Source organism: Solea solea, chromosome 7, assembly GCF_958295425.1.
Source record: "Solea solea chromosome 7, fSolSol10.1, whole genome shotgun sequence".
In the NCBI taxonomy this organism is placed as follows: domain Eukaryota; kingdom Metazoa; phylum Chordata; class Actinopteri; order Pleuronectiformes; family Soleidae; genus Solea; species Solea solea.
Genome location: NC_081140.1, coordinates 24,029,361 through 24,317,718, shown reverse-complemented (window position 1 = coordinate 24,317,718; position 288,358 = coordinate 24,029,361). Strand labels below are relative to the sequence as shown.

At 39.0% G+C, this 288,358-nt stretch overlaps 12 protein-coding genes across 20 annotated transcripts in view; 3 read left to right on the top strand and 9 right to left on the bottom strand.

The window, feature by feature from the left end:
* Window positions 1–76,500, top strand: part of LOC131462675 (cell adhesion molecule 2-like) — a 175,028-nt gene extending 98,528 nt beyond the window's left edge. The window contains exons 2-11 of one of the 3 annotated variants that reach the window (XM_058634095.1): window positions 21,259–21,285; window positions 40,481–40,630; window positions 51,744–51,896; window positions 52,930–53,067; window positions 65,137–65,295; window positions 65,625–65,715; window positions 66,543–66,721; window positions 72,510–72,536; window positions 75,086–75,208; window positions 76,068–76,500. In XM_058634095.1, coding sequence (XP_058490078.1) covers window positions 21,259–21,285; window positions 40,481–40,630; window positions 51,744–51,896; window positions 52,930–53,067; window positions 65,137–65,295; window positions 65,625–65,715; window positions 66,543–66,721; window positions 72,510–72,536; window positions 75,086–75,208; window positions 76,068–76,186 — 1,166 coding nt within the window. In that variant the 3' untranslated portion in view covers window positions 76,187–76,500. The remainder of the gene's footprint in view (window positions 1–21,258; window positions 21,286–40,480; window positions 40,631–51,743; window positions 51,897–52,929; window positions 53,068–65,136; window positions 65,296–65,624; window positions 65,716–66,542; window positions 66,722–72,509; window positions 72,537–75,085; window positions 75,209–76,067) is intronic. The other 2 variants (XM_058634097.1, XM_058634096.1) reach the window with 2 other exon arrangements.
* Window positions 76,501–101,720: 25,220 nt separating this feature from the next.
* rwdd2b (RWD domain containing 2B) lies at window positions 101,721–104,239 on the bottom strand. Its single transcript, XM_058634202.1, has 4 exons — window positions 103,852–104,239; window positions 103,704–103,771; window positions 102,970–103,335; window positions 101,721–102,527 (listed from the first exon to the last, which is right to left on the bottom strand). Exons 1-4 carry the CDS (start codon window positions 104,062–104,064, stop codon window positions 102,275–102,277), a joined length of 900 nt encoding a protein of 299 aa, XP_058490185.1. The 5' UTR covers window positions 104,065–104,239; the 3' UTR covers window positions 101,721–102,274.
* Window positions 104,240–104,292: 53 nt separating this feature from the next.
* Window positions 104,293–113,037, top strand: usp16 (ubiquitin specific peptidase 16). Of its 2 annotated transcripts, none has more exons than XM_058634969.1 (17): window positions 104,293–104,474; window positions 104,703–104,769; window positions 104,859–105,055; window positions 105,374–105,477; window positions 107,500–107,612; window positions 107,696–107,937; window positions 108,035–108,130; window positions 108,232–108,362; window positions 108,456–108,543; window positions 109,127–109,208; window positions 109,288–109,379; window positions 109,464–109,517; window positions 109,605–109,769; window positions 109,875–110,523; window positions 110,740–110,939; window positions 111,045–111,192; window positions 112,055–113,037. In XM_058634969.1, exons 2-17 carry the CDS (start codon window positions 104,709–104,711, stop codon window positions 112,171–112,173), a joined length of 2,541 nt encoding a protein of 846 aa, XP_058490952.1. In that variant the 5' UTR covers window positions 104,293–104,474; window positions 104,703–104,708; the 3' UTR covers window positions 112,174–113,037. The 2 variants fall into 2 exon arrangements, with proteins under 2 accessions (XP_058490952.1, XP_058490951.1); XM_058634968.1 differs by having other exon boundaries at window positions 104,293–104,505.
* A 56-nt stretch (window positions 113,038–113,093) lies between these two features.
* On the top strand, window positions 113,094–136,826 carry LOC131462414 (transcription regulator protein BACH1-like). 2 transcript variants are annotated; one of them, XM_058633616.1, is made up of 6 exons: window positions 113,094–113,208; window positions 114,887–115,144; window positions 115,571–116,713; window positions 116,800–117,006; window positions 117,605–117,811; window positions 136,174–136,826. In XM_058633616.1, the coding sequence occupies exons 2-6, from the start codon at window positions 114,905–114,907 to the stop codon at window positions 136,198–136,200; spliced, it is 1,824 nt and encodes a 607-aa protein (XP_058489599.1). In that variant the 5' UTR covers window positions 113,094–113,208; window positions 114,887–114,904; the 3' UTR covers window positions 136,201–136,826. The 2 variants fall into 2 exon arrangements, with proteins under 2 accessions (XP_058489599.1, XP_058489598.1); XM_058633615.1 differs by lacking the exon at window positions 136,174–136,826 and having other exon boundaries at window positions 117,605–120,248.
* On the bottom strand, window positions 125,094–154,794 carry LOC131462412 (glutamate receptor ionotropic, kainate 1). 2 transcript variants are annotated; one of them, XM_058633613.1, is made up of 16 exons: window positions 154,357–154,794; window positions 143,681–143,848; window positions 143,337–143,594; window positions 138,906–139,087; window positions 138,392–138,445; window positions 137,857–138,030; window positions 136,262–136,405; window positions 132,019–132,126; window positions 129,938–129,979; window positions 129,484–129,597; window positions 129,195–129,398; window positions 128,885–129,108; window positions 127,990–128,108; window positions 127,612–127,829; window positions 126,115–126,340; window positions 125,094–126,021 (listed from the first exon to the last, which is right to left on the bottom strand). In XM_058633613.1, exons 1-16 carry the CDS (start codon window positions 154,439–154,441, stop codon window positions 125,732–125,734), a joined length of 2,610 nt encoding a protein of 869 aa, XP_058489596.1. In that variant the 5' UTR covers window positions 154,442–154,794; the 3' UTR covers window positions 125,094–125,731. The 2 variants fall into 2 exon arrangements, with proteins under 2 accessions (XP_058489596.1, XP_058489597.1); XM_058633614.1 differs by lacking the exon at window positions 129,938–129,979 and having other exon boundaries at window positions 154,357–154,793.
* Window positions 154,795–157,740: 2,946 nt separating this feature from the next.
* Window positions 157,741–159,185, bottom strand: LOC131463018 (claudin-8-like). The gene has a single exon (XM_058634645.1). It carries the CDS (start codon window positions 158,922–158,924, stop codon window positions 157,827–157,829), a length of 1,098 nt encoding a protein of 365 aa, XP_058490628.1. The 5' UTR covers window positions 158,925–159,185; the 3' UTR covers window positions 157,741–157,826.
* An 86-nt stretch (window positions 159,186–159,271) lies between these two features.
* On the bottom strand, window positions 159,272–162,348 carry cldn8.1 (claudin 8.1). The gene has a single exon (XM_058634646.1). It carries the CDS (start codon window positions 162,198–162,200, stop codon window positions 161,418–161,420), a length of 783 nt encoding a protein of 260 aa, XP_058490629.1. The 5' UTR covers window positions 162,201–162,348; the 3' UTR covers window positions 159,272–161,417.
* Window positions 162,349–163,199: 851 nt separating this feature from the next.
* On the bottom strand, window positions 163,200–164,576 carry cldn8.2 (claudin 8.2). The gene has a single exon (XM_058634081.1). The coding sequence runs from the start codon at window positions 164,518–164,520 to the stop codon at window positions 163,639–163,641; it is 882 nt and encodes a 293-aa protein (XP_058490064.1). The 5' UTR covers window positions 164,521–164,576; the 3' UTR covers window positions 163,200–163,638.
* Window positions 164,577–165,509: 933 nt separating this feature from the next.
* Window positions 165,510–166,692, bottom strand: LOC131462856 (claudin-17-like). Its single transcript, XM_058634389.1, has one exon. It carries the CDS (start codon window positions 166,601–166,603, stop codon window positions 165,914–165,916), a length of 690 nt encoding a protein of 229 aa, XP_058490372.1. The 5' UTR covers window positions 166,604–166,692; the 3' UTR covers window positions 165,510–165,913.
* Window positions 166,693–188,534: 21,842 nt separating this feature from the next.
* Window positions 188,535–236,073, bottom strand: tiam1b (TIAM Rac1 associated GEF 1b). Of its 4 annotated transcripts, XM_058633749.1 has the most exons (29): window positions 235,922–236,072; window positions 222,624–222,769; window positions 211,243–211,327; window positions 210,230–211,148; window positions 208,830–209,286; window positions 208,288–208,460; window positions 207,914–208,138; window positions 206,899–207,084; window positions 205,053–205,199; window positions 204,561–204,635; window positions 204,157–204,327; window positions 203,169–203,273; window positions 202,695–202,776; window positions 202,366–202,452; window positions 201,382–201,594; window positions 200,177–200,274; window positions 197,535–197,579; window positions 195,192–195,377; window positions 193,966–194,034; window positions 193,573–193,698; window positions 193,385–193,493; window positions 192,641–192,820; window positions 192,431–192,549; window positions 191,692–191,800; window positions 191,530–191,588; window positions 191,237–191,342; window positions 191,047–191,134; window positions 190,752–190,924; window positions 188,535–190,243 (listed from the first exon to the last, which is right to left on the bottom strand). In XM_058633749.1, exons 4-29 carry the CDS (start codon window positions 211,136–211,138, stop codon window positions 189,708–189,710), a joined length of 4,833 nt encoding a protein of 1,610 aa, XP_058489732.1. In that variant the 5' UTR covers window positions 211,139–211,148; window positions 211,243–211,327; window positions 222,624–222,769; window positions 235,922–236,072; the 3' UTR covers window positions 188,535–189,707. The 4 variants fall into 4 exon arrangements, with proteins under 4 accessions (XP_058489732.1, XP_058489729.1, XP_058489730.1 ...); XM_058633746.1 differs by lacking the exon at window positions 197,535–197,579 and having other exon boundaries at window positions 235,922–236,071; XM_058633747.1 differs by lacking the exons at window positions 197,535–197,579; window positions 222,624–222,769 and having other exon boundaries at window positions 235,922–236,073.
* A 731-nt stretch (window positions 236,074–236,804) lies between these two features.
* On the bottom strand, window positions 236,805–258,599 carry scaf4b (SR-related CTD-associated factor 4b). Its single transcript, XM_058633995.1, has 18 exons — window positions 258,407–258,599; window positions 256,551–256,634; window positions 255,913–255,957; window positions 255,638–255,799; window positions 255,416–255,533; window positions 255,194–255,318; window positions 254,931–255,074; window positions 254,756–254,829; window positions 254,479–254,575; window positions 254,243–254,326; window positions 253,937–254,019; window positions 253,241–253,428; window positions 251,827–251,927; window positions 251,621–251,734; window positions 251,380–251,536; window positions 251,163–251,257; window positions 238,273–238,414; window positions 236,805–238,091 (listed from the first exon to the last, which is right to left on the bottom strand). Exons 1-18 carry the CDS (start codon window positions 258,434–258,436, stop codon window positions 237,649–237,651), a joined length of 2,286 nt encoding a protein of 761 aa, XP_058489978.1. The 5' UTR covers window positions 258,437–258,599; the 3' UTR covers window positions 236,805–237,648.
* A 950-nt stretch (window positions 258,600–259,549) lies between these two features.
* urb1 (URB1 ribosome biogenesis homolog) lies at window positions 259,550–274,410 on the bottom strand. The gene is made up of 39 exons (XM_058634272.1): window positions 274,188–274,410; window positions 273,212–273,351; window positions 272,975–273,126; window positions 272,403–272,532; window positions 272,228–272,324; window positions 272,051–272,136; window positions 271,840–271,965; window positions 271,585–271,715; window positions 271,296–271,491; window positions 271,069–271,206; window positions 270,786–270,959; window positions 270,565–270,697; window positions 270,340–270,462; window positions 270,136–270,248; window positions 269,904–270,023; window positions 269,353–269,469; window positions 269,127–269,265; window positions 268,876–269,034; window positions 268,464–268,663; window positions 268,159–268,377; window positions 267,886–268,077; window positions 266,926–267,763; window positions 266,599–266,803; window positions 266,338–266,524; window positions 266,201–266,259; window positions 265,892–266,073; window positions 265,697–265,807; window positions 265,554–265,617; window positions 265,309–265,477; window positions 264,575–264,677; window positions 264,325–264,485; window positions 264,131–264,242; window positions 263,895–264,001; window positions 263,433–263,576; window positions 262,474–262,583; window positions 262,169–262,369; window positions 261,793–262,034; window positions 260,388–260,966; window positions 259,550–259,858 (listed from the first exon to the last, which is right to left on the bottom strand). The coding sequence occupies exons 1-39, from the start codon at window positions 274,312–274,314 to the stop codon at window positions 259,671–259,673; spliced, it is 6,774 nt and encodes a 2,257-aa protein (XP_058490255.1). The 5' UTR covers window positions 274,315–274,410; the 3' UTR covers window positions 259,550–259,670.
* Window positions 274,411–288,358: the final 13,948 nt, after the last annotated feature.

Sequence of the window (288,358 nt, the reverse complement as noted above, 5' to 3'; positions counted from 1 at the left end):
AAGGAAACCCTGTCCTCACCTTAAATGCTAACTTAGGAAGGTGCGGAGAGAGGCGCGGTGGGAGATTTAGCACATCTGAGTGAAGACATCTGCTAACGCATGTACATGCCCCACTTTGTGCTTTTGTCACTTTGAAAATCTGCTCTGACAATTACACAGTGGAAGTGTCATGAATAACCACATCCATAGGGATAAATGTGGATAAGCATTACCTTGTTTGAACCCAAACAATCTCTCTCTCTTTTTCCCTCTCAACCACTGTCTCCTTTATCGCAGTAAATCCAGTAACAAGCATGAAAGACGTGCTAATGCTAAACGCAAGGAATAGGCCTTTTTTTTCTCTCTTGTGACTCTGCTTAGATATTATGGCTTTTTTTTTTAGGGAGTCTTACATGAATTATAATGCCATTCCCACTGGTAAAACAAACAAATAAACAAACATTTAATCTCAGGTTTAAACAGGTTTCCAATGAGTGGGGATGTGTTTAATTGGCATTCACTCTTGTATCTGGGAGACTCTGAGCGTGCGGATTTCTTCCTCGTCTGCTTCGTTTTTGGCACTGGTGCAAATTCCAGTGTCACGATATTACACGCATTCATCTTCCGGCCGTCAGCATTGAAAAAGGTAAGATAAAAGTAAGCTCCCAAAATGTGGGTTCTGTGAGGATAAAAAGCAGAGGTTCTTCTAAAGTGATTCACGTCTGTACAGGCCCTCCAAAAACTCTGGGATAGTGCTCAATATTTTTGATTTCATCATATTTAAATTCCTCTATCTCTCCAAGACTGTCTTCTTTATATTATATGTCCAAGTCCACACTGGACACATGTCTCAAACGTCTCACTTTTCATTGAAGAACACATGTTGTCTGAGTAGAGCAGCCATACTCTCCATGAGAGATACACATCTTTCTTAAGACAGTGGAAAGGATCTTGTATCATCATTTTAACTAATATATCACAAAGAGAAAAAGCACTTCCCTGAGTCTATTCACGTCTTTCTACATGGCTTTGATTGTTAAATATCTACAGGACTGAAGGATTTAAAGCTTCATACTGTGGACACTATAGTATAAAAGTATTTTTCGATGATTTTCTTAAAGGCAAACCCTGTGCAAAATATAGCATAAAAAGCAGATACACATATAGAGTGAGAACAAATACAGAGCTGCACCAGATGCAGCCAATCAGAGCTGCTGGCGTCGCACACTACGCAGGCGTCCAGTGTGAACCTGCTGTAAGTAAATTATGACACTGGAGCTGAGCTCCTGGGAATGACCCTGCTGAAGGGGATGTTTGCACGGTGAGCAGTTTTCTTCGGTTTTCCAGTGTCGGCCAAGTGGCTGCTGTTTTTGCCGCAGCCGGCAGTTTGCATGCTGTCAGAGGAAAGTGAATTCCCACGTTCCCTGCCTCTGAACCAGTGTGGTGACTACACTCTGCTGGCTCGCCGCCAGCAGACACTTCATCTCATCAGCAGCGGGGTGTGTCACTGGTCGTGATGGTCACTGCTTCCTCTCCTCCGCACTCCCCTCATTCCACAGTCTGGACTGACTTGACTGTATCAGTGAGACGGGGACATGATGACTCGGAAAATGAGGACAGATCACATTTGCTCAGTACGTTATCAAAAGAGTGGCGCGTTATCGTCCCACTCAATTATGAATCGCACTGCTGGGTGATGTGCCAGATAGTTTTGAACAGTCACATTGGGCCAGATGGTAGGGCAGTGGCTAACATTGTTGCCTCGCAGCAAGAAGGTCAGCGTTGTGGATCCCAATTCAGCTCAGGGCCTTTCCCTGTGGAGTTTGCATGTGCTCCCCATGTGCATTTGGGTTCTCCAGCTTCTACCCACGGTCCAAAAAAGGGTAATTGGACTTTGTAAATGAACAGAAAGTGTGGGTATGAGAGTAAATGGTTGTTTGCCCTGTGATGGACTGGCGACCCGTCCAGGGCATACCGTGCCCTTTGCCCCATGTCATCTGGGACTGCTCCTGCTCCCCCTGCAACCCTTGTGTGAAGGATAAAGTGGTCGAAAATGAACAAATGAAACAATCACATTTACAGTGACACTGGGGGGAAAATAAATGCACTAAAAGCTTCAATTTCTTGTGCAAATTGTTTTTTTTTTTTTTTTTTAAATTTGCCTCTACATCTGCTTCAGACAAATTATGTAAATTATATTCCCTTTTACTTTATAATTGTTGTGTTGTTTAAATACCAGCCATTAGTTTGTGTTTCATGATTGTTTTTCACACATTTCCAAATAATACTTAATATTTTACAACCTGCTCATTTGTAGTCATTAAACAGGAAGAATGGCAATGATGGCAAAGGAAAGAAAATCAAAAGGAAAAAAGGGACATTAAAAAATCAACCACAATAATAACAAAAGGGCTTCATACTAACTGGCTAAAATTGATTTTACACTCCCACTAAAGACTCGAAAAGGCTGCTGAATGCCCAAATCACATTAATGCTCTTTTCAGCGCAGCGCGAAGGGAATGTGACCAAGCTGGCACTGAGCACAGACTGAATCCTGCCATGAGAGGGGAGGGAAAATAAAAGCACAGTTTGGTCGTGCTGATTTCCTTTTTTCAGTTATTGATTACACATCCATAAAAGCCCCCAGCAGGGAATATTCAGATATGAATCCAAAATTTCAGGTCAGGGTGTGAACAAAGCTTCGGATTAATTATTTTCGTGAAAAACACGACGGCATAAAATACTTTAACCGTGCTCCTCGCCACTGTGGTAAAAGACACTGAGCGGTAAATGATTGAAAAATTACCAGCGTCCTTATTTATCTTAACTTTCTGAATGTGCAGCAGAGGGTGGTTTTGCTCGCAATGCTTTTATTGCCGTGGCATAGATATTGACAGTTTATGGAAAATAAATATTAAATCGTAGAAGAAAGTGTAGAAAGACAATGGAAAACTCTCTTGGCTCTCAACGTCTTGGTTGGGCCACATGTTTGATTCTGAATTGTGGCTCTTTACTGCATGTTCAACCAATTTTACTTCCTGTTTCATGCTTAAAAGTCAAACAAAGGCAAAAAAAATAAATAAAAATGCTCCAATGCCACACCACCCTTAATTCAGATCCATATCCATCCAATTGTGTATTTGTACTCCTTTTGATAGTAGCCCTGCATTGTAGGCTGTGGAGAATCTTGGGATGACCTCCACAAACACATTAGCAGTATGAAGTGAAAGGGAAATAGTATGCTGTGGAAAAGTATTTGGCTTTGAAATGAAATGAAATCAGACAATAGGGCACTGACATCAAAATCAAATCATTAGGTTATTGGACTCTGAAGAAAAATTTTATTCAAAGCTATAAGACATCACATTGACTGTACACTTTTTTTCTTTCTGCATTGTTGGTGTATTTTTTCACGTTTTTAAATTCAATATTTTGCTTTTCATTTAGTCTGGAATCGAGAAAAGGAGATTTCTGACCCATAACTTTGGCAGACCTGCTCCAGTCTAAGTACTTAAACTTTCAAAAATGCTACATAAATAAGATTGTAGTGAGAATCTTGCTCTTCTGCACAACGTATAGCAAGGTCTTAAATCAGTTAAATGAATGTCTTTTCTTTTCCAAGTTGCATTATACAGTATATAAAGCTGTGATGCAGTATGTGCTGCATCGTAGGTCTGGTGTGTCAGGGCACTCAGAGAGTGTGAACCTTCACCAAGGTCAACAATTGTCTTCAGAAAATCCTGAATCAGGATCCACATCTGGATCACCGCCAACATCTAATGTATCTCTTTGTTCCTTGGGCCATAACCTTGTTAACTTTTCAAGTTGTGCTTTTGAAAGAAAACAGATATTAGGATATAGGACAACAACATCCTCAGTGAAGGCGATCATTTTTCATCAGTACACAATCACATGTAATCTTGAAGTTTCTACATACAAACCAAACACTGGCTCTTCTTTCACTTCTGCAAACTGCTGCTTTACTGATAGATGCCACTGACTTCCACGTACTACAGTTGTAAAAGAAATGTCCTCGTACCCAGATCTATAACACATATTTGATGGGGGAGATTTGTTGGTTGCTTCTTTCTTGATCTGACTTCCGCCGCCGTTGCTCAGAGGGAGCGACAGATAACCACCAGCTTGGACCGTCTCTCTGTTTCGACTGCCACATTCCTCGAGGCAGCTTCTGGTCCAGCTGTATGTGAATGTTTTTTGCAGCCAGGTGAGACAAGGTAACAGGTGCTGTGGCTCCAACTAGCCTCTTCATTTCCTCAAGCAGCAGCTTTTGAGAGCCGTGCAGAGGGACTCCAAGCAGGCATGAGATGGACCATTTGCCAAGAGCTGTGGTGCCAAATCTCCAACTGTCTCAAGCATCAAAGAAAGTGAGGCAAAGTGAAGTTGCACTTTTTCATAGAACACACTTGACAATAACTGAGATTTTCCTAAAAAAAATGAAGCTTCAATTGAGTAATAAAATTCCCTTGTGCTTATGATGAGCTTGAGCAGAGGCTTGGATGTTTGGTTTGTTTAGCCTCTGGCCTGCCTGTCACCATCCCACTGACTCTGCCGGCTCCCACACAACGGGAGGATAGTTTATTTATACCATACTTAGAATTTCTTGGATTTTTTTAAACCAATAAAAACAGTGAGCAAAATATTTTTCCATGACATAAAGCAGAGGGACCTGTCCACGATAAAGCGGTAGAAAAGGTCTTAAAAATCCCAAAGACATTGGCTGTCAGCATGTGGTTTTGTATGCATTTGCGCAAAGTGCCACTTCAGTCAATGTAATAGTCTACAGTTATGTTCTTTCCATTCTTATAGGGTCTGCTGAGGTTGGACTTTAATATAACAGATTTTTTATGAAGATGTTTTATTGAACCTGACACGTTTTATCCACCGTCTTTGACCACACATACAACATTTAGAATTTGCTCAAACTCTGGACATGGGGAGCGATGATCTTTGAGGAAAGAGCATGGATAATAAATGACTCTACAACCTGACATTTACTTCAGCTTGAATTTTATTTTTTTTTTTAAACTTTATTTTTCATTCAATAAAACAAGAACAAAACACAAATACAGGGGGTAGACACTACTATCTTGCATAGAGATGCCATTTTGTCCATCTTGCAGTACATAACTCTGATTTCATCCGTAGTCTATAGGTCATTTGCTCCATTGATCGAATTTCTTCAACAATATCTAGCCAGTGGCTCAATCCAGGTGGTTCAGTTTTCAGCCAACTTCTTGTAATGGCTTTCTTAGCCGCAAGGGATAGGATCTTGAACAGATATACATCATTTTTAGCTATTACCCCATCTGGTATCAGTCCCAGGTACATATGCCTGATGTCATCAGGGATATTATAACCAAAAATTTCCCCCACGATCCTCAGAACCCCGTCCCAAAATGATCGTATTTTCATACAGGACCAGAATATATGAGAGTGACTGGCATTCAATTGCCCACATTGTCTCCAACAGAATTGTTGTTGACCCAATTGTTTATGTTTAATTTGCGGTGTAATAAAAAAACGTGTTATGTTCTTCCAACCAAACTCCCTCCATCTCTTTGAACTTGTGGATGTGTGTTGGGTCTTGTAAATGGAATGCCAGTCACTCTCAGACAACTCAATGTTAAACTCTTTTTCCCATTTCTCTTTTATATACAATGTATTCCTTCCTTGTTGTTTCATTAATCCTCTATACAGTTTAGAGACTATTTTTGAAGGAGTTTGTTTATATGCACCTGTCAACACCTCAATCACATCATTCCCTTCCAATGAGAGGTCTTTCTTGATTTCTGTCTCATATAAGTGTCTTAATTGAAGAAATCTGTAAAAATCTCTGTTGTCCAATCCGAACTCAACCTTAAGTTGACCAAATGATTTAAAATGTTGCTTATCTATGAGTGTACATATAGCTGTTATTCCCTTGTCTCTCCACTTTTTAAAGGTTTTGTCTATTACACCTGGTCTGAACCTGGTGTGAGAAGGCCAGATCAACAGCTTACAGTCACCTGTTAACTTGAATTTTTTAACGACGTCATACCATATTTCGAACGATCCTCTCAAAATTGAGTTTTCAACCTTAAGATCCATATGATCTTTTCCACCTAACATTGACTGTGGGGGGGCCCGACCCAGGTTCATCTCAATGTCCTTCCATCTGGCTTGATAACACGAAGAGCACCAATAGACAACATATCTTAACTGTGCAGCATAGTAATAATCTCTGAGACTTGGCAATGCCAATCCTCCATTTTCTTTGTCTAGTTGAAGGGTCTTGAATCGTATCCTCGGTCTGGCACCTGCCCAGATGAACCTGGAAATTAGCTTGTCCCATGCTGAGAATTGAGAATCTGGTACTTTAACTGGGAGAGATAAAAAAAGGTACAACAACCTGGGTAAAAGATTCATCTTGATCACCTCAATTCTTGAGCTGAAATCCATCACTAACAATGACCACCTTGCTACATCTTTTTGAATTTTATCGTTAATTAGCCTGTAATTCGTCTCATAAATTGTGCTATATTCCTGAGTTATTATCACTCCTAAGTATTTTATTGACTTAGAATTCCAATTTAAATTATATCTTTTCCTGATTTCTTCTTTTGGCTTGAAATTAAAGGATAAAACCTGAGTTTTTGACATATTCAATTTGTAACCCGACATCAATCCATATTCTTCCATTATCTTTAATAATATGATAAACGTTGTGTTTGGATCTTGAAGAAAGGTAATTATATCGTCAGCAAATAGTCCTATTTTGTGTTCATCTCCTGCCATCGTGATTCCTGTCAACTTATCTTCTTGTCTGATTAGTTGAGCAAGTGGCTCTATGAAAATTGCGAAGAGGGCAGGACTAGCACAACAACCTTGTCGTGTCCCTCTGTAGAGTTTAAAAGTGCCCGTCAGATGCCCGTTAATTTTAACTCTGGCTAATGGGTCAGTATACAATGCCTTTATGCAATTTATGAATTTATTATTGAATCCCATCCTTTCCAGTACTTTATACAAAAAAGCCCAGCTGACCCTATCAAACGCTTTTTCAGCGTCTAAGCTGATCAGTGCAGCGCTTGTATGGTGTTTATTAACATGTTCTATAATATGAAGTGTGCGCCTGATGTTGTCCTGTGTTTGCCGTCCCTTTACAAAACCTGTCTGGTCCTCGTGTATCAGGTCAGGCAAAAAACGTTCCAGTCTTTTAGTGATAATGGATGTAAACAGTTTATAATCTACGTTTAGAATAGATATTGGGCGGTATGACTCGCAGTATTCTTTATTTTTCCCCTCTTTCGGAATGACAGATATCACAGCATCTCTCCAGGAAGGAGGGGCTATCGCCTTCTCAAGCGTCCAATTAAATGATTCTAATAGTACCGGGGCAAGGGCTTCTTTGAATTTTTTGTACCATTCATTTGGATAGCCGTCACTTCCAGGGCTCTTATTAGTCGCCAGTCTACCTATGGCTTTATCCAATTCATCTTTTGTAATAGGGGCAGTCAAATATCCATTTTGCTCTAAGCCTATTGAGGGGAGGTCCAATGAGATGAGGAATTGCTTGATTTTCTCATCGTCAACTTTCTCAGGCTGTGAATACAAGGTCTCATAGTAGTTTTTAAAGATTGTATGGATTTCTTCTGGGTCATATTTCAATGTATTTGTTGAGGGGTCCCTAATCTTATTAATTGAATTTGTTATTTGTTGCGTCCTAAGGCGCCTCGCCAATATTCGAGCGGCCCTTGGGCCTGATTCATAGAAAGTTTGCTTCACGGATCTCAGTTTATTTTCTATTTCATTGTTAATTAAGTTCTCAATTTGTTTCCTCTTTTCTTTAATCTGGTTACCTATTATATCTTTATTGACATTTTTGGGTTGTTGTTTCTCTAGGTTTTCCAATTCCTCCTCTAATTGATCATATTTTGATCTCCAGATTTTCCTTAGGTGAGCTGTCCGTGATATTAGCTTCCCTCTCATAACTGCTTTGATTGTGTCCCAAAGAATAGTTGGGTCGACCTGGTCGTCCTTATTATCATTTATACATTCATCAATTTCTTTTGTAATTTCTTCCACTGTGGATTTATTATTCAAAATTCCTATATTCAGCCTCCATAGTGTATTCCTTGGCCTGCTGTTTAAATGTAAACTAAGGTAAACCATGCTGTGATCTGATATATCTGCCGTTCCAATTGTGCACTCTTGTACCCTGTGTCTATCAATGCTATTCATCAGGAAAAAGTCTAGCCTAGAGTGTACTTTATGTGTGGCTGAATAGTGGGTAAATTCCCTATCACTTGTATGAATACTTCTCCAGACATCAAACAAGCCTACCTCTCTTATCAGGATTTTTAGGTCTTTTGATTTTGAGGATCCAAGTCTGCTTGTGCTTGTCGTGTCTAGTCGATGGTTCAAAATTGTATTCCAATCTCCCGAACAGACCAGGATTCCCTCACTCTCAGAAATAATTAAATCAAATAGTTTCCTAAAAAAGGATCTGTCCCTCTCTGGAGGAGCATAAACGTTCACAAATGTGACCAAAACACTGTCAATCCTGCCCTTGATTATTATATATCTACCTTCATCATCTCTTTTTTCTCCAAGCAGCTCAAAGTTTAAAGAATTAGATATCATTATTACAACCCCTCTCCTCCTACTATTTTTACATGAACTATAATATGTGTTGGTGTACCCGAACTTTCTTAGCTTCTCATGTTCCGGTTTTGACATGTGTGTCTCTTGTAAAAATACCACTTGGGACTTATCTTTCCTAATTTTTGCTAGGACCCTACTCCTCTTGACCGGGTTACTCAAGCCATTAACATTCAGAGAAGCAATTTTCAAATTCTGTGACATCACTTAAACATAGAAAAATGTGAATTACTTTGTAGCAGTGTAAACCCCTGATAACACAAACAATAACAAAGACAGAACAATGTCAACTGAACACAGTGAAAAACAGACCTCCAAACTAGGAGGAGAAAACTCCTCACCAAGACCCCGTTGGTGGGTCGAGGGTAGATCCTATCACTAAGACAGGGCCCTAAGTGTAGGGTGGCTAGGCCAAACCTTTCCATCCTAAAGTCCAACGTAAACTATTTCGACACTCCCAGACAGTTATTGTCATTATACCCTAAATGAAGCCAGAAATGAGTCCAATTCAAATCTTGTGTTCCAGACTCGTAGTGACAGTGATGAATTCTATTTCTTCATTTTACCTCCCTTGCGCTGGAGATCATCTCTCTGAGCATCGGTGTGATCACTCTGGAAACCCTGAAGCTTAGATCGTGCTCTCTGGGCAACGTCGTCCTCAGCCTCATAACGACCCGGTACCTTCTGCCATGATCCCAGCAGCTTTCCCAGGTGCGTTCCCCAGTCAGTCTCACCTTCGGTCGACGTCGCCTCCTCCACTGTGATTCCTCGTCTCCTCAGCTCCACTCTCGCCTCTTCTGCGCTGTTATAAAATCGGGCTCCTGTCTCCCAGTGGATGCGCATGTTCACATTTGGTGTTTGGAAGCGAACTCCTTTCACTTTCAGAGCCTTTTTGATCCCGTTATACTCTTTACGTTTCTTGACCACATCAGCAGTGTAATCGTGATCGAAATAAATGGTCTTATTATTCAGCTGGATCTTTTCCTTCTTTGTTTTATTCCATGCCTCCTTCAAAACCAATTCTTTGGTTGCGAATTCCTGGAAATGTAATATGAATGCTCTCGGGGGTTTGTCGGGAGCGGACCTCCGAGGTCCAGATCTGTGTGCGCGCTGAATATTTAACTCCATGTCAGCCGGGATCGGCAACTTGCTTCGGAGGAGCGCTTCGACAAACTCCGGCACCGAGTCTTCTCCCTCTTCTCCTTCTGCCACTCCGAAGATGCGGATGTTATTGCGTCTGGAGCGTGACTCTAGATCGTTTAATTTAAGTCGCAGCGCTTTTTGCTGTTTCAGGCAAGAGCTCAGAGCCTCGGTCGCTTCAGCAGCCCATCTCTCAACCGTCTCCACCCTGGTCTCCGCCTCGTCCACCCGGTCCGCTAAGCCGTGAACTTCTGCTCCGAGTGTATCCAGTTTATCATTTATTTCTTGTCCGAGATGACTGAATTCTTGTCGCAAAGTGTTGTTATCGCCTCGTAGGTCAGTTTTGAGGTCGTTAATCGCCTGAATTATGTCTGCTGGCGCCATGACGGTCGGATCGACTTTACCGCTGCTGTCTCTGGCAGTCGTCGTGTTTTTCTGCTTTGCGGGCTCCTTATCGTCGACTTTTTGGCTTCTAAGTGATCTTCCCCAATCCATCTATCTTTATTTTCAGCCAAAACTGAATTAAATGTAAACTTGGGGTTAAATTGCGATTTGTCTGGGAGAGCGATCTCACGTGCGTCCGACTACTCCATGCGTCAAACCGGAAGAGCTTGAATTTTATTTTACTTGTAAAATAAAACAAATATAGGTGAATTGTTCTGTTATGGTGATGCCTGGTCCTTAAAGGGACAATGGGGTGCGAAGAAGTGCTTAATGCAGCAACTCTTTAAAGAGAAACTGCTCTTGGTAACTTCTTTGTACTCCCTCGTGCTTCAAGCATCTCCCTGGTGCTTCCTGCACTGGCCAGGAAACCAAATGTTTTGCTTAACTCCCTTACAGAGAAAATGCAGATTTGAAAGGTTAACACCAAGCACCTTTTGAAGAAGCGTATAGATACCACAATTCCCAATGAGAAGTAAATTCTGCTCTTGATAGCCTGTATTTGAAAAAAATAGCATACCTCAGTAAAAACCAGAAGAAAAAGTTAGGCCTGGTTCCTGATGAGTGGACCCCACCTCTCACACTCTCACTGGGAAAGTTCTAGGACATTCCTTGATGGAGTTTGTCCAAGAGCATGTATCAGAATCACTCCTCTGGCCTCAGGCAGCATAACATGAATGACATGGTGCCAGTATTTTTGCATCTTCTTCACCCAGAAGCATGGGATAGCTCCATGACTCTCCCTTAAAAGAGGCATCAAGAATAAAATCAGTGCTCAGTAGTAGTCATCCACTTAAACCCACTGGACAAAAACCCATTTAATCCCATGTTTAGACGGGTTTTTCCACCAATAGGAATGTACGTATGGGTTTTTATGAGCTTCAGCTGTGATTGGCATCAGTGGGAACATAAGACCTGAGTGAATATGTTAATTTTGTCTGTGTCGGTTCTATTTTTGCCAGCAATGTGCCATTTCCAGCACAATGCTACAATCTGCCCATTAGTGTGGCCATTAGCATGACTGTTTGGAGCAATCCTTACCTTTAGAGACATTTGGACAGCACTCAGTTACATTTATTTCATCAATCGGATCATTGAAACACTTGATTTAAAGATTTAAGGGCTCCCCAGGTTTTAAAAAATCTCTTGTACCTGCTAATTTCAGTGTGAAAGAGACTTCACAAGTGGATTACTGTGTTCACACAGCCCTAAAATACAGTCAGTCTGGTAACAATGACATGAGAACATAATAAAGAAAATTGGCAGAAGCAAGACGGTTATTTGAATAAAATTAATCAAAATGAAATAAACATTGGAAGTGTGCGCTGAGAAAGCAAACAAATTACAGATGCAATTGTCATGAGTGTGATTTGTCTTTGTGATGATGTCTTTCAGCCTCAGATTTAAGTGCCACTGTTCCAGTGTTTTGTGCCACAATCTTATTGTCAAGGTCAAACAACACTGTCACAATTAGACCGTAGTACTGTTATTGTGGTCTTGACACAGTGACAGTATAAAGCTCCCGTCACTTTAACATCTCCAACACTGTCATTCTCAACAACTTTTCAATTCAGATTGATGTGTTGCAGAGCAAAACTGTGTTTGCAAGCTGCGGGTGATTTATGAAGTATCTATTTCATATCAAGGTGGAAGTCGACACATTGGGAATGTGAACAGATTCATCAAAGTGGATTATCTTTGCTGCGTAAAATACTCTCCAGAGGCTGACCTTCTTTAGAATTCCATCACTGAGACATAGGAACACACCACTGAATGTGTTTTTGAAAGATAAGACACTGATACAGGGCGCATCTGACATGTAGCTGTGTATGACGGCACTATCCACAGTTTTGCCATGGAACATTTGTATGAATTACATGTGGTTTCAAGATTTGTCACCCATGACATTCTGCTCTTTTTTTTTTCCATTTTCCCACATGTAATGACCTTGAGAACATCACCTGTTTCTTATCCTCCATTTCTATCTGTATTCCCGCCTTGGGGGCATGGTGAATGCATCCCTGACATGACATGCCGGTGTCAAATCAGAGTGAAGAAGCTTAGCCCAGCAGTCCATTCATTTTACTTCACCCACCCACATGCAGGAATCTCATAAATGGTGTCAAAACTTCATTCCACTTTGCAAGAACCCCCTTAATTCTGCAAATGTGACATGTGTTTGCTCCAAGTGAACAGCCTTATCAGTGCTTCACAGCTTGAAATCCGCCTTGCACAAGACAAGGACAGAGGCTCTGTTTTACCTTTTTAAAGACGTTCCATAACAACACATTACAGGGCAAGCAATCTCAAAAACCTGGAAATGGGCCCTGGGATAAATATGAAGCGTCATAAAAAGTTTTAACTTCATGTACAAACGTAGAAAAATCAAAACCTGACATCCCGTCACATCAAGACAACTGTAAACTCTGTTATGTTTGTATTCTCCTTTTGAAACGTGAAAGTGACATTGTAAAATGCAGTTTATTTTTTGTTACTCCCTCCTGCTGTTCATCACATCTCTCTTAAGATTGTTTTCCTAAACACCAAGTTGGTTTTTGAATATAAATAGTCTCCTGCGGAACCAATCCCTGACACCCCACAGTTTTTGCCTGAATGTGCTCATGGGAGTCATCAGTCATCCAGCAAATATGACCCAACTGCTATTGCATTAAACCTCTGCATCTCAATTTTCACAGCTTTATGTCAAGGTATGAAATGGGTTATTAGTGTTGAGAAGGTTTAAAAAAAAAAAAAAACAACTTCTCATTGCAGAAATGGTTTTACTATTATCATTTATTATCCTTTTTATTGCATCAAATGGAGAAAATGTCAGCATACCTTCTGGGTTTTTTCCTGCGATAAACCCTTTTCTGGACATTACTGTTCAACATTGATTGGAAAATTGGAATTTGGAATTAGATATTTCCCTTGCGTGCTGTATGAAGATATGGAGTCTGATGATGTCACCATCACGCAAAATTGAAACCAGCAAGTGTGGGATGTGGACGTATTATTATTATCTGGGTGGTTGACAGAGAAAGACTCAGGAGGTCTTAAAGGGAATTTGTAAAATATGTGGACCTTAACGTTTAAAACAGGTGCTGTGTTTCCAATACACATGGAGAGCATTACTACTAAAACAGGGAGGTGCATGTATACCTGTGTTACACTGTCATGCCCATGGAATCTACTTGGGTAATCTTTGTGTGTCGGCAACTGGCAGAAATTGAGAGTAAAAGTGTATTTGCTCTGAGCAGCAGGGAGATTTATCAATATAATGAGAGGAGGTGCCAAGCAACAAGGAGCCAATAATGGACTGCAAAAACATTATATACATTCTGATAATGTAACAGAGAGAGAGAGAGAGGGACAGTGGCTGAAGCCTAATCTGCCCATGAGAAAATTAGTCACAATTTGTTGAGACATTTTTGAGAGGGGTTGCAAGGCCTTTGAAGATTGTTACTGTTAAGCAATTCTGATCTGTATTTGCAGCTTTCTGTTTGACTAACCCTTCTGGAAACCCAGGTGTCAAAGTCCTAGTAGCTGCGTGTTTGGGTGGGTTGCAGTGGCTCAAAACACACACCAAACATAAGAAGATTAAATTCAAATTGTGGATAACCTAGCTTCCTTAATCTCTGCTAATGCATCATTGTGATTTTTTTTTTTTCCTTGATACAATATATCCTTAAGTGGGGGCCCTCATGTGCGTGGGGCTTCTTCAAGACAATGGTGCAGCCACATACTGGCAAGCGATTTTCTGTAACACAAGGAGATGTGATTTCTAGTAGAGCAGACACTTCAAAATCACTTTGAAACATCTCAGTTTATATTGAATGCAGCTCAGCTGGACTGAAGTGTATCCTCATGGTGTCATGCACCCCATGGCGTGCACATCAAAAGCTATCTACAAAGTAATTCTGAGTGACAGAAGAACTGCGGGCGCTGTGGTCATCGTCGTGATTGTGTGCTTTTGGTAACTTGAGTGCCTTTGGCACGGGTTTCTATTGTAAAGTGTGTTTGGTCCATCAGTAGATTTCTGTCACTTGCCACGGTTTGTTTGGTGAATACAGGCAGAAGTCAACAGAAGAATCCTTGTGTCTTTTCATGTCAAATTGCAGGTTTGAGTCGTTCGCTGTGCTGTATTGAAAACATCTTATTACAGCCTCTGTCAACAAGGCAATTTTGTGAAGAATGTACCATTGAAATGGTGAATCATAAAAGGTTTTGCCTGAAGCAGAAAAAAATAAAGGTTTGATACAAGTGTCATGGACACAATGGTTGAAGAAAACAATAGAAACAAAGCGAGGCAATAGACATTACAGTACACCTCATCATCTCATGCAAGGTAAAGGCTCCAGCTTGATCAAGGCATAAATCTGTCTCCACCTTTAATGTCATGATTCCTCTTTTTTTACCGATGTGATAAAAAGCTGCATACAAAACAATGCTTGAATGAAATAGGAATTAATGAATTAAACAAAGAGCAGGAGTTAAACCTCGCCTAAAATCTTATTTTTACCACAATGGCGATTGCAGTTGCAGTTACATGTCCCATTCAGGTTTGTAAATATGACCCAGAAACTGTAAACATGAAGTGGATTTATTTATTTATTTATTTAGAGGACAAATCGGTGACTTCTCCCAGTTATTGCTCTAAAATTGCACTGCTCCATGGCCATGAAATGATTTGAAGAAAACTACAAAAAGTGTCTGTGTTTTTTTTATGGAACCCTGGGCAGTTTACGTTTTACTGACATCCTCCATCACAGTGTGCAGGGATTGTATGTTGCATTCATTCCTTTTTTTTACAATTCCAGTGAGACATGGAAGGATGAGTTGGTTGTTATTCATCCCACAGTGGCTATACCCGTGACATGACACAGCTGTGTGAAATCCAGCTTTTTCAATTACTCCGGATCACCTTCCCATGTTTGTGCTGCTCCAACTGGAAGGACACTCAGGTTTTCCTTACATGAAGTGCTCTGATTGAAACGCAGTAGAGACACGATGGGAAAATTGAAGAAAGAATTGGTTTGAGGCGTCATCAGACGCCACAGTACTGTATGTGCCTCTAATGCTATACCTTGAACGGCACTCCAAAAGTGTGTTTAAATTGTTGTGTTTTTACTGGACTGGCTGCTGCAGAGGCTTGCATCTCTGCAGCAGCATCTGCTGCCAGGAGAAGGCAGGAAGGCACTGCTGTTTATGGGGGAGTTGGCTTTTTTTTAATCAGGTAATTCATTCAGTGTTATCGCTGTAAAAAGCTGGAGGCACGGAAAATTTTTTTTTACAGCTCAACCTCATCAATAATCCAATAAAACTCTAAATAATTCCCAAAACTCTGGACACAAGTGAGAGGATATTACAGCTGTTAAACTCCACCAGCTGTGTCACCTCATGTTCAGTAGATTGCACTTGCACGGAGTTTTCCTGCGTGTCCGCCTGCCTGCCTGTCCACTCACACCTTTATCTTGATCTACTGTTAGACTGGCATCCAGCAAATCACCAAACGCTCAAAAAAAGCATAGTTTGTTTCTCAATCAATAACTGCACAATGCAAGATTGTCGCCTGTAAAATACAGTGTTACTCTCCTGCCAGTCTCTTTCATCAATTAGATTTATGGAATAGAGATTTGTTTCAGTGAAGACCTCAATAACACTGTGTATATCAGGTCATTCCCTTTATTACTTGACCTCATTTGGTTGTCCATCAGCTTCCAACTCACGCTGGAGACTCTATACATCATTACTGACCACTGACGTGTTTCTGCACTTTAATAATATAAGCATGTGAATAATTGATATGGTCTATCAAATCAGACACGACTAATTAATCACTACTTTGGGTGAAAACAGTAAAAACTTTCCTTCGTTTACACAGAATCCTACAACATTCAAAATCCAATTTACAGAAAAGTGTCTCAATATTGATGCTGAAATACTGGCAAAAGTCTTTTTTACTTTCAATAATTAATAATTAATGACAATGACTTCACCAGAGAGACATACATTCTAAAATATGTAGCAGCTGTTTTATATATATATACATATATATATATATATATATATATATACAAATCCTGCTCTACTTACACCCATGTAGTACTTTTCTTGGATGTGGAAAGAGGTTCATTAATTTAAAGCTGTTTTTTTCAGTTGAGATTCATTTCTCTGGTCTGTCTGCCTGTCTGTCTGTCTGTCTCACCACATTCATAAGATGTTACCAGGTAAATATGGAGCCTCAGATGTCTTTGTATACTGATGACATACCACTCTACATGATGGGTTATGTCAGCAAACATATGAAAGTTTGTGCTTGTGCTGTCAGATGCTTGAAAATCAACATAATGATGTAACGATGCTGGGAAACTTGCTCTATACACAGGAAAAACAGATTAATGATGATGAACTTGAGTTACCACTGAAGCTACTGAGGGACACTGACATGCCCGGCTGTCCACAGCACCTATTAAAACTGTGTCTTGCTTCCACTTGTGATTATGTGTTTGTGTGAGCTGAATATGATGAAGTGCTTCCCTGTCAAAGGTTTACTTACAGCCACACGGTCCCGGGAGAGTTTGTTGTCTGACACTGGCAGAGGGAGAGCAGTGACCCCGGCAACGGCCAGCTGAGTGACAGAGGTCAACTCTCTCTGTGTGTTAGAGGACAAACATCCCAGTGGTCAGTTAAACTAATCACCGCGGGGACCAGCGGAGGAGACTTTCGTCCTACAGGCCTACATCGCCACTTCAGAAATAAGTCTGAAAGATAAATGAATGTGCTTCAATCCTTTGCACTTTGAGCCTCACACAATGCGAAATGAGCTAACAAGCAGGTCGACTGCTCCAAATTTATACCTCTCATGGCTAAACTGGCCAACGTCCCATCTCTCTGCCTCATTGTGCTCCTCCTTTTCTTACTGCTCCCCTTTTTTTCTCACAATCATTGACATCCTGTCATCCATTTAATGTATTATTATTTAATTTTTCATCACTTTGTGTCATGACTTATTGTTTTCTGTCTGGGTCGGGGATCCTATTCCACTATTTATCCTGCTATCCAGTTTCATGTGTATTTTGAAACATAGTAAGCTTTACACCAGGGAGTGTCCAACTCAAATGACCAGGATGATATTTCACAGAACTTCGAAGTAAAAGTGTTGGAATGATGTATATGTCACAAGAAAAACATATGTAATTGATGAAAAACAGAGAAATTAATGTAAAATGAAGTAGACACTGACATGGACAACTGTAATTACTATTATAAAAAATATTGCTACCAAATATATATGATTATGATTATAATTATATTCTGGCAGCTGTGCCACGTGTTTAAAGGAAGAGGAGGTTGCAGGGTCATGGGCCACATGTAATTGATTGGGGGGCCACATGTGGCCCACGGGCCGCCAGTTCGGCCACCTCCTGCTTAGACTGTAGACCTTTTTCTGGACAATATTACAGAGAAAACCTGATGTATCGTGAGATCGAGCTCGATAAACTCACCCATTCCTCCTGCAAAACTACAAAATCCTTTAGGTGTGTGTATGTCTTTAGAGTTCAGACTCAGTTTCATTGAGTTTTCTGAGCAGATATTGCACTGAAATGCAATGAAAATGTATGCAAAGTCATTTTATTTAATGTAATTATTTTTGTGCACATTGCATGAATTCTAACACATTGTACAATAGGGACTGTAAAATACTGATGCAGCAATAGAATATGTGGGCAGTATGTCTACACACATGGTGCTGGATTAACTAAAGGCGCTCACACATTTAGCCATGCGATAAGTGTGTTAAACACATTGACATTCCCACAGTGATGTGTGTTGTTGCGTGCCCCGCTATTGATTCTCCGTGCAAGTCCTCTCAGGAATGTCAGCGTTCTACTTTTTCAGATGGAATTTATTGATATGCTCGCCATGCGCTTGTAAACATTTCCAGTTCACGGCAAGGAGAATCTTATCATGGTGTCTGACTTTGTCAACAGTATTAAATTTAGAGGGAGTCGGAGATTAATAACTTCCACGCGAGGAGAAAATAGGTGGCGGTGCAGGCGTGGGAGCTTACAGAAAGATTAATGACTGTCAAAAACAATGAATTTTCCATTAGATTGTGGAATGGCATATGTTACTTGCACGGTCATCCCAGTCCCCCTCATCATCAGATAAGAGCGTATTCAAGGCTAAGTAAGAAATTACCCATTTTATAGATAAACATTTTGTCCTTTCTGCAGACTTCAGATTAACTCTGTCCCATTTTTGAGTAAGAGATTGTACTTTTATTCCCCCCACAACGCTTTATTCCCAAACCCCCAGCTGTAGGTATCGTAATCAGCAAAATGGACACTTTTTTATGTTGGTTTATTCAATATTTGACTTAGTGTCATGTCATTATTTGCAAAACTGGTCTGATGGGTATCATAGGGAGAGAATTGTTTTAGTCTCAACACTGGGAGCCATACCTCTCCAACAGCCTTCTCAGCAAACATGTCATTAATTTTACGATGGGTGCCCAGTTTTCAAACACAGCGTTTAAGCATTTTGAATACAGAGGACACTTTGAGCAGCAGAGGGACGGTAAGAAGCCCAAAAAAATATTTTAACAACAGGAATAAATGAGACGTGCGTACTGGGAACAATGGCTCCGGTGACTCCAGCTGAAGGGAACAGTGGCCTGATCGCTGTTAGATCTTTATCTATAATTGACAAGATGTGTCAGCACACAATGCATGAACGGACCAGAGGTGGAGGAGAGGCGAATACGACAAGAAGGGCTTATTTCTCGAGGAGCTGAGAAGTGTTCTTGTCAGTCAGCCTCTGCCTCCTCAACTAACGGCACACTGACCTCCAGTCAGAGAAGATTTAGTCGTGACACAGACACACAGAAACTCCAGCTCTGCTTTGTGTACGTTGGAAGTGTCATGCTTTGTGAACAGAAGAAATGCAGTGGGAAAAAAAAAAAAAAAAACTGTGAAGTGTCTCACCATTTATTCTACTTGGCTTACTTGAAGCCAAGAAGCTTTCCCTTTTTTCCCATTGTGCCCCTCACATCAAAAATGATGGTACCAGAATATAAAGTAAAAGGGAAATAAAACAAAAAACAAACAAATCTCTTCAACAATACATTTGTCTGTGTCTTTTTATTCTGTAATAGCTTCTAAAATACTCTTGTAAAATTACTACTCTTGTCCTTTTACTTGTGGTGTGCATTTAAACATACCTGAACAACATGGATGTTTTCCTGAATGTCATTTATTCCTTAAAAATGTCTAAAAAAAAAAAAAAAGGAGCCAGATACAAACTACAATCTCTCCGGTTACTTGTTTCCTTGAGGAAACAAAACAAAACATAACAAAAAAAAGTGTATTTATGCTGTTTTGAGAAGGTTCTGCACTACAACACCACTGTTCCTCTACAGTGCTTTCAGCATTCACCTCAGATGCCGCGCAGTCCATTAGTTTGGAGGGTGGTGACATGTCTGGGTCTGGGCCTTTTTTCTCTGCTGTTTGGTGCTTTGTCTTATTTGGACACATGGTTCAAGTGGCAATTAGCTTTCAGTGCTGGTTTCGCAGTTAATGGAAAGAGTCCTTTTCAAAAGAATCTGTACTTTGCTGGCAAATCTGGTGTTAATCTGCTTCACTCTGAATCCCATGTAGCCGTGCTCTGTCCTCATTACACCGAACTAAGTGCTTCCACGTGAAGACAGCCATTGTAAGCACCTTCCCTTGTGTAACCACCGGAGACAAACAAAAGCGTCTCTCTCACTCTCTCTCGAGCGATGATGAAAGGAAATTGTTTACCAATCTGCTTTGTCAGTCTGAGTAGCGTGTTATTTTCGCCACAGGTGAAAGTTTAACTTGTTGATATGACTTCCTCTCAGCTCACCGGCAGACAGATTAGTCCCGATGGAGCAAATATCTTGTAAGTGTTGTGAATTGCAGTTTTACAGCAATTAATTGTGTTGATTAGTTGCTATATCCCGTGATCCTTTCGCTTACAGTATAAATACAAATCTAAACTTGGTGGTGTAATGAACCAAATTCAACATAATTAGCCGTGACTGGGTAATCGTACAAGCTCCAGATGACAACAGAAAGGCTGTTTCCTTGTTGTCTTATATCTGACAGTAGCTATACTTCACTTTTTAATGTAGACGAAAGTAGACGGACAGGTTTTCTCCACTATGTTCAATTGTGTTGACACTGAAGTCAATGAGTCCTGAAATGGAAATGGAAAGGAAATGCTGTTAAGGATTATACATGTATTTATGGTCTGTTATTCCTGTATAGCAGAGTGCATATAGGCTTATGTTTAGAATGTACAGTGAACAAAACTGAGAATGAAAAGTTACAGCTTTGTTACAGCTGACGTTAACCAAGAGGCTCAGACGGTCAGAAGACAGGGAAACAGGTCGCTATGGATACAGTTCTAGCCCCATATAATCCGACTAATGTGGTAACAGTCATTTCTAAATCATTAAACACTATCCCTTGGAAAATAAATAAATAATAATAATAATAATAAACCATTAATTTTCAGTAGTACCACTTATGTTCAAATGTTAGTGTTATGTTATTGTCAGTACAATGGAAACTTGATTTAGTTTAAGGGTCCAAAGTAAAATAGTATACATTATATATGTATATATATGTATATATATACTGTATACTCTGATTTTCCATTTAAGTCGTACACTAACTTGCAGAGCTGTTGTTGCCTGTGCTGTTTAGTGGTGAGCATGATCACTAAGCTGTGTGTGGACGGCCGTACTATTTTCACGTATAGATGTTGACTGTTGTACGAATAACATGACGCTTGTTGTATGTTTCCGTCTCCTTTAATGAGGTGTATTGAGTCTATTATCTCTCATGTCGTGACAGCATTATTGATACCTTATGCATACTTCTCATATATCACATTTCATTTTTATAATTGCTGTCGCCATGGATACAGCAAACACTCACCATTATCGTTAATGCTACTCGCACTGTTTATCTAACCACCGGTTTTCTCACTTTTGCTCCTCCATGCTTTCAGTGGCTGGGACAAAAAGCAAAGGGAAAGGTGAGTTATTGCCTCCATTTTCTTGCTGCATGATTTATGTTGCACACATTTCCCAATAAACAACGTTCGGATCGGCCTTTTATCTCCCCCAAGAGCCCAGGAAACATTAACATACGTCGCTTGTTGCACAGTATGCTGGTCATTTATTTAATCTTCACTTCTCAAGGAGAGGTTTTCCGGAACACGCTTGCTCTCTCTCTCAACCTGCCTCACGTATGTATAGATGCACACGTTCACACCAGGGAGCTGCCCGCTTCACCCAGTCATGCCTTTGCCTCTATTTGACCACTCTGCAGCTCCACTGGAGCAGCTGGAGGGGGAGGTTGCTCCTGGTTCAAGGACACCTCAGTGGTGTGCGAGGAGAGAAGCGGTGAGCGCTCCCTATTTGCTTTCCCTCGATTTTCCCAGACCTGCTTTCGTATTAAAACCGGAGACCTTCTGCTCACAAGCTCGCTCCTCGTGCTCTTTATATTCCTGCCAACCTTCAGTCGCTAATGCTTTGTCCTGACTTTTTTTTTGTGGTAGAGATATTCACTCCATTGCCACTGATTCTTATTTATTACTAAATAAATTGTCATTTTCTGATTTGTTAGGCACTGAGCTGAGAAATTCAGCCCACAGAGTGTATTTATTTGTCTGTCTGCGCTCCCACAAATGACTTCTTCCTCTGAGATGAAAAAAAACCCAAACATATTTAATCATTGAAAAATCTTCCTTTTATATTGGTATACGTTTTCTTTTATTGCTTGCAACACTGCTCCAGCATCAAACACAATACAATAGACTGTATAAAAAAAATTGCCATTTCATCCGGTTTGAAGACCTGAAGTATGTGAGGGGACAACTCCACTTTTCAGTGGATGTCTGTGGGGAAATTAGCCTAAATCTCACTTGATTTATGGCACCTTGCATTGCTGGACACGGTGGTCATAAGCACCAGCTGCAATCAGCTGATAGCTGACCCTAGTCCATTAGCCGTGCTCCAGTCACAGCCATAACACGACTCCTTCACCCATTTCTTGCTACATCAATGCTGCCTCACACTGCCAACGCTTTGTCACCACGTACCTCCAGCCTACACCTTTCTAAATCAAGCTAAATTAAGCAGGCATAGCATTAAGCTTGGCCAATCCAGGGATTACCTACAGAATGAAGCCATCAAGTCTAATGCCACTCTCATGACAAGAATGTTCCTGACCAAAGTAATAACAGTAAACATTATCCTGAGGAGTTAATGGTCTCAATTGCTATAGTTTCAGCTCTTCTTTGTGTAAATGATATGTCACTTTAGAGGAAAATAGATGATGGTAAATATGAGTGGGTACCAGAGTAGTTGACTGCTTGAATTTCCAGTGGCAAAGTCGGACATGTGGCCAGTCAGTTCACAAACATCAAGGCTTCAAAACGGGAGGTCATTTTGATAGTGGATGACACTTGATGTCTTGATGTCACTGTTGGGACTATCATCCTGTTTGGGACTATCATCCTGTTTGGGACTATCATCCTGTTTGGGACTATCATCCTTGTTTTTTTTGACCAATTTGAAATTTGAGCAGCCTTATGCTGCTCCTGTGCTGCACGGTGAAATTAAATCTTGCTTCTTCACTATATGCCTTATTAATAGTTATACTCGGCCAGTGTTTTTCATCTTTTGTTGTGTTGTTCACTTTTTTGGACTTGAACCAAAACCACTGATTAATGTTCGTGTGTAAAAGCTTAGTCCCCCCCCCCCCCCCCCCCTCCTTTTTAAAAATGCAGTGTTTTCTAATTACAAAAGTAATTAGGGGGATAGTTTTTAATTAACAGAAGATACACATTCAGCAGCTGTACCTCTGGATTCTTGTTTAACATTAGGAAGCCTCTTTTTCAGCTGCACTTTCTCGACTAATTACAGTTAATAACCTTTATTAATAATGATAAGGATAATGACTATAATAACCACATGTATCAGTCTTGGATATTGATTAATGGACTTTGTCAGTTTTCCTATTACTAAGTAAGGTGTAGAATAAAAAAAATAAAAACTGAGGCCTAGGAAACAGGATTAAAATAATCTATTTATGAATAAAATCTTCTTGGCAGTGGTCATTATAATGGAAAACATGCCTCTGGATTCATTTAACGGAGACCATACAAAGAGATTTATTTGCCCCTCCGAGGACTCCACTGAATATACTGAGAATCTCTTATTACATTGTTTACATCTATAAAGTCAGTAAATTGAGGGAAAATTGCTTCATAACAAAGCATTTTGTGGCTATCGCAAATTAACTTTTCAGCTGAAAGAGGCAAGGCATGAAGGCAAACAGTGAATGTTCAGTAAAAATACAGCAACCACAGCAAACGGGGAAAAAGAAGCTGAAATAACTTGTTATTTCTTGTTACAGTTGTGTTTTTAAAAGCTTATTCAGGCAGGTTTGAACATGAACAGCACTTAATACAAATGTGTTGTCTGTTCATAGGGTTGTTGAGGGTTAAGTTTTAAAAATCTAAAAAATGAGCAAAAACATACTGACCATGTTTCATTTTTAAGATGAATATGAACAATGTCTCTTTAAAATTTAACTGCTAGAGGAAATGTGTTTTGTTGTAAATTAGTAATGTTGGCTGAATGACTGAATGAATGAATGAATGAATGAAAGTAATATGTTCGCCTCCAAAAGAGGTTTGCTGTTGCACATAAATTTTGCAGCAGTATAATTTCTACAGGACAGGAGTGATCAAGATTTATCACCAGCCTGCTGTGACATTAAATCCAATTGTTGTTGCAGTTTTGGGGTTACACAGAATCACAGAACAGCGTTAGTGTGTTTTAAGAGCATTAGATTATAACTTCTCATTTGTTCCCACCTCACGGTGCCTTAACTTTTTAATGGAAATCCATTCTCAAGTTTACTGAGAAAATGCACCACATAATTCACAATCAACTGCGTTCCAATTAATTTTGTGTAATTAAAGTGTTAATCACTCCTCTATAGATTTCAGTTGATCATTCTCAGGAGTGCTTTTTGTCTTTATTTTCTCATTGTCACTAACTAAATTGTAAAATCTTTTTTTTTGTTTGTTTGTCTTAAGGCCTTTGCATATTGGTGGTGACATTTTAAAATAAAATAGCACAACATTTGGAGGTCGACTTCAACACACAATTACTCCTCATAACAATTTACAAAAATGTAAAATAAGGAGAGAAGAAAGAAGGAGAAAAGAAATACATGGGTACAGTCAATAATGAATAATAGAGGACAGTGTTCGTGGTTCAGGAGCTTAAACTCTAAACTGCTTCAGGATGTACTGAACACAGTGAGTTAGCTTGAGTGTTGCTAACAGAGATGAAGGCTGTCATGAATGAAAAAATAAAACAAGTGTATGCCCAGTCAATTGATAGCGATGGTATGTAAAAAAAAAACAGCAATATTTGTCGCGTGTGACTAAGTGTAAATTATTTGTTAGACCATAGATATTAGGGCATTGGAAGTTATGTGCAACTCCAAAAAGGAGGACAACTGAGACAGGGTATTTAAATTCTGGACAGTACGACCTAAATATGGATGTATGGCCACCCTACATAAAAGCCCACAGCACCTGTTTAGCCACCTTTTTTGGCTTTTTTTCCCTCTGTCTGAACCAGTGTTTCATTAACAATTCTAATATGGTGGCTGTGTCAACCTTGTTCTGAAAATATAAGAGCTGCAGCAAACTTCTACCGCTGATATCAAAGCTTTCATTGACAGGATACAGGTTTTAAAAATACATTAACACGCAAAAGAAATGACACAAAGAAAAACCTGTCTAGTGCAATGCCCTTTAAATGTTGCAGACTGCTTACAGGCCCTGGGATTTGACATAATCCCAGTTCATTTGTAGCACATCACACATACAGTACAGTCTTGTAGACTTGAACATAATTCCAATTTTACCTGGAGACTGTACAATATTTCTGACCCACTTTCTGCAGCTGATATATTGCCATCAGCACTTACTTTCCTCTTTTTTTCCCCCCGCACAGCAAAAAAACGAAAAAAAAAAAAAACACTGCTAAGAGTTTCCCCCTGCAGGGACATTTATTGCTAGTTCTTTGGATTGTCCACCCCCTACCTTCCCCTTGCTTCTCCACCTCCTTCCCCAACTGTGGAAAATCACAGGAAAATCACTCAGTACGACCTCAGAGTCAAGTGAGTTTCACCAATGCTCAGGTGCTACTGAGTAACAGGCACCAAATGTCCTTTTTGATGGAGGATAAAGTTGACTGACAGCTCACTCTGTCTTGGTTATTTCCTTTTGTACCAGGCTTCATCGACCTCTGTAACAGCTCAATCAACTGACTGCAACATTTTAAGATCACACTATCAGCGCCCGAGCACAAACACAATGCAGAGCTGATACGCCGCTCGCTGTGTGGCGGTGGGTTATTGCAACATGTGCACCGCGGCACGTGTCATCCGTTGTAAACTCCTTTTGTTTACAGCCGATTAAAGCGCCGCTATAAATCCTAGTGCAGATGAAGGACGGATACAGTCAAAATGTGTCTGAATGACATTCCACCAAAACACATTTGATGTGTGAATGATTCATGTTGGATTTTTGCAGAAAACATCCAGGAGCCATTTGCATCTGTGGGTAAAACAGCAAGCGAGATATAGCAACAGGAATCAGATTGAAATTGAAAGTATTTTCTTTTTTTTTGTTATGGATGACCTTTCAGTCATTTCTTCATTCAGTATTGTCTATCCTCTTTACATTTCCCCTTTGCTGAATGCAAATGGTGTGTGAAAGAGTTTACACTACTAATCTGGTGCAAAAATAATAACACCCTTTACTTCCTCCCTAATTACATATGGATTTTCTATGACTGAATGAGTGAAAGCCTGTACAAAAAAATAACTTAAATATCCCCTGCTGATTTTAAATGGCGACATTATCCGAAGCTAACTTTGTTCGAACTAAAGTCTGCGTACACCTCTTCGAAAACATGCATCACTTTGGACAGGTAATTTACAGATTAGCTTCAGTTAATGGATCAGATCTAGATTTAGTGCTAATTACTTGCTGCCCTTAAATAGTTGCTTAAATCTCCCCCCAATCAACCAGGCTGATGGCTTTTAAAATGGCACAGAGCATCGAGTGCCTCAAATCAGCAGGTTTGCCACAAACACGAGAAGCTATTCTGAACCACTGCGGCTTAAATTACACTGTCACTGTAAGTGATTGTTTCCGGTGACAGGTTTAACCTTTAAGTCATTAAAGAAATAAATTACGTGAAATATGTTTTTTTTGCCCCATTACGTCTGTTCAGTAAAGGTCAGTGTAGGTGAAAATAATCAGATATGAAGGGGTTACTCCAGGGACCGGTTGATAAAAGCAGTCCGTCTTATCTGCTCTCGTACCGTTCACTTTCCAATCATTTCCTTTATCAGCACTTACAGTTGAAGGCAGGTAATGAATCAGGGAGCAGATATATTATATTTAGACATTAATAAAATAATGTCAGGTTTATCATGTTTTTTCCTCACCTCTTTTCCTACCTTTTAAATGTGCCGGAATGCATAATGTATAGGATCACTGCTCTCTCTCTATATCCCAGTCATTCACAAGCGTATGCTGTGAGCCAATGTAAATCCTGAAAATTGTTTACAGCCCACCAACACCTTAAATCACAGCTGTGATTAACACATACATCACAACAGCTTTTTATTGTAAGTGCCTGAGTAAAACAGTCGACTGGCACATATGGGTAGAAATGACGCTCCTTTATTCAGTAGGAACAAACGAAACAGCCATTAAGGCTCTTTACTTTGTCCTGGCCTTGTTATGCTGTTAATGAATATGAAAGCATATAGCGTGTATAGGTGAAGACTATCTGTAGGAGAGAATCTATGTTTAAGATGCTGTTAAACAACAGTATGTATGTAAGTTGTCCATAATAATCCAAATAAATGTAACAATTGGCAATATTTTGAATGGTGTATGAATGATAAAATGCATTCTGATTATCATTCTGTCATTCGGACCTTATTTGTCCTTGGTGATTTTCACTTTGAACTCCCCAACAGTCAATTTTCAAAATATCTTTCTCTCTCTAGCCACTAAAGTTCAGTTAAAATATTTAATATTGGGGCGTGAGCACAACTACCGAGTCGCACACACTGGGTCGTCTAATCTGTGCTTTCTCGGGATTAAAACCTTCAAAATCAGTTACAAATTCCGTTGTGTCTGTGGTCGCCCACGGTTTAAAAATCAAGTCGGATTTGAAAATCTGGCTCCAAAATGTCTTTGCCTGACAGTCCCACAAAGTGGCATTTCAAAAGTTTCAAAGCCACACCCCCCACATGTGACATCAGTAGCTCCTCCTCTCTGCCTGACTAAATCATCCGAATGAAAAATCAATTTATATAATTGGTAGCAGTTTACATCACAATACAATAACAGCAACATTATGGTAACACCATTTTATTTTGTAATGCATTTTCCTGCTTGACAATGAAAATCATAATTGTGTGGTAATAAGGAGATACTATTACATTAATAACATGTTATTTCCAAAGTAACAGCCATGTATTAGCTGTGTACAGGCTGTTATCAGTGTTATGATGTCACATGGAACATGTCCCATTGTTATGACCAAGCTATGTAATAACAACATGGTATTACCATAATATCACCATATAATAATTTAATTTAATTCATCTGGCACTTACAGGAACACAACTTTTCAAGGTGCTTTGAAAGACAAAACTGAATAGAAACAAGAAAACATGCTGGCAAAATCACAAAAACAAATAAAAAAAGATCTGAACACCACATGTCAAAATAAATATAAACCCAAAGGAGAAATAAAAACAAGTAGAGAGACATCCACAGTTTTCCCACTTAGCTCCTTCCCTTCCTTTAAATCCTAAAAACCCCGTGCTATCATGTCATTAAAAAAGAAAATGTCACCAGTCGCTAACAAAGCTTCCGTGCATCTTAACTGCACAAGGGTCACTTTCTCATGTGCTAGCATTCAGGCTAAAACTGGCAACTACTTACCAAGATTTTCCATCAGTGCTTTTATTTGTACTCCACAGACTGGAACACGCTGTTTACATGATGTGCTTCAAAGAGTGCTGCTGCACTCCAGTTGAGTACAGTATGGAATATTAATGTGCAGAGAAATTCACAGTCTTGCTTGTGTGTTTCTTATCTTCACACATACCGTACATCAGAGGCAGAGCTGCCATTATTAGCAGGAGCTGCTGTTTAAACAGTCATTACGATGCCGAGTTACACAAAAATATGGAGAATCTGAAGATTTAGGGTCATAAACATGTTATTGGGTGAATAGTGAACACAAGGATTAACCTTTTAACGCCGAGCGCATCGCAGACGACACGTTTGCGCAAGCGCACGTTGCATTATCGCAAGTACGCGGTGGTTTGTGGCTGTGGCTGTTTCTGAAAGCGGAGAACATAACACAGCCTGTACATAATTTCCGTTTTTTGGACATTGAACACACAAAATCTAGTGTTTGTGTACAAGTACAGTGTTTTTCTAAATAAAACATTTTGTTTTTCTTCATTTTAAATTGTTAATCCACTATTTTAACGTGCAGCAAATTGTAAATAACTGCCAGATATTGCAAGTTTTTTCTGGAAAAAATGGACAAAGGCACACTTTGTATGCTTAAAATAAGCAAAAAAGTCCAGACGGATATTTGAGGCTTAGCTGTTAAAGGGTTAACATGTCTGCATTAATCCACTCTCTTTAAGGGAAGAGGGTACTACCTTTGGCAGGATGACTAAATGCTATACTACTAATATTAATATGACTGTGGAGGATCCTGTGACAGGCGGCCATTCGCTGAGATGGACACAGGTCCTGATTACAGGTCTTTCTGAGCAGCTGCTTCCAATTTGAATTTGAAAGAGTGTTCACTTTTAATCTGTGACTGAATCAATTTGTCATTGTTCCCTTCAATGTATGCATTTGCATATTTGTTACCTCCTGAAAAAAGCAGGTCCCCAGAGGAAACTGCACAAATAGCAAATTATTATTGATATTAATCAAAAGCAGCAGCAAAAAAAAAAGTCATATTTAAGATTGAAGTTTATTCAATTGTGACAGTTATTCTTTAATCTAGCACAAGTCGCGACACAAAATGAGACAATACTCGGTTAATTATGCTAATTTATAGGCTTATTTAGAGTGAAGGGCTCAGTGGGTTTCAATTTGTTTATATGAGTGAGTAACTGTGTGGCGTTGTAGAGCAGAATACACTCATCAAGTCTATATGTACTGTGTGCTTTGATATATACAGGTTGTTAACCTGGTTTTGTATGACAGCAACACAATCCCTGGAAGCACTGGCTTTATGTATTTCAGACACTAAAACACATGCAGTGAAGGCATAAATCCATATGGGAAAACAATATTGCTATATTTACTCATAACTGTGTTTGCAGTGCATACAAGGCAACACTGAAACTGGGCCACCATCACCACTCTGCACTATAAATGTATAAGTGATATTACAAGGAATGTGTTGTAAACAAGGGCAGCAGCACTTGTTAAGTGTCCAGGTGTTTTCTTAACACAGAAACACGGCTGTTACACGGATAAAAAACTTTTTATTCTGCTGTTAAAATATGTTCATCAGGCTGCGTAAAGAAAAAAGGTTATTTGTATAGGCACAATTTTTGAGTATAATATGAGCTAATAGCACACATTGCAGTGTTTGTGCTTGAGCTATTTTGAAATGCCTGTCCATTAATTGGCTTTTTTTATATATATATATGAAAATAAATCATAAAAAAAATAGACGCAGAACAATTTACAAACAGTAATGCAATAAAAATACCAATAAAAGCAGCAAAGTCTGAAATGGTTCATCAGATTATGCTTTAGAGTTTGAGAAATTCGGCAAAGAAAGTTGCTAATTTTCACATCAGCTTTTTGAAAACTGATTTATTCAGGATAAACTCAGCACCTTTCTCCCACATTGCCTATGTATATATATATATATATATATATATATATATATAAAAATCCAAACACTTCCTTAACATACAATATCTGTTATTATGCAGTTGAGCTTTAGCTTTAATTTCCCATAATCTATACCTATTATTTTATATTAGCTGATAATCAGTTGCTGTTACCATCGCTGCTGACAGACGGGCTAGGAACCATAAAAAGGTTCCTATCAAAAAAAGCAATTTGAACTTAAATTTGAAAAAGGCTTTTTGCTTGGAGGGGATTTCAGGGGCGATTTTGAAGGATGATACTGTGTTAGTGGTGTGAGCTGGTCGGCCAGGACACTTGACAGTCCATGTGTCCTGGCAGTGAAATCCAGTTATATGTCATCTTGAGCTTCGACTTAGCGAATGCCTAGAGCCCCGCCTGTGGTAGCGAAGCTGCACTCTTGACTCATGAAGGGTCAAAAGGTCACAGACATTTCTGTGGGCAAGTCCTTGACAAGTCATAACGGTTATCAACAAAATCTTGACACCTGAGGAAATAAAAAAAAAGTTGTTTTCCTCTCACACAATCCTGGTCAAAATGCTGGATTGTAATAAAGTACATGTCTGCTTGTTTTCAAGAGCGGGGTTAGAAGAAGGCAAGAAGAAAGCATGTGTGAACCTGGCAGGTTTCCCTGATTAGAATAAAAATGACTGGACAGAAAATTTGGAAAGTCCTCCAACATTTAAAGACGCTGGAAATTTGAGTTGAACTGCAGAAGAGGTTTTTCAAATAGAAGAGAAGGACACCGGCTTAGCGGGGTGAGCAAAATAAAGGAAAAAAAGTGGACAAAATAGCTGCCAAATGACTCATGAAGGACAAAGCATTCTATAGTTTCTCTCATCATACAAAAAAAAAGCTAACATATCAGGAACAACACTTAAATATACAGTCTATTTGACATGTAGTTTGAATATTTACTTTTAACATCACATTTGCTCACATAAAGGAGGGCAAATATTTTTACATACAGTCTGTGGTTGCAACAGGAATTGCAATTGGTGCCAGAATTATATTGAAGACATGAAAACAACAATAGCCCCTTTTCTCATTTACCTGGAATTTTGAAAAACCTTTCCACCTAAAAAACTTTCCCTCGACCCCAAACTTTCACCCAAAGAAGTATATACTCACAATTTGGGATTTTTCAGATTACAAGGAACAGGAATCTTTAAACAAGACTGTAGAAGAATCAGGGTTCTGATATCTGATATTCCACCTTTAATCTCATGTGAAATCATTTTAAAAGTATGTATTGTACAGTAAAGCTGCTTTAAAATGAATTTGTCTTTACATTTTCCAATTACAAATATTACTAATTAACAAATACAAACAAACAAACTGTCCATGTCAATTATTACAAGGCTTTAGACGCACATTTTGTCAGTGCGCTAGAACATTACATTCAGTATTGGTATTCTTAATTCATCATAATGAGGGCAATAGAGAAGGAAAGTGAGACTCTTTCTCAGTTTCACCCACTTCACACAACCTTTATGTCTCCTGAACATTTTTAAATCCGCCAGCTTTAAGGGCAAGCGGCAGGATTCCGGCATTAAGCCGAGCAACTGAAGTGACTTTTATTAAAACACAATGAGTTTAAAAGGTCTTTGGTTTAGTGAGAAAGTGTACGTTTATAAAACCGTGTGACACAACCATTAGTGCCAGAGATATTTATACCGATGGTGTTGTAACCTGTGTGAAGATTTACCTCTGTGTGTGTCAAATATGATCAAATGTCTATCAGCTCTTGTAGGGGAAAGTGAGTGACTGGAGAGATGACAGTTTATTACTGCATGTGTCAAAGCAACAGCAGTGAACCTGACAATGGAACACGGTATAAAGACCGAAATGTACGTCTTTATTCTCACAGTCGGTATACGGACTATGCCGTTCAGTGGGATTAATGTCTTTGTCCCTGTCTCTGTACCGTCCATGAACTTAAAAATATTAGATTATTTAACATAAAAGAGCATAGACTGCCTCATTAGGAGAGCCATCATCCAAAAAAAACGTAACAGCGTGAATTTGGCCACATTTTTTCTTGCTTTTGTCATACACATGTGGAAAGTGCGGCTACGTTTTGTTGAAACAGGCGACTTCCCATCAAAACAATTTACTTTATTTTTATAAAATAAAACAAATACAGGTTTACCGGTAATACCGAATGGCAAAACAATTGGTAGTAACATACCGACTTGTGCTATTATTCCAGAGCTCAGTCCCGATCTGCTGGAGTCCAACTGAATGTACTGTATGTTAAAAGTTGAGTTTAAAGGCCTGTACAGAAAAGGAGAAATGTGTTCTCTCTCCCAGGGCTGTGAGAAAAGAATGGCGTCGTTATTTTCTTGCAGCCCTCGTTTGGGAGTCCTTGCAGCTTGTTCTTGACACATCGTCTGGGCCGGAATTTTTTTTCTTGTGTGGTATATGACAACAATTATGTGATTGGGCATGTTTAATGGTGAAATGTTGTCATTCCCTATGAGGGAGGACTTCCCAGGAGTTCTGCACTTGAGTTTCTCGTGGAGTATGAAATGTCCTGAGCAGCACTACATTTCTCTGCTCTTGCAGAGTATGATCAGGCCTTAAGTTGGACTAAGAGCATACATCTTTTTTTTTTCCTAATGTCATTTCTCGTTCTCTCCACTGCATTCAAGGGCTGCATTCACTTAGGTTTTATTTAAACTAAAAATTTGTACACTGTAGATGTTCAACTTCCCCGTTCTTGCTTGGCAAACAGGCCACACAGTTTACGAGAGTATACGACATTTAATTACAAATGTGTCAAGTCACAGTAATTGCAGTGATTAATTGTTGTGATCTCGGGAGAATATTGTCTGTTCGAACACCATGTGGGGAATCGTTCAACAAAATTTTGATTTTCTTTTGGAAACATTACCCTTTTTTTTTTTATATAGATTAACAGCATTTTCTTATATAAAACCTTTGCGGACGGACCTGTTTTTTTTATTCTTATCTGTCTGTAAGCCAGTGACTTACAGACAGCCAAGGAAATAATTTGCTGTTTGAAATTCAAGGTAAACTTTTAATTTCCCTAAAAACAGATGGACATGTATTAGAGTGATTTACGTAAATCCACATGTTGTGTCTTTGTTTACGCAGAGTAACTGTGCGCAATTTGCACAAAACATGCAGATCCTTCAATGTTTTAATCTCACTTCACCAACAATTCTTTCTTGATCATAATAGATAAGTAATGAAATATCTTGAGAGTAATTAAAAGAAAAACAAGCAAAAACACATGCACATTTGTACTTTTCAACTTAGTTTCCAGTATGGATGCATACAGTATGTGATTTGTAGTTAATTTATCATGCACTGTATTATATAGAGTTGCCTCTGCTCATTAGCATGCTGAGGGAGCTCCGCACCTCCAACATCTCTAATTGCAAAGAACCCCAGAGGTGAACTTGTGGTTTGACAGGCTGCCTGGAAATCATTTCATATGAAAATTAATAATCGTTATTATTCCGTAATGAATGGAGGCATCGTTTATTTCTTAAGCTATTTTCCGAGTTATTTGTTTTCTTTATATCCCGCCTGCAGTTTACAGTTCATGCTGCAGCCGTGTGTGCTTCACTGCTCTCCAGCCATTCATCAAGGCACTGCTTTCCATTATTTGGTGCAGTCAGCTGAAACTGAAAAAGGCTTTTTGGGTGGTGTGGCTCATTCTTCCTCTACTAAACCCCCTCTTTCCTCCTCAACAGACATGTACCTCGAATCGGTCGCCTTCGCACCCGTGATCAGTGGTCATTAGACGAGTCAGTGAATTTACATGTGCAACACGGTTCTCTAATGATCCAGCGTTCGGACCTGGTTTCCCGGTGTGCTGTGCGTCTTATCAAAAAAAAAAATTCCACATCTTTATCAGTAATGATGAAGCACTCCATTTACACTCAGCTGCTAAGTCTCTTAATCCTCCCTTAAAATACAGACAGACAGTTTTCCTCCTAACCACATTTTCTAGATGCCCATCCAACCTGCACGACTTGCAAAATCAATAACCTAAATATTGCATTCTTGGCTTCGAATATTGCCCAAACCTCAACAAGGTTGTTTTTTTTCTTCTGAGCTGCACTCCAGCAACAGCATGATGAGAAGAGGCTGGCTGAGATTAAATTAAGTAATTTATCGTTAATGCGCACTCAGCAGCCGCCCATTCCGAACATCTGTATTCATATTTCCACACCGCACCTGTTGCACAGAACAGTCCCAGATCGCTCAGATGTGAGCGGAGGCGAAGGGCGGACGTCTGCGTCCAGAGTCGTGGAGTGTTTCTTGCCGACATTCATCTGCCTCATTTCAGCTGTGCAGGTGAACATTTGATCCATGTCACCTGATTCTGTATGAAAGTTAATGTCACAGCAGAGCGGTGTGTCAGCAGCATTCACCGTGTGAAGCTCCGCAAACAACTTGACTAATCTCGTGTGTGCTGACATTGTGACTGATGATCAGTGTTCTGCTGGCCCACCCGAATGTGCAGCGTATTCTCCCAGCTCCGGGAGATATTGCCATTTTTTTTCACTTTTTTTTTTTCTTTTAAGAGCAGCTCTGAGATCTGTGTGACTGTCATAAAAAATATTATTGTGAAAGAAGAAATCACACCCAAGAGACCAATTATGGTTGTAGGAGGTGGGACCATGAGCAGTGTTGGAAATGTTTTGATTAAAATGATCTGGCTGTAACTGATTCACACCCTGTCCGCTCAACTTAAACATTTTTAAACTTCTTTTTAGAAGTAGTGCATTTCCGTGCTGCACACAGGAAATGATTGATTTTATGTCAAGACAGATGGAGGCAACAGCAACACTGCGCTAGTAAAGTGAGACGGCCGCAAATGACTGAAAGCACAAAGAAGCAACAACACAAACGTTATCAGAAGTTAATTCTATTTGTTTTCTAAAGGCTTTCTGTCCCCACCCGGCCCTGCACTGCTGCTGTATACACACAAACACTCCCTCAGTCATTTTCAGATGAGGCAGGCAGCATAAGACCAGATAGAAGCAAAATAATAACAGCAACAACAAACAAGGCACCAGAAGTTACGCCCTGCAGCTCTAAGATTTATATTTCATTTTAAGTTTCGGAATTTGCTTCTGGACGTCTTGGTCAGGAACGTCTTGTAAAAACAGATTTTTAGTCAAGCTTTCCTGGCTTAGTGAAGGTAATTATAAAAACAAGAGAAAAGCATATATACCCGCAAACAAAACAAAACAAACAAAAAAAGTTGATTCCAATTTTGATTCAAGTTCAAATTTTAATGTTAAAAGTTTCAGCTCATGCATCAGCTCCTTCTCCCTAAGAAGCTGTAGGGGCCATATTGGAAAGAGTGGGAGGTAGAGAGAGAGAAATTCTAACATGACTTATCACATATTGATTTTTTTCTTTCTTTTATTATATCACTTGAAGATATTCTTGGAAAAAAGCATTAATGGTATTCATGTTTTTGAGGGTTCTGGTGGTTTTCATCTCGATATCTCGGGTCGTTCAATCCTCACCTCACCTATTCACTGTTGCGGCAGGCAGGTTGCATGCTGTCTACTGTAAATATGTGCCAGCAGTCGACATGCTGGTGGCCTTGACTGAGAATAAGTAGTGCACTCTCACTCAGTATAATGCATCTAAGTGCTGCAAGACCCGGTGTTGAAGTTCTTTAGCCTGCACGGCTGATATACTTTGTGTGGAAAGGCACGGCCTGTGCTCCCCTAAAGCATATTGCAAAAATGTAGGTTTATTTCTTCATTTCATCACTGCACTTTACTAAGTCGTCTTGGATCATTCGTAGAGCAGACAACCTTCACGCCTCTTATTACTTCTCTCTGAAGTTCACTGCATTTGCTTTTATGTGACAACACAGCTGTGGCTAAACATAATGAACTTTAACTTTCCTGTACATCAAAGCTTTGACTTTGTATTTCCTTCGCCGTAGTTCTGCAATGTTGTGTTGGATTATTTATGTTGGAGTAAGGCAACACTTAACGTTTCACGTGATTAACATTTTAAAGGCATGTGACAAATTTCCTTAAATTCAAGGACCGAATGTGTTGACTTTCACATGACACAGCTTTGGATGGGAGGGCAACTTGTAAAAGGCGCTTCGCCCAATGGCGTCCACTTTCATCTGGACAAGTGATTGTCATTGGGATCTTGAAGTCAGTCTTTGTTAGTTTCTTTGGTGAGACAGAAATCTAGGAATCTCCATTTCCTCTTGCTCAGTCATTGTTCTGGAATCTCACGTCAACTCGCACAGTGTCCACAACACCGCTAGTAATTACTGACTGTTATGCATATACCTAGTCTACGTACTTGCAATGCAAGGCGCATGAAACAGTAGATGGATCAACTTGACTTCTTTCTTGCACAAAATCCAAGCACTTTCAATGACCCAAATCTATTTTGGGCAATTTTCAAAAACTTTCAAGAGCCTTTTTACAATTCATAAGCTTTCAAGGATTTTGAGGGCCCATGGGAACCCTGTAAAGTAGTGATTTCACTCTGCAATGGATTAGCAAATTGCTAAAGACCCTGCTGCCATGCACCCCCAAATGTCTTCTCCCTTAATTGAATCAAATATCTTATGCTTAGTTTGAAGCTTTTTCGCACCAAATTAGCATTTTGTTCTTCTTAATACAATTTAAAAAAAATGAAAACAGTGTTAAGTTATTTAATCAGACTAACCGTGACTTGTTGTGGCAGGAAATCCTTCACAGTGATACAACTAAAGTGAACTCAGCCATCATTTATTTTGTTATTTGCGCTTATTTCAATTGTGACTTTTCATAACTCAATTGGCAGATTATCTGTGTATATCTGTGTCCTTGTAAATCCTTTCTTCTATGAGTATTACTCACTTTCACAATTTCACGTGTACATAACCTGTATCTAAGACTCGGGAATCAGTGGAGGTTAGAACCCTCACAGAAATTGCTGCTTTGCATGTCTGCACGAGTTCCATTTGTGGATCCCGGTTTAATATGAGAGGAACTGCATTAGTCTAGTATTCGATGCATACATAATTGATATCACATTTCATTCCAGTTGCAGCAATTTCTCACCAGGAGTTTGCCCTGTTTGGTATGTCCTTGTGTTCTTTGAGAGCTGAGTTTTACAGAGGTGGGTGGACTAGTCCACCTCCTGACATAACCTCAAGCAAGCATCCACGATTACCCTTGTCTTCAAGGTCAAAATGCTCTATACACTCATCATAGTTCTATATCTTTCTATAATGTACATTTATCAAAGTGAAAATGCATGTTTATGATTGATTACCTTTACCCATTCCATTGTGAAACTAATAAAGGATCATTTGATCTTATCTTGTTGTCCATTAAGACTAAAAGATGCTTGCCATTCAGACCCCATTCACATAATTATGGGTAGCATTTTCAACGTCTGCCAATAAACCCTTCCAAATATTACACATTGGACCTTTGAGTTATATTCGCTCGTACACACTTCTCTGAAGATATGCTTCTGTGAAGCAAGGTCAGCTTGCAGGGTCATTCACTGCACAGCGGCTTTCTTGGAGCTGAAGTGCATGTGGTTCAGTGACTTCCCAGAATATTGTTTTTGCCATTGTTCTGTATAAGTAAACCCAGCTGCCTTCCAATCACCATCTCAAAAAAAATGCCATGTATTTGGCAGTGGGGATTATGTTTCCTCAGAAAGGACAGCATTTGCCTCACTCCACACTGCTACAGAATGTCAAAGCAGTGGAATTTCATGAATGTATTAGGCAAAGCCCAGTTGGCTGCAGTGCACCCAAAACCTGCTCTCACACTTCCATGAAAACAACACCTACAACATGGCCGCGCATCTGATTATACGGACTTTATTGGCCTCGCAGGTATAATTAAAAGAAAATGTCAGCAACAGGTTTTTGCCAAAGCAATCGTACATACCTCCAACATGGTGTTATATCCATTACTGTTTGGATTTTACATTTTTCCCCTTATAGCATTTCTGGGAATAGTGAACAGTATACACTGGAGACAGATAGCAATGCTGGAGAGATGGTTGGGGTAGATGAAAGTTGAAACTTGCAGGGACTGACAATAACACCTCCACATGGTGCCCCCCACACACACACACACACACACACAATCATCCATTTCCTATTTTAATATAATGACATACATACTGTAGCTTGTTTTCTTGGACTGCCTTGCTGACACCCAGCCAGCTGCATCTAAATTACTGTAATGATGATATGATGAAATGCTGACATTCACTGTACGTTGATGCGACGCTGTGCTATTGACTGCAACGAGCGGATAAGTAATGTGCACTGTTTGAATCATTTCCCCTTTGCTATTTATTGTCAACCTCACCTTCACCTCCACCACTGACAATGGCCTCCATCAGGACAATGGAGGTCAAGGAAGGTCCACAGACCTTTTGGCAGTCCCAGCCTCCTCTGCTTCTCCCTATGAGAGCTGGAGTAATGAGGCAGACAGCTGCTCCCTGAGCTGAAATGTCTCGGTGGGTGAACTACCTAGGAGAGATGCAGAGACAATGTCACCTTCACGTGCAGGCACATTACAAGTAGAAACAAACGTGGGAATTAGCATGTGGACAGTGATAGACTCCCACACGATAAAATATGATACCCCCCAGGAATCAGCGTGGGATCATGGGTATTGTTGGCTTGTTTGTCTCGCTTGGTTCTCCTGTGCTTCGGCGACAGAACCCACAGCAAACAACGAGTGATGATCAATTAGCCTCAAATACACACAATGAAATGGAATCATGTGCATGAGGTCATTAAAGGGCGACCAAAATTAAACTGATCGTTGCCCGGAACATAAGTATTAGTAGAACAAAAGTACATACAGCAAGATATATAACATTAGTTTTATCATTTTAAGTTAAGTTTTTTGTTGCATATTATATTTTTTACTTGTGTTAAAAATGGATTAATGGATTTAATGGATTTCTTGTTATGACAATTAAAAAAACAATTACATATAGGTAATTGATACTTATTGAGAACATTCTTGTGAATGCTATATTTTGTTTATTCACATCAAGACCCAGGTTTGAGGTAACAAGAAAAGCTGTATAAACTAATTCTGGAAAGAGTGATGTGCCAGTATAATTATGTTCAAAATTTAATGATATACTGACACAAAGAAAATTACATTTATCTTTTCTACTCAGTAAGATTTTAATTAGCACACAAGGAAATGTAATTAATTTAAAAACAATAGTCAACTTCACCTGAAATGCCTGCTATTATGACATTACATGAAATGTATATATAAACATTTAAATTGCCTATTAAATTAACGTGGTGGTGTATGCTTGCATAGCAAGTTTATATAAAGTCAAGCTGAGTTTTCTTGCATTTTTTGAGGGCAGCAGGTGAACTTTTATTCCTCAGTTCAACTACCTTGAAATTTGTTTCAGTGCAGTCAAAAATGGTGCATTCATGCGTGAACTGTAACGCAGAACTGTGTCATCCTCCAAAGAGCCAGTCGGCTCAGGCTCGTATTAGCCTACACCTTGTTTTCTCACAAAAGACGATGGCTTTCAGACATCTGTTTCTGAAGTTGAGTAAAATACGGGCAAGGTAGAAACACTCCTGCCATGTAATTAGGAGACTTTGCTGAGCCGACAAGTACAAATGTGGAATAAGAAGGTAAAATCCAGCATGGCTGGGTGATTAGGCCTCATTTGGATGTCTTCTGCACACTGTGACGAGTGGCTGTTTTTGGGGCGAGGCAGTCGCTCGGATCGAAGGCCCACAGTGTCTAGGATTATGTGTCAATTTACCACCCAGCTGCAGCTCTAGACTCTACAGCAGAACATGACTACCTCTAATTAGGCCATGCTACCAATTAGGGCTCTGCAATAAGGCAGCGAGAAGGCCACTCTGGGAGAGTAAAACCTACCATTGTTAAAAAAAACAACCCACAGTTTTCTGGACCTAGCAGATGCTAACTGGAGAGCATGTCACCCAGGCTCCCATTAAGCTATCTTTGGTTTACTGTGATGTCATGAAGATGTTCAGGTAATTGGGTGGTAATGATGACAGGACATTAACTTTGACAAAGGTATCAAGTGTGAATGGTGCTTTAAAGTGAATCAATGAAAAGAACTGCTGAAACCCCATTGAAAACAGCACTTTGTTCACGCCACAAGAGCCGTGACCTTAAACTCTGTCTCACAATCTCTGCAGGTAGCCAAGGTCAGTTCCCCATAACTCAGAATGTGACGGTGGTGGAGGGGGGCACAGCCAACATGACCTGCCGTGTGGATTACAATGATAACACTTCCCTCCAGTGGTCAAACCCCGCACAACAGACCCTGTTCTTCGGGGACAAGAAAGGTGAGTAATATTCCTGAAGGATAATGGCCGTAATGACAAAATGATGAGATGAGATAAAGATGTCAGAGTGAGATTTTATTACTTGCAGGAGCTTCTTCATTAAATGTTGATGTGTGACAAACTGAATATAGAGGAAAGACAGCAGGAAAGGCTTTCTTCCACAGTGTTGAAGCGGGATTTTTAATGAATGCATGTCTCCAATCGTGTCCCAGGGCACAAACTAAACAGAAAAAGATATATTTCTGAGCTGAACTTCTGTGATTTCACAACACTGACTGTGCTGTTTACAACACAGAAACTAACGCCTGTGGATTGTGAGCTGATTGGGCTTAATTAGCGTTTTAGCTGCCCTACATTCACATGTAGTGGTTTGTGACTCTGAAGAGGAGGCGCATTGTTGCAACCTCATAAAGACAAGGCCCGAGCCAGAATGAATTATAACGTGTGCGCACACCAGCCAAATCCAATTTAAAGGTGACAAAGTCTGGAGTTGATAAATTGGAATTGGGGTGAAAGGGAGTATAACAGTGGACTGGTCTTGTAAGGGTTGGAGGGGGCGTTCATCTTTCAGTGTTTCTCACAGCATATTACCCATTTCATTTATGCTGTAGCTGCTAATGCAATACCCATTGCTTCAGTGATTGAAGATGAACTTTCCTTGTGAATAACAATTGATGTGAGGGAGGGAGACGCCAGAGAGAACGAGCAAAATGAGCGACACAGTCTGGTTCGAAGAAATACTTTATCCCTCACAAGTGATTGGATTTTGTAATGAGGTCTAAGGTGTTTTATTAGATGGAATTACCTCCAAATACAATTAAACAAAAGTTAACTGAATCTTAAACAGATACTCTTGTGTGACTTGTGCGAGTGTCCCCCAAGGATTTAAATTCAAGCAAAAGTCACTGAGGCAAAACCGTTCTTGTTAGACTGTTTTTCTGCACTCTCTGGTGTACAAGAGATGTATTGTTTTAATATTTGACTTTGCAGAGCCAATTTATTGAATGTCAACCGATTTCGCTGGAGAAAAAAAAGCTCACCTTCACTCCTCTGTGCTCTGAAAGGACGGAACACATGATGAATCATTTAACTCATTGCAGTTCATTTTCTGCACATGTCTTATTCCATCGCGATTATCGGCGTCCAACTGTAAATATAGAATGTGAGTGGTAACGTGCAAAATACGTGCGAGCCACTTTGCCCGTCTTAGGCAGCCATTTATATTGCATGTCAGAATCCTTTTCCCGAGCAACGCTGATGACAAAATGAATGTAGTCCACTCAGCAGAGGTTGCCAGGGCTAAGTGTGGGAACACTTCCTCTCCATCTCCTTTTAAACAGCCAAATGAAAAGCTTCATTGGCACAACTAATACGATGCCTGTGAGGCCATCAGGAGAAACGGGAGGCGTGGAGCAACACAAGCTTCATGCGAGGAAGAGGGTGGGACACCTGGGAAGAAATCTCGGCTGTGCCAAATCACCAGTTAATTGCTTGGCAGAGGGTTGCAACTGTCCTCCCTCTCCGGTTTGTTGTGCCTTCTTGTAGGCGCCAATGAAAAATGTTCGATTCAACCTTATGCTACCTCTCAGTCCAACAACTAACTGCAGGCAAGCCGAGCTTGAGGCAGGCTGTCCTCTGCCTCTGATGAAAAAAATTGTCACAGACTGTCGGCGGGAAATGTTGATACATGCAGCCATCTTGCTTTTTCAAACATGTTCTTGGTGATATGTGTAAAATATGCGATACTGCAGGGCCAATTCAATACAGAACATGGCGCGGTTGCTAAAAATTCCGAAACATGTATAGACCATGTGTAAAAAGTGGACATACTCAACATGCCAATGCGGAAATAATAATATATCGAATAGCCACCAGATTTGCCAACTTGCTTTACAAAGTCAGTCACCACTGTATTTTACCTTAACATGTTCCCTCAATCTCTAAAGCATACATGCATCAGTGGTGAAGGGGAAGCTCATTTCAGAACAACTAGAACAAGGAAATGCAATAATTATATAAAACTAAAATGCGACTAGCTATTGGTCTACAGACTTCCCTCACAAAATCCACACAGGACTGAGGCAGAAAAGGCTCCGCTGTCATGTTTGTTTCTGCAACGCTGTCATTCCAAAACTGGCTCCGCCTTTCAGCTTCCCTGGTAGTGACATTTTTGTGCAATCACCGTCGAGCTCACCGCCATGAAAATAAACTAGTAACACGTTCTAATCGCGTTCTTGCTTACATTTAGTATTGAAATTTAAATACAACACAGAACAGATTTGATAATATTTTAGTGGAAACTGAGAGTCCCTTGCTGTCTTAGTGCAATCACCACCTACATACATAGTACATTCTAAGAGCACCTTCAAGATTTTTGACTTTTTTTTCTGTACTTGACCTGTGCTTCTTGTGCTCACGATAACCCCCTTGGGTGACTGTAAAAACATGGCCATATGTTAGGATTTGATGCACATGCATGCCCTCCACATCCCCGCTGTCTCTCCATAAAGGTAATTTGTCATTGTGCTCATGTGAGCCCAAGGAAATTCAGCTTTTTACAGCTTTTATGTGTGATTCCAGACGCTTGACACATAAGCAATGCTGATAAAAATACATCTGCTCGTCTGTCTTAAATTAGACAAAAACACTCTTGTGATACACTTTTTGAAATTCACTCTCGCTCTTTTCCTCAAGCTTTGTATTAAAGATAAGAACATTTGTCTGGATGTGTTTGGAGTTTGATATTAAATAGCGTGAGAGGAAAAAGAATATTGAAATGACCTTTTAAATCCTTCTGAGCAGCTACTGTGCCATGAAAAGGAACGTCTTAAAAAAAAAACACACAGAAGCAAAGTTCTGTATTATATCAATTCAGTTTGACAGCTGCGGGATAAAGAAAGACGAAATCTGATCTTTGCTCCAACTATAATTTGTTTCATTTTAATTCAGGTCTCAGAATAGGAATAACACCCCAAAGACATGTCCATTACAACCATGGAGAAAAGGGATTTCTGTGTCTTTCCAGAATTCCAAAGACACTAAGGGCCACATGGTGGTGTAGAAAATATGTATATTCTTCCCATGTGGCCCTGCGATGGACTTTCGCCCTGGGTCAGGTGGGAGTGGCTCCAGCAACCCTGCTACCCTCATGTAGAAGATAAAGAAGTAGACAATTAATGAATAAATTAATACCATTGATTTAAAAGTGTGAGAAAAGAAATGTTAAGACTTTAAATAAATCAGTCTTTAAATGACGGTGGCAAAAGTCTGGCTAAGTTTTGGGATAAGAATAAGTTACTCCGGATTTTAAAAAAAATCATGATTCAATGAAACACCTTATACAAACATCCAGACAAACATTATGGCAATTTTCGGTTGAGGACAGTTTCCGTAAATGACCTCATCTAAATGCAACATGAAGCAGATGATTAGATTAGATTTTATTGATCCCACACTAGGGAAATGTGCTTGTAATAACAGCAGTGAAAGGTGGACAGCAGTCAATTTCAAAAGGGTATATAATCAGATAAAAATTTGGATATGAAAATACAAAAATTAAATTCTTATTAAAGATTATTAAATATAATTATATTTATAATAAATATAATAATTATAAAATGTAACATATTATTAAAAATACTGGACACATACATAATTAGTCAGTCGCCCTACTCAGGTACAACATTCTCTGGCACTGCATTGCTAAGAACGGTGACCCATTCAGTTTTCCAATGCAGCTTCACAGTCATGAAAGGTTGACAAGCGCTGTGGTTGGAACAGAGTGGTCACAGCTCAGTAGCTCAATGTATCATTGGTGATAATGTAAACAATACAAAGGACCTCTATCTCTTCCCCTGCCATCGCATGCTTAGTCAAACCTCATGGAGCTCAAAGAGAGCGTTAACCTTGCCGCATCCATATGGGGTTGAACTGTCTTTGCACATTTGTCTACAGCTAAATACAGCCTTCCTCTTACATCAAGCCAGCTGGCTCTATGGTGCGCTCCTTCTCATCCATTATGTATATCTCAGTCATGGTTGATTGTTGCCACTGACCTCAGAGGATTCATACCACACTATGGCAACATGCGTGTACCTATATGAATGGCTGCCACAGAGCTGCCGACTACAGAGATAGATCGCCTTAATAGTCGGGCCAACACATAATTCATACATGAGGCCAATTAACAGGTATACCGCTAGAGTGAGTGCCTCTGTGGTGGGCTATCATGATGAAGAAATCAATTTAGACCATATGTCTCCTGTTGAATTATCCCTTTTTATAAGTTGCTGGTGTTATAAATTATCTTTACAGAGCAAGACAAATGAGAGCAGAGCCGTCCTTTGCTGTCTTCATTATGATTTGCTTCACTTTAAGTTTCTGTTGGGAAAAAAAAAAAAAAAGGATAACACCTGAGTGGGGATGCTGTGGAGAATGGTAATGACATTTCTGGAGGCATTGCAGGATCGAAGCTGAATCTTTTGTCAGATATGGTGAATATGAATAATGCAATTAATGGGGAACTACTGCAGGTTGCATGTCGGAGGCAGATAACAAATTGCTCATTTGATCAGCAGTATGTGCTCACAGCAGCGATGGGTGCGGGGGGGGGGGGGGACCTGGTATATGCTGTGGCAAATATAGTCTTTCATTTTTCTTCGTCTCGATTTCATCTCTCACAAGTCCGTGGTTCATCATTCATGACATTTAATTGGGGCATTCAGCCTGGATCAGAAAGGTCACAAAGCGAAATTGATCTAAAGTGGCTTGTAGTAATCAAAATGCTGTTATGGGCCAAATGAATGCTCTAATGCAAGCATTAAAACATTCATTAGCTCGAGAGAATGAAGGATAATTACAAAGGATGCAATTACTGAAGTGAGCACTGCCGAAGCACATTTCGACATCCATTCTAGTAAACACACAACAGCGGATGCTGGGTCTTTTTTAAGAGGGTGTAATGGACACTTGCTATTATTAGTGGCAATGGTAGTATTTACAGTATGTACATGCATATATGCATAATATACCACAGGAGAAAATATTTGAAATAAAACAATATAAAAATGCATGTAAGCTACTGTATATAAATATTTAATTAAATGCTGTGACAGGGGCTGCTTTTCCACATACAAATCTTGGGAAATATCAGCAAATGTGTTGTAGTTGTTCTTATCCAAAACTAAACTCAGTGCTACACATGCACATTAGCTCTCCATGAATAAAGAATGACGTTTTGGTTCATATTTGACACCCACCCGCGTAGAACCGTCGAAAGAACATTTGTGTTGTACTGTAAAATACAGTATCCTTACAAATCCTAGCAGGCAAAGTGCAAGCCAAAGAGAATTATGTAACCCCAGCAGCACTAGATATAATTATTAACAAAGAAAAAATAAATATATTGAGAGAATTCACGTCGAAAAACGAGGACTCAAGGTAAAAAAAAAAAAAGAGTCCCCACAGTGTACAGTCAGGCTTATGTCAGTGGGCTGAAAAATGGATGGACAAAAATATATTCAGTCTCATTATTTACCACATGAAAAGAGGACATAGCATAGCTGCTGGGAGAATTCCTTCTTCTCTCCTGTCCTCCTTCAAGCACTGAAAACGAGTCCAATTTGAGGAGCATCTGCTCTGTGGGATCTCTAAGAGTGCAGGAAGCAACAATGGCCCTTTGGAACAAGGCCCTTTCCTTCTCTTAATTGCGGCCACATGTGTGGTGGGAAAGAGCCCCCTGCCTGCACCACTAGCCCTGGAATGTGTCCAGAATTGCCCACACAGTCGCTGAGCGAGCACAGCCAGCAGCAAACACACTCTAATTGCAAAAAGTGGAGCCCCTGGCTGGAGAGTGTGGGGGCCTGTGTTCTCGCTGAAGGACAGCTAGTGCTTTCACATTCCAGGACTGGCTCAAAGTGGTACAGGCCATACAAAATGGCCAAATTGTGACACTCAGTATTACGGATGTAACACAATTTGGCTGAACCCAGGAGCCATCGGCTTGTTTCCAAAACTAATGGAATGATGTAAAAATCTCCTGTCAGGGGATATTTGATGCTTTTGGATAACAAATTCTGGTTACATGTGAGGAAGTGATGAGTCTGAGGTCATTGATATTGCAGATGGTAACTCGATTAAAACAGAACAATGCACCATGTCATAAATTGGGTTACCATTCATTTGTATGAAAAATTTAACGAAAGCAAATACCACGGAGTTGGATCAGTGAGATAAAATGTAGGCGGTGTGATATTCCACGTGACCACAAAAGGAGGAGAATGTATGACATGCAGTGTAAATAAAAAGCATCAAGCCAGATAAAAAAGTGTGATGAAAAAGTGTTGCATCGCTGCTTCCCATCTATTATTGTCGTAATCGTTGCTTTTAGCACTAAGACAAAGTGTGGCTTCCTCAGTGGTCCACACACAACTGCTCTAGTCTACCATTTCTGCTATTAGCAGTGCAGTGAAATGCAGACACGTCTGTTGATCATTTTTGTGTGTTTTGGTCCGTTTTCCCGCTCAGTATATGTAATTTAAACTACTTTTATGAAACTGCAGAGTTCTGGACACAGTGCATTCGGATAACTTTCAGCGAAATTGACCCGGGTTGTTAAAACTGACTCTCACAAACAAGAGTTTTCTCAGGAGACCTCAACTTGGTCTTGCACTGACATGGTCAGTAGAGCAAAAGACTGACGGGGAAACAAAGCAAACATTACTTTGCATCAAAGGTCTGTAGCAACAGTATCCTTTGCCCTGAGGGGGAACTGGGTGTCAGTTTTACTGATTTGAGACAGCCTTGGTAAGGCCTCCATCACATGAGATGTACTGCACATTAAGCTGCCATGCTGCAAGGCTGTAGCATGCACAAGGTCACTGTGCAGATTTATGCTTCCTCCTAAGCAGAATGAACAGCGCAGGACCTATCTAGGGTTTAGGGGAAATGAACCTTTTCATCACATTGATTTCCTAAAGCACCTGGAAAAAAGCTTTGTCAGCCACTGGCATTTGGGTCTGATTGTGACGGATCTGCCCACACTCTGGGCCTCTGGGTTGAATTGGATTCTAGTAGTATGGTTTTCTGGCCATGTGCTGTTTGAGTAATAGATAACACTTGTCTTTGGGTTATTCAAACCTTTGTACATCTCATTCCATCAATATGTCATTGACCCACACACTTTCTAGCACAACTGGCTGTCTACCAAAACGACATCATTCAGGTTGTTCTTTTGTGTAACTGGAAGTCGTTTCTCAGCCTATACTTCGAAAAAAATATTGGAATCATTATTTCAGTTACTGACATTTAGATTTAGCTGCGTTCTGATACTAATAAGATATTATTCAACAGATAAAATGTGGCGCAGACAATTGGGTACTTAAAATGTCACTTGAACTTCTCAGCGCACTATATTGTATTTGGCCACCGTTTGGTAATCAAAGTGATACTCTACATCAATTGAGAATCAGACAGTGCTAAAAGGCATTTTGAAGTTGGCATTTTCAGTGAACAGCAGCTGTCTTCAGTTTCATTTCAACTTAGTTTCAATAGACTCTTGCACAAGTTTGCAGCCAAGAAAAAAAAGGCTCTCGGCAACATTTATCTACTGTACTTGTCTGTCTTTGACAAACTCTTATAATATGGATGTAAGTGGCAACCCACCACCATGATACCTGCTGGTGGGTGAACTGTCGCTCTAGTTTTACAATTTGGTCGGTGCCATCTTGGTGTTTTTCTAGGTTGGAGGCCAGTCCTCGGTCCTAAGGCTGGACCTGAACCACAGCGTTATCTGTGCTCTGACATGGGTTATCTGACATGGGTATATCATGCACAGAATAAAGAAGTGCCCACATAAACTTGACTTATCAGTTAAACAAAGGCATAGACTTTTTGTACCAGGCTATTGGCTGGTTTTTAAATTATCCTTCCAGTTGTTAGCAATGGGTGCAGCTCAGTGGACTCTCATCCAGCTACTTAAATGTCACCAAAGGTGTGCAACAAGGCTCAGTTTTCGGGCCCATTCCCTTTACAATGCATGTTAACAATGTGGGTCAGAATATTACTGATGCATCTTTTCATTTTTATGCCAGTGATACAATTCTTTATTTTCATGAAACACTGTTGCTGTGGCATTTCGGCCACTGCAACAGTCAACACAGTTCAACTGCAACTGGGTTGAACGTGTTCTATCTTAAATTAGATTGTTCAGATTGCTTTTAATCGGCACTTTGACTGGATGTACTCTAGTCTACCTGCAAATGTTGTTATATCAGGTCTCTGGTTTCCCAATGGGATTACCTGTATGAATTTAGTTTGAATAAAATGACAGTGAGTGTTTTTTATTGAAGCACATGGTAAAGGGAGGGGTGAGCTTATTCTGCGGCAGAGTTACAGCACCTCATATAGACCTATAATATATACTACAGCAAGTACAGTACAGTGGTTTGGGGGGATTCCGTTTGTAGGAAGCCATTTCTTGAAACAATGCCGTGTTTATGGAAAACTTTAGGAGCAAAAAAAAAAAGATTGTGTATAGAAAGTTCTGTTTCCATGCGGATAAGGCTTTAAAAGGCTCCTTTTTAGTAAACAGTCACGGCATTTAACAGAATCTCAGAGGTGTTTGTGCTTCGAGGAATCAGGGGTTAAGAAGAAGAAAAGCCTGTTTCTTCCTGTCTTTGTCCGTCTGCAGAGATAGAGGAATGTGGGCCAGAGGAAGTACAGTGTATCATCTTGTCCAAAGCTTTAATCCTCTCAGCCCGCACTTTAATATCTTGTGAGTTCCTGTACAGTGTTTGCTTAGACCTCATCACCTCTCCAACGCATCCATCCACCAAAGCGTTTGCAGTTTTCTGCCTGAGCCTCTGGGCATTTTCAGGCTCTGTAGTGAGGATGCTTAACTACAAAGAACATCAGACAGCTTTGTTTCAGGATGTGCCTTGCTACGGGAGGACTATTGAATGTTTGTATTAAGCCCCATAGCACATAATAAGCTGGCACAGCTTGTTATTAAAATGTAATGGTTTTTGTTTGTTTTTTATTTACACTACATTTTCTTCTTGGATTAAAAAAAAGAGAGTCTCAAATAAGAAACTTCTTGGGGCCATTGATATCTTTAGAGCCAATCTCTATGTTTTTCATGTGTGTTATTATACGATAATGATCAAATGTTACGGTTTAATTGAAGCCGAAGAACAGCATTTCTTATAATGACCTCCATCTGTGTAAATCTAATAACCATTTCAGCAAATCTAATTTAATTGTGTATCACATGTCAGCGGTGTATGTTTATCTTTAAAATCAAATGGGAATAGAGCCAGTGATTAACAGTTTTCTTAGAGATGTCCTCTTTATCTGATTGGACAGCACTTTACATTGACCGAGTTAATTAAATACTCATATGCACCCACTTCGGCTGCATTTTTGCCTTGGTGGTACGATCCAATACAGTTCAAATTACCTGATATGAAAGAGTGTCCAGGGAGGGAGTAGGCCGGGCCTAAAGGGACTATATTAAGAAAGTTTAATTTGCTCGATGAAGACTTTACTTCCAGCTCTCTTTGATCGGCTGCTTGTAAGAACAGGTGATTTGAATTTAAAATGGTATAAGAGATGACAGATGACAGGTCTGGCTACTTTTTTTTTTCTTTTCTCCCAGACTTGTGAGTGAGCGTCACATCTGAATGAGCAATTAGAAATTATAATTCTAATTGTATTCTGAAGCTCAATGAGTAATAGTGGTTAATTTGTAGTGAAGCTGTAGCAGCTTCTGTTTCATTACGGGTAGAACTGCTTTGCATGAGGGCTGTAAACCTGGGTTTAGTTTAGTTTAACGTTTAGTTTTTGGTTTTGGTTTAGGTTTAGTAGGATCAGCAGCAGCTTCACACCTCAGGCTTAAACGATACAATAAATCCACAATTCAGTGTAACATTACAAGCATAAGATTAAGGAAGATGACTGAATTACATGTAAAAGAAAAAAAAACAAAAAAAAACAAACACACAAAGCAAAAAGACGGGCTCAGCACGACATGACACTAATTACAAAGGCTATATTTTGTGGAATACTATGAACTCAACAATAAAATAATCCTCTTAAAAATCAAAATAAAGGTGAAAGAAAACCTGAGCTCATACAGAAATGCAAAAGCAAATACTGGAAACCACACATATTCAGGATCTGAATAACATGGATTTGATCATTTGCAATAACATGGAGGTGCTCTTTATTTTGATTATTGCTGATAGAACATAATTCTATCGTGACACAGCTCTGTACATGACTGTTATTTGGCATTTGTAAGTCAACTATTGCAATTGTACTCTTGGAATAAATATCCCAGTGTTACTCTTTGACAAATCAACATCTAACAAATATAATCAAGGTTCAATATACAGCAAAGTGTGCTGCGTGTTTATGAAACATATCTTTATTGTCATGGGTGCCTCAAATCATAAATTATGAAAACATAACTTTGAAATCTTGCATCACAACACATCTTCAAACTGACATAATCACTTTGACCATTGTCAAGTTGTTCATTTGTGTAATATATTGTTTCATTGCTCTAATCTATATTGTTAGCTCTGCCTTCCAAGGAGACCTTGGATGTTCTAAAGGGGGCCGATGAATAAAAGTGTTATTATTGCTACATCTATGTGGTATCAGTGTTCAAGGTGAGAAATGTCACAGGCTCAGCCATTTGCTAAAACTGTTAGTGAATTTAAATCAGTGCCTGAAATGTGAAATGTACCTTAATAAATATTGTAATCTTGGACGTTAAGCTTTTTTGTGCTGCCACGCTCCGGTGCACCTGCCTGATACCTTCTGTATTCTCACTGACTGTAAATAAGACTGTCAGCGCAGAATGCAAATTTAAGGAAAGGCGCTTCACACCATTGGCCTCAGATATGGTGTTTGCTGCGTTTGACAACAATTTGAAGTAAATGAAAGTACAGTGTATTTGGCCTTGTTCTGGTAAAGGTCGTGTGGATTACACATGGCCCTGCTGCAAATAAACTGCCAACACTGAATTTACCCATTAATGAATCCCTTGTCCTATTTGTGGGCAGTGCTTTATGTGATTCTCTGTGCCCCTGTTCCTTCTCTTCCGCAGCTCTGAGAGACCACAGAATCGAGCTGGTGCGAGCCTCGTGGCAGGAGCTCACCATCAGAATCGGTGACGTCAGCCTGTCAGATGAGGGCCAGTACACCTGCTCGCTCTTCACCATGCCTGTCAAGACCACCAAGGCCTTTCTCACTGTTCTGGGTGAGTAGGTCCATTTTGGCCCAGTCTCCACAGGCCAATTACTGGTGGCTAATTCGTCACATTCTGACAGCATGAAATACCTGCACGTTTGAATTATACAGTGGTCTGTTGCCTATTGGTTGCCAGGCAATTGTTAGTTTGTAGGAAAACAACATTTTTGTATTATACTTGTACTATACCTTTGTTTCCCCTTCTAGAATAATAGATAAGCCTATATTTGTTTTTCTGACATCTTTTTCTACCTTTCGTACATGCACACTATTGTGGTACAATAAATAATGACCTTCATCAATGTTAAGACATTATGGGTTACAACCTTCAGTGATCTGTTGTTATTGAGCGTCTGTTTGGTCTTCTGAACAGAAACAAGGAACATTTTTATGTTTCGTCCTTGGTCAGAAAACAGGCTCGATCATGGAAAGCTCTCAGACCGGGGGTGGCAGGAGGACAAGATCAAGCTGCTGAAAGACTTGGATATTGAGCAGTAGAATTCATTTAATTCTGAAACTTTTCTTTGGTGCTTTTTTCTTCCTGTTTGCAGTCATCTAGCTTTGAGCAATGTTTGCCGTTGCCTCCATCTGTCTTGACGTAAATCTAATCAGTCACAAGATACAAGATCTCAGCACATATATCCGTGTGTGGCTGATGTAGTCTTAATCAGCATCCTGTGAACTCTATATCTATTTATAAGTTACTCACTACCACAGACTGAAACATGTCTTTTTTTTCTTGTTCATTTTAAGCCAGCGTCATCTTTGTAGCCTTCCTGTGTTGTTAGGGTTTCTGTTGATTGTCTTCCAATTAGTTTTTCTCTCACCTGAAAAAAAAAAATATGCAGCATATGTTTATTGTTTCATGTCACTGAGATAAGAAGGCACTGCTTTCTGAAAGTGAATTCTGTCAATCAGGGAATCTCTATTCATCGTCGGGGGAACACAGAGGATGTGTCAGTCACTTGGTAATTTCTCAATTCCCGTGCATGAATATGTAGATTCACTTGTCTCGTTTGTTATTGCCATTCCATGCGCCGCAGGAGTGCCAGGACGGCCGGAGATCACAGGATTCACCAAGCCGGCCATGGAGGGGGACGTGATCACGCTGACGTGCACCACGTCAGGCAGCAAACCAGCTGCCATCATCCGGTGGTTCCGAAATGACAAGGAGGTCCACGGTAAGTGTGTTAGCGTGGATTTCACAGAGCTCTGTGTCCTCGGTTACCACTTGCACCCTACTGGAGACATCATTAGTGTCTCTGTGTTCCTTTGAGCCCGTACTCGTGCATTGTTCCACCGGCCGGGCTCTAACGGTGCCATGGTTTGTCTGGCTCCCGGCCAACGTTGCTGCTGTTGCTGGAAGCTGTTCAAAATATCACTGGACTGTGCCACGGCCCACCCACATTTCACGAGTGCCTCTCATGGCTTGATATGAAAAAAGGATATATTGTTTAGTTATAGATTATTAGGAACATAAGAAAAATGCAATTTATAGGGAAGAAAATACATAGTAAAAGGTACATTTAAGTTTTTATTGCCTGAAATTAACAACTACCCTTAGATGTATTTGTCTAAGTGTATAACTCTGCTTTATTGTAATAGCTATTTTGTGATGTTCCCAAACATCAACACATTAAATATTTGATTTGATATTTTAAATATTTATCTATCTTTGATCCTTCTAACCCTTAAGTATATTACCTTTCCTGTGTTTCTTTTTTATGAACTTTATATTCATATTTCATTTTATTTTTCTCTGGGAACCCTCTGAGACTGCGTCATAGAACCCTTGGGGTCCCTAGACCTGCTATTGATAACCATGGTTCAAATTACTGCAATGATTTCTGTGGCTAACAGATATCAGATGTCACTGACAGCTGTAGACCAGGAGGGGGTTGGACTATGTAAAAGTGATGATACGGTCACTTTGTTCCCCAGAAGGTGTAAATCTTTTCAAATATTTCCCTTTCCATGTGTTCGACCTCGTTGTAGCTTAGAAATCACACTTTCACAATCTGTAAATAACTCAAGATGCCCCTCGAGAGACTTGTTCCTGTTTTTTTCCATGGCTGGGCACATTTATGCCGTAAGTGAACAACAGTACAATACATTTCTTATTTATACCACATCTCTCTTATGTTTGAAAATGTAGCAACTACTGCTTTCTGTCTTCAAAGCTAAAGATGGTTGTCCCAAAAAAAATGTAATGTCAAATTTAATTTACTTTAATTACCAGTTGAAAATATGTTGAATTACAAAACTAAAACCATAAGTCAAAATGAAATCATTTTGAGGATTATAAAGAAAATGTTTAAAAACTTGCATTGATTTAACATTTCGCGTAATTGACTTGTTATTAAACTGATTAAATGCCGTGTTTGTCAGAATGGAAAATCTATATTTTGGTAAGAAGCCATTTTTCATTTATATAGAAATCCTACACAGACCTTGGTGCTGTTTTCATGTGACAAAATGGTCTCGCCGGGCTTCCCATTTGTTCTTGTCAGCCATGTAACCATCAGTCTCAGGGTGGATCTAACTGAGTGCTTCATTTATTTATTTTTTTGTTGCCGTAGAGCAACGGTTAGATCCATCACACGAGCCAAGGAGGATACAAGTAACCCCGGGAATACAAACTCAGGAAGGCCTCACGCTTAACTTCACAGAGATTGATAAAAATTATAGATAGAAAGAAGGCATTAGGCAGCAGATGGTGCAATGAAACATGTGTGGAACACACAGAAGCGGCAGTTTATTTCTCACTGTTTTCCACACAAGCTCCCACCATCCTTATGTCTTTTTCTTTTTTTTTTAAACCGTCCAAAGGTCTGCACTTCATATTTTTATAGCTCTTATTACCATCTTATTTCTGCTTTTACAAAAAAGGCAACAATTAAAAACACACACATACATATATATATAGGAAGAGGATGTTTTTCCTGAGTTCGATGGCAATGGTAAATTGTGTGGAGCTCTTTAATGTAACGGATGCTGCTGTGAAGACTCGGTGTGACAGTTCCTCTTTATTGAAGATTTGCACCAGGGAGCTTTTTCTTGGTGGTTCTGTCTGTGTCTGCCAGACATGGCATGATGATTGATGGGCGAGGGGCTGCGATATGAAGTTTTCCTGTTGAAATGACATGCACATAGATTCCTGAAAGGCCAGTGGATAGATGACACGCGGCATCACAACCACACTTGCCGTCCATCTCGAGAGGCACCGAGTTTATCAATTTTTCTGCTTCGAGAATTTCGACGGATTTTAAAATAGAACTTAAGAGCTCAGAATTTGGTAACTTTAACATATGGGGACGTGTGCATTTAAAAAGCTCCAGAAGATGTAGTCCAGTCCATCACAGGGCCATATATAGAGACAAACAACCATTCACTCTCACACCGAAGGTCAATTTAGAGTGTCCAATTTATCTTATCCCCATATTGCATGTTTTTGGACTGTGGGAGGAAGCCGGAGAAAAGTCACACACGTGAGGAGAACATGCAAACTCCATGCAGAAAGACCCTTGTTCCAACCGGGGCTCAAACCCTGGTCTTCTTGCTGCAAAGGCAAGAGTGCTAACCACTACACCAACCGTGTGGCCCCACTCTGAATACAAAAAATTCATAAAGCAAAGCCATTGTCTAAAGTACACATAAAAGGCTTATTCTAAGGCTACAAATACACAAGTATTTATGAGAAGTATATTCATTTTCAGCCAATGAACCCCATCTAAATGTGACACACTGGACCTTGAAGCCAAAACAATATAATTAAATGGAGTTCAAGGTGATGAAAATGAAGTTTCCAACTTCCATTTTGTGACTATATCAATAATAATATATATTATTATTTATACATAAACATAATAGCAATTCTATCACCAATATTCCATTTCCAACTCAGCAAACACATAACATAAAAATCTAAAAAAAAAAAAAAAAAAAAAAAAGATTCCCTACAATTATGTGTCTTGTATAAGTGAGTCACCTGCCAAGTTTGAAGCGACTTGTTGGATAGTTGTACAATTATGAGTTAGACAAGGCGTTCCGTGCATTTATAGACGTATGAAATGACTGATATGTGGCAGGGGAGAATTACACATCTCTAGAAGAAAGATCATGTACACCATATCTGGTGTCTTGTATTCAGATATTCTTTTATTAGTTTTTTCCAGTGGGTTTTATTAAGACGCGTGGGCAAACAGACGTGGTGTGATGTGATGCGTCTCCAAGTCAAAGAGAGATGAAGAACAAAGCGGAGACTGGAAGGCTTGACTTAAAAAAAAAAAATCCTCATTTCAATGTCAAAGTTCCAAATAGGAGGGATGTCAATCAGTGCTCGGGATCCACATCTTTTGTTGGTGCCGCTTTAAAAGCTTTCTGTTGAGAGAGAATGTGCTGCGAGCAGCATGTTTTGCCATGGGTTTCTGTGCGGTGGATCATTGCCGCCAGTGTCTGCTGTCAATCAAATCTATCCCCATTGGGGGACCGGTCTACAAAGCTCCGAGACGACAGCAGGTGTTATAGCGAAAACATGTCATATTTGTTTTATGCTCTGATGATTTGTTTTCCAACAATTTATATTAGAAGCACACAGCATTACAAACCTGAAAATGCAACTGTCATCCAGTGTCAAACAATTTGTCTGCGCCGTATAGAGCCATACAAATTACTTGTGTCACTGAATGACAGCAAGGATTCAAATTGTAATCTATGGAAGGAAAAGAAATCCATGCACTCTCGCTGCAAATATAAACTGGCTTATATATTTATCAGGGACATAGCCAGGAGGCTGGAGGAGTCACATAGATTTTGACTAAGGGAAAAAAATGTGTAAAAAAAATAGGCAAAAATAAACATTTAAATATCAGATGTTGATTCATGGCAGTACTACATCAGATCTACATAGACATAAATCCTGGCTAATTTAGAAACTAGAGAAAGTACACAGAGAGCACAAACCTCTGCCAAGGTTGCTCAGTTTTTTCACAGCATCAATCACTCCCCTATCTTTCAAGGTAACTGATTGATTTAAAAAGAAAAAAACACCAACATGTAATCATTTCTCCCTTGGGCCATGACCTACATATCAGGAAAAGTTCATAAAAATCTGTCATTTACTTTTTGAGTCATGCTGCCACAGTCAGACAGATTCTTAATAAATGCATTTCTTCAACTTAAACCATATTCAGATAACAAATTAAATATTACATAGTGCATGTTTGAAAAGGAGCAGACAAAACAACAACAACATTTAGACTGCTATATTTCCCCTCCGATCAGTGGGAAAACAAAACATTAAGACAAAAAAAAAAATTCATAATAATAATAATTTGGTCCCACTGGTTTGTGCTTGTAACACAGACCCTTCTGAAGCCAGGAAATAAGAATATACTGAAAAGCCACTTCGCTGGTTCAAAAGGAGCTCCATTTGAATTGCAGTCTATCAAAAAATGAACCTACTTCTCCCTTGATTTATAACATCAGTATAATAATGATGGACAGATGCAGGACATGAGACACACAAGGCCAAACATGGCAAAAGGACAAGGCTACAGAGCAGAGTCGTAAACCCAAAACAATGTTCATACACATGAGAACTATGACACGAGGAAACTGCTGAAAGGTTGCAATAAACTGAAAGGACAAGCTGCCAAACAGTGGAATCTGAACTGGGCTTATATACAACTGAGGAGGTGAGTTAACAAGCAGCAGGTGTGAGTCGTTAGGGTGCGTCTGTCAATCACAGGTGGGGGGCGGGACAGGACCGGAGCAAGAACTGGAAGTGTGTCTGCAATGAGAGAATGTGGGGAGAATTTCAAAATAAAGCAGGGTTTGATAACTATGAAGAAAAATAAAACATGACTTAACAAGTAAACATTTTACTGAGGATTTAATGGTCTCAATCACTAGTTTTGGGTCTGCTTCACCGGCAAATGAAAGCACATATGAGTGGACACCGAAAAGTGGATGCAGATTCTTATGGGGGACATCACAACCACTTGCTACTTTGAGCTTCTCTCATGTAAAGATTTATAATGATGTCTGTGTCGAATACACAACACCAAGAGAGACAACACAATCAGATCATGTCCAATTAGATAATAAAGCACTGCACACACAACATTTGTTTTATGCCTTCCATGAAACTGACTGATGACTGAGGTTTGTGGCCGTTTATTTTCTGCTGTGGGGGGAAAAGAAGGAAAAGGAGTTGTGGCTAAAAAAAAGGACCAGTCAGGAAGTGAATCTGCATTTTGAAGCTGTCAGACTTTGCCCATCTCTACTAAAATTCAGCCCCGGAGTTTTCAAACAAAGACGGAGCCAGCAGAATTATTCAAGCACCTCTGTTTCTGAGGCTCTAAAACACCAGGGTAATGTGGACAATACACATATACAGTTAATGCATTTTCAGTGTGCATGTAGAGCATTAAATACAAACGAATTCATGAGCTGCAGGTGCAAAGGTGGGAGGAGACACACAGGTCAGAGCTAATGAAGCAGGACAGGTGTAGAAGGAGGAAGGATGTCAAAGGTGAAATGATATGACCTTGTCCAGACTGCCAGAAAAAGATCCTTTTTTTTTCAACATCCATATTTAATTCAGAAATCAGATTTGAAAATGGTTTTGAAAATGTAAATCAAATCAGATTCCCACAGATGTATCTCCGTCTGAATGTGCCATCCCATTTTTAAAGCTCCTTCAAAAGCCGCTGACAAACGTGCGCCTTCATCCCTGAGCAAGAAAGGCTCAGGGTGGAATCCTCCTTAGGCGCATCCATCTCTGGATTCATTGCACACGTGTGACAGATTGGCTTTTGAAGAGAAAAGGTGCCAAACAAAGAGATTAATGACCGAGGAATACGCTTATTGGATAAACGGATTTAACTCGGTTGAATTTGAAAACTTGCAGCATTTACATGTTATTTACATTTGCATTATGCGATATTAATGATGTGATACTACGTACAGCTGCGGAGCTTTGTTGTTCGGTGACAGCAGAGAGTGAGGGACACGCTGCTGATGTCATAAAGGAAATCCTTCACACCGGGACTCATTTACATTAACTGTCAGCTCCTTTGAATGTAAAAAGAACAAATGGTATTTCTTTGATTGTCTTATTTGACTTCAATTCCTCATGTTGAACATTAACATAATCATTGCTGCCATTAACTTGAATTAGAAAAAAAAAGGGTCCTAGTCACACAGGGCATCATTAAAGTGCAATAACATGTGTGGTGTGTTTAATACCTGGAATGAACATGTTGCACCATTTAAATTTATACTATTTTCATCTGTGTAACATCTGTTTACTGACTCTTAAAAACAACAACTCCCAGGCTCTTGTGTTTCTTTTACAGACAGGTGCTATATTCATTAAGACAAGAGCAGACAATTTTACATATGTGTCACATGACGGGAATAATATGGCAGCATGTGTTGTGTTTTTCTCACATTTATGCCCTAACATTGTAGTTTAGAGCTACGCATGGACCCTCACGTTCCCATCTTTACGGCAGACTAATCTGTTTGCCTCTTTAAAATTGAGTTAAAGATAATTAAAAGTATTCAAACATTAAAATTGAGCCCCAATTCAGCCCCAAAGGCAAGGGGGGGATATTGGGTTTAAGACGACTGATGGTCTTCAGCTTCTGCTTGTTTTTCTTTACACTTTTACAAATCAAGATATCAAAATGAAGCCCTTCATTTTTTTATTGTCAAATCAAATTAAAAACCTAATAAAACTGCATTTATTTGATAAACAAACATGTGTGAGTCCTTGTTCCATTGAATTAATTTCCCAAACTACAAACATATTGTGTTTGTACATTATGAGCTGAGAGACACCTGAGCTCATAACACGCACATCTTTGCTCTGATTTTTATTGTGCGTGTGGAATCATTACTACACAACTCAGCCTATTTGTTTGCTCTTAAGTTTCGGATCAAAAGATCAATATGTGAAAATGCATGAATCGCCTGTAAATTAAAATATTGTAACTTTGTTTTTTTACAAATATGCAATCAAACCTTAATGGATTTCATCAAACAATAAACAAATGGTCTTTGCACAGCAGCCATAACGGGAAATTATGGCCCTGAACAGGTAACAGGACAGTGTAAAAGAATGCATACCTGAGGAAACTAAAGTCAATAATTGGATTAAAAGCACCTGTTAGTATTTAAATAGAGCTGTGTGTGTATATATATGTTCAGGATTGTGTGCCCACATTGTTGTCGACCAGAAATTCAACCAGGATTCCTCTCACTGAGCAGCTGAATCTCTTGTTATGTTCATTAGACCTCTTTATACAAAGCACTAAACTACTAAAAGTGAAAAACTGTTCATTAAGGGTATTAAATGCCATTTTTTTAATTAAAAATCCTTTACATGCCACATACTCTTGGCACAGAAGAACTGAATCAGGATTCAGTTGAAAGAAAGTTTTAAAGCAAGGTCAAAAATTCAATGTTTGAAAAAACAGGATGAAAGGTCAGATCAGGTAGAATAAAACTGAACTGTGAATACTGGAGAGCTTGGAAACTGCACAGTTGTTTGTGGAACTAATGAGTGGAGGAGCAGCAGGTGAGGAGAAGTGGGGGAGGCAACATCAGGTGAGGACAATAAGTTGATTGTGTGGAAAGCAGGATCTGAAGTGACAGGAAGGTTAGTGGAATTGTATGAAAATAAAACCCAAAAAAAAGACCCAGTCCACACACAGGCAGGTTTTTGAAAATGTAGTGCATTTCACACACATTTAAACTGTGGGGTTAAATGTGTGAAAACTCATGCCAGGGTTTCGATTATAAAAATCTCTATTTCCATGCAGTTTGTTCTTGATTATCCAGCAGAGTTTAGTTTTTTGTCTATGTCACTCCTGATTGGTTACAGTTACCGTTATATCGCAAGTTTTTGACAATGGGTTTTTCTATGTTTTCATGAGGACAAAGATGTTTTATCAGAACCTACATTGGAACTAGGCCTAAGATTCATTGCAAACTGTTCAATGAGGGACAAACATTGTTACCAAAAGAGACTCATGTCTCAGAAACATGGTGGCAGACAGTAGGATGTACATTTCTGCTCCATAATAAAATTCAGTTGTTACAAAACACATTGGGTGCCTTTATATAATTAATAAGTCTGAAATTAGTGTGCACTTTGTTATTTTAAAGACAATTTGACCTAATTAACATTAACATTAACATTAACAACGGTCTATATTTATTATGCCTGAGCTGCTGTAATATTACACTATCTAGATCTTTAAAGAAAATCTTATGCTGCCACTGAGTCTCGTGCTTGTTAAAACACACACACACACACACACACTAAGGAGCTGATTCCAGAAGTGGCCCCCTCCAGCTGTGTGAATGCTGATCCGCTTATTTCTTGGGGATCTGGTTCAAAGCAGGTGCACCATGGGCATATTCCCGTTCCTGGAGAAAGCTGCCTCTGCATGCTCTCTGGCGATGCTAGCGACTGCCTTTAAAGACTCGCAAGCCTCACTGTGGTTGCTCTAATGCTGCAGGCAACTTGGCAAATGAGAGGAAAGCTGGAGACATTTGGTTTGATGCCACAGAGACACTTCCTACCCCTCCTTACGTCCTGCAGGGCAAAACGCAAGACCTCTGACTTTCCAGTTTGCTCAGAAGATAGGTGATGTTTGAAGTTGGGTGTTTTTTACCCCTCAAATTTCCTCATTTTAAATGCATTAGTTGACGTGAGTGGCATTTCCTGTGAGGTTGGATGTAGTTTGTTTTCTCTCTCATGCAAACAAACGACTCCATTGATTAATGTAACCTTGTATGTTCAGGTTTATATGCTTGTTAGTGAAGTTAGCATGTGCTCTTTTGATGTGACGTAGCTTTATTTAAAGCATTGTTACCCTGCTATATACTGCCCATCTGTGGTGCTCTAATGGAAAAGGGTAGCAGGCAGAGACTTAATGTGGCCTATAAAGATGGCATGCGTTTGTTTCTTTAACTACAAACATGGTGCAGTGCTAGTTAAATGTTTGTAAGTGTGTAATTGTGTGTGACCTGGTTTGTCATTGTAAGAAATTTCATCTATAGTCTTATGGGCTGTTTGAGCGCTTCGGGGGAAAAAAGGTCTATTAACCTGAGTTTAGTTTGGTCAGGAGCAAAGAGAAGGAGGCTGATGTTTTCTAACTTGTGTAATTGTATTTTATTTTTATCTTCTCTTTTCTTTATAAATTGTCTGTATTTAATGTATTTTGTGCTTTAAAGCTTTTATATCTTTAATTAACTCTGCAATAAGAGTAACAATATGGATTATATAGAACATAATGAAAAACCAGAATGGAAATGCAAAAGCTTTTAAAACTAAATTCAAATAAGCTCTTATCCACACGGAAACAGAACAATCTTTTTCTTTGTTGTTTTCAAAACGATTTGAAACGCTGTAGTACATATGCCAGTCCTTTAAGTGGCGCTGTAACGCTGCTAGACCGAAAATGGAGAAGAAGAAGACATTATACATACTAACCCATCTACACGAAAATGTGAGGGCAGCATTATGAACTTTTCCCACTTTCAGTACAACAGGAATCAAATTGAGGACTAAATTCCGTCCTTTTTTTGTTTGTTTTAAAGGTGGATTTATTTTATGGTAACAAAAGAAAGACAAAGCTATTAAATCTGCCCTCCTAAAAAAAAGAAGAGCTTGTGTAGAAGTAGCAGTAATAGAAGATGAAGTGGAGTGCAATGAAATGTTAATCTTCCTGTACAAGACAGACTCAAAGAGATTCAGTTGAGTGGAACAAATGGAATATATTGGCCCAAAATGATGATGGTGGTGTTGATATGGGTCATCGGGGTTTCATTGCGGAGAGGCTTTTAGTATTTAACCGAATGAGTGGTAGAACAATTCATGTGATGCATGTGTTGGGTGAAGGAATAGAGCGAGTGCATGTGAATGTATTAACTGATTCTGGTTTACACTGGATGACAGAGATATTTTTTTTCCTTTCTTGGTTGTGTTTGCCTCATTTTGGCTGTTTTCCTTTGAGGTTACAACATTAGTGACATTATTTATTTAAGTCAAGCTGCAGATACATGTGTAAAAGAAGGCAGATAAAACCAGGAGTACAGCTTCAACTACTCAAGTGAAAAGTAAGCAAGTGTATGGCACATGATTCCTCTTGTTTTAGGAAATGTTTCTTCATTATTAACAAGCACAACATTGGGGAATGCCTCGCTTCTCCGAATCTCTTCTGTTGTTGTTGGCAATGTTCCCCGGTTCTTTTTCTTCCTCCGTGTCACTGCTGCAAACTTGTCTGCTTCACAGTTGACTTTCCCTCTCTGTGTTGTTACATCTTGTTGTCATGACCCCTGGGTTTTTCCAGGCGCTTTCTGTTGGACAATATTCTGTTTAGACTTGTTTGTTGTTGTGGTGTTTTTTTTCTTTTTCTTAACCATGGTTTTTTTTTTTAGTCAATTGTTTCTGGTTTTCTGTCTGTCCTGTCTTTCCTCCTAATTGTCTGCTCTGCCCTAATGTGATTCACCTGTGTCTTATTAGTGTCACCTGTGGTTGATTAGCCCCGCCCTCCCTAGTGTATTTAGTCTCTGTGCTCCCCAGTGTTTTTGTCAGTTCATTCTGTTCACTTCACCCTGTTAGTTCCTAATGTTGCATGAGTTCTGGTCTCTGGAGCCAGTTTTTTTTCCAGCTCCTCGTGTTTAAAGTGTATTGTTTTCTTTGGGTTTTATTTGAAAACATCTCCTTTGTCAGATTATTTGAGTTAGTTTTTGGGTTCTTGATTTCATTAACCGTGAAGCTTGTACATTATGACATCATCTGCACATGTCGCAATCAGTCTTGATGTTTAAAGAACAGTGTACAAAGACTATTAGGTGTGAAAATGACCTCAGTTTGCATGCAAGTGAACCAAAGAGAGGAAGTGAGGATAGCTTGCTCTTATACTGGGCAGCTTCTTGTGGAAACAACAATTAGGTTTGAACACCAAAGTAAATACAGAAACTCCAAGAGTGCATACATTTGGTGTCACTCCAGCTGAAGGGGGTTGGATTTTTTAAAGCTGTTGGCTCAAAATGGCGGTCTGTGTAAAGCAAGGCCCTTGCCTCACACTTAAACAAGCATACTGTACATGTGGGTAGTTATTTATTGTCTGCAAATAAACCATGCTAAATCCCCTTAAAAAGTTTCCTCTTAAGGACCTGAAATTAAGGCACTGGCTTATGTTTTAGCCAAAGTTTAATCAAGTAGCAACAAATTAGAAAGCAATATGTGCAGTTTCAAATTCAATAATGTCTAATGTAGATGGAATTGCATTACATTACATTTAGGTGTGTGTTTTTGTTTGGGAACTAAGACAAAGTCATGAAAAAAGCAAGTGTGACTACAACTATGGAAACCTACCTCATGCTGTTGGGGGAGTGTGTTGCCTGTTTGTGTTGGCTGGGATGTTTGATAGACGGTCCTGAAGGAGCAAACACGCCCAACCAACCGAGTCAACTCTCATACTGCTCTCCCGCTTTCTATCCACACTACTTTGACTTGACTTTCAAAGGCCAAGCATTCTATCCCTCAAAGGAGATGCCGAGGAAAACAACAGCAACACTGCAGCTCTCTGAAAAGCAAAATTTCATGTTTCTCTGGGTTTTATTTAACATATGAGCAAATTTCTGCTTTTCTCTGCACTAACCTTTTTTTTCCATGCGAGTCTGAGGTGAATTCCACAAAGTCCTCATTTGCATAGTCACATTTTTAAACTGCCTACTGGTCTACAATAAAATTCATATATTACAAATTCAGTTCATGTGTTGGGAACTCGCTCACTAAAGGAAACATTGCATTGACCAAATCTGGGTCTCACATGCAAGAGATTCTAATTTCAATGTGACGTCCTAGTTAAATAAAGGTTGAGGACCAAAAATCCTGAAGATTTTAGGCCACAATTAAAGAGATATTTCAGATTATTCAGGTGTGGGTCTACAAATACTGACCAGACAGAGACACACACTCCTGTTTTGAAGCCTTGAGATTTGCAATCTGACAGACACCATGACAGTTTTAGTTACAAATATCAGATGTCAGTCTTTTTTCCTCTAAATGGGTTCATCATTTACAAAATTGACTTCATGAAAAAATGTTTTAATAAGCCCCTTTTTTTTAATGATAACTTCCATAACATCCAGAACTGTTGTCCTGAGATATTTATAATTAACACATACATTCCGCTCTTGTTGCTCATGGTCTGACTTCATAGGTACAAAAGAGATAAATGCCACAGGTAAATCCTTCACAGTGAGGAGCAGCCTCCAGTTCCAGGTGGACAGACGAGAAGACGGCATCGCCTACACCTGTAGTGTGGAGCATGTGTCCCTGTCCAACCCCTACATGACCACAGAGGTTCTGGAGGTCCACTGTGAGTGCCATCTCTCTCTCTCACACACACACACACACAGATTATGTATAAGATTAGCATTGAGAAGAAGAAATACAGGGATTGTAGATTACATTTATGTCCGCAGGTTTAAGTTTTGCATTTGCTGCAGGATTAGTGTAGGATTAGTTTGCAGGTAAGGGATTAGTACCAAAGCCGAACAGGGATATGGGCTATAGAGCTAATAAGTTGCCCAACGGGCTAAGAGTTAACTGCTGTTGTACTTTGTTGGTGGTAAAGATAAAACCTTTATCACATATTGCTGTCATGGCATTGTGTTTTTTTTTAAATCTTTTGTCTTTCTTCCACAGATGCTCCGCAGCTGGAGATTATACATTCTTTGATAATTCCACAGGAAGGGCAGTACTTCAAATTGGAATGTGTTTCCATAGGCAACCCAATGTGAGTTTTAAACTTTGCATGGACGTCAACAGTAATTGTGATTCTCCAGTGTATTTTTTGTAGGTTTTATTTATTAACAAAGGGTAAAACAGTTGAACAATTCTTATAACAATATTTGTATTGTTATAAGAATTGTAGAAGAACAATACAATCCCGGGAAGGGCCAAGGGCAGAAAAATTGCTAATTCTTATTGAACTGATGAATGGCCTGTGTTAAGCTCATGAATAGGGATGAGCCGATATGACACACAGTCCAGTCCCATACCGGGTGAAAATCACAGGATCAGATACGAACCAGATACAGATGTAAAATCTGAATCCAATCAAAAATCCTATATATCACATGCTTCTCTATGCACAGACTGTAAATAAATGTAAATAAGATTCAGCAAAAGCATTTTAGCTTTGTGATGTTGTGGGCTGTTTCTGTGCCTTGGGAGAACAATATTTATAACACAGTTGCAGAATGATGTCTTTGAAATAGCTTAAAAAGGCAAAAATCAGTTTTCAGATTAAGGACACAGCGTACAAGTAATGTTATTTTTCCATTAAGTCCAAGCAGAGGCACAATAATAATAAAAGTCACCAGAAATTACACACTGCACTATTAAACAAAAAATTGTATTACCCTATATCATCACATAATATTAAAACTATACTTTCCCTGAATCATATTGAAGTCGCCTACCTAGATTTGCATCAAATTGTCCTCAAAGGGAGTGACACACAACTTTATTATTAACACAAGACAGTATAAGCAGCTTTAACACAAAAAAGATAATATTTTCATTGCTTTGTGTGGGTTTTTTTTTTTTTGTTTGTCCTAGACCTGAACCGGTGATGTGGTCTAAAGACGGAGGAGAGCTGCCTGACATTGAGCGCATGATCGTGGAGGGCAGAGAGTTAACCATCACCACGCTAAACAAAACAGACAACGGCACATATCGCTGCGAGGCGAGCAACCCCCTGGGGACGAGCAGTGCTGAATATGTACTGTTTGTATATGGTGGGTATAACTCAGTAGGAGTTAGTGCACTTCTGTGTTGTGTGTTGACTAGAAGATGGCTGATGTTCTTTACAAAGACACAAAATACATCCGTATTTAAAGAAAACAGTGTCATAATGCAAAACAACAGATCCAATTCTAATATAGCATACATATGAACAATTAGAATAACAATGTCTGTCTGTCCAAAGATGTGTTTAATTGCAAGCTCTTAATAACCAGGTAGACTCCAGACTGTAGACTGAGTGAATCCAATCATTCAAGTTGTCCACTTGTGATTCATTTATTAGTTTCACCCTCATCCCTCTGAGGAATAAACAAGCACAGATGGATAACATTTAAGTGGATAAAACCACAATCATGTGTTTAATTAGATTTCCTGAATGACATATATCCCTGAATATTTTTTTTTTTGTATAAAGACCTGCATCAGTTCAATTTGGATAAACACATAAAAGATGCAGCCTGTGTATGTATATGTATATATACATACATATATTATGTAACAGTGCCACTTAAGAGCAAGTTGATTTGACAGCTCTCCTCTGCATGTCCACCGCAGTTCTGTAACACTTAAAATAATAAATAATGTAGAGGAGCATGGTTTTCATGTTGATGGACCACTGAGGTAAGTCAACACTGTTTAATAGTTTACCACAGGGGCCAGTGCACTTAACAAGTCTGGTCAGCAGGGGGGGCCGGGGGGCCGGGGGGGCGGTCAAGTGAAAAAAAAAAAAAGACAAATTAGAATTATATCTTGATAATTAATCATGATGAAATATTTAGGATGATATTGCACATCATTTGAATACATATATATATATATATATATATATATATATATATATATATATATATATATATATACCCTGAGTTTAACACACATACTGCACTGGAATGAATGGTAACCAACAGAGCTTTACAACACACAATAGAAATGCCTATGGTAGTAATATTGTCATAATACAACTCATTAGTAATCACCAAGTAATAGCTCGGTAATAATAATGAAAATGTGCACATAAAGGAGGATGGATTTCAATTTTATATTATGATAATTACTCGTTCATTTTCATGACCAGGTTTTACACAGTAGTAATTCTTATTGCCTGCATATTACATACATATCTGCTCATTTCCACACTGTTAGCCTTAATATTACAAAGCGGGAAATTGCACTGGGAATAAGATGACATTAACACGATATTACCTTTTCATATTACAAGGTTATTGACGTACTGTTACTTTAATGTAATGCAAAGTGTGAGGATAAAGAGCTTTAAAATTCAACGTCATGTGGTAAATATACTTTTTTTGTGATAAAACATTTAAATACACAATAATGATACTTATTATAATATAATGTCATCTGGATATGATGTTTCTCTGTATTTGCTTACTATCAGCAAAAAAGAATATAGTGAAATAGAGTTAAAGGTGGCTTCAATAAGTGGCAACACTGTGAAAATACATCTAATTCAAACTTAAATGTAATAGTATGTGAATACAAAGAAAATAAATAGTCATTAGTAGTTAAATAGAGTACAGCTCATATATATAGTTGAATAGCATAAGCCTTGTGTTGTTTTCACTTCCCAACTGTGCTTTGTCACTGAGAAAGATAACGTCACTGTTTTACACATTATAGTACCGTATATATTACTTTTTAGCCTTTGGAGTTTCCCCGCGAGGAAACTGGGGGAAAAGTGTCAAGGAGGCAGAAGTCGGCTTCCAAGTACACAGCCTGAAGGAGAGATAAGTTAATCCGTGGAGGGAATAAAGACAGTATGTTGCAGGAAACGCATCATTAAGGACTTCACAGTGCATGTTTGTAATGTCTATCAAACACGACCAAGTGAAAGTACAGAACAAGGAGAGAAAAATACGAATATGTTTCCATTTTTCTGCTTATTAAACAGTCCCACACGAGAGTGCGGTTTGGTCGGGGAGTGACTTATCACAGTTCGAGCTTACAAGCAGTTACGCGATGCACAGCAGCAATTTTGTTCAGATTTAAAGGCGGGCGGCTTTCGTGGAGGGGGGGGGGGACCTTTCATTGGAGAAAATGGAGAGAAATGGAGGATGACACATTCGTCCTTTCAGCTTTTGTTATCTTTGTCGTTTCTTACAGTATGCTCCGTGAACAGGGTGAGGCAGCCATGTCAGCCTAGTCCATATCATTTTTGATGTGATTTATTTTGCACAACAAAATACACACACACAAAAATGACAAAGCTTTAAAAAAACGTAGATAGGAAGAGGCAGAAATTCCTAAATGTGAGATTTCACTGAATAATACAAAAGATAATATGCCTTGATTCAAAACCATTACAGTTACAAAAAAATACAGTATGTAATATTATGTGCACGCTAAATCTTAAGGTTTTCTTAAGGTTGAGTTGAATAAGAATGGCTTTAAAATAACTATTGAAGTGCTCAGGAATATTCCTCTTATTTGGATATATTTCAACTATTTCCCCCAAACTATATTACAGAATGAAAGATAAAAATAAAGCTGTAGCTGTAATAAAGAGTGTCACATGTCATATCTCTGTGCCATGTGCCGTATTTCCCTCTCAGTTTACAGCCAGGAGGATTTCTGCATTATTTAACGTGATATATAATTCAAATTTGTTGAACCTGGCCTGTTAGAAATGCACCATATCTCCCTCTTTGTGGGATTAAGGAGAGAAATAGCGAAACTGATTACGCTCGGCAAACACAAAGATCCTGGTTAGCAGGTGAGGATGAAAGATTGAGAGGAGCAGGTAGGAGATGTGAGAGACGAGCTAGTCTCCCTGATGATGACAGTTGTTCTTCAGCGCCATTATGTCTGCGTCTGTGGCAGAAATACTTACCGGGTCTCTTTGCATCATTTCAGCCTCTTAGCCTAATTTGCTAATGACAGGAGAGCTGCGAAGCAATAAATGTTATCGCCCCACCGCAATTTATCAGCTCCTCCAAATTATTCTCCATGATGCACTGTATTAAATAAAGCGAGGGAACACCATACATGATAATTACTCTGTCGGAGGACGATGGCGAGATGGTAACAGATAGTAGTTTGGTTAAACACAGCTGCTGAGAAATGTCTGTGTCTGATTCCCGAGGCCTGTTTCTTACATTTTAACCTCAGATTTCACTCCTTTTTATTGTACATCTTCACCTCAAAAAGCATGACACATGAGCTGTGGTTCCATCATCGTACGGTTCACTTTGCTTTTTGACTAAGAACAGTACCTTTTACCTTTGGTGTGCAGTGTGCCCGATGGCCGTGTCGGCGAGCTACATAGCGTGGCGTCGTACCGGTGTCCCGACAACAAACGACATCAAACGTGACATCTTTTTTCCTGCTCGGTTTGTGGCTGTTTGTCTCAACAAGACATCAAACTTTGTATGAGAATAGACTGCAGGTGTTGAAGGGAGTGGCGATTATCTGTCGCTCCCAATCAGCTGACTGTTCTGGGTCTAGCTCCACCCGTACTCTACCCTTACTCTGGTTCCCCATAGGAAGAATGTCAAAAAATTAATGGAATTGGCATTTTGGGAGTTCTGCAATGCTATTTTTTTGGAAAATGATTGAAAAAATCTCCATATGTCACTCTTTCTGCATAACAATGACGTCATAGTCCCACCTCTTGCGTTCGCTGTCACAATCTTTGTTGTCTTCTTCTTGGATTTTCTGTGGCAGCGTTTCAGCACCACATACAGAGACTCTTTTCTTTTTTTTAAATGATGCCATGTTTACAGAAACGTTTTTTTTTTTAAGAACGTAAAAGATCATCCAGGAAAAGTCGTGTTTTCATGTGGATAAGGCGTTAGACTGTCTGTGTGCAGCCCATTTGCCCGCCGTTCATCAGCTGCATGAACATTTAACAGATGTGAAGAATGTGAGTCCTCCATGTATGACTCACCGTTTGCCCACAGATATTTCGGAGACATTTCCCTCTTTCAGAGCTTGAGTCATCAGCAACTTTTGTGTTTTATCATTTGTGCATATCTTATTTTTTTTTTCTAGTCACTGAGCTAAAAGAGCGGATTTAACCAGCTGCGGGCAGCCACACGCCACCATTCATTTGTGCCTTTAGATTTTTCTATAAGTTTTTCTTCACGTTGAGCCTGTCCCCCATGGATACCTCTTCGTTTTTGCTGCTTGCTGTTCCTGTTTTCATTTAGCAGATGTCATCACCTTATACCGCCTCCATCCTACAGCTCCCCCACCTCCATTCTTCCAGTCTGCTAACATTCCCACATCGGGCTTAGGCAGTCACGGCTCTGTTCGCAGGTACGCTCGCATCCCTTTCCCCCATGCTCTCGCCTCAGTGCTCCGTGCACTCACCGACATGACACTGAACACACACTTGATGATTGATGAGCGAACAGCTCAGGCTTTGAAACAGAAAATAACATCGATTTCTGGATGAATTCAACACTCTGCCTGTTTCCATTTTTATACACAGCACCACTGCACTACCAGCATTGTGTTACTCTTGCCGATTTGAGTTATTTTTGGAAAATGACAATAAATAGACATTGCAGATTAAGTGACCACATGAGGTTAATGCATTTTTGAAAAAAAAACAAAAAAAACCAATATCTTCAGTATCTGTATGAATCTTTGCACGAGCAGAAAGCGAAAATAGCAGAAAAGCACTGTGTCATGGGTTTACTCTCCACAGTGTTGTTGTGTTTTTGTATGACTTTGTCATACTGAGCCACAAGAGCACTCTGCAGGTAAAATATGCTAAGTGGCTGGCTTTAACGGCCAAAATAGCTTTGATGCTCTGTTAGAAAACATCGATGCTGCTTAGGTTGATGGATGCATTTGGTTCTGATAATCAGCCCTCGCAGTGTTTTCTCACAAACAAACAAAAATGAAGTACAAGTTCATTTGGGAGTTCTATCACCAGAGTTGGTCGCGTTCTATGCTTTTCCTTCCTTGTTATTTGCAAATCTGACTTTGTGTCAGTGTTTCTGCAGCTGTGTGTTGTTTACTTCCATGTTTACTCTCATGTAGATCTTTATTTCACTACAAACAAAGTAGGACATTCAAAATAATACAATATTATGACTTTTCAAAGCCACTTTTGTTATTTGGCAGTATTTCTGTAGTTATCTTTCATCATGGACTGAACACACAAATGCAGGTATAATAATAATAATAATAATAACAATAATAATAATGATGATAATTTTACTTGTTTGTTTTAAAAGGTTTTAAAAGTGCTCTCAAGGGTTCTTTCCACACAAAATCCCAAAACACATTTTCTCATTTTTCCTTTAGTGTCCTTTTTAGGTCTTTAAGGTCTATGATTCCACCTTGTAAAGGACAATGTTTAATGGAATAACACATGTACAGTAAAATATGCCATGACTTTTAGTGCACCGACCCATATGTGCAGGAAGTTCATGTTGTCCTTGTCCTTGCTTGTGTTCCTCTCCCGGTCTCCGTGTTTGGCGAGGAGCTTTCACTTTTGCATTACTTCTGCACAATGTACTGCAAAAGTAAAAAGCCAGAAAAACAACAAACCATGCTCCTTCTTCTTCTTCTTCTTCTTCTTCTTCTTCTGCTAATATTTTTTGGCAGGCTGTGTGCTCTGTGAGGTGCAATGCTGCCCTCCACAGGCTAAAGTTTGAGGTTCTTTATTCACCAACAAACCACGCTAATTTCACATGTTTCCTTTTGAACCTTGTGGTCATATTTTTTTTATCACATGGTGTTGTCCCCCTCCCCCCCCCCCCCCTCGTCTTCCTTTACTGCTGTCACTGTCTGCAACCATGGCAACAGCCAAAGACTTTCCAGGGCCTACGACAGGTAAATATCCCACTAGATGATCATTGCAAGCCAGATTCACAGTGTGTGATGCTGGATCTGGATCTGGGTCAAGACACCACCCCGGCCTCTGCCCAGCATGAGCCAAGCCGTCACCATGCATGGACGCTCACTCTACTGATGCCAGCCGCCTGTTGTTTCCCACTCTAGCCATGTCAAAGGCTGCATACGTTATCACACAGTATGTTTTTTTTTTTTTGCTTCTTTTTGTTTCAGAACATCTATTTCATTGTGCGATCCGAGTGATGCTGGGCTGGAGATTGTGTTTGTGCCAGTGTGTAAACATTTGATTTTTAGATCATGCGAGTGCAACAGAAATGGAAGGGAACAAGCCAACATCTCAGTGGGGAGTCGAGTCTGTCAAATTTCTGATCACACAGTTATTGAAAAAAACGTTTTTTCAAGGCAGGGCTGAACAGATTAGTGATTGTGATTGGATTTTGTTTGACCATTTTCAGTTTAGTATTCGTTGTGGTGTGGATTTAAAACTGTGGTGGAGCATTAATACATGTACATGACGTGCACTTGTATGAGTAATCAATAAATATGCCTGCTTAGGTCTAGAATATTGGAAGAATATCTTCTGCACTCTTTCCCTCACCATGAGACAACGTTTACAGCAGAAAAATTAAGCTTATAATCTGCTCTCTCAACCTCACGAGGTCCATAGAGAAATTTGAGTTCAACTACTTTTTTACTACGGTTAAAATATCATATTTTGTTGTGTTTTGAGTGTTTTAAATCCTTTGTTTGGATGTACCTCAGCAACACACAGTTTCTCTATTTGGTGCGGCAAACATTTACAAACTTCTTGATGTATTAACTTAAATTGGTAATTGTTAAGTTTTGATTTATTTACCAAATGAAATAATGTCTCTCAGTGTTGATAATAAGTCAATACCTCATATAAACACCCTCTAAAAACTGTCCCTTCAACTAGTAGAGAATTATTTAGTATATTGTTTCACACTGGGTTTCCAATTCGAAAACACTGAATTGTCTGGTACTATTTTGAGGTACGTGTGTGTGTGTGTTCTTTGTGAGCTTGTCAGGACTCATGGAGACCAAAACCTGGTCCTAATGAGGCAGAACCTCATTTATAAGGAACCTGTGAAGTTGTCCAAATGAATGGAAGTCAATGCAGTGTCCTTAGTAGACCTGTGTGCGTGTGTTGTTGTGATCATGTTTCTTAAATTTGTACTTGGAGTCGGTTCATGTTGCCTCAGTAATGTAACTAAACACCAGATCAGGTTAAATGTGGCAAACTGAGTCATTGAGGTTCCTGTGTGCTGCTAAAATGTCTCCTAAAAGTTTCCTTCAAGGACAAAGTATCTCAAGTGTCACCTTAGTTTTTTTATATATATTTACCACCATATTGATTTGAAATGTTGCCTCTCAGTTTGTTCCAGGATTGACTTGTGAACAGTCCATATATTTACATGTAAATTAACGCTCAGAAAGTACAAATACTTAATGGTCATTTACTCACAAGCTGTTCAGCGTGTCGTGCCAAGTGTGATGTGAAAATGATGCTCCCGTTGACTGCGGAACACCTGTAAAAATCATTATATCCATCGACACATGAACCAAAGTCGAGTGACTGCAGTTGTTGTAATGGTTATTAGCTTCGAAGTTAGAAAGCGCCTGCCTGCGAATCCCCGATAAAACAGTTGTGGTTCCATTCTGCATGGATTTAAGCTGCATGTTTCTCAATCCATCCCCCCCTTTTTTCTCTTTTTCTTTTTCTTTTTTTTTTTTTCATTTTTACCGTCCGTCCCTGTGGGTTACTGAAAATGCGGGTTGCATTCTGTTAAGAGAGCAGCATAACGAGGTTTGCAGGAACATCCCCGTCGTCATTTTCCCAGGGTCACTTTGCAAAACTGAGCACAAGCCACGGCCATTCATCAGCTTGAGATAATGAGAGCACAGTAAAGACACAGCCACTTAAGGGGTTATTACACAACTGACACAAAGGCATGCTCCTGCCTGGGGAACCTTCAGCTTGCTCTCCCTGCCCGGACGCCTCATGTTAAATAACTGTTATTCTAAAAAGACAAAAACAGAATGTGGCGATGAGAAAACACAACATGGTGTGTGTGTGTGTGTGTGTGCGCGCGTGTGCATGTGTATCGAGAGAGAGAGAGAGACTGGCAAAAAAAAGAGGAAAAAATATTCCTCAGAGCCTAGACTTCACTTTTGCTGTTGCCAACAACACATTTTTGAACCGCACAGAGATTTGCGGTATTTCCTATGATTACTTCTTTTATACATCAATTACAGCACATCAAAGCAGCCATTTTAGGTCGTACTAAATATGCCATAGACTCATTTGGGGGGGGGGGGGGGGGGGGGCTGTTGTGCTTTGTTCACACATGTAAATGTGGCATCTGGAATTTTCTTTTTCCAGGGATAATTGCAGAAACAAAAATATGTCCATGGCTGCTTAATAAGTGTGTACAGCTGCATGAGACTGCAGGTGTTGATGTTATCCCTCCTCGTTTCCCCCTCCGTCCCTCTCTGGCTCATTTCAGATCCAAATGCTCTGGGACAACACGGACCTGACCACGCTTTAATCGGGGGCGTCGTTGCCGTCGTGGTGTTCATCACCTTGTGCTTGATAATCGTTCTTGGGAGATATCTGGCCAGACATAAAGGTAAAAGAGGTCAATGAATGATGTACTTGCCTGCAGAGAATGTACAAACCCCATTTGCAGGAAAGTTGAGGCTGCTTTCTCAAAATGCAATAATGTAGTTTCTTGAATCACTTACAACCTGACAAATTCAGGGCTCTTTCACACCAGAGCTGTTTGGTCCGCACCAGATAGTCCGCTTTGTTTGGGCAGGTTTGAAAGCTCATCCGAACTCTGGTGCGGACAAAACTTGGGTCTCGATTTGATTGCAAGGGAAGCCTGGTGCAGTTCGCTTACAGTGGGAAATGCAAAACGGACTGATCCAGTGAAGCAAAGAGAGGAAGTGAACCAAAGCTGGGCAGCTTCTTGGGAAAAACCATTAAGGTTTGAACACCAAAGTAGAAACAGAAAGACTGCATGAATTTGGTGTCGCTCCATTATTTGGTTTTGTGGTGAACGAGCCGGCGAAATGAAGGATCAGTGCTGGTTTCAGGAAATACGGCCCCAAACAAGCAGCTGTTGTAACAACGGTTTGGTCCACTTACAAAAGTGCAGTGTGAAAGTGCGTACTTTACACAAGTAATTCTGTTTTGAAAAGTTTCACCATTTCCAGGTGGAGTGGTAACGTGCGAGTATAAAATGTAGCTATTAAAAAACATCCACCAAAGGAAGGCTTTGTGTTTGCAAGCAAGGATAAGTCGTGGCTCAAAGACAGTGTCTCGGAGTCGAGTAAATCTCCGCTGCTGAATGTGTGTGGACATCAAGCCCTCGGGTATTATATGGAAACTGTGTAAGAAAGTGTCCTGAATGTTCTTGCATTGGGGTTTGTACAGTTTATGTCTGTGTCATATCTCACTTGCTGTGGCTCACTGTGTGTCCACAGGCACATATCTAACGCATGAGGCCAAAGGAGCAGAGGACGCCCCGGACGCAGACACAGCCATCATCAACGCCGAGGGAAACCACGTGCACGCAGAGGAAAAGAAAGAGTACTTCATTTAGACTTCTGGGCCCTTCTCGTTTTGTGTTTTCGAACGACAGCAAACATGCAATTTTCAACTGCCTCACTGCATCACACGTTTTACTTAATATTCACGTTACATAATTTGGTCTGCTACAGAAAGTTCATGCTCAGTTAAAGCTTGTTTATCAAAGCATTTGCTGAAGAGTTAGCCTTCTCCTTTTGTAATCACGTGTGTCCCATGATGCGACTGGATTTTGTCCATTTTGTTTTTACAGTGCCTAAATGCTGTATATTTTTTCCTGCTTTCCTTTATCGCTATACTCAGATTTTGTTTCATTCATTCATTCATTCATTCAAAAGAAATGTGCTTAGCTTTTCAAACTGTTCCACTATAAGAGCCACTTGTATCTAAGGTCCGGTGTGTGACATTTTGGAGGTTTATTTGAACAAGTTGAACAGGCCTAAGTATGTTTAAGGGTATAATTGCTTTCAAACGGAGATTGTTTGGTTTTCAGAGCCTTAGAATGAACCTTTTATATGTGTAGTTATGGCAAGGATCTTGCTTTTCAGAGGCTTTCCACCTTGTGCTGATGGACAGAAAAAGCAGCTGGAGTTTCATGTTTTAAAATTGAAGGTTACTACACAAAGAAGTAAGAGCAACATCCTTTCTGATATTTAATGGCCACCATAGTCCCCTCATGTGGTTGGGAAAGGGAGAGGTGAATGTAGGTGGAGACGGATTTATCAAACATTATAAAGTATTTTGTATGTACTGGATGGTTTTGAATGTTGCCATGGAGTTTACCCCCCCCCCCCCCCCCCGACGACAGCCATACTATTGTTAACAGTATCACGAAGCAGACAGTACGTAGAAGCACAATCGTTGTGATTGTCTCGAGGTGGAATCCACGTCCCTTTTAGCGTCCGTCTGTATAATGCCCGCATCGATTTACTTTCTCCAGTTTTTTAACCCATGCTGTTCATTTGAACCAACGGGGAGAACGAGTCAGAAAATTAAAGCACAAAGTCTGAGGACTAACAGAGGGTAAAACACATCAGCTGTCTCAGGATTCAATTACGAGTCTAGATGGAGAGATGGTGTCAGACACACGATGAATACTTCACTACGCTGTAAGAGTTCAGTTATCGTCTTTGGTTCGGAAATTTTTTTTTCTTGGGGTGGGGGGGTTTGATACAGTATAAGATCCAAACTGACTGAGTGGAACCTTATTTATGTTGACTTTTATTGAACAACTATGCTCAATGTGTGGATATTGCTGTAAAATACTTTGCCAACGTGAATACTGGTGACCAATATTGTTGAATCTTTGGATCCCTGGCACATAACGATTTGTATATTAGCATATACAGTAGTTGGAATAATCCACAGGTCTTTTTTCTGTTCCCCATGAATCTAACAAGAGGTGTTTTTTGCCATAAGGTATGTAAATATTGTGTAAGTATTCAATTTAATTCATGAAAAAGGAAAAGACACTGATTATAGCATTTTAATTTCACAACATCACGTCAGTTACGGTCACTTTGATGAAGTTGTTTTCGCACTTTTAACGACGTTTCTTTTCAAACAGGGATTCTCATTGCTTAATTGCTGAAAAGTGGAAAAAAAAAAAGAAAAAAACTGAAAAAAATCTGGTCAGAATATATGTATTTGTTATTATGATTGATTGACATTTATTATATAATGCTATATTGATTGATATTATTGCTGTTATTACTGAAGTAGTTGTCTGACATTAACTTTTTTTTAATTCTCAAACCTGTCATAAAAAAAACAATATAAGGATCACCATTATGGCCTTTGAGTTTGCTGCAAACAGTACTAATGACATGTTGAGGCATTGGTGAATCAGACATCCCCTCACTGTAAATAGCCACTGTATCAAAGACATTGAACCTCATTGCCAATGCTCATACATGTTATTTTGTTTGTTCAATATGATGCTATATAAATAACTCATTTTGTACAAAGTTTTAATCGCTGTAATTAATTTGCTTTTTATGGGGGATGTGTGAGGTTTTGCTTTTTTTTCCCCTCAGTATTGAGTATTCAATTTTCAACTATGCCACTGTACAAAAAAAAAGAAAAAGAGAGAAGAAAAAAAGTACAGATTAAAATATGAACAACTTGAAAATGAGCTTTTTGTCGTGATCGGGTTTGTGCTTGCATGGAATGCCAAAGTCCCTCAAAAAGAATGGTGCCATGTGGTAGCCATAACTTCCATGACTATGTTTAAACAGTATATACAGAGGCTATAAGAATGTGCAAGTGCGAGTGTCTTACATCCTTTTTTCAGCACAACGGAGGCAATCTTATGCAAAAAATTTGGAAATTTGGAAATACGTCACAATTCAATGTTCGCTTGGCTGGTTTTTATGAACAAAAAGAAAAGAAAAACGGTCTAATTTTGTGACTTCTGCACAATTATTGCTACTTTATATCACTACTAAAAATGTGATATAATATGATTCATATGTTTGACTTGACAACACATAAGGAGACCAAAAAGCATTTTGTAAAGCCTGTGCCATGTGAGGGTCAATGTTTGCTGGAACATATGTAACTGCTGAGGTCACTGAGGTCACAAAAGCCAAAATACAAACTCTGGTTGAGGGAGTCTCTGTTTTATATATGACAAATATAAAAAACACCAGTAAGACACAAATTAAATAGTTAAATAATTACATATGACAAGAGAAAGTAAAAATTATATGCACAAATGAGCACTCAGAGAGCGCAGATCTCTGCCAAGGCTTTTTTTATATTTGGATTCTCTGGATCCAGAAGACTTCCGGGATCTGTATAAAACTTGACTTGCTTATAAATTTAAATTTCAGACAAATTTGACATTTCGAGACGTCGTCACTGAATTTTACCGGGAAATCAGATTACTCCAAAAACTGTGGACAGATGAACAATCTTACAGATAAACCCAAACCAATGAAAACATAACCTCCTTGGGTAAAAAATGAAAAAAAGTTATGTATCTCTTCCCTGGCATTCCACAAATCTGTCAGGTAAAACGGTGGATAGCAAATATAAATTTTGTGAAATCATACATTTTGAAATATAATTATTGGCATTGTTACACATAAAAAGTACCAAACAAATTGAATTGCTTAAAAATACTTAAAAGTGGGTCGCCATTTCTATAATGTCTCAATGAACTATAAGTCCACATAAACTTGTTTAGAAGCCTCCTCTTGATGGGCAACACAACGAACACTGCACTGTATCTGTTATACCATGAAACAATGACTATTTTCCACTCTTTAGTATTAATAATACATGCTAACTAACGGGTAGAATGATTAAAAAAGTTTCACAGGGCTCCTTAAGAGGACTGCCTGAGGCTCTTTACCCCCTGTTCATAATATGTGCATTAATACAGAGTGACAAAGGGAAGAATCATGTCTCTCTGAATGTCTCCTGTCTCACTGGAGCTCAGTTCAATATGCTTGAAGTGGCTTCATAAAAAATACTACCCACAGATGTGAGCACAGCAGGCTGCCGGTGCCCCATTCTATCAAACGAGACAGAGGACGGACATCAGGTGAGAAATACTGGAGGCGAAGCACTTTGTGCCACATGTTGAAGGATGGTGGGGATGCGGCTGATTGTTTTAATTGGGAGATAAAACTTTTAGTATTCCCTGTGGGGAGCTTAGGTAATAGGAACAAAAAGAAAATAGTAAGAGCATCTAACAAGGAAAAATTCAAATGGGATGCTTTCATTGGAGTGCATGTAATAAAAAGGGCAATAAATTGAGAAAAGAGTAAAGTGGTTATTGAAAAGATGCAGATGACGCATTTGTATTGTTGCAAAATGTGGGAGAAGGATTTACAATGATTTACAATGTAAAGGCGGAGACAAAATACTTCATGCTACGTATTTGATGAACCATAAAATCCATACATGCATTTCCACACCTTCTCATAATAATGGATTCAGAGTCCAGAGTGCACACAAAACAGATAAAACAAATAATGTGAGGGAGAATTAATCTGAATGCCACACGTCGGATTAAAAGGTACACACGCACGTTTAAATAACTCATCACTTTGTTTAAACATTTGTTTATTGGTTTTCAGCACTTTGGGACAACAGAACAAACACCAGCAACCATATGTGCACAATAGAGAAAGAAAAGTGGGTGAGGGTCATGTCAAAAATGATACAAAGAGTTTTGAGTGTTTAAAGGAATTGTTATCTTGACACTTTTCTGGAAAGGCCTGTCTGAATTATGTTAACATGGACAGAAATAAGTGGATTATCAACCTGATTATACTTACCAGGCTTAGAATACTGTACATTCTGAGAGCAATAGAAACATGGCCGGAGCAAAAACCTGGTCTGGAGCCGACACAGATTTCTGATGAGAGACTTTAAAAGATTGTGGGGGCAGTAAATGAAATGTGCTTGGATTTTATGTAAATGTCCTCCTGCCCTCGCCAACTGTTTATGGAGCACAGGAGAAATATGAACTGCTGAGCCTGTCGTTTTATTACAGAGAGCAGAAGAAACTAAAGTTTTGTTTGAACAACACGATGGAGAGAAAAAATGGTCTTGGGTTAAAAAGCAGGCAGAAGTGATGCTTCTTATTGTTCTACGACTTCCGGACAATCAGATGTGTCAAAATGATTCATTCTGATTAAATGCTTGCTACCACATCATGGTGGTTTTACTTATTGTTATGTCCATCAGACTGATTTTATTCAGTTTGAAGAAAAATTGCACATGTAAACATAGCTACTGGTTATTATTCTTTATATAATCAATATATGCTGCATTGTCTATTAGAAAGATCAAAGTCAAAGTCAAAACATGCATCGTTCTACCAAACACCTGACACGCTGCATGGATGCAAACAGATGTGCAGCTCCTGGAGGCAGTCGTCATCATTAATGTCTTCACATCCAATATCCAGCTTTATTACTGCAGCTCGCAATAAAAGTGGTGAAGCACTTAAGAATATATTGTTTTAGCACAAGTCAAAAAAAAAAAACAACAACAACAACAACAATGACACCAAAGTCCTAAAAATAGCTAAAATAAAGTATTTTTGATGTTGGGGAAAACGTGAAGTGGAGAATTAATAGCTCAAACAGTCTTTCACTGATGCCCAAAGACTGGGTCGTGACCCACAGACGGGTCATGAAATAGTTTTTTGGGGTCCCCAAACACATTTTGCAGAAGCTTTTAGTTAATATTTCTGTTTACATGTTTCAGATGATTTATATTGAGAGTTGGGTCAGGATAGTTTGCCTTTTTTTTAAAAAGTGAGTTTTACATATCACACCTGCATTGTTTTTTTCTGAGATCTTGTTTTCTTTACGCTGACACTTGCTGGACACTTACTGTCTTTAAAGCACGTTATGTCCCTGTACGGCCACATATTTCAACACTTTTCTTCACTGTAGAATACACCAGCAAGATAAACACTTTGCAGAAACCTAATTGTCTAGTTTCTTATAGATGATCATTAGAATGGGATATTCTGTGTAAAATCAATTTGTGGCGTGAAAATACTGTGAATGTATCAGAAACGATGACATGGAGTCCAAATGTTTATTATAGGCTATTAGCTGTCTAAGGCCAAATCCACACACATGAAGTGCAATGGCCTGCGACTTAGCATTAGCATTACAATCACTAAACCCTATTAAACCTGCATTTAATTAAATGTATATTGTAGTGTCGTGTATGCAGTAGTGATCTGGAGAATTAACCCTACCAATTTAGAGAAACAAAATAATAATAACAATAATAATAATAATAATCTTTTATGGCCCATTATCCGCTTCAATGACGCAGATGAACTTCTGGAAAATGTGAGGATGGCTATAACAGCCCTCGACAGATTACTGAGCGTTTATTAAATATCTCAGCATCCTTGAAGGGAGATCTGGTTCCAGGACACGAGGCCTGGAATCATTATGATCCTCCATTCTTCAGCTGCCATTGACCTTGAGCATAACGTCGCTTCCCAGCAGACTAATGTCGCCATTATCGGTGCGCTGTCCGGCACAACCACCTGCCTCCTTCGCACGGTTCCTCCCTTTTCCTCTTCCTCTTCACTCACACGGACGGCTCCAGACGCTCACTTCATCACCATTACCACCAAGAAGCCCAGCCAGTTCAAATAAACATCAGCTCCCACTATCACACTCCTTTCCTTTCGTGTTATTAAAAGCTCAGTGCTTCGTTAGGCTATGTAAATTGAGATAGACTGTCTTGAATAATGCCTGGCAGAAAATAATGCTAAGAATCCATCATAATTTGGTAATTGGATATTGAGGACGGGCGGAGGGGACATTCATGTGCAGTCGTAAGACGGAGAGTTGGAAAATAGATTTTCTCTTTACCCCAGAAATGTGAGAACTGCACCGTGGGCAATGTAACAACCGCAGCGTGACCTCTGAGGAGGCCTTGTAAGTAAGTCTTACTAAAGTGAAGAAACTGATCCCCCACTGTAGCCTGTAGGCAGCGTCCATATCAGTCCTCCAGCTCACAATAAGCTCTTATCATAGCAGAACAGAAGTTTCTGACAAAAACCTGCAGGGGACAAATGGATATCTTTAAAAAAAATCATTACATTTTTACACGCTAGGTTTATAGCACAATGCTGATTTTACAGTGATGAGCTAAGAGTCCTTGAAGTTGTACTTCCACGTCTGAGCAATTAAAGTTACAGTGTGCAATTTTTTTGTGATTTTTGTCGTTGTTTTTAGGATTTTAATCAAGATTAATGTGGTCACATTATTTGTATGCTACATCCTTCATCTGAAAAGCAAAACTATCAGACCTGGCTGATGGATCGTTTGTATGTTTAAAGCTGCAGCAGTGCGGGGGCAGGCGGGGACATGATACCTGTATCCCATCAGATGTCATCATTTTTGAGCAGTAGAATTGACTTGGGAGCTCCTTCGTATTTTCATTCTCACTCCAGTTGCTTTACTAGTGCAATGTTGTTGTTGCCTCTGTCTGTCTCAAAATAAGACTACTTCCTGTAGAGCTTCAGTAGCTGACATCACACTACAATCATCAACATAAAACAACACAATTTTAGCAGGCGTGTATATACCAGGCAACGTGTCAGGCAACTCAGGCAACAGGTTGTTTTTCATAAAAATGTGAAGATGGTACAGCTGTTGTGCTCCAGAATACCAAAACCTTTGAGGATCCTGAGAAACTGCAGAGGTGGATCTCTGCCATAAAATTAGAGTCAAAGATGAGTTTCTAGAAGACAGAGTGATGGGAATCCACAGGCAACGGCTTGTTTAGCGATCACTTCATATCAGGTATGAAGAGAGAGAGCGTTTATCAGAAATTTCAAGATGCCGGGCTACTGCAGATGTGGATTAATGTCCACTATGGCTATTTCCATACTTGGGAAAAGCACCCAGTGGCATCATAAGGGTCAGATATATTCAGTTTTGTGATATATTGCTTAATCTCCGTGTACAATGAGCTCTGACGGGTCAGAAACGACAGTGGCTTCACATGGTGCCCGGAGCCTTCTACTGAGAAACACAGAGTCACATGGAGCTGATTCATAGGCTTAATCAGCATTGTGTGAACTCATCTGACAAGGTAACAGACGTTGGTTAGGTAATATCGTTTTAAATACACCTCAGCGTGATGCTTTGTCTCTTTTTTTTCTCGTCTCAAAAATAAACCCAGACAGAAAAAAGTTCTTAAATTTGGACCCAAGTGTTGTCAACATAGTCTGCTTCTTTTTTTTCTCTCCCCTCTTCTTTCATCCGACAGTTCTGCTGTAGATTAGTGACAACTGGAGGAGCCTTAGCCAGACTGTGCATGAAAAGCCCTCCAACCCTGACACAAATAGCGGTGCTCTTTTGGATTAACAGCATGGTGTGTTATGCAGAAATAACTGTAATTCCACTTATTTTCACTATCCAAGCATATAAATTGCCCTGTGTAATTCACTGGGCGATTTGCCGAGGATGTAAAAGGATTTCTAAAATGGAGAGGGATTGCAAAGCGGATGGCGTCTGTTTAAGATAAGTGATGAAGAGATGTTTGGCCTCTCTCGATTGTAATTGTAATTGTAATTACAATTTGAATAGGATATCAGTGACACTGACAACAATAAGCACCAATATCCACAGGTGGTGAAATGAAATCCACATGTTTGGGTCATAATAATATTGTGTCATCTCTCATATTGCCTCCCAGCCAGGATAAATTTTTTTTTTGGAAGAGTTGACTTGTTGTCACCGCTCTGCGCCCAAAGATGAAGTGCAAAGAGCAGACAGTGGAAGATGAAATTCACTATTTTTCATATATCCTCCTTTTCATTTTCAGAACTTTATGTTTGGAGTGTGTTATTGTTGCCCTCAGAAGCCATGAGGTTGCGCTGTTTGTGTTAATAGCTTTTAGTCTTTGATTGACAGCTCATTCTAATGGAGAATCGGGCCGAATAATAACAACATATTTTTCAACACTGCTGTTCCACCGAAAAAGAAACCATTGCAGAACAAAATATCACAGTTTGGGCCAACTACTACCGCAGATACACTCCTGAATTTTTGTCAAAATACCCATTAGCTCAGTGTGTTCTTACATTCCAGCCTGGTCTCCTGTGAGTGTACTTTTCTGCAAACCATGAAACCTTTGTATGACTTTCCTTGTAAACACATTCACATGTTTGAATGTGACGTTTTTGGGGAAACTGTTCCATAAAAATCAACGAGAGCTATCAAGAAAAAAATTAACAAATTAATCGCATGATTTGCTCTAATAGCATATTTTCATCTTACCACCGAAGCTTGTCATAACTGATGTTCACACGTAAAAATCACAGAATTATTGTAGGAAGCATGTTTGATTTCAGATGCTGCAGTTTAATCGTAATATCTTTAAGTTTAGTTGCAGATTCTCTGATTTAACTTCTGTTCTGAGTGTAAATGCATTTATCACACCATTTGCCACATTAAAGAGCGATCAAGGCTATTAAGTGTATGTCGAACACAATCATTGTGTGTGGTTATTCATGACAAGATGTGTAAGATGTGTTTCCCGATGTTATTGAATGATTTCTATCAGTCCACTGTCTTCCACAATACTTATAACAGTTTTTAGCTGCCCAGTGAAGTAGTTAATTGGCTTACACTTACATATTTTGTTATTCACCCACAACTAATACACGTCTGTCCATTGGACAACTGTTTAAAGGGAGATTTTCCACTTAAAACTCCAATATTCTTCACATTGATATTCTTCTTGGTGGCATTTGTGGTGAAAAGGTCAGGCACTGGGTTCTCCCACAGTCCAAAAACATGCAATAATGGGGATTAGGTAAATTGGATGCTCTAAATTGACTGTAGGTGTGAGAGTAAGAGTGAATGGTTATTTGTCTCTATATGTGTCCCTGTGTGATGGATGATGGGCAATAGGCGAGGTGCACCCTGAACAGTTTGCACCTTGCCTATCGCACTACATCAGCTAAGATTGGCACACCCTCATGTGGAGGATAAACCGGAAGAAAATGGATGGATGAAAACTGACTAACATACTTCTTTCAACCCCTGCTGGCCTCACTCACACATTATGACATGACTTTTTTTTTTAAATAGTCATCTTTAGTGTACTTGGTCCACTGTGTCATCAAAAAGTTGCATGGTGAAACAGAACACTGCTACCTTCCTTTCCATTGTCTGGTTTCCCTCTCTTTAACCCACATGTGTCAAACTGGTGGCTCGGGGGCCACATGTGGCCCTCCAATTGATTACATGTGGCCCCCCGGCCCGCCCACCACTGTGCGAGGTGATGGAATAGAGACAGAATATAAGACTAAATGTATTTGCCTGCAATATTTTTATAATAGAAATAAGACATTTGGTTGTAATCATTGCTTTATTAAATGTATTACACTCAACATGAAATTACATATATTTAGGCTGTTTTAATCACAATTATCCTCGTCATTATTTGCAAATTTCTGATTCATATCATATTTTTAGGAGCAATAACTGTGCAGAAATCACAAAGTCTTTTGTTTTCTTCATAAAAACGAGCCAAGTGAACTTTGAACTGTGGCGTATTTCCAAATTTCACAAATTCAATCCAATTCTAAACATGTTTAGTACTTTTTGCTCAGATGTGTTTATATAGTTGGTGAAAATGAAATCCTTTTTTCATTAGATTGCCTAAGTTGTGCTGAAAAAAGGATATAAGACACTCTATATTGCACATTCTTATAGCCTCTGTATATACTGTACATTTTCACATAGTACTGGAAAAAGCAGTGTCACGAAGCATCAGAACTGTTAGTGATTTTGTCTTGCTTAGTTCAGTTGTTGTGTTAGTTTAGGTTTAAAATCACATTAAGTTCATGTCATTTTTGATGTGGGTTTGAGTTTCACTTCCCCTTTTATTTTGGTAACGTTCGTGGCTTCCTGTCGTGTGGTTTCTTCATTTGTCTTGACACATCTCCCCTAATTCCCTCATGCACTTCACCTGGCGATCCTTAAGTAATCACTCGCACCTGCCCTTGATTCCCTCTTCCCTATATAGTTTCCCCAGTTCCTTTGTCATGTGCCAGTGCGTTGTTTATGCTTTCAGAGAACACGTCAGAGTCTAAGTCGGTATCGCCTTTTGCTAAGTTTACTAAGTTTTCTTCTAGAAAGAAGTGATTTTTTTGATTTTGTTTGTCTGTTCAAGAGGACAATAAAGACCCTTGAAACTTTCACTGTGCCTCCTGTCTCGTGCGTTTGGGTCCAAGCAGTGTATTCACCGTTCCTAACAAGCAGCCTGTGTTCTAAGGGTTAAAATTACTTCACTTGTGAAATAATGATGACAAAACATTTCTGTGACAGTGATTAAAGTCTCTCTAATTTACAGTTACACTCACACAAAATGGAAGTGATTTGTTTTTGAGTGTTTATTTTTAAGATGCTGTTAGTATAACGTGTGAGCTCACACATGAGCGTTGATTCTCCAGCTCAGGTCGGGTTTGGTCACTTCAACTGACATGGTCATTTCAAGTTCCTTTAGTGAAACGTAGAGTAAAGTAAGTTAGATTTAAATAATAACCCTTTTTTATTGTGTCATTGAAAATATGGTGTAAACATTTAATAAATAGATGTGTGTATATATAGAGAGTAAAGAAAGGACAGTGATTGACCTAGTGTTTCTGTTAAACAAGAGTTAATAAAGAATGATGTCCGTTAATGGCGAGTCTGAAGTTTCATTAAACTCATAAGTGTTGGTGATAACTCAACTGAAGGTGCGTGACTTGTGTGTGTGTGTGTGTGTGTTCATGGGGCTAGGAGTTATTGCTTCCTGATGTAACGTTAACAGTCAGTGTACACTTCAGCTTACTCTGTGTGCTTGGACAAAAAAACAGAACCAGTGGTTTCCAGGAAGATGATGCAACATGTGATCCTGGTGAATGGGTTAAACAGTTACAGTAACATCCTCTGGACCAGAAATGTCTCTGCGGGACCACTGCTGTGTTTTGCGTCGCACCTTTTTGACTTCTATCTGCGACGTTCACGCCCCATCTGTATCGGAGCTGAATCAGGAAGCTGAGGGATGTTATCCTGAGATGTGTTCTGCCTAATTGTATTTGATCAGATTAAACAGATCACTCACACTTACACCCACGACAGGGCTGAGTCGAAGTTAGGACGAGTCAAATGATGTGGAACAAAGCACATGGGCTTGTGTATCCCCCTGGATGCATCACCATGCCATTAGTCTGGATGAATGTGTACAGTCAGATACAATTCCCTTGTTTGCTGCATGAGGGCTCCCGCCTTGTGAGGCGGCGGCATCGCCGTTCAAAATCAGGCCACATGCAGGCCCGCGGATTGATGACTAAAACCGGGCTTCCCACTGTATTTTAAACTCGTTCATCCACCCTGAATCACATTCTCTGCGGTTCATCTTTAAATAGCCCGCCCTGGGATTATCTGTCTGCCACTTGATTTATTCCGTATTGTATTTTTAGATCTAATTAAAACAAACTTTGCCGTATTGTTTGGCTGAATTTTGAATCGTGCAGACCCAGGAGAATACATAAAGGGGAGCCTTGTCTTGGGAAGTCATTTGGGGGGAAAAGCTAGTACCTGTGGCATAAGGTATGCTGTAAATATCATGCCATCTGTTCGGATCCGAGCACTTGAGATTCTTCCAAGGAACTCACTAGAGACTTAATTAAAGTTGGAATATTAGTGAGTGGGAGACTGATGTTTCTCCAATAAAATGACGGCTATACGAAATCATAGCATGAGTTTGATGACAGTGATTAAATTTTATTTAGGGTGAAAAGACAGTGCTGCCTTTTATTAGTGTTTATCCTTTGAGATTGTCATGTGACAATCTTACTTTTTCCCCCCTTCAATTGTGTTTTTGTAGCCGCTGAGTCTATTAAAGTTCTGTGAGCCTTTTAATTGCTAGTTTCCTTTTATGCTAGTGGGGAGGACACTGTTGGGAGAAGTTTATCTTCTGGGCTTTTCTGACAAGATACTGGCACAGGAGCGTCCTGGCTTCACTTTTTGATTTGATTAGGCTACAAAAAGGCTTTTTTTTATTATTATTTTAAATATGAACCACGATTTTTGGCAGGAAGCCTTAAAACCAAACTTCCCCAATGTATAGAGACGACTTCTGTTTCCAGCTGATGTGCATATCTACTGGAAACACACTGATGTATGCTGTACAAAAAAAAGCACACACACACACACACACACAATTCATTAATTGAACAACCCAGAATATCAACAATACCACAAAACCAAATGAATTGAATGATAATAAACAAACAAATCTACTAATAACAAAACAACAACAACACTGAAACACAACTCAACCTCCATCGTATTTAGATACAAAATGTGCAAAAGTCCAAAAAAATAAAAAAAACATTTTTATTATCCCATTTATTTATCCCATAAAGGGGAAAATTCACTTGTTGCAGAGAGCAAAATTAGACAACACAAAAAGAAGCAAGGGATTAAAGAAAGGTCTATGTGCATTATGTAAAGAAAAAGTTATGGACATTATATACAATCGACGGAGAAATATTGCACGTCACATGAATAAATATAAATATCCATTTACTTGGATCTGCTGTAAATGTTAATGGGATTGTCCATAGCCCACCCTCCTACCGCTTGAGGTAACTTTATATAATGGATATAATAACCATTATTATAACATTATTTTTTTCCAATATCTCCTATTGGAGACGTCTCCTCTTCAAACAGGACCCACTTCAATGCGAAGAGAAACGCTATAAGCCTAAAGCTTCATATCAAAACTGCCATCCCTGCAGGAAGCCAGATGTGAGGATGTGGGTGGACATCAGGTGTCGGCATCAGCCTCATTATCATCGAAGTCCTCTCCTTCTGAGTGCAGTTTTTTTTTCTTTTTTTTTCAGTATCTATGATAAAGGCAGAGAATGACACAGCTTTAATTACCCCTGGTTTAAAATAGCACCAGCAACATATGCACATGCTCGACATGCTGCATGCCTGTTGTTTGCGCTCACTATACTTTTGTACCTCAGTAATCACCTTAACTCTCTTTGTGTTTGTTGATCATGATCAGCCCTATTATTTCCTAATGTTACACAAGCACATTATAAGTCAGCTAATTTGAATGATATGTGCTCAGATGATCTGATTTGAATTATTGAATTTTATTAAATGAAGTTCAAAAGTGAGATTGTTTTTATACATGGTGATCTTAAGCCAAAGAGCAATGTTGTCAGTCAAGAAAATGCGCAAATGCTTCGTGTGGGAGTGTAGCGCAGCAGTACAGTTGACCTGCACCAGATGGATTACATGATTAATTTCAAACTGTTTATTAGGATACACGATAAAACACAATTTGTATGACCAACAGTCCATAAAAACAAATTACACAGGAATTACTTCTTCTATTTTTTCATATATAAATAATGGACATACATGCATAAATAAATCTCTGATTTGAATACATCTGATATATCAATAACATCAATATTTTACAAGGCATTACATATGTGTGGTAAATATCTAACCACGAGCAGGAAAACAAAGCCTTCTGGAGAGCAAATCCCATTGATCTACATTCAGGCAACTCAGAGACAAATGTGCGGAAGGTATATCCAGTTATAGTTTATTTGTTATTTGATTAATTCACCCTCTTACAGTCAGATGCAGCAAATTCCTGCGAGAGTACATTTTACAGAGTATAAAACCACTGATTCCTCACCTGCTCGTGTCAAATATAATAACTGAGATATATCTGTCCATCTTGCCTAGCTTTTAATAATTAACCTTATTTGCTGCAGGCCATTTTACCTAATGATGTGTATCAGGACCCACACCTATTAATAGTGCTTGTACCATAACCCCCTGTCCTATGAATTACACTATCCAAACTTCCCTGTCTCACAGAAACCCTGAAATCACTGGTGAAGAGAGCGACACTTTTGGACACTACTTCATATGGGGTTTGATCCATTTGCTTGTCGTTATTTCCTTCCAGACGGATTCCATGACATCAAAGCTGAAAATATCCAATGTGAAGACCTTCAGACTGTTTTGTATGAAATTTAGAAACTGTATAGTTCAAGCTCGTCAAGATTTAGTGTAGCAGTCTTGAGATATCGACACATTATCAACACCGACTTTGCCAAATGCGCTGCCAAATACGTTGCTATTTCCAAAGAACGAGCCTGGACCCAGGCGCTGAAAACGTGGCTGCCAACAGGGACAGAAGGAGAAACAGAATTTAGCCACTTATCCAATGGGTCATCTAATAAAATCGACATCTGCTTAATTCTACAATATCTTAAGAATACGTTGACTGCTTTATCTTGTTGTTAGAGAGTCTTCTCCACACCAAAGTCCATCACGGGGACACAGGGGCTGCTGGTCTACTGCTGCTTTGTTTGGTATATTTGTCACTGAGGTGAATCTGAACAAAGGATCTGAAACTCAGAAGTCACTGTATAATACATTTGGGCTTTGTGATGGAGGGAGTGCTGGATCAACGACTCCTGTGTGCTGTGGTTTAAAATCACAGATTTTCTCTTTGGACTTTGGGGCTGGAGGAATTCAGCAGTTCACATTTTTCAGTTTCCAGTCAGAGGGCAGCCAAACAGGGAAGGAAAAAGTTGCAAACCTATTATTAAGATATCATAAATTGAAGCAGGTATATATTTTTATAGGGTGAGCCGTTTGTTGATTGGCTAAAATCAGTTTTTTTCCCTCTGTCCCTGCAGGCAGCCGTTATCTGTGCGAGCGAGTTTCTGGATTCCAGGCTGCTTTACAGAAACGATGGCACACACAGCAAAGTTGGTGTCAATACCTCATGCATCCACACTACAAAAATATAGACATTGATTTTAAAAGTTCCATCTGCACCATAGATAGCAACTTTGAGTATATATATATATACATATATATATATATATATATATATATATATATATATATATATGCTTTATATCTAAGTATTATATTTGAAATGTCCATCAAAAAACTGCAGGGATGCAGAAAAAGACTCTCTTTATTAATTATAGGAAAGGTAAAGGTGAAACTGTCTTTTTCAATCTTATAGTGATGTAATGCATAGACCTGCTGTTTCTTAACACAGATCCCTGTGACACTTGCAGATGCATTCTGTGTAACACAGTCGTTTTGGTATTTTCTGCCATAAATCTGTTATTGGACATCCACCCCTTTAGATATGATTCCTTGTGTCGCTGCTGACCTGGACCACAGTCCACTGCCGATCTCGCTCTACTAATTGTCTTCTACGCTTCATGACTCACAGGTTTATTCTAAGCTGGAAAGAAATCTGCCTTTAGCTGTTGTGCAGCAAACAGCACAATGGATTTCTTAAGCATTGACTCTCCCTCACTAACCCTGAAAAGTTCAAGACAGTGATTTTAAACCACTTCACCTCAGTGCACAATTTATTTATTTTTTTTACACTATTTTCGTGTTGAGTTTTTACGGCGTTTACAGAGGTAAAAGCCGTAAAATCACAATGATTTGAAATCATGGTTGAACAGGTCGTGAATCGGCGCACGGTCATCGGCTTTCAGTAGTGCTGTCGCTAAATACACCAGACTCCTCTGGTAAATATAACGATTTTAGACATTTCTTTGCTAAACGTTGGAGATTAACACATGATTTTTATGTCTTTTTAACTGATCTACAGTTCGGCATTGTTCGGTTTGATTACTTTGGCGGACGTCGCTCTCATGACCAATCAGTGGCCGGCAGTCTGTCACATGTCCCATTTAGTATCAGCTCAGCTCGCTTGGAACCTCAATAGAGCAGGTACTAAAAAGCACCAGGTACTATCGCTAAAAAACAAAACGAGTAGAGTCAAGCCGTGCTGTGCTGTTCCGTGCCGAGCTGTGCCGTGCTACAGTGGTAAAGAGGCAACAGTGGGTGCTTGGCAGTGGGTGGCACAACAGACAACAAAAAAAACATCAACAGAGATTCCAGCACACAAAATAAATCTTATTTTATGAATACAGCATACACTTAACCGTGTGTCCTCAATCTCTTGTGACCCATCATGGCCATTTTTCATAACCTTCATGGCTTGAATTAAAAAATAATTGATTTTAAAACAAACCTTGGAGTTGCAAAACAATGAATAAAAAAAGAGGGGAAGGACCAGTGGAAAAGCTAAGGCGTGAATACTTCCAGGGCAGCGTGTTAGTTGTCTTTGCAGTCAGTGTGATAGTGAGCCTCAGGGATTACCCCAGACAGACAGCTCAGTAAGACAACTGATTAAATAGTAGTGAGAAGAGAGAAAATGTTTAATTCAGCCATGTTTAGTATTCATAGAATGTACAGCCATACAACAGTTCACCTTGAGGGGTCATAGGGAGAGGAGGGCCAGAATCCCAAAGAGCTGCCGGGCCAAGTTCCCACATAACATGACTTATTGTGTGTTTAATTGCTTTGATAATCAAGATTTACATACCAAATGACCAAGATGATATGCTTGGAAACCAAGTTCTGTTGCCAAAGTCTAGACATTTTAATAGATTTACCATCATAATTAAAGCTGAACTCAACACACTCATCATATATATTCAATCCACTGCATTAATGCATTTCAAATGTTATATGCCCGTGTGCATGTTTTATGGTGTATAGATAGCATCTTACCAAATACAATACAAAGAATGTGTGCACGGCGAGCTGTGTTAGGTCACATTCTGCAACGTGAGGGTTCAACGTGTGGCGGCTGAATCACTCTGCATGAAAATAAACAGCAGAGTGGAGACGGATATCTTTATTCAGCAGCACTTTACTGTTATCCACATTTAGCAGGCTCACAACAACACTGCTTCCTGATTACATTCGGCATTGTCTCAACTCACCAATCAGAAAATAGGAGATAAAGGTGAGTGTGAAGCCCAGAGGCACATTCAACAAATTATTTTATCAGTTGTTTTTTTTTTTCTTTGTAAAGATGCTAATGGAATTTTGAACAGTAAAATGTAAACATGTTAAATGCATTTTGAATGCATTTGCTATTGTGAATTTAAACAGACCTCTTAACCCTAAAGCAGTTTTCTTTATGACGTACATATAGTTATGGTGCTGTACAGAAAACATGATGACACGTTTGCGAAAGCGCACTTTTGAATTAGTGCAATTCCGCAACGGTTTGTGCTATCGGGAAAAATCCAGCGGTTTCTGAAAGCTGAGAAGTTGCACGTCAAAGCCAACATGTGGTTATTATGGTAATTTCCCAAGTACACATTTCACTGTTGCAGGAAGCCGGCGAATCAGTGTCTTTGTCACCAGAGAGGGGGCCAAATTTAGAGCAAAGACTCAAACAAACATTATTTTAAACATGTTTTATACTGTTTAGATTTTATATTTGGTGTCCGTGTACAAGTACAGGGGTTTTTTTCTACATAAAGCTTTTTGGTTTTCTTCATTTTAAATTGTTAAAAACAGTATTTTAGCATGCAGTAAATTGTTAATAACTGCCAGATATTGAAAATTATTCTGTAAAAATGGGCAAAAGCACTTACTCACAGGACATTTTCTGGCCGTTTTATGGTTAAAATAAGCAACAACAACAACAACAAAAAAAGTCCGGACATTTTGAGGGTAAGGTGTTAAAGGGTTAAAGTCTTCAAATAGTTAATAATTAAAATAAAAAAATAATTAATTTAAAAAAATAAATCAAATAATATACAACGTGGCTCAGGTGGAGGGCTAAACATTCATCCAGCTGCTGTAAATGACTTTGTGGACTGGTGTGATGCACATCTACCTCAAATAAACACAAGTAAGACTGTTGAAATGCTGTTAGAGCCTGTGGGTGAAGTGGGGGATGTGGGTGTTGAATGCCAGGTGGAATCCTTGAAATATCTAGGGGCCCACATGGGCAACGATTTGAGATGGCGCACACAGGTGGCCAGTGTTTGCTCCAGAATCCATCAACGTCTGCACTTTCTGTGCAGACTCAGGGTGTTCGTGTCTGTGAAAATGTCAGGGCAACAATGGAATAAATTCTCAATTATGGCATCACCAGTTGGTTTCGTAATCTCACTGTCAAACAAAAAGCACAGATATCCAGAACTCTGGCTCCTCTTTAACCTGCAAGAGCTTCTTGTGCACGCATGTGTTGTATCCTCAATATGTTCTGATGAACCCAGGGAGGAGATATAGGGTACAAACACTCTTTTATCCCTCTTTCAGTTAAATGTTTAATTAAAGTTAGTTATAAGTATTTCAAACAAAAATGTTTTTAGTCTAGATTTAAACTCCAAACTTTTCCAATCCAATTGCAGAGGAGGAACACTCATCCAAGACAATTGTCTACAGTTTGAATTGTGGATTAGTTCTACAATTCTGTTCTCTATTAGGCCAAAGTTAGTAACAGAGAAATGTGTAGCCGTTGTGGTGTGCATCTTTCCCTCACAACTGTGAAGATTTCCAAGCACAAGTTTTGCGACTCCTCGCCGTAATACTCTCCAAAACCTTGTGTTAAATGTTTGCAGCTTTCGAGTAATTCAAAACAATACAGTTTATATTAGCTTGGCTCTGTGACAGAGTGCTCGCTATAAGAACATGATGAAAATCCCTCTGTGGAAATACCTCACCATGACGTTCAAAACTAATTCAATTATATGCATCACCAGTCCGAGAGACCTACAGAATTGAGTTATTGTCTAAAATGATGAGAGAGAAAAAATACCAGTAAATTGTGTGTGAATGAATTTTAATGTAAAAATGATTCCCAGGAGGAGTTTCCAAAATGTGCTTCAAGAACAAGGGACAACACATTATGTTTGTGGACATTTACTAAGCTGTTTACTCTGCATCAACCGAGGATCCTGTTTACTTTGAGTCTTTCAAGGTTTTCCCATCGTGCTGAGATAATATGGTGAATCACGGCCAAGTAGGGCAAACAACCAAAAAACAGCAGAATAAGTTCTTATTTTTCTTTGAAGTGGAACCCATTCCAGCAGCTTGCATCTATAACTGCATTTAGTGATAATAACCTCACACCATGCACTGCTCTCGAGGAAGACATATTCCAAATACCAAATAAAACAGTGTGTTTTTGATTATCATACAGTATAGTCTGGCTTATTAATTCAAGGCTTCACATTTGGGTCATGATCGATACCCCATCGCATTAAACGTGGGTTGTTAATCCGTCTACGGAAAGTCAATATGCACGATGAGCTTCATAATGAGAACCAGGAGATTCCATAAATGTTTTCAGTGGGTAGAAATGTTCGGGCAGAAAAGCTGATGGTGTGATATGTCAGTCATGTTGTGATTAAGCTCCGCACAGTCACCCTCAAAAGTAGCTATCAAAGTAAAGCCATGAAGAATCTCACCCTCTCTCTCTCTCCTCTGACTTACTAACCACTTTGCTGAACTTGAACAAAAAAATTAGGTCTCAAATCATGTAGAATTCAGCAACATTCTACATGTGCATTTACATACGCTTTAGTGGGGACCAAAGCAGTCGAACATCGCTCTTCGTCAATGTATGTACAGAATATTAACTTGAGCGCTCCAGTATCATACCATTTGTTCAACAAACATGTAGAGATATGACATTTTCACCACTTTTGTTCAAGTTTAACGATAAACTACACAAACACAGAGGTGGTTTGCCTACAGTCCTGCTCTCTGTCTCCATCCTTCTCTATCAGTGGTACTGCAGCCTCACAGCAGGAGTCTGCTCTTCTTTACTTAATTTCCTCATCTCAAACCTAAAGTGTCAGAGATTTTCTGTGTGTTTTTGCATCAAGATTAGACACATTTTCAGGACAAAGACATCTACAGCACTTCACAGCATTTAACCCTTAGAATACAGAGAATTGCGGGTGCTTTTTTCCATTACTAAAATGTACAGTATATACAGAGTCTATAGGAATGTGCAATATAGAGTGTCTTATATCCTTTTTTAAGCACAACCTATGTCATCCGACAAAAAAATGGCTAGAGCAAAACATACTCAAAATGTTTATAAATCAGATTGAATTTGTCAAACTTGGAAATATGTCACAGTTCAAAGTTCACTTGGCTTGTTTTTATGAACAAAATTAAAATAATAATCAGTCTATTTTGAGACTTCTGCACAGTTATTGCTACTTTATATCACTACTAAAAAATATGATATAAAATGAATCACAACTTTGACTCAACAACACATCATAAGATGAAAAAAGCCCCCACATTTTAAAAGCCTGAATAAGTGACCTATAAACACACAGCCCCAAGATGTCCATATAAGGTTGTGTATTATTCCCATAGCAATTTACCATGAGTGCACCTAAGGGTTAAGCATGAGTTGTGCTAACTATGGCTCCAGTGCTTCATCAAAACAGTTTCTTTACTCAAGAATTCTTTCCTCCACAATTGTAATTTTTTCACATGTTCTTAGTCACTATTTTCAAACATACACAATGAGTGAAGGACATCAATCTACACTAACTTTTTCCATTTTCAGTTCATCTTAATATCTCATAAAACAATTAAATGCTGTGAAACAGTTGAGAGAAAGGGGAAATTACCCAAAAAAATGTTAAAATGCTCCCAAACAGAACCTCGATTTGCTGAGCCATCAACATTGATGCGGTGCAAGTCCAAGTGGGCAGGATAATCGCCGTACTTGAATACAAACATTTACGAGCGAGGCTGAAGGACAGTGTTGGTGACAATTCGCATCATTTTTGGTCTCCACTGCAAAAATGAAATAATGACTCAGCAGTGACTCTCAGCTTGAAGAGCATTACCATCTATATTAGCGGAAAACAGGCAGACAGGGAGGTTGACTGCAGTACAGCTCCTTCAGAGCTTCACTAGGGAAAGATGATGTCCACATATTATAGACTTCACACACTTTTGAATACAAAAAATTCAACACAGTTTATATATATACAGTATGTACAGTATATATGTATATATACATATATATATATATATATACATGCATGCAAAGTTCTTTTTAATTGCTTTCTAACTTTTGTGCTCATCTGATGTAGATGTAAACAACATCAAATTAAAAGCAGTGAGAGTTGCCACTTTAACCTTGTAGCCATTATTGCCTTTCAAATACAAAGTGCTGGAGTTCAAAGGAAAGGAAACAGTAAAAACTGTTCTCTGTTGTGTTCTGCTGTCGTCGGCTGCACTCTTTGTCAGAACGGTGAATACAGACGCCGTGTGTCACTTACAATAACAACAGGGACAATAAACTTGACCCGTTATGGTGTCCCTGATCCGTGATGCTGCGGTAATTATTTGTTGCTGTAGCTGCAGTCAACGACACTCCCTCACTTCAGATCTCACTTGAACCTACCTGAAACATGTGTTTCTATAGCGCTCTGGTAGGTGACAACATCATATAATCCAGTCATGCAACACTTGGAACCACAACCATTTTAGCAGGAAGCTGCTGCTGCTGTTCAAATCCACATTTTATATAACAGGCAACATTCATAAGAAGTGAAAATTGTGGACATCTGTTGTGTGCCAGGATGCCAAAATAGTCTGAGACAAGCAAACAGTATATAATGTCCAATATACATTATATAATGCCCATAATGTATATAATGTCAGCTCTGGCTGCTTCCATAAGCTATGCTGGGGCTTTGTAAGATATAATAGTTCTGTCAAGTTTTGCAATGATTGCACAATCCCTAAGGATTCAAAGTGCGCGGCACACTCTCTGACAGCTTGAAACTACCACTGACGCCGGTCAGTTTTGTAGAAGCTGTTTCTGCCAACATGGCGGAGTAAACAAACCCGGTCGCATGACGTCCAGAGCTCCACATACTTACTGCCAGGGATATGAGCAATGCATCTCTGGAGAGAGCAGCTCGCTCTAAATGAAGTATGCTAAAAAGTTGCCACTTGGCTTTCTCCATCAACATATGTGAAGAAACCAAAATGATCAAGTATATCAATACAACTGCTGGTCATTAGAGTCAGAATTAAACTTGGAATGATGCTGCCCCTGTTTCTTTCTCTCTTTTTTTGAATAATATACATAAACTTAAATTTTCACAATTGATCCCTTTGGGGAAAGGACAGAGAATAAAGCACAGCTGGTCAATACAAATGTTCTTTTTGATCGTTCTCTGATGTCATTTTAGAATTTGTTTTGCTGCTTGCTCTTTGGCCAAGTCTCCTTAACGTGGTTAAATAAAGAATATATACAGTATGAGTGCAACTCACTAATCAGATGATGTTGGGAGAACATGTTTATGATGTCCAACAGTACAGAGAAAGATGACTTCATTATTTTGCAGTGAGACATGTTTCAAACCCTTTAATTTGAGTTTATCATGCTATATACATGTACTGTATGAATCAGTGAAGCTTTAAAATAATCTGTGCACAGAAGGAAAAAAAATGCTTTAATTACATGGAGTAATTGTGACTTGGCTGACACTGAAAAGGCCTTTACAGTTTAGCCTTTACATTCATTTGAATGTGGCCTTTCATAAATCACTGAATGGCTCTGATAAAGCAATTATGAAATCATAGAAGGGGGTGTTTAACTTCAGGGGTGGGAGGGGCTCTTTATGAGTATACCAGCTCAATAAGAGGCACATTGACTGACTTCCTGATGACGTCAACCGCACATGGAGTGATTATTATTGAAGCCTGAGTTTCATTACCTGATCCATACTGGAAAGCAGATTTGTTTTCTGCATGTGCGAAAGCGCGGCTATACTTCCTCTTTATTCTGCAACAGTTGTGTTTGCCGCCCACCGTACAACAAAAGAAGACACCCTAACTGTAACCCCTAATTTAACTACTAAAGCAAAATATAACTATATCATTTCAAAATTGTTTTGACAGGAAATAAACACTAATTGTTTGGGTGTAGAATAAATGGGGTTTCCGGCGTGGTTTCCCCGCCAGACAGTTTCCAAAAGACAGACATAAGGAGCTGTGCTTACTTTTACACTAACAGTACATAACTCTCACCATCTCTTTATTTTTAACATCAAACTTATGTGGTTAATCTTGGGCGTTTGTTAAAATTGAATGTGGGAATTATCACAGTGAGGCAATAATATAGTATGAGAGAGACATAGAGAAAGAAAGAGAAAATGATCCACATCAGTAACTTCACGTATCTCAAGATTCATCTCCACTTTCAGCCGCCTCCAAAAGCATCTTTAAAGCAGACCCCCGTTTATTTTTTCCTTCTTCTTCCCCCACTCAAAACCTTTTTTGAGAGCAACAGTGAGGCCTTTTAGGTCACATAGCATTCGACATTTCCGACCCATAACTACACTTTCACGCTTTTCAAGCAACTCTACTGACATCCAAGGAGACAAACATGTTACTGGAAGGGTTACTGAAGTGTAGACTGTAGGTGGCGCAGCAGGCCAAAACACAAGCTCAAAACATAAACAGCATCTGTGGGCAGCAAATTACATAAACACTGTGAAGAAATGGAGGTAACACTGTTTCCACAGAAGCCAGTGTTTGAATTTAACGTGTTTTTAATTAATCTCCGATGACACATCATGGTCATTTTATGACCTTAATACATCTTTGACATCATGGATGTTTAATCCAGTTATCAAGATATATAACACATAAAGAAATCCCTTGAAACAGAACATGCACTGTGCAGTAATGAAAATATGACCTGAGTTATATAGGATTCAAGTGTTTTTCAGCTTTAGAGATGGAGAACAGGGGAATGTATTGAGATGATCGTTCTGAATTGCAGTATTATGTCCTTGGGGACGGACAGGATTTCGGATACACCTGAGAGTTGAGCTCCCCTGGATAAAACAAACAGAAAAGTCCTATGATGTTTCCTCTAATCCTCAAGTCATGTTAAGTGTAATGGAACATGTGGAGAAACCTTGGTAAACACTTTCACCAAAAAGAAGCACAAAACATCAGAAGCGACAAAAGAACTCACAACAAACACAAAACAGAATTAGCAACCCTCCACATGTTCATTACTTGGTCAGATGTCTATTCAGCTCTGGTATAAACACTTGAAATCTCAACATAATTTGATTTAAAATCAATGGGGGGAAAAAAAAGTTGCCAGTTTGTTTCTGTTGTGAAACATGCAAGGCCACAGATGTAAACCATTTGAATCCCTTTAGTTAATTAATCACAGACATGGTATCTTTCTAGTACTTCATGGGGTTTCTGAGTGGAACCAAAGAAGAGTAGCTGCTTCTTAGCAGTGTAAGGAGGACCCAAATAAATAATAAATTCATTTTCCCACTTGGATTAATGCTGCCCTCTGCTGGTGAATGCACACCAAACAGGTCTGTATGTAAATTCAGTCCAGTACCTGTAACTTGTGAGAATTAGCTTTACAATCATTTTGCATGCTGGAGATTTTGTGTCACAATGTGTCTACTGTTTCATTACCAATGACGCAATTGAAAATAAATATACATACAAATATACATACATATGGAGCACGAGCAAACTAACTGGGAACTGTTAAATGAAATACTTCCAGTGTTATATTAAATTGGTAACTTCTCACAGATAAAAACACAAACAAATATGTCCCTTGTTTAATTTAGTTCGAGTTCAGCAAATGAGGAAACCAAAGTGTTATTGTCTGATTAATGCAAAAAGAAACAATGAAATGATTGGTTTCGCTCTACCGATTTGTAAAGTACCCAATGTAGAAAATGAATAAAAATGAATATAAAACTGGAAATATTGATAGAAATTACTTAATGGCTAAAACAATTATGTATTAACTGTAAAGGAAATAGGAATAAGGAAGATTTACAGTACATAGATAAGCCATATCTTAAAAGATTACTTTTAAGAACAGGCTTTTTCCACAGCACTGAAATATACAGTATACTGTAAATGTATAATGTAAAGATCCTTAGTGTCGGCCTAGTGTCTGTACTATTACATATGAAATGCCAATAAATTCCATATATATTGAATATAACTCCTCTCACTGAGGGGAAACAAGCACATAACAGTCTCTGTGGATTTTGTTTTTATTTCCATCACAGTCTTAAGGTGATAAAAAATAGGATTCATGTTCAATAACCACATGTTTTAATTGGCTGAGTGAAATACACATTTTATTCACAATATAACAGTTCCAAGAAAATTGGAAAAATACTTTTTCATGATGGCGTTATCCATCATTCATGAGGAGAAAACCAACAGATGCCATATAGAGATATTCAACATATTGCTAACTATGTTGTCCAAATATTAATGTGGTATCAGACCTGAAAATCCTCTAATAGCCTGGCTGTAATACGCAGGGGTGCCATTTGAGGAGAGAAGCACCTAGAGCAAGATGCGATCTGTGGCTCATCCAGTCTGAAAATTGCAAATTTAGCTGATGTCCTTGAGAAAATTCTCAGATAAACATCTTGTTTTGGTAAAATAAGCCTATTAACTAAAAAGATCAGTGTGTGGTATCATAGAAATGTCTGTCTTTTATATTTTGAGGTCCCGTTTTACAGCAGAGATACTTCCACAAACGGGTTGTTAAAGTATTGTTTGTGAGTTTGTGAGTTGGACAAAAATAAAAACAAACTCAAAGAGCAATGAACACATCAGACAGTTTTTCCAGGCACAAGGTGAAATATGTCATATTTACTAGCCCACTACCTCCCTTCAATGCCAAAATATAACTGAAAGACATCACAGCAGCCTTTCTCATTTAAGAACTGGTAGAGCTGCCCAAGGTCCATGTGATTACCTCGGTTACCGTGGGGGTCAAACATGGCTTCTTCAAATCCTGTGAATTTACGCAGGGACTCGATACTGTCCACAGTCCTGTCGGCGTCACGGTGACGGTCAAGGGGAATATCCTCCCTGTGTCGAATCATGATCTTCTTCCAAGTCAGCACCTTCACTCTGTGAAATGGGAAGAAAAGTTCAGAGAAGTTATCCACCTTGCAACTCAGCCAAGCTCAGATATTTGTTTTTCCCACTGTGCCCAAAAGCAGAGGTGATTTAGTCTCTTCTGTAGTATTAAAATAATATTTTCACATACTCTTGTCACAGAAGATGTGGACATAAATGTTCTTCATACTACTATTTTAGTCATTAGTGCTGTCGGGGATCTTGGCATGTTTGCAGATATCCGATAATGTTTTCAAAAGTCTTGTTTTATCCACAAACCAAAATCATTTAGTTTTACTGATTTCTTTGTTATGTGGAGCAGAAAAAAACTCATCAGAGACCTTGTTTTAATTATTAAAAAAACCACTTTATCATAACAGTTATTATAATAATTATCGATTAATCGTCACAGCCCTATTTGCTATTATAAGTGAAAAACACTTGAAGAAGATACCTGGACCAGAACTCTTCACAGGCAGATTGAGGACCCTCCACACACACAACACCAGGTTTCCCTGGCATGCTGAATCCTGACAGGCCCAGCTCCTTGGACCATTCCAAGATGTTCTTCCTCTTTGTCTTGTTGTAGATGTGATGACTGTAGATCCACAGTCGACTGAACACTTCCTCCGGCTGCGGACTAGACTCTTTTTTAGGAGCTGGTGCTGCTGATGAACTCTTGCTAATGAAGAGCTGCATGTTGTCTTTCACCCAGTCCACAGCAGAGAGCACACACACATCCCCCTGGCAGTTTTCAGTAAGGTGGGCATTCAGAGCCGTGTGGAGCTGTGTCTGCTGGGCCCTGCTGAGAGCAGAACACCTATGGCACAAAGAAGAAAAGCTACAAGAGGAATTCAGAGAAGTTCTCATGCTGAGATCAAACACTTCTAAATGAGGAAGCACCAAGCTAACATTTGCACCACTAAACAAAAGAGCCAAATTAAACTGTGAGGTGTAATATCACAGATATAACACCCAATTATATATACATATGTATATACATATATATGTATATACATATATATATATATATATATATATATATATATATATATATGGCTGCTTTTGTTCGATTTTTGCATTGATGTGCAAACATCCCTAACCCTAACCCATTTCTAAACTTGTGTTTTGAGAAATTGCTATATCATTTTCATAATGATCATAATGTGGATAGATTTAGAGGCTTACCGGACTGTGATCTCTGGTAACACACTGGGATATTCAGATGGATAAGCACAGGACAGAATGACGTCCATCTGAAAATACATACATAAATAAATAAAGTCGGGGGAAATAATTATACAGAAATCATACAAGGACAGTCTCGTTATGTTACCATGCCAGCAGTGGCGGTGTCAAATTTCTGTTTGATGAGAAACTGGGGTCTGAGAGGAGGGGGGCTGTCTGCTGAAGCTATGCCCTCAACGTAGTCCCTCAGCTCGGCCACAGCCAGCTGGTCTGTGAGCTCCAGCTCGTCCCGGGTGGGAAACATGCTGCTCAACAGCTCGATCTCTGCAAGCTGAGACTCAGCCCATTCCAAGTAAGACATGCTGGCAGTAGCGCGTCACTCTTAAAATGTGCAACTAGTGTTACACATTTAATAAATAGTCTGTTAACACATTTTCGGTCCAAAGTCTAAAAAGTGTCGTTTCCACAGAACAAATGACACACACATCCACGTTAACCAAGCAATCGATGATTGTTTCAGCACGGACTGGTTTACGCGACCAGACAGGAAACGGATGCACCGAGCGCTAGAAACAGTGGCACCGTCCGTCACAGATTTGTTCCTCTGCTCTGTTGGCTGCATGTGTCATCGCTGTGATAGTTTTTTTTCGCGTATTATTGACCCGATTTTTATACACTTTTATTTAACTCGTGTAATCAAAAAATAAAGTAAATAATGTCCGGAGTAGAATACGTAACCTCTCAAAGTTAGCGGTATTGAGCATCGCAAAGGTTTTTGTTTTTCTTTTTTTCTTTTGTGACAGTAAGTTGAGTGAGCTGATGTCAGTTTCGTTCTTTTAACGCAACATTAACTCGTTAATTGTACTAATCTTACACTGGGTGACCAGGTGCCTAAATGTGTTATGCAGCATTATATCCGGATTTAGCTATTAGCCAGTGCTAACATTACCTCAGATGACTACTGTGTCTCAAATCAATTTATCCTGAATTGTGCTTCAGGTGAACATGGGAAAGAAAAGAGGGAAAGATAAGAGCAGCAGAGGGGACGATGAATTTGACCTGACAGGTAAATTCTGCAAATAATCATTCTCAAGTTGTGAAAGGCATGTGGGAGACTTTCTCTGTTTTTAATATTATCCTTTTAAATCTTGTTAGGTCCGTCCTGTAGGCATATAAAGAAGGGGACAGAACAAACTCTTCTAAAGAAACTCAGTGGGAATATTGAATTGGTTAGCTGCCAGGACTGTAAGCATGAAGAAAATGAAGAAGATGATAGCAACAGCCTGCCACAAGACTCTGAGGAGGAAAACGAAACAGCAACCGTATGGATGTGCTTGAAATGTGGCCACAGGGTGAGTTTATTCCAAATTGTCTATAAGAGCTGCACAATATGGTTAAAAAAAGAAAGAAATTGGTAGGGCTAATCATTTTATTATTTTTGTGACATGTGTTTGTAGTCTGTCAGTGGGACATTTGGGCTAGTGAATTCTTGCAGTACTGCAGAATTTCAAAATAATGCTGTTTTGACACACATTGTATAATTTTCATGTAACATATAATATGGTTATATCATGATTTTTATTCATTTGTGGCTAATTGTGCAGCTCTGCTGTTTATTATTCAGAGGAACGTGTTAAGTGATATTTTTACTAAATAATGTCCTCTACTAGGGATGTGGGAGACACAGTGAGAATCAGCATGCGATCAAACATTATGAGACTCCGCGGTCAGATCCACATTGCCTGGTGGTTAGCATGGACAACTGGAGTGTATGGTGAGTGTGTTGATGAAATGCCTTCAACATGGGAGCATATGATGGTAGTCACCTACTACCTGCAAACTCTCTTGTGTTGTAGATTTATTTGAATTTTTTTCAAATGGACACAGGGAAAAATTATTAGGTTAGGTTTAGCAAGATCTTTACAAAAACAAAAAAAATACCATCTCCTATTTACTTAAGTATTCAAGTATTAATTCAGGTCTGTTTTGCCTGAATTAACATATTTCCTCAGATTTTCCTGAATGATTATACCCTGTTCAGACCTGTTAGTCACATCAGTCCTCTGGTGGTCTGATCACAACTGGGTCACACTAAGTACAACTGTTTGCACCAGGCATTAAAATGTGTCCGGAATATGTCTCCTGCGACCACATAACATCATATCTGGGCTTCCCCACCCTTTATTTAAATACATGGCACGCTGACGTCATGACTGTTGACAAGATCAAAACAACCATGAATTGTACAGATGTGCCCACTGTCAGTGTAGTTGTGTGTGTGTGTGTCTAAGTGATGTAGTTAGAGAAAAAAGAGGCGAGAGGAGCTGAGAGAATCAAATCTCTTCTGCTGAAAAAAGTTTTAACCATTAGAAAAAGAAAATTATATGGCAATCAGTGTTAATATTATGGTGGAGGCTGCAAATAAATGAATATATGTATGAGTGCTGATTAGAGATATAATGCTGTGAAACAACTGGTGATCAAATCACGTCAGCTGAGTAGGCGGTCCTTTACCCGTCCTGAGGGTGGATTGCATTCATGCAGCTCAGTAACTTGGACGAATGCGTCCTCAAACCACCTCCTAATGTAGTTTTTTGTCCAAATCAGAGGAATCCTTGGGGCTGCTTAGGTCTTTTATCTGGCTATGATCAGATCACAAAGAATGAATATTAATTAATTAATGTCAGGTCTGAACAGGGTCATAATTTGGAGATGGTTTGGAGACAAATGCATAAAAACACATTGATATCAGATGCATCTGTACAATCAGACTTGTTAAAAACATGATATGTTCTCCTCATTAGACATTATGCCATGTGTTTTTGCATACAGCCTATGCATGTGAGCTCCAATCCCATGTGGTCACTCATTTTAATGCCTGACGTACTTAACACTGTCCTTTTTGTGGTTGGATCTCTTGGGGTGGATGTTGATACCAGGCTTGAAGAGAGTCCAAGTCTTTAGAAGTCAGGATTTTGACTGGGCTTTAGTCCTCAAAGACAGCCAGGGAGATGTTCTTCGCTTCAGGTCATAGATAAGCTAAAAGTTAAAAGGTGCACTCTGAAACATAATCTCACTATATTTGACTGCATTAGTCTATCCTTCAATTCCAACTTATCTCCCAGTTATTACTGCTGAAAAGTGCCTCCATATCACACTGCTGTCACTGCCAGGCTTCACTGTAGGGATGATATTAGCCAGGTGATGAGGTGAGCACTGCCTGGTGTTCACCAGGTATATTGCTTGGAGTTCTGCCCACATGGTTAACTTTTGTTTCTCATCAGCCTAGAGGATATTCTTCCTCACGCTTTCAAAGTGCTTAAAATGCAATTTGGCATACGGCAAGCTGGACTGCCATATGCTTTTTAAGTGGTCTGTGTCTAGACACTCTACCCTGAAGGTCTGATTTATGTAAGTGCTGCTGAGATGGTCGTACTTCCAACAGACTCTACAATCACTGCAGAGGACTTTTTAAGTTCCATAGGAGTTTCTTTTTGGTTCTCTTTCACCTCCCTGACCCAAACCCTTATTCCCTGGTTAGTTCACAGGTCGGTGTGCTGGACAGCTAACTGTACACTCAAAACTAAGTAATGTGGGGTTTTTTAAACCCCTGTCCAGGTCTATTTTGTGCCACATTCTATCATATCGGTCTACAGCGAGATTCCAGATGTCATATAACTTGAACTTGTGACAAGTAATTCAAATAATAATTTCCCCCAAAAAATGTCCTGATACCAGTGCACATTGTGTCTTAATAGAAATATGTTTGCTTTGTCATGTGTTGTCAACCCTGCAGGTGCTACATATGTGATGAGGAAGTCCAGTACTCCAAAACTGGACATTTGGCTCAGCTGGTGACCAATTTAAAAAAGCAGACCACTGCAGATTCTATTAAGAGACCACAGAAAAGTAGGTATACAATTTTGAAATTGAAAATATAATTTTGGGAATTACACTTCTATAACATGTCTACCTTTTAAATGTTTTATTAGGAGTGAAAGAGGAAGACGTCTCAATGGAAGTTGAGCAAAAGACTGTGACTGTAAATGCAGATGAAAGTGAGGACAAGGAGAACAAAGAAATCAAAGAAATCAAGAACGACCATAAGAAAAACCCCAAGAAGGAGAGTGTTGGGAAATCACAGAATTCGAGCAAAACTGAAGACAAAAGTGGCGTTTCAGTAAAAGGGCTGAGTAACCTGGGAAACACTTGTTTCTTTAATGCAGTCATTCAGGTAGGACTAGACCTTTTATATGTGACTATTTTTTTTAGTAAAAATGTATTAAAGGATAATTTTGAGTTAATATCATTGTTCCCATTGTCTTTTTCAGAATCTCTCTCAAACGCAGCTCCTAAGGCAAACTCTCAACAAAGTGACAGGAGAGAACATGAAAATTGACATTAATCCTGGTGCCTCCTCAGATTTGGTGTGCTGCTTTTATACTTTACTGAAAAAAAAAGTAAATAATTGTATCTAATATGCAGTTATGCAACCAGTGTTACTCATGGACTTTAATTTTGATTGCAGGAGCCTGTTGTAGTGCATTTAGAACACCCTGGATCTCTGACTGTGGCTATGTGTCAACTACTCAATGAGATCCTGGAAACAAAGAAGGGTGTGGTAACACCTCGGGAGTTGTTTACACAAGTCTGTAAAAAGTAAGCACGGCTTCCTATTGGGAGCGTAACTTGGAAAACATCACTTCTGTCATCACTACATTAAGTGTCATTCATTCATTTCCGTTTCTACAGAGCTGCCAGATTCAAAGGGTTCCAGCAGCAAGACAGCCAAGAGCTGCTACGCTACCTTCTGGATGGGATGCGTGCTGAAGAGATCAAAGTCAGTTTAAAAAAACTCTCTATAAATCACATTGATAAAGGATTTACTCTTAAAATGTATAATGTAGCAGTGTATGCAGTTGTTTTTTTTTTTTATTGATTAATTTTTTTGCAGGTTATGAAGTTCATTATCTGAACTGTGGAATAGCACAGCAGCAAATACCTTGCGCTGTACATAAAGATTTCTTAGTCAGGCTCACTGGCTGCAAGTTTTTCATACTGTAATTTATTCCCAAACGTTAACGTTGATTTCTTATTCAGAACCCATAAAGATTTACCTTTTTCTTGCAAAGCTACGCTCATAATTTATCAGATTGAAGTCGGTTAGTGTAACGAGGCTGAAGTAATTAATGTACAGAAAATGTTTTATATCAGAATCAAAATATGTTGTTGGTCTCCAGAGGGAAATTGGATACTTTACTTTTGCTCATTCAGAATTTAAATGGAATTAAAGAGTAATTTTCTGTCAGCCCCACAGGCTTTATAAGAGCAGAGTTATTAACAGTAACATCCTCGATGCAAATGTTTGTCAAACAGTTCATGTGTATTCTCCACATCTCTAAAGATTGTGTTTATCTCTTCAGAGAGTGAGCTCAGGGATCATGGAGGCATTGAAACAGTCAAGGAAAAGCACAGAGGGAGAACAGCTGAAGACATTAGTTAAGGGTGAGTAGCTCAGGTATGAATCAAACCCGTTGTAGTAAGGTTAAGAAAGTATTGTTGATTTCTGAAGTTCTGATTTCAGAGTATGAAAAACACTCGTCTCCAAAAAACTTTGTGGACCAAGTGTTTGGAGGGGAGACGACGAGCACTATAATGTGTCAGCAGTGTGAAACGGTAAGTGTTGCTGTCAAAACATGAACATAACCTGCCAGTGTCACATCAGTGTGAGACTTAATGGCTCCTACTTTGTACTTACAGGTTTCTGTCGTCACAGAAATGTTTTTGGATCTCTCTCTTCCTGTTTCTGATGAGGTAAGGTACTTAACCATTTCATTCGGTTACTTATTTGCATGATATATGACCTAATTGCATGTGCCCTCTTATGCCTACTTCGTACAGACATATAGAAAGAAGAACCAGAAAAAAGTAATCCAGAGGACTAGCGAGTCAAGCCAGGATGGGAGAAACAGCCCTCTGACCAATGGAAATGAGGACGCTTCTGTTGGAGGAGGTAGCAAGTACCAGCAGAAGAAAGCCAAGAAGCAGGCAAAGAAGCAAGCAAAGGTACTTCAGTGAATATACACAAAGTGAGTTCACTTGTCTCTGTTTTGCAGAGGTGTTGAATAAATGTGCGGAATAAACTAAATAGTATCCTTCTCCTTTTTGCAGCATCAAAAGAGGCAGCAGAAGTTTGAGGGCAGGGTCACTCTGGACACTCTGGCAACTCCGAGCAATGCAGAGGATGAACAGACCGATCCTTCTGCAGATTCAGATGCAGATGTAGAGAAAAATGGTGAGAGTGAGACAAATGAAGGAGTCTTATCGAGTGAAGGAAACTCTTCACCAAGTGCTAATCAGGGTGCACAGAACCTGGACACTGACCAGGGTGAGAAAGAAATTGAAGAGGATGTCAATTCAGAAACCGTCAACAACCGTTTCACAGTCTTATCAAATGAGCAGGACTCAAAGGACAGCCTCTTAAACAATGACATGGAGCAGGAGGGAGAAGATGAGGCACAGCTGGTGAATGAGATGGAGAAAGTTACTCTTGACAATGCCTTCATAGAGGATTCCGACTCTGTGGAACAGAGTGAGGAAACTGACGATGAGCCACTGGAGAGTAAAGAGTACACTGTAGTAAACCAGGATCCAGAATTGGCCTTCCAAGCTCTGGCCACGAGAACATCCCCAGAGAAACAGGAGTGTTCAGTACAGTCATGTCTATTTCAGTTCACAGAGGTGGAAACGCTCACACAGACCAACAGCCTGCTGTGTGTCACTTGCACTAAACGACAAGGGAACAAAGACAAAGCTGCGGGTATGTACAATTGCTCTCCATAATAATAATAGATTTTATTTGTATTGCACTTTACATTTGAACAACAAACCTCAAAGTGCTAAGTGCTCCATGTACATATTTCCCCTACTGTTAATATGCTAATAATATACTGTATATGAAACCTGTTTCTCAGAGTGACTCACTTGCCTTTTATGGATAAATACAGTTTGACATCTTTAATTGTGCTTTGTTAAGGATCCAAGAAGAACGTCTACACAGATGCCTTGAAGCAAATGTTGATCTCCTCTCCTCCACCAGTGCTTACCCTTCATTTAAAGAGATTTCAACAGGTAACAGCAGTTATATTGATTGGGTACAGTATTTGTAAGGTGAACAGACATGTCCAATTCCCCCTGATACTGGATCTCGCTCCTTTCTGTGGCGTTAAATGCAAGGTAAATATCAGCTTTTATTATCTAGCATTCTTACAAGGCTAAATGTATCATTTTGGATACCATTTTTTTAGTCTGAACACTAACAAAACATTTCAACCTTTACAGAACATGACAGAAGGAGACTCTCAGATTGTGTACAGTCTGTATGGTATTGTGGAGCACAGTGGAACAATGAGGTCCGGTCACTACACAGCCTACGTGAAAGTTCGACCTGAGTGCCCCAAATCCACAACCAATGGGCTTTCAGTCGAAGGTAGGTCTACTCATGTGAAGACCATTAGGATAACTGCTTATTTGGTGATAGTGGAAGTTATTTTAAGGTATGGTTTTATGGGGCATAGACACAACACTGACTTTGCCAGCTTTGCTCCCATTTCTGTGAACCAGCCTGGGAACCAGACACCTGCTGTCACTGATAACATGGCTGCCCACAATGACAGAAGAAAAATACACTCAACAAAACCACTTAGAGCAGCTTAAAAGGATCATGTTGATATAATCTACACATGCTTAAGTGTAAAATATCATAAGAATATGTTTGCTGCTTTATCTTGTCATGAGACAGGCTTTTCTGGCTGGAAACAGATGTTTGTAAACTGCTCTTCCCTGCACCAAAATCCATTTGAGACAATGTGTATTTTGGTGACACGAGAACAGCTGGCTGGCTGCTGCCTCTCTTGGTAAATGTGTGTCTGTTGGGTAAATCTGAACAAAGAATTTCAAACAACAAAGGCACAAAATAAGACATTAGGACTTAATGCAGGATGCAGCCATAGATGAACAACTCCTGTGTGCCTTGATGTAAAGTACTTGATTTTCTCAATTGATTTTAGTGTGGGGAATGAGTGGTAAGCCTAAACAGGATGTGTAAATTAAATAAAAAGTGGAGAACATATTCTGAGGTTATTAAAGACTTCAGCAACCATAGATTGTATGACGTAAGTGTTTTATTAAGTGGCTAAAATGTGTTTTTCCTTCTGTCCCTGCTGGCAACCATGTTTTCAGTGAGAACAAGTGTCCAGATCCCACACTGGTTCATGTAATCATTGACATATTTGGTGACCTCCATGTGTTAATACCTCACACAACTCCACTAACTCATAACTTGCCTGCAGGAAGAGATCCATCCAGTGGATCCTGGTTTCACATCAGCGACACCAGCGTTACGCCTGTGAGCGAGAGCAAAGTCCAGAGTTGTCAAGCCTACCTCCTCTTCTATGAAAGGATCCTCTAATAAAAATATACCTCACTACTCAGGAAATCTTAACAAGCCAACCCTCTCCCGCTGTTGCCTCAGCTTCCATGGATGTCGACCAACCGCCTGTTTTATCAGTGACTGAAACTGGGGTGTGATGACATTAAACTGATTATACACAATGGACGTTTGACAATGCTGACATTTTCATCACTTTTGTGTTTGATGGTTTTCCAGGTCCCAAAAAGAACAACTGTATGTATCTCACACTTGTAGTAATAGGACAAGGTGAGGTATTAAAGGCCCAGTGTGTAAGAATTAGATGTGACTGCATCTTTTAACAAACAGAAGACTCCTCTTTTCCATGTGTCAGGGAATCATGGTGGCCTTCACATATTGGAAAGGATTTTCTTTTTTCATTTTCATGGCAATAATGGTTTGTTATTGCATTATTATTATTATTATTATTACTAATGGTTTGGGTTGCCATAGAAACAAAAATGGAAGCCTCTATTAAACAAGGCCCTCCACAAAAGTACATGTGAAGGGCTTATTTTAAGAAACCCCCCCTCAATAAATGTTTTGTTTACAAATATACTTATTAGTATTTTATTGCATTTATGCAATTACACCCTCCTGTGTGTTACACACTGAACTTTTAAACTAATTATGGACAAGGTTAACAATTTTATTATATAAGTATTTTAGGTCCCACACAGAACAGATGTATTTGTCTATCACTCATGGGACAAGGTGGGGCCTGGAAGTCGAGATTCACATTTAAGATATTGTGATAATTGATTTACCAATTTCAGAATATAAATCGAAATTGATTTATTCAATAAAATATTTATATGTTACTTTTTAACACAATAAAGACGGGAATGCTCCCAAAAGACCCTCTTCTGCTGATGTTGTGTTTTTCTGACGCGTTTGGCTCTGAGCATGCGCAGTGAGCGCTGACAGCTTTTCCTGGTCCTACTTATCACATGACAAGGAGAAAAAGTGTGTCTCCGGATGGCCTGAGTCATCTGTATGCAAATAAATTAACTTAGTTTCCAGCTAACATGGCAGGTCAGTACACGTTTGGCATTTTTATCAAACCGTTACCGTCCGAAAGGTAGTGGTTGGTGAATATTTGTGCGTAACCCGTAACGGGAAGCTAGCTTGCTGTCGTTCAGCTAACGGCCAGGCGGCCGAGCTAGTGCTAAAATGCTCAAATGTAACATTAATGTATTAATGTAAGTGTAATTACTCGTTAACGTTACGGTTTTCCTTTATAACTTCCGATATTGTTCGTTACGCTTTTCCACCAAGCTAAGCTGGGTAAGCTGGCGAAGTATGAGTCAGCATTTTTCTTAAACTTGCTGAGTAAAAGTTTAATCCATCCGGGCTGCCGTAACTAATCTATCCCCTACGTATTACTAATTAATCGATGTTTGTCACTAAACTGCCACTCATTTAACTCACATTGTTGTGCTTTACTTCCGCACACATACGTTATATGACTGGTATAGCAATTGGTCACTAGTAATAACATGTCAATGTGTTTAAAACTTGTAAAGAATATGTTTACTTAAATTAGGTTGTTTGTCAGGCTATTTGTTTAAAATGTGCGTCAACAACACAAAGGTGACCTCCTCAAATTGCCGTTTTGTCTATTACATGTTTATGCTATCAAGGATTTATCAGCTGTTTTGTTAAGTGCAATGAGAATAATTTTATTGATTAATATTTTTTTTGTATTTAGCTGGCTGTTACCTTAATATCCTTGTTTGATGAGGCTCAGTTGTAATTACTAGTCAATAAGTAACAATTATAATAAGGCTGAATGATATAGCCAGAAATGGTTAATGTTATGATATGTCCCAAAGTTGCTAAACAATTCTTTAAGACAACAAAAGCAGATATATGTGTTGCCTCTCTGTGCACAGAACATTAACATTGATATATGGTGAAGTTGTGTTGTTTTAAAGAAAACTAGAACTTAGAAAGCACTAAGCTCCAGCTGCTCAGTTTCCTACAGTATTTCAATTTCAATTTTAAACAATCTATACTGTAACAAAATACTTATTTCAAGGCACTATTACATATGTTTTAAGCAATTTTGACATTTGTAGCAGTTATTTACGGAAAATGTCAAACTTCCCCATCTTTCGATGTTTGTTATAATAAAATCCTGGTTTCAGTTCACCATTAAATCTTTTTAGATTTCATTTTAGGACTGTAACCCACATCCCCAGAAAATTCATCATATTCAGTCTTTTTTTGTTATTGTTGTTGTGCTGCTCTTAGACAGACAAATGTTGACAAAACATAACCTCCTTTGCAGAGGTTGCAATTTTTTATTGTTTGTTTTAAGTTTTTTCACTAATGAAATGTTCATTCACACTGCAAGGCGGACCAATGGGGCAGCAACGAACACATTAATGCATTATCGATTCATCTCAGGTTTTTGATATTGATTAATCGTTGGGTGTACAAAATTTCAGCCTATTGTTAAAATTGTCCATCAGAAGTCCAAGGTGACCTCTTCAATTTCTAAAGCCTGAGGATAGTGTTTACTATCATATTGGAGTAATAAAAACATAGTCTTTATATATAAACAGGAGGAACACAGGGATCATGAGGATTATTTTCCATCAGTAGGCTAATTGAACAGTGACTAATCATTATAACTATAATCCACAATGTGGTATATTATGACATATGTTTGTTTATATGCCTATTTTGACTCTCGATCCCATACCAGGCTGAGCTTATAAGAACCATGTCGCACCAAGGTCCTCGCACGTCAGTGTTCACGTTTCAGTCTGCTGTGCACAGTGACCATGTTCTCCAGTGTCTGAATGAGCAAAGGCAGCAGGATGTCCTCTGTGACGTAACAGTGGTGGTGGAGGACATAATGTTTCGGGCCCATTGCTCTGTCTTGGTCTCCTGCAGTGAATACTTTCACAGCAGGGTCACCAGTGTCACTGGACAGAATCCCATCATCACCTTGCCTGAAGAGGTCAGTGACATGCTTTTAAGATGAAGGATTTTGATGCATGAATGTGTTGATGGTTACAGTCGCACACATATCTGCTGAATTCAGTATTTGTTGAGTAAGAAATAAGGAAGCACTGTTCAACATGCGTCAGCATGAAATATTTAGACTGAAGTCCTTTGACAGTAATGCAGTGACTACAAAATGGCTTTCATGTTAAAGGTGCTTTAAGAAATTTGTCATATTAAGACATAAAATGACCATGCTAATTAAGCAAAGTATAAGGAAGCATGTTTAACCGAAATGCTGACTGAATAATGCAGTATTAATACAACTGTGTTAATTTAGAGACTTGGTCATGTGCACAAGATACTGGTGTAGTAGTATTTTGTACTCGCTTGAGTTTATTTAATGGCTCAATAGTTCCCTGTAAATTTTTCATCCATACAGGTGACTGTGGAGGGGTTTGAACCTTTGCTTCAGTTTGCCTACACATCAAAGCTGCTCTTCACCAAAGAAAACATCCATGCCATTCACAGCAGTGCTGAGTTTTTAGGATTTCGTGATTTGGAGTCAGCCTGCTTTGATTTCCTCCTGCCAAAGTATGCTGAAGGCAAAAAACCACAGGAGGTCAGGCGTGGAGGAGCTTGTTGTCAGAGTCGGGATCCTGCAACTAGTTTTATCTCCAGGGAAGAGAGCAGCCAACCAAAATCATTTGAGTCTCACAGCTCAGTGCCTTCAGAGGGTGATGAGCACACAGACTTCCCAACACAGTCTCCTCAGAGTGCACAGGGTCAGAAGAGAAGTGAGGAAGAACACTTATGTTTGGAGAACTGCGGGCCTCAAATGGCCCCCTTATCTCTGGAGTTAACAGCAAATGGAGTTTGCCCCATGTTGTCTTTGCCATGTCCAGACACTGACAAAGCAGATCTTCCATCTCGGTTTTGTGAAAAAGACATTTTAGAGATAGGAGATGTGTTTAGCTGTGGCTTACCCTGCGAGCTGTCAACCCCAGGGGATATGAATCCTACAGGACTCATTGAGCCAGCAGGCAGAGATGTTAAACAGGCTGTGGAGACGCTTGGTGCTGAATCCAACGGCAACCCTGCTTTATGTCCAATCAACAGTACTGTGGCAGAAAATTGTAGTGATTTATTAGAGCAGACAGACGATGGCCTCGAACAGAGAATGACAGGTGATATCTCAGACTCTGCACTTACTGCTTTAAGCCATCAAGAGGGATTTGGGGAGAGGAGCAGTGTGGAGAGGGAGGTGGCTGAACATCTGGCCAAAGGATTTTGGTCTGACCTATGTCCATCTCAGGGTCAACCACTCCCCTTGGATCCCGTGGACCAAAACAGTTTAGCAAAAGCGGCTGACTTTCATTGGCTAAAGCAGCTGGACTTGAGCTCCAGTGTAGGAGACTGCCCTTTCCTCCGGGACCTCGGTACAGGTGATGACCTAACTCAACGCACCAACAGTCTGTCACAGATGGAGAAGAGCCCCTGCATGTCCTCCACGTTCAACTCTGCTGACGATTCAGACCTGGACACAGATGGAGATACTGAGGCTAACAACAGAAGAGCAGCAGAGGTCAATGTCAAACACAGCTGATGTTTAACTCTTGATAGTTGAATATAAGTAAAACTAATATAACTCCTAAACTCTCTACTCTACAGATTCAGCTGCCGTTCGCAGTGGATCAGATCTCTGCACTGAGCCGAAGCGCCTTCCAGCAGCTTCTGAGAAACCATCACCTGACTCAAGATCAGCTGGAGTTTGTCCACGATGTCCGTCGACGAAGTAAAAATCGGGTGGCTGCACAACGTTGCCGAAAGAGGAAACTAGATGGGATACAACATCTCGAGATTGAAATCAAAAAATTAGTAAGTTGCCTTAAAATACATATATTACTTTTTGAAATAGTACATTGTAACTTCTACTGACCTCTACTGGTGAGCAGAATGGACTGCAGAAATATTGGTAATTTGTTAGTAATTTTATCGCTCAATCAAGTTTTTGACTCAGTCTCACTCAACATAAAAAGAAGTGTCAATTTACTCTGTAATTGAAGTACAGTTTCCACACAGATACCCTTTTTCCTTATGTTTTACTTAAGATTTATTTAATAACTTACAAAAAATAAAGGCATGCTAAATAATTAATTTATCAAACATACATTTGTTAGAAATGTCTGGTTTGTCTATTCATAATAAAAATTCAGAAATGATGATGATTATGCACAGATGTGCTCATGTTAAACTCACAACATGTTCTTCAACAGAACTGAACTTGACTGTTTATTTCTTTTAAAATACCATAATGCATTTTATCTACATAAAATCTGTGTTTGTGGTAAATGAGGTATTTTGTTAATCTTCATGGACTGAACCTTGGTCATTACTCACTGCATGAAAACAAAAGGCTTATTCACTAATAAGGGTTCCATGAAGTGATTGTGCTTTACTGTGGCATTCTCCTCAGAAAAATGAGAAAGAGCGGCTGATGCAGGAGCAAACAGAGCTGGAGGAAAACCTGGAGGAGATTCGTGAGAGTCTGTGCGGGTTATATAAGAGTGTTAGCATCGAGTCTGATCAGGACCAGTTGCAGCTTCTTACCAAGATCTCCTCTTCACCCGACTTTCCCTCTTCCCTCATTAAACATGAAGAGTCGCAGATCACTATCGAAATGGTAAGTAGGTCCTCAGAGTGTGCGCCGAGCGGGCCTCCTGCAGACTCTGTTCAGATCACTGAGCCAGAGGCTGGTGCACAAACAGAGCAGACTCATTCTCCACAAAATTGCCCTGTTCCTGCATCTCTGCTCAACACTTGTGTGGACATGAACAGCAACTTATAATAATTTGACTGAAATTGCTTTGATATTTCTAAATACAAAGCTACATGCAGGGGGTGAACCTTTAGGTATATACTGTAATCCCCTGTTGGGATAGACATGCTTTCCTGTGTATTTCCTGCCAAATAGAGGTTCCATAAAGGTCCAGCGTGTAAGACTGTGTGACATGTAATGATGAAAACACAGATTGTAACAAATGGATGACTTCTCTACTCAGCCTCCTCTCTTTTACACTGTCATGGAAGTACAGTCGTCTTCACATAACAGAAAGTACAGGAATGTCATTCTTTCTTGCATTGTTGGTTTCCACTTCAAAACGCGAAATGCACACTCTGAGTGGTTTGTCCTTTCAGGCTGCCGTAGAAACATGATGGTGCAAGATGGCCGTCTCCAGAAAGTACAACCCTTTGTGGAAGTGTATGTAATATATTCCACATTTATACAGACATACTTATGGGTAGTTAATGCAGTTTCTGCCAATAAACTGTCCTAAATATTACTTACTGAACCATTAATGTAACATTGAAATATTAGATTTTAATTTGTTGTGTTTCTACACATGTGTAAGGATCTGTTTCTCGTGATAACAAGATCATTTCTCGTTATAACAACGTACGTTTTCATTATGACAAGATTGTTTTTTCATTATAACATGATTTTTTCTCTGGCTTTCTCATCATAATGAGATAGATTTTGACTATAAAAGCTTAATTGATTGATTGTTGTCAAGACAATTTTAAGTATGTAGCCCAACATCACCAACACAATTTGCCTCTAGCTTTACAATCTGTACGGCTAGTGACACTGTCTGTCCTTAGACCCTGACATTGGGATGTTTACATCAGGCAGGGAGGGAGTCTGAATGTGATGCGCAGGTTAAACCCACAGCCTGCAGGTCAGGTGGTAAGGGTGCATTTACAATAACATTTTAACAAGTTCAGGCAATTCAGTCAAGACAGATAATGGATCATTAGGAATAAATTGTTAAAAAGCAATTGTCTGTCTCTACCAAGTTATTCCCCTAATCTCTCCCTTTCACTCACAAATAATTATATTACATATAATATCAATGTGTTATGTGTGCACATGAAATCGTTCTGCATTCTGTATATATGTGTATATGGTGACGGTAGGTGAGTGGTAGAGCGAGTCGTCTTTCAGAAACTGCAGTGTAAAGCAGCTTTGAGTGGTCTAAATACAAACCATTTACCATATTCCTTATGACAACAGCAATGAATATTAATGATTTTGAAAGAACATTTTATCCGTTATTATATTAATATATCACAGGTTTGTCACACACACTCATACACGTCTCTTGTCAGTATAAATCATGTTGACATGTTGTCGGCATCTTCAGCAGGCAGATGTAGTCTGAATTATCCCTGCTACAAAGTTATCAGATTAAACTGTTAACATATGCAGTGAAAGCATAAGTCAGAGCATACACAGCCTCTCCACCTTCACGCTCCAACTCCCCCAATGTGCCGCAACAATCAATCAGATAAGCCAAATTTAAGGTTAAAACTGTTATAATGAGAAACCTTTGTCGTTATAACAAGAAACAGCTCAGATATGTTTTATTCTCCTGTGGCAGTGCTGTATATATTTTTAATATGCATTTCTCTGTACTTAACACAATATCCAGCATTTGTCATCATTTTCATAAAGGTGCAGACAGCTTTCAGGTAAATCCCAAATGTTTCCATTTTTAAATTATTACATTTCATTACAGTTAAGTTTGATTTTTCTCAGGGACACACATAACCTGACCATGTTTTGATGGCTTAATTAATTCTCTTTGCATACCCACCTAACTCTCCTCTGTACACACCAACTTACAAAATTAAATTACGAATGTTTCATTCTGCTTTTAGTAGTCCATCTACATCATTTTTGAAACATCCTGTTTTATTCCACTTGGAAATATGCACAACACTAAGAGAACTTTTTTTACAACAGAGTTAGGGATTGTTACAGCTCCTAACACAGGTATAGTTTGAACAAATAACTTCTGTGCTTCCCTCAGTATTTGTATAATGGTTACATTTTGATTAATTGTGGTATTTGATGCAAAATGTGCCTTATGCAGTAATATAGTACAAACAGAGAAAGATAAAGGCAGTCTTTGTATATTGTCTCCAACACTGTTGCACATTAACCAAGAGCTCATTCTGATATCACTCTCTTCTCTTTCGGTCTGTGTGCATGTTTATATTATTAAGTGCTTTCACTGGTTACACTTTTAAATAAACAGCATTTGTTAACATGTAAATGTGTGAATTCTGCTCCCAGGCAGGGATGTTTCACGCTGTGATGTGTAGTACCACAGTTTGGCCAGTAGATGGTAGTCCATCTCTATTTACCTCAGCAGCTCAGTGTGGACTATTTCTGTGGCACATAATGTGAGAGTAATGCTTGAAATTGTGTGAAGTGAAATTGTGACTGTTTAGTCAACCTTTGTGGCCATAATATAATCAACAATACAGAATTATTAAAGTCATTAAAAAGATTTATTTGAAAGTAAGTTAGAAAGTGGGCTAAAAGAGGAAGCTGTTTGAGAACTACTCAGGTTACTAGAAAGAAAATGAGTTGGGTTATAGAACTATGATACTTTATCATACTAAAACATCTGCAATCATCAGCAACTTTATTGGGTACATCTGTTCAACTGTTTGTTAATGCAAATATCTAATCAGGCAATCATAAATGGCAGCAACTCAACCTGCTGAAGTTGAAACTGAGCATCAAGATGTGATTTTGAACGTGACATGTTTGTTGTGCCAGATGGGCTAGTCTTAGTATTTCATAAACTGCTGAGCTACCACGATTTTCACGCAGGGCCATCCCGAGGGTTTACAGAGGTTGGTCCAAAATGAGAAAATATCCAGTTAGTGGCAGTTCTCTGAGAAAAATGCCTTATTGATGCCAGAGGACAGAAGTGAATGTCCAGACTGTTTTGAAATGATAAAAAGCAACAGCAACTTACATCAAACTTTGAAGCAGATAAGCAGCCAAAGATACCATGTCTGCCACTGAATTAGGTTTCCTTTGTACCTAATAAAGTGGTCAAATGAGTAGATTCATCATTTTTTTTATTATTACTACTTTTATTATTCTACTAATAATCATTTAGTCAATTTAAGATTGTACTAAAATAAAAGAGGAAGTAAAAGCAAAAATCAGATGACTCTAAGACACATTATTGAAGGGAGAAGCTGCAACATTCTTGCAGTTTAACAAATGTAAAAGAAAAACAAAGATCGATCTCGACTGATGCTTTGTGAATTTGGAATTATAAATAAATTGAACAAACATTTGTTACTTTATATGTTCAGCTGCGTTGGTACCCACTGTAGTAGTAGTGTCTGTGTGTTCTTGTATTTGTGGCTTTGTGAGAACCAAAAACCGTATAAACCAAAAAGAGCTTTTTCAAGGTTAATACCTGGGTTTAGGGAAAGGGTTAGGCAATTAGTTGTGATGCTGGCAGAATTCAGTAACTTTGACGGAGAAAGAGGGGGAGGGCAGGACTGTAGCTAAACTAGCTCTGTGTTTTTGTACAGTATGTTATCAAACTGTGACCAAAATGGTGAAAATGCTCATTATTTCAGTTAGTTGAGTATTTTAATACAGAAGTGTTTACGTTTAAATTCTATACAAACCCTGATGTTAAGGCAGCTGCTATGGTTCAGCTCCTCCAGAGAACACGCCCCCAGCATCTCAGAGCTGAGAATATTTGACTTTATGTGACTTTTTTAATCATTCAGATCTGGCAAAGTGGTTCGTGACACATCCGTCCCATTTCTGAAGTCCCCTCCCAAAAATAAATTAGGAGTCTCCCCCAGTGTTTGTGTCTTTTATGCACAGTTCAGATTTTGGACTCATTGTGGCTCAAAAAGTAAGATTATCCTCTTTTGCGAGCTACACAGGGCGAGAGACTTGATTTGAGGAGGAAGCAGCTGTGCGGCATGGCAAGGTCGGAGGCCCGTAATCCGCGGCCTCATTCATGCAAGATTAAAAACCTGCTCAGAGTTCTCATTAAGAATTCAGGGTTAGAAGATTAAAGGCCAGCAAACAAAATGAAAGCAGTTTAAGCCCAATCCTGGAATTCATCAGAATTCATCAGAATACCAAAACCTTCAACTGTCATTACAACGTGAGATTAATGCAAAGCCCCCTTGAACTCTGTCTCTGTCTTGATATATCCTCAGTGTCAGAGCCTATTTTTCATTTCTCCCCCCAAAAAAAATTTCTATAATTTTGCTCCACATCTCTCTTCTCTGATTGAAAAATACTTTTTACATCCTCTTAAAAATTTAACCAACAAGAATTGGCTCAGATTATTGTCAATATAATCACCAGTGCATTTTGATTCTTTATTACACAACATGTGTTGTTGTTGTTTTGTTGTTGTTTTTTTTTTATATAAAGAGTTTATTCATGTCTCTTTTACCTACTTTTCTAATGATGCCAGGCATTATCCTCTCACAGACAAACTCCACAGTATTTAGGTAGTAAGGATTAGGAAACAGGAGGCGCGGCAGAAAAACAGGGATTAGAAAACTAAAACATCTGGAAGTTAGCTCGCTAGAGAAAAATGGATAAATTTGAGAACATATATATACACATATATTTATATTATGCTAATAAAATGTACAAACTCTAGGACGGCACTCAGGCAGCAACATCATGATATACATCACAACAACATAAATGAATATCTGTAACATGATAATGTTGGTTTACACTGCAGTAAACACAGCATGATGCATGTACCTTATGTTATGTTAAAATAGCAGCACCATGGTGGCCGCTGTTCAGTGCTCCTGAACGCCCCATGACTATGAAGTGGGCATCGTGCTGGAGTTTTCTTCAGCTAGGATCAAAATCCTAGAGAAAGACACAATACTTGCTCTGCATAATCAATATCAGCATAAGGTCCACGACCTTCTTGCAACGAAGCATAAGTCTTATAAGCTGTTGAGCTACTGTAACTGATTACATGCTGCAGTCACTATGGACCTCATTTAGGGGGAGTTGGTGGGGGGGGGGGGGGGGGGGGGTTCAGTGCAGTGAGAGAGGGGCTGTATCCCATTGACAGGATTATATAAATCAGGACCATAATACTGTAATCTCCCAGAGAAATGAGAGAACACAGGGGACACGTCGAACCAAGCGATAGCTCGCACCCTGGCCTGCAACTGTCAAATTGTCTGACAGCTGTTTGTACAGTGACAGATTACATTCACACTTTGTTTGTTTTCCTTGCCTGAGCAGTCCTCGTTGTGATGCATTTGTAACACTAGAGGCACAAGGAAACGTCAAGACAAGATCTGTCGGATCAGTCATGCTGTGACAGATTGCGACAGAAATTGTTTAATTTTTTTACTCTAGAGAAAAAAAATATTGACAATTTCTGGATGAATGGTGTCTGTCATTCTGTCTCACCCCTGTGCAGTGCTGTGTATTCTCTCTTTTCTTCTCAACTGAGTAGTGCACATTAACTAAGTCACTAACTGGGTTATTTATGCATTTGATGTGTGCTGTTATAGATTGTTGACCCTAATTTTATATAATTTTCATCAGATTCTATTTGAACTTAGTGGTTTTATTGATTTATTGATTTGTGTATGTCCTTAATTTTTATAGAAGGACTCTAATAATTTGTCTTGGGTTTTGTTTTGTGTGATAGAAAAACCTATGTTTTCCTGCCCTTTTTTTAGCCTGAACTTTCTCACTAGCATGGACTATTTATTAGATAAAATTATAGAGGGGGGGACACTACACTATAAAAAGATTAAACATTTTTCTCAGATTTGTCAAAGTGGGCAGATACCTAGATTTGTCAGGCAAAAACCTTACATCTGGACCCTACATCTGTTTAAACACAGTCACATTACGGGGATTTGTCTTCCGTATGGGGACAAAAAGCAAGTTCCCATAATGTGAATTATTACATTTTAAAATGAAGACATAAATGGTTAGGGTTAGGTTCAGGATAGGGTTAGGGTTAGACCAGTAGTAGTTAGGGTTAAGGTTAGAGTAAGTGTCCAGGAAATTAATGTAGGTCAATGTAATGTTGTCTGGAGTCATGGAAACCAGTCTAAAAATGGATATAGGCTATCGCTTCCTATTGATTTGATGTAGTTATGATTGATTTGACGCAAGAACGCCAATAACGGCCTTGAATTTGTTGGAAAATGCGTCTCCTTATGTTGTTGGCGTGCAGTCACACTTGATCAACCAGTTTGAATTTAATTATCACATTCAAATTGTGGCTAGGATCAATTAAAGCTTAAATTTTGCCAAACCAAAAGCCATCATACTCACGCATATCCTGGTGGTGCATTTCAGTAAATGTTTGTACTGCCACAGTTCATCTTAGCCTTGCTTGTGTTGTGAAGCAATGCTGCTTGTGTGATGCACCAAATCACACAATTGTATCCCAAAAGTCATAATCTCATAATCACTTTTTTTTCCCATTTTCTAAGTGATTCTCGACAGGCAAACTGTCAAAACTGTGACTATAAACTGGAAGTAATGATTGTTGTTCATGGATCCCATCTCCATTTTCCTTAGTCATGAACAATAATCATATTAGAGCCGATGCTGCCATGCCACCTTGTGTGTGACACAATCCCCTTAATGCGGAGAACAAAACAAGACGGCTTTCATTACATCTGCGGGATTCGAGTCGTGTAATGTGTATTTATAATCCGCTGCCTAATGAAGATGTTATTTACAAGCCAAAGCCTGAGCGCAGCTTCATCAGAGCTGAAAACAAGCAGAGAGACAAATGACTCAGTGAAGCTCAAAGCTACAGCTGAGCCTGGGGAACATGTCATCAGCTGCAGTGTGATGATGACCTAAGTGACCACGTCCTTAACAATGAGTCCAGAGACTATCTCTTAATATCCGCCGCTCAGCGACTGATTGCTTTACATTCTGTGCTTTAGTTGACCCTAATAGTGATACACAGCTTTACACCAGTGACGAACAAATGTGGGCAAAGATATTTTTGCAAATACACAAAGATGCAGTCAAGAAAAAGGCTGTGTGCGCAGAAAAAGCCAGCATTTAAACCAACAGCAAACCGGAATTAAAGGGAATGAAGAGAATGTAATGTTCCCATGTAACTTTATCATTCGGAAACAGATTCAACATGACACAACTTATACACGCATGTTCATGAACGTTTTCATTTAAAAAAAGAAAAAAAAAAATATAGACATTAATCAACTTGGTGAAAATTTAGAGGGAGCACTCATTCATCAACAAACCGGACACAAACTGTCACTGAGAAAACAAACAAAAGTGGTAAGAAGTAATGCTGTCAGTTTGTGTGCGTTATAAATATGAAAATCGTAAAACTTAAAACATACTTACTGTCTTTTCCCACAATATCTTGCCATGATGGCATTTTTTTTTCCACACAATACAATGTTACAGTGTTATACATATATTTTTTTTTTTGCGAAAAACAGAAAGGCCAAGATGGTCACGTGCCATGATGTCAGAAGTCGACAACCGCCCATCGTCATAAAAAGGATTTCAAATGCGCTTTTTTGTGCTCTACATCAAAACTACTGAAAATACTAAACTCCGCATTCAAAAGTTATTTGTTTTGATTGTAACAATGCAGTTGGACACATTCAGACTTGAAACTTAACCGCTGGTCCAGCAGGTCACTGTAGTCCCATGACGACGTCAACAACACAAATGTATAGTCAGTTCATAGCAGTGTCAGACGGAATCGTGTCAGTACTTGTTGTGCCATTCGCACTGGCCGACACTCACCTCCTCAATGTCCAGGTTTTTTCTGGACTTGTAAATGAATTCTCCAATTGCCACAAAAACGGAGAGGACCAATCCGGCTGCTAGCACGATAAAGATTCCACCGATGTTCTCCACGCCCAGGGCGCTGGCCTCTTTGCTGTCCTCCTCTGGGCAGCCGTTCCCCCTCCACCACTTCTCCTTCATCATGTGCAGCTTTCCTTCCTCCTGAAGCTGCAAGATGGCGATGGTGACCTTGTCTCTGTACGGAGAGCCTACAGTGGAGAAAACCCAGCCATTACAAGCCACGTAACCTGTGGGTTTGTTGTTCTGTAGGTGTCATAGTTCATGTTATTCATGTCTCTTACCGATTGGAGTTCCTACACCGTAGCCCTTTGAGTCGATCAGGCCTCCGATCTGTGTGAGGTTACAGTTGCGCTGGCTGATGTACTCGATGCTGGTCGACTCCATCAGAAGAGCGTAGTCTGTGGTGAGGACCCTCTGAATCCCTTCCCGGTTGTTTTTTACCAAGGCCGTGTTTTTCCTGCTGCTCATGAAGGCCCACATTTTCTCATAGGTCGAGATTTTTGATTTCTGTCGAATTAGATTGGATTAGATTATCAATTAGTTTGACAGTAATAATACAAGTACACATTAAATTGTATTCGATTCAGTGTATATAGGACTTCTAACCGTGGTTAATTTGAAGTCTGTCTCCCTGATTTGGGTTTTGGGAAGTGAGGTTGAAAATACATCACTACATAATGGACACACAAAATAAGAGTAAAGCAGACATAGAGTAACTAACAGTGAACCTGATGTAGACAGGTCCCACATAAATACAAAAAGCTGAACATAACATAACATAACAACTCTGCTGTATGAAACATCACTTCAGTATCTGTTTGCCTATTTCTCTGCGTTAGTATTGAATATTTTGAAATAAGTTCATGTCTTTGTTTCAGATGGGAGGGTATTTTAAATCTGAGGACCTTTAACCGAGAGAGAAGACTGTCCTTATGCCGTTTTGTGCTTCGCTGGTTCACAGTCTCCACTAACTTTGAATTTATTGATCCCACCCCTGGGGAAATTCACTTGGTTCAGCAGCAAAAGGGTCAGAGGTTCCAATGACAAAATACAACAAAAAAATAATAGATCAAGCAATAAAAAAAGAAATATATTAAATCTGCAAATAAAAAAAATACAAAAGGCTTTAAACAAGGATATAAAACTGTTAGAGAAAATATTATCAGGATATTTATGTAATATACAATATACACCTTTGGCCATGGTAAAGCAGCATGACGGCACAGTTGCACAAAATTATTGTACAGAAGTATTTTACAGTTTTTCAATTTTACGGAGTAAATCAGGACAAGGGTTTATGGAAGTTTAAAACAGTCAACAAAGTTATACGAAACTTATACCGAGATCACAACCTTTGATATCTTCTGCTCCCCATATCAGTCTGATACAATCTTTTTTTTTACCCCTTTTAAACAAATTAGCTGCTATTGACACATTGAGATGCAATTACCATCTAAAAACCTAACGTTTCAACAATGTGGAAGACACACAGCCTTCACACACGTGGCTTAAGCTTAGAGAAGTGGTAAAGTGGTGAAAGTGGGTTAGGGTTAGATGAAGTGCTGCAAATAAAACAAAACAACAAGCTGCACATCAATTACTACTAACCTTTCAACCCTACTCAGACAGCACATTCACCAAAGCCATCATTCTCCTGTGATGACTGAGGACTAATAACCCGAGGGGAAAACATCTGAGGCAAACTGGGCTCAAAAGCCCTTCCCCTATCGTTGCACAATTACGCTTTCATTTACTGTACAGTGGGATTACAAGGTTACCTTGAAAAAGGTCATGGTGGAGCCGTCTCTTACAGCACCGTACTCTATTTTGGTTTGCTTTGCCAAGTCATCGGCAGAGTCAATAGGCGAGTCCATTCTCTCCACAGTGAGGAAGGCAGCCAGGTTGGCAGTGTATGAGGAGATTATTATCAGCGTAAAGAACCACCATATTCCACCAACTATCCTGGTAGAGAGGGCCTTAGGCATCAGTTCAGATCCTGTAACATAGTTACAAAGGGCACATCGACACAATAAACCCACAAGCATGGAGACAGATGACTGGACTCTAGTAAAAGGAAACGTCTGTAAGATTTCCAAAATAAAACTACAATAAATAATGTTGTAATCCATATCTTTCTACAATAAAAGAAGCCATACCTTGCTGCATAAGTGCTCCAACTCCAAACCAGACACTGTTTATTAGAGTGAAGTTGTTTTCCACTACGTCCGAGTCTGGATTGCAGGGGTGTGGATTGTACCACTCATAGGGAGTGAACCTGATAGTGAAGAATTCAACAATCACAATTAAAAATGGTTAAAAGAAATTCATATATATTATCTTTCTAATTATATTTAATATAATATAAACATGGGATTTCATTCAAATCAAATACGGTTCATAAACTAAACTTTTACATCCTGGATCATTTAAACTGAAATGTAATTTCTATACATAAACTGAGATAATCTGACTTTGAATTTGAATATAATGTTTCAATCTAAAAATTGTTAAATTAAACAATTTATATGTATCAAATTTGGCATGACTTAATGCCAATGCATGGACTGTTACATTTTTTTCCTAAAGTTTAAGGTTGATATCTTGCATCTTGATGAAAACTATAGGGATTAAAATAACATTGTCACACTCACATGCCACTTTATTAGGTACACCTGGTCAACTGCTTGGTAATGCAAGTATTTAATCAGCCAATCACACGGCAGCAATTCAGTGCACTTAGACATGGGCATTGGGCAAGACAATCAGCTGAAGCTCAAACAGAGTGAGGAAGAAGAATGATTTCAGTGACCTTGAAGATGGCATGGTTGTTGAGTAATTCAGAAACTGCTGATCTACTGGAAACCATCTCTAAGGTTTACAGGGATTTTTTTTTATAAAAGAAAAAATATCCAGAGTGCAGCTGTTCCTGGACAAAAATATCTCAAGTAGCCACTCATTACAATCAAGATATTCAGAAAAACATCTCTTTTCGGCATAACACTTCACATTTTTGAGCCACAATATTCCATTTTTCCCTGTGTGTCTTTTTACCTGGCAATGACAAACAGCACACAGCTGACGCCGAGGCAGGCCAGCAACACATACATCCAGATATCAGGAGAGAGCGGGTTGAGGAAGGAGAACACTCCTGGATTGGTGCCGTTGGGTTTGTGGTAGAGGATGCTGATGCCCAGTGTCATGAAGGGCTTGGAGAAGTCTATCACCTTTTCCCTCACATACGTGATGGTGAGCGGAGCCACAGCGAGGTCAGCCACCTGGCACCGAGCAAACATATCAAAGTCAAAGTCTGGCTGGAATTACTTTTTTCTCCTCGCAGTAAGATAGATTGATCTGTACTCACATGATCAATGAGTTCTCGCACCATGCCGTTCCACTCCCCCTTGTCGTTCTGAGCTCCATATTTGCCGTCTGACACCAGCTTCACCTCGTAGGAGAAGCCCAAAATGTTGGACAGCTCTTTGAGCAGGTCCAGGCAGTAGCCCTCAAAGCGATCATTTCCATACAGCGGTTTATCCGATTTCTTATACATGACATAAGGATTTTCCTGGGGGCAAACACAAAGACATTTGTATTATTTTTATCAAGGCATTACGGACACTTTCTCATAATGATTTTGTTTTCGTTTATACCAGAATAGTTGTGACAATAAGGGTTCTGTTGGCCATCGAGTCAGTCACATTTGTGGATGAATCCTTGTTGTTTTCTGTTAAATTAAGGCCTGATTGAGAGTTCCACACGCCAATCTGTAACGAATAACATACACTAAATAAGCAGTTGTATAAGAGTAATAAGAGTTACCCTCACATCGTCAGGGGTAAATAATCATGGAAAGAAGGGAACCAACACAAGGACAAGAAACCAAAGTAATAAATACAAATGAAGAACAAAGGTCTCACACCTTTGTTCTCCAGCAGGGCAGGGGAAACAACACAATATCTTATGAAATAGTTTTATTTTTTCCCACCAGAACCTAAAACGTATTAATCACAAAGGGTAGACATCAGAGAGAATCAGGGTACATTCTTATGAAAACTACTACATATCATTAGTCCTTTAGTCAGCCAGAGCAGCTGAAGTACAGACCTTTTTCCACACTTTATTCAGGCGGTTGTTGCCAGCGATTGTCTTGCAGAAATAATGAAGAGAAAAAATGTTGTTTGTTAATGAGCTTCTGCTTCAAAAAAACACACTGACTTGTTTGTCCATTCAGGTTGCTGTAGAAACATGGCAACGCGAGACGGTGGCGTCTGTTAAGCAAGACCCATCTCTGAAATCCCTGGCTAATTTTAAATAGATTCTACACTTATACAAACATAATTACTATTGGTCAATTAAATTTTTGACAATAAATCTGTAGTAATAATTGTCATTATGTGTTATTTGTTTACTGTTGATAACAAAGGGCTGAAAGAAGTAGGCCATCTGGAGACCTTGATTGGTGATAAACCTGCACTTGTTTACATTTAGGTTAGTTTTTTTTTTCTTTTGAGAGTGGGGTGAAATTTTGATCTCAGTGAGTAGCCCTGTGGAAAATCTAGTAGACAAAATAAGAGTTGAATAAGGTACTACTGTAGTATTAAAACTCAAATGTTTTGAATGGAATTTCATGTTCAATTTCTTGTATTGTGTTACCAGATTTAAAATGTATATTTATTTTCTTTTATTAAGCTTTTTACATTTTTGAATTATTTCACTTTTGAAATATTTTTCACGTGCCCCTGGTCACCAAACTGGGTTCGTGGGAATTATTGTGAGAAAGAAATTCACATTTATATTTGTTTATTTTCTGAGCCAATGAGTAGCGAGTTGGAGGTCATGTGTCAAGAGAGCGAGCGAGCAAGCAAGCAAGGAGTTCGACGTGACACAGCTTACAAAGCTAGATAATACAAGTTATCTATGGAAATACGTAACACACACATTTCCTTAAGTTGGATACTGTATTATCGGAGTTCACAAAACGGGAACTCTGTCTGTTCACTGGAGGGACTGTTGCGAACAATGTCATCCGACGAGGAGTCCAGACAGTTAGCCACCTGCGTTAGCCTAGCTCTACGGTGAGCAAGAAGCTAGCACTCTGGGATGCTAAGGGATGTAGGTTCGCCGACACGGGGAGTGCGACACATCGGAGTGACATAGATGAAGCTGGAGCACCATCGAGATCTGCTGTGAGGGGGCACTTCACGTGATTCGGGAGAGAGCAGCTTTGTTGGCACTTTCTGCTCAGGTCACTGAGTTGCCATCGTCTTTTGCCGCCTTCTAACTCGGGAGAGTGAAGCAGCTGCCTTTTGGGTTAGCTACTACGTACGCAAGCTGCACATCAGGCATGCAACGACCTAAACTGGTATTTATAAATATCTTGCCGTACTATAGAGTTTAAATTTTATTTTCATTTAATGAGGTTTAAATTAACAATTTTTTGAGTTTGGAATTTAACGTGCACTTGAAGTGTGTTTTTGTTTGTTGTTGGTTAATCCAACAAGATGTTTGGAACCCAAGTGAACAGCACTGTTTTCTTTTAATTTGACCATTTACAACTGAAGAATATTGATTTGGTTATTTGACTATCTGATTTAAATGTGAATATGAGTAAATAGTTATTCTTCTAAGTCAAGTGTGAATATTCATTTTTGTATCTTATGGTGGTTACATCTGTTGGTTATCTGGGAACGTGTATGGAAGTTTATTGATCATAATCTAAATTTGTTTTACTGTTCTATTGGCTATTGCTCACAGTGGAAAGAGATAACACTTTCTTTAAAGAACCCAAGGTAGTCACCCCTACTTATACCCAAAGTGGCAAGGGGGTGCTACACGTGTTCTAGTAGTCACTCAGTCTGGACGCCAGCCTCTGTGACTTTTTTTGTTTGTTTGTTTTCCTGGTTACCCACTTCAACATTACTCACTGGACCTTAAAAGTATCATTCATGAACTTGTGAGCTTCAAAATCAATACAAGTTCTGCCAAGATCAAACAGTTCCAAAGATTCCTTAAACCCCTATTACCACTGTTTTTGTATAGCACCTTCAAAACAATGTCACAAAGTTATTTTCCATAGAATAAACCAAAACAAACAACAGTTGATAGCAGTGACCTTGTTTGCCTGTCATAGCTCCACTTCAGTGTTTACTCTAACAGCTTGTATAGATACGGGTCAGATAGTTCACCTTCTCTAAGCCGTCCTCCTTCAGACTGATGACATCTAAATCGAACTCCTTCCGCAGGCCGTCTGTCTTATTTATAATTATTTGCCCGGTCAAGCCGTTCCACTGTGCCTGTGGTAAAAAAGAGGCCAGAAAACAAAAAAAATCCCAGTGAATACCACATACTGTATAAACGCAAAGTCAAGGAGAACAGAACAAAATAACAAAAATGACAAACGCTAAGAGCATCCAAATGGATTTATTTTTTTATTTTTACTATATTCTTAATGAAAGTATTAATTTCTCTGAGCGTATAACAACATAGTGGATGATACTGTAAATAGAGCAGACAGGCATGACCTCTGTGTGAGAGGAGAGCAGTGGTTTGGCAGCAGAGGCCAAAGAGAGATTTGAAAGCAGTTGATAATTAAGTGAGCTCAGCAGAAAAACAGTCATGTTAAATCTCTATTACAGCCGAGACCAGAATCTTTATTCTGTGAAGGGAGAATCACATTTCTTTATAGAAAGCTTTATATCAATACATTGGATACACTTCTTTATAAATATGGCTCCTACAGTTTAAGGCAAGTTAGACTTCAGTGCCACTGGGAAATAAATCTATTATACATTTCACAATAACAACAAACAAAACAAAAAAAAGATCATTCAGAGTGTAAACCATGTTTTCGGTCCAAGTAAAGGTTAAGAATATTTATAACTGAAATGTTGTTTTCTTGGGTCTGCAATCTGATCTGTGGGATGGTACTGCGAGAGGAATTCAGTACCTTATTAAAATAATAATAAAAGTGTTAATTAATTATTTTGAGATCTTGAGAAGATATTTTTTGGAGCCTCCTCCCAACTGAGCTATCTGGCATCCTTACTTGAAAGATTGATTTTTGATATTAAACACATTAAGCTCATTGCATGATTGCTGTAAAAGTGCCCTGAAAGTGTAGTTAAAGGGGAAACTTACGAACAGAGTTTATAGATCCAGGACCTCAAATGTCTGCCACTTTCCTGCTGTGCCATCCTATACATATGCACTAATTGGAGGCGGGTGGAGTTATGCCAGAATTCCCTCCGCTCTTCCCTCATTACATTCAAACAAAATCTAATCTAATCACACGCTGAGGAAAAGACTTCAGCTGTGTAAACAAAAGCAAAAGCTGCCGCTCCATAATTAACATATGATCAGTGAAAAACTGGGTTACTTATGGTAATCTGTGTTATGAACTGCATAGTCCTTCTTAAAAAAAAAAAAGCAGTTGGCTGGCGGCCTTTAGGAGAAAGTAGCTCAAAGGGAAACTTGCAGACAATTATGCGTAGCAGTAAAAGTGATGGAGTGTTGGGACAGGAGGTGTTTCTTTCAGAGTAGAGATGCAGAAATGCTGTGCAGAGACCCGTGTTACATGTTCCTAATGTAATTACCTTTGCTCACTGACTGACTGTGTTTGTTATTTTTGTTCTGTTGAACATACTTCCTGTTTTATTTTGTATTTGTGCTTGTGTCTTGTTTCAGTAAGTCTTACCTTCTATTGTGGCTTGTTGTCTGTGTGTAGATTAGTTACACCTGTATCTCTTTAGAGTGTCTTGTCTGTTTCCTGCAAACATTTCCAGCTTTTTTTACTCATGTTCTCGTGTGTTTTTCACTTTGCTCTTCAGTGTTGTCAATACTTATGTCCTGTGAGACTTTCATTTTGTTTTCTGGAGCCTGTATTACATTATTAGGCCCCTAAATGATCATCTTTTGGTGGGCTTGAACATGCAAGAAAAATCCTGACATTTCACCCAACCTTCAGAAATCAGAAAACAGTTATTAAACTACATTAAAAAAAAATAATAAAACAATCTGCCATTTATATTAATTTGACATGTTTAACCTTTTCCCCTTTGAAAATCAAAGGAAGTGGTTGGCATCCTTAATTGGGTAAATTATTTAGTTGCGTGCCACATGATGAGATGGATTTCACAAAATACTCCAAACTCGATTTTCTCTGAAATTCCATTTGTTAAAAGTTAATTACACATGTATTCAAAGACACTTTATTCTTTACATAATCTTTCTGCTTCATAACAAACTTTACTACCCAAAGTTGCTTTATCCAAGAGTTTTGCCAGTCACCAATTCAAACCCATTCACCCATTTTTTCTTTTATACCCATTCACCTGCTTTTATACCCATCAACCTGTTGACAAGCGGAACTGGGAATCAAACCCTCGACAAAAAAGACAACCCGTTCTACCACTGAGCTACCCCTCGCAGGTCACCCTACCGTCAAGTTGACTAATCCCAATCAGTAAACTAGATTGAAGACATACTTTACATATGTTGTCTTGCACCATTGTTACTTACACAACACTGTAAAAGTTCTGCCTCGATTTACAAACTTTCATTAAAGGGATTGTTTCTGAAGGATACTCAGAAACACTGACATGCACAAACACAATATTCACACCGACATCAGCCGGAGTTAAAGATTGTTTACTTTCTAATGAAACGATCTCCACAATCGTTAGACAGGGAATCAGTTGTAGAAGTTGACCTTCGACTAGAGAACGCTTCACACAGTCGTGTTGCACACATCTGTGAGACCCGCTTGACCCTTAAATCCAGATTTAATTCCTGTCACTAAGTCTCTCTCTCTTTTTTTTTTTTTTTTTTTTAAATCCCCACCAATCAAAAGTGTCTCTATCGCGACCATGTTTTGGTTTCATTACTGTCCACGCAGTGATGACATAGATCTCCTCAAATTGGAGAATCCAGACGATATGAAGGATAAGAATGAGATTTATGAAACCTCAGTTCCTTCCATATGTTTGCTGACATATGGAAGGAAAACTGGGAACATTTATAATTTATTATTATAAATTTAATAATATTATCCTCTGCAGTTTGATTCACTGCAGAGGATTTTTTTTTCCAATGACCTCCAGAACAAGCGCAGGCTGAACAACTAACAATCAACCATGGATTCAATGTCAGCCTCATGGGCACTGCAGATAATAATGGTTAGTTTTGAGTCTGATCAGTTCTTTCCCATGTTTTTACCCATTTAACGTAAATTATTTGCACCATGTGCTGCTGCTCTTTATGTTTTTTATGTATTTTCCACCAAACAGCTGCTTTCTGTGCGGCATCAAATTCATCTTCACCTGCGATCCTCACAAACATCTTGTCAGAAATTCTGTTTCTGTTAAGAACACTGAAGAGGAAACATTAAATTCAAGCTTTTGTGGGATTAACACACCTCCCTTATTAGCAATGGACACATAAAATCCCCTCACGGCACAACAACAACAACAACCACAACATCACGCTGAGCTCTTCTAAAAGAAAACCAAGGCTGCTATACACTGGAATACACAGTGATTGTGTTGTAATGTAACCAAGTACAAATATGTTGTTACTGTACTTAAGTACAAAATTGACGTGTATGTACTTTATTTTATTTGTATTTCTAGCAACTTTTACGTTTACTCCACTATATTTCTTAACTCTAACTATCTTTGTTACTCATTACTACCAAGTCTTGATGAGCTGCTTTATACTATAGTTTTTGACATTCACCCATTCACATGCTTTAAAAATGGGGTTAAGTGTCTTCCTCAAGGACTCATACAGACTTGCAGAGCCAGGAATTGAACCCACAGCCTTTGCGGTTGAAAGACAACTCACCATACCACTGAGCCACCAGTTTTTTATTACTTTTACTCCTAAAACTTAAGTACATTTTGTATAAGAATATTTCCTTTGATTCTTAAGTGCAGTAAATGTCATATACTTTAAGACTTTTTACTTAGTAATAGTATAAAAAAAGTGACTTCGACCAAGTCATTTTCTGGTAAGATACTTGTACTTTTACTCAAGTAACTCAAAAGATATGTAGTTTGTCCATTGTGGGCTACTGTAACAACATGGTGGTCTGAAGAGCTGATGGTTGTATACTTATAAAAAGTAAACATAATTATTTTATCTGAAGTTTCTGCCAAATAAAAATAATTTCATCTAAATTCTACACACTGGACCTTGAACAGCTGCAGATCTCAGCTGTCATTAGTAGCCACTTGACAACCCACTTATCTAAGAACCCTCCAACAGGAAAAAAATATTTTCAATATGACGACCATCACAAAAGTGGTGACCTCATCCTCTGTTGTTTCTTCTTATGCACTCAGGCAAATGAAATGGAGGCAGCAGACTGAGAAACACGTGGAATGATGGAGGACAAGGGGCGGGCGCCTCACATTCACAGACTGAACTCACGTCTTTGAGCATGTTCATGAAGCGTGATCCAAAGCGCCAGGGTTTGTGTCTGTGGCACTGCAGGGAGCTGACGGTGAGCTGGGAGGCGCGTTGGGAGGCAGCAGCCACCATGTAGACGGCGTCGTACATCAGAGCCGCCTCGGTCTGAAAGAGAAACATCCATCAGCCGGGGATCACATGTCACGCCACATCACATCAGGCCTGTTGATGTACAGCAACGGCACCATATGGTTTCCAAAAGACCGCCATAAGAGCATATAGCTCTACTTTTAGAAACCAAATGGAGAACAATCAAACGGGCGACCACAATCAGCCATGCTGCACAAATTTGTGAGCAATTTTATCCAAAGTACCTTTTTGATTGTGTGTACAATCAGAAAGTGACTCGGTGGATTGCTGTGTGCTGTACTTAAATGTGAGTGATTAAATCTAAAGGTCCTCTCCAGCTTCTCCAAATCAGGCCACTGGTTCAAACATTTGTATGTAAAGTGCCTTGGTGATTATGTCTGTAGCCGGTGAGTGACTTTGTTTGGCCAAATGTATGTTAATAAAATGTGGCATCTGAGATCAGTTTGAATTATTTTCCATGGATTGTGACTTGTTTTAGAGATGAATGACTGAATAATCTACATTTTGGGATTTTTGCTTCACTCTGAAAGTGCTACATGAGGCAGGAGTTGAGAAATGTTAGGTGCACTTTACCACTATGGAGTTCTAGCACAACTTGGCTTGGCACAGCTCGACTCTAACCCGGGTATGAGGCACATCGTTTTCCTTTACTTCATAATATCTCATAAACGTAGGCGGGGTCGTCATAGCACAGCTGCACAAAACTGCTGTGACGTTGTGACTACGGACGGGTGAAATAGTTCTTTTCAGTGTAACTGAATCATTAGAATCAGTTCATTAAAAAGATTAGTTCAGTACTTCCTGCATGACCGGAGCACAGACTCTATCTCTCTGACCTATCAGTGGGCGGCACTCTGTTGACGTCAGATTTTAGTATGGACTCGGCTCGCTTGGAACCCTGCCAGAGCAGGTACTAAAAAAGCACCAGGTACTATCACTAATGGAAAATAAGTCTGACAAAAACATCATGCAATGGGGAACATTTCAACGTCTCGTGACGAGAAGCAACACTTGATGCTGCCCCATTTAAAGTGAATGAGCAGTGATTCAGTTTAGGCCTCCGTGTGTGTCTGCCATTAATGTCAAATGACACACACATTACTTGTTTTTTTTTGTGAAATAACAGAAACTACTCCAGATTTACCCACCGTCCACACTACCTGGCGTTTGGGGCTTCGTATTAGTTTGGACGGGCAGAAACTGACACTGACGTGAGAGGAGGAGGGAGGGGATGCAAATGGCAGCAACAAACAGGAAGTTGGTCAAAAAGACAACATCACTTACAGCAGCTTTAATGGCCTCTCCTAAACTTGTTGACCTGGCTGTAGTCATGTCACATTCTGCCTTTGCTATACATGTATATATATATATATATATATATATATATATATATATATATATATATATACATATATACATGTATGTGTATATGAGGAATACGTGGGGGAAGGTAAAAGTAAACTCACTGTCATCATTCCCTCCATCATTCCTGTCTCTGCTTTAGCGGGAGCCTGCAGTCGTTCCATGGCCCACCTCTCCACCACTGAGGCCACCTGAGGGCTGCCGATGTTGAGGAGTCTGAACCCCGTCATGTTGACCCCACTGTAGCGGTACGGCTCCAGGTCGAGGGAAAACAGGTCCTGTAAAGACAAGAAAAAAGAAAAAAAAGAACATCAGTACAGACTTAAACAGGCCCATAAAGTAGATGTGACGTATTTAGTAAGGGTAAAGAGAGAGAGCAGATTTAAACTGTGGAGTGAATGTAACGAAATGGAATTAAGCCGAGGGCCCTGGAGACACCTGCCAATCTTTTTTTAATAATAATAATAATAATAATAATAAAAATAATAATTAAAATAAAAACACACAGATGATCTGAATTCATCTGTGTAATAATAACACAGAGATCTAAACTAAACATCCGTCCATTTCAAAGAGAAAGTGTAAATACTATATGTCACATATGTCATCGACAGATTCTGAAGGGAGGATTTTTCTTACCAGTGTGGTGAAGAAGAAGTGGTAATATTCAGTCATCATCCCCATTGACAAGATCTATAAACAGACAAGACAGGGAAGAGTAGAGATTTACAATTTTCCTCTTCATTTGAAGGAAAAAAAGATCTTGTCCACTAAAGCCACTCAAACCACATTTATACTTATATGTCAGGGCTCCCTATTGCATTTAATTAACTTCACATCCATGCATCAATTTTGTGAAATCTGGTGCTGAATTGGTAATTTGCCCATGTTAGTGCAGTGCGCTATTAAACTCTCTCTGTGCAGCTTGTGGTTATAAATGAGAATGTGTCTGGCACAGAATCAGGCTCTGCTTGGATTTGGAAGTGAACACAGGCTTTCAGAAGCGGATAGAATTTGACTAATCTTGAAAATTAAACCAGTGAAGAAATAGAGGGAAAAGTCTTCACATGCAGTAAGTATTAAAAAAACCAAAGAGAGTAAGTGTATATTCCCCCTGTCCCCTTGACCTCTGGTGACCTCTGGTGTTATTCACCTGCTTGAGAACATCAGCTGATGTTTGGTACGAGCAGTCAAAGATGACGTAGAACTCCTTCCCCTTCTTCATCTCTTTCAAAAGAGGACGGGCGTCTTTGCTTCCTGTTGGCAGCTGCCGGATCTTGATTTTGATGCTGTACCTGGACGGAGCTTTGATCAACTCTTGCAAACGAATCAGACCTTCAGTGAAAAGAACAAGATCAGCATTAATCACACAACATAAACACATTCAAACCGTATTTGTGAGCATGTTAAGATGCTCTGTTTTCAAAAAATGCATCCAGTATTGTTTTGGTAGCTAAAAGATTTCTAAAGTTTTTGACAAATCAAACTTTGTTTGGGTCAACAAAAGAGCAAAACTTATAATAACCCATTCATCATTCTGTTCACCCAACTTCCAAAATGTCAGTGTTTCACTGCTGTCAGAGCGTAATTAGAAGAAGAAAAACTCCCTTTGATAAATGTCAGTAATGCAAGACTAGGGTATATATATATATGGTTCCCAAGCTGTGGTACATGTACTACCAGTGGTTGACAAGCTTCCTCTGGTGGAGGAAAATAAGAACTATAGTTCCATATCAAAGGCAAAAGCAAAAATTACACTTGGAATCGGTTTCAATGGCATATTTTTTGCACTTTAAAAAAATGAGTGTTGCATTTATACAGTGTGTAGAATTTTGCTCAATGCAGGATTTGGAATATGATGCAAATTGTTTCTGTCATGCGTAAAATCAGGCTTAACTTGGGCTTATTTTTTATTAAATGTGATCGAGTTTTTTTTTTAGAATACTCTGTTTGTTATTAATATATTTTTGTTTGCTTATTGTATTTTGAAAATATAAACCAGAAATAAGCGAAGTTAATATCTTGTCAACAACGCAAACTTGACTAATTAATTTACCAGTTCTCATGTGACCGCTAGAGGGCAGTAAACACATTAACTGCTATCTGACAGTCACTTTTCAAAGGAAGTCATGATTGCGGCAGCTAGCATCATTAACAAACATGCTAAATGTCTAATATTAAACATTTAAACATTTACGTTTTGGCCTACATTACAGAGATAGCGTGCGGTTGGCCAGCTAAATGTAAACAAATCTGCACGATGTCTTAAAACAAACTAAATAAAACGTTTATTTGTTTATTTATTTGATATTTAAACACGTTTTATCCACCTGTCTCATATGTGACCGCTAGAGGGCAGTAAACACATTAACTGCTATCTGACAGTCACTTTTCAAAGGAAGTCACGATTGCGGCAGCTAGCATCATTAACAAACATGCTAAATGTCTAATGTTAAACATTTAAACATTTCCGTTTTGGCCTACATTACAGCGATAGCGTGCGGTTGGCCAGCTAATTGTAAACAAATCTGCCCGATGTCTTAAAACAAACTAAATAAAACGTTTATTTGTTTATTTATTTCATATTTAAACACGTTTTATCCACCTGTCTTTTGCGTTTTACTGCCCTCTAGCGGTCATGAAGGAACACTGCAATCGCAAACTCACCAGGTTAGCATCATTACAACCTATCACGATTTCCGGTAAGTTCTTTCAAAATAAAAGCTCGTATTAAGCTAGCGTGTTGATTAGCAAGGATTTTTGCGCACGGAGCAGTTGCAGAAGTTGCTTTTCGTGGTTGCAATTGGATTGTCGCAGTTTATGACGCGGGATCCGTATGTGGAGTTTGTTAAATATTCTGTGAGGTTTGCGGTGCGAGTGAGTGACTGTTAAATAACGGAGCCAGAAATTATGCCACGAAACTCAAAAGTGGCTGCAAAGGCTGGAGATCGAACGCTGCATTGGGCCAAACATGTTCAGCAACGGGATTATAGTTGTCTATCACATTAAATAACTCATAACCAGACTGAGAATATAAGAAGCTGCTCAGCCCGAACATTTACTGTCACAACTATCACCGGATATGAGGACAGTTGTGTGTCTGTTTGAGTGTGAGCAGGTGACTGGACTTTTCAAACTGAAGAACCTCATCCAAAGGTAAGACATGTGAACTTCATCCTTTATTTTACTCCTGTCGGATAAGGTTTACAGACATGAAGCAGAGATTATAGACATAACACAGGTTCTAATTGCTGCGTGAAGGTGTCGTCATATCCTGGTGTACAGTGGTTACCATGGTTTCTCTTGCGTGTTGTTGTTGGGGATGATGGTCAGTTCAGGTGTCTTTGCAGCTGTTTAGTCTTTAGTAGGTATCGATTAGTAAATTAATCGTCAACTATTTTGATCATCGATTAATTGGTTCAAGTTTTATGCTTCTTGAATATATATATATATATTTTCAGGTTTCTTTGCTCCATATCACAAAGAAATCATTCAATCTGAATAATTTCATCATTTACAGGTTTGGTAAATCCGCAATCAACATTTTATGACATTTCACGGACCAACAAAGTACTCAATTGATACAATCATGCACTTGTTTTTCTTTCATGAAACTCCCAGAAACATGATGCACACACTATAGACATCTTGTTATGTACTTTACTTTTATAGTCCTGCCATGTATTTGAAGACATAGTCCTACCTATAGTTTTTTTACACTAATGTTGAGGTAATGTGATCCTCTGTATCCATGCGATACTGTCCGAAATAACTGGATGGGTTGTTGTATAAATAAAAAATAAACATTGATACCACCTTTAATTCACAAACTTGTAAATAGTTCAGTAAACTCAGGCAAGAACTCCAGATAGACAAGTTCACTGTCATCGTGAGCCACGCTGTATCAAAGCAGCAATATCAAGACATCCCTAATTCAGACGTTCATACATGGTGTTCAGCGTGATGGGGTTTTTATTTTATGTAGGGCAGCTTATGCCAAAGCCTCATGGGAGATGTAGTTGTTGGCTGCTTGCTTTCTCCTCATGCATCAGTTAAAGCCATTTCACGTGCCAGCTTACCTTCTGCTGGATTCAGATTACAGCAGTTGATCAGTTTCAAGTCAAAATTACAATCTGGTGATTGAAATGGTGCAATTAGCAGATTGCAAAAGATGCAATACACTTGTTCTGTTTTTATGCATTTATGTTGGTAGCAGTTAATACCATGATGCGCTCATTGTTGTGTTAAGAATAGCTGGTAATGTGATGTTATTTCATGTCAATGTTTCATCATTTTTGATAGTCCACCGTATTAGAATTACTGACATCTAATGGTGAGACTGCAGATTGCTACCCCGTCCTTAACTACGGTGGCCTTCACATACCAGAAAGTATGTTACTATACAAGATGGTGGCCAAGCATGCACCTTGTCTAAAATACATACAAAAGGATCATGGAGCGTTCCATTTACACTGGAAGTCTGATTTTTTGAACTAGGACTGACTTTACATGTGAGTTGACAGCATTCCAGTTGAAAGATCGGGGGAAAAAAGCATGACCACAAATGTATCTTTGGCTCAACGGTGTTAGCAATACCTGTTGATAACAATACTGTCTACACAGTATTCTGCTCACAAAAAACGTCCGCAGTTAAAATTTCAGAGTTGGGAAATCTGACTCGAGGGGGAAGTTCCAGTTTAAACTTCTGACTAGTTCTATAAACACGTCATCACTGATTCAGAAACGTCTTATATCTGCTCCTGGTCTCTCTCTTCTGTCTCTACCTCACCTCCCTCTTATCCTTTCTGTCCCCTCCTTTCCTCTTTCCCCCATTTTCCCTTTCACCCCAACCTGTCTAGGCAGAGGCTGCACATCTTTGAGTCTGTTTCTCTCAGAGATTTCTTGCTGTTAAAAGGTAAAAAAAAAGAAAAATTCTCCACTTATGCCTAGTGCTTGCTCATTGCGTGAAAACCAATAAAGTGTTAATCTAACAGGAATATAATCCTTTACAATCATACTTGTATTTTGAGCAGTTTCCCAGTATGGGATTAATAAAGTCTGTCCGTCCATCTAATTATGAGAAGTATATTAAATTTCTGTGAGTAAGTTCTCCCCCATGTTACTCACTGGACCTTTTATAAATGTCTCCAAATCGTTCAGTACCACATCACACCAACACTACTGATGTATTTCCTTTAGTTTTTATGAATTAATTAAACACAAAATGTAACAACACATAACAAGACAAATCGCAGTCCAGGAAAGACAGCATTTGAGGAGACGGGGAGCAGTTTTGATTAACAACACTGAGCCGAAATGTTTTATTGCTTTGAGAGGAAACTAAATTGAAAACAGAAGAAACAGAAACACTGGAGCAAAGAGGAATCAGCTCTGAATTCATTTCAGGAAGAGAGACCAGATGATGTGGAAATGAGTCTTTCAAGCGTGCAGTGATCTTTTAGGCGAAGCCGGGGTTTGTTTTCTCTTTCCACTTGAGTAAACATTTCTTTGCCAGCATTAAATTTATTTGTATTTTCATGGTTTGTAGTATGTCTCCTAACACCCCGTCCTCATCCTCACTCACCAGTTGCGTCCTCGTAGACCACAGTGACCGTCTTCCACTTGTAGAACTGCACTATGTCCAACACGGCGCGGCTTATGGAGGCGTACTCTGGGTAGAGGTTGATGTAGAAGCTGTCTCTGTTGTCCACCGACGGGTGTTTCCAGCGTGTCTGGATGTGAGGGACTTCCAGGGCGTTGCAAATGGACTGGACCGCGCTGACCGACGAGCTGTGAGACGGACCAAAGACGGCCCCGACGCCCAGCGCCAACTGGTCACAGGCTGCAGTCATGAAATGGGGAGAGAAGTGAACACAACGGGAACAATCTCTTTTTATCAATCCATTAATCACACAACTTGGTTCTTACCTCTTCTCGAGGCCTCGAAGCTGTCAAAGAGGTTTATTCTCTGGATGTCATAGGTCAATGTGGTGTTTGGCATTAAGGTCCGGTTCCTGTTTATGTTTGTTACAGCAAATTTAAAGGCCAGCTCTTCAACACTTATGGGCTCATTTTCAAGTGTCTCAAAGATGCCACCTGCAGGAAGAGGAGAGAAAAGGCAATGGTGAGTAGTAGTAGTTTCTAGGTTACCATGCAGTTTTCTGTTTATAAAACATGACTTAATCTCCCTCTGAGAGAAGCTCGACCTTGACCTTTAGCGTCATTTTATTTACATGTTATAAATCTGAAGAGCGGACAGAGCATGTTCCACATTGTGTTCACTACACTAATGCAACATAGTACGCAGTAAAACATCAACATGGACGACGTTTAAATCCATTTTTTTGGTGTCAAAACAGTATTTCACTCCAGTTCAGCAGATAAATGGCTCCATCGATTCACCTTTGATGAAATTGTGCCTAAATGTTTACCCACCAGCTCATAATTTATAGCATCCCACAGACAAGCCCCCCAAACGGTATGCAATTTACAGTAAAGAGGTTAAGGACTAAGTGTGTCTGTCTTTCAGTGCGCCACTCTCTCATTATCCACCTACGTTCTGTTGGATAATAATTTCGAGCCTGACCCTTATTTTCTGGCCGTGTTGATTCTTGCAATGTGACCAAAGACACTTATTTCTGTGACATAAACTCGTGTATGTAAATGTCACAGAGGCATAAAAACCACAATTGAAATGCAAAGCGCGCCCCTGTTTATAGAGACGGTGCCCCGCTGTGCCCTCGTATCACACGACAGGAGTCCGTATATGATGCAGAAGCACGGTTTTCACGTGTATTGTAAGACTGAGCGTCATTTTTCATTTACATAATCAACAGCCATGCCAAGGGGGCTTTCTTCATCATGTCTGCCTCCTCATAATTATTTAGTAGTAGCAACAAGTACCTGAAGGTGGCCCAATGGATCGTGTTTGCATAACAAAACCAAGTTTACACATTTAGGGCCACAGCTCCTAATCGTTTTCCATGATAAATCAAGTTTTTAATCAACTCAGTTTTTTCACCAGAGCCCAAGTAAATGAATATCACTTGCATGATGATATTCATCACTAATTGCTTCAGCGGTCAATAAACAAAGTGATTATGCTAATCATGTTGTACTGCATGTTTCAGGAGGTAATAAATATTAATGGTGCGTTCCATTTACAACAGGAGTCAGGAGTGACGTCACCTCAGAGTTGACAGTGTTCCAGTTCTTGGTCAAAACCATTGCTAACAACACCAGTCAATACTCGATACACCGGTGCTTCTCAAACGTTTTATGCCAAGTAAAACATGGAGCTCTTTGAAGTAATACCAGTGTTAAAATACAGCTGAGCAAAGAGCTACGGAATTCATTTTGTACACACTCTGGTCAAAATTCCTCAGCTTCACTCCAATCACAACAAGGCAATCAGAGATAGCAGACTTCACCCCATTCACGCAGCAAGCCTCTGGCGGCCTCTGCTGGTCAAATTGGCAAGTGCAGAAACACAAGCTAACAGACAGACACACAGAGCCACCAAAAACAATAAATAGTAGAGCAGTATTTCTATGCATTAACAGTAAAAGAGAATTGTTTTTGTTATGTAGGCGAGTGGCGACCACGACTTCCAACTACAACTTGAACCCACCAATATGACAATATATATATCAATAATATCACAAATATGAGATAAATCGAAAATAGTTATACAAAGGATAAACCTTCATTGACAGTGGAATGACAGACGTATAAGCCAACATATCATTTCCCAACTACGCAAGAAGGGGAGATAAACTGTGACCGTTGCTTTCAAAATGAATTGAGAGCACACTGTACATTTCTCAGTTGGATGTGTGTCAGTGCCACATAGAGGAGGAGGGCAGTTCTCATTCTGAAAACAATCCAGCTCTTAATCCACTACGCTGCTCTAGGTCTGACATGCCATGGTTGACAACATGGCCGTTTATGAGGCATGAGCGCTGCTGCATACAGTGTTTTACATTTCAGTTACATAAAGCTTAGCATGTTACAAAAAAAAAAAAACACACACTGGGATTAAGGCTAGAAAAACACTGCGCTGTCATTGGATTGTCACCACCTGCACAAAGGGTTTGCAGACTCGTGTGAGATCCAGTGTCTTTATCCCTGCTGTTCAATGCCTCTGCATGTTAGTTTCACTCATTTAAAACAGCTGAGCTCACAGTGATGGGATTTCTGCAATAATGCATTCAGGGTGGACGTGTCCATTCTCACTACATTGATATTCACGAGAGCAGACGAAAGTGTGGATACCCGCCCCAAAAATCCAGAAGTGATTACTTTCGGGCACAGGTCAAGTTCGGTCAATGGATATGGTAATTTTGTAGTTCTTGTAGTGAAAGTAAGAGTAAAATAGGGTGAATTCAAATGCTGTGGTTTTTTTTATTGCTTTGCTAAAAATATGGTGTAAACCTTTGTTAAATAGATAATTTAACTAGGAGCTGATTAGTGATTGTTCTGCAGGAGCGCCCAAAAAAAAACCTTCTATTCTATGCTATATACACAGACTATTAAAGCCACCCACAGTAGATGTTATCCTCTTCCTCCACAAAATAAACCACAATGTTTAGATTATGCTGATAGATAAGAGTTGGGAAAAAAAAGAAGAACGGATTGTTGTTAATGGTGAGTTTGAAATTTTATTATACTCATATATAGTAGTGGGGTTTTTGTGGCTGATACTGACATCACAAACTTGAGGATCTACCAATACCGATACCAGTGCGATGCAGTCATTTTACACCAATTTATACCAATTCCCATCCCACGCCTACTCTTAAGTGCTGGTGATATGCTTTAAAAGCTCAGTAGAGATGATACAATATGGTCGGTTTATTTACTCATTATAGAAGCAGAATTTTTTATTACTTCTACTTTTTGTTATGTTTTTTTTTTTAAATGGCTGGTCATGGCTTGGTGTTACATGCATCAGCACAAATGTGTTTTAAGAGTTTGGTAGTTTAAGGGTGCGTTCACATGCAGCATGTTTTGTTCGCACAAATTCATTATTTCCAATGGAAAGGCAAATTGGAGGCAATTTGTGTACACAAATGAGAGCGGAAGCCATCCAGTGTGACGTGCAAGTCCACGTCACACTGAGACAGAAATATATCAACTCTTTGAAATGCAGTGAGCTCTTTTAACGCGCCTTTTGAGAGTCGGACCAAAGAAGTAGGTCAAAGTGGTCTCTGTCCACGCTGAAATAAATGTTTAACTCCCATCATCAGATGAAGTTTCTGACTCAGTATTCAAAGAATCGCATGTATTTTTTTTCCCTTGTAGAACAGCAAAGCTCAGGTAAATGAAAAGTGTAGCATTTTCTATGTTTTTCTTATTTGAATGTGCAACGTCAATCCTCTCTGCACTTTTGGTTGCCTAGTAACATCAGGCGCAACAGAAGTAAAACCCCTCAAACCCCTTGGTTAAAAAGCATTTTTTTTACAGCCCCTATAAAATGTAAAATCAACTTTATTGAATTGATGAATGTATCAAACAAGAATAAAGTGGAATTAAGCTAATTTTCATCATTATCGATTGATATCAGTATCATCTATGAGCACGAATCATTAAGACACACTTTCAGTGTTGTAATAATTTGCGAGTGACCTCGCCTCAGGACTGAGGCTAATACAGGACAATAGGTAATTACACTCTCTAAACGTCTGTAAAGAATTGCCAGAGAAAATTGTGATTGATTTAAAGAGAGAAAAGGTCTTTAAACACCCCAATCCCCCCCCTCTCCTGAGACCTTGATTGTGAATGACCTTTTTCTTTGGTGTAGCTTAGCCTCAAACCCCTGAAACTGAGAGAGCTTTGTCTGGACTCCCTGGTCACTAAAAGCATGCTTGAAAGTGCCAATCCTAATTATGGTCACCGAGCCTCAGCTATAGCAGCTGCTGTGTTCCTGTTAAAGTCCTCGCTTCTGCCCACCTGAATATGAAATATTCACACGGAAATAAACCAACCAGCACAACAAAAACAACCCTCTTTCAAATGTACTAAGGTCATTTGTTCCATTGCGGCGTCTCTGATGTGACTTTCTCTCAAAAAAGTTTTTCATATGAGATAGAAAAATGAACACGAGCTCTGCGCGGCTTCTCTTGATTTTTCATTTTTATTTGCTTCAAGTGCAAATGTCAAAGGCTTAATTAAGGATTCAGCAGCAAAATAATTCAAAAGGCAGGATAATGGCAGTGTTTCCAATCTGGGATTTTGTTTTTCTTGCACAAGACGGGGGAAAATGAAACGGTCCAATTTGTGCAAGAGGCAAAAAATAACTGCAGCTACTTTAGATTATCTGATTTACATTTTTTTGCAGTTGACCTCGAATCACACTAGCATCATAATGGGTTTCTGATGAAGCCACGTGTGCTGCACGAGCCTACAAGGTGTATTCATAAGAATCAAGCAAATTAACTAGAGGTTGACAGATATGGGTTTTTTTCTACGGCCAATTTCTATGGGAAATCGGTGCAAATGATGGGCGAAACATGATGTTAATATGGCTGATTTTCCAATGAATCAATCGTTTACTAAACTCAAACCTCAACTATTTATAGTTTAATAGGTTTAATAGGTTTTTAAATAATTAAAACAATTCAGTTCTCAGATTTTTCTGCTTCTCATATGCTCCATACAACAAAGAAATCATTAAAACTGAACAGTTTAAAGATCTTTTAAGATTTCCTGACGTTTTATGGACCAAACAGCTAATCAGTAATTTGAGAAAATAATCAACGGATAAATTGATTTTGAAAACTATTGTTTGTTGAAACCCAAACAAACAGTTAATATGCATTTACTGAACAATCCAGTCCAATCCAACTTTATTTATAAAGCACTTTTAAAAACAACAGCAGCTGAAACAAAGTGCTGTACATCAGAGATAAGTAAACAAATAAAATATAAAAACACTTTGTCGGTCTCTCCAAACTGCATTTTATGTATGCACTGAAGTGCACATTTGTTATACAATATGAATTAAAAAAAAGGTTGAACATGAACTATTGGATGATCAATCTGTGTGAGTAATAATAATAATAATATGTGTTATTTGTCAGTAGCTTGAAATTCAGTCTGTCATTACTCATTACAGCACAGTCTATTTCATAAATGCAACTTAATAAAAGTACATAACAAAATCCTTTTTACATCTCAGTGTGGCCCCTGGTGCAGAAACAAAGGTGTATTTGTTCAAGCTTGTATATCAGAGAAAAAAAAAATCAGTATTGCACTTGGCATGCACAGCTCACACTGAAAGAAAGCCCACATTTCTCTCACTTCCACTTTAGATAAAATCTTGTTTTTTTAAAAGGTAAAATTAGTTTCTCTGTTTCTGGAGAGTTGAGTTGTGGACACCTGTTGTTTCGATCGGCTCCGGAAATGGAAAAGGTTAGTTTTTTTTTACACAGGAAATGACTAATCACTCTCTTAGCCTGGTTATTGTGCAGAAAAAAACATTTTTTTCCTCTTAATGTCACATTCGTGACCATCATGAACCAACCAGACTTCTGGAGTGAAGCAGCAACACTTAAGTTCTGTGACATTTATTTCAAATTAATTTATATAGTATATTCATGTGGTTGAACACTGAGGAAGGGAAATCACTGTCTTATCTCCACACGCGTTTTCAATTAACAGACCTCACCAATCACTGTGGTGCACATAAAAGCTAGGAAAATAATTAAGTTTGTCTCAACTCGAAGCTCCAACAGTCATGGCCCAATTAGACTGGATCAACATTGATGTCCCAAGCAATATTGGACGCTTTCCATTCTATTATCAAAGCAAATTTCACAACAAACAATCCCTGAATTGTCTCTGATATGTGGGAATTAAGTCACTTTCATCACAGTGTAGTACAATGTTAAAAACGTTAAAAAAACATTGTGCTTTAAAGATGTAGACCTGTCTGTATTATGTAATATTGGCTTTATATAATTTTTTAATATATACATAGTAAGAACAGGTTTTATGCAGATCCTAATGAAGTAATTATGGGGATAACAATGGCCAAAGCATGTATACAGTTAAATAACAAACTTTTTGGTTGCTCTTAAAACTATTTGAGGTCACATATTGCTTGAATTTGCAGTGATTTTGACAAAAAATTGATGACTAAATTCCTGATGTAGCTCATCTTTAGATCAACATTAAAGGAGTACTTTGTATTACTAGAATAGGGGGAGTATTTTTGAAAAAGTGTGCTTCCCAACCTCAGTTTTCCCTGAGTTGAGAAATAGCTTCATTCTTTTCTATGTTACGTTCCCACCAGTGACACTTGGTTCTGTTAGAGTAACGGTTAGCAAAGATGGCGGCCACTGTTTACATTCTGGGAATGAGGTCCCGTCCCCCTTTGAGTGGGTCTAAAAAGTGTGGAATTAGCATTGCAGTTTCAAGCCTCAGACCAAGGCTCGGACCAAGTGTCACTGGTGGGCACGTAACAAAAAAAAGAATGAAGATATTTCTCGACTCAGGGGAAACTGAGGTTGTGTTGTTTCCCTATTCTAATAATACAAAGCTAAATGCAAATCGGTGAATTATTCCTTTAAACTTAAAAGCAAAATTATAATTTTTGGACATATTTGTAGCCCTAGGTCCTCACTTTCTTTAGGGTAGAGCTTTCAAAACTACAGTGTTTTTTTTAGCCCCATTTAAAGATGCCATTTCAGAGGCCAATGCTCATATTATGTGTGCATTAGCAAGACGACAGTACAATATTTGAAGAAACGGTTGATACTGAAATCAAAATATGTTATCCCTTTTGCCAATGAAGGAACATAAATAATCTGTTTTGATTAAAAACAATTGAACTGAGACACCCTGTACGTTGTTTATTAGATATCACATATTTGATCAAATTTATTTTTAGTATCTGTCATATTATATTATGGCAAATCAAATAATTTTCACACTTGCAATGCCTACAATGACCACTAACGGTTTCTGAAGCACTTGTCACATTCAGAATGTGACTGAGAATCATGTCACAATAACTGTAGTGATAACATTTATTTTGGACAATGTCTTTGCTATTTTTGCGAGTATTTCCAAAAAATTGGTCATGGGATAATGGTTCAGTCCGTGAAAACCATTATCCCACGGTAAACACTGTAAACATGATTTGTTTTTCTAGTGATGCTGATAGTGATGCAGATACGACAGTGAATAAGCATCAGACACTTTCTGTTTGAGGACACATGGATCAGTGCACTCACTCAACAGTCTATTAGCAAGCGGCTAACTCAGAAACCACAGACAAGCTTTTGTTGTCGTCCACTTTATTTTGCACTGTAGCTACCCAAATATTCAACCATCCGTATCCCATTCTCACAATTAAAAATTGAAATAAGCTTCCTCCCTTTTATTTTGTTTTTCCACTGTGTTTCTTTTTTTTCCCCTTTTTTTTTATCACAGAATTTCGATGAATGCAGTCTATAGACAAAGGATAAGAAATATGTCGCGTTAGTTGCCATTAATTACTTTCAAATATAATTTTCAGGATCACTGAGCTTCCATCTAATCTTTAATAGGCCAGACAATGCTGTGGGGTGATGCATGCTGCGAGGTCACAAAAACAAAAGCTTCTGCTGGTGCTGCAAGCAATTTCTGATAAACCCTTTGGCTATGCTTTTTATAGACTTCCGCTGCTCCTCTTCAGTGCATACAGGAAGAAAGAAATGAAGGTTTATGTAGCTGGATAAGTAAGTAAGTGAACATGAAGAAGCCGATCTTTAAGATCCAGATTTTGTGACTCTGCAATTATCACATGAAGGGAACTCTTTTAAAGCGCAGGCACACAATGACGTAGTGTTATGCCGTCTCTCCTCTCCCCACCCTGGTTCGGTTCCCAGTGAGAGACCCCACAACCCACCACAAACCCACCCCATCCCCAACGCAACAACACCACCAGCTAGCAACACTCCAACCTGGGCTCGTGCCAGACTGTGAATGAATAAAGAAGGTCCTAACCAGTCTACTATCTCCGTTTGATGTGGAGCACTGAGCGCTCTCTGTTTGGAGAGTAGCTGCATGTGAGCCACCACCAAAACATTTAGACTCATTAATCAGAGCCGGTGTTATCTGGAAATTTTGGGAAACCACACAGTCATGAATAAACAAAATCAGGTTCCACCAAAACCGTTGAACGGGAGGGAAACGGGAATCTTAACACACAGCAGCATAAAGCAGAGGCCGAGCCACAAACTGCGAGATCTGTGCTCTCCCAAATGATGAGATTTGGTCGCTGCCCAAGTCCCACATTTTGGGAAGAGACTCTCTGCACGAAGGAGATTAGTGTTAGTTGTTTAAAGGCTTGCAGTGGAACCATGGTTCTCAAACTGGGGCAGCTTCCTCTGGTGGTACTTGGAGTAAAAATCAGAAATACTCTTCTACATGTTAAAAATACTGTGTAGACCCATGGTTCTCAAACTGTGGTATGTGTAGCACCACTGGTGCATGAGCTTCCTCTGATGGTGCTTGGAGGAAATTCAGAAATTGTTCTACTGTATATATCATGGTATTTGATCCGAGTGGAGCTGAGGAATTTTGGTATAAAAAGTTTGACAAACACTGCAGTAGAAGATTTACCATTATGACCGACACACGGATGAGAAGTGAAAGCTGAATACAATCTGAATCCAACACTTGCCAGGCCGGAGAAAATGTTAATTGTACCAAGCCACACACCATATGGGCCGGATTACGACGTGTGCGGGGTCATGAAAGATTAGACGGCCTTAGAGATTGATAGATGATTGAGGAAGATTAACAGTGTAGATTGGTATTGTCAGAACAGGGAGGTGGCACCAGCCTATTAGCCTGTAAAGTTATGCAACGCCACAAGTCTGATTGTCTAAGTCTGCAGAAATGGAGCACATTTGGAAAATTACAGTGGCCCTGAGCTTTGAGCAGAGCAGGGCGTCCTGGGGCGTTATAATGAAAAAGTCTTTCTTCGTGATGCAATCTTCTAAACCATGAAAGGAATGGGAGATAACCATAGAGAGAAGAGACGAGTAGAGATCATTAATTTGTCAGCAAACACAGGCTCATTGTTGCAAAGTTACATCAGAAATTAGAGGAAGGGCAGTAATTTCAACCGCGGCATGAAGTTGAAAGAGTTTCGTCAATTCTCGGAGGCTTAGCTGAGAACTTTGTGCTCAAAGATGTCATTGGCTATCAGCGCACACATGCAACAACTCCAATTAACACCAATTATGCATTTTGAGTGTGAGCAGCCAGATATAACAAAGCCCCACTCTGCATTGTTTTGCTCTGTGTCCATTTCTCATTCGCCTGTGCCAAAGACGTCGTCATGCCCACAGCGTGAGCTTTAGATGCAGCAGTAGACCAACTTCATCATCAGATCATCTGCAGCTGACCTGAGCTGTCAACAACAGAGAGAAAGGCTGGCATCGTCAACACAAACGTCGTCTGATGCAAAACAGTTGTGGACAAACCGTAGGCCTGCGACCATTAATCCATTAATCCATTACTAAATTAATCGTCAACGGATCTGATAATCGATTAAATCGGTTTAAGTGTTTTTGTTAATAACTGAAAGACGCTCTTTGTTTTCTTAGCTTCTTAAATCTGACTTTTTTCCGGTTTCTTTGCTCTACTTAACAACAAAAAAACATTAAAACATTTAAATTACGGAAAAACAGAACAACACTTTTTAACAACAGTTTGTGGAGCAAACTCCATAGACAACCAGGACTCTGCCTCATGAAAAAAGGACAACAATAAAAGTAAGATTTCTGCAAATAAAAGCAGTGGAAACAATCAGGACAATATTTACCTCTGAAGATTAAAATATTTTAATTAGCAACAGCCACATGAATTAGTATCATTCAAGTTAAACTTGAAATTTTATGTACACAATTTCATATACCTTGTTAGTTCAAAATAACTTACAAGTTAATAAATTAAGTTTATAGTGTATAGTGACACCACATTAGTACTTGATTAATAAATAAAATATTTATTTTTTAATAAGATAAAAGTAAGTGCTTCTCCAATATTTTCTGCATTTTAGGGACCCAGTAATTAATTAATGGAGGAGAAAGTCAACAGATTCCTCGATTATGAGAATAATCATTAGTTACAGTCTGAATAAACATCAGATAAAACTTTAACGTGTATAAACACGTTACCCCAGATGCTCTGTGATTAAATAGTAAGCTATATTTAATGCTGCCAGGAAATCCTGGCTCTTCAAACGTACAGTACCTACAGCAACTGAGCTGCACTTTCGCTATAAAAAGACATCCATATCTATAATCTCTGCATTTATTATCCTGGCTGCCTGTGATGAAGTAGAATTGTTATTTGTTCGGCTTTTAAATGGATTGAAATGCTCAGTCGGTACAATTAAAGATTAAAACATCAAATGTCACGGAAATGCCACACAAATATTCAGATTATTTCTTTCAGATAATGGACCAGAGAGAATTAAGAGTGATTAATCCAGATGGGAAAGACCTTAATAAAAGGGTTAATGAAAGCTGTTGATCATAGACAATAAACTGTAAACGGGAACATGCAGCTGAGCTGACAACAGAGTGATCTGAGGAAATTCTTACCGATTCTCAGGACTTGCTGTGAAGTGAGCCAAAACTCTGCCATAAAGTACAGCAGTGAGAATAAAAGTCCCTTCTTCTTCGCCATGGTCCTCCCTCCAGAGTCGAATTTAACATTGATATCAGTTGTTCTGTCCTCGGTTCTCAATTCATGCTGATAATTTGCCAGTTCTCGTATCCATAAGAACAATAAATTGGCATCCGACCCACATCCATCCTTCACACATGGTGATGAGGAAAAAAACGATACAAACCAACCAAGAACACACACACACTCCACTTGTAGTTGTCACTCATCAAAGCAACTCCAGTCCTCCCATTAAAAATCCTCCATGTGCCTGTAAGGTTTTGCCTCCCATATTCACTCTCCACACATCACTCTTAGCATGTTTTTTTCTCTCAGTGCACACTTAAATTGAAGGCTACATCTGAGGAAGAAGAGGAGGAGGAGGATGGTGCGCTCTGCTCCTGCTGTCAAGCAGGCGAGAGTATGAAAACTGCATTTCTGGTTGCATCTTTCAAAATAAAAGCAACATTCAGAGTCCATTTGGCATCAATTGGAAAAAAGGATCTGCATATTTTTCTTAAACGGAAAAAGCTAATTCCCATATTCAACTTACCATGTCTAATTTATGATTCTCATGCCCTCATCATGGTAATTTATATAAAGGCACACATTTTTTCAGTAATATCCATCTGCAAGAGAGGGGGCAGAACTAGACATTGGTGCGACTGTAACCACGCGTAAAACTTCATGTTGTCCAAATCACATAAAACCAAACAAGAAGTCAGCAAAATAAATAATTACAAACAAATCAGTATCATGTGATTATGGGTTATAAGGTTGGGTGTCAAGGTTAGGTCACAGTTACACAAACTGTAAAAGAGGCAGCGGAACTAGACTACGTGTACTTCTGCACACTCAAACTCATTTACTGGCACATAAACAAAAGCTTTTATTATGAAATCAAACCTTTTTCTGGCCTTCCTCTTGCTGCCTTTGGTCGACTTGACACTTCACGAGCATCCCTCCCATGCAGGCACTCAATTGAGGGCACAGCCAAGCTGCTGATCCGCAAACATGGATACGTCCTGAAGATTAACTTCAAATCTGGCAACATTCGACCTCGACAACGTCTTTGCTTTTGTACACCGAGGAATGATTAAATCTTTGCTGCGGTCCTGATGGAAACGGGAATCTAATCTTCAAACTGGTCACTGATGCTCCCTTGAAGATTAACTATACCTCAAAGTGTGTATATGACACAGTCTCACATTAAAATGAAATGTGTTCACATTATCACCATAATCTACTTTGCTGATTTCCTTGAAACAGTGGTTGGGGATGAAAAAAAAAAAACTTTTGTTGCACTGATCAGTGACTGATAAGTTAAAAATGCTCCAAACCGCTTTTTCTAACCAAGTAGACACAGCATGGGTGTGTTGCCTATGAGATTAGTATAAAAAAACAAATGACCATTGTATTCAAACCATTGTCAAATGAGTTCACCCAATGCTAATTCAGCAGCTCTGTATCAGCTCCACACGATTCTCAGTATAGTGGTGTTTAGATCTCAACAACATTGTTAAAAATTCAAAAATCAAACAAATCTTAATTAAAATTCTGACTTATTTTATGCCAAATGAATTAATATTATCTGCAGAAACACAACTTTTTAGCTATAAAAAACTATACATTAGCCTGATGATTGTCTTTTCTTCCATTTGACATCAAATACATTTTATAAAACTATGATTATGTAAAAAAAAATTATGTTGTTTAAAAGTGTGGATGGATTACAGAAAACTCAAATATATGAAAATGTGTTTTCATATAGTTTGTAGTTAAATGAGATTTCCATATTTTGGACTCATTCTCTATTTGGGATGTTCTCTAATTAAAGCTTGAGCTAATTAAATGCAGTGGAAGGAAGAAAGGAAGGAGGGATTTATTCCTCTGATGCCTGCTGTGCGAGGAGGGAAGTTTGCACCAGGATTTGGGCCACTCATCATGTTCTCTGGTGTCATCTAGTGGTGGATAGTGACAACTGGTTCAGGCCATCGCTGGGGTGAGCATTGCTTTGAAATTCAAGCTGCCAGGACATGACTGAGTTTGTCACACACAGGCAAAAGTTAGAATTTCAGTATGGATAAATATGCTGATTGGCCACAAACAGCGCAGGTAATTGATTTTTACTGATTTGGCATGTCATGTGTTTCACAACCATACAATAGTAGTGTCATGTCATTTACAACGTACTTTAAAGGCCCAGCGCTTCAAAATTTAGGTAAGAATATTTTAATTTAACAGAAATTGAAGATAAAATTCTATACTTCATTTTTTAACTTGTGTACAATCACGAGCCCACAATGGAAACTTGTGGTCTGAGTTCTGATGCTAACTGAAAGCTATAGAAATACAAGGGTGACGTTTCACCAAATTTCACCAATAAATATTGCTAAATTCTACCTTTAACTTTAAAGTTTTTCCCCATGGAAAGTTTAAACAATTTGTGGAAAATGATCATGCTATAATTTCTTTGACATAGTTACGTTTATTTGTGTGATATACTATTTTAAGATGATTTATTTTGAGCTGTGGTGGACCAGTTGATTTTTTTGCCAGGTGGAGGATATATCTATTGTCTCCAACATGAATGTATTAGAATTTGTTTTGCATAGATTATAGAACAATGAAATTGCAATTACGAATTGCATTTTTTCAAATTGCGATTTCCATTTGAAAATGATCCATTTTGTTTATGTATTTCACTCATTCATGTCTCCACAAAATTGAAAAACTGCTAATCAACAAACATAATTACTTAGCTTTTCTTATAATGAGGCAGATCAGTATATTTTCAAACCTAATTCTGGACGTTCTTTCTCTATTACAGTAACACCACAGTACCTGTATCTCACCCTACAATCCCAAAGTTGCTGAGTTAACTTACAAACTGATCCTAAAAATTTCCTTTTTAATGATCAAGCAACAACAATCAATAAGCAATGAAAATAAATAAGCAACAATGACCACATAATATCATAATTTAAATAGGTTATAAAGACACAAAATAGGCTACAATGTTCGAAACAGAAAGTAAGTGCACTTCACTTACAAATTACATGACACTGTGACAAATATATTCATTGCACAATTAAAATTTAAATATTAGGAAAAAGTAGCAGCAGAGATAATTGACTGTTACATTTTCTTTCCCATTAACTAATGTACAGAAGTTTAAATTCACTCAGAAATGCTGTTATACGCATAAAAGTATAAAAAGCATCAGGCCTTCAATCTGTGGATTATTTTCTTGATTAATTCTTTGGACCATAACATTAAAATAGTCGTAAATAGTCACATTTAAGAAGCTAAAAAAAATCTGAGAACTTGTTACAATTAATTTAAGAGAAGCTCTAAAAAAATGACTAATCCATTATCAAAATTTCATCATCCACAAAATTCCACTTCAGATGTATACACCACCACCGACAGTACTGCTCCCACTGTAAGACTGTGGTCCAACTTCTGATCTTTTATATCCAATGAAAATCGGAGTTTGTGGAACCGGATAAAAGCTGGATTGGTAGGACGCAGTGGGATTGGCCGACAGTGAATATGGTGTGGCGTTTTGGCTGATGTACAAGGAGTTTCCTGGAGTATACATGCTTCCCACATGGTTGGAACTCTGCATGGAGGGATGACGAGCCATGCTACCTTGATACAACAACGAGGCATTTTCTGGCAAACCCGGGTTGTAGGCAACGGCCGCAGGGTGGATGAACGTGCCATCATTCGTCATTATCTGAGGCACAGTTTGAAGTGGCATTGCATGTTGTGGTCCAAATGAGCCATTGTTCAGCACAGGAGGCCTGTACTGAGTTGATTTGAGGCTTGAAAGAGTTGAGATAGGATTATACCCCATCATAGTTTGCTTGCTTGGTCTTGGTTTGTAACTGAGTAAGTTAGCCGGGTGGTACACGTCAAATGAGCCTTTATCTGATGGCAAGCGGCGGCAGAGGAACAACATGGCCGAGGCGAAAAGGATGGCGCCGGTCACCCAACCGATGTAGAGGGCTTCTCCCAGCTCTCTCCTCTGGGCGTCGATGAGCAATGGATTGTAAAAATCTCTAATGATGACATGGCCTGTCCATGACACGGGGATGAAGACACAAATGCTCGCAAGAAACTGCATAACACCTGCAACCATCAGAATAATGGTCTTAGCCCATTCATTACCCTGAATCCAGGAAATGCACCGCATTCCCGCCAGAGACACAAGGAGCCCCAGTCCAGACAAGGCCACAGAACAGCACATCAGACCCCTAGCCGCCTGTAACTCCGAGGGCAGGTAGAGCAGTGAGTCGTACACCTTACACTGCATCCTGATGTTTGCCTGCCGGTAGCAGTTCATCCAGAGGCCTTCCCAGCGGGTTTCCATCACTATGATGTTCTCTCCGATGAAAGCGGTCACCTTCCACATGGGCAGCCCTGTTGTAGCCGCAGCTCCAATCAGCCCGACCAGCCCGACGACCACTGCAGCAATCTCTGAGACTCCTTGAAGCATTGTGCAGTGTGTAAGAAATCACCTGTGTCCAAAGTCCAGAATCCAACACTCTTATGTTACCATGAAGAATTCTAATTCTTTTTTATGAGATCTCAGACATTGTCGTGCTAGTGGCAGTGAGGATCTTCGCATCTGATGCGGTTTGTTTTCTGTTACAGGCAGTTTGTTGTGGGAACGATGCTTTGCTGTCACCTGGTTGGTCCAGAGCAATGAGGGTAAAGAGGATTTCTGCTTATTTTGTGTTTATAGTTCCCCGGGCACCTTTGCTGTATCTGTGCCATCAGCTTCCCCAACACTAAACACTAACAAGACAATCCCAGAAAGAAATGGCTCTCAGCCTGAGAAAACATATTTCACTTGCCTTGTTTTTATTTATTTTTTTACATTTACATTGTATGTGATAACAATTCAGAAGCAAACAAACAAACAGTGCAGAACAAAAGCTCCTCCAGTACTTCAGTTGTCCAGAGGGGAGCAGAAATAACCTTTAAATGAATGAAACAATGAGGTAACTTATCACACAGTCAAAAAAAACAAACAGCTATTGTTAGTAGGGTTGCAATAATGAACTAACTTTTTTTAAATTAATACATTTGTTTGAGTCTGTTTTTAAAGTTATCTTGTTTCTTTGTTCCTCTACAACAGTAAAACTTAATACATATAATGTGTTCTTTGGATCATTTTTAGGTTTGGGAAACACCAATTTCTTTTTTCATGAAATAATTGCTTTCTTAATTTCTTAATTTCTTAAATGCTCAAAACAAGTTGCACTTAAAATGCTTTGGAACTCACTGAAAGTGAAATGAGTTGACCCAGTGGTTGAAGACATCATGTACATGCAATGCTTAATACTTAATACAAAATGTTTTTTTATGTTTCTGTAACAGTTAATACACCAGTACATAGAAGCTCTTTAACCAAAAGGTTAATCATTTTTAATGCATGAATGTTCAAATGTACTGTTGTAGGCAAAAAAAACAGAAAAAATAGTAAAGCACATTATTGTTTTTTGATTAATATGTCAAATTATATTTGCTTGCACTCCTAAACAGAAAAAATATGTTACGCTTGATTCATTTCTGACTTCTCAGAGAAGAAGCCCAGTGAGCCGGCTCAAATTTATAATTTTAATAAAAAGGTGAATTCAGTTGGTTATTTGCCAGATAAATAACACAAACCTTTTTAGTTTTAAACAAGTTTTAAACAATATTTCTGTTCTATATGTTGTTGTTGTTATGACATTTGGTCTAATAAAATTGTTAAGCACTGTATATTACTGTGCAAAAGTCTCAGGGCAGCACCAGTTTAAGTTTAACTAATACCGTATGAAGCTCAAGCACTTCTTGAATAAAGCTGGTGTAGTAGACCCTTTTCACAGCAGATATTTTGCCACATGAAATAGAAGGACAAACACAACATTATTAATTATGGTTCCACTCCAGTTTTAAGAGAGTCTGGGTGATGCTATTGTTTCAGTAGGTCACTAAATACTTGACAACTTATCCTGTAAAAGCTGTTCCTCTTTCAATTCTGTTGTTTAAAAACGCATACATGCTTCCTGTATTCCCTGCATGATCATTATAGCATTGCTAAAACAACAAATCTAAAGGTGGCCCAAGACTTTTGCACAGTACTGTATACACACACATAGTATAAAAGATGAAGTAAACCAGGAAATGATCTGAACAGTCAAAGTGACTTGCAAATTCTCATCATGTGATCACGCTGTCAGATAGTGTCTCTCCAGTTTCGTCTCCGAGTCCACACCTTTAGCAAGCTTTTAAAACCCGCAGCTCATGTTTATTCTGCTGTGTTGGTTAACATGGCCTCCAGGATTTTTACCAAACTTCAGCAAAGGCACACACTGAGCAAACATGGAGCTAATTATTTGTGTAATTCTCACTTAATCCACAGATATAAATATCTCACATTTCTTCTTAGGTACATGTAATACATGTACAGGTATTATGAAAGTGGGTTGAAATATATTCATGATGACCACACAGCTCAGTAATATTTCTCAACTTTCACAGTTGTGCAGTTAAAGACAAACCCACAACTGCCACAATATTTGATGGTTAAATATTGTGTGAAATGTTACAACATATACATGCAAAATGTTTTAACCATATTTACAACAAAAGCAAGGCTACACATCGATTATAAAACATAATAGTAATATAAATCACTGGCCTAAACACAGACGTGGTTTTCATTATGCTATTTCTATACATCGAGTAACGAGTGTTCTTTAACGAAATGCTATTGTCTCCTGAAGCAATGTATAAAAAGTTGTTTTAAAATATACGTCTATATGTATCATATGCATTCACACACTAACAGAGTGGTTTATGCTGAAATGTTTTTGGATTTTATCTGAAATGTGTCTTTTGATGGCTGAAATGTGCCCAGGATTGATGTGGCAAGAAAAAACGAGAGTGAATTTCCTTTCACATAGCAACCATAGCTGAATATCATTACCTCAGTGAGTGTTCAGAGGTAAGCCACCCCGCTGCGTATAGAGGGGTATCTGGAGGGGTTGGTGTAGATAGTTGAAGGGTGTCTCGACAGCACTGGCTGCAGTTGAGGTTGATATTGAGGTTGTGGTTGGGGAAGTAGAACCAGCTGCTGAGGCTGGAGAGGCTGCGGAGGATAGGCCATGTAGCTGGAGTTCCTGGAGTACACATATCGCTCTTGCGCTTTCTCTTCAGACTGCAGGTTGCAGCATGTAAACATGCATCCTCCAGCAAACAAGAAAGCAGCGGACACCCAGCCAATGTACAGAGCCTCGCCAAGCTCCCTGCGCTGGGCGTCAATCAGCAAAGGGTTGTAGAAGTCCCTGATGATGACATGACCCGTCCACGACACAGGGATGAGGACGCAGATACAAGCCATGATGACCATGCTCCCTGCAATGATGAGGACCAGTCGCTTGGCTCTGTCGTTGTTTTGGATACATGACGTGCACTGCAGACCCAGCAAACTGATGAGCAGACCGAGGCCGCCCAGTGCCAGGGCACAGCACATGAGCCCCCTTGCCGCCTGCAGGTCAGGTGGCAGGGCCAAGAGAGAGTCGTACACCTTGCACTGCATCCTGATATCGGCCTGCCGGAAGCAATTCATCCACAGGCCCTCGTAGCGGGTCTCGAACACAATGATGTTCTCCCCAATGAAAGCCGTGACTCGCCACATGGGCATCCCCGTGCTTGCTGCAGTCCCAATCAACCCAATCACGGTACATAAAAGGCCCACTATCTCTAGTGCTGAGTTGGCCATGCTCTTCTTTCCCTATTCCTCCGACCTCATTCGTACAGAAAGGTGCAGACACGGTGAGACGATAGTTGGATGCAGTACATTCCCTCTATGGAGCAGCTTTGCATCCAAGAAGAGGAGGAGGAGCAGTGTGATGTTTTCCTGTACTGCCTCCTCCCTGTGGACATGACACCTGAATGGAAGGGGTGGGAATTGTAACCTGTTGCTATGAAACAGAACCCCCCCATGACTTTGTACGCCTTAAACAGGAGCTGCTGTAACCTGCCACTTTGTTTATTCACACGTCTCAGTTTACATTCTCAGATCTCACTTTACAAGGAACGTTGGAAAAAAAACTTGGTTTGATTTTGTGATCAAGGGAGATTTTCTTTGAGTTGAGTGTGTGTCACCACTTATACTTGCATATAATTTATGTTGAGACAAAAGAAAAATATCCTGCTTTGGCTGGACTGTAATTCTATCTATTTTACTCTAATCTTTTCAAAGGTTTCCAGTATTTTCTGGATAACAAAGTGACTGAGAAGTATTTATACTGATATTAAATGATATTGTCTACCTACCTACCTATGTATCTAAAAACTGAAATATACTTACAGTATAGACACCACCTGATTGCAGAAATGGCATATAGTGGGTGATACATGTTGGTGTATGTACTGAAAACCCATGTGTTATTATGAATATTGAATTTCCTGTTTGTGCTGTCTGCGTCTGTGTCAGGAAGAAGCTTGCAGTTGTAGCTCTAGCGTTGCTGAAATGGCAGCTGTGGGTTGTGGTTGGACCTGTGTCAATGGTCTGGTTCTACCAGTTCAGGCACATTTCTGCAGAAAAAACAATGGCGATGACATGACTTTTATTTACACACGTTAAACTGAAACAGGGGCAGTATTTATCCCAGGCAAACCTGAGCTTCTGGCCATCATGTACGTCATAGTTTTTTTACCCTTATTTTCTAACAGTTTATTGTCATTAAGCCTCAGAAAAAAAATAGCACATTTCTCATTTTTTTTCAAAACAATATCCCTTTATTGTATGCCACAATTTACCTTGTATCGAAGCTATGTACATTTACAACACAACCTATACAGGTTCACATAAATCACGTGGAGGTATGTTATCTGAAAAAGTCCTAGTGCATAGTTTGTTCTCAAAGAGCATGTCAGCAGAGGCTGAGAAGAAGATAACACATTATCACAATTCAAAAAACAAAAAAGGTGCCCGATTGATATAGTTCAGTAAAAATTAAACACATGGTAATAAACGGATCATGAGTTCATTATCTTCATCAAATGACAGTTGGTTTCACAAACAATTCACATCTCTGCAATACACACGGCCCTCTTTGAGTAAGTAAGGAAAGATCTGGCCATTTCCAGTGACCGCCTCAGGCACATTTTTAAGAAAAATAATTCAAAATCGTCTCTGTGTTTGATTTCCCTGACTAGTACTGACTGGGTGTATATGCTACCGATCCCGGTGGTGGTACAGAGTAGGCCGGCCCGTAGGTGTACCCTGGCTGGTATGAGTAAGGCTGGTATGTGTATGCAGGTTGGTAAATTTCCCCGGGATTGTACACAACCCTCTCATCTGACTCCTGGGTGCGGGGAGCGTGACGACACAGCAGGATCACTCCAGCGGAGAAAAGCAAAGCTGACGTCACCCAGCCGATGTAAAGAGCCTCCCCGAGCTCTCTGCGCTGGGCATCAATCAGGAGAGGGTTGTAGAAGTCCCTGATGACGACATGGCCAGTCCAGGACACAGGGATCAGGGTAGTGACACAGCCCATGAGGAACAGGAAGCCTCCAGCCACAAGGACGATGTGCTTGGTGCGAGCACGATGGTCCACCACTTTGGTACACTTCATCCCCACGGCAGAAACGATGAGTGCGAATGCGGTTAAGGCCACAGAGCTACACATCAGACCTCTGGCAGCTTGGAGGTCTGGAGGCAGGAACAGTAGGGAATCATACACCTTGCACTGCATCCTGATGTTGGCCTGTCTATAGCAGTTCATCCATAATCCCTCCCAGCGGGTCTCCATGACGATGATGTTCTCCTCGATGAAAGCTGTTACCTTCCACATGGGTAGTCCAGTCACGGCTGCCACTCCAATAAGTCCAATGAAACCGATGACGAGGGCCACCACCTCACAACAGATAGCATCTCTCCGCTTCTTCTTCTCGATTCTCTGTTTCTCCTCGTATACAGAATCTGAGTACTCTTGATAGTCGGTGTAGGCTTTGCCTTGCTTCTCGTCGTAGTAAGAGCCAACGTAAGATTGAGGTGGCTTGGTGTAGCCACTGTAAGCAGTGTAAGAGGCCATCGTGGCTTGCTGCTGTGCCCTCGCAGCTTCAGGAAAACCAATCTGAGAACAAGAGTCAAGTCAAGGAACTTATACACCCACAGATATGCTAACGCAATGCAATGTAGCCATACTGGTTAAGCTGCTTCACAACCATCAGATATATGAGGACACACCAAAGAGGTGCTGCTTGTTTTGAATATGAATGCAGCTGCCACCACAGTCAATGAACCCTTTGGTTTGGAGACTGATCAGAAACTAATTAAATCAGTGTTTCATCTCTTTTTAGCTACAGGACAACTTCTCCAATCATCAGCTGATAATTGTGTCGGCATCAGCTTATTTTGTTCTCAGACACTAGATAAAATAATATTTTTAAATAACCAATTTAATTAACTTTATTAGAATAGAAGAGACAGACCATAGGTTGTACTCAATAAATATGTATTGAGTATTTAATGTAATATGGAGTATTATTATTGTTTGGGAAGAGGAAAACCTGACCTTCATTTTAAAATGTTAACTTTAACTTCTATGCAGCACAAGAATATAATTAAGGAAAGCATGCTACAACCCTTTATATGTATGTGTTACTCTGAAAAGATGTATTATTAAATTAAAATGATTAAATTTTGATGAACAGTATGTGAGACAAAATAGTTGTTTACTTTTTGTTTTTTAACAAAACTGTCTCTCTCTCTCTCTCCCAGACCGAAACCTGATCACATGATCGCAGATGTCTGGCTGTCTTCTCCTTTAAATGTAAACAGAGCAGGTAAAAAGGTGTTAGGCACAGAAATGTGAGGAGGATTAGTTTCATTGTCATTTGCCAGTAGTTCTCACCTTGTGATGCCACACTAAAGTCTCCCTGCTCTCTGAAACACAACAGTACTTTATTTAGTAGGAAATCTATGCTGTTTTTATATTTAGCTGTGTTTTTTATTCAGTTAGCATTTAATGTTTTTATCTTGAACAAATGCACTCTATAAAAATGCAACCACACAAGCAAATGCAGAATCAAATCTTTATTGAATAATCTTTTGACTAGGTTGAACATTTTCAGGCTTAAACAAATAGCATCAACAACAACTGAGCATCTGACATGGCCGTGTTGGATTGTATAAAAGATGATAAGAGATGAGCTTGTTTATAGTTTTACATATTCAACAAGTAAACCTGGTCATTTCTTGCAACTATGAAGCAGTAAAACACAAGTATATGGATACTTTTACAGTTCAATAAGAGACACAAAGGATAATCAACATTTTTACAGTCAGTGATTTAAATGTGCACATTAATTCATACAGAATTGGCAACCAATCATTATTATATCATAAAAATACATCATTACCTTCCTGAGGCAATAACCTTTTTGAATTTAAAAAAAATAACACATGCAAAACCGTACAGTCGTTTACACATATTCGTGATGCTTATGGAAGCTGGAGGGTGCTTTGTCGCGGTAGATGCTGCTCCCTTCAGGAACATCCCCCAACTCTGTGAGATACGGAGCAGCGTAGGCTTCTTCCTCCTTTGATCTATGTTTGCAGTAACTGAACAGAATGATAATTGCGGTAATCAGCAGAACACCAGAAGTGGCCCAGCCGACGTAGAGCGCGCTCCCCAGCTCCCGTTTCCGAGCATCCTCCACCTGCGGGTTGTAGAAGTTGTGGATGACGGTGTGGGCCACCCAGCAGACGGGGATGAGTGTGGTCAGACAGGAGAGCAGGAACAAGCACCCTCCTATCGCCAATGTGATGGCCTTGCACTTTGTGTTGTCACCAACAAAGTTGCTCCTCCGGGTTCCACATCCAGTGACAAATAAGGAGATGGCAGCCAGAATTATGGAGACACACATGAGCCCTCTAGCTGCCTGCAGCTCTGGCGAGAGGATTAGCAACGAGTCGTACACCTTGCACTGCATCCTGATGTCGGCCTGTCTCCAGCAGTTCATCCACAGGCCTTCCCACAGTTCCTCCATGACAATGAGATTGGCACCAATGAAGGCAGAGACCCTCCACATGGGCATGGCGGTGATGGCAATAGTCCCAGCCAGGCCAATGAAGCCCAGGACCAGGGCTAAAATCTCCAGCTTACCTCTCATGGCGTGGCGGGTAGTGCAGTTTCGTCTCCTGTCTCACTGCTGATAAACCAAGCTGCTATGCAGAACTGTGAATCTGTGCCATCGCTCAACTTGTAATGTAATCATACCTGTTTGAGTGAACTTGACCTTAGTTTTCCATCCTCGTAAATACCTCTTTTACTTTCTCATTTGTTTCGTTTTCAAAAAGCAAACTAGGTACACATTTGTCTTCATTGTTGCAAAGCATGAGGACCTCATACAATCCTAGTCTCTGCAGTTTATTTATAAAGCAGCTGTTCTCAACACACTTATTAGACACCACCCAAAGCTACAGCTAATTTTTTATGTTGGTGTAATGGTTGACTAGTTTAATTTAGTTTAGTTATTTCGTTTCATTTCATTCAAAAATTTTAAATAAACACAAAATTGTCCAAGTCTTGAATGAAAAGGAGCAGAAAGATGAAACAAATCTCTTTTACAAAAAACAAAATTACAATAATGTACACAAAATAAAACCATTTTCAAATTTACTGTTTTACAAAAAACGCAAAACTAGTAAAGCACAGTATTATTATTTCTTGATTAAGATGCCAAATTATAGTTATTTACTTGCATTCCTGAACAGAAAAATAACGTTTTAGTGGTTGAATGTTATGATTAATTTGTGACATCTCAGAGAAGCCCAGTGAAGCCCAGAGCTGACTCAAATTTGCGTATAAAAAGGTGAATTGAGTTTATTATTTGCCAAATAAATAACTAAAATATTTATGTTTTCTCCTTTTTATGACAGGTGGTCTAATACATGTGTTAAGCACTGTACTCTTATTGTTTCTCAGAAGAGGGCGGCATGTTGATGAACATCACCTAACATGAAATAGAAAGTTGAAAACTCAGTCATCTGTTTATAGTTTTCACATAATACACCTATTATACTGCCATGAAGAATATGACCACTAGGATTTTCTTCAACTAAGATTCTTAACACAAGCCACTCCTTGTATTCAAACTTGTTCTAGTTGGTTGGTCCAGGAAAAGTAACAACACCCTGTTGGTCAACCTGTTTCTGAGAAGTAGGAAAGAGAGAGACAGAAAAGCAATGAGAGAGAGAGAGCTGGAGAGGTCATTGAACAGGAACAGAAACTGGAAAGCCTGTTGAACTGGTCTGATGAGTGATACTCTCGTCACATCCTGAGCCGCTTCAAATGTAAACAGATATGCTCAGCAAAACAAACCAATGACTGTGACATTTTCTCTGGAGAAATGCTTGTGTGGCAAATATGTATTTAAGTTTGAGGTGAATTAGATTTTCTTTAAAATTACACTAATAAACCAAGATGAAGGCGAAGTTACGGAGCTACCCAGTAAAGTGCAAGTTTAATGGCACAGGCAGGGATGTACAGCTAAAACGGTGCAAAGGCTGCCACCTGCTGTAAGCATGAGTGATTACATAGTCACAGTTTACAAAAAAAAAGATAGAAAAACAGGCAAATATCTAAAACAACCTAAATTGTACTGTATGTAATCATTTTTTCTAAATTAAATGTTAAAGGTCTGTTCAAACAAAGCTGGATTTTATCTTGGGTTAAGATTTAGTACTTCACTACTTGGGAGTGACATTGTTTTTGGTGGCTCTGTGTCTGTGTTTGAACGGCATACTAAAGTATGACATTTTTATCAAAATTTGGACGACATACTAAACTATGACTTTTTTTGTCAAAATTTGGACGACATACTAAACTATGACCTTTTTTTGTCAAAATTTGGACGACATACTAAACTATGACTTTTTTTTGTCAAAATTTGGACCATATACTAAACTATGACTTTTTTTGTCAAAATTTGGACCACATACTACATACTTAAGTATGACTTTTTTGTCAAAATTTGACCACATACTAAAGTATGACTTTTTTATCAGAATTTTGACGACATACTAAACTATGACATTTTTGTCAAAAGTTAGACTACATACTAAAGTATGACTTTTTTGTCACATATTGGACAACATACTTATACTATGACTTTTTTGTCACATTTTGGACGACACACTATACTATGACTTTTTTGTCAAAATTTGGACAACATACTTTACTATGACTTTTTGTCACATTTTGAAAAAACACTATACTATGACTTCTTGTCAAAATTTGAACAACATACTTTACTATGACGTTTTTGTCACATTTTGGACGACATACTATACTATGACTTTTTTGTCACATTTTGGACGACAAACTATACTATGACTTTTTTGTCACATTTTGGATGACATACTATACTATGACTTTTTTGTCACATTTTGGACGACATACTATACTTTGACTTTTTTGTCAAAATTTGGACAACATACTTTACTATGACTTTTTTTGTCACATTTTGGACGACATACTATTCTATGACTTTTTTGTCACATTGTGGACGACATTCTATACTTATGACCCTTTTGTCACATTTTGGACGAAATACTATACTATGACTTTTTTGTCACATTTTGGACGACATACAATACTATGACTTTTTTGTCAAAATTTGGACAACATACTTTACTATGACTTTTTTGTCACATTTTGGAAAACATACTATACTATGACTTTTTTGTCAAAATTTGGACAACATACTTTACTATGACGTTTTTGTCACATTTTGGACGACATACTATACTATGACTTTTTTGTCACATTTTGGACGACATACTAAAGTATGACTTTTTTGTAACATTTAAGACAACATACTATACTATGACTTTTTTGTCACATTTTGAACAACATACTTTACTATGACTTTTTTTGTCACATTTTGAACAACATACTTTACTATGACTTTTTTTGTCACATTTTGGACGACATACTATACTATGACTTTGTCAAATTTTGGACGACATACTATACTATGACTTTTGTCAAAATTTGGACAACATACTTTACTATGACTTTTTTTGTCACATTTTGGACGACATACTATACTATGACTTTTTGTCACATTTTGGACGACAAACTATACTATGACTTTTTGTCACATTTTGGACGACATACTATACTATGACTTTTTTGTCAAATTTTGGACGACATACTATACTATGACTTTTTTGTCACATTTTGGACAACATAGTATACTATGACTTTTTGTCAAATTTTGGACGAAATACTATACTATGACTTTTTTGTCACATTTTGGACGACATACAATACTATGACTTTTTTATCACATTTTGGACGACATACTATACTTTGACTTTTTTGTCACATTTTGGACGAAATACTATACTATGACTTTTTGTCAAATTTCGGACGACATACTATACTATGACTTTTTTGTCAAATTTTGGACGACATACTATACTATGACTTTTTTGTCACATTTTGGACAACATAGTATACTATGACTTTTTGTCAAATTTTGGACGAAATACTATACTATGACTTTTTTGTCACATTTTGGACGACATACAATACTATGACTTTTTTATCACATTTTGGACGACATACTATACTTTGACTTTTTTTGTCACATTTTGAACAACATACTTTACTATGACTTTTTTTGTCACATTTTGGACGTATGTCGTCCAAATTTTAGACGACATACTATACTATGACTTTTGTCAAATTTTGGACGACATACTAAAGTATGACTTTTTTGTCACATTTTGGACGAAATACTATACTATGACTTTTTGTCAAATTTTGGATGACATACTATACTATGACTTTTTTGTCAAATCTTGGACGACATACTATACTATGACTTTTTTGTCAAATTTTGGACTACATACTATACTATGACTTTTTTGTCACATTTTGGACGACATACTAAAGTATGACTTTTTTGTCAAATTTAAGACGACATACTATAGTATGACTTTTTTGTCACATTTTGATCAACATACTTTACTATGACTTTTTTTGTCACATTTTGGACGTATGTCGTCCAAATTTTGGACGACATACTATACTATGACTTTTGTCAAATTTTGGACGACATACTAAAGTATGACTTTTTTGTCACATTTTGGACGACATACTATACTATGACTTTTTGTCACATTTTGGACGACATACTATACTATGACTTTTTTGTCAAATTTTTGACGACATACTATACTATGACTTTTTTGTCAAATTTTGGACGACATACTATACTATGACTTTTTTGTCACATTTTGGACGACATACTAAAGTATGACTTTTTTGTCAAATTTAAGACGACATACTATAGTATGACTTTTTTGTCACATTTGAACAACATACTTTACTATGACTTTTTTTGTCACATTTTGGACGTATGTCGTCCAAATTTTGGACGACATACTATACTATGACTTTTGTCAAATTTTGGACGACATAATAAAGTATGACTTTTTTGTCACATTTTGGACGACATACTATACTATGACTTTTTTGTCAAAATTTGGACAACATACTTTACTATGACTTTTTTGTCACATTTTGGACGACATACTATACTATGACTTTTTTTGTCACATTTTGGACGTATGTCGTCCAAATTTTGGACGACATACTATACTATGACTTTTGTCAAATTTTGGACGACATACTAAAGTATGACTTTTTTGTCAAATTTTGGACGACATACTAAAGTATGACTTTTTTGTCACATTTAAGACGACATACTATACTATGACTTTTTTGTGACATTTTGAACAACATACTTTACTATGACTTTTTTGTGACATTTTGGACGACATACTATACTATGACTTTTTGTCAAAATTTGGACGTCATACTATACTATGACTTTTTGTCAAATTTTGGACGACATACTATACTATGACTTTTTTGTCACATTTTGGACGACATACTATACTATGACCTTTTTGTCAAATTTTGGACAGCATACTATACTATGACCTTTTTGTCACATTTTGGACGACATACTATACTATGACTTTTTTGTCACATTTTGGACGACATACTATACTATGACCTTTTTGTCAAATTTTGGACGACATACTAAAGTATGACTTTTTTGTCACATTTTGGACGACATACTATACTATGACTTTTTTGTCAAAATTTGGACAACATACTTTACTATGACTTTTTTGTCAAATTTTGGACGACATACTATACTATGACTTTTTTGTCACATTTTGGACGACAAACTATACTATGACTTTTTTGTCACATTTTGGACGACATACTATACTATGACTTTTTTGTCACATTTTGGACGACATACTATACTATGACTTTTTTGTCACATTTTGGACGACATACTAAAGTATGACTTTTTTGTAACATTTAAGACAACATACTATACTATGACTTTTTTGTCACATTTTGAACAACATACTTTACTATGACTTTTTTTGTCACATTTTGAACAACATACTTTACTATGACTTTTTTTGTCACATTTTGGACGACATACTATACTATGACTTTTGTCAAATTTTGGACGACATACTATACTATGACTTTTGTCAAAATTTGGACAACATACTTTACTATGACTTTTTTTGTCACATTTTGGACGACATACTATACTATGACTTTTTTGTCGCATTTTGGACGACATACTATACTATGACTTTTTGTCACATTTTGGACGACAAACTATACTATGACTTTTTTGTCACATTTTGGACGAAATACTATACTATGACTTTTTGTCAAATTTCGGACGACATACTATACTATGACTTTTTTGTCAAAATTTGGACGACATACTAAAGTATGACTTTTTTGTCACATATTGGACAACATACTTATACTATGACTTTTTTGTCACATTTTGGACGACACACTATACTATGACTTTTTGTCAAAATTTGGACAACATACTTTACTATGACTTTTTGTCACATTTTGAAAAAACACTATACTATGACTTCTTGTCAAAATTTGAAAAACATACTTTACTATGACGTTTTTGTCACATTTTGGACGACATACAATACTATGACTTTTTTGTCAAAATTTGGACAACATACTTTACTATGACTTTTTTGTCACATTTTGGAAAACATACTATACTATGACTTTTTGTCAAAATTTGGACAACATACTTTACTATGACGTTTTTGTCACATTTTGGACGACATACTATACTATGACTTTTTTGTCACATTTTGGACGACATACTAAAGTATGACTTTTTTGTAACATTTAAGACAACATACTATACTATGACTTTTTTGTCACATTTTGAACAACATACTTTACTATGACTTTTTTTGTCACATTTTGAACAACATACTTTACTATGACTTTTTTTGTCACATTTTGGACGACATACTATACTATGACTTTTGTCAAATTTTGGACGACATACTATACTATGACTTTTGTCAAAATTTGGACAACATACTTTACTATGACTTTTTTTGTCACATTTTGGACGACATACTATACTATGACTTTTTGTCACATTTTGGACGACAAACTATACTATGACTTTTTTGTCAAATTTTGGACGACATACTATACTATGACTTTTTTGTCACATTTTGGACAACATAGTATACTATGACTTTTTGTCAAATTTTGGACGAAATACTATACTATGACTTTTTTGTCACATTTTGGACGACATACAATACTATGACTATTTGTCACATTTTGGACGACATACTATACTTTGACTTTTTTGTCACATTTTGGACGAAATACTATACTATGACTTTTTGTCAAATTTCGGACGACATACTATACTATGACTTTTTTGTCAAATTTTGGACGACATACTATACTATGACTTTTTTGTCACATTTTGGACAACATACTTTACTATGACTTTTTTGTCAAATTTTGGACGACATACTATACTATGACTTTTGCCAAATTTTGGACGACATACTAAAGTATGACTTTTTTGTCACATTTTGGACGACATACTAAAGTATGACTTTTTTGTCACATTTAAGACGACATACTATACTATGACTTTTTTGTCACATTTTGAACAACATACTTTACTATGACTTTTTTTGTCACATTTTGGACGTATGTCGTCCAAATTTTAGACGACATACTATACTATGACTTTTGTCAAATTTTGGACGACATACTAAAGTATGACTTTTTTGTCACATTTTGGACGACAAACTATACTATGACTTTTTTGTCACATTTTGGACGACATACTATACTATGACCTTTTTGTCAAATTTTGGACAACATACTTTACTATGACTTTTTTGTCACATTTTGGACGACATACTATACTATGACCTTTTTGTCAAATTTTGGACAACATACTATACTATGACCTTTTTGTCACATTTTGGACGACATACTATACTATGACTTTTTTGTCACATTTTGGACGACATACTACTACTACTCAAATTTTTGACGACATACTATACTATGACTTTTTTGTCACATTTTGGATGACATACTATACCATGACCTTTTTGTCAAATTTTGGACGACATACTATACTATGACTTTTTTGTCACATTTTGGACGACATACTATACTATGACCTTTTTGTCAAATTTTGGACGACATACTATACTATGACTTTTTGTCACATTTTGGACAACATACTATACTATGACTTTTCTGTCACATTTTGGACGACATACTATACTATGACTTTTCTGTCACATTTTGGAAGACATACTATACTATGACTTTTGTCAAATTTTGGACGACATACTAAAGTATGACTTTTTTGTCACATTTTGGACGACATACTATACTATGACTTTTTTGTCAAAATTTGGACAACATACTTTACTATGACTTTTTTGTCAAATTTTGGACGACATACTATACTATGACTTTTGTCAAATTTTGGACGACATACTAAAGTATGACTTTTTTGTCACATTTTGGACGACATACTATACTATGACTTTTTTGTCAAAATTTGGACAACATACTTTACTATGACTTTTTTGTCAAATTTTGGACGACATACTATACTATGACCTTTTTGTCAAATTTTGGACAGCATACTATACTATGACCTTTTTGTCACATTTTGGACGACATACTATACTATGACTTTTTTGTCACATTTTGGACGACATACTATACTATGACCTTTTTGTCAAATTTGGACAGCATACTATACTATGACCTTTTTGTCACATTTTGGACGACATACTATACTATGACTTTTTTGTCACATTTTGGACGACATACTATACTATGACCTTTTTGTCAAATTTTGGACGACATACTAAAGTATGACTTTTTTGTCACATTTTGGACGACATACTATACTATGACTTTTGTCAAAATTTGGACAACATACTATACTATGACTTTTTTGTCAAAATTTGGACAACATACTTTACTATGACTTTTTTGTCAAATTTTGGACGACATACTATACTATGACTTTTGTCAAATTTTGGACGACATACTAAAGTATGACTTTTTTGTCACATTTTGGACGACATACTATACTATGACTTTTTTGTCAAAATTTGGACAACATACTTTACTATGACTTTTTTGTCAAATTTTGGACGACATACTATACTATGACCTTTTTGTCAAATTTTGGACAGCATACTATACTATGACCTTTTTGTCACATTTTGGACGACATACTATACTATGACTTTTTTGTCACATTTTGGACGACATACTATACTATGACCTTTTTGTCAAATTTGGACAGCATACTATACTATGACCTTTTTGTCACATTTTGGACGACATACTATACTATGACTTTTTTGTCACATTTTGGACGACATACTATACTATGACCTTTTTGTCAAATTTTGGACGACATACTAAAGTATGACTTTTTTGTCACATTTTGGACGACATACTATACTATGACTTTTGTCAAAATTTGGACAACATACTTTACTATGACTTTTTTGTCAAATTTTGGACGACATACTATACTATGACTTTTTGTCTCATTTTGGACGACATACTATACTATGACTTTTTTGTCACATTTTGGACGACAAACTAAAGTATGACTTTTTTGTCAAATTTAAGATGACATACTATAGTATGACTTTTTTGTCACATTTTGAACAACATACTTTACTATGACTTTTTTTGTCACATTTTGGACGTATGTCGTCCAAATTTTGGACGACATACTATACTATGACTTTTGTCAAATTTTGGACGACATACTAAAGTATGACTTTTTTGTCACATTTTGGACGACATACTATACTATGACTTTTTTGTCAAAATTTGGACAACATACTTTACTATGACTTTTTTGTCACATTTTGGACGACATACTATACTATGACCTTTTTGTCAAATTTTGGACAACATACTATACTATGACCTTTTTGTCACATTTTGGACGACATACTATACTATGACCTTTTTGTCAAATTTTGGACGACATACTAAAGTATGACTTTTGTCACATTTTGGACGACATACTATACTATGACTTTTTTGTCAAAATTTGGACAACATACTTTACTATGACTTTTTTGTCAAATTTTGGACGACATACTATACTATGACCTTTTTGTCAAATTTTGGACAGCATACTATACTATGACCTTTTTGTCACATTTTGGACGACATACTATACTATGACTTTTTTGTCACATTTTGGACGACATACTATACTATGACCTTTTTGTCAAATTTGGACAGCATACTATACTATGACCTTTTTGTCACATTTTGGACGACATACTATACTATGACTTTTTTGTCACATTTTGGACGACATACTATACTATGACCTTTTTGTCAAATTTTGGACGACATACTAAAGTATGACTTTTTTGTCACATTTTGGACGACATACTATACTATGACTTTTGTCAAAATTTGGACAACATACTATACTATGACTTTTTTGTCAAAATTTGGACAACATACTTTACTATGACTTTTTTGTCAAATTTTGGACGACATACTATACTATGACTTTTGTCAAATTTTGGACGACATACTAAAGTATGACTTTTTTGTCACATTTTGGACGACATACTATACTATGACTTTTTTGTCAAAATTTGGACAACATACTTTACTATGACTTTTTTGTCAAATTTTGGACGACATACTATACTATGACCTTTTTGTCAAATTTTGGACAGCATACTATACTATGACCTTTTTGTCACATTTTGGACGACATACTATACTATGACTTTTTTGTCACATTTTGGACGACATACTATACTATGACCTTTTTGTCAAATTTGGACAGCATACTATACTATGACCTTTTTGTCACATTTTGGACGACATACTATACTATGACTTTTTTGTCACATTTTGGACGACATACTATACTATGACCTTTTTGTCAAATTTTGGACGACATACTAAAGTATGACTTTTTTGTCACATTTTGGACGACATACTATACTATGACTTTTGTCAAAATTTGGACAACATACTTTACTATGACTTTTTTGTCAAATTTTGGACGACATACTATACTATGACTTTTTGTCACATTTTGGACGACAAACTATACTATGACTTTTTGTCACATTTTGGACGACATACTATACTATGACTTTTTTGTCAAATTTTGGACGACATACTATACTATGACTTTTTTGTCACATTTTGGACAACATAGTATACTATGACTTTTTGTCAAATTTTGGACGAAATACTATACTATGACTTTTTTGTCACATTTTGGACGACATACAATACTATGACTTTTTTATCACATTTTGGACGACATACTATACTTTGACTTTTTTGTCACATTTTGGACGAAATACTATACTATGACTTTTTGTCAAATTTCGGACGACATACTATACTATGACTTTTTTGTCAAATTTTGGACGACATACTATACTATGACTTTTTTGTCACATTTTGGACAACATAGTATACTATGACTTTTTGTCAAATTTTGGACGAAATACTATACTATGACTTTTTTGTCACATTTTGGACGACATACAATACTATGACTTTTTTATCACATTTTGGACGACATACTATACTTTGACTTTTTTTGTCACATTTTGAACAACATACTTTACTATGACTTTTTTTGTCACATTTTGGACGTATGTCGTCCAAATTTTAGACGACATACTATACTATGACTTTTGTCAAATTTTGGACGACATACTAAAGTATGACTTTTTTGTCACATTTTGGACGAAATACTATACTATGACTTTTTGTCAAATTTTGGATGACATACTATACTATGACTTTTTTGTCAAATCTTGGACGACATACTATACTATGACTTTTTTGTCAAATTTTGGACTACATACTATACTATGACTTTTTTGTCACATTTTGGACGACATACTAAAGTATGACTTTTTTGTCAAATTTAAGACGACATACTATAGTATGACTTTTTTGTCACATTTTGATCAACATACTTTACTATGACTTTTTTTGTCACATTTTGGACGTATGTCGTCCAAATTTTGGACGACATACTATACTATGACTTTTGTCAAATTTTGGACGACATACTAAAGTATGACTTTTTTGTCACATTTTGGACGACATACTATACTATGACTTTTTGTCACATTTTGGACGACATACTATACTATGACTTTTTTGTCAAATTTTTGACGACATACTATACTATGACTTTTTTGTCAAATTTTGGACGACATACTATACTATGACTTTTTTGTCACATTTTGGACGACATACTAAAGTATGACTTTTTTGTCAAATTTAAGACGACATACTATAGTATGACTTTTTTGTCACATTTGAACAACATACTTTACTATGACTTTTTTTGTCACATTTTGGACGTATGTCGTCCAAATTTTGGACGACATACTATACTATGACTTTTGTCAAATTTTGGACGACATAATAAAGTATGACTTTTTTGTCACATTTTGGACGACATACTATACTATGACTTTTTTGTCAAAATTTGGACAACATACTTTACTATGACTTTTTTGTCACATTTTGGACGACATACTATACTATGACTTTTTTTGTCACATTTTGGACGTATGTCGTCCAAATTTTGGACGACATACTATACTATGACTTTTGTCAAATTTTGGACGACATACTAAAGTATGACTTTTTTGTCAAATTTTGGACGACATACTAAAGTATGACTTTTTTGTCACATTTAAGACGACATACTATACTATGACTTTTTTGTGACATTTTGAACAACATACTTTACTATGACTTTTTTGTGACATTTTGGACGACATACTATACTATGACTTTTTGTCAAAATTTGGACGTCATACTATACTATGACTTTTTGTCAAATTTTGGACGACATACTATACTATGACTTTTTTGTCACATTTTGGACGACATACTATACTATGACCTTTTTGTCAAATTTTGGACAGCATACTATACTATGACCTTTTTGTCACATTTTGGACGACATACTATACTATGACTTTTTTGTCACATTTTGGACGACATACTATACTATGACCTTTTTGTCAAATTTTGGACGACATACTAAAGTATGACTTTTTTGTCACATTTTGGACGACATACTATACTATGACTTTTTTGTCAAAATTTGGACAACATACTTTACTATGACTTTTTTGTCAAATTTTGGACGACATACTATACTATGACTTTTTTGTCACATTTTGGACGACAAACTATACTATGACTTTTTTGTCACATTTTGGACGACATACTATACTATGACTTTTTTGTCACATTTTGGACGACATACTATACTATGACTTTTTTGTCACATTTTGGACGACATACTAAAGTATGACTTTTTTGTAACATTTAAGACAACATACTATACTATGACTTTTTTGTCACATTTTGAACAACATACTTTACTATGACTTTTTTTGTCACATTTTGAACAACATACTTTACTATGACTTTTTTTGTCACATTTTGGACGACATACTATACTATGACTTTTGTCAAATTTTGGACGACATACTATACTATGACTTTTGTCAAAATTTGGACAACATACTTTACTATGACTTTTTTTGTCACATTTTGGACGACATACTATACTATGACTTTTTTGTCGCATTTTGGACGACATACTATACTATGACTTTTTGTCACATTTTGGACGACAAACTATACTATGACTTTTTTGTCACATTTTGGACGAAATACTATACTATGACTTTTTGTCAAATTTCGGACGACATACTATACTATGACTTTTTTGTCAAAATTTGGACGACATACTAAAGTATGACTTTTTTGTCACATATTGGACAACATACTTATACTATGACTTTTTTGTCACATTTTGGACGACACACTATACTATGACTTTTTGTCAAAATTTGGACAACATACTTTACTATGACTTTTTGTCACATTTTGAAAAAACACTATACTATGACTTCTTGTCAAAATTTGAAAAACATACTTTACTATGACGTTTTTGTCACATTTTGGACGACATACAATACTATGACTTTTTTGTCAAAATTTGGACAACATACTTTACTATGACTTTTTTGTCACATTTTGGAAAACATACTATACTATGACTTTTTGTCAAAATTTGGACAACATACTTTACTATGACGTTTTTGTCACATTTTGGACGACATACTATACTATGACTTTTTTGTCACATTTTGGACGACATACTAAAGTATGACTTTTTTGTAACATTTAAGACAACATACTATACTATGACTTTTTTGTCACATTTTGAACAACATACTTTACTATGACTTTTTTTGTCACATTTTGAACAACATACTTTACTATGACTTTTTTTGTCACATTTTGGACGACATACTATACTATGACTTTTGTCAAATTTTGGACGACATACTATACTATGACTTTTGTCAAAATTTGGACAACATACTTTACTATGACTTTTTTTGTCACATTTTGGACGACATACTATACTATGACTTTTTGTCACATTTTGGACGACAAACTATACTATGACTTTTTTGTCAAATTTTGGACGACATACTATACTATGACTTTTTTGTCACATTTTGGACAACATAGTATACTATGACTTTTTGTCAAATTTTGGACGAAATACTATACTATGACTTTTTTGTCACATTTTGGACGACATACAATACTATGACTATTTGTCACATTTTGGACGACATACTATACTTTGACTTTTTTGTCACATTTTGGACGAAATACTATACTATGACTTTTTGTCAAATTTCGGACGACATACTATACTATGACTTTTTTGTCAAATTTTGGACGACATACTATACTATGACTTTTTTGTCACATTTTGGACAACATACTTTACTATGACTTTTTTGTCAAATTTTGGACGACATACTATACTATGACTTTTGCCAAATTTTGGACGACATACTAAAGTATGACTTTTTTGTCACATTTTGGACGACATACTAAAGTATGACTTTTTTGTCACATTTAAGACGACATACTATACTATGACTTTTTTGTCACATTTTGAACAACATACTTTACTATGACTTTTTTTGTCACATTTTGGACGTATGTCGTCCAAATTTTAGACGACATACTATACTATGACTTTTGTCAAATTTTGGACGACATACTAAAGTATGACTTTTTTGTCACATTTTGGACGACAAACTATACTATGACTTTTTTGTCACATTTTGGACGACATACTATACTATGACCTTTTTGTCAAATTTTGGACAACATACTTTACTATGACTTTTTTGTCACATTTTGGACGACATACTATACTATGACCTTTTTGTCAAATTTTGGACAACATACTATACTATGACCTTTTTGTCACATTTTGGACGACATACTATACTATGACTTTTTTGTCACATTTTGGACGACATACTACTACTACTCAAATTTTTGACGACATACTATACTATGACTTTTTTGTCACATTTTGGATGACATACTATACCATGACCTTTTTGTCAAATTTTGGACGACATACTATACTATGACTTTTTTGTCACATTTTGGACGACATACTATACTATGACCTTTTTGTCAAATTTTGGACGACATACTATACTATGACTTTTTGTCACATTTTGGACAACATACTATACTATGACTTTTCTGTCACATTTTGGACGACATACTATACTATGACTTTTCTGTCACATTTTGGAAGACATACTATACTATGACTTTTGTCAAATTTTGGACGACATACTAAAGTATGACTTTTTTGTCACATTTTGGACGACATACTATACTATGACTTTTTTGTCAAAATTTGGACAACATACTTTACTATGACTTTTTTGTCAAATTTTGGACGACATACTATACTATGACTTTTGTCAAATTTTGGACGACATACTAAAGTATGACTTTTTTGTCACATTTTGGACGACATACTATACTATGACTTTTTTGTCAAAATTTGGACAACATACTTTACTATGACTTTTTTGTCAAATTTTGGACGACATACTATACTATGACCTTTTTGTCAAATTTTGGACAGCATACTATACTATGACCTTTTTGTCACATTTTGGACGACATACTATACTATGACTTTTTTGTCACATTTTGGACGACATACTATACTATGACCTTTTTGTCAAATTTGGACAGCATACTATACTATGACCTTTTTGTCACATTTTGGACGACATACTATACTATGACTTTTTTGTCACATTTTGGACGACATACTATACTATGACCTTTTTGTCAAATTTTGGACGACATACTAAAGTATGACTTTTTTGTCACATTTTGGACGACATACTATACTATGACTTTTGTCAAAATTTGGACAACATACTATACTATGACTTTTTTGTCAAAATTTGGACAACATACTTTACTATGACTTTTTTGTCAAATTTTGGACGACATACTATACTATGACTTTTGTCAAATTTTGGACGACATACTAAAGTATGACTTTTTTGTCACATTTTGGACGACATACTATACTATGACTTTTTTGTCAAAATTTGGACAACATACTTTACTATGACTTTTTTGTCAAATTTTGGACGACATACTATACTATGACCTTTTTGTCAAATTTTGGACAGCATACTATACTATGACCTTTTTGTCACATTTTGGACGACATACTATACTATGACTTTTTTGTCACATTTTGGACGACATACTATACTATGACCTTTTTGTCAAATTTGGACAGCATACTATACTATGACCTTTTTGTCACATTTTGGACGACATACTATACTATGACTTTTTTGTCACATTTTGGACGACATACTATACTATGACCTTTTTGTCAAATTTTGGACGACATACTAAAGTATGACTTTTTTGTCACATTTTGGACGACATACTATACTATGACTTTTGTCAAAATTTGGACAACATACTTTACTATGACTTTTTTGTCAAATTTTGGACGACATACTATACTATGACTTTTTGTCTCATTTTGGACGACATACTATACTATGACTTTTTTGTCACATTTTGGACGACAAACTAAAGTATGACTTTTTTGTCAAATTTAAGATGACATACTATAGTATGACTTTTTTGTCACATTTTGAACAACATACTTTACTATGACTTTTTTTGTCACATTTTGGACGTATGTCGTCCAAATTTTGGACGACATACTATACTATGACTTTTGTCAAATTTTGGACGACATACTAAAGTATGACTTTTTTGTCACATTTTGGACGACATACTATACTATGACTTTTTTGTCAAAATTTGGACAACATACTTTACTATGACTTTTTTGTCACATTTTGGACGACATACTATACTATGACCTTTTTGTCAAATTTTGGACAACATACTATACTATGACCTTTTTGTCACATTTTGGACGACATACTATACTATGACCTTTTTGTCAAATTTTGGACGACATACTAAAGTATGACTTTTGTCACATTTTGGACGACATACTATACTATGACTTTTTTGTCAAAATTTGGACAACATACTTTACTATGACTTTTTTGTCAAATTTTGGACGACATACTATACTATGACCTTTTTGTCAAATTTTGGACAGCATACTATACTATGACCTTTTTGTCACATTTTGGACGACATACTATACTATGACTTTTTTGTCACATTTTGGACGACATACTATACTATGACCTTTTTGTCAAATTTGGACAGCATACTATACTATGACCTTTTTGTCACATTTTGGACGACATACTATACTATGACTTTTTTGTCACATTTTGGACGACATACTATACTATGACCTTTTTGTCAAATTTTGGACGACATACTAAAGTATGACTTTTTTGTCACATTTTGGACGACATACTATACTATGACTTTTGTCAAAATTTGGACAACATACTATACTATGACTTTTTTGTCAAAATTTGGACAACATACTTTACTATGACTTTTTTGTCAAATTTTGGACGACATACTATACTATGACTTTTGTCAAATTTTGGACGACATACTAAAGTATGACTTTTTTGTCACATTTTGGACGACATACTATACTATGACTTTTTTGTCAAAATTTGGACAACATACTTTACTATGACTTTTTTGTCAAATTTTGGACGACATACTATACTATGACCTTTTTGTCAAATTTTGGACAGCATACTATACTATGACCTTTTTGTCACATTTTGGACGACATACTATACTATGACTTTTTTGTCACATTTTGGACGACATACTATACTATGACCTTTTTGTCAAATTTGGACAGCATACTATACTATGACCTTTTTGTCACATTTTGGACGACATACTATACTATGACTTTTTTGTCACATTTTGGACGACATACTATACTATGACCTTTTTGTCAAATTTTGGACGACATACTAAAGTATGACTTTTTTGTCACATTTTGGACGACATACTATACTATGACTTTTGTCAAAATTTGGACAACATACTTTACTATGACTTTTTTGTCAAATTTTGGACGACATACTATACTATGACTTTTTGTCTCATTTTGGACGACATACTATACTATGACTTTTTTGTCACATTTTGGACGACAAACTAAAGTATGACTTTTTTGTCAAATTTAAGATGACATACTATAGTATGACTTTTTTGTCACATTTTGAACAACATACTTTACTATGACTTTTTTTGTCACATTTTGGACGTATGTCGTCCAAATTTTGGACGACATACTATACTATGACTTTTGTCAAATTTTGGACGACATACTAAAGTATGACTTTTTTGTCACATTTTGGACGACATACTAAAGTATGACTTTTTTGTCACATTTTGGACGACATACTATACTATGACTTTTTTGTCAAAATTTGGACAACATACTTTACTATGACTTTTTTGTCACATTTTGGACGACATACTATACTATGACCTTTTTGTCAAATTTTGGACAACATACTATACTATGACCTTTTTGTCACATTTTGGACGACATACTATACTATGACCTTTTTGTCAAATTTTGGACGACATACTAAAGTATGACTTTTGTCACATTTTGGACGACATACTATACTATGACTTTTTTGTCAAAATTTGGACAACATACTTTACTATGACTTTTTTGTCAAATTTTGGACGACATACTATACTATGACTTTTGTCACATTTTGGACGACATACTATACTATGACTTTTTTGTCACATTTTGGACGACATACTATACTATGACCTTTTTGTCAAATTTTGGACGACATACTAAAGTATGACTTTTTTGTCACATTTTGGACGACATACTATACTATGACTTTTTGTCAAAATTTGGACGACATACTATACTATGACTTTTTTGTCACATTTTGGACGACATACTATACTATGACCTTTTTGTCACATTTTGGACGACATACTATACTATGACCTTTTTGTCAAATTTTGGACGACATACTAAAGTATGACTTTTTTGTCACATTTTGGACGACATACTATACTATGACTTTTTTGTCAAAATTTGGACAACATACTTTACTATGACTTTTTTGTCAAATTTTGGACGACATACTATACTATGACTTTTGTCACATTTTGGACGACATACTATACTATGACTTTTTTGTCACATTTTGGACGACATACTATACTATGACCTTTTTGTCACATTTTGGACGACATACTAAAGTATGACTTTTTTGTCACATTTTGGACGACATACTATACTATGACTTTTTGTCAAAATTTGGACGACATACTATACTATGACTTTTTTGTCACATTTTGGACGACATACTATATTATGACCTTTTTGTCAAATTTTGGACGACATACTAAAGTATGACTTTTTTGTCACATTTTGGACGACATACTATACTATGACTTTTTTGTCAAAATTTGGACAACATACTTTACTATGACTTTTTTATCAAATTTTGGACGACATACTAAAGTATGACTTTTTTGTCACATTTTGGACGACATACTATACTATGACCTTTTTGTCAAATTTTGGACAACATACTATACTATGACTTTTTTGTCACATTTTGGACGACATACTATACTATGACCTTTTTGTCAAATTTTGGACGACATACTAAAGTATGACTTTTTTGTCACATTTTGGACGACATACTATACTATGACTTTTTTGTCAAAATTTGGACAACATACTTTACTATGACTTTTTTATCAAATTTTGGACGACATACTATACTATGACTTTTGTCAAATTTTGGACGACATACTAAAGTATGACTTTTTTGTCACATTTTGGACGACATACTATACTATGACTTTTTTGTCAAAATTTGGACAACATACTTTACTATGACTTTTTTGTCACATTTTGGACGACGTACTATACTATGACCTTTTTGTCAAATTTTGGACAACATACTATACTATGACCTTTTTGTCACATTTTGGACGACATACTACTATGACCTTTTTGTCAAATTTTGGACGACATACTAAAGTATGACTTTTTTGTCACATTTTGGACGACATACTATACTATGACTTTTTTGTCAAAATTTGGACAACATACTTTACTATGACTTTTTTGTCAAATTTTGGACGACATACTATACTATGACTTTTGTCAAATTTTGGACGACATACTAAAGTATGACTTTTTTGTCACATTTTGGACGACATACTAAAGTATGACTTTTTTGTCACATTTTGGACGACATACTATACTATGACTTTTTGTCAAAATTTGGACGACATACTATACTATGACTTGTTTGTCACATTTTGGACGACATACTATACTATGACCTTTTTGTCAAATTTTGGACGACATACTAAAGTATGACTTTTTTGTCACATTTTGGACGACATACTATACTATGACTTTTTTGTCAAAATTTGGACAACATACTTTACTATGACTTTTTTATCAAATTTTGGACGACATACTATACTATGACTTTTGTCAAATTTTGGACGACATACTAAAGTATGACTTTTTTGTCACATTTTGGACGACATACTATACTATGACTTTTTTGTCAAAATTTGGACAACATACTTTACTATGACTTTTTTGTCACATTTTGGACGACATACTATACTATGACCTTTTCGTCAAATTTTGGACAACATACTACACTATGACCTTTTTGTCACATTTTGGACGACATACTATACTATGACCTTTTTGTCAAATTTTGGACAACATACTATACTATGACCTTTTTGTCACATTTTGGACGACATACTACTATGACCTTTTTGTCAAATTTTGGACGACATACTAAAGTATGACTTTTTTGTCACATTTTGGACGACATACTATACTATGACTTTTTTGTCAAAATTTGGACAACATACTTTACTATGACTTTTTTGTCAAATTTTGGACGACATACTAAAGTATGACATTTTCGTCAAATTTTGGACGACATACTATACTATGACTTCTGTCAAATTTTGGACGACATACTATACTATGACTTTTTTGTCAAATTTTGGACGACAGACTAAAGTATGACTTTTTTGTCAAAATTTGGACATAATACTAAACTATGACATTTTTGTCACATTTTGGACGAAATACTATACTATGACATTTTCACATGGAGTCAGCTGCTTATGGCATAAAATCTGTTACAGATATAGGCCGACAGAGGCTTGTTGCGTCAATGGGGTGAACTGCCATCTCTTATTGGCTTTTATATATACTTTTCTTTTCATTCTTTTTTTTAAATGCAGAACAGCCTCTTCCCATTTCAGCCCTTCCCTTAAATATAAATCAAATGATTAACAAAAAACACATGAAATTCTAATATGTGCTAGTAATTTTATCACCAGTAATAAAGTCAACAAAATAACTTAATAGGTTTTTCTTTTGTTTTCTTAGAAGAGGATGTTTAAGATAACATCAAGGCATGAATAGAAATTAGAGGAACCTTCAGTCTGAAGCCCTTGTGGTGGAGGCGGTGATTGACAAAGTGCCCCGAGACATAAAAGAGGAAGATTGGTTTGTGTGAAGCAGACATTATATTGTCTGTGAGACATGTGGAGCCCCATGCTGCTGCTTGTCAGCTTGAAAATGCTAATGATTTGGTCTTTTGCCTCACAGGGAATTGGAAGTGGAAGGCCACTAATCTAAGAAAAGGGGAAGAAAGAAGAACAAGACGAATAATGGTGCGTGATAGTGCATTCTGGATTTAATATTGTTTCTGTTTTTGCATTGTAGTGCAGTTTTGTGACCGGTGCCCAAACAAAAATGCCATTATACCTATTGAGTGGAATTAACACAGTATGAGTAAAACAATGTGCGCATTTTCCCCTGTATGGTTTCTTTGCGAGTCTAAAAGTAATTTTTGTTCAGCTGACTAATTAGACCAGATTTTATATTATATGGATGTATGACTCATCCTTAGATGAATGTAGACGTTGAGTCAGCAGTTTGATATTTTACATTTTAATATATTCATATTTTTTTAGCTGTTTACCTTCAGTTTTTCACTTCACAAGAAAGATGGATGGAACACATTTGTGTACTACAATTATCCTTGTCTGTAGTTATTGCCCCATTAGTTTAACTCAATACGTCTTTTCTAGTTTTTTTTTTAGTTTTTTGCAATCACATTATTTCTCTGCATTGCTTTGAGGCAGAGATGCATTCACTTTCAGGAATGAGTTAGAAAAACCACAAAAAACGAATACTTCACTCCAAAGAAGGGGCCTTGAACTACAAGTAGGAAACAACTGTATTTATTGTGATATCAATACATTTTTCTATATATACACACAGTAATAAAAATGCAGTCTTAGTCGCACAATGAGTCGTTTACAAGTATGACTTCTCTCTCTTTATGCAAGTCTTTCCCCTTGATTGCTTGAGCACATTTGGACGTTCTTTTTGGGGGAAAAAATGACTTGTGTTTTTCTGACAAATAAATTTACAAATGAATAAATATTTTTTATAAAAAAAAAAATCATTGCTTTGTAATCCATTACCAGGAAACAATTGTTCTGAAAACATAAGACCTTTTTAAAGTAACCGATGTGCAAATTCTCTACGACAGAGTGTGCGCACATGAAATGTTAATGAAAATAATAGTCTTTGAATGGCAATACTGTAGAGTGAAAGGGGAGGAAATGGTTTCACAGTAAATAACATGAAACAGCAAATGCAGATTCAAGTAAAACAGGATTATGTTAAGTTAAGACAAATTAAAAATCCCCTTGCCTTTGTCACAAGGGGTCTATTACAGAACTTCACCATTATATTTAACAGGAAAACAAAAGCACTTTGAAAGATAAGTCTGTAAAACAAAAGCTCATAATAATATAATACATAAGGAGCGTGTTCCCCCAAAACACATCAGTGTATATCCAGGTGAAAATGTACAAGTAAAGTAAACAATGCAACGGCACAACTGTCCCTTTAAATTATTCTATTTATTTAAGGGCAAATCAGCCCTTAACTATAATAATAATAACAATAATATCTCTGAGTCACACAGACAAAACGGTTATTAATGTTCTTACAATACCCAGATTTGGCAACAGCAGGCAGGACTACAGAATGCTGCCCAAATGTGCAAACCATGCCGATCAAAGCCACTGATTAAATTCCATGATTGTACCATAAGTTCATCTCTCGAAGCTTTTACACTTTACCTGTGTGTAACAGCATTTGATTTGGGAAAACATTCCCGCGCTCTAGAGTCCTGTATTGCTCCACTCGTGATCTTACCTGTACAAAAAGCAGACGGCAAAAAGTAAGGTAAGGAAGGATATTAATCGTCTACTAGCTTTTTGACATAATACGTCAATGCTCATGCATTGTTGGTGAAGGCTGATCTCTATGGAGCCCAATGTAAAGCTGATAAAACTTTTTTTTTTTCTTTTTTTGTTGGAGAGCTTCAAGCATTTATCTCAGAGTCTGGGGATGAAGTGGATTGATTCCTCCTTATCCAAATCTCATCTTCGTCCAATTGCTTTTGATCCTCCACGTTGTCACTGCTTACACTGCTCTGCTTCATATTATGAGTGGCGGGGTCATCTGTTGGAGACTTGAGGCTCTCGCTTTCTTCCGTGTCCTCGCTTTCCAAGGACAGAGCCATGACGGGGGCCTCCAGGTCGGCCTCAGCAGATGACGCTCCGGGTGTCTGACAGAACTCGCCGTCCTCGTCGTCGCTCAGGATGTCCGTCTCCTTCACCTCCTCCCGCTCCTCATAGTCCTCGAGGTCGAATTGTTCCTCCACCCAGCGATCCGTGTCACCTGCCAACTCGGGCTGCTGCTGATCTTGTTTTTCCTCCTCCTGCTGCTGCAGTGGATCCGAGTCGAATTCCTTTGGGGAGTCTTGTTCAGGTTCGATATCAAAAACAATATCTGTGTCGATTGTAAAGCGGTTGCGCACGAGCTTCCTTCTGCCCAGAGTCCTGGTCGGAGCAGATGCTGCAAAGAGTAGAAATTATGAGCATCACTTAATAATATAATGAAACAAGTATTGTTTATTATTTTTTTTTTTACTTTTTGATTTGTAAAGTTGTCTAAATTTGTATTACCCTTTCATGAGCAATATACTGTAAATTTACACAAGTGCAATATAGCAGCGTCAAAAGTGGTCTACTCTGCTTTCGTCTGCCTTTTTTAAAGCAAGGAGTCAATACAATAGCGGGCAAACATTGTTGTTGTCATGGCAGCACACAGAGGGGGAGGTGATGTAAATGGCTGATGACCTTGATCACTATCTGATCACAGTAAACGCATTCTAATGCCAGGTGTATATAATATAATATATAATAACCTTATATATAAGGTCTATAAATGTGGTCAAAACCAATAATGGCCATCTTTCTTCACAATACACCAAAGAATCTTATCTGAGACAGATACAGTAAGAAGGAGCAAGATCAGAACTGGGACAGCTATAGTGTGAATGCAGCTGATGGCTGGCATTTACCTGCTCTATTTATGGTGGGACGGGCTCCCTTCAGGGCACAGAGACGCTTTCCTCCAAAGGGCACGTACTGCTGGTTGAGGGGTAAACTCTCGGTTTTCAGGAGCTGCCGGCGGTGCTTTTCCCTCAAGACTGAATGGACCGTTTTCAGAAAGTCTTTTCTACTCTCTGGAGAGCTGTGGGAGAAAGAGAAAGGGACGTTATCAGTCTGTCACGCTGTAGATACCAACAGCCCATGGGACCTTTATCAGTGACACAGAAGCTTTACTCTGCAGCCTCCATTAGCGGAGATCCTCACCTGCAGCACAGCTGAAAAGCTCTCTCTGGCCGTCCCTCCGACTCTGACCTTATGTGGACAATCTCGCACACGGCAGAGCTCTCGCCATCTGAGAAAGAAATGGACATGTTCATTTTTAGGAACTTATTCTTGGATTTGAGTGCATACAACATTATTTTGAGCCATTTTTTTTTATCATTTTGACACTTACCTGTATTAGATAAGGATCTGACTTGAAGGGCATCAGTCGGGATCATGTGACGGAATCGGAAAGGGTCTTTTTCATCTGCAGATACGGAGACTCGATGGGAGGCACCCTACAATCAAATAGATCACATATGAAACTATGCTTGTGAAATGAGACGCATTAAGATCTAATCAGCTTTTTTAAGGCTACTTATTTCACCGACACATGCAAAATAAAGTTCCAATGCTGTGATAAAAATGGGTCATATCTTAAATGGAATTGGGTGTTGCTGATGTGTTTTATTTGTGAAAACCTACCATTTTCTTCTTATGCTTGGACCCGTCCTTGCACACAAAGACAACTGCAGTCTTAAACACTAAAAGAGCAAATGTGGGGAAAACGTCAGTTATCTCAGAGGTTGTCAAATCAAAATGTTAAATGTGCAGTTGACAAAACACGAGTACTCGTCGGTGACATACCAAATGTGGCCATTTGAGGCTCTTTCTTCCATTTTCCTAAGGAGGCAGGAGGATTGATCCAGGTCACACTGGTGTGAAGTAACAAGTCACCCATGGACAAATCGGCAACCTGGAAAAAACAGCGTGAGAACATGTTCAACATCTACATTAGTTGGGGCTGAACAGGGTCATGGAAACCTATAAAAAGCAATTCTACTGAAATGTCAAACTTAAATTACGTATCACAAAGGAATTTATATTCCAGTATCAAATCAAAACAAAGCTCCACAGAAGACTGGGCGTTTATAACTGTTATTAACTGTGCCCATCAGTTAATAACATTGGGGGAGGAGGTCTAGAGGAAGACCAAAGAGAAGGTTTATGGATGTAGTGAAAGAGGACATGAAGTTAGTTGGCGTGAGAGAGGGGGATGCAGAGAACAGGGTTAGATGGAGGATGTTGATTCGCTGTGGCGACCCCTGAAGGGAGCAGCCGAAAGGAAAAGAAGAAGAAGAAGATTAACTGAGCCCATCACTCACACACATCAGGGCTCAAACTGATTGTGATTTACATGTTGATTTTTGGGGATTTTGTTCAGTTGTTAAGACGAGATTGTGCTTTATTTTATAAATTGTGCTTTATGGATTTCAACTAGCTCTGGAATGCTGCCTCTCCCTCAGTGCGCCATCAGAAATATGACAACTTCTGTGCGTTTGGGGAATCTCTACTTCAGTTGAGATGCGACATTCGTCAAACATACCTCTTTCTTTTCGCCACTTTGTTCAGTGATGAGCTGATCAAACACAGCCCCAAACTCCTCATGGATCTTCTGCATCTCATTGATGTGGCTGGCGACTTTGTTCATGGCTTTCATGGCAACTGCAAACAACACGATCAGAGGTAAATGTGGTGTGTTTTCTTCCGTCAAATTCATTTAATCTTCTCAGCCTGCCGTGTGACTGGGTCTTACCATCCAGGTGGTAGTGTTCCTCGCTGTCTGGGTCTGTGAGCGAGTAGAGCTCCTTCAGCAGAAGCGGATACTTCAGCACCCTCTGGATGGGTTTGATTAGGTACGATTCCAGGGTGGAAGAGTGCTGCTGCTTCGGGTTGCGCTCTTCCAGGAAGGCCTTGAAATCGGGGTCCGTTTTGGCTGAAATGATTGATAAAGACCAACTTAACCCAAGGCATCAACAAAGTCTTTCGACTGTACGAAGGACTCCGATGGTATTGTTTATAATCTGTAATTCACAATGGATTCTGCTAATTCAAAACTGTCTTAGGTTTGGTTAAGTTATCCAACAGTTTTTAGATTATGTGTTAGTCATCCTGTCATAAACACTGAAACAATAATTAACCAATGACAACTTCCTTAGGTTATTAGTTACTGGTTAATGAAATAGCCAGTGACTAAGACTGCTTTTCAGAGAACCGTCTTTGTATCTATGAGGAGCCATCCACTTAACTGCTAAAGGTAGAGGATGTACTTGCAAGAGAACAAACTGTTCAGCGCTGCTAATTATATGTCATATGTGGCTTTTTAGCCCTAGGAGCCTTCAGCTTGAAAGTATGTGGGGTCAAACGGACAACAATCTTGCCGACAGCTCTGCAGAGTTAATTTATGGAGCCTTGCAGGATATGGCAGATAGTTGATGGATAAATGCATCCTCTCCTTTGAGCCAAGAAGGAATGTTGACCCAAAAGCACATTGACTCACCCTTTACGAGGACCTTTGGGACTTTGGTGTGGCTGGCGCAGAAAGCACTGTAGATTTTAAAGCGGTCTGCATAGTACAGGAAAGAGCCACCAAGAGAGAAGAGGATTTTCTGTGAAAGGGGGAAGAGAGGTTACCCAAGTTGTAGTTTAAGAGGTCATTAATGGTCATCTATTTTTGACAGAACACACCTTAAACTGGTCCACTCTCTCCAGCTTCTCCAGATCTGGAACCAGTCGAGTTCCATCTTCCAGGGTCTTGAGAAACTCGACTTGGAATTCCACCATTTCGGGCAAGTTCCCAAAGAGTACATCCAGCTGGAGAAGAAGAGCATGTAAGTCTGGATAATTTCAACAGAAGTCCCTTGATATAAGAACATGGAGATGCTTAACTGCAGAGGAGACAAATGAATCTAATTTTCCAAATATGAATAAAACATCTATTTGTTTTTATAAACAGCCCCAAAACTCATCACCATCGACTAATATTTACATAATTATGTAACCAATGTCTCCTAAAACATTTGAACATTTCTGGCATTTAAAAGCCAACAACCACTCAACGGCTCACAGCATTTCACATACCTCATCCTGAGTGAGAAAGGTCTCCTTCTGCAGTGGAGTCAAATATCTTCCAATGAGACAATTGAGATCCTGCAAGGATATAAGTGGCTTTTGTTAGATTCGTGAAAAACATACAGTGCTGCTTCAAAACAAAACAGTGAGTCCCTACAAAATCCACAGACAGTGGAGCTGGCCTTTCTGTTTGAACTTTAAAGGCAAGGAAGCAACATGGAAACCCAATTAAATAAATGTCGATGGCAACAGTTGACTTCAAGCCCAAAAGATTAATTAGCAGCCCTTTAAAAAGTAAATCAGACAATTTACCAGACGTTCTCTAGAGACAGATGACTGGTGACCCAATAAAACAATGCACTGCAGTTTTATTCATTTTGAATTGTCAATTTAAAAATCATGGGCTAACTTAATATGTATTGATCACAAAGGAGATGTTCAGTTCAAATCATGAACTTCCCTTGAAGGAAGTTATAAAAGTATCTTAAAACAAACATTAGACCATCATTGGTTACTTAAGATAAATATAAACATGTATTGTAAAGGTCTGGTTTCAAACTAACACACTAATAAAGTTAATAAACTTAGTTACAAACACACATTTGATAAATATCTGGTTTACAGTATTTAGCAAATTTAGTTACTAGCATAAAACTTAAAATAAGTAACCATTGTAACATTATTTTACTGATGTTATTTCAGAGTAAAAGTAATTTTTTGGAGCTTGAATCGCTATATTTTCTTTAGCTGCAGGTCCCGGTGAGTCCTTTATAACCACAGTCCACATAACCTGCGCCACATGTTAGCATCACTGTAATTGGAACAAACATCCACCAACCCAACTCCACCAGAAAGTACTGCACAATCCACCATCAATCATGCACAATAGGATTTCCATAATAAATACATTTGTGGCCCCCCAGTTATGAGGTATAGTATTTTAGATGGCCTTGACATCATCCCTTTATATCCCTTCTCTAACCCAGTTATTATACTGAGCCACATTATACCAGGCAGGCAATATCCAGGCAAGGGCACAGCTGTGTCCCCTCATGCCTCCTGGGACACAGACAAATATGGATTGGGTATGTGGAATAGGTAATGTGTAAAAGCTAATACAACCCATGGCAGACAGAAAAGGCAGATCGATGGACAGAGGGAACACACACACACACACCCACACACACGCATTTAAAAACCATCTGCCTCGTACAACTAAGACGAGTGGTACTGACTTTAACATAGGTCCGTTCAGTCTCCACAAGCTCGCAGATGACTTTGCGGAGCTTGTCGGCATCGGAGAGCTGCCGAAGAGTCGCAGGAGGTGGGAAGGGGGAGTCCGGGCTCGGCGACGAGGACACGCACTCCGAGGGATTCATGTCATGGAGACTGCGGCAGAAAGCGGCGACCTGCTCCGTGCTCTGCAAAAGCATCAAAAGGAAGAGGGTCAGAAATAGGAGGTTTAAACATGTTACTCCAATTTACCCGAATAATATAGACCAATCAGCACCTCAAATATTGACTTGCAGGTGTCACTTTCTACCTGCTGATGTGCGTAGTCTCATGACTGTGCAGAGAGTGAGCCTGGAAAGAGGCAGTTCTCAAAAAAAAAAAAGTGGCTTGCACTGATTTGGTCTATTTTCAGTCTATCATAACAATGACTACCCACCTCTCTCGCTCTCTCTTGCTCTCACCCACATGCCTCTTTTTTTCTGGTATTTTCCTCTGTGTAATGATTAATCTCTTTCAAAGAATCAAAATATACACACACACAAACCAAGGCCAGCCACACACACTAGGGGTTGCTGTGGAGACCAGGCCATGATGTGCTGTGGACTATCATTTAGGACAAATATAGATCCCACTCAGAAACAGCCTACATAGATAAGCTGATACTTTGTGTGCAGCATCCTACAGCTACAGCCATAACAATAAAAGGGAGTTTACCTTTAACATGACTGCAAACAAAGGAGAAATTTCACATGCCTTGAGTCAGCACAAAGAGAAAACTCATTTTACACCATGCTTATTTCCTTTTTCTGTAGATGATACATAAAAGTTAATGGAGAAAGTCACTGAGAACAAACTGTTACGGCCATATAAGCACTTGCACTGCTGAGCTGAGGTCTCTCCAGTTGGTCACATAACAATTTTTATACTCCAGACTTGACGCAATTTATCCCGTCACACCTACAGGCTCCTCTGGGAAAAGAGTAATGATATAGCTTTCACACAGCCACAGAAGATGGAACGTTATCAGTTTCCGATTTAAAATAAATCTTAATTAAAGTTTGAGGCTACTGCTCCATCACCCATTTCCACATCTGGGAACATCAAAACAACAACGTTTGAGACATTTTGTGCAACCGTAGTTGAGCTGCATTTCCCTTTCTTCAATTGTAAAATGATGAAGAGAAGGAGTGAGGCGGCAAAAATACTGGCAGATTGAGGAGAGGACATTGTGACAGTCATATTTTCTCATGCAGCTTTGCCAGTGTCAATTGTTATCCAATCAGACAGACGGACACATTCACATGTGAGGCACGACATCTCGGTCAAGCATCGTGCTGTGTTGATAAAAGCAGTAAGACGTTATAAAGCTTGTCAAAGGTCAGTGCTGACCACATCAATGTTTTAGTCAATATGTTTGTTAGTGAGTGCAGCGTAGTTTAAAAATCTAAGAATGGATATTTCATGACATTTTATGGGGATTTAGCTTAAGGCCCTTTAATGCCTTAAACCTATTATAGTTTTTAATGACTCCTCTAAAAATGTCAGTTTATGTTACAGTGTACCTTGGTAGGAAACCTTAGTGATCTGGCTACACAAATACAAATCGTCATGAGACAATCTGGCAAAAAGAAGATGGTACGAAATCCGCTCCAGTTGCAGCCATAACAGCGGTCAGTCTGTTTTGGTTTCTGCAGTACCCACTGCCATAGAATACCTGCTTTATCAACTGAGCTTATCCTTGTTTACAGACATCAGTCATGATCATCACTCAGCTAATTAACACCATTGTTGCCTGGAAATCCATGACATGGCCGGGGAGGAGAAAATTAAGAAAGAACAGGGGGACGATTCCTCAACATCACATGAAAAGAACAATATGTAGATAAGAGAGACATGCATTGCAACACTGAGATGAGACATTTCCATCCCCAACCAACCAAAAAAAGCACAGATAATGGAGCAAAAAACTGCTCTGAATGTGCGATAAAACTCGGATTACAGCTCAAGGTGCCAAGAGAGAAAACTCTTTGTGAAGATCGTTACAGAAGAGTCCCAGTCATGTGGGGTCAAGCCTGCAAAACGCTCATACATGCACATGTCTTTATTTTGGCATCCTGTAAAGTACTACAGCGATTCTGGGGGCAACTCTGCATCACAGCGGTGAGTCACTGCTTCCTGTTGTCTGCCTGTAGCAGCCAGGGGAGGTGTGAAACAAACACTGTGGTTTACTCTCAGTAAAACAAAACAAAAAAAAAAAATCACAGCAGCAGCAAACCAACAACCATGGCTGCAGAAACGAAATAACCAGCCAGGTCAAGAAAAGTGATAAAGAGAAGAAATCTCACCAGATGAAGTACATCATAGATGGAGTCTGAGGAGCGCTTGGTATGCTTGCTCCACTTCAGCATGGACATAGTCACGTGCAGGTGGACAGATGGTAGATAATGTACCAGAAAGGATGAGACTCCAAGCTTGGAAAAGGGTCAGCTCTACACTGTGCCTCTCCAACTCATTTCTCATTCCTTTCGTAGAAAAAAGAAGGTGCTGTGGTGCTTGTGATGAAGGATGAGTGAAGCTGCTCTGCCTCCTCCTCTCCGCCCACGAGCACATGCAGCCTTCCAACTCCCCTTCCGAGTCTGCTGTAGTTCTGTTTCTGCTATTCTGCCGTTTTCTCTCTTTTTGCTCTACATGCTGTGTCAACTCAGGCACACAGTGTGAGTGTGAAGATCTGGCCAACTCCAGCAGCATTGTAAATCAGTCTTGATAATCCTCCGGACCAGGGAGAGAGAGCGAGAGAGAGAGAGGGAGCAAAGGAGCAGGAGGAGAAGGCAGGAGGAGTCTCCTCCTCAAGAATGCAGTGGAGCAGGATTGGCTGCATGAGCCAGACCGCAGCAGAATATAAATGTAGAATTTCAGGAACAGTGGGATAATGATGGGGGGAAAGGGGAGCTGCACGAGGATGAGCATGGAAGTAAAAGGATGCCAGAGGTTTTCAAAGAAGAGAATGGGATGTGTGCAAGTACGCCAACGATGTATTTGAATGTAAATAACAGATCAAATGAAGCTTGTGCTCCCTGTGATATTTCCACGTGCCAAGAAAATGCCCTTGCTCAGAGCAGTCAAGGAAAAGAAACTGCAGCTACAGACACATTTAGATGTTCCTGATCTCTGAGTAGATTCCTGCACCAGCAACAGCTGTCAGGATTTCCTGTGTCCCCTTCCTACAGTTAATAATTTCCTTCTTTTCCATTAAGTACAGACTCCATGACAAAAAAGCTAAATAAATTCAATTACAGACGGTGATTTGGTAAAGTTGTGACTGTAATTTAGGTCCTGAGGGGAAAAGAGGGAAAGCTCCAAGACCTTCACAATTTAATGGTCCAATATGTAACACTTAGGAGAGTTTATTGGCATAAATTGAATACACTACCATTAGTGTGTTTATATAACTGTATAATCACTTTAAAATAAAATGCACTTGGTTTTCGTAGCCTTAGAATTAGCCATCTACTCTCAACAAGGGCCTCACTTTACAGAATCCGCCGCAATCTTGTCTCTACAACAGCCTGAACAGACAAACCAGCCAGAGTGGACTTTTCATGATTTAAAACAGAAGATTACAATGCAAATCAATAAGAGTGAGATCCTTTCTTGTATGTGAAGTTCACTGTAGTTATCCAACATGCTTGGGAAACAGAAAGTGAGAGGAGAAGTCTGTGACAATCTGCAGTCTCATCACTGTACTGTATGCCACTAACTCATTTAGTCTAAAAGAATCACACACACATTTTGAGCCAGTGGGCCCCTGGGCACAGACTGGCACAGGGCCGTAGCTCTAGTATAGAGTACAATCACTTGTACTCAAAGATGGATGACTGAGCATGCCTGTCAACTTATGGTTGAATCGCTCAGGATGGATGTGATTGCAAAAAGTGTTGTGAGGCCACTGAAAGAAGAAGAGACGGAGAAGAGGAACTGCTTCTCACTGTGGCAGATGAAAGTTGAAGTGGTGAGTCTGGGAAGAAGTACTTGCTCTGAATGACCAGCACTGAAGCCAAACACTTTCCACAACAAGTACTCGGAGCCCAAAAACTGAGAAATGGAGATTAACAGTGTGTTTGGCTCTGACAACAACATAGTTCTGTTGAGAGAGAGAGATTTTTCCTTTTGCCTTTTAGTGTTTAGTGTTGCGACAGAGAAGTCTATCTCACTTCTCACAAAATGAAATCAAACTTTACTCCAGACACCTGTTCTACTCCTGATAGTAAGAACTCTCTGGTGAAAGTTCACTTTTACAGTAACTCCATCACCAATTACACATTTGCCGTTACCAAATTTCAGACACAGTCTTAGATCGTCACTAATTTCTGAGCTTTAAAGAATTTCACAGCGCTTACACTTACAGCACATTATCAGCCATCTAAATCCCAGAGAAGGGAAGAAAAAACCTAGAAGACTTCTTCTAAGGAAGAAAAAAACCTAGAAGACTTCTTCTAAGGAAGAAAAATGTTCAAAAATACGAACGGGAGCTTCACAAGACAAGGCACCACCCACACACACACCTGCTACATAGACTTTCATTACATTCATTAAGCTGATTTTTCTCCTATCCATAACATTATTATCATGAATCATTACACAGGCTGTATTTGAATAATCACTGCCTTTAAATTAAAACGGTGGAAATAAAGCAACTTAATTATTCTAAAACAGGCGTTTGCCAAGAAAAGGAAAAACCTAAAGCAGAGCATTAACACAAGGGTTAATGTGAACATGAACACTGCTCTGTTTTCCTTAACTAGAGAAAGTGAGGGGGTTACTGATGTTGTGAAGCAGCCAAAGCTCCATTATAATAACAGTGAATTGTGGAGGATGCGTGAAGGACAAGGACATGAAAACAAGCAGAGGAACCAACCACGCATTGGATGAAAAATGTACTGTAGTGATATTAAATTAAACAGACTCTTGAAATAGATGGTGCTCATACTTTGCTGCAACCAAACTCGCTGAATATCTCCGAGTCGTCGTCCAGGCTGTCTCCCGAGCTCTCCAACAACAGACCCACCCCGTCGTCCAGGATCTCCTCTGCAAACACAAATATAGACATGCATGAGCATGATTTAACATTGTATCCCAGATTAACGTGGGGCAAATACTGTCCTCGTCATGTCATTTTTATAAAGATCTCAACATAAAAACACACTGGTTTTATCAGTCTAATCCATTAAAGGGGATGCAGCCCATGCCTGACAGTGTGCTGTGCTCCATAATTAAAACAATGTCTATTTACTGTATTTATACAACTGAAGCTGGCGTCTCTCAGGACACTTGCAAGACAAAAAGTGCTTCCTCAAATTCAAGAATTCTTCCAAGTGTGTGCCTACAGAGACAAGGCAAGTCTCCTTTCTGGCATTATGGGAATGAATGATTTGAACAGGCTAGCAAGTGTGCGGTACCTGCGACACTGACTAATTAATGACCAGCCGTCCTTGAAACAACCTGAAAGAAAAGTTGAGCCAACACTGAAGCCATGCTATGTGCTAACTCTTTTCTATTCGCTGTAATGTGTCATGCTAAACCAGTGATGTGTGCTATCAAACATAGCCAGTATACTGCTAAAGTTAGCCGTTTGTAACTGAGTATTAATGTCAACTGATACTTTACATTTACAGGTTTTCCTTTATTTTGATATAATTTATTTAAATTTATCAGAAAAAGTTATTATATTGCAAATTGGGCTAATGCTATATTAGCTTCACTGTCTTTCGCCATTTTACAAAGCCCAGCAAGCATGTGCAAAGGATTGTGGGTCTGTCTGCTGCACTGAGGATTAACAGCCAACATCCATGTACATTCAGTTTGAAGGATCCTTCACATTGGAACAGTCATTTGGTGGCAGCTGGTGACGCAACATGCTTAACATTCAGCCAGAAACACTTAATGTTTCCTTTCACAATTAAAGAAAAATAAGACCTTGTGATTTGTCTAATTTATCTCATGTTTATTTAGTATTTAATATGAGGTGATTAAAGAGCTGCCGAGTTTAAATACACAACATGATTTTTAGGGAGCAAGAGATTTGATGTTAAACCTTTCAGTAAAGGCTACGTGTCAGATTTCTGCAATTGACGCTTTAGATGTTTAAGGGAAACGAAAACATCCTGAAGAACTGCAACTGCTTGTTAGTTTCACCTTGACTCTGGGAGAAGATGTCCGTGTAGAGATCTTCCTCTTCATCGGAGCGGCGCGGTGGCACATAGCACAGCTGACGGCGGTCCACAGAAGGCAGGGTGTTGACTGTCAATGCCAGCGACGCTTTCGAGAACGCCGCCTTCATGTCAGAGAAGTTGAGACTGTGCGATGCTTTTCCATTCAGCTGGAGGATTTCGTCCCCTGCATTTAGACCTGGGGAGCAGGAAACACAATCGGTTATGATTCAATGAACTGCTTGTCAGGCCTCCATGCACTGGGTGAGATGACTTACAATTTATCTCAATTTCAGTGATGATTAAATGTCACTTAAAATATGAATTAAGATTACAAGAAAATCAAGATCAAGACTATAGGGACCATTGTTTACATTACATACCATTGTTATATACAGTCCTTTTCACCATTTGACAATAAACTGAATACCTGAATTAGAGTTTACAGAAACAGCCGTTGACATTTTGTTTTATCATTTCTCTACAATTAATTAATAATTAACCAATTAATTGAGGAAATATAAGTAAATAATGATGCCAATAATTATTAGTTGTGGGTATAGGTATTTGGTATCCATGAGCTCTGCCTCCTCTTTAAAAAAACTCCAGCATATGCCGACATCATTTATCCATCCCTGAAGTTTAACATAGCCAATGTGAAAAAGCTGCAGTGGGTTTTATTCACAATCATCCTCCACTAAGGCCAACGAGGTTATGATTATAGCAACCAATGTCCTTGAGAACTGTGGTCTTCTACGAAACATCCCCTACCGTTTTAATAAACATTCACCAATGCATCTCTGAATTGACACTGTAAATATGCCCATTAACCTCGAGGGAAAACTGCAGCATTTTCAAAAAAACACATGTGATAATACAGAGGGACTGCTAACGCTGTTTTATTCTCATCAGTGCAGTGACACCGAGTCTGTGAGGGCAGTTCATTTGATGGAAATGAGGGGTAATGAACCTTTGGCGAAGGCTAATCCACCCGCCTTCACATCAGTGATGTAGAGCTGCTGCACTCCATCCTCCTCCACCACTGAAATGGAGAAACCTGGAGGAGGAAGAGAGGAGACCCAGTGGTGAGAAGAGGACTCTTATATAAAACAGATGGATTTGTGCAGAACAAATAGGAATGTTCGGATTTTAGCTTGTCCTATAATAGCACCACACATGGAATCTGACATGGACTCCACAACAGAAATCAAAATCATATTAATTACAATAATTATAAATCTTAAAGAAACTACACTGGATAATTTAAAAAAAAAAAATAAAATAAAAGGATGTTCCTACCGTAACCAATCATGCAGGATTCATCCCTGTCAAACTGGATTACTTTTGTTATCTTGGAGAAGAGCTCAATTTCCTTGTAGAGCTGCAGAGAATACAAAAGAAAGAAGTTATATAAATGACGAAAAACAATAGCCTCTCTTATTCATATTCTGGTGGGCGGGTTATTGACAGCCCGGAAACACACCATTAACTTTCTGTATTTCTAGACAAAGCAGCTCCGGCAAGTGTCGAGTCATGATTCCATTAAAAAGTCACTACAAATATTTTCATAGCATGGATTATCATGAATACATTTATGTGTAAATAACATCCGAGATCAGATCAAGGATAAAAGCACAAGATGTATTAATAATTCTCCGCACAGCATGGTCTTATGTCTGCAGTATTCAGCCCACTGTGCTTCTTCTGGAGCTTTTGTTGCTCCTTGACAAGCGAATGAGGGACAATATGAAGCAAAATCACGTCGTTTCATACCAAGTCGCATATGTCCTCCTCTGGTTTAGGGATGTAGAATTGCACTTTGTTTTCAATCAGGAACTTGAGTCGCAGGTAGTGCTTGATGGGGTCGAGCTGGTGAGCCTGTAAGATGAAGGTAGAGAGACGGAAGGAAGACTTTTATCCAGCATCAAAGCACTGAATTTTTTATTTTCCCATAACAACGTCAAACTTTGCTCCTCATCTTTCTGACTACAGCTATGAAAGGCCAGACACACTTCTTACATTATCTGCATCTCTGGCCACATTTGTTTGTAGACAGAGTCCGAGAGAATATTGACAAAACCTGACACCTTATTCTTATTCTGAGCCCAACAAATAACCAACACGGTTAGGGTAAGCTGAAGTGAACTCTGACTGTCACACTAGTGATTAGTGGTTGTTAGCCTTTACTTATGTTTGTTGGCAAACCACAAAAGTAACACACTTTCTTTATGAATTATCACCAGCCGCTCCAGGCTCACCATTGACAACAATCAGTCCTTCTTTATTAGTTCTTGTTGAACTGTAACAGCTGACAAACTATTTATACAATCCAACCACTGTGGTTTATTTTTAGTTGTTGTGTAGGTGAAGGATAACATCCACAATGGATGGCTTTAATAGTCTGTGTTGCATTCAATGTGCTTGGTAAATAGTAAACCCCAAATCTAAACAGAAACACTAGGTCAGCTTCTACTTGTCACTTTACTGTCAATTTACTAAATGTTTACACTGTATTTTCAATAATACAGTTGGGAAAAAGTAATTTAGATTCACACTATTCTGCATGATGTTTCACTAAAAAGAACTTGAAATTGCCATGTCAATTGGTGTGACTGAACCTGACCCAGCCTGACAATCATTTCTGAATTCCTGTCCGAGAACAGGTCAGGTAGGGAATCTGTGTCTCCTGGCACATATTCATGTCAATAACTGCTTTCAGACACGCACTTAGGAAAGGTCATTTGATCGTGGGAGTTTTTACCTTGCAGATGGTTTCGAGAACACCCAGTGCAGATTCCCCTGGTTGGATGATGGCTAGTACCGGCTGGTCATTTGGCAGACACACCCAGGAGGGGGTCAGGTGGTCAGGGACCCAGATGTCACTCTCTGTGCTGGGCCGTGGAAGACTTTTCACAGTTCCCTCCTCATTTTTCTTTGAACGAAAGACAATGACGGGCCTTCACTTAAAATGTGATACAACAGCAACATTTCTTTCAATCCACAACAAAACAAAGCAGGATGAGCATTACTGCACAAACACTGCTGGTGCCTGGTTTATATTTCTGTGTAGAACAAGTGTTGAATTCTACACTGTGGCATATTTACTGTGTCAATTAAACAGAAGTACAGTGGCCTTCAAAAACAGAATGAACAAATCCTCCTTACTCTGTGTTCCGTAGTAGGATTAAAATGTGTGCCATCTACAGGCTGGTTCACTGAATCACTGCCATCAGCAAAGACCTGCATGTTTGAAAAGAGGATTGAAAAAAGAATAAGATGTAGTCACAGATTTAGCAGAATTGTGAAGGACATGTTAGTAAACAGAAAACAGAAGTTTCTACTGTATTTTTAAACCCAGATGAAGCTGCTAAAGACTATTAACGCTATATCCATTCCCAGTGGTTGATCCACCCTGTGTGTGACTTAAAACACCACAAAGCAAGTTTAAGTTTAAAAAAAAAAAAATAAGAATTAATGCCAACAGCTATTCCATAATTCTTCAGTCAGGACTAACAGATGGGGATCGGCGCCAAAGCTGATAACAAGCCAAACAAACACATTCCCTTAGGTGAAAAACCTTGTTAAACCAGGGATTAAATGGGTTATTGACCTGTTGGAACATGGGTAAAGGTTTGTGAATGGAAAAACGTCACATACCTGGGTGATAGTGGGATGGGCTTTTGTCTTTTTCTTCGAAGTAGTGTCCAGACCCCAGAGCGAGGAGAACCTGCTCTTGCGCTTGCTGCAGGAGCGAGACATGGCATGTGCCCGTCGCCGCACTCCAGTCTCTGTGCGTGCCGCCACCTGCAAAAACATCAGCTTAGTCAGAACCATGCGGCTAAATCGCACCAACATTCAGTTTGTCCTCAGATCCAAATGTTGGATGCCAGTCAATAGTCAGACATACACTGTATGAGAGCCTTATGTGGGCCATAAAAAGAAAAAAATATAATTTAAAGTGACATGAATACTAGGAAAAACTCTTTACGAGCAATGTGTTTTCCCTAAGTAGGGAAGGGGTGATAATCACTGCAAAATCACTGGATCAGATATCGGGGGTATAACATGAAATCTGATCAAATAATTACTTCAATACCGTAAAAAAGTTGTGTTTCTCTAGAGCTGGAGCATTACTGTATTTGAAATGACTTTTTATGGGGAAGTGATGCATCAGCAGTGTGTGTTATTTACCGCTTAGGAGTTTAAACGTTGCAAAACAACTGTATTGGACTGATATCGGTATCAGTAGATACCCTTGCTTGTGGGTCCATAGGCATAATAAACTATGAAGAAGACACCACACTGATGCTACAATAACTTGTCCTTTACTGACCGATGTGGTCGGACGAGTTGGTCACGTGGACGTCACTGTGATAAATAGCTTACAGTACATACAGATTTAGAGCTTCACACATGAGCAGTGGACAAAATGACACAACCTGGCTTTTTTGAGCTACTCATGTGCAGAGAAGCAAGAGAGAAAATATGCTATGTTAGACAATACAACTGGCTCTCAAAGGGCGGGGCACCTGTTTCCGACACTGCTGCACTAGGTTTGTGCACTCCACGGCTAAAAGTACTTGTAGTGCAGGGAAACATCCCACTGATTTTTAGAGGAATCAATGAGAAACTATTCTCTCACGTCTCTGCCAACGCAGTGCAGCATGTCAAACAGAAGACACTTTAACGCCTCTGTCCTCCTCTTATTTTATCTTTGCTTCACTTTGATTCCGTGTTTATTTACTCATCTCCGTCTCCCTGAATAACTGCATGCACACTAGTTCTGAAAAGGGCTGAGGAAACATCGACAGGACATAAAAAGAGAATGAGTGCAGAGGTGGCGTGAGGCGTTTATAGCACGCTCGCCTCTACTGAACATACAGAGTTGATTTTTTAAAAATATATTTTGCTTTGCTTAAATTCAAAGAGACCTTCATAAGGTGAACATAATGTTTAATCTATACAATGAGCGGTAAACTGATATAGTTTTTTTTTTTATGGCTAATGCTGATTTTTAAAAATCAGGGTAGATTTTTTTGGCCCAAAAACAAGTAAAACAGAGAACACAAATTTGTCATTTGAAATATAACTAGAAGATTAATTGAGGCAGATTATTAAAAATGACTACCTCGACATACATCAGTGTCAGGCTTCTTCCATACTACTTGGTTTTCATTTAAAAATGCATAATCTCTGCTTCAGATAGACCTGCCATCCACACTACCGTAGCATTTTTTGTTTTACGACACTGCATAAAATAATTATCCGTGTTCACTTCCTGCATGGTTCTTAGCTATCACAACTTCACTATCAGCTGGGAACAAAAAGATGTAGATTTCACGTAATCGTCACTATCATAACTGAAATCCATTTTCATGATGAATTTTTTCTTCTGAGTAGTATTTACTGGTCCTACCTGATACCTGATCTAGTCATTGGTCCCACATATTATTAAAAAACAATAAATAAAGAAAATTACAAGAACAAAAGGGGGGACATTTACCAATGCGTGGAAGGAAGAGACTGAGAAAATACCCAGTCGGCCCATTGCCAGCTTGGTGGGGCGGGAGGCAAAGGCCAGGAGGCGTTTTGGGTTGGGCAGCTCTCCTCCCTGCAGGCTGGCCAGGTAGCACCTGAAGCGGAACAGATCCATGTGAAACTGTTCCAGGTTCTGCTCCCAAAGGAAGATCTGTAATTGTGAGAGGGACACGTCCAATTAATTGTGCATCGAGGCTGATTGTCAATTTCAGGCCACAAGATGGAGAATCTCACTCTCCGAGAAGCTTTGTCACTAAACTGTGCCAATCGGTGACTAATGGTTTGATGTTTGCTGGGGCAATAGAGCAGGACATTATGATCATTCACTGTGCTGTCTCCTCCCAGTCCAGTCACGGTCCTGCAGTGGTGTTTTGAAGAGGCGGCCGGCCAGCATCATGGCTCTGTATCACTGCCAAGTAGCCCAGAGATGAGAGAGACAATACTGCGCATTCCTCTGGCAGAGAGAGGCTGGGAGTGTTGCAGCTTTCTGAGGAGCAGGCCTACATCCATTCTGCTCTGCACAATGTGAAACCTAACACTGCCAAACACAACCAGGCTCTACCTAACTGACCAAACAAAGCCATTTGATCCCCCTTCTTTGTAAACAAACCCATTAAAGACAATACAAGCTTTACAGCCAATTGAGAAAATGGAAGCTGGTCGACTGGTGCCAAGTGAATATGAGGTAAAAAAAAAACAGTCTGATGGCCGTTTGGTGTGTGGCATCAGCAGCCTCTAGTGGATGATCCCCCTGAGATCCGTTGTTAATTCCCTTATGTTGATTCTTTGTATATCTTACATTTGTGGCACTAAACAAACCTAAACCAGTTTACATATGTAACCTAAAGTGTTTTACAGTTTGTTTTTCCTCAGAGAAGCAAAATCACAAGTCCTTCTCAAACTTTCTCAAACAAACAGTCACACAAATCTCCAGACTTATAGGAAGACAATAGAAACGAGAAACAAGAATAAAAACCTACTTGATCCAGGATCGTCTTTCTCTTCTTGGTGTCAGTGACGGCAGACAGTTGCATGTCTCCCATCTTCTTCATCTTCTCGTCCATGTCGATCTTCTGCTCAAGCTTTTTCATCTCAGCGCGCAGCAGCCGGACCGTGTCCTCTCTGTGGTGCTGGCGGGCGACAGCAGTGGCACATGCTGAGTGGATGGCTGTGATCCAGTTCTCCAGCTCCGTCTGGCTGCAGGTCTGCGTGGGGACAGAAAAGTCAGAGGTTAAACAGCAACTCCTTCCCAGTCTAAATATAAAGATCTTTATTCGCTTTTCCTGTGATGATTAGCTATTTTGTGAATGTGATCGACTTCTCTTTCTCAGATGACATGAAAGCATTTTCTCACCTGGAACAGAAAAGCATCTCCCAGGGAGTTGCTGAGACAGAACACAAAGTCCTTTTTGGGATGCTCTGGTACAGCCTGAACAATACTGTTCTCCACCCAGATGGCATGTTTGGGAATACTACTGTTGTCGATACCTAAACCGCCATCAGTCTCGTAAAAGAACAGAGTGCAACCTGGAAAACCAAACACAAACAGTTACTTCCTGGTCCTAATTTCTAATTTCCTAAATGCCAGATTCACTTAAGCAATTTAATTCTGCTCTCCAGTGGCCAACATTAAGAAGTGCAGCATGGCTCGACTTAGAGAGGAGCAATCAGGATCAGTTGATTTGATTTCATGCCCAGTCAAAGGGTAAAAAAACAACTGATGCTTAAAGCTTGTTTTACTTTGTTGAGGTTAATTATAATATAAGCATTTGTGCATTGGCAACTGTATGTTAGTGTCAGTACAGATCTGCCAACACAGCGTGCTTTTGATGGTGTTTTAGCATTTTGCTGAGAGTATGGGGAAAAAAGTTTGGACACAGTGAGAAAGAAACAAACCTTTGAGGGAAACCCAGTAACTCTTCCACTTGCGCTTTGTGGCTGACTCCACTTTCTTGTTCTTTTTGTGTACGAGGAAGTTCTTGACGGCGAGCCTGCCAGCTTTCCGCACCATTCCCTGAGCGACACTGAGCAACGGGTCAGACTGGTAGGCGGAGCTCATGGTGCTCTGCTCATCACTTAAGGCAGACCCAGCCTCTTCCACACTCTCCGTCTGGCAGGAACTCATCTCCAGCTCCTGGCGGAAGTTCTCGTAGACGCCCTGCACGCACTCGCTGGGCCCTCCGCCGCTGCTGCTGCCACTGTCGCTGCCGGCGAACATGCTCCTCCCGTGCGCTGAGCTCACGGAGAAGGATGCCGACATGGTCTTGTAGCGTCTGGACTGGTGCTGTGGTTCCACCGTCACGCCATCGATACCGCTGTCCTCGTACTCGCTGCCCTCCCCAGCTGTGACATCCTGCATCGCGTTGGAAGAACAAGACAGGTAAGGACCACGTTTTTGTCATCACTGACAAGACAGCCAGTCCGCAACAATTCCTATATTGACTGACAACAAAGCTGTGTCTATAGATCCATGATGGAGCCACTCTTGTGAGGCAAGTATGTTGCAAAAACCGCATGCAAAGGTCTAACAAGTCTCCATGGGTTGCTTACTCCTGAGAGTCTCCTCAAACTTAATTACTCACAGCAAAGTGCTTAGCACTGTGTGAGTACAGCCTGCCCTCCCTGTGGCACCAGAGGGTCTGCCCTCTCCTACCCACATGGCCAAATGCTCCTGGGAGATGAAGGGGGCAACACTGAACTTGGTATCTCCGCGTGGTCACATGACCTAATCATGCGCTTCAGAGCCCCATTCACCAGGGCTGATGGTGCCCCGCAGTGACAGGGCCACCATCCACGTTTTACTGTTACACTCTTGCACAGGCCTCCTTCTCATTATCATAACAAAAGACCGAGGCATTTCAAACGGGGAGTAACTTTAAGCTCTGCAACCCCCCCCCATTATTGCAGTCTTCTCCCCGAAGACAAAAACAGTTTCATCAAGAAACAGCACATCGCTCCCTTGACACTAGATGCTTTTTCGTTTTTTGTTTTTTTTTACACTTAATCCATTTCAGCAGCTTCTATGAAGTGAAAGCAGCACAGGAAATGCTCAGAAGCAATGGGGGGGGGGGGGGGGGGGGGGGCAGGGGTAAATGGGGAGGGTTGCTGTCTTATTGGTGATGCCACCAGGCTGCATTAAAATTCTGCACAGCTTTCAATTCTCTATCCTAGAAGCACAAAAGCACCATGACAGAGCTCTAACAGTTCAACTTTAGGAGTATTAAACAAGCATGAACGCACCGTTTACATACACATGTGAATGAAATGTGTAACACTTTCTCCAAGCATCATCTTACCTGTATAGTCTGCGCCCTCTTGCCCTGCATACTGGCACACATGGCGGCTTGGTGGCTGTTCAGGCCTTCAGACAGGCAGTGGGAACGCCTGCAGGGAAGAGTAAATGCACTGTAACTGTTGCCGTCCTCCTCTGATGGGGAAAGCATCTTATCGTCCTCTCCCTCCCTGACAGCCCTGTTGGCATTGTGCCACTTGGCATAGCGGCCATGGGGTTGCCTGCGGGCTGGGCTCTTCTGCCTGTACAGCTCTTCCAAAGAGTTTGCCCTGTCCGTAGAGTCTGTGGGGCTGGACTGCAAGTTTCCCTCACAGTCAGTAAAGTCTCTCTCATTGGCTGTGTCTATGATTTCTTCTGTGCTGGTCAGCTGCTCTTGGCTGAGGTCTGACAGGGAGAACTCCAGGCTGTCATCCCGCCACATGTCTGCAGACTTGGACCTTTTCTTTTTGAAGACGATTGTCTCTTTGGTGCCCTCTCGGGTTTTCTGCAGGTAAGTTACCTCCCCTGTGTAAACATCCTCCTGCGCCTCCTCTGCGGTGGGCCCGGGTAGAGTTATGTGCATTGCATTCATGTGCACGGACGGATTGGCCAGGTCATTGTGGAAGGACACGGGTCGCAGGTTCATGGCCACACGATCCACCCAAATGGGGCTTCCAAAGTCTGGGAGGATGTTTGTCTCATTGAAGGGTTCCAGGCCATGGTCTGCTAGGGATTGTGGGATGCTGGGGGTGCTACTTGAGCGCGTGCTTGTCTCAGAGTTTCTGTGCTCTATTTTCCCAGATGAGGCATGTCGAGGGCGTCTAGACTGCTTGTTGGAGATGCGAAGAGACCGGGACATGTGTTTGCGTGACAAATAGCCACGCTCATTACCATAGAGGCCGTGGTCCCCAATCTGACTCTCGACATTCCCCATGATTCAGACGCTGAACAGAAGAGGAACAAATTAATAATTCAAATATACGGCCACATAGGTGTTAAGACAATGAATGACAGATCTGTTTCTGTGCGTAGGTATACCTGCAAGTTTGCAAAGATTTCATTTTGTTTGCTCGCTGGATCTTCAGTGTTTGGTCCTTGGGCTGCTGGTTCAATCCACAAAACTCTGAAAACAGACATCCAAGAAAAAGAAAAAATCATTAAAAATGTGGCATGTGTGCTTTCAATATTCAATTCAATCAAATACAGGGTCATATAAAATAAGTATGCAGCTGTAAAGTGGTGTGTACTTTGTGTACATAGAAACAGGATGCTGAGGGTGCGGAGGGAAACACTGCATGATTGTATTTCCTCTTAAACTGCTTCACTGATGAAAAAAGAAAGAACAAATACAACCTGTGATTGTATCAAAGTATTTCTTAAAAAAGCTCTTTTTAACCTTTTAACCATCCATCACTTTTGGAGCATCCAGGTGGGGCACGTACCACATAGATGACACACCTTGAGCAGCTGGTTTACTGGACTGACTCCCACACCTTTACTCTAACTACTCCCGTCCTGTTTTCGCTTTACTGTCTCTAACCAGATAAAGGCACAAGTGTATTTAAAAAGGACTACTGTTGGCGACAAACAGTGAAGACATCTAAAGCAACAAGACTAACATGCACTTAATCAAGAAACTGATGGATGGACACACAGCACCGTCATAGTGTGACAGAGGAAGTGATCCACTCGCAGTTCCTTTCAACATTGTTAAGAGCTTTGTGAAGTGGAGGGGATGTAATGACAGCCTGAGTGAACACGAGTTATTCAAAGCTGAAGTGAACCATCTCTGTTGTCGTGCCGCGATTGTCTGTTCTCAGGCACAACCTTGTCCATTAGAGAACTGAGAGAACGGTAACGTGTCTGTGTGCACATGTGGACTCCATGTACCTGCCTGTAGGCTGGACACCCTGTCCCCAAAAAAGTCCTGTTCCATGCCTGGGACCGTCAGCAGATGGGACAGGAGATAACTGACCACACTGTGGCTGCTCTTCCTCCTCATGTGCCCCCTCTCCTTCCCTTTCAGGATAGACCCTTAAGGGGTGTGCAGTGTGGTTTGGTGAGAGGCTGACACAGATGGGTGGGAGCCCACCCTACTGCTGCTGCTGCTGCTGCTGCTGCTGCTGCTGCTACATGCACTCAGGCTCGCTATGAAGGAGTGTTGCATAAACTGGAGCTGACCCTTTTTTCCCTGCCTTACATCACTCCCTTTCCTCCTCACTCATCACCGCTCACTGGCACTGAAATGCACGTTTGATGTTGATGGAAGTCCATTCATTTTTCATATGACCCTGCAGTTTTACTGCTTTGCTCCGCTCCATCATATCCGTGGAAAAGTGGAAAGAAGGGAAAGAAAAGAAGAGGAGGCACCTGGAGCAGAAATATGAAATGCACTCATTAGAGGAAACCTTATTCACAGAGGGTTAAAATACACAGGCTTAAAAAATGTGAGCATGATTATAACCTAAAGGGCTACTTTGAGGATTTCTGGTACTCCCCAAAATGTCTACGTTAAAAATATGAAAAGCTAATATAAATGTCCCTTACAGGCAAACCACTGTCAAACGAGCTCCCACACTGCTGATTGAACAGCTATACATAACTCTCTGTGACTTTGTTAGGATTACATTGTTTAACATTCTCTCACACAGGCAGCGAGGTGGCGTGTGACTGAAAACACAAAGATGAATCCACAAAAAAAGGAATTGAATTCTACTGCTCAAAACACTTCTCGTTCCCCCACCCCTGGGCTGTGGATGTACACACAAATGCTCCCTCAGTCAGGTGCGATAGAGCCTGTTTTCAGGTGAAGCCAAAAACTTGGCATCCTCACAGTCAGTGCAGTCAAAAGCAACCCACTGTGCAGTGACCTTGGATTTTACAGTACAATTTCATCTGTTCATGCCTGAAAAATGAGCAACAGCTTGCTGAAATGAGCAGATATTCAAACATTAAAAAGTAAAAAGGGCCGTTTAGTTTCTCTGCAACAGTGTCAAATTACAACAAAACCTGCTGCTCTAACATTTTGTCTTACAAGGGCATTCTCCATTTAGAATAAAAGGGCAGTGTCAAAGTCAAAGACGATAAAAAATAAACTGATTTTAAGAAAGAAGGAAAACTGATTGTGTATTTGACAAATTGCTTAAATGTATAAAAGCAAAATCAAATTACTCAACCGATACTATCAAACTTACTAAGCCATCATCAAATCAGGCAAAACAAAAGGACAACAGGTCTCTGACCCTGTTCACACGTGCACATCTGTTCACTCCTGATGTGAACAGATGTCTGATGAACAGTTGTTTACGCTGGGAAAAAAGGCCAGAAACACACAGAAAATAAACCTGCACATTAACTGTACCTACGTACATATATAAAGACGAAGTCGGCCAATTAAATGTTAGTGACGTGAACACATTTATACGATATACTGTAGCTATTCAATAAAAGTATTGCAGTGTTTTCCTGTGAATGCTGATTTCACACGCCCGTCCCTAAGGGCTTTTGTGACAAGAAGTCGTAAACACAGCACGGCACCATGCAGTTAAAACACACAACTAAGTAGTGACACAGCTACAGTTATTATGCACAAGGAACAGGTTTTGTTGCAGAAACTCCAACAAGGACTTAATGGTCCTATCAAAGGTAAACAACAAGTGAGTGACTAAGTTCCAATACTATTCTCCTTCCAGAGCAACAGCTTTGTGAGCAAATGAGAAAATGAACATGTTTATAGAAAGAAATCACTACATATTTGTTAAATCCACTGTATGCAGGTTTCAAGTTTAGCGGATAGCAGGATTCCACTTTGACCAGCTACCTCTCTGTCCTTTATCATCACTATCATCCATTATACATACATTAACATAAAGCAACAATTAGACCGCCTGTAATTTAGCAGTGTGACAGACTGCAGACCCAAGTGAGAGAGGGGTGGTCTATCGTTTGTTTTCAGCAGGTTGAATAAGGACACGGGACAGCAGGACACGGGATGATTTATCTGTTACAAGCTTCTAATGAAACGCATAACCACAGGAGATTCCAGCCACCCACAGACCAGAGAGAAGAACTGTTTTATTGTGACACGAGTTCAGCAACAAATCAGCGTCAAGAAAATTCTCATGAGCCACTCGGGGGTGTTTTTAAACAGCCGTATGCATCAGACTGACACAGTGAGACACTGATGGGCAATTATCCAATTCATAAAATCAAGTTCTCAAAACAAATCTGTTATGGCACATTAATATAACGGCAACAACAGGGCGTGTTGTGCTAGACGTCAAAATACGCTATTTTATAATCGTGTGAAATATTCTGAAGTTCATTCTGCTAATTTGTCATCCAACACTTCAGCCGTCAGCATCATACGTCTCTGTCTGAGACACAGAAATGTCTCTTCTGTAACAATCAGTTGTTTCTTAAACTCTTAAAAGGTTTAGAACCATCTTTTGAAAAAGCCTGGAATCACATCAATACCAACATTAACAGTACTTGGAACATAAATGTCTCACTTTCTGATTTATGCCAGAACAGCTCTTCCCCACACCACTGTCAATGATATCTGAAACTGCTTTGGGGGAGTCATGTTCATATTCCCATTCCTTGTTCTGAAGGAATTTGGTCATTCCTGAACTATGTGACAGGTAGATTTAAGGTCTTTTGTTATTAAAGACGACTTTAAAAGCCCAGCTTATATTTGGCAAATACTTGGGGCCTGTTGGAACAGGAACAAGTGAAAAAAACTGCCCAAACTCCCACCTGCTCTTCTTCTTCTCATCTAGATCCCCGAGGACAGAAAATGTCAAGCGGTTTGGGTGATCCAAGGAAACTAGGATTGTTGCATCATTTAAACAATCTGACTTTTGGACTTTCCAAAGAAGATACAACTCAAAGACGGTCCCAAAATCCCAGTCATGCAGTCCTATAACCACACACTACAGTAGGATCTTGTGATACAGACAAATCTGAGGATGATAGAGGCAAAATGTGTTCGTTACATAATGGCTTATGTAATGAAATTAGATTCACTTTGCAACACAAGATACAAATAAATTGGGCTTGGATTTTGATAGAACTCTATCAAATTTGGAGTCTTGCAAATGCACTCCTGGTGAAAGGCAAAAATGCACCGTGTTGACTAGTTACAAGCTCCAACACACAAACCCTGTAATCTGAACACTCCTGTCTGGAGATAATAACACAGGTAGTTGTATAGAAGAGGAGGAGGAGGCGGTGGTGGTGGTATGTGTGTGTGTGGGGTGGGGGGGTGGGGAGGGGTTAACAGTGAAAGACTGCACTCAGGACAGCTCACATTTCCCTGCTGATAGAGTCATATGCTTCTGTGTAAGTAGATGTACCATACAGCAATCTCTTGTTCTCATGAGTCATTTTCCACTTCGGAGTGTGATCAACTGTATTTAAGATTCCGTTTAGCCAGAGGGGAAGTTGGCATCAGCAAAGCCTGCATCCTCTCCAACATGTATCAGGCCGGTGAGAAAACATCCGCACCAGAGTAGCATTTATTTGAGGTGTTGATGAACAAAACGAGTACTTCCTCCAGTCTTCACTTCCCAGTTCTAAATGAAAGCTGTCACATAGCCAGAGAGTATTTCTCTGACTTGGATGTGCAGTCCCTAGAAACTCTGAATAGCAAACAGCTGGAAAGAGGGGCTTTCAGTGACGATCAAAGCGCTTTGAATCGACTTGGGATAGCTTTCTGCCAATCTTGGCACAGGATGCGTCACGAAGGAACGGGCCAACCGGGATTGGGTTGATCCAGCCAAAATTTGTACAGCATTACTCAAAATATGATCTATAGACAGTACAGTGTTTTAACAGCAACAAAAAACAACAAAAGGCAGGCAATCAGCCACCAAACAGAAATTGCACTTACTGAGGAATTGATGTTCTTTGTTTGTGGGGACCATTTCAAATGCTAGTGCTGCGGCTGTGTGTCATGTCTGGCCCTGTCATGAGAGGCTCAGGTGTGGCTCTGTGTTATGGGACGCTGGTATTGTAGGAGAACAGCCTTTAGATGGATGCCAGCATATATCAAGCAGAATAATGGCCCAGAGTACAGCTGGTGTGAGACCTGGTGAGCGAGCAGCAACCAATGGCAGACGTAGATAATGAGGGTGTGTTGGCAAGTTGACTTTTGAGAGTACAAGTGCAGATGATTATGCAAACGGTTGCTTTTTCTTTGTGAACTATGCAAACTAGGGTAAGTGCTGCTTGTGACAGCTAATGCAGTGGAGGCCTTTAGTGAGCTCGTTCCCTCATTTACATTATTCAAAACGGACACACATGCGAGCAGCCGGGGAGGATAAAAGGCCTTGTCCACATGGAAAAATAACCTTTGGGATTTGATCTTTTTTGTGTGCTTAAAATGTTTCAGGAAATGTCAACAGATATACACCAAACACGAAGAAGAAGAAGAAGGGGTGGGTCTATCACATCATCACCATCCCAAAGTTACAGATTGGTTGGACAAAACAATGCAAGTTTCCAAAAACAGAGTTTTAGCGCTAACAATACTATTTTGTGGATTCTCCAAAACTTGTACTTGTGTGTAAAATTCCCCAGTGTCACAAGATGAAAGGGATACTGAAATTATGGTGCTTTAACTATAGGATCAGAAATAGTTGTTCATTGCAAGGCGCGGTCGTTCGCTGGTTCCGTGCAGTTGCTGGAAATATGTTTTCTTTATCTAAATCTGGCAAGTATGAAGAGGTTGTTCGGTGATGTAATTATGGAATTCTTTCAAAGTGAACAGTTCTCTCACAAGGCTCTGATGCTCCGATTGCAGAGCTTGTTTCTTCGGCAGCAGCTGGCGCTTAGCCTGGTGACACCTTTGTCTCCGTCGCTGTTTTCTCTGGGGCAACACTGTGTGCAGAGGTCACCGCTCCTGTTGGCATTTGAGGCTGTGATGAGCTCGCATAGCAGATGCTGCAGGTTGCTTAATAAATCTTGTTTTTTGCACTCTTTAAATGAAGGAGGATTTCTTTTAACCTAAGAATTTGACTTTGCTTGGTTCGTTTCAAACCGGATTTTTTCTGAAGTGGTAACAACTAAATATTTTAGTCCTAAAATACCACTTGCAAATGTTTAGAATCAGATGAAATGGCGAAAGCAAGCTATTTATATCGAGTCCTTTCATCTTCATCATGAAATTTGCTCGTCTACAACCAAGGTGCTATCAGGCCACATCCTGCCTGTGGCTCTTTAGCTCCTCGTCGGCAACCTTTGAAGTCCTTAAACAGCTGTTAATTGGAGCCTAAAAGTCCACTGTTAAGACAAATGGGGGGAGGATACAGGTAGTGTTTGTGGTCATTCTTCTGACGACACTTCTGTTGGGGGAAGGTACCGCCGCTTATCTATCTTTCTGTTGAATCTACTACTTCCCATTTAAGTTGTTTCAAAGCAAATATTTAGCCGGTCACGGACAACTGAGCAATTTCCCGTCTGAATTTACAATACTCTTTAGTGTCAAATAAATAGCATACACATTACACTCTGTTACATTTGATAATGTCAAATCTACTTCAGGATAAAAAAAAGTGTTTCACAATTACAGCAAATGTCATGCAAATCAACCCTAATTTCATTCAATTTTCTCACTTAAATTCCCCCTCTCCAAGTCATATCTATCCTACTAATTTTCTCTTCATTACTGGTGTGAGAGCATCAGGGCTTGTTCTACTTTTTTATTTAATTCTGGTGTAGCTACTGCTGTTTTAGATCTATGGGGTTTTGAACCAATCAAACCTGATTTGGATGCTGCAAAAGCAGGCGTTTGAAGCAAATCTTAATAATGTAAAACTGTTAATCAGATGCAAATGAAAAAGCCGGTACGTGACAGTAACAGGATCACGGAAGAATTAAAAGCTCAATATCGAACGGCTTGTGGTGCAGGTATTAATGTGGGAAGAGCATTAAAAAGGGCTTTGTGTAAAGGAAAGAGGCTGGGGTCCCTGTAACAAAACATCACAACCACAGTCGCCAGAGACTAACATGTTGACCTTCTCATAGCCTGTAACTGTCACTGCCAGTGAAAAGGTCTCCCCTGGCTACACTGAGCATCAACACTCATCTGCCTTTGCATGTTTCACATTCCAGACTCCTCCGCGGTCTGGACTCACAATCACACCCAACAATTTACCCCTCACACAAGCAGCAACTGTTCCTGACACTTTTATGATTACAGATTTGAGATCAGCGGTATCAATGCCGGGACCCCCCATGGTTACCAAAACACCGGCCAGAGTTATGTACGGTTTGTGTTACAGGGGCAAACTGATCCCTGCACCAGGACTACAGTCCACTGAGCTCTGGTACAGATGCAAAACAGCTGCGAGATGAAATCAGATATTTGTGGAAATGTGAAAATAGGTGTATTTGAGACTTTTGCGTCAATATTTTTGAAGAGAGGTTTCTTTTTATGAAAGGGTACATCCACACGATTACATTTTCATCTGAAAAAGGGACATTTGCTTAGTTTCAGAGGGTACTACTGCAATGCTACCAATTAACCCTCTTAAATGTGAATATTTTCTGGTTTCTTTGTCCCGTTTAACAAAGAAAATGGATACAAGTGAATAATTTGTGGACAAAACAAGACATTTGAGAACGTCATCATCAACATTTCAAGGTTTGAGAACTAATGGATCAAACAACTAATCGATTTATCTAGAGAACAGTTTAATCGTTTATGAAAATAATCATCACTTGCGGCCCATAACAGCAATACCACTAAGAAAATGAAGTGAACGAGGGTTACTGCATCATAGTTTCCACATTACTCCATTTTCGCTTATCCAGACAGCAGCATTTTCAAACTTCTCAATTGTGGGACCATAAAATGTAAGTGTAGCGTGGACAGCAGGCATATCTGGAGGCTTAGCCTCCGGCCTAAGGCTAATGTTATTAATTAAATGTAATTAATGTAATTTATCCAATGCAGTGTAAAGTCCAGCCTCGGTTTTGGACAGCACACTTTCACTGAGGCCAGCTGGCTCTGCAATTTTTGCGTTATATATATGTGTATATATATATATATATATAATTCCAATTCAATCAAATGGCCTGCTCTCCTTCATTAAACTATTACGGCTTCACGGAAAACAATGAATGGTTGTTGATGTTGGACGAGCCTGTCACCTACCAATCTGAGAGAGACAGCTGACATGACGCAAGACACAATTGCACGAAATGCAAAAGGAGCTGCAGTCCCGTCTTGAAAAATGTGTTTTAAACTCTGGTTCACTCTGGATCTTCATTTGCTTCCAGGTCAGTGAGTGGGAATATCAGGAATGGCGTCTGTTGCTTTTAGGTAGCACCACAAGTGCAGACACCCACTCCAACCTCCACTAAATAAAACACACATCTGGTTCAATGCCAAGGTCCATTATTGTCATTTTAATTCCATTACTAATGGAGGGCAGAAAACACACTTTACGTTGCAAATAGATTCTAGAGAGGGGAATAAATGCCAAGTCCCGTTAGACCACGATGATGAGACAAGACTGCGTTCGTCTCTCAAGTCATCCTAGAACTAGGAAGTAATAAAATACTCTAAAAAAAAAAGTCTGTGCCTCTTCTTTTTTACTTAAGTGTCAATCACAAATATGCTGGTACATGAGAAATAAATCATATCTCTCTGCTGAGCACCATCTCAACAACATCACCACTGAAACTCCCAGTTTCCCACCGATGTGTTGCACTGTGCATTGAAGCAGAGCCAAGCTGTATCCCTGACACACATGACTACACAAATCTGGGCAGAAAATGTGCCAGGCGCTACCTTCACATGGTCAGCATCACAGTTTCCAGTACCAGACCCCTCATTTATAGCAGCGGTGGTAAAATGTCACTACTCACTACGGCAGACAAATTTCAGCTGGAGTCCAGTGGCTCCACTCATTCAACCAGGTTTTTGAACTGCGGTGGTGGTGGTGGTGTGCAAACTCTGGTATCCAAGTCAGACAAATGTTTACATAGAAAAAGGCACACAGTGGTGCAGGACCATTTAATTAAACTGAATGTCAGCACTTTTAGAGGCAGAGGTAAACCCACAGCTCCTGTGTCCCGCAGGCTCAAATGACTGTTTTTGTCAATGGACTCTGATGCAGGGAGCGAGCACTTTAAACAAACTTCAGTTTACGGTCTAACAGCAAGATGAAGTGGGGAACCTATTCTTAAAATAGCTTACACTTAAGCTGATGTATATTTTATTTGGCCAGTCCTTCTGTTAAGTGGCTAAAACCTGTTTATTCTGCTGTCCCCACTTGCAGCCATGTTTTCCCCTGCGTTCACAAACACCCACTCCCAGCTGTTCCAAAGCACAGGAAGTGTGTAGACTGCCTTAAAACAACCTCACTTAAAGGAATACTTCGCCAATTTGCATTTAGCTTTGTATTACTAGAATAGGGGTAGTATTTTTGAAAAACTGTGCTTCCCAACTTCAGTTTCCCCTGAGTTGAGAAATGTCTTCATTCTTTTCTTTGTTCCGTGCCCACCAGTGACACTTGGTCCTGTTAGCGTAACTGTTAGCAAAGATGGCGGACACTGTTTACATTCTGGGAGTGAGGTCCCATCCCCCCACGACGGAGTCTGAAAAGTGCGGAATTAGTGTTGCAGTTTCAAGCCTCGGACCAAGTGACACTGGTGGGAACGTAACCAAAAAAAGAAATGAAGATATTTCTGAGGTTGGGAAGCACAATTTTTCAAAAATATTATCCCTATTCTAATAATACAAAGCTAAATGCAAATCAGTGGCGTGTTCCTTTAAAAATATCTCACACTATCCCTTTAACTGTGTGGCAGAGAGACACAACATAACATAAAAAAAACAAACCTCAGTTTTAATTCAGTTTTATTTTAATTTAATTCCCGCCACAAATCTCACAAACTACTTAAGTCCAGCCAAACATGCAAAGTGCAAAGGCAAAGTGGAAGCCCAAATGTGTGACGTCATCATAAACATCACCACGTCATGTTTATTACTTCTCCTTTTCAGCGCCAACTATAAAAATCTAAATCCGACAATCAACAAAGATGATGACTGGCAGCCAAAGCTCTCGCGGCGCCTCTCGTGCACTTGGTGGATGAGAAATCAACGAGAAACAAATGTGTCTACCACAAAACTACTTCAACATCGGTGTCACAGTGAAACATAAGTATGTGTAGGTTATTTAAAAAAGACAAAAGGTCATTCATGGGCAGGAAAATGTAAAGTACAGCAGTGTGATTTTTGTGGCATCAAACGGAGCGACTGTTGGAAAAGAAGTCACGGAGCTGCATGTGGCGTCATGCTAAATTCTGCTCCACATATAGTGTAACCTTTATAATAAGGCCAAGTATTGGAAAGACCACATAATCGCAGGCTTGCAAATCTACAATAAAGTCTTTGTTCCACTCTACACTGCACATGCTTCTCAATTAGGTAAAAGCGTATGACACACGATCACGCAAACTGCTCAGTCATTAGTTATTTTCCTCCAAGGACAATAATCTCATTCTTAAAAAATAATTCAGAGTTTATGTTTGATTTAGTACTTTTACTTCAATTATAAAACAGCAGTATTGTCAGGACTTGCCAGGCTGCAAGCTGGAGCCTGACCCCCTGTCCCGCTAAGCCTCAAACAGTCGATACATTTCCATAACTATGACACCAGATGACCACTTCTCACCCCTCTCCCCACCGCTGGAGCCACTCTCCAGGGCATCAAAACACAATGCCCGGGATTTTAAATGAACTCGCAGGTCATGAAGACCCGGAGCACCCCTCCAGGAGAGCACCCTGGGAATTCTCCTTGACTTTGACCCATCTCTCGCATTTGCAATTCATCATCTCCCTTCCCTTAGAATGACAAAAAGACACCACCACCGCCACTGCTTTGTCATGACAATGACACAGACGTGAGCGGCATTGTTTGCGTCTGACGCTGAATGGAGGGCAACAGAATGGCCCATCACATGCAGTCATAGGTAAAGTTGTGCCTGAGTGCCACAGGTACACACATGAGGTGGCAACCCCACCCTAAACACAGGCTGTGAAGACCCCCGGCATAATTGTCAACAACAACAACAAAATACACATTCACTTACAAGATGTGGATGCAAACACTCGTAGAAACTAAAGAGAAAATCACATCCAGAGACGATAAATCCTGAAAACACAAAACCCCACAACGGGCACACCATGATTTATAAGAGCAGTGGTTGCACCCCACGGAGTTAAAATACACTGAATCCTACAAACAGTCACATTGTTTGCGTGACTAAAACTGGTGTTATTTAGCACCTCTTAAGGACAGTGGGAGGTTCAGGGGCTGGGGAGCCATTTGTCTCTGCTATCTCCTCACAACAAGCAACAACAGCACACACACACACACACAAGCAAATCCAATGATTTAACTTACCATTTACTACTTTGAAGTGTCACTTCTGCATTTTCTTCCGTCAGTAGCGAAAAGAAATCCCAGGCATCATCATCATAAAGGGGGGAATTGTAAGCTCCACGTGAGGGGAATTATTGATACGTCTCCTGTCCTCAGCAGAATGACTCCTGTATGCAAGGATGAGTTGAAGAAGTGAGGGAGAGAGCGTTGGGGGGGGGTGTGACTGTTTGTAAATCCCCCTCCTCTTCCTCCTCCTGCTGACTCTTTCACACTCCTCACTCCCTGCCTCCCTCCCTCCTTGCCTGCTCCCTCCTCCGATCTAAAATTCCACTCCCCCCCACCCCCCAAACTGCAGAGCTACTGCCAGCAGGAATGTGTGCTCCCTCCCTCGTCTCCTCTGTAATTGCCCCTCCACTCCCTTATGAAAAGCATCATGTTTACACTAAGTGCTGCAGCCTTATTTCACAAAAAGCTGATAAACTCAACTGCAGTCTCAAGAAGTCAGAGTCGGATTTTGGCCGGAATTTCTTAACCCCAATCAGCACAATCTTAAATGTAAAATAAAAAAAACAAAAAAAACATTTTATGGCTTGAGCATATTGAACATATTGCACCCATCCGTAACCGGTTATAATCTTTGTCTCCAAGGCAGCACGGGCTGAAAGGTCGCTGTCCTAATGTGTGGCAGTGCACACTTCGGAGGATTGAGCGACAGTCCACCAAAATGGACCAGTGAATGAGAGAAAGGCCGAGCTTGCTGTTGTCATAGCACCAGTGATGTCGTGCTGCTATCGCGTCAGCAGTGACAGCGGCGCTGGACTCATTTTGAGACGATGGGACTGGCGGAGGGAGCAGAGGAGGAGAGAATGGAGCGAGGGCATAGAGACATGTGTTCGACTGCAGCCTGCACATCATGTGCACCAGAAACGGCGAGCGGCAGAACACACTGGAGGGTACACACACTGAAAAGAGCCCAGAGATTGAAGTGAATTGCCTCGTCTAGACGTTGCGATGACTAAAATAAAAAGCACTCAGCGCTGTGGTCACTTCATGTCATGCCAAGGTTGTGACCCTGATATTAAAACTAAACCACTGGGGTTTAAGAGTAAAGACAGGAATGTCCGGTCTGCACAGGCAAACCAGACAAAATAACCTGCGTAGTTATCAAATCTCCTGAGCTCAGGTAATCTGTCAGAAAGCAGCTCAGTCAATTGATACAGAAAATGCACACAGATGGCCAATTTCTTCTTTTTCGGGGGTGGACTTTGATCCACCGACAACAACAGAGATACAGATGAAGTCATTTCTTGAAACTACAAAGAGAAAATCTTTGAGGGAAAGTTCTGTGTCAATGTGGCCTGAGGACACAGGCAAATTCTGACACGGAGCTCAAACGCTCGAATTGTTTTTTATCTTATGCCATTTTCAAATTAAAACAGATTAGGGTTGATGTGCCTCTAGGCGACGGTGCCTTCTGTAATATTCTCATAGGTGTTAATTTTCAAAAAAATCAAATGAATACTTAATTGTATGTTAGTATATGTTATGTGATATGAGATCTTCTTATCTCCAAAAAAAAAGAAAGAAAAAATCCTGGATCCTGCAGCAGTGTGATAAATGTGTCTATCAGTATATGTGTGCTAATGCTGAATCCACGTCTCACACTCACCACAGGAATTTGAGAAATGTAAATTGCTTTTGCTACGAGCTCAGCTAAACTAACTCTTTGCTTTCTCATCACCAGCGACGGAGGTTATTAAACCGTTCTTGTCCACACTCAATTTAGGACCTGATTGAGCCGGACATCCGATACATTGACAGGTCGTTCAATGCTGCGGGAACAATTTTGGCGCGTGAGAACCGTGGTTACAGATCCACAGCAACACTTCAGACTGCTGATGTTGTCCAGGTGTCACAACCCACTGCAATCACTGCCAATCACCGTCAGGAAAAAAAAAAAGGGAAACAGCTGAATGTGGAGGAATGACAGAACTCCATTTTTACCAGGATATGCACTTGGAGTTCACTCGATGTTCTTCTTCTCTTCAGAAGGAAACTTCCAGTGCTTTCCAAGCTTTGCATAGGTTAAAAGGCCCTGAATCTATCACCAGGTAACAGGCTGCTGCTTGTTCAAAAGTGAATTATATAAGCACTCCAGTGTGCGATTATGTCACCCTTGCAGAATTAGAGCCACATGTAGCAACAGCATCGCATGTGTCGCGCAGATACAACTTTCCCTTGTACACGGCTATTGATTCATTGATTCTCTGACATCTGCTGCAAGCAACAGATAAAAAACAAAACAAAAAAAACAACCACCCTAAAGTCTGTATTTGTACTTTTCTTTTGCAGGAGGGTGAGGCAAAATAAATGTGGAATGTTCCTCGCTGCTCCGGTTTTTGTTTGAAAACTGAGGTGAGGTTTAAGTGAAGTTTGGATGGGAGTTGCCTGCACTCACTTCCTAAATTGGCCAGCTGTGAACTAAAAGGCTCAGTTTCACCTTGTTTTCTCTGTCATTTGTTCTTACATTTCCCCTTTATTGTTTCTGCAATAGACAACTAAGAAGAGAATCAACACCCATGCTCACATGACATCATGTACCAGGTGCTTAACAATGGTTGGATGTGTATTACCTCTAACATGCAGCTGAAAAGCTTGTCTGGTCGCAGATTTCGAGGCTGGAGCGTTTAGCCATAAAGTCATTGATTTCTCCCAAACTGAGTTTTGACAGAAAGTGTGGATGCAAATTAGAAGACGTTCCCTGCTTTCTTCTTTACTCCAAACCGAGACAGTTAACAGCAGACACAAAATGTGGGAAAAAAAACATCAACACTGTTCAAGTCTTTCCCATGAGAGGAGGAGTGTTACATGCATAGCAAACTAAGTCAAAGTGCTGCTCCCAATTTTAAACAAAGGTCAGTTAATAACTGACAACACCCTGCTTTATGATAGCCATTTTAAATGGACCGCGGGACAGCACATTAAAGATGCTCTGCTTTTAAAAGGGTGATATATGGAAGAAATGCATTACATTACGACATAAAATGACCATGATGCATCGCCTGTGACTAAGGAAACTATTTCAATTGAAATACTAGCTTCAGTGATGTATGAAATACTTTTTATTTGCAGCCACTTAATAATGCAGCTTGTGGTACTTAAACACACTGGAGGCCAGACCCTGAGCAATTCTCAAAAATGTCTTGACGGATAGAAGGGTAGAAAATATAGACGAATGAAAAAAGAGAGGAAGACATGGCGGTGTGGATACCTTTCTATCGGGAAGTGAAACTAACCCTCTCTCTTTTTACTCTCTTTTGTTTTTCCATTAGGGACAGTACCTGGTACCTGGTATTTTTTTTAATACCTGCTACGGCGAGGTTCCAAGCGAGCGGAGCTGCTAGTACAACATGAGTTGTTCAACAGACTGCCGGCCACTGATTGGCCAGAGAGTGCGAGCATGACGTCCAACAAGAATCAAACCAAACAATGCAGAAAAATACTTAAAAAATCCTTAAACTATGCATAAAACTCCACCATTTGGCAAGGAAATCTCAATATTTACCAGAAGAGTCTGGTGTATTTATCGACAGCACTGCTGAAAGCCGGCGATCAAAGTCGTTCAGCCATATTTCAGCTCAATGACTGTGTCAGATGTGTACAGAAACTAATGTTTTTAATTAACCGATTCTAACGATTAAGTACACCGAAAACAACTGCTTTGCTCGTCACTAGTTTGTGTGTTTGTGTCACGTATAAAACAATGACGCAGCAGTTTTGTGCAAGTGACGGAAAACGACGTGCCGTGTCAAGTTAACAACATAGGTTAAATGTTTATAAAACATTTAACAGACAAGGGGACAGTTATATATGTGTAAAGCTGGGTATTAAGACAGCGTCTTTGTTATATAATTTGTCAAATTTGGCAACCTATCTGACCCATGCTCATAAAATGTTTGGAATTGAATTTGCAGTGACTGTTTTAAACATTAAAGGCTGCAGTTGTTGAATTAGTTGTTGTTAAATTCCTACTTTAGGCAGGTATGGTCCACACAAATACTGATCAAAGCAAGTATAGGAGCTCGCTGCAGGCTAATAAAGCTCTATGGAATAGTAAAATAAGAAGACAATAGTAATTTCCCTGATCAGGGATATATAAACAGCAGATAATATGCACCACTGTATAAAAATGTTATGATACAGTACAAGCCACAAATCCTCAATTATCATACAGGGAACGGGGATTATCCACCATCAGGCATCAAGATGTTGATTCAACAAACGTGTTGATTCCAACCCAACAACTGCACACGGGAGCTCAAATATAAACTGTCACGTTGGCGCTGATCTTACTTAGGCAGTCAGCTGTAATGCAGCAGCTGATTCAGCACAAAACCGCGACTCTACAACGGCACTGGAAATAGCACCGACAGACACGAGGTTGTAGGTTTTCGCTCCATCATAATAACACGTACTCAGCGTGAGGAAATAGATGATCCATTGTGGTGAAAAAGAACAGCATGTACAAGTGATATCTAAGAGGACATACACACACACACAAAAAGGCAAGTGTTGTGCAATACATTAAAGCAGTAACCCAGGCCCGGGTAGAGATCATTAGTGGAAGACACAGCGGTCTCCTGCGGTGAGTTGACTCTCAAGAGTCAACATCAAAGGCGGTGGTGTAGAGATGGAAATCATTTAGAATGCGGAGAAAAAGGCTGGAATTGATTGGTCAAGACGGAACCTATGCAGCAGAGGTGGCTCTCAAGTATTAGATATTATTAAAAGATGGCTGCGGCATATCAAGAGACCATCTGCTGGGTGGGGAGGGTCAACTGCACACGGACGAAAGCACGAATGTATTAGATTAGGGATTTAGGACAAGCCCATAACTATTACTTTAACAACGTTTAATTAGATCCATTTCATATTGATAATGCAATGCAGTCTTTCCTGTATTCACAGGACGGCCTTCAGGAAATAGTGCAAACATTTCAATATGTACGTTCCCTACAAAGACACTATTAAATATTAGACAACATACTTTCAATGATATAAAAGATAAATGATGACAAACAAACAAAACTGTCCACACATTAATTACTGCTTCCAAGAAAACTCTTGTCACATATGAAATACTTTTACTTCTTTAAGTAATTTAGGCCAGTTTTATTCTGAACTTGCTGTGGATATCTTTGAACAACCCTTAAAACAATAAGACCCTGTTCAATTCGGAGTGAGCTGATCACAAGTAGACCGTGTTAAATACAACCACTTAACACCTGGCACGAACACACGTTTCCCGTGAGCAAGTGATCAGATAACGCCTCTCCATCTTCTTCTCTGTCCAAATACACGATGCTCGCAAGAACAAAACAACTGTCCTGATGTGTTTGTGTTGATGCATGAGCGACAGGCAGAGAGAAAAGGAAAAGAGAAGTTGGGAGGAGCCGAGTGTATCGAAGATGCGCTCACACTGCTGTAATATGAAAATAGGAAGTGTAAAAATACAGAACAACTGCAGTGGGTCAGAGTTGAGGTAAGTCTGGTAAAGTCTGTCAAACACCAGCCTCACCCATAGCTGTAGCCCAGGGGTGTCAAACATACGGCCTGGGGGCCAGAACCGGCCCGCCAGAGGGTCCAATCTGGCCCACAGGATGAATTTGTTCAAATTTCACACTAATCTAAACGTAATGTCAAATGCTCCAGATACCCGTGACTAAATGTTTGTGCCTTTATAGATCCATTGTGCTGTGTAAATAGTAAATTAAGGCATGATATTGTTGAAATTTCACTTATATTTCTCAAGAAATTTCATGTTTTGTAAAATTATCCTTCATTAAATGTAAAACAAAGGAGAAAAAACAAAGGAGTTCTTGTTGTTCATAGGTTATTATGCTATTATTTTACTATTTTTACTGGTCCGGCCCCCTTGAGATCAAATTGTGCTGTATGTGGCCCCTGAACAAAAATGAGTTTGACACCCCTGCTGTAGCCTCAGCAGCTTAGTGCATTCACTATCTATAATTCATCCAAAAAACACACAGCTCTTATCAGCCTGTAAATCTAACGATCATTATGATGTGCAGTCAGTCTGACAGTCAGTCACACTGCTGCTGCTACTGCTGCTGCTGCTGCTCACAGCTCCTTTTAACGCTCATCCTTCATGTCTTTCCAAATCCCAGGAGCATTGTAAGAATAGGTATCAGAATGCAAATAAATACCGTCCTCCGCACACTGCACACAAGGCTCTGTCATCAACCTGTAAACGGAACAGAATATCCTCACTTGTCTGAAGCTAGAACAACATCAAAGAAGGCTTTGAAGGTGGAGTCCATCCACAACAATGAAGGCGAAGTACTTGTTTGCAAGCGTTTCTGACTTTGATGTCACTGGTAAATGTTGAAATAATCCACGTAATCCCTTGATTGTACTGTATATGCTTGCTTTTTAGCCGTCATCCCCAAACAAATTATGCTGAATTTTCCCAACCTTTTAGTTAATAACTCGCATAAAATTAAGGAAGTCATTGACATCTCAGAGAAATTATTTGTTTGCCAATTAGGTGTTACAGACATGTGGGATCTTTGGGTCACAAAAATCGTCCCCATATAGAAAATGTGTGGGGTGTAGTCAAACACACCCGTGTTAAATGGAGTGCATCATTGTCACTCTAAATGCAACACTGATGGTTGTCCTCTGGAAAGCATCTGGGACAAACAAACTCTTGCCAAAGCATCAACGTGCTTTTTTTTTTTCCCAGATTATGCTGACTGTCAGCACATCATGAATTCATCATGACCTCACTCTGTCAGATGCTGGAACATGTGGTAACCTCCAGTCTTCTGCAACTGGTAATAAGTGGGAAACTCATGCAGGGCTCGGCTTTTTAACATGCATGCGATGAGTCAGTCAATCAGCTCCTTAGCAGCACATGGTCCAGAGAGAAAGGATACCAGGCAATCTCAGACTGGTACAGTGTGGCAGGCTGTGGGAAACGTCCAAAGATGGCGGAGGACAGACTGATACAGCAGCATATCAATAGTCCTCTCTAATGGAGACAGATGTCCTGTCAGGAGGAACAAGAGGGGATCGAGCTTGTGTCTGTAACTCGATACAACACCAACATAAACAGACGTTGTTCTTCATCCACCAGCTTAAGATGGACACATGCAAAAAAAAAAGAAAAAAAAAAAGGGTAACATCGTTTCTCGCATACGATACAACGACGGCGACATGAAGTCTGTTTCACTCGTGCATGAGTAATCTGCCGTCTTAGGGTTAGGTTCTTTTTTGAAAGTTGATGATTCTCACAAGACAAATTTGGCGCTCGGCCTGTGCAGATGCTTTCAGAGTGAAGAGGGAAGGGATTCGCAGCTGCAACATCAGCACTGTTGTGTAGTGTTGCGCTCTTTACTCTGTCACAGTTTCTACAGACACCTCTAAATCTACTGGAAGATGTTTCCGTGATAACACGAAGACAAGTGGGTTAAAAACATTATTTTAAGACTCTCAGCTCTCAGCTTCTGTTTTTTTTAAACTTAACTTCACCACATTCACTTATTATTAGTGCTTTTCTTATCTATCTATATTTATTAGAAAAAGGTCAACGTCTCATTATATTAGGATAATGGTCTTTCATTTTGCAATAGTAATAAAAATATTTTTAATAATCCCATTTCTGTGGCTACCATAACCTAAAGAGAATCTTTAAAGCTTGAGTCAATACACAAAGGAGAGGGTGAGTCGGCTTAATTTGTGGCCAGAACATGTTTACTTATTTCTGAAGACCAAAAAATAGCTTTTTATTTTGATATGAATGTGAATTTAGATTTACATCAATTTGAGGGAGAGAGAAAACCTGTGTTTTCCATTCATGCGACTATCAGTCACATGGCAGACAAAAAAACAACAATGTCCACAACGTGAGACAATTCCACAGGTGTATGACATAAAATCTGTCTGGTGACACCTTGCAGAACTATAGAGGCGTAAAAAAAAAGACACAAACCAGTCCACATGGAAAACTGCGTTGGAACATGCAAATACATAGATTTGAAAATAAATATGGACAGATTCATCTCTCATCATGTGGCCAAAGTATGAAAAAAAAAAAAACTGTGTGGCTGCCTCTGGAACTGGCTTGCTAATCTCTCCAGATTGAGTCATTCGCGATGGTAGCATTAGGATGACTGTAGAGGAAGTCCACAGAAACATTACATGTGCAAAGTTACACGGAGACGCATTCAAATCAACTGGGAGGAAGTGAATCATGAAGCAAGACAATGGCTCCAACACTACAAATGACTTCATCGAGGGGGGAAAAAGTGGACGGTTTTAATCCACAACTCAGCAGAGCATGAATTTATCGAAACCTCCTGGGCAAGAACACTGAAGGGAACACTGATCAACAATCCCACACCTGCAACTGTTCCAGTTTATCATCTACAGATATTTAAATTGCTATGGCACTCAAATATGGAAGATTTTCAAAATGCATTTAAGAATGTTTTCTTAGCAATCTTAGCAGAGCCTCTAAGTCAACATCAGTGAATGTGAAACACTCATCCAGCCCAGAGTTTAGTCAAATATTGAAACAACTTTGCCGGTGGTGTGCAGTTAAAGTCGATTGTATAGATGAGCTCATTTAATTATTAAACGCTGACGAGCAGATAAAGAGAGCCATTTTCCTACTGCACCTGGAGACGTGTGCACTGCAGAGGTAGGGGGTTACGTACTTCAGGACCGCATGGCTGCGGAGGTCCACTATGGTCCATGTGACGTAAATGTCTTAATATTAGTAATAATAATATAATATTATAATAATTAATATTAGTAGTTGGCACACACTCTTGTTTTGGTCAAAAAAGAGACAAGAAATTAGGGGTATGGGTATAATATACAGTTTTACTGCTTTATACTGTAACTTTCTTAAATAACAAGGGTTCACTATATTGATTGAATGTTTAAACTCTCTGAGGTTTTACCCAAGATGTGGAAAATGGTTTTGTTTTTAATAGAAAGTAGGCCATTTAAAACCATAATTTACTTTCATCTTACTTACGACTGATACTAACAATGTTTTATCATAATAACTTTTTTTGGCCATTTTCACCCCCAAAACTACAAAATCGCCGCTAGTGGAGTGGAATGCATGATCAAGTGTGGATGCATGGAAAGCTACACAGAGTAGGTGTGGGAATCACACCGTACATGATACATGGTATGCGATACCAATAATATCACGATACAACAATACTGTGATAATCAATGTATTGCTGATATCACGATATCTGTCTAACTGAAGAAAACAAAGCGTCCGTGAAAAGTTAAAAGTGTAGGATTTCTTAATTCACAACGTAGAGAACCAAGGTCATAAAGTCTATGTATTGAACGTGGATGGGGCATCTCTTAACCACGAATAAACTCCCTCTTCTTTCGACCAGGTAACTTCCACTCAAATTTCCCCCTGTGTACATGTATGACCAGAGCCTTTCTCAAACACTGTTACATCCATGATCAAACTTTTATATTTAGTATTTGGATTGAAAACAATCAGCCACAGTAGAAGAATACCACAAGTTTCCTGGTGGGACCGATTTGTAGCTCTGTGGTTGTGGTCTTATGTTCTCACTTCCACAGTTAGTTACAGGAACCAAGAATTTCTAACAAAGTCAGGAAAGTTCTGTTATTTGTACTGTCGTGAATGGTCTGCGATCGTTCCACCGCACAAGATTTCAGTTACAACGGAGCGAAACGCAAGACTGTCTTCAGTATTTACTTTGCAAATGAATGAAGAGTTATGTGCATGTAGGATGACAATGAATAATTCAAAAACAGCTCTTACGCGGGTTAAATTATGCGCATTGAGCGAGATCATCTGTGTTTGGTTGTACATTTGTGCACACGCATGAAGAACAAAGTCATGGATTGTCCTAAAAAAGCCACCGAATTATCATATGAATGTGTAGACATTCTTTCATGTGTAGCTACAACAGTGGCTCGAGTGGTCCAACGTTTGTGATCCGACATGTGGAGTTGAGGAGTGTGGACACAAGCGGGGTGGGGGTGTGGGTGTGGGCTAGTTAGAACTCGACAGAAAGAGGGTGAGGTTTCTGTGCAGGCATGTCACACAGGTGGGTTCAGGTTACTGCCCTGAGGACACAGCACTGAACACTGAGGCCATTCTGCTGCATGTTTCCTTCCCCTGATTCTCAAGATGCTGCAGTGGATCACGCTTAGTTTCTGTAACTAAAAGGAAAATGCCCAATACATCATTTTATTATGTCTGAATTCCTTGTTTTTCTTTTCCATTTATACAGTGCTGACCAGCACAAGCCTAAGACTAAGACTAGTTTGGTTTTAGTCAGACTACTGTGTTTACATGACATTAAGAAAACTGAATTACACGCACATAAACACACTGACTGTGACAGTCTTGAATCCAACCTGCTACAAACCGATTATTGCCTTTTGGGACTTCTTAGACCATCAGATGAAACGGACCAAACTTAAAAAGAAAAAAATCCGCCCAAAATCAATAACATTTGAGCGTGAACGACACTATCTTTTTAAAGCATGCGGAAGTATCAATGGAAGGCACATATTCACTGCTAAAAGTGCATGAACGTTTGTAATATAAAGTTCTGCTGCAAACTCTGAACCATAAACATCACGGCTAAAAAAAATTGATATTTCAAAATCAGCTGCATGAGAGTCAAACATCACTGTTCTTTTATTTTCCATTCTTCTACTTCTTTGAATGTATTGGCGGGCGACACTGGAACAAGCTGTTGCTCCGTTTATATTTCTGATACAGATATTGGCCTACACAGCCAGAGAAGAAGACACGAGCCAGATCGGGCTGAACTACACTGGCACCACATCCAAGCAGCATAAAGATCTGTGAAAAACACTGTGTCAAGTGAAACTGTGTAAATTCTAGCTTCGTGGTCCGGTTCGAAGAATTAGTGACATCTAATTGTGGGACTGCGGCGTTCAGACAAATGATGGACTAAAGCTGTTGACTTGCATAGTAAGCACTATTTTAAAACACAGTAAAGAAGGGTGCCCTTGCGTAATTCTAAGGCTATGGACACCAAACACATTTACTTGAAAGCAATTACACACTTACACAAACATACTTATCTGTAGTGTGTTCAATTTGGGCCAATAAACCCTAGTAACAGCGGACCTTTAAGTCAACCAGCTTACGTTACAGGAGGATAAAATGTATATTAAAAACAGCAGAGGCAAACAACTGCCAGGCAATAAAGTCTAGTTTAAAGTCAAGTGGCAACCAGGAGTGATGTCACCCGATAAGAATCTGACCTCCTGTTTTAAAGCCTCAAGAGTCTCAGTTGTAGTTTTGCAACCAGACGTTCACAGAATTCATGTGCAACCAGCTGTCAATCACACTGGCTTCCTCTCATGTGTGCCGTGATTTATCAATCATTTTCCTCTCAGTGAGTATTGGGGCCAAACTGTAGAGGGAGAAAAAAAATGTATCTTACGAGAATAAAGTCAGAATATTATGAGATTTGTTTTTAACCTCCTCCACAAAAGAGAGGATTTCTGCCAAGCCTCTGTGATCATTTTCTTTGATACAAACTCTGTCACAATCTTTTCAAATGGTGCTTTTCCACTATACAGTCTGTTTGGTATGGTTTTCCATTACTATAGAACCTCCTCAACGTAAGCGGAGTCATCATAGCATGCCTGCATGAAACTGCCGTGACTATGGGTCCCACACAAACGAGTGGACTGAATCATTAGACTCAGTTCATTCAAAAGATTTGTTCACAGAATCGTTCAGTGCTTCCTTCATGACCGAAGCACAGACTCCGTCTGACACAGTCACTGAGGTGAGATATGGCGGAATACACTAATCCTCTGTTAAATATTGAGGATTTTAGAGATTTCCTTTGCTAATATTTAAGATTTTTAAGTCTTTTTAACTAATCTACAGTTCCACTTTGTTCGGTTTGATTCTTGTGTCAGACGTCGCACTCATGACTCTTCCAGTGACGACACTCTCTGACCAATCAGTGGTCGGCAGTCTGGCGACATCACGTATAGTATCAGCTCACTTGCCAGAGAAGGTACTAAAAAAAGTACCAGGTACGATCACTAATGGAAAAGCAAAAAAAAGTGCTGAGTCGCGCCCTGCCGGAACAGTGTAGTGGAAAAAGTCCTGATGCTTATGTGTATTTCTTTATTTGTGAAGCACAAATCAAAATGTAACTTCAGGAAATGCTCCATGTTCCTCATCTCGACGCAGGTTGCAGACGATCATCTGATCATCTGAGATTTTTCTTAAATAATAATTATGGCTTTATTCTCAAAAGATTATGTCTTTATTCTTTATTATTAAAAAAAAAACGTCTTCAGTCTGGCCCTAACAGTCCATTTTATGCCACAGTATTGTACTCACTGACCCCCTGGTCTAAGGTTTTGGTCAAATGTATGACTTGGCAGCGCAAATGGCAGAAAACACCATTCCATACAATTAGATATTGTCAGCAATGGAATATAAAAATAAATAGGGAGGAAAAAGTGAGGAAAAACAAGGTCACAACATCACAGTCACGTCTGCAGGATGAATGAGTGAACACCTGAGCTCCAGCAGCAGCAGCAACAGCAGCAGTGACGCTGCAACTAACTTGACACCATAAGGTCATTTGAGTGAAGAGAGCCGCACACATGAGCTGAGTCACCTGCACTGCATCTATTTACTGAAGCGCACACAACAAACAACACAAACACACACACACACACACACACAGACACACACACGCACTAAACGATTCTGCTCCATATGCAACAATGTACCGCACTGAGGCGGCTTCTCTGCTGGAGTCTGCGTCTCTGCATCAACATCCTGCTGATCAAGTCAAGCAGAATTTCTCCGTGGATGTTTTTTTTCTCTACATCACGCGCACTCAAGTTACACACAATGTGGGGATAAATGCGTGTTATTCCCGCACGGCGCGTGTCCACACGGAGTCATTCAGACGCATCATTACCACTCATGTTTGTCTGGATGCATCCGCCGGCACCAGACGCTGCTGGACACTCCACGCGCAGTTTGTCGGCCTTGTCCACAGAAGCGCGATGCGGTGCGGTGCCGTGCGGTGCGACACGGTGCGGTGCGGCAGCATCCGCCGCCTCCGATAATAAACTTGTATGATTGAGTGACGCGGTCATGCTTGCAGGCGGCGCTAGGACCGCGCGGAAGCGTGTTCGGACATGATGAGGAAGAACGCGCGCTTACCTCTCTCTCACACACACACACACACACACACACAAACACGTACCTGTCACTGTCGCTCATGTGTGGCCGCGTCCTTCCTGACGTGGGGAGCTTCCTGTTCCACTCACTCCTCCCGCGTGGGTCTGAGTCCTGCTCTTGCTGCTCATCCTGCTGCTGTCTGTCTGTCTCTGTCTGTGTCTCTGCAAACCATGAGTGTTGTTTCCACGGCGCTCAGAGGGGGCGCGGCCAGCGGGCCATGGAGACGGCGTGTGAATGGCTGTCGAGCTTGTCAATCATCCACGCTCAGCCAATCAACTGCGGCTCGGTCACTGTGAAATTCACAACATGAAAAATGTTATAAATGGATTCAAACTTTAAAATAATGTAAAAAATGTTTTAATTAAATAGATTTTAAAGGATTCTACACAAATGTATACAACTGAAATAAGGTTATATTTAACCTTTAGATTAACTTTGAATATGATTGTATTCCTATTTAATACAGCGCAAAACATCTGTGCTGTTTTTATTGTTTGCTCAGTTTGTCAGTTTGAATAATTGTTGCCATGTTTGATTTCACACAAATTTTAGACAAATTAAATGCATTATTATTTCTATTTTTCTATTTCTCAGAACATCTCTTTAATCCTTGTTTTATTGTTTGGTCTCTCTGTTTTTTTGTGTGCTTGAATAATTGTTTGTTTTGTACATGTTAATGAGTTAAATTCAAAAGCCTGAAAAGCACAGGTGGTTGTCATTCGATATATTTTACAACCATGTGAGCAAACACATCTATGGTTTTTTTTTTTTATCCTTATTTAATTATTAAGTGCTCATTGAAAAAACTGTGCATCCCATCTGCTGCACACACACAGATGTCATCCACATTGTATGAATTTCTACTCTCATACTTTCAAATGTGATTGTGTTGTATTGTTTCCACAGTATTTGCTTTTTTAATTAGCTTTTAATCTTTATTAATCAGTATCCTGTTAACGTGAGGAACAGCTCTCTCAATGTGAGTAAATACATTTGAAAAGTAACATCAATGTCAGACTTTCATTGAAACAATTATAGAAATAAAATAAAAACAAAATGCAGGTCACAAAAGTTCTCCACACGAGAAAACGCTACACTACATGTGATTTTCTTCAAAAACATTATGATTATGGGTAAAAATGAAAAACACGTATTATTAAATGGTAGTCCTTTTTTTAATATTCACTCTGCATGATCGAAAAGGTGTGATCTTAACATACAACTGAGGCTGGCCTCGGTAACCGGCATTATTCTTCCCTCTACTGGCAGGGCATGGAAACCTCTTCTGCTTCAAATGAAATCAACTGTCTCTGGTGATCAACCTGTGATATAAAGGACTTTTACTAAATAAAAAATACCAAAAATGTATGAATTATAGATTTGTTTTAGTCTCCTTCCCTACACAACACTCAAATTAGGGAATTTGCTCAAAAATACATACTACCCCTTTTCTTAATAAAAAAGAAAACTTTAACTACCAAGATTACTGACTTGATTAATAAACTACACAACTTCAAATATACAAACAGTTCCAAGCACATGTATTATTTACAGCACAGTCTCTTCTCTGTTGAGGAGAAAATAACGTGGTTAATGACATTCAAAACACTCGTCTTGTTTGTCATTGTTTGTTTCCTAAGTACAAAAAAGGTTCTGGTGGCGTCAAATAAAGTCCGAACAAAAGCTTCGGCATCGACAGTTGTGATGCATGTGTGAGAACAGTCCTTACTCCTCTCAGGTCCAGGCTAAACTCTACCACCTTCCTCTTAGGAAAGGTGGGCCAAATGCTGGCCTCCCATTAGGGAAAAGCCTACCATCCCTTTCACCCATGACCTCGGGTCTAATGGAGGGAAGTCGATGGAAAGGAGGTCCACGAGGAGAGAAAGAGATGGGCATTCTGAACCTTTCTGGTGAAAACATGGGTCCTCCAGGCAGCATTTGTGGGGGCATATGCGGCATGTTTGGAGCTGAGAGGAATGGTGGTGGTGGTAGGTGAGGATTTGGCATGTTAGGAGGAGGTTGCAGAGGAGGCATGCCTGGTCTGGGACCCTGCATGACTGCTGCTGGGCCGCGCATATTCAGCACCGGTGCCACAGGTGAGCCCAGCTGGTTGTCTTTGCCTCCATCTGAGGGTGGGCCTTTGTCAATTTTAGATTCTGTGCTGGAGTCCTCTGGAGATTGTACACTTGTTGCTACTGCAAAAAGGAAAAAATATGGCTTTTTAATAGATATTGGTGCAATTTTTTTTTTTTCAATGTAATCTAATTGTCAGTAACAGTGACATAACTGTAGCATGTGTGATCACTACACTTGCACATCCTTCTTTATATATAGACACATATATCCCTAATTGTTTTCCTTCTATAAAAATATTACCTTGTGGCATCTTTGTAGTGTCAAACTCGGTGGGGATGAACGGGGCTCCTCCTGCGGGCATGGCTGTAGGAGAAAGCACGACGGGGCCAGGAAAAGCAGGAGGACTTCCAATAGGTGTTACCTGTTGAACCACTGGCGGCACCTGGAAGACAAAGAAACACAGTGGCATCCCAGTTGAGATTAAAACAGCATGAGGAACAAAGGAGTGAAATTAAACAGGCAGAAAATGCATTAACAACACATTTTGATCTCAACTCATTTGGGTTTTGTTTTCCATGTGTGAAGATAAAAATGAATGTTGTTTTTTACAGAAATTCCCCAATAATCCTCAGGAGACGATATTATTTATAACCATACTGCAGAGTCAAATTAAATATGACGTGCACACAGCGATAATGTAGACAAACACACTCTTAAGAACGACTGCAGACTTAGTGTGACGTGACAGTCTTTATTTATTTTATATTATTTGCATCTTTCAATATCAGATCACAGTAAAAACACGACTCTTTCTTCTGATGATGTTAACTGTACATGTACAACACTGCTGTAATGAAGCCACTCACTTCATCACTAAATAAACTGTTCTAAACGAGCTGCACAATTCGATATATGAATTGATGAAATCGGCTGAAAAAGGTAGGAAACATTCATTCATTCATCTTCTACCACTTTATCCTCCACATGAGGGTCACGGTGCCAATCCCAGCTGACACAGGGGGGAAGGGTGGGGTAAACCCTGGACAGGTCGCCAGTCCATCACAGGGCAACACATAGAGACAAACAGTGACAAAAAAAATAAAGGCATAAGATGATACATTACAAAAGAAAACAATAATGAAACCAGGCTGGGAATCGCTGAACCAACATTCCAAACTAATAAATAAATAAAGGTAATGGTAATACAGCAAATAACTTTGACTACAACTTTATTGTCATGTGTACTACAGACAGTATCATCCGGTTGAATAAAACTGGTAAAATAAGCAAAATACTGTATAAGAAAGTAAATGTTGAGTCATGTGGCAGACGATAAGCTAAAATGCTAAAATAACTGTCTAAAATGTAAACGTATTGATAAATATTGAACATAATTAAAAAATGTGTTGTAACCTGAATACAGATGGTGGAAATAAAATGATGCATCAAACGGTAAAACTAACAAAAAGTTCGAACAAACAGACGAATAAAAGGATTATGAAACTCAATCAAAGGTCAGGTGAAGAAAAGGTTGGTTTTAAAAAGACAAAAAATGTCATCCAGTCAGAATGAGGGGCTCATTTACTGTACATTTTCCTTTATGTAAATTCATATTTAATTTTAAATAAAAGAGGTAAAGGAAAAAAAGGGATTCTGTATAAGAGGGTATAAATTATGACAGGACTTACCACCCACATACAGTGTTAATTTTGACCCAAAATCCAAACATCAAGCTCACAAACAGCATATGTAACAATTACTTACATAATTGACTAACCTGTGATTAAATGATTCCGTTTTAACAATTACTTTGTTCAGAGGATCAAAGAAACCAGAAAATATCCACATTTAATAAGCTGAAAAATGGGTTTGTTTTAATAGGACGAAAAACACTATTAAATGTTGTTCAGTATGTGAGTATTTTTTCTTCCTTCATAATACACAAAACTCTTCACTGAGTTCAACTGTGTGTATATGAGACAGTCGGTGTATAACCACCACTGACAGAAGTTTCTTTTACAGCTTTATCCTCTCAAGGGTCAATAGTTTTACAATTTTGTACAATTTTGTACAATTTTGTGACTTTGACTTTGTGACAGTTAACCACATCCCCATTCTGCATGTTTTTATTCTATGGGGGGAAGTCTGTCAAAACACACACACACAAGGAGAGCATGCACACTCCACACAGAAAGACCCTGGATGTCAGTTACAGCTGTGTCGCTTTCAGTTACCATAAAAGGTCTGACAAAGGATGTTTAGTTTGTCCTCTGTGGACCAAAATGGTGGCCTACCTAGAGCTGACCCAACTCCTAATATACTATACTGTAGATATAAAAGGCTAATTGTGGGGTAAAAACTACTCGAACAATCAAGTGATTGTACACTTTTATGTACGGCATCTTCAAGCCAGATGATACCCACGTCTCACCCAGAAAATGTCCTGCTGCAACAACAATTGTCCACAATGTCCAGAATCAAATCCCTCGACATTAACCACGTCTCATGTCTAATAATGCCTCTTGTAGACGGGTCAACTGCACACACAGTTGTTTACACACGCAGTCAGTCTGTACAAGAGGATATTTTCCTTTATGGGAGGGATATACAGTATATTATTAGAAAAACAGGGGGGTTTTATTTGGTGCAGCTGCTGGTGACTACTGAAGGGAACACACACACACACACACTTGAAGTAGATTAATACATCTAAAAGTAATTTATTTCCTATAATATTCCCCAAACAATAAAAACGTTTCTGAAAACTGAGAACATAAAGGACTTTCAGCATCTTTCAAAAAGCCATAACCACTCTGAATCCACACAGAGATACAATTATTAATCAATGAATGGAATATTAATGTCACTGAAGTAATAATGAATTTGATTGTTTCTTGATTAATTAAAACAGGTGTTCTGAGTTTTCAATTTCTTAAATGAGAATAATTCTTTAATCTCCATATAACAAAGAAATCATTATAAACGGATACACTTTGGTTTGTGGACAAAATAAGACCTTCAAAGAGGTTTAGGAAATACTGATCCAACACTTTTCAGCATTTTCTGACATTTTGTGGACCAAAAAAAGGATCCCATGTATCAAGAAAATAATTAATTAATCAATCAGATGAATCAATTGTGAAAATAATCCTTAGTTACAGCCCCACTTACACTGACCACATCACTCACCACCTCCACACACACACTGGCCCAACCTCCCTCTCCCCCTGTGCACCACCTCCTTCCTTCCAGCACAATATCAGCAACCCACCTCCCCCTTCTTGTGCAATAAAGGTCATGTGAAATGTAAGGACACATGAAGCACTGTTTTGCAGTATATACATCTTAAATGCATTTACATACTGTTAATTTATTTTTACATTAGATATATTGTGGTCTTTTTTATTCCGTGGTATTTGCACTATATAAAAGGCTTCTGCTATTTTGTTGGACCTGTAGCAATTTACTTATGTACTGTACTTATGCAATGGAAATAAGGGCTTTCTCTTATTTGAAGTGACTTGTTTCCTGCAAACATACCACAAGGATTTACATGTAACCTAACAGCTTTGCTTCCAGGTCAAAAAAAAAGGCCTGAGTAAGATGAATTTATGACTTGGCACTAATATAGTGTACATAATGTATTCTTGGCCCATACCTGAACAATAACCATTTAACACCACAATTCAAAAATCTTAGCCCTAAACTTCCTGCACCTCAGAAATTATATTGAGAACGCGTCATTAGGACCGGGTCCCATGGTCTCCACGAGGACTACTGGCCCCCGACAAGGTCAGTGTTTATGCCAGTAAAGGTCCTAAAGAGTAGATTACTACAAGAACACAGACAAAATACGGGCATACTGCAACGAAACTAACACCAACTTTATATTGAACTTAACTTGGCAATGTGAGAACATTTTGTTAATTTACATTTGACGTTTCCTTCTAACGCACATGACAATAATGAAGAGAAGTTTTCCTCTCCTCCCATGCTGCAATATAACTTTCATTCACTCAACATGCATTCCAAACCATGACATGACTATACTTACGTCTTCATATTATATAATAATAATAATAATATTGTTCATAAAGCACCTTTGAGGAGCAGATCCCAGAACAATGACACAATAAATAAAATCCGGATAAAACTGTCACAAAATAAGACTCTGAGGTATTTACAGGTGTGAATGTCATAGCCTGCGACTAATGGTAATTTATAAAACTTATTCTATACAAGTGAACAGTATACCATAATAATGTCAAAAATAAAACGTAGTTTTATAAAAAAAAGATACAAATAAAACTATAAAGAACAGATTATCAATGTTACTGTCTGACTGTAGCTGTTATGATTGAAGTAAATTACACAGTAAAATCAAGAACTATTTCTCAAATGTTAACAGAAACTAGTTAAGTTAATCTAGGTCCTAATGTGGCATCTAAAAGGAGATAAATTAACATTGTAGTACATAACAGCACAATTTAAAATGATAACATTTGTAAGACATATTGATTTGAGTTTGTTAATTCAATGTTAATTTAAGTGCTCAATTCACAGACATCTTTCCATGTCATGCATTTTAACTCTCAAGCTATGAATACATCCAGGTCACAGAAGAGTATATACTAAAACTCTGTGTATGGGGAAAAAAAAACTACAAAGTCAACAGATCATGGCATAAATCATGTAAATGATGAAGGATGCCACATCCTGTTTCACTTTAGACATCACCTATATGACCTGCCACTGCAAAACATAACACACAAAACATCCCTACAGTATACATCTGTCCTCTAAAAAAACATTTTGTTCTTGTATGTTGTATCTGTGCCAATCAAATAAACATAAAATATACATTAAAAAGTGTGTAATTTGGTCACTTTATTAATGAAGTTTATAAATATAACTAACATTATTATTATTATCCCCCACATAATTGTTTTTTTCATCATTGCTATTTTATATAAAATAAATGCTTTGGGGGAAAAACACTTGAAATGTGCAGGATATAATGCCATTTAGTAATATTACTGCACCTGAGTTCAGTATGTTTTCTGATAGTCATGTACACAACATGTACATAGCATGCACACTACACTTGCTGAGCTATTCTTCTTAGTATGCTGCATTGACTTCATTTACTTGGACAGCCTTAACAAAGCCTTAACCTGAACAATAATCAGTTAATGACTTAACCCGAACCGAAACGTTTAATTGTAGCCCTCACGTGTCTCCAAAACATGGTTTTGCCTCATTAGGACAGGGTTTTGGTCCCCTTAATGGATTAGGCCAAACACATACAAACGAGCTCACTCTCTCTCAATAACTAAAAAGATAAGAACAAAGATGAATATATACTGTTTTAAAAAAGGACTTGGGTCAATTTTAAGCAACTTTTAGAGGCTGAAGTGCATGCAGAGGCACTTGTTCAGAACATTTGAAATAGGGAGAGAAAAAAAAGAGGGACATTTCTTGACTAACCAAATTCATAAACATGTGTTAAATAAAACAAAATTAAACTTAAAGGTGCAGTGTATAGAAATGACCAACATCTAATGTTGAAACTTTAACAAACGGAGGACTCCTCCACTCACCCCTCCCTTTCCCAAGTATGTGCAGGAACTATGGTGGCCTCTGCATACCAGAAAAGCTGCTGATTTATATATTTTTTTTAAAACTTCCACTTTAAAAGGCAAAACACATGCTCTGGTTGGGCTGCTGTGGAAACATGGCTGCACAAAATGGCAGCCTCAGTAAAGCAAGGACTTGCTTTGATTAAAAAGAAAAAGAAAGGCTTTATATCTTTTCAAGCAATTGCAAAAACAAACATTGGAACTTGAATATCTGAAAAAAAATAATTATAATTATAATTATAAAATGTTAATTATAATTAACATTTCAATTGGCTGCCAGCCATCAACTCCAATGAGTTAAACTAAGTTGAAGTAAAAACTGCGAAAAATCACCTAAGTTTCCATATAATTTACCCAATCTAATAAATTGTCAAAGGCAATGTACAGTTGTTTCTGAAAATGTCTGTTCTTAAAGTGCCACCAGGGGCACTATAGCTGGAAGTTAGAAATAATAAAATCTTACATATAGTGGCTTTAAGGTTGTCAACTCACTTGGCTAACCTTGATGAAGGGAGGGGATGACAATTGATACCTACAAATGTCTTAAGATGACGACAGGAGAATTTAAGGAATCAGATTATTGAATTTAGGGGCACCTAGAGGTGAAGTTGCATATTGCCACCCACAAAAAAAAAACCTTTGGCTTCACACCTAAAGTTTGGTTTTCATAACCTTGAAGGTTAGGCAAATTATGGTGAAAAGCTTGGACCCAATTGGAGACCGGTCATGACCTCACCTCTAAGAACCTGCACTTCTGTTTAGTTTGGCATCGTTTGCAGCTGAAGAAGACCTGAAACTCAAAATCGAGTGAGAAGGAGACGCTTGTTTTCTCAGATATCCATTCAAACAGACATCTTGCAAAAGTGAGTCGCCCCCTGGTGGCTATTGAATATATTTTTACTTCCCCATTGGCTTCCAAAGAAGACTTTTTTTACTTCTTATAAATATGGCAGCCACCCCAACTACCCAACACACTTGAGAAGCGAAGGAGTGAGCCTAGTTCTCCATTTGTTGCATTCTAGTGTCTCACCATTAGATGCCAATGAATCTTCCAAACTGGACCTCAAATCACAAAGGGCACCTAATTGTCTATGGGCAGATCATTTAGTGCCGTTTACCAATAACAGACAAAACAGAAAAAAAAATTAAAACGTCAAACCACCTTGATAAAGGCAAAACAGCAATCTCTTACCCTGATGTTTTATTCCATCTGCAGAAAATGCAGGAGAACGGCTGCTTCTTTTGTGCAGTTTGAATTCACTGAGGAAAACACTATGAAACAACCAGCTGGACACTGACTCTTTCAAAATCTTGATCAACTCGAGGATTTCACACAACACAATTTGGTTTGTTCTTTCTTTATGCCTGCCACTCATAGGACATGAAAAAAACAGTAATGAGGCAGCGTCCTATAATATAACAGCCTTGAGAAAAAAACCTAAAAGGTTCTATTTCGTTTTGGAATGAGCCTTTCATTACCTTTGAACCTTCCCACAGTCTCATCCAAAAGCAGGACTCCAAATATCCAGAGATGTTTTTGTATGTCACTTACCTGTGTGATGCCTCACGTGAGCCCGGTGTTCTCCACACTTGAATAGACCACTGTTGTGTTACGTGACTGAAGAAGAGTTCCTCTTCCCTTGAAATGACTTTTCACAGGAAATTGACTGAAAGGAGAAGACTGCTCACATTTTACGTTACATCCATGTTAATGACTGAGCGATCTCAACCTGATCATAAGTACATGTTGGAGGGAGGCTTCAGGTCTTCTCATGCAATGTAAATCTGGTTTCGACAAAACTGTAATTTGTAGCAGACTAAAGGATGTAAATGAGCTAATCAGCCAATCTAATATATGTAATATATGGTTACAACTGATTGGAAAAGCTTAAAGTATAAAAGTTATTAAATAATATTAGGTAATTTGCACAAATCAGCCACAAAGTTAAAACCCCTGACATTACCTCGCCAAAATGGCACCTGTGGGTATCGGACAATGAGCACATGAATAACAGTCTTATAGGGGCAAAATAGTGAGAGAGCTGGATCAAAGCAAACCAGCAGTTCAGGTGGGTGCCACTGTGCCAGTAACCCTGCTCCAGCCTAGCACCAATAAAATGGCCCAGTTAAGTGAAACTGATGAACCAGCAACAGGGGCAAAGGCTGGCCTATGTGGTCCAGTCCCACAGAAACCTGTGTAACACCAACTGCTGAAAACCTCATTGATAATAAAAGCTCTCAAAACACCAATCAGAAAACACGGGCCACTGCCAAAAGTGTCATTTAAACATAGGACCTGGGCCACGAAGCAGATGGAAGCCCACACTGGTACACTATGTTTTCTGTTCAATAACCTGGGTGGTCTGATGCGCGTGTACGTTTACCTGAGGAAGGAGATGGCACCCAGCTGCACGACCGGAACAAAAATAAACTGGCAGAGGCAGTGAGGCAAATGTTAGGATGGAAAACCATGTGTCCTGGAATCCACTACCTACTTAAAATTGATGCAGAATGAGAACTTCCATACACGGCAGCGGTGTTGCACATTAGAATCAGAATTAAACGTGTTGCTAAATCTGATCAAGCACTGCTGAGATGCACTGGAAAAACAAAATTCTGATTCATGGAGACATTGCATCGCACCAGTAAAACCTTACGCTAAAATTTCAATGGCAGATACCACGGCAAACCTTCAGTTCCAAAAACAGCCTGGTGGCTTGAACGTCGTGGCTGATTCTATATCTAGATTTTGACATCTAAAATCGATAGAGACAAAGTATATCAAATTGTCTCCTATGGTACTTAACATGAAAATGTAACTATTTAAAAAAAAAAAATATTCAAAAGAGAAATTAACTAACAGATGCAAAGTGATGGACGTTAATATACTTAATAGCAAAATGTAGGTCATAATCTCTTATTTACAGAAGGTCATCTACTGTCTATTATTTTCAATTTAAGTCCTGGAAGTTCATAGAACTCAAAATGAAAGAGATTCAAGGTGCAAAGTGATATGAATACAGGCACAAAATGTCCTATAGAACAAAGGCATTACTAGCAGCTACTCTGGGTTGCATTTTCTGCTTTCGCGTGTTTCTTATATGGGATGATTGAATGTTCGCAATCGTCCTTGATTCAATAATTGATTGTCCTCTTTATTACAAGACATTGTATAAAATAGGCTCTGGAATAATCAAAAAGGCACTCTGATACATGGTCCCTGTGTGAACGGCTCACTATCACTGCATTCTGATATTTAATGGTCTGTTGAACCTTTAATTGCAGTATCATATAACCCAGTTTGTGAAATTGGGGTTTACTTCAGTGTGCTCACATATCTGTAGATGTCTTTATGTTCTTTTGAGACAGAGAACACTGTAGAACGATTTATCACATTATCGCCTCCATTTAAGGGCCAGTTTATGCTTGAAAAGTACTCAAAATGTAATCTCTTTTTTTTTTAATGAGCCAGCTACAGTTAAGTTTGGGTTGGTCTTGTGAAGAAAAATGTCTTCAATCACCTAGACATGAAAGACTATCTGATGTATTATGTATATATATAAAAATAAAAATAAATAATAATAAAAAAACATGCCAGCACACATGGCTGGAAACACTGATATCATGGGTCTGGAATGATTTAACAAAGGGAGTCTATGTAAGACGTTGAAGATCAGTTTCTGATATTTAAGCGACACCGAGCTCATACAAATGAGTTTTCGCATCAGAGACAAAAGCGGTACAACAATATTAAAGCAAGTATGCCAGAAGTGAGTCACTGCATTAAAGAGCAGAACAGGTATCAAATAATTCAAAGCTCAATTCTGCAAATTCAGGTGAAGAAACCTGTAAACACTAAGGAAAGTTTTTACAATTTGAACATTTAGCTTTCAAATTTAAATTACTTCCGTTACTGGAAGAGAATGCAGCTGTTCACTGTATTTTTTTCTGTCTGATTAAAGAGATTAAAATAAAGAAGCTCCGTCAACCCTGTGTGCTGAGCAAATGTCAGCTGAAAACACCTCCATTCAACTGCATGTTCATGCGTTTTTCCTTGACACTTTTCCTTCCTCGGCCACTTCTTTCCTCCATTGTGCTGTTGTTGAAGATGACCGACAGTGGAACTCCGTCCTTTTGGGCGCAACATACAAAGCCCACGTCATGTTAGACTTGTCATTTGACAACCGTACCACACACCAGACATGTCATAGAGACACAGGAGCCCATCAAAGTACAGCTTGCTAGTCCAGGGGGGAAAAGGAGTTGAAATAATAGCTTTTGTGGAGCATTGACACGTGTTGATGATTGAAAAAGACGGCCAGCAACATGTGCCAACACGTAGAGTGCATTTGTTGTGAAGCAGGAAACAATAGGTATGGGTATTCTGAGGCTTCTCCAACAATGCCTTCTGAGCAAACATGGTCATCTTACGACATATTATATTTATCTAGTAAGGTTACTAACCATTATATACAGAGGTAGCTACCAAAAAAATTAGATGCTTTCATAGAAAAAAGCAGTAGTTGCCACTTTTGAAAGCCAAGTATTGGATAGAGAGAACTAATATCTAGAAAGTGATCAGATTGTGGGTATGAGAGATTGGAGCCATAGAGCCCAGAGATCGGACCCAAATAAAAAAAACTTAAGATTTCAAAGCCCGACAAGAGCAGATTTCCGCAAGATCCTACAGAATTAGAGTGGAAATAGAAAACCAGGAAGACATAGACAAAATAGCAAGAAACAAGTGTCCCCTTGAAAAAAATTGTACTGATACATTTTGCTTCAATATCTACTTTATATAGTTTAGTGTAAAGTAATTAGAAAATGGTGATGTGGATCGATGAGAAGGTGCAGTTGCCTTTTTGCTGTAGATAAATAAAACTTGCAATGTGCTTTTGCTTTGACAACAAAAAGTTTGCTGTTCCCTTTTGCTTCAGTGTTATATTCAAAACAAATGTTTGGATTATATTAGTGTGTTGAGATGACTTCAAGCTCCATTGTATGTATTCCAACAACGAGGACCAAACATGACAGAGTCCGCCAATTCATTGGAGTCAAGACAATCACTGTGATAAATGAAACGTGTGGAGTATAATTGTAAAACATTAAAAGTCAAAATCAGCAACAACTGTATCGTACTGCATGTAGTATGCAGAAAGGCTTTTGGAACAAGAGCCACATTTGGTCAAACACATTTTATGTCAATTTTTTTTAGTCCTAATTTATTAACTTCTTGACTCAGTAAAACCAAAATACTGTGTTGGGACCCACAGATTTTCATTGTGGGAGATTTTTTTGGACAAATTTGCAAACTTTAAATTAACATTAAGGTGTATACGTTTAAAAATCACACAATTTATAGTTAAACTTATATGAATAGTTTTCAATCTTTAAATAGTGTGTCCCCATGCAGAAAGTTTAACTGACAAACATAGGACACTCATTTGCCAAACAGGTTAGGGTTAATTCAAAGATTAATTTAGTAACAAATTTAGGATTATAGGAAACAGGAAGCACACAAAGAACCGCAAGTTTTTATGAATAAATAAAACACAGATGAATGTATTTTAACCGTATTATTTAAATCAAAGTGCAAATTTTAGATCCTTGTCCAGTAAAAATAAAGATATACAAAAGTGCAAGTTTCAAACAGACAAAAATATTGATGCACTGCTTCAGGAGTGACAGGTGTAATTTGATTTTAAATAAACAATTTTTAAAAGTGACCGTGCCACAGTTTGGATAAGAAATACTCTCAATTACTAATATTAAACACTAATTCGCCATGGCTGGTTTAGCCCCACATTTAGCACAAAATGCTAACAGTGCTAGTGGCTTACCTGGTCTCCCCCTTTGACACTCCTAGTGTGAAGATGCGATCGGACCTTTACGTCCCACCAGAACCCCAGGGTCAGATAACGTAGAACTTGAGATATAAGCAACTTTTCCTCCAAGAGAATTTTCCCTAACCTGCGCTCAGTGTGCTACGCTGCACACAGCTAGTACCATTAGTTTAGCATGTTGTCATTGGGAGTTTTTATTAAAATATTATATTCAAATTTATCATTACTGCAAGCTCATTATGATTTCACATATTCCTTTTTGTATTGACTTCAAACCCATTTCAACAAAAAAAAAAAAAAACAGACCCTCCAGAGGCCGATCCATCTAATGACTCATTTAAATATTTTTATTCCCATGTTTAGTGTTGTCAAATACTGTAGAGGTTAGTTATTGAGGATAAAATGTGAAAAAAATGTCATACACAGGTCCTGATAATTTTGCCAAGCCCAGAAATTTCGACTGCTGGAGCTTACTTTGTGAAAACAAGAGAAAAGACCGACAGAAATTCTTCCCTCTAAACACTTAAAGTTGTTGTATTACCCACTTTATTTGAATAAATTAAACCACACAATACAAGGTTACTGTGTGAACGTGAAGATAGAAATATTTAGCAAAGAAAAAGGAAGAACAGGAAAGCACTGTTGAATTTAATGGCAATCAGCAGAGGAGCTTATCTGACTCGTGGCAAACTGGACAGAAATCACCAAATAAAACGATTTATTATTGTTCATTTGGTGACTCTGTAGCAAACCTCATGGGAAACAGTGTGATGTGAGTTGGCAACTGCCATTATTGAGTGATCTGACATTAAAGACACACATGTAGATTTATTTCTCTCTATGTTCAACACAGCTCTCTGAAACATGATTATCCTACATCTGTCACATACTATGGTTTTTGTAAGCCTGTCTGAGAGCTTTTGCTGAATTTTAGGAACAGAAGGAAAACAAATATTGAGCACTTCTCTTCTCTTCTCTGTACGATGTGGTAAAAAAAACGTATAATCTAATATGCATGATACACTGAAATGACATTATCTGAAAACCCGGAAATCTGAAAATCTTTATATTTCTGCTTTGTCAGCATTTAAGTTAGTAAATATGACAACACTCATTTTTATTATATTATCAAGCAGCATGTATGCGCCATTTAAAGTGTCTGTAACAGCACTTATGATATATTGAGCTCATGAGATCAGGTATGACTGTAGATTGAGTTTATCTTGGCCTTGGGATCATGATTGTTGAGTGTCGTTTGTACTAAGCAGGCTAGTGGATAATCAATCCATAATTTAATAATTTTATATAGCACATTTCATACAACAGGTGAAGGGCTTGAGATAGAAGCCGCAGTGGGTTTTTAGGTTAATCTACACAAGGCCATATGCAATTAATGTCTGACCTTTGACTGCACTGTCGACTATTCTTCTGTATCACAGCAGAACCTGCAAATTGTCATTTCAACTGCTCCGTTTTGGGGTTTTTTCACTTTAAATGTTGGTCATTAAACGATTAAACGATTAGGTGAACACTACTAATAACATAATTTCAGATAAGCTCCACTACTCATATGGAACAGTAATTTATTCTCCTTTTGACCTCCACAGAAAGATTTGTGGAGTAATCTTTTTAAACCAAGGCCATTAAACCAAAATTTTAACACTTGAATAATTAAAAGTAAGCTGTAATAAGACTGTATTAGCAGTACCTGAATGTGAGCAGTGACCATTCCATCTGCTGGCACACTTTCCAAAGCTCCATTTACAGCTGTCTGCCTATTGATGTCCTTGGCAACATTCCACTCTGTGTATAAAAAGGACAAAACAAAATGACACCATGAGGAAAACTATGCACAGCAGGTGCACCTTGTTCATGCTACTGCGATATTTGCAGTTTTCTGTAGTGAAGTTATCTCTAGTATTTACCCGGATTTAGTGTCTCCGTGTCCAGCATACCCCCTTCACGATAGATTTCCAACTCGTCAACTTTGACTTTGCTCCAAGGAATGCACGTAACGCCTTGCTCCACATCCCAGAACTTTTTAAGTGCCGATTTTATACCTTTGTTCAATGCCCAAGCCACCTGGGAATAATGACATTAAGTCATAAGTTATATACACATGTATAATAGAAAGATAAAAACAACGTGCAAAAAAAGAACATGTACCTTGACTGGTTTCTGGTGGACTTTGTACGACCCCCTACTGAGCTTTTTCAATGCTGTATAGGCATCTTGTCTGTGAACCATAACAATATAGGCACAGCCCCTTGGAGGAATCATCTGAACACACAAAAACAGTTAAATTAAAGGATGACATTAGTTACAAGTTATGGAGTAGTATAAGTGTTTTAAACTGAAATGTCTGTACTTACATTGATGGACTCAATCTGCCCAAACTCTTCAAACAGGCACATCACATCAGACTGCTGAGTTTTCTTGTCCAGCTGTCCAACCCAAAGCGTAGTGCTACAAACTAAAAATTAAATGCAGTTTTAGTGTCCACACAGAACCTCATCATACTCAATTTGTTATATGGATATACATCTGATAAACTTCACATCTGTGTAGTGACATCTATCTACTAGGTCCATTTGAATTACATTTCCAGACACATTGCTATTAACCAAATATGTATCATCTATGCAAGTAACATTACGTTATACCAGCGTGGCACATTGTAGCTTGCCAATAAGTTACACAGAAACAAAGAAAGCAACACAACAAACCAACGGCAATAATCGATAACATCCATGTTGTTTCTTCTGGACATGTGGTTACCAATACCTACCACAAGAAGAAGACAAGCTTTGTTTAAGAGTAGGTTGCATTGAAAAACTGACTTGACTAAATTGACTGTCAACAAATTAACAGAGTGCAGTGTATTCACCTCCACCCTGTGGGAGCCAAACCACTGTGCTTGATACCCAAACAAAACAATGCCATAACCAAGATGGTAAACCTCATTTATTTTGGTGCCCTTATTATCGTTTGACAATAGAAATGTCACTGCATGTCTTATCAAACTGAACCAAAGTGTACCTTTTAGTGGACACTGAGCTATGTTCTTAATTGCTTCACAGTGAAACAAAGTGTTTTCTCTTACTGCCTAACATAGGTAGCATTTGTAATATCAATCCACTTCATTGCAAGCACACCAAACTTTTAAGGGAAACACAAGATGGCGCCATATCTTATTACATTATACCTGAAACAAACTCATGATTCTTTTCAAGAATCAGTACAACCGTTCAGAGCCCTGCACCTGTCAAAGCAATCTTTTCTGCCATTTAACTTCCTAAAATGGATTTAGATTTGAGAATTGTGCTTTCAGTTTAATTGAAATCTTTTAATCTCTTTGTTACCGTCTGTTCACAGCAGCTCTACAAGGAACACTGACCACAAACAACAACAAAAGAACTTTGCTCATTAACCTCTGATATACAGTTACCTTAGTCACGCGCTAGGAAGGGACATTGTAAACACCTATGTGAAGATTAATGAGTACTACAAGCAAAACCTGTAGTAGTGCTCAAACATTCACCTGTTTATTTAACTACATGTTTTTGCACACGATAGCTACTTTGCACATTCACCATCTGTCACCTTTTACTTCACTTAATAATGGTTGGTGTTGCTACAGGTATAAAGAAACAAATGCCATTTCAAATGATATCTATCTTTTGTAATTACAGTGTACGTGTTAAAGCAACAGAAACTGTAGTGGCAACTTGAATACAGTCATGTGACAGATGACATTCACAGGTTTGTTTTTGTTGTAGCGCCTACCGTTGAGTGTGTGGCCCTTTATGCTGGGAAGACCTTTCTGTCTGCGTTCTCTGTCCTTCTCTCTTTCAATCCTGTCCTGGGAACGAGAGCGAGATCCCCACCGCTGTTCTCTGGAGCGAGAACGAGACCGCTTATGCCGTGACCTTCTTGAGCGAGACGAAGATCTGGATCTTCTTCTCCTGGGAGATCTGGAAGACATGGTTTAACGCAGTGTCACCAAGGAATGCAATTTGAAAGAGGCAGGTTAACCGTTTGAACATTTTGAAAAGGAAAATGCAAAGCTGAACAGAGAAATTTGGGAGAATAATAATGATAATAATAATAATAATAATAATAATAATAATAATAGACTTTATGATACAACAAAATACAAAAAAACAATAGACGTATTAATGCGGGTGGAGGATGGAGAGTGGACAGTGCAAATAGGACAGTAGGTGTGGAGGAGGTTGTAAAGGTATGGGGTGTGAGATTATATTGAACCTTTAAGTGAAAGGAGAGTTGTATAACTTGAGCAGAATTAAACTGAGAGCTGCTGTAGGTGTCACACGGGGGTGATGTGATTTATGTGAAGGGTCTTGGTGACAATATAAGCAGCTGCATTCTGGACAAGTTGGATTTTTATTGAAGAAAGTGAGGCCAAGAGGAGTGAGTTGCAGTATTCAATGTGGGAGGTAACAACCTGAAACTCCTTACCTGGAAGCAGATCTGGATCGCGTTCTCCTGCCATAGTGGCCTCTGTTTCTACCCTCGTGCCTGGAATGTTCTCTTGAATTTGCCTATAACATGACATGACAGGTTAAATTTTCCCCCCCTCAAATTAATGAGCAGAGGGTACCATACCAGGGGTTTCAAATGTGGCACAATACACCAATTATGGCCACCATAGCACTATCAGTTAAACTGACTAACTAAGGAAAATTAACTCATGGGAAAAGGTTGGCATTCAAATGCAAAGGCAACATTCAAAAAGATAACCATAAATTGTGTTTTAATATTTACCTGTGACTGTGAATAAGCCTCTTCTCTGGAATGGTATCCATCTGGTATTAAACGATGTTCACCAGGACTTATCCTTCCACCATGCTAGGGGATGACATAAAAAAAAATCAGCAAAAGAAAAATAGTTATAAACCGAAACCACAGGGACAATGAAAATATAAAATAACAAAATACATTACAACTGCTATCTTTGACTGTTAGTTGCGTTATGATAGAAAGCCTTGACATGCTGATACCTCTATGCCATCAGTCTGTCCCATCATATGTGGATAAACATTCTCTGTGTTGGGCATCTGACCAGGAAACTGGACAAATGTCTTTTCGGGAGTGAATCTGTCATGGTAAAATAAAAAATAAAAAAATCATTGACTTTGTGTTACAAACCTACAAATAAAATAACACAATTTACAGATAGTAAATACTATGTGAAAATATCTGCATTGATGAAATACAGTGACAACCTATATGCAGTTGTTGTACTGCACTACCATAAACAAATGACACAAAACTCACTGTGCCTGGATGCCTGGTTCTTTAGGAGTTATATCTTCTGGTTCATCATCATAGTCAAAACGATCCAAAAGTTTCTGAGGAAATCAAGTTGTTTTTTCCACAGAGAAGTTTATTAGAAAATTAAATTGCATATGTCTAACATGGGTTATGTTGAGACACTGAACTACATCATTACCTCAGCAAATGAGCTTTTCTTTTCTGTCTGTGCACTGTACGGGTTGAGTTGGGCCACGGGCATCTGAGGTGGGGTTGTGTTGTTTGTTTCGGTGGCTGCCAGAGTTTTATCAGCCTGCTGGAAATTCTGGAGCATCCTCTGCAACTAGAGTGGTCGGGAGGAGTTGTTCAGAATTTAAATAATGATTTACCTATTGTTAAATCAGTCGCAAGTGTACTCATGTTAAGCAGATCTGCTGGAACAAATACCAATTAATTGCTTACCTCCTGACCATGGGGGGACTGAAACAGCTGTGCCACTGCAGCTAAGGCATCAGGAGTGGATAACTGCGGCACAGCGGAGGCATGAGTGATAGGAGCCTGCATCTGTGGTTGGGGGTTAGCAGGTACTGTTCAAATACAAGAAAAATAACACAGTTAATCACACAGTAGTGGAATTACATCCACAATTAGTAACAAAGTTGCAAAAACTTATGATATCTCTACCTTCCAGTGCAGGGGGAGGCACAACTGCATCATTAGCCATATCCATAAGAGGCTGAATAATGTCCATATCAAACACACCATTCTTCTGCCATAGGTTCAGGACACGTATGATTTTGTTCTGAGTTATACACAGAGGGAAAAATACAATTTCAGTGTCTTGAGACATGGTTTATATAATGTATACCATTCATATAAAACACTAAAACCACAACTTGTATGTACCTTATCATCTTCTGGGCAATGGTAAAGATTTAGGAAGGTATCTGTGAAGTTTTTCAAGAATCTTGGTCCAAATACATCTTTGTCGACACCAAACTGATGGCGCGACTGTCGAACAATGGAATCAACCACATATAAACCAGGAACCTTTAATTCTGGCTTGCACTGATGGGGGGAAAAACAAATTGAAAATGTATTTGTGTTGCTTTAGGTCCATCCAAAATTTGTAAAGAACACGACAATGAATAACGAATGGTAACCAGCTGTGTTGTACCTACCTTCTTAATGAACTTTTCAACAATCTGGACAACGTGTTTGTAAAGCTAAGGAAAGACAGAAAATAACAGTCAAAACATATCACATAATACTTTAATCGTACCTGGTATAATTATAAGGATCTTAAATACCAAAAACTACTACTAACATGGTTTTTCTTATTAAATTCAGCATCACAAATAATAAATCTGCCACTTAAAAATATTAAAAGGGTCATTGACATAATATTAGACCAATACCTTCCGAGTTAAAACCACACAAACACCAATGAGAAATAAGTACAGTTGATAAGAGTTGTAACTCCAAATCTGTTTTCATCAAATCAAAAACACACCAAATGGCTAATTGATAAACACTTCTCTCTGTTCTTTACGAAAGAAATGTTCACATGCAACATTTCCACTCGGTGAGCAGCACTTCATCTGGCAAAAAAGTTTATGATGTTTGTATGATGAAAGCAGAATTGAGGACAAATTGGGGAAGTAATTGTCATGTTCTCTTCTCATCACAAAGCCCATATTCATAAATTGTGGGTATACATTGTTATTCTGAAACAACAACATCAAACGGCCAAAGATGACATTTGAAAAGAAACGACAGCTTCATGTGACAGTCACCTTGATAACAACATTGACTTTACCTTGATAGCTTTGATGGCTGATTTGGTTACAGACATCATTTTAGCACGGGATATGGGAGGCTTCAGGTCAATCATGGAGAACAACTAATGGATTTGAAAAAAAGAATCCAATCAAAAACACTGCTTTACATTATCACCGTCATACGATTGGCAGCACAGTCACCATACATAGCTAAAGTATACACACCATCTGCTACATCCACCATTCCTCACTATGACAACCATTGTGAGTGTTGTCTTTCATCAATGTAAAAGTCCACAGATTACTTCACAAACTCACAAGATCTCAGTGTCTGTTTATGTGAAGACTGACCAACTGACTCGTACACCATGTGTTTATAAATACCAAGCAATGTGCAATAAACAGAAATTAGAGACGGACCAATTATTCAGTAAGTGTCAGGCAATCTGGATACATTTTTGCCTATTCTATCACTTAATCATGTATTTTTTACATTTTTAAGTACGCACACTTCAGTTCTCTAAGCTTGATAAATGACATTTCAAATGCAAAATTGTATTTGAAGATTATGGTTTTGAATATTCAGTTCACCACATATTTACGTAACATATTATTCATTGTATGGCCAGTATGTATGCATTGGCCAGGTGCACAGCAATCGTGACACAAAATGCAGATTAGGAACGCAAACCATAAGCGTTCTACAGAATGTTTAAAAGTAATGGATGTGTGTATCCTTTGACATAAAATGTGTGTGTGTGTGTATGTACATATGTATATACACACACACATATATATACACATACATATACATATACACACGTATATACATATATATATACACATACACGCATATAAATACAAATATTCGGATTAATAAATTATACATCATATATTGACTGTACTGACTTCATATCACTGGCCATGTGACCCTTAACAAAACTCGTATGAAAGGTCACAAATATTGACTTAAATTTTGACTCTTTAATGACAGTGGTTCCACAAAAGCAATACTTGCAATCTGCCGATAGCAACGGTACAGCAACAGTTGAGGGTCAGAAACACTTTATAAAACAGCATTTTCTTGCTACATTCATTAGAAATAAGAAATACAAAATGCGTTGCAACTCAGTGTGTTAGAACAATACCAACGTCACAGTTGATGGGCAAATTTTGACATGGTTGTATTGCCATCAAAGTTCGCGTTTTTCGCACAAACCGAACATTACGGTCATTTTAATAGAGGACATTTTCGAAATGTCAGTCGTACACATGCTTATGCAGCACGTAATTGAAATGTAACTTTTAATCCAACAGTCCCATTTAAATTCCATCCCAACCTTACACAAACTCAAGAAACGCAGATAAGTTAAACACCAAAGCAACTAACAAGTGGACAATAAGACACTAAGACGTTTATCTCATGCGGTTATTCGAGTTGCTAGCGCCTAGCTCTTAGCATTTAACGTGGCGACTCAAACATAACATTGACACACAACTGACACAATAACTCCTTTAATTCGCTTACCCTATCGAGTCTGTTATTAAACGCTACGAATTATACTATTATGCGAGTCTCTAGTGTCTTTTTTTAATCGTGGTCTCAAACGATGAAGTTGACAGTTAGCTAGGCACCAACATCAAAGGCCTTATAAGATAACAAGTACATGCTAAACCGTAGCGCTCAGCGATGTAACAAATCGAAGCCAAATCGGGGTTTAATACGTCTTCAACGACCACCATAACTCAAATTAAGATCACAAATACTTCACAAATGCAGCTGTATACAAGTAATGCAAATACAAAGTAAAACGGTATTTAAATCAATCGATATTTTTAGCAATCGTGTAGCACGCACGGCGAGCTCTTTGGCTAAAACATGAACAAACTTTACCTCCATGTTGAACGCGTTCACTGCATCCATACTGCTTTATTGTTTTGTGGTTTCAGTGTCGTGTATACCTAATTTATGTTCCTAATCATAACTTTGTGGAGTCATAGAGATAACAAAAACACAACGAGCGTCGATTGCATGCTAATCTCGCCGCGTCCTGAGAATCTGCTATGTTAGGAATGTCTCCTCTTCTCCGCCCCGTACTTTGACGCATGACGTCATGACGTAATGCTGCATTCACTGCTATAGGAAAATTTGCTTCCTATCATTTGAATGGGGTGACCAGTTGGAGTCAGACGATTTAACATTCGGGTGAGTTTTTTTTTTGTTAAATAGATAATCTGTTTAAATAATGTGTTATTTTATTTCACTGACTTCATGTTGATATAAACTCGATCAACTTTCTGCAGATGGCAGCTTTTCTTTACTCCTAAAGTAAATTGTGCCGTTGATGGAGAACTCTAACAGCACCGTTTCCTATGAATGGGAATATTATTATGATTACATTGATCCTGTGATTGTAGATGAGAGCAAGCTGAAATACAACAAATGTAAGTCTTTATGTGTTCTATAATCTTGTCTTGGTCTTATGTCACATGAAGGTCACAGAACTTTTCCTCTTCCCCTTCAGACACAATTGTTATAATATTTTGGATATGTCTGGCTGCCTTTGTGGGGTTCCTTTTTCTCTTTTTGAATCTAATGTCAAGCAGTGGAAACATACAGAGGTAAGAGGAAAGCTACAGCTGAATGGATGGACAGGATGAAGCCAAAGAGGCCTGAATTAACATTTAAACATTTTGGTTTTGTTATTGCAGGAATCACAGATCCAAAATCAAAGGACGACGCAGAATATCGTCAGCATGAGCTGAGGCTTAATCTGATTGAAGGCCAATTCCTTGCGAACAAAAATAAAAGGAAATGCTGTGATTAAGATAAATTTACACTATTAATGAAACAGAAATCCAAGAATAAATGTTGAAAAAATGTGCAAGAAACTCGACAGTGGTTGTGTTTTCTTTCAATTTCACTGAATACCTAATATAAGTGTAAAGCTGCCTTTATGAATACACAAATCACTAACTATGATATTGTGCTATTGTTCATGTAAACTTAAAGGTCAACAGTAACACGCACAACATGTGTTATAAAAAATCTTTTGAGACAAGATTTATTAATCAGCATTTTATAACAGAGGGGTTTCAGGAGACAAAATAAAAACAACAGCTTTAATTAGCTCTATTTAAAGTCATACACATTGCATTTAATTCTTCCAGGTGGTGATGTTTTTACAGATGGCTCTGATCGCAGTTGGCCGTGGGCGTTTGGGTGTTTTCTGTCCCGCACACTTGGCTTTGGTCACCAAACTGACATGAGACAGGAACAGCTCTGCCGATGTGGCTCCGCTCCACAACTCGTGAATGTACAGCGACAACAGATACAGTCCTGCTTCTGTAGAGGAGGAGAAAACAAGAGGTGTCATTGATTGAATTTAAACAAATTCTAAATGTGTCAATTTAGGGAGAACTTTGTGAGTAAAAACTGTTTAGATAATCCATAAAATCTCAACATAAACTTCTTTGGAGTAGCATTTCACAATGGGATACTTGCAGGGCTGCATAATTAACCTAATTTGTTAGAAATATGATTTACCAAAATTGACTGTTTTGTGAGAACAAAAACACCACGTCAATTCTTGTTATTTATTATTAGTAACTGCAATGAAAGTTTTCCGCAACCACTTTCATAGTCCATTACTGAACTAGACTTTAAATATTATTACTATAACAGTAATAAGACACATGCCAGATTTCATTCAACCAGTAAATGTTTAATTTATGGCACTCCTTCATTAAGAGCTCAGGCAGATCTGCTCCACAAACATCTATCTACCCCAAATGTCACCAAAACAGTGGAAAATTTAGCTGGATTCCATTGAATTGGAGTATTTTTACAATAATGATCTTTGGCAGGCTCTTACCACATTGAGATGGATCATGAGTGGTTTCTGGCAGACAGGAGGAGACGATTGCCTGATGCACCTCAGGAAGTTGGTCTTGAGTCTCAAGCAAACGCATCATAATGTTGGTGAATCGCTGCAACGTTTCCACTTTTTCAGCACTGCCGGAGACACACTGAGCTTCAAAGGCCTGGTGGTAGAGTCGAAGGAGGTCAGCTTTCAAACTGGGATCACACAACACGACATCCACAATTTCCCTGTGCTTTACCACAGCCTTTTCAAGCCAGTGCAAGAAGTCCTTTGTTCTGTTTTCATCATGTGAGCCCTCTACCAAAGACCTCAGGGACCACTTGGTAAGCAGGTGTGCTGTATCACTGGCCAACCGACTGGGATCCAGTTTGTTCCCTGGCTGAACCTGCGGGGGTTCTGTGAGGGGAAACGCAGGCTCCCAATGTAGAAAGACACTGCTGAGGTAAAATTTACACTCTGTCAGAAAACTCTCTCCTTGTTCCTCAGTATCATCGTCTTCTGCCAGGTTCTCCTTCTGTGCGCAGACCTGGGAAAGGGAGCCTTTACTTCTGGACTTGTCTTTCCACGTCCCTGAAGAAGATGATGAACAAAACTGTTTATCCCATTAAAGATACATGGAATGATTTAGATACCAAAAGTCAAATTCTCCAGTTAGTAATAGAATAAGTATGACATGTAATGTGATCACATTTAACAGCATGATACTTTTGGAACCATATTTCAGTTCATTTCTCCACAGAGGAGAACAAGAGATTTGGAAAAAAGAGCAGCGACTTTGGAGCAGTTACTGACCAGAGCAATTTATAGTAAGAGTTTGTGGAGCGCAATTTGATATTATTGCATTTGATGTAATGAAATATAAATCAGTTTAATTAACAAAAAGAGACACAAGGTATTCCTTTTTCCTTTGAAGGAACAGTTGTCACATTTTTTGTGGTTACAGTATTTTTGCTCTATTTACTTCTCAACTACTCATTTGTACAAGCTCCTCAAATTGCCCACAATTTGAAATATCCATAAATGCAGATCTGGACATTCAGTGGCATACAGCAGTAGAATATCTTCATCACCCATGTTCACAAAACCAGAAAAATCTGCGAAATATTTAGATGAGGGGTGGTACCTGGGCCGGGACTTCATTTAAATATCTAATCGAGGTACGATCCGCGATATGAGAGGGAATGGTCATTTTTAAATAACTATTCTCATTTTAATTTGAAGAACATATTTAAAATTATTACTGTGTGACATTTGTGTATTTCTGTGAGACACAAAGCTGTTTTCTTCAGTCTGCAGAATATGAGGTGTATAGGACAGGACAATATTTAATCCAAAATGGTCATTTGACACATATTTTAGCTTTATAAATGTGTGGACTGAAACGAACGGCACTCACCCAGCAACTCCTTTACTTTGCACTTTTCAGACAAGACTTGTATCTGGGTAGAGAGTGCTTTGTCACCCGAGAGGCAGGCCCAGCAGAGGAGCAGAGCAAGGACTTCAGCAGAGGAGAGAGGCTGTGGGTAAAGTGTGAACCGCTCAGTCTGTTTGTTTACACTGAGCGCTGTCCCATGATGCTTCAGTACAGAGTGGAGAGTCTGCAGGAACAGGCTGAGCTGAGCAGCCTTCACACCCAACCTGACAGGAGAAGGCCACATAAACACTGACATCCTTGACCAAAAGATACAAGCATTTATTTTGTGCGATGTCTCAACTTTTGTCAGCAATTTCTGAGATCAAGTATCCGTGTTTTGTCAGTTATGGTGCTGTACCTGAGGTGTTTGCTGACAGTTAGTGCCACACACAGGAATTCATTGATGAGTGGAAGAGGGAGACACTTCGCTGTATTTTGAGGTTTCTCCTCTGCAGATGTTTTAGCTGCATCCACCTGCTTCTCCTTCTGTCCAAGGTTAGTGAACCACAGTGCATGAAGCAGGTCTATGACGGCACTCAGCAGATGTGGGTCTCTATTCCTAATGTGGGTAAAATAAAAAAAAAAAAAGCAGACAAATTTCACTGGCAATGGTTCTAATTGTAATAATATAGAATATCAAAACTAAGACTTGACCCTACTTGCCTTTTTTCCACCATCTGTATCATCCAGGTTAAAACCCCACAGTTTTTGGTGAGATTATAAGCTGCTTTGTTCACTTTGGCAGCCTGGGACAACACCCTGATAATCTGGGCCTAGTGGGAAGATAATTTCAAAATAGATCCAGATTAGATGTAACGCTTCAAAGTAATTTTCTCTAAAAAGTATATTTCAGAGCACCAGTTGCCTTGTCCTCACTCATCGGTTAGTTTTCATGCTTTACTTCAGACTATAATCCATGTTTATGATCTTGAATTATCCCCTTCTTCACAGAGCTTTAAGAACTAGATTTAAAAGGTGGTGGCATGAAGTCGACACAATACAGACAGACTTTGTCAAACATGCACAGAATATATTAGCTGCTTAATCTCCCAATTAAACAGCCTTCGCCTGGAAACTGAAGAGCTCACTCATTCTCCCGCACTCAAATCCGTAGAGAAAAGCAGCGTTTTTAGCCCAGGGAAACTGGAGTTGCTGGTCTACTGCTGCCTCATTTGCTAAATTTGTATTGCTTAAGTAAATCCAAACAAAGAATTTCAAACACCAAAATCCCAAGATAACACCTTTGAACTTATTGGTGAAGACAGTAACAGATCAAGAACTCACGTTTGCCGAGATGGAAAATCTCTAATTTTCTGTATGGACTTGTGGGGATCGAGCAGCTTACAATCTTTCATTTCCAGCTGAGAAGGGCTGTCTTACATTGAGTTGAGGACCATATTCCTAAGATATTGAAGACCTAACCAGGTTTTTGAAGACCTAAGCAAAATCTAAATAAATGTAGTTTTTCCTACTGTCCCTGCTGTCAACCATGTTATCAGTGACAGTGGTTATCTGGGTTCCAGGCTGGTTCATGAAAATAGTGGCATCATGCTCAGTTGTGTGCTTGGCAAAGTCAGTGTTGATAATCAGTCAATACCTCCAACACACACTAGTTTGCATACCTGGAAGTTTTGATCGCATAGTGGACTGCTGCTGAAGCCTAAAAGGCTCTTAAATATGCCTTGTCGCTCGCACAGGTCATAGCAGAGTCCGTCTCCTATCCCATCCTCCAGCACACTCAGGATCCACTCACGTTCCATTTTATGCTGCAGGGGGGAAAAACAAAAAAAAACAGACGGTCAGTAAAACGGCCCCATCTCACAGTCCCTGACAGACACAGATAAAATCAGTCTAAACAAAACAATCCCGATCTAAGGAAAACAAACAGATGAAGGCTGTGCAGAGAAAAAAATAACCAATCAAAGTGTAAGATCCCTCAGTTAAAGGTCTGTTGTCTTTGGTATTTGCACCTTTACTTCCTGTTTTCTTTGATTCTTTTTACCTGGTTGACATTTTTTAAATCACTCCCCTCATTTCCAAGCATATTATAATTTATACCTCGAAAAAAGTAAAAAATACTTTACCTCCAAATCAAAGCCATAGAATAGCTTGAAGAACTCAGGGACTCTTCTGAAGTCCAAACTCTGATGGGACAGGAGAAACCGGTTTACAACCATATACATGTGGTCCTCTGGGAAAACAGGGAAAAAAAACAAGGAAATGTTAAGTATAAACAAGTCTTTAGCAAACAGCCTTAAGTAAATAGTATGTGTTAAATGACACTGGTCATGGACAAGCTCAAGGGTTCAGGGTTACACACCAGGTTTTAGCATTTGCTGAGCCACTTTACTGATGTAAATGGTCATGACAAACGGGAGTCTTTGATTCTGCGTTTGAATTCCATTCTTCACTGTGTCCATCATGTACAGAAGCTGTTTGATAAACACAAACATATCAGCATTTGAAGAGGTAATTTCTCTCACATACTGATGCACCACCTCCATATTACTTTACCTGTCTCTTCTCCCTGAACCGGGCGCCCTCCAGGTGCTGGTAGAAGCAGCTCAGCACATGGTACGCTGCTGCCCTCACCTTTGGGTCGTAGCTACTTAGAGCCATCACGGTTAATCCGAGAGCGTGGCTCGATACAAATTTGACGCAGTCGATCACACATTCTGTCACACAGAAGACGAAGAATACAACACGCGTAAGTTTTGACAACATACAACTGTAGTAATGACAGACAGCAGTGAAATATGCTCACCTGGCTGAAGTATGACACTGAACAGAGGCAAAAGAAAACAGGGATCATACACATTCCCAAGATCCTTCACTGCATCATTGCTGTACAGCAACTCTTTGCCTTCCTATAAGAGAGCAAAACTAGAATTAAAAGTTGCAAGCAGCAACTGCCAGGCCCTTGGATTACTGTACTGATTTCACACAGACCAGAAGAAAGGAAAGGAAAGCAACTTTATTGTCATCATACTGGTATTGTACAACGAGATGTCGAGGTCAGATGGAGGGTTGAATTCTGTGTCATCTGAGGTTTGACTTAAGGACCTTAGGGGCCAAACTATAGATGACTTCAAATTATGACAGAGCCAACCACCAGGGGGCAGGATATTGGCTGTTCATGCACAGAGAGGCACATTTCAAACTTCAGTTTTTCAGTTTTCATGAACAAAGCTGAAAATTTTAACATAATCAGCAATGACCAAAAAAACAAGTAGTTCTTAAGATAATGCATTCACATGGAAAGACAGCGGTTTGAGACGTAACAATGACCTTCCCCTTTGACCACCAACGTCTAATAAGGTCATCCATGAGTCAAAATAAACATTTAAATCAAATTTTAAATGATTTGCTCATCATGTTCTTTAATTATTAATTTATGTATTTTGTGAGGTTACAGCAACACTGTGAATCTAATCAAGAATCTAATCAAGTCAGGAAGGGTAAATCTGTCATATACATAAATATGATTAAAATCCTGACCTGTGGGATGATTTTGCGTTGCTGGGGAAATTGGGCAATCGTTCGGAGCATCAGTTCAGGTTTCAGCAGGGCCAACATGTCGTCAGAGCTCGCCTGCTTCCACAGAGATGCTCCCAGACTCATCCTGGTCTTGTGGTGCTCCACAGCCGCTCGGCCCCACAAGAAGGACCTGTTGGGTTAAAACACAAACTTAAAGAGCAAGCACCCTTTTTGCATGAGCTGCATTAAAAATGAACACGACTTACTGAAATTTCAGCAGACTGACATGGTTTCTTTCATATTCCTGAAGAAGCAGTAGCAGTTTCTGATCTGCAAAACAAAACAAGACGTAATGAAGAAGAAAGTCGACAAACAATAACATTGAAAGTCCTAAGATTTCCTGCTTTACCTGAATTATTCAGTGTAGCTCCATATGCTCCCAAAAATACAACAAAGTGATTGATGTTACAGACTGTTGGGCATTTCTTCACCAGACAGAGAAGAAGGGACACCAACGCTTCTGAAAATACAACAAAATGAACACAAGCGCTTTCAGAGTTTGAGCAATGTATTTTAAATTTGTGTGTCTTTCTGTGTAAGGTACCTTTAACCTGACACCTGCTGGGCTCTTCATCCAGCATTGTGGGCAGGAAAAGAGAATGGCTGCTGGCCATCATGTGAAGTGTAGATAAAGGAATCAAATCTTTTTGGACGTCACTGCCGTCATATATCAGATCCACCAGATTAGTCAAAGTGTTCAGGAAGTGATGATCTCTGTATCGATATCTGGAGTGGAGGAATATTTTCAGGTTTAGAATCAGAGACTGATCGTCATAAAAATTGCAGTATCTACTGTCTTATACTGTCAAGACATGACAGCCTCAATCAAACAGCAGGATGAAAAATATCTCACTTCAGTCCATTCTTTACAAAAGTGTTCCATTCAGAGGCAGTGACATCTTCAGCGGATGTCTGTGGGAAGGAGATAAATTATGAATATCAGAGAGTAAAACCATAACTGTGCAGGATGTATCGGGAGAGGAAACCCACCAGGAGTGTCTGCAGTCTTTCCAGGATGCTCTGCTCCCGCTCTGATGGTGAAGTGTCTTGATCTTTGGAGTGACTAAAAGACGCTACGAGACACTTGAAGGCAGCAGCCGTGACGGACTTCTTCCACGCGTCTAGTTCTTCTGGGAAATCGGCCAGTGTCTCACTGATAACTTCTACTATTTGCCATCTGCAAGAGACAACATAACATTTAATAACTTGTAAAACAGATAGTATATTATTTTATTGGCAGTTGAGTATTACCTTTCAAAACTGTCCACTTTGTGAAGAGCCTCGGGCAGACTGATGATCAAGTCCCTGATGTCCTGGATGTTTGCAGAGAGTTTGATCAGACTGGCGAGTATTTCAGGAAACTGGGCTCCAGACTCTTCTGTCAGAGTTCCCAGGACACACCGGGACACTTTGGAAAGCAGCGCTTTCTTTAGGGATTTTAAAACTTCATTTTGCACTACAAAACACAGCAAAAGAGCATATTTTAAGTCAGTGCAACAGACAATGCCAGGAAAAAAACAGAATGAGAAATCATGATGCTGTATACTTTGAGACAAGAGACCCCGCTTTAATACTAACCATCTTTGGGTCTGGCTGGGTCCTCTCTGCTTGCTACCTGTAAGTAGTCATTGATCAGTAGAAGGAATGTTTCTGTCTGGTCTGAGAGCTTCGCCATGTTTGCAGGCTCTAAGCACCACAACTCAAAGCAGAGGCGGTGGGTGGAGGAGTTTCGCAGCAGCAGAGAGCTGATGGCCTGTGAGTCTGTGTGAGGTCGTTGGAGACAGTGTAGCAGCACATCTGTGTGGATGAGTTTGGCACTGCCTGGGTCACTGGACAGAGTCTGATACAAGAACGCTTCCAGCGCAGGACTGGAGCAGGACAACAGCAGAGTGCTCAGGCCATGGAGGTGTGACTGTGTGAGAAAGACACTGTGGTCCTGGGACGGATTTGATTTACGCTCAGTGAGGATCTGCAGTGCCGCATTGCCGTAGACACTCAGCTGGGCATGTGTGCCTTTGCTGCCAGGAGAGATGAGTCTTTCACGGGGGAGAAGCAGCAACTTGGATATCACCTCTCTCAGACTGGAGGAATCCATGTAGCTGTGCAGAGACAGGAGAGCCTGGAAAGGGTTGGACTGTGTGTTTGCATCCTGAGAGCTGTTTTCCATTAATTCCTTGAGAACCGCTTTTTCTACTGCCCCAGTGTAGCTATGTAGGAACTCCAGGTGACTCAGATCGTGAAGAATTGGGGCGCTGGTCTTTAGCAGTAGCAGAGTGTCATCAGTCAGCTGAGCACAGAGACGCTTTAGTCTGACAGGATTCAGACTGTGTGGAGGAAGAGCGGAGAGCTCCAGAGCCAGAAACCACTGCTCCAAACACGGATGCTTGAAGATGGAGCCAAGAGCTGAAACAAGGATCTAAGGAGAAAGGAGGAGAAGCATATTAGATCATTTAAAAAGTATAAGAAAATAACTTAACATTTTTAGTCACAGCGTGAGTGAATAATGATATCATTAATAAAATATAAATGTTTCCTAACCTGCTCTTTATTAGTTTCTTCTCTGGGTGACTGGTTGAGTTCCAGGAAAAGATCTGATCCTTCCTGGAGGCTCTCTGCTGCTGCTGCTGGCTCAGACTTTTTGGTCTCCTCAAAGTCTCGTAGCCTCACCACTAGATCCTGGAGTTGTCCCATTAAGGTCTTCAAAATGGCAGATCCTGTGTTTTTGGAGAACTGTGTAGAAGAAAATGATGTGCTGTGTATATTTACAACTTGACAAATGCATTAAATACTGGGCTTTTCTCAGAGTCTTACCGTGCCAAAGATTTCCACAGTTGATTTGATGTAGAGTAGTATCTGCTTGATTACTACTGGGAACTCATCCATCGACATGGAAGCTAGAGCCTCCTCCACATTCTTCCTCAAGGCGTCCTCAAGGAAAGCGCTCGGCCCTTGGTTATACGCAGCTTTAATCAGCGCGGTGTATGATTTGGGGGATGAGAGTCCCTTTGTGTCGCATTCAGAGGACTTGAACTGCAAAAACAGAAAAGCTTAATTTTCCCACATCAAATTATTACACACCATCATGCTTTCATCTGAAAAACGAGTGGAAAACTGACCAACTCCTCGCAACACTGCTGTGGTAGCCATTTGGAGTAGTATTGATGAAGGTGTATGATGGCGGGGTGAGGAGAGGGAGGGAGATCGGAGGATACAAGCTCTTTATCATACTGCAGCAGAGCCAGACAGAGGGGGAGCGGCTCTCTCTGACAGTGCAGCACATCAGTGAGCACGGCAGACAGGTATTCAAGTACAACTCCTAAGACAAGAAAGAACAAGTTATTATCAACATTACAACAATCATAACATTCATTTCTGAGAATACAGGAAACACTTCAAGCATGAAGATTCAAAGGTGCACGTTGCCGAAAGATGCCGAAACTTGCAAACTGTGAAGCTACAACATAAATATAGATTTAAGACTATAGCTACTCCATATATATTAGCTATTTCTTCAAATCAAAGCTTTACCTTTGTTAGCTGGCAGTTTGTTCCGGGCCTCCAGAGCGGCAGGTACCACCACACTGAAGGGGAACGTCTGGATGATGAGATCTTCACTCAGAGACGGACCAAACTGCTCCATCTCACCATCATTACCATCCATAATGACATCCAGCATGTCTAAAACATCTATAATACATGATGAGGTAGAAAGAAAGTTTCAGAGACAAGCATATTGACAGAAGACAATGCCTTGGATTCCATCTTTTAATACCAATTACCATCTATGTGAGAGACGGGGATACTGGCAGCGTCGCCCTCCTGGTTACTCAGGTTAGATTGCAGATACGCTGCCTCCTGGACAAGGGTGGCAACCTTATCTGTGAATGTGTGGGAACTGCACATGACTTTCACCAACACCTGGAGTAAGAGACAAAGAGTTATAAAGCTAAATCATCATTTCTTAGTTTGTCTAACAGTAATATGTTGAGCTTTAAACAACCGCACCCTCTCCAAGAATTGGATGACAGTGTCTTGTTGGTTTGGCTCCACTTTGGTCAGCTGATCAAGCCAGAGCTCAAGTTCAGTCCAGGTGAATTCAAACACGCCACTGTCCTTTAGCACCTGAATACATGGCAGGAAATAAAGAACAGGAGTTACTGTACCTTTTCCAAAAGCTCAATTTCAAGCAGTTGAATATCGACATTAAACATTTTGCTCCCATCCTTATGCTGCGTTACAACAGTATTATTGTGCTTAAGCAGAACCTGCTTTTCTTACGTGAACCTTTCCCTAATCAAGGTAAAGGAAATGATGCTTTGTCCTTAGATGGATTAATAATAAAATCTTTAAACTGTCCATTTTTCTGAAAATTACCACGGAACTATATTTAACGAGTTTACTTGAGGTACAGTTTTTATGAAACTTTTAGGGGTAAACTTTGATCAACCCTTGTGCCTTCCTACAAGGTAAATTTGAAGTTAATACCTCAAAATCTGTTATTGTACAATCTTATACTGAGTGCAACAAACAGAAGAAAAAAGTAAATGTTTTCTTACTTTTAGAACCAGCATCCGTGTGGAGGTTTTCAAGTGACTGCTGCTGCTGCTAACAAACATCTTGAGAAGCAGATAAAGCACTGATTTTTCTGCAGAGGATGACTCCGTATCTGCAGAATCCTGGGATTAAAAAACGAAAATCATAGATCACATTAGAAACTACGCTGATTACAAAGCAACACGTTATGTACAAAAATCCGTGAAAATACAATTCAAATCAAAATTTCTTCACCTGTAAGCGGAACCAGGAGAACTTGCTTGCAGGGAGCTCCAATGCCAACTGCAGTATCTGATATTGCAAGACAGGAGGGACTTCCTGCCTCATTCCTTTCTCCGACACAATCCCTGGACAGACATTTCAGCTATTGTTTAACATCTGGACAATACAGACAGTTATATCTTCACCACAGGAAGAAAAACAAAAAAAAAGTATTACCTTTTAAGAGCTTGCTGAAGTCAAATTTGCACTGGTTAACAAGATGAGGCACAACTTTCTGGTAAAGACATATGACTTGAAGAATCAGCGCCTTCAGCACTATGATCTCAGCCGTCTCAGCAACTGTTCAACAGAAAATACACGAGTAAATCATTTAATATTGCCGTTCTTTTCCCTTTGACAGATCTGAATAAACAGTACATAAGTAATTTACATGTTATTTACCAGGCAGTGTATTTTTATTATCCGTTTGTTCAGCATTCCCTTCCGTTTCAGCTTTTTTCTCTTCGCTGTCCGTCTTTTCCTTCTTGTTAAGGGACTGCCACTGTGAGACGATGCTTGTCATATCAGGCAGAATCTGAAGCACAGTAAAACAGTGAGTAAATAAGATTCAGGTTTGCTGAACGGTGCATCATCTTTACTTGATGGCACTTTCCCGAGTTTACCTTGCTGAGTGTCTCCCTGTACTGCTGCACCAGGTCTCTAATTATGTCAGGAGAGAAAACTTCAGCGCTGTGCCACTCAGCCTTGTCCAAAAGGTACTCTATGCTCTTATTGGCCCTTTTCAAGATGAAATTCATCACGGACAGAGTTGTGAGCTGCACTGTTGTGTTGCTTAACTGTAAGAAACGAGAGGATATGCACTGAAGAGAAAGGCTCAAGTAATGTACTTTGTGTTGTTATTGTTGTTCAGGCTAATTAATGCATTTTATGGGGGTAATCACTTACATTGAGGCCCTGTGTGAAGAAGGTCTTATTACAGACAGGAGGAAGGGATATCACCATAACCATGGAGAGCAGGCGAGGAAGAGGGATGACCTCACCAGTCTGAAAGACTGTGGAAATCTCTGGTTGGGCCTCATAGATCTGACAAAAACATTACCATAATTAACTTTTTAAAGGGTATGACCAAACATGGATGTCTTAAGATAAACAAAAACACCCAAAACTATTACCTTTTTGAGTAACCTGACATTGTCCTGCCAAGCACTTTTAAGGCGTGGTGTGTAGGAAAACTGAGTCTCCTTGAAGTATCTGGCCAGTAAATCAGGATTAGCCTTCAGAATCTTCACCACCAGCTCTGCCACCAGTTCATCTTCTGTAGCCTGTTTCAGGCCAACCAGGAACTGAAGCAAGACAATGTTACCAGGTCTGAAAAAAGGAATAAAATCCACCATCAACATACAGAGTTTTTTTTCCTCTAAAGGAGAGTGATTTAAACTTAACATCACACAGATCACTTACCTGCCAGATGTGCCAAAGCTGGCATCGTGAAAGCTGATACCACGTTTACGAGAGCAACACAGGTCAAGAAGGAAACCGTGAGCAAGTTCCCGGACAACAGATAAGGCAGCTTGTTCGGAGTTCTCCGCCATCTTTAACCATTTTGCAAAACACAAATACAAATTAAAACCTAGCATGTTTAAAAAAGTAAATTTGGTGAACAGAGCTTTTATGTTTTAGGTTTTATGTCAATTATCACAACAGCAAACAACTTACCCTGTTATCATCTGTGGTTGCATCAACAATCCCATTCCACTTATACAGAGTAGCGATGTTGGCCAAAACAGTCGGTGTGAAAAAACGCACTTTCTGTGTTTTACTTAACACTTTGTTTAATAACACCTGCAGAGAGTCAAACATAGAAAATATACATATCAAAACTATACATTGAGACAAAACTAAGAAGTGTGAGCTGCCTAAAACTTACTCTAGTCTTCAGTGTGGACAATATCAAATTGACAAGAGACATTCTGTCCTCCTTCAGACCTGTATTCAGGATCTCTGGCAGGAGCTCTGACATACAAAAATTAACATATCATTAACACACTGGAGGATATACTGTAATAACCAGTTTTGTAATTAACAATGCAATCAGACTTATTACCTTTGCTCTCTAAAATCTGTCCAATTGTAGCATTATCTCCCGACACCAAAAAGGACAGCACAAACTGGATATAAGCCATGCGGACATCAGGTCTCCCCTGGAAGTTTCACAGAGAAAGACATCAGCAAATCTCCAGAACCCAAAATTTCCAACACAAATATATTCTGCATCCCACCTTCTTATCCTTCCTCTTTGCCAGTCCAGACAGTGCTTTGTTAATCTGAATGTGACTTAAGACCTCTCTCGCTGCGTCCGAGCCTTGGGAAACCATCGCAGACAGGAGACTGAGACACTGGCGGACAAACCTGTGCACAATGGACAAAACAACAGTAAGCATATTTTCCATAGACTTCCTTTCAACAGTGTTCTTTTGGCAACCAGCGATGTTGCCCCTAGTATATATTCTTACTTCTGGGTTGTCGTTAACCAGCAAACAAGACAAGGTCTATGGTTTAAAGTTATATTTAAGTTCACATTAATCTGACAGCTTGAACTGATTGATGAAATAGTATCAATTTGCATTTGCATAAAAACATTGTGGAATCTAATTGAATTGTAATCAAATCAAATCATGAAACCAATTTTCTGGGCATGCAGGATTAGATTTTGGTGGTGATATGGATTCAGGATTTGACACTATGGGAAACTGAGCAGCCAAAGCAGAGGTTTGCACTCACTGAGCGATTTCTCTTATTTATAATAAAAATAAAATGTAATGAGGACTGACATTAGTGTCCCTGTACTAACCTGTGATTTTCTGATTGGAGAGATCCCTGTACAAGTTTCATGTAGCTGGAAACCATCTTTTTCACAATCGCACTGCCAACCATGTTGAAATGGGACAGATCACTGGCCGTCCTTAGAAGGATCATCTCCAAACTCTCAAAAGTCAGTATCGTCTGGAAGGAATTCAAGATCATATCAGAGAGTCACTTATCATAAAACAGTCAGCCCGTCAGTGCCATCCACTGAGATTCAACTTACCTCACTCTCATTGTGCTTGTCTCCATCGAGCAGTTTGAATATTTCTGCACACTCCATGGAGATTTTAATGTAACCTTCAACCACATCGTACAGGTCAGAGCACGGCAGCTTCTTAGCGGTATATATGAATGTCTCCAGGCCTGCAGGTGATACAACAAATATAAGAGTTACTGAAAAGCAGGGGAGATGAGCTGCAGACACTGTGGTGCAGACTACGACCAATAGGACAGGAGATGTCACCCACGTTATGTTCATTAAACTAAATTCCAGTCAAATGTAAAATTTTATTTAAGAATACACACTTTTATTCAGTCACCTGAAGACACTAGCGACCTTCTGAAACCATATTATGTACCTGGTTGAACTGAGATCTTTTGACTATGACTTACTGGTTTTCCCTTGGTCACATTTGAAATAAAATGCGACCAATGTTGTAGTAGTGGCCCAAACTGTACAGAGCGCAGTTGTAATTTGTTTTACAATCAGCAGCCTCTAATAACAGTTTTAACATGTTCTTGTTACTCCTCTTTAAAAGCTACAGAGTGTAGTGTGTTCATTTTAAATATAAACCAATGTCTGTTGCATTCAAATCATTGTCAAATTAGTTCGCACGATGCTGATTATACATATCAGCTTCACATGTCTGTGTTTCAGCTATGTCTGTGTTTCAGCTTTGTCTGTGTTTCTTACTATAGAAGTGTTATGATTTTGTGTCTGTGGAGACACACATTTTCCATCAGGACAGTTTAGGTTAAAGATCTTTCCTCAGTTCTGTGAAACATGAGTGAGGTGACACAAATGATACCAAAACAAAAGTTTACAGAGAGTGGTTGGAATATGGACCGTACAGAAAACTCTACAACACTAAAGCTTTAGGTTTTTATCATGTCATGCACAGTGTCAATACTATTTCTATATGACAGTGCGATGCATCATTATTATTATGATTAAACAAAACGTGCATGTACAAACTCACCTTTCTTAGCCGTGGTCGCTTCTCTTAGCATAGCTTTAAATATCGTCCCATTGAACTCCGGAAGCTTTTCTTTCTTCACGGGAGTGTCTGACTCTTCAGAGTCTTCACTGCGACGTTTCTTCACCATTTTTCCGTGTTGATATTAACAATGTAAAGTTGTATTTCGCTCCTCTGCCATGAAAGTTCTGTCACAATTACCCACGTTGTGGTGTAAACAGACAGCAGGCCGACTAAAAATGTCCTCCGGTCGGAAACTTTGTGCAGCTAAAAGGTTCCGCATTTTTTATCGTTCTCTTTCCTTCAAAATAAACTTTACTATTACTTCTCCTTCCTCTGCCTTTTTAATGTATGTATTTTAGCTATATTGCCTTTGCACAACTCACACTACTGTGTACATCTATACATATACAACAATTGTGTATTCAATTGCATTTTATTGTGTCTCCTAATATAAAATATTCTACGTATTTATTGATTTATATGCTAAGTTAACAATCAGGTTCGCACATTTAACAATAAATATAATTCATTAATGACTATAACTGTGAAAATTGTTGTAAAATGAAGTAAAAGCTGATATTAGCAGGATGGATGTGGCTATTATTAAATTAGTCAACTCTATTCTAAGCTTTTGTGTCCACATGGACACAAATATGTGTATTTGTGAGCTTTGATTAAAAAAACAACAATAGTCTCTGTGCATTTGTTTGTAGTCCTGAGTTTTCAGCGTGCCTTGTTTTAGAATCAGGCAAAAACTGCATCATCATTCAGGGAGAACACAGTTTGCTGAGACCACGTAGACATAGCTGTGGTTTCGCTTTGCAGCCTATATTTGAAGAGTGTGTGGTTTTTCTCAACCAAAGTGGAGCCTCCTCTCAGTTTTTCTTCCAACCAACTTTTGCAGGCACAGCCGGGCCACATCTCAAATGTCAAAACTGATAAGAGTTCATTTAAACATTTTTACTCTAAGGACCCAATAAAATAAAACTTATGTCTGTCCAGTTGTGATTTACAGGTTATTTTATGGTATAATTATGTATTTATTAAATGGTTTCTCATGATAGATCAAATCAAACAACCCACATCCCACACTGAGGAAATTCACATTGTTAAAGCAGCCAATTTTGAATAAGCAATGCAAAAATTGACAAATATAAGGTATAAAGAATACAATTTAAACTTAGAACTAGAATAAGACTATAAGAAAAATAGAGCCAAAATATAAAAGTATCCTATACAGTTTTTAAAACATTTAAAACGACAATATATAGAATATATTTACATTTACAGTGCACACAGCAGAAGTAAAAATGTGTTTGTGGATAGACTGAGACAACATTTTCCACAGAAACAATGAAGTCAGTGTAAAATCTATACAGTTTATGTAATTTACATAATTTCATTTAGTTTGCCGGATTTTTTTTTGAAGAGATTTTAAAGAGTTTGCGAAACATAAATTCACTCTTTCAAATGTAATTTAACTACATGGCCACAAGGGGCCGTATTTGCTCAGGGTGAAAACTTGATGAGAAACAAAATAACTGAAGAAGACTGACACAGGTAGACAGCTGCTGTCCACATTATATGACAGGCTAAATGAATCACATTATATTCTGTCAACAGACTCACTGTGAATCATCTTTAGAGGCTGCTGCAAAGTTGTGCGTTGTAAAATGGTTTCATCACTGTGTGAAGCGCCCAGATTATTCCCTATGTGGAAAATGAGTGTTTACTGGAAGATCCAGTGTGAGGTTGGGCCTGCAGGCGGGCTGCTATTGTCTGGCGACTTGATTACAGCTCACTGTAGTGCAAGCTATAAAAAAAACACCAGGCTGTGGTGCAGAAATGGTCGAGCACTGCTTTAAAGGTTTTTTGTGTTTTTTTCAGAATTAAAGGTCTTTGCCTGTGATATAATACACTCACTAAGCTATTTGTGATATGACTGGGCGTGTGACATGATAACATCTCCTCTTTTTCTTCCCTCTTTACATTTGAATTACAAAGGTCCTCGTTATGATCCCATAAAAGGAAGCAAAACATTAAAATTAAACACAGGTTTAAAAATGGAAAATTGATACCACAAGGGAATTTATCATATTATTATTATTATTATTCTGCAAATAACAAGATTCTTAACATTCTTAAAATTGACCACAGGACCAACAATCATTATTAGATTCAAACCAGGCCAACTAAGAACAAAAGAGGAAAACCACAATCCTGTTCAAAAGAAGAAACCGCACCAACTGGAGGTTTTTATCAGTTTTGACCCTGATTGTGTGGAGCCAGGTGTTACACTGGTGTTTGACTCACAGGAATTACAAGGACGAGGGGAGACAGAGAAAGAAGTGAATGAAGGGAAAAACACGAACACAGCAGTGGGTGCACAGCACTGATAAATGCACTTACAGATTCTATGTCTAACTGGAATACAAAGGGAGTCGAACCTGTTTATGAACTCTGCTTTGTAAAGCATGTCATTCTTAATCTCTGTTCACGGTAAAACTGTTTCAGGGATGAATTCCATCAATTCCAAGCGCTGATGCATTTTCCACCTCGCTTTATCCAGCTCAAAAACATGAGGCTCCCACTCTATGACAAATATTCTAACCTTATAAAGAAGAAAGCTTACATTTGTATGTGGGATTTAAACATATTGAATCATCAGACATTTTTCTTTGTCTGATATACCTTCAGACCGCTTGTATTGTATTCGCTCATCCCTAAAATTTATAACCTTTATTGTACATGAGTCTTATTCCGTCTCATTGTGCTTATCTTAGATTAGATTATAATTTATTGATCCCACCCTTGGGAAATTCACATTGTTACAGCAGCAAAAAGCTCAGACAAGGGACACATACAAGAATGAATAGAAAACAATATACAATAAGCAATACAAAATTAGACAAATACAAGGTATACAGAATACAATTTAAACATAGAAATAGAATAAGCACAATAAGACAATTAGAACCAACATGTAAAAAGTATGCTATAAAGGTTTATATGAGTCTTCCTCTGATATGACCTGTGATCTGATTGTAAACTTGTGACAGGCTTAATGACAGCACAACAAATTGTATCTTCCACCATGATGGTGGTGGGATGTAAAGAAATCTGCTGTGCTGCCTCTTTAGAACCTGCTGCTGATGTGACTCTGCAGTATAAAAGACCAGGCCAGGCTGACTGCGGGAGGAAGCAGGAGCGGCACAGCTCTGCACAGCCTTTTCCTGTGCATAAATGCCATGTTTATTTTTGAAGTCCTGGCCTGGTGTGTGCATGTCTTCTTCCTAAAATACCGTCTCTGTGAAACATAATGATTGGCGCACAGAGCCTGTCACGTTCCTGTCAGGGCTGATCAGAGCGTTTATAGTCCCGGGACGTAGATGCAGGATGTTCATCGGTTCAAAGAGGTTTCACTTCAGCCACGTGTAGCTCAGGCAGAGTGATCATGTCAACAGAAGGGTGAACTTCTCCCCCCTCGTTGCTGTGGAAAAGAAAAGAAAAAAAACTTTATTTACGACATTTGGTTTCTTTCATGCCACAATGTGCTACACCACTCAGCGGTGATATATGATGGAAAAACCATTTCAGCGTGAAAAACGAGCAAAGTATATACATTAGCGTGGATATTTTTATTATTCGTTATTATTGTTAAGGTTTATTCCAAACTTCCAGAGGTTTCCATTTCTGTCACATAAAAAGAAAGACACTTAGACAACAGCGCAACTGTAAATCACCAGGTTACATTCTATACTTATGTGTTTACTTCCTCTTTATACCAACAGAGTGCCTGGATGTGGATGGAGATGCCGGGTGGTTTCCAAAGTCTTCTTTTCCACAGCTGAAGTCAGTTTACCGTGCCCGTTTTCACCACAGCGCACCACAGGCCCTTCTGTGAGGTTGCTGTGCTTCCGTTGTGCGCCTCTGACAGGCTCTCCTGCCCTCCTCACAATAACACTGTAGTCAGCACTGCTGGAGGATCAAAGATCAGCCACCCCACGCCTAACAAACAGCTAGACACTTGGCCCATCAGAAACATCTGGGAGCGGTTGGTTGCAGCTGTTGGTGCATGTCCACACCCCTGAAACAATCAGGACTCGGGCCAGATGTGGAGATCATCTCACGTAAGGTACAGATGTTTCTGCTCCTCAGAGCCGTTCACCACAAGAAGAAGTAGGATGCTTCTGAAGTCCTATTAAATTTAGACTGTTTGCGCTGCGCCCAGATTGGGCTTGGTGCCTCGGGACATGCCACCAGCTTGTGGGTTGTCACCATTCAGCAAACTAAATGAAAACAGCACTGCTTGTGAAAATGCTTATGAAAAACAGTGCAAAACAATTTTTTTGTTTTTAGCCCAATGGATTATTGTCGACCACTAAATATCACCTAGTCTGACCCCACTGATGGTATTGAAGCAGGAATAGTTTTCTTTTCTTTGTATGTTTTACATAATAAGCACATAAGTTACAGTTTTGCGAAAGATGTTGCCAAAATTATTGATTCCCGCTGGAGTAAATTTACGTTTACCACAGGACACTCCACAACATCGCAGTAAACTCGGTGTCAAAATCCCAGCAGCTGTGACCCTCGTGTGTGCGGAATGGAAAGAAATGCGCAGAAAAGTAAAAGTAACAAAACCACAACACAACAACGCTTATGTCGAGCCGTTAAAAGCACTTTATTTTCTAAAACAACAGGCTTTAATGTGACATGTTCCACAAAATGTGTCACTGATGTGGAGATTTCTCACCCTGTTTGGTTTTCACAATTGCTACTTTCATTTTATTTTTTTTTATCTGTTTGTTAACAGAGACACAAACGTTGCTGTAAATCGTCTAGAATTAGCCACAAGACTATTTTACATCTGTAATCTAACAGAGTAACAGAGAAACTGTATAATGGATATAAATGCTTGAAAATATTGACATAATTAAGAAAAAACAAGACTATTAATGTTAATGGAAAAATAATTCAGTCTTAGAGTCTCATAATACAAGACATGCAAAGAGGTATATGGACCAAAAAGACAATGTTGTGCTGCAGAGACTACTACAAATACTACTGTGTATCTTCCTATCATAATAAATGTGATAAAAGGATAATAAGTAATAACAATGATACATTTGTTTAAGGTAATGCATTAAAACAACACATAAAAAACACAATTTACGCATTAAAAGTGGTTTGAAGTAAGTATTAACAAAGAAATAACACTAAACAGTAGAATGAGCAGCAGAATAGCAACTGTGAGGACTGATAATGGAGAGCAAAAGAAGGTCAGCACAGAAAGACCAGAGTGCATCTGAGTTTTGGTGCATGCTGAGTGTCTTATGAGCGCCAACAATCGCTGGGATGGATTCACCTTAAGAGTGTGCACTCTTTTTGGCTGCTCAACAACACAATCTCCACACAGGTCTCAAATTCTAGGTCACAAGTCCTATCTTAATAATCTGAGGATGAAAGTCAACAGTCAGCTTTCCAGCATTCATGCTGTAGTAGTAGTGTAGTAGAATAAGCCATTTTCTTTACGCAAAAACCTTGTTGGCAGCCGTCTTTTGGTGTATGCGCAGATCGCTAAGTCCGACTCCAGTCCGACTATAAGCTTATACATCCAGGAGTAATCAGACTATGAATCGCATTATCCAGGTATGTTAGTCCGACCAAGACTAGCTCGATTTTAGTCGGACTAACGTGTTTACGTGACATAAAGAAAACCAAATTAATGTCTTAGTCTAAAGACTAAGATATGACTTAATATATACAGTATGTTAACATACTGATTGTTTTGTATTTTGAAGAAAGAGCTTACTATACAAGGAAGAATGTCTCTGTCCATCTAAAACCATTGCTTAAACCAATGAAGGACAAGGAGTGAAAGGCACAGAGTGAATAGAGTTGTCAAAGAGTGTAAACATTCTTTTTTGATATGTGAAGGTCACCATAGTTCCCTGATCAGATGCATTAGACAGAGGGAGACAGATTAACAGGGAGACCTTTTAATAAATGTAAGTAAAAAAGGCAGAGTAATCACACTTAGGGTCACTGATGTTGCTGAGTTATATGTACTTTAAAAGCTTGTATCTAATGTCATGGAGGAACATTACAAAATAATGAATATTTAATGAAGGACCATGGGATCCAAGGACTTGCTTGCATCTTAATACAATACAGTAAGTGATTACTTTAATTTAAAAGTATGTTATTATCTCAAACAACAGGCTTTAATGTGAAATGTGTCACTGATTTTGAAAATTACTCAAGGGTTCAACATTTTCACACTTCTTTTTTTTTAGCATATTAAGATGGTTGCTATACTTTCATTTTGTCTTTTTTTATCTGTTTGTTAAATGAGACACAGACAATGGTATAAATCTTCTAGAATTAGCCAACAGACCATTTTACATCCGTAATCTAGAGATTTAACTGAGCAATAGAGAAACTGTTTAATGGATATAAATGCTTGATATAAATGCAAAAAAACGATATATCTGTGACAGGAAACATACAATATAACGTTGTGATTTAATTATGTTAAAGCTAAATTAATATTAAATTAAGGAACATGGGATTTCAGGACTTGCTTGCATCTCGATACAATACAGTAGGTGTTTATCTTTGGCCCACAGTCGACCATGAAGTTTCAGTGTTGGGAAGGGAAATAAAGTTTGAAGTTACACAATTCTCAGGGTCCACCAAACTTACATAAAGCAAGGACAGAGGCTCAGGTGTGTGTGTGTGTGTGAATGAAAGAAAATCCATTCTCCCCCTCTTACAAGGCAGTGATCCATTAAAAATGATTTTGAACCTGTTATCGTTGTGTTACTGTTGCTTTAACTTTAAGGCAAAATTGAGTGGACTCGTGTAATCCTCTTTTGCTCTTGCTCAGTGAATTAATACACTGTTGCCCTTGTGTTGACACTTTGGTGAGCTGAGCAGAAATACGTGTATAATCAGACGTATGTATATCATAAAGTTTTCACAGTGTGTGTCCAGTGAGCAATGGACACTGACCTTAAGTGCTTGTGGCTTTTTTATCTGTGTCCACTCTTGGACGCGACACGCTGAAATCAGCCGCGGACATGTAAAGTTAATGATATGGAGATACTGTACATGGAGAGTGATTGCAGAGATGACATATTAATGCACTGAATGTGATGCTAATACCAGACCTGAGATGGTCTGGAGAGAGTCTTCCGCTCCTGCAGGCTCCCTGTGGTGATTAGAAAAACACTTTGGTGGATATTACAGGCTGTTATTCTTTCCCTCTGCTGTCTCTGCCTGTTCCCTCTCTCCACACACCATTAAAAAACAACATCTTTGGCCCAGACTCGCTGCATGTGCACAACGTCGGATGCAAAGTTTCGTGAGGCACCCTCACCGCGACCCTGTCCACCCCCGTCCTCCCCCGTCCTCATGAATGAATTGGTTTTGTTCTGCACATCAAAGGGAGGTCTTCTGTTTATACTGGCATTAACTTTTTGTATATACTGTATCTTGCCCTCAAGGTTTTCCCTGCAGCGCATGACGAGCTAAAGCCCTCTCGTAGTATCTGACACATCAATGCCCGTCTTACACATTTGTTTTTTTGTCCAGAACTAGATGAGCAGCCATCGCTGAACTCTTCCTGTATGTCTGCCACTACTTTTGTGGTCTCTCCGTCATCATCAGTCTGTCCTCCAGCTGCCTGGTGGGCTTCAAAGAGGCTTAATGTGGAACGATGCCATGTACCCGGAGGCTTTTAAATGACACAGGATGACTACCTGTCAAGAGGAGGTCACTGCATGTTATTCCTGCCCATATTGGATCCTTATAGATAGGGCATATTGTCACAGAACAGTCAGTGCGAGCAGGTAGGAGGACAGTTACAGGTTTTCTTTTTCCACAGTCAGCATATACAGAAATAGCAGCTCTGCTTGACAGTGATGTGTGTAGGAGGCTTTTCTGGAGACAAGTTTTAATTATCAGTCCATCATCTAATTTAGATGTAAAAGCATTGCACTTCACACTGTTCTGTGTATATGTTATGATAAATATGGCCGGGAGATTTGTCCAAAAAGGTTATCATGATAAGCATTTTCAACTGAGCCGATATTCATAAATTTCATAATAAATATCCTTGTGTCGAAGTTGTTGTTTTAGAAGTTTCTTATGAACAGAAAAACAACAAATGACTGTTAAACATAGAAATACTTAACACGCGACGACACGTCAAAGTGTGTTTGTGCTATGCTAAACATTATATCTTGGTCTTTATTGAATTTTTGTTACATTATGATTAACGAGTAATGTAAATATTGAATTATTTGAATTGTAGTATCTCTTTTTTTGCTTTTATTTTGATATAAATTCACTTCCAGGTCATATGTGTGCCTTTTCTTCCCTGAACAAAAACATGATAAAACAAAACAAAAACCTGCCCTAATCCTATACTTGTGCGCCTCACATTTTCCATCCATATAACTGCACACTACTGCAGTGCATCCAGTCTTTATTTCATTACTTGCTTTAAAAGTGACAGCAAATGTTGACTGTAGATCCTCATCCAGTATGTGGGTCTGGACTGTGGTTTCTTGGTTGGGTAAGGGGCATGGGGGCAAACTAAGTGTTTCTTGGCAGGTTTTTCGGGTGAAGACCACACAGCAGACTCAGCTGCAGGGTCACATCTTTTAGTAGACGATCCAGCATAAGGAGAGGGAGGAAGCTGGTAGGGGAAAGGATGTTGCCACAAGGGTAGAAAAAAAACCTCCAAATTGGATAAATGGATAAAACTCCTGTGCAAATTTTGTTTATAATGTTGAATTTAGTGTTCAGTGTACAAGCTTTTAGTCTTATTCTTCTCACCGGGCTATTGAGTGCCTCTTAATTAATGTTTTTACTAATATAATTTATGTGACAATTAAAAACACACATTACTTCGTTCAAAGCCCATTTAAAGAGAGGTCGAGAGACGTTAAAAGGAATGCAGTGAAAACTAAAGTCTGGGATTTGTTAACTCAGTTGAACCTTTTTAAGCAAACAATGGGACAAACAAAGGTTTTTCAGTGTTTTCACTGACAAATTAAATTCTTTTCATAAAACACGAATTGAGAAATCAGTGCTTGCGACACACTAAATAAAAAAGCGAAGTTGGGACAGAGCCAAGTTTACCAGCGACTCACAATGAAACCTTTTTTTTTGGACAACTTTGAAACCGTAGATAATAATTGTTGCATTTGCACACGGGAAATGAATGTAAACTCATGCAGAATGAGGCCAGGCCATAGAAAAGTTCTGGTGGGAGCATGCAACATGTTCCACCAAATTTCCAAAACAAGCATCTGCATACCTGCATGTATGGACAAAAGTATAGAATTCAATCGGGTTTTGGGCTCAGCCAATGCTATGCTTCCAACTTTGTGCCCCAGTGCACAAAGCAAGGAGCATAAAGACATGGTTTGACGAGGTTTTGTGTGGAAAAACTTGACTTGCCCCGCACAGAGCCCTAACCTCAACCCCATTGAGCACTTTTTGGGATGAAGTGGAACACGGAACAGAGATTGTGAGCCAGGCCTTCTCGTCCAACATCAGTGCCTGACCTCATAAATGCTCTACAGAATGAACGGGCAGAATGAGGGCTTGGGGTTCACACAAATTCAGCAGGATTTCCCTGCTTGGCCATTACACATCAAGATTTCCCCTGACTATCTGCATCTTTTCTAAATATATCATAATTGCAAAAGACCTTAAGTCTTTACTCTGCTGAGAAGCATTGTCTTTGAACTGACTGACAATTCTCTTAATTAAAAGGATTAAATCCTTTTCTCCAGGTTTCCTTCCACAAGACCAAAAACAAACAGGTTAATTAGACACTCAGGCAACTTGTCCAGGGTATACCCCGTCTTTCGTTCTGTGCCAGCTGGGATTGTATTTAGCATTTAGGCATTTAGCACAGCAAGCTCTTTTATACAAAGAGACTTACAATGGAATTGAATATTGAACGGTGAGCTTGCATTATTAACTTTGTACAACCAGCCAGGGGTGGATATTGGGATTGGCTCTGGCGCCCCCCCGTGACCCTCATGTGGAGGGTAAAGTGGTAGAAGAATGAACCTCATGGATGTTGCGTTTATACCCACTTTTAACCAGTTGCCAATTAACCTTATAATTGTAGAACCATCCTGAACAGCGTTACAGTCGTCATTTCGAAATCAGTTTTGTCAGTCAAAACAAGTCATTTAACAATTTCCATATTTTACTTTTTACTGCATTTTCCAAAAGTGTCTCAACTTTTCTGTAAGTGGGATTTATAGTAAAAAAATCCTAAAAGTGAAGGGGATAAAAACACTGTAAAGAATGGACGCATAAACAAAAGGCTTATCTCCACTGTGGTCCCCTGGAATAACACCACAAGATAAAAACACAAAACAACAAGAAGGCAGCAACCTAAGGACAATACATCAACATATAAATAGCAGATTATGGGGTAGTTCTGTTACCGCTCATGTTTTTTTGGTCATAAAGCATAAGTGTCAGAAACCTTAAGTTAAAAGAGTTAGGCTTAACTCCCTTTTGTGCCTAAGGATATACTAAACTATACTGTTTGTAGGTGACCTTCAAATTGCCCATATTTTATAATAAAAGCATTTTAAGCCTTGGAAAAACTGTCCTGCTGTGAATGACCTTACTGACATGCAGAAGCCATGGGCTCTCTCTCTCTCCCCCCATGCATCCTGAAATCATCCCACCCTTCTTTGATCATACAATTACTTTATCTCCTTTATCTCTGACGACAGCCTCACCATTTGTTAATTATTACAGGCGTTGGCTCTGGGTTCTTGATCCGATGAGTCAGAGAGAGAAAAAAGGCTCCCTGTGCTTCAGGAAGAGGATTTATGTTCGAAACCTCAACTAACCATCAAAGGCTGAAACTGGGATGTGGTTATTGACTAAAACTGAGGCTATGAAATTATTATTTTCATCATTAAAATGATTATGTTGGTGTATTTATGTGTAATTTCTGACGTGAAACGCTATGTATTTTTAGTCAGCAGCCGGTTTATAGAGTGCGACTGATTATAGTGTTTGTGCAAACCAAAGCACATATGGCTCGGCATCATAGCAGCTCCTACATGAACATCTGTGCGTGACTAACTCTGAAACATGACATGCTGATGTCAGATCTTCCCATGGGCCACTTATATGTTTGATTTACTCCCGATTACTTTTATACTCCATCCCTCTGACTGAGCGTGCTCCGGAAATTCTATAGGCTTTACTACTCAGCTTTGTTCCCAAACTCTTGACAAACATTTATCATGTCCCCCGACATTTTACACAACAGGCCGTGTTGCATGCAATAGCAGTTTTCACTCGAGTGATTTAAAGTCACAGATCATAACTGACCAGCTGTCGAAACGTCAGAAAATGGCCGTTCATGGTCACAGCTGTGCGTCGTGGCCTTTGATGTCACTGTATTTCTGAGATTCTCACAGTATAAATGTGAGATTCCGGCTCTGAACAGCTGAGCCCGGCTGAAGCTAAGGAACAAGTCTTTATAATTTAAAGGGCTTTGTCTCAAGGTCAAACACAACAGAGACGCTGACAACGGAAATCAGAAAAAAAAAAAACTACAAACCTACAAAACATCCAGTTGCATATCAGTAATTTGGTATTAGCCATTATACGTTTATATTTTATGTTTTTTGCATTGTCCTCAGAACAAAACTAAGAGTTAATCATCAAAGAGGATTCTGTTAAAGGGATAGTTAATGTTTTTTTTTAGTGCAAGCTTAGTCTTAGTCAGACTATTCATAATCTGATTACTCCTGCGTGTATGCTCTTAGTCGGACTGGAGTTGGACTGGGCATTCTGCGCACACACCAAAAATTCTGCCAATCTTGCAATCTGGCAATCTTGGCTGAAATAGGGCGAAATGATAATAATAATAATGATACTTTTGTATTATATAGTTCTAGCATCACTGGGCTCTTGACATCATTTTCTATTACTTCCTGTGGCGTGACTTTGTTTCATACGCAACACAAACACAAACGACGGAGGCGATGGTGTACCTGCTGCTCGGTCTGTGGATGGACCGAGCATGACAGCAGCCATGTAGGCTCACTGTAACTCCTGTGTTGACGTCGCGCTCATGACTCTTCCAGTGACGACACTCACTGACCAATCAGCGGCCGGCAGTCTGTTGGAGTCACAATTATAGTATCGACTCAGCTTGCTTTGAATCTTGCCAGAGCACGTACCAAAAAAGCACCAGGTACTATCACTAATGGAAAATGACAAAAAAACAAGTCAAATCGATTTGAGCCGAGTCGTGCTAGAACTGTATAATGGAAAAGCCCCATCAGCAAGACATCTGAACTTGCTGATGGAGGCAGTGTTGCCTGTGTGACATGATAAACAAAATCTTGATTTTATCTATGAAATTTAGTACAGGGAGAAAGAAAGCAGCTTACAAACTTCAGTTTTCTGCCAGAAAAAGTTGACTCACAGTGAGGGAAAAAAAGCATGGAACATATTCTTAAGGTATCAGAGACCAAAGCAGAATTGTATTGTATTGGGTGAGCAGACATGTTATCACTGCAAGTGAGTGTCTGTGTGCTTGTATTCTGTTTGATGCTGTGAGGAAACTATTGAGTGTTTTTTTTTTTTTTTCTTATTAGAATTTCACCTGTCCCCTTTCGAGTCATCACATTTCTCTCAAACCTCAATGTAAGAAATACATCAAGTGATTGCTGAATGTTTATTATACTTTTTTTTAATCAAACAGGATTCATGTTCATGACGTTCGTCTTCAAGACGTAATCCTGTGAACACATGTGTATTTTAGATTTATGGAATATGCATTACTGAAAATTTATGATGGCCAGAGGATGAGCAGACGTGCAGTGAGTTTATTGGACCGTAGAGAGGATGTTGACTCTACCAGGCTGGAGAGAATTAAAACAAAAGAAACCCTGAGGATATGCGGGCTATTAGAACCGACACACTTCAAATAGCCGCTGTTGCTTTCCATCATCACTACAAGAACCTTTATTAGTAAAGTTGCATGTTGTAGCTGAATATCCCTCCCCTCACCCTCCCCTTCAAGTATGCTGGAGAATCTACGTAGCCTTCGTTTATCATTAAAACTCAAAAGATAGTTTGTCCAATCATGGTTTATATGTTGAATTTATAGTTTAATGGTGATTTTGAGAATTTAAGGCCCTACCACACTTAAAGGAATACTTCACCGATTTGCATTTAGCTTTGTATTACTAGAGTAGGGGTAGTATTTTTGAAAAATTGTGCATCCAAACCTCAGTTTCCCCTGAATCGAGAAATATCTTCATTCTTTACTTTGTTACATGCCCACCACTGCCACTTGGTCAGAGGCTTGAAACTGCAACGCTAATTCCGCACTTTTTAGACCCACTCGTAGGGGGGTGGGACCAGAGAATGTAAACAGTGTCCGCCATCTTTGCTAACAGTTATGCTAACAGGACCAAATGTCACTGGTGGGCACAAAACAAAGAAAAGAAGGAAGATATTTCTCAACTCAGGGAAAACTGAGGTTGGGAATACTACCCCTATTCTAGTAATACAAAGCTAAATTCAAATCGGTGAAGTATTCCCTTAAATTGAATGAAACATAAACTACTTTTTAAACTAAACGCTGTGTGTGCAAACTTATACAATCACAAAAACAGAGACAGAAAAAAGCACTCACTCATCTTCTACCACTTTATCTTCCTACACAAGGGTCGCGGGGGGGTGCAGGTGCCAATCCCAGCTGACGTAGAGCGAAAGCGACGTAGACTGGACAGGTCACCAGTCCATCACAGGGCCACATAGAGAACCAGGAGAAAACCCACGTGCTGAACAAATCCAGGGGAAAGAAAATAAACGTTATTAAGCAAACAGACCAAACAATCTCCAAACACATGAGGAGAATGATGACAATGTCATCCAAGATAGTGACAGTGAATGCCAGCGCAAGACAGAGGTGGGACTCTGACATCATTGTTTTCCCAAAGTAGCATATTGGTTGGATCCTAGCCTTTTGGGCTCCCAAAACACAGTTTCACTGTGGATGAAATACCAATACGATAAACAATTCTGAGTGATACACCCCGTCCAGTGACTTTCGCAGCTGCCCAGTGTAGCGATATAGGCCGGAGAATGCTCAT

Coding starts and splice junctions, on each gene's coding strand:
- rwdd2b (XM_058634202.1), bottom strand. CDS start 104,064: ATGTCTTACTTGGAATGGGCTGAGTCTCAGCTTGCAGAGATCGAGCTG. Junction 103,336..103,703: donor TTACCAGAGATCACAGTCCG/GTAAGCCTCTAA, acceptor TTTGTGCCATAG/GTGTTCTGCTCTCAGCAGGG. Junction 102,528..102,969: donor TGTGAAGAGTTCTGGTCCAG/GTATCTTCTTCA, acceptor CCCATTTCACAG/AGTGAAGGTGCTGACTTGGA.
- usp16 (XM_058634969.1), top strand. CDS start 104,709: ATGGGAAAGAAAAGAGGGAAAGATAAGAGCAGCAGAGGGGACGATGAA. Junction 105,478..107,499: donor ATGGACAACTGGAGTGTATG/GTGAGTGTGTTG, acceptor TCAACCCTGCAG/GTGCTACATATGTGATGAGG. Junction 107,938..108,034: donor TCTTTAATGCAGTCATTCAG/GTAGGACTAGAC, acceptor TGTCTTTTTCAG/AATCTCTCTCAAACGCAGCT.
- LOC131462414 (XM_058633615.1), top strand. CDS start 114,905: ATGTCGCACCAAGGTCCTCGCACGTCAGTGTTCACGTTTCAGTCTGCT. Junction 115,145..115,570: donor TCATCACCTTGCCTGAAGAG/GTCAGTGACATG, acceptor TCATCCATACAG/GTGACTGTGGAGGGGTTTGA. Junction 117,007..117,604: donor AGATTGAAATCAAAAAATTA/GTAAGTTGCCTT, acceptor CATTCTCCTCAG/AAAAATGAGAAAGAGCGGCT.
- LOC131462412 (XM_058633613.1), bottom strand. CDS start 154,441: ATGGCGAAGAAGAAGGGACTTTTATTCTCACTGCTGTACTTTATGGCA. Junction 138,446..138,905: donor CAGCTGATGTTCTCAAGCAG/GTGAATAACACC, acceptor GTCTGTTTATAG/ATCTTGTCAATGGGGATGAT. Junction 129,109..129,194: donor TGCGAGAACTCATTGATCAT/GTGAGTACAGAT, acceptor GCTCGGTGCCAG/GTGGCTGACCTCGCTGTGGC.
- LOC131463018 (XM_058634645.1), bottom strand. CDS start 158,924: ATGCTTCAAGGAGTCTCAGAGATTGCTGCAGTGGTCGTCGGGCTGGTC.
- cldn8.1 (XM_058634646.1), bottom strand. CDS start 162,200: ATGGCCAACTCAGCACTAGAGATAGTGGGCCTTTTATGTACCGTGATT.
- cldn8.2 (XM_058634081.1), bottom strand. CDS start 164,520: ATGGCCTCTTACACTGCTTACAGTGGCTACACCAAGCCACCTCAATCT.
- LOC131462856 (XM_058634389.1), bottom strand. CDS start 166,603: ATGAGAGGTAAGCTGGAGATTTTAGCCCTGGTCCTGGGCTTCATTGGC.
- tiam1b (XM_058633749.1), bottom strand. CDS start 211,138: ATGGGGAATGTCGAGAGTCAGATTGGGGACCACGGCCTCTATGGTAAT. Junction 204,636..205,052: donor CCCATCCCACTATCACCCAG/GTATGTGACGTT, acceptor TCAAACATGCAG/GTCTTTGCTGATGGCAGTGA. Junction 200,275..201,381: donor CATCTTCTCCCAGAGTCAAG/GTGAAACTAACA, acceptor TTGTGTTTGCAG/AGGAGATCCTGGACGACGGG.
- scaf4b (XM_058633995.1), bottom strand. CDS start 258,436: ATGGATGCAGTGAACGCGTTCAACATGGAG. Junction 255,958..256,550: donor CAGCCATCAAAGCTATCAAG/GTAAAGTCAATG, acceptor GTCTTTCCTTAG/CTTTACAAACACGTTGTCCA. Junction 254,327..254,478: donor GACAGACTGATGGCATAGAG/GTATCAGCATGT, acceptor GTCATCCCCTAG/CATGGTGGAAGGATAAGTCC.
- urb1 (XM_058634272.1), bottom strand. CDS start 274,314: ATGGTGAAGAAACGTCGCAGTGAAGACTCTGAAGAGTCAGACACTCCC. Junction 268,078..268,158: donor CTGTGGAAATCTTTGGCACG/GTAAGACTCTGA, acceptor TCTTCTACACAG/TTCTCCAAAAACACAGGATC. Junction 262,035..262,168: donor ACTGTCAGCAAACACCTCAG/GTACAGCACCAT, acceptor TTCTCCTGTCAG/GTTGGGTGTGAAGGCTGCTC.